This window comes from Pteronotus mesoamericanus, unplaced genomic scaffold (genome assembly GCF_021234165.1).
Source record: "Pteronotus mesoamericanus isolate MK-2021 breed Mesoamerican mustached bat unplaced genomic scaffold, CSHL_Meso_final contig_2, whole genome shotgun sequence".
Lineage (NCBI taxonomy): Eukaryota > Metazoa > Chordata > Mammalia > Chiroptera > Mormoopidae > Pteronotus > Pteronotus mesoamericanus.
Genome location: NW_026555084.1, coordinates 22,089,350 through 22,304,670, shown reverse-complemented (window position 1 = coordinate 22,304,670; position 215,321 = coordinate 22,089,350). Strand labels below are relative to the sequence as shown.

The 215,321-nt window shown below is 40.5% G+C and overlaps 7 protein-coding genes across 14 annotated transcripts; all 7 read left to right on the top strand.

Annotated features, from left to right (window-relative positions):
- Positions 1 to 37,664: 37,664 nt before the first annotated feature.
- Positions 37,665 to 40,094, top strand: LOC129066413 (protocadherin alpha-1-like). The gene has a single exon (XM_054567952.1). The coding sequence runs from the start codon at positions 37,665 to 37,667 to the stop codon at positions 40,092 to 40,094; it is 2,430 nt and encodes an 809-aa protein (XP_054423927.1).
- A 6,451-nt stretch (positions 40,095 to 46,545) lies between these two features.
- On the top strand, positions 46,546 to 202,918 carry LOC129066617 (protocadherin alpha-C2). 8 transcript variants are annotated; one of them, XM_054568321.1, is made up of 5 exons: positions 163,571 to 166,374; positions 174,724 to 174,782; positions 177,549 to 177,637; positions 200,370 to 200,471; positions 200,916 to 202,918. In XM_054568321.1, exons 1-5 carry the CDS (start codon positions 163,810 to 163,812, stop codon positions 200,984 to 200,986), a joined length of 2,886 nt encoding a protein of 961 aa, XP_054424296.1. In that variant the 5' UTR covers positions 163,571 to 163,809; the 3' UTR covers positions 200,987 to 202,918. The 8 variants fall into 8 exon arrangements, with proteins under 8 accessions (XP_054424300.1, XP_054424295.1, XP_054424298.1 ...); XM_054568325.1 differs by lacking the exon at positions 163,571 to 166,374 and adding an exon at positions 46,546 to 48,939 and having other exon boundaries at positions 200,370 to 202,918; XM_054568320.1 differs by lacking the exon at positions 163,571 to 166,374 and adding an exon at positions 52,610 to 54,982 and having other exon boundaries at positions 200,370 to 202,918.
- LOC129066745 (protocadherin alpha-6-like) lies at positions 59,763 to 62,213 on the top strand. The gene has a single exon (XM_054568585.1). It carries the CDS (start codon positions 59,778 to 59,780, stop codon positions 62,211 to 62,213), a length of 2,436 nt encoding a protein of 811 aa, XP_054424560.1. The 5' UTR covers positions 59,763 to 59,777.
- LOC129066744 (protocadherin alpha-10-like) lies at positions 78,887 to 81,409 on the top strand. Its single transcript, XM_054568584.1, has one exon. It carries the CDS (start codon positions 78,887 to 78,889, stop codon positions 81,407 to 81,409), a length of 2,523 nt encoding a protein of 840 aa, XP_054424559.1.
- On the top strand, positions 85,066 to 87,501 carry LOC129066743 (protocadherin alpha-10-like). The gene has a single exon (XM_054568583.1). The coding sequence runs from the start codon at positions 85,066 to 85,068 to the stop codon at positions 87,499 to 87,501; it is 2,436 nt and encodes an 811-aa protein (XP_054424558.1).
- On the top strand, positions 99,680 to 102,103 carry LOC129066742 (protocadherin alpha-12-like). Its single transcript, XM_054568582.1, has one exon. It carries the CDS (start codon positions 99,680 to 99,682, stop codon positions 102,101 to 102,103), a length of 2,424 nt encoding a protein of 807 aa, XP_054424557.1.
- On the top strand, positions 135,677 to 138,130 carry PCDHAC1 (protocadherin alpha subfamily C, 1). The gene has a single exon (XM_054568328.1). The coding sequence runs from the start codon at positions 135,677 to 135,679 to the stop codon at positions 138,128 to 138,130; it is 2,454 nt and encodes an 817-aa protein (XP_054424303.1).
- Positions 202,919 to 215,321: the final 12,403 nt, after the last annotated feature.

The following is a 215,321-nucleotide window of genomic DNA, read 5'->3' as shown; positions in this document are numbered from 1 at the left end:
CAATATGCATTTAAGTTTTCTCTATTTTTTTCATGGCTTAATAGCTCATTTCTTTATTACTCCATAATATTCTAATTTAATGTACCACATCTTGTTTATCCATCTATTATAGGACACATTGATTGCTTTCAATTTCTGGTAATTATGAATGAAACTGCTATAAATATTTGTATGCAGGGCTTTTTTGTGGACATAGTTTTCAACTCATTTAGTTAAATACCTAGAAGCATAATTGCTGGGTCATATGATAACCTTATGTTTAGTTTTCTAAACAACTGTTGAAATATTTCAAAAGTGGATGTACCATTTTTCATTTCCATCAACAATAAGTGAGAGTTCCTATTGGCCCATATTCTTGTAACCATTTGGTATTGTCATTGTTTTGGATTGTAGCCATTTTAATAGGTATGTGATGTTATCTCATTATTGTTTTAATTTGCATTTCTCTAATGACACATGATGTTGAACATCTTTCCACACACTTTTTTTTTTGTGGCCATTTGTATACCTTCTTTGGTAAAATGTCTGTTCAGAGTTTTTGCCCATTTTAAAATTGAGTTGTTTGTTTTATTGTTAAATTTTAAGAGTTCTTTGTATATTGTCTTTGTTTGGGCTGCTGTAACACACACACACACACACACACACACACACAAAATGAGTGGCTTATAAATAGCAGAAATTTATCTCTCACAGTTCTGGAGGCTGGGAAGTCCAGGATCATGGCATTAGCAGATCCATGTTTGGTGAAAGCTTCCTGTTCATAGACTGCCATCTTTTCACTTGGTGGGAAGGAACTGGGGAGCTCTGTGAGGTCTCTTTCATAAAGACACTAATCCAATTAATGAAGGTGGAACCTCGCAAAGGTCCCACCTCCCCAAGACCCCATCTCCTAACATCATTACATTGGAGGTTGGTATTTCAACACGTGAATTTAGGGGGACACAAACATTTATTCTATAGGATATACAGGGTCCGGCAGAAGTAAGGCCTGCTTGAATGTGGTTGGTAGGATAATAATATGGGTGTAATAATCTATAGTTTTAATTTGAACATTTCACCTAAAATGTCATATGGTGTGCTTGAGTGTGATATCATTATGTTATAGAATTACATACTTATGATTTTGTAACAAAAGATTTTGTAATAAAAAGGAGTCTTATTTGTGCCAGACTCTGTATTTTAGATACAGGTAGCTTCTTTATAAGAAATGTGTTTTGCCAAAATTTTCATCCAGTCTGTGGCTTGTGTTTCCATTCGCTTAAAATTATGTCTCTTCCCGGGCTGGTGTGGCTCAGTGGGTTGGGTGCTGGCCTCAGAACTGAAGGGTCACCTGTTTGGTTCCCAGTCAGGGCACATGCCTGGGTTGCAGGCCAGTGGGGGCATGTGGGAGGCAGCCAACTGATGTTTCTCTCCCTGTCTTTCTCCCCCCTTTCCCTCTCTCTAAAAAGTAAATACAATCTTTAAAAATAATATATATTATTATATATTAAATATATATAAAACATATTATATATTAAAATAATATATATATTATGTTTAAGAAAATGTCTTTCATAAGGCAGGAGTTTTAAATTTTAACAAAGTCCAACATCAGTTTTTTCTTTCTTATACTGTGCTTTTGGTGTTATATCTAAAAATTCATCACCAAACTCAAGGCTGTCTAAATTTTCTCCCATGATTTATTCTAGCAGTTTTATAGTTTTGCATTTTACATTTAGATCTACTGATTCATTCTGAGAGTTTAGTTTTGTGACAGGTATAATGTATGTGTCTAGATTCTTTTTTGTTTGTTTCCGTTTGGATTTCCAGTTACTCCAGCACTGGACATTCGCTGAAAAGTTCAGTGCTGGATGTCCAATGGACATTTTCTCCATTGAAACAGTTGGCTATATTTATGTGGGTCTATTACTGGGTTTTCTATTCTGTTCTGATGATCCATTTATCTATTTTTTTTTGTCAATATTACACTGTCCTTCTTGAAATGTTTTTTTAAAGGATGGTTTTTAAAATTTTATTTATTTATTTATTTATTTATTTATTTATTTATTTTTAGAGAGAAGGGAAAAAAGGGAGAGGGAGAGAAACATCAATATGTGGTTGCCTTTCATGCACCCCCTACTGGGGACCTGGCCCACAACTCAGACATGTTCCCTGACTGGGAATCGAACTGGCGATCCTTTGGTTAGCAGGCTGGCACTCAATCCACTGAGCCACACCAGCCAGGGCTGAAACATTTTTTAAAAATTAAATTTATTGGGGTAACATTGGTCAATAACATTATATAAGTTTCAGGTATACAACGTTATAATACAACATCTGTATATTCCATTGTGTACTCACTATACCATATACAGGGTGGGGCAGAAGTAGGTTTACAGTTTTGAATATGTGAAACAAAGAGTTTATTCGTGTATTATTATTTATTAATTATTGTATTATTTTCCACATGGACACTGTAAACCTACTTTTGCCCCACCCTGTATTTGATGCCCTCTACACTTTTATCTACCATCCCTAATCCTCCTTTCCCTCTGGTAACCACCATCCTGTTTTCTATCTATGAGTTTGTTTGTTTTGTTTGTCCATTTGTTCCTTTTTGTTTTATATCCTGCATATGAGTGAAATCATGTGGTTCTTGTCTTTTTCCACCTTACTTATTTCACTTAGCATAATACGCTCAAGATCCATCCATGTTGTTGCAACTGGCCATGTTTCATTTTTTTAATGGTTGAGTAGTATTTCATTGTATTTTTTAAAGTATATTTTATTGATTATGCTATTACAGTTGTCCCATTTTTTCCCTTTCCTTTATTCCCCTCTGCTCTGCACCCCTATCCCACCAGCACTACCCTGCCCCCTTAGTTCATGTCCATGGGTCATACATATAAGTTCCTTGGCTTCTCCATTTCCTATACTATTCTTAACTATTCCCCCTGTCTATTTTGTACCTACTATTTATGCTTCTTTTGCCCTGTACCTTTTCCCCCATTTTTGCCCCATCCCCCACCCCTTCATGTGATCCCCATTTCTGTGATTCTTTTCCTGTTCTAGTTGTTTGCTTAGTTTGTATTTGTTTTTGTTTTTTAGGTTCAGTTGTTGATAGTTGTGAGTTTGTTGTCATTTTACTGTTCATGGTTTTGATCTTCTTTTGCTTAGATAAGTCCGATTAACATTTCCTATAATAAGGGCTTGGTGATGATGAAATCTGTTAACTTGACTTTATCTGGGAAGCACTTTATCTGCACATCCATTCTAAGTGATAGCTTTGCCTAATAGAGTAATATTGGATGTAGGTCCTTGCCTTTCATGACTTTGAATACTTCTTTCCAACCCCTTCTTGCCTATAAAATTTCTTTTGAGAAATCGGCTGATAGTCTTATTGAAACTCCTTTGTAGGTAACTGTCTCCTTTTCTCTTGCTGCTTTAAGATTCTCTGCTTATCTTTAATAATGGGTAACATAATTATGATGTGCCTTGGTGTGTGCTTCATTGGGTCCAACTTGTTGGAGATTCTCTGAGCTTCCTGGACTTCCTGGAAGTCTATTTCCTTTGCCAGATTGGGGAAGTTCTCCTTCATTATTTTTTCAAATAAGTTTTTAATTTCTTACTCTTCCCCTTCTCCTTCTAGCACCCCTATGATTCAGATGTTGGAACATTTAAAGTTGTCCTGGAGGTTCATAAGCCTCTCCTAATTTTTCTGAATTCTTGTTTCTTCATTCTGTTGCAACTGAATGTTTATTTCTTCCTTCTGCTCCAAATCATTGATTTGAGTCCCAGTTTCCTTCCCTTCACTGTTGGTTCCCTGTATATTTTTCTTTATTTCACTTTGCATAGCCTTCACTCTTTCCTCTGTTTCGTGACCATACTCAGCCATTTCTGTGAGCATCCTGATTACCAGTGTTTTGAACTCTGCATCTGATATGTTGGCTATCTCTTCATAGCTTAGTTCTATTTTTGGAGCTTTGATCTGATCTTTCATTTGGGCCATATTTCTTTGTCTCAGTGCACCTGTGATGTTGCAAGGGGTGGAGCCTTAGGTATTCACCAGGGTGGGGCAACGCACGTTTTGCCTTGTGGTGCTGCATGTAGGGGAGGGGTCAGAGAGGGAACAATGCTACTTGTTTGCTCTTGGAAAGTTTTCAGTCATTTCTCCACTACCCACACACAAATTGGGCTCTTCTGGTCCTGATGCCCAGGTGGGTGGGTTTGTGTACATTCTAGGATCCTGTGGGTCTCTCCAATGAACACTCCTGTGAGGCTGGGGGTTTCTCTTGCTGCCACAACCCCCACAGATTTTTACTGCCAGAGGTTTTGAGGCTTTCTTTTCCTGTGCTGGAACCCTGGGTTGCGTAGTCTGTCTGGCTCCCTTATTGTTCCTCCTGGTTATCCACATGCAAATGTGGGACTTCCAGCCACGTCTTGCCTGCCCAGTCCTCCAGCTGCTGCTTTGCCGCATGTCCTCTCCACCCCAGCTGCCTGTCTCCGTACCTACTAACAGTCTGAATGAATGTTTCTTCTTTAATTCCTTGGTTTTTGGACTTCCATACAGTTTGATTTTCTGGCAGTTCTTGTTGTTTTCTGTTTTTAAATTAGTTGTTGTCCATCTTTTGTTTGTGAGAGGAGGCAAAGTGTATCTACCTACACCTCCATCTTGGCTGGAAGTCAGTATTTCATTGTATATATGTTCCACATCTCTTTTATCCAATCATCCATTAAAGGACACTTAGATTGTTTCCAAGTCTTGGCCTTTGTGAATAATGCTGCAGTGAACATGGGGGTATATATATTTCTTATGAGTGTTTTTAAATTTTTCAGGTATATGCCCAGAAGAGGGATTGCTTGGTCATATGGTAGCTCTATTCTTAATTTTTGAGGAACATGCATACTGTTTTCAATAGAGGCTGCACCAAATTTACTTCCCACCAGCAGTGCACAAGGGTTTCCCTTTCTCCACATCCTCTCTAACACTTGCTATTTCTTGTCTCATTGATAATAGCCATTCAAACAGGTATGAGGTGGTATCTCATCGATACCATACTGTCTTTGTTACTGTAGCTTTATACTAAGTCTTGAACTCAGGCAGTGTCATTCCTCTGATTTTGTTCTTCTTCAATATCATGTTGACTATTCTGGGTCTTTTGCCTCTTTCTAGAAAAATCAGTTTTTCAACAGCCACAAAAAAACTTGCTGGGGTTTTGATTGGATTGCACTGAATCTATAGATTATTTTGGGAGAAACTGACATCTTAATAATATGAATTTTTCTATCAATGAACATAAAATATCTCACCATTTATTTAGATTTTTAAAAATTTCTTTCATCAGAGTTTTGTAGTTTTCCTGATATTGAGTCTTTGCATGTTTTATTAGATTTATACCTAGTTATTTCAATTATTTTGGGGCTAATATAAATGGCATTATGTTTTAAATTTCAAATTTTAATTGTTCATTGCTGGTATATAAAAGAATAATTGACTTTTGGATATTAACTTTGTATCCTGCAAATAATTTCTTATTAGTTCCAGGAGTTTTTTGTTGATTCTTTGGGATTTTTCTGCATAGACAATCAATCATATCATTTGCACACATAGATTTATTTGTTTCTTGCCAATATGTATATGTTTTATTTCCTTTCTTTGTCTTATTGCACTAGTTAGGACCTCCAGTATGATTCTTCCAGTATGACTAGAAGTGGTGAGAGGGGACATCATTGTCCTGTACCCAGTCTTAAGGGAAAACTATCTAGTTTTTCACCATTAAGTATAATATTAGCTGTATGTTTTTTGTAGATTTATTTTATCAAGTGGAGGAAATTCCTCTCTATTCCTTGTTTTCTAAACTTTTTTTTAAGTATGAATGATGTTGGATTTTGTCAAATGCCTTTTTCTGCATATTTTGATACAATCATGTAACTTTTCTCCTTTTAGCCCATTGATGTGATAGATTGCACTAATTGATATTTTATTGTATTTTTTCCATTACCACTTATCCCCCATATACCCTCTTCCACCCCCACCCATCCCCTCCCTCCCTACATTAATTGTTTTTCAAATGTTGAGTCACCTTTGCATATCTAGAATAAATCCCACTGGGCCATGGTGTATACTGTATTTTTCTGTGTATAATGCACAACTACATTTTTGATCCAAACTTTCAGGGGAAAAGTTTTTTGTTTTAATTTTTTAATTCAACTATTTATTTATTCATATTTAGATACTTGTCTTTTTGTATTATAAAAGAATTTTAGCATTTATTTTTGAATATATTATAGTACAAGAAATTTCATGTAACAGATAATTACAAAACAGGAACAGAGGGGTTGGGGGACTGGGTGAAAGATGGGAGGGAGATTGGGGATACAGGTGAAAAAGGTGAAGGAATTAAAAAGAACAAGTTGGTAGTTATAGAATAGTCATGGGGAGGTAAAGTACAATATAAGGAATACAGTCAATAATAGTGTAATAATTATATGTGGTGTCAGAAGGCTTCTAAATTTTTTGGGGTGATCACTTAGTAAGTTATATAATGTCCAATCACGGGGTTATATACCTGAAACTAATATTATATGCCTACTGTAATTGAAAAATAGAAAATTAGTCCTAGCTGGTGTGGCTCAGTGGACTGAGCACCAGCCAGAGAACCAAAGGGTGGCTGGTTCAATTCCCAGTGTAGGGCCCATGCCTGGATTGCAGGCCAGGTCCCCAGTAGGGGGCACACGAGAGGCAACCACACATTGATGTTTCTCTCCCTTTCTTCCTCCCTCCCTTCTTCTCTCTAAAAATAAATAAATAAAATCTTTTAAAAAATTATTTAGTCAAGTGTGGACAAAAAGGGGACCACATACTAAACTGGTAAACTCAGGGAAAGCATGCATGGCAGCTTTACGAATTCAGAGGCTAAAGGTAATCACATAGAATTGCCTGAAATTAAAACTTCCTAATTTAAAGTGAGTCATGGTGGGTAGTCATGTCCTAGGCTGGTGTCTTCCTTGACAAAGGTCAATCTTTTCCTTTACTGAGCCTGTCTATTATCTCTCTGCATCTAATATAACATACCTTTGAGATGTCTGAATAATCCCTTTTTCCAGACCCCCCAACACAATCTCCCGCCAGAGCACAAGACCACAGAACCGCTCATTGTTATCTTGTTCCCTGACATTTCATCTCTATGTGCTATAATATTAATTGTTAATTAACCTATACCCACTAATGTAAAAGAAGTATTTGTCTTTTCATATTACTCTATCCAATCCCAGAGGTTTCCCTACTTTGCTTTCTCCTGCCTCCCTAAACTATCACCAATGTATTTCATGTAACCCTCCTTATGTAACAGAGAGGGCAGACCAAATCACTGACAGAAGGCTGAGGACAGGGAGAAAACCCTAAGGTGAAACTGAAGGTTAGAAGTAGCTTGCCCTTCCTCTGAAGGGAGGGGTTTCTGGAGAAAGGAGCTTGTACAGAACATGTGTGACTGGAGGCTTTAACCCCTTGCTAAACATGGTGACCAGAAGAGGGACAAAGGCAAATATGGCTGACACCAGCTCTCATTGGTTGGAAATCTGGACACTCCCACTGGCTTTCTGTGCACATAGGATTATGGGAGAGGACTTTTAAATAGAGTGAGTTGGGAAGCAAAAAGTTAGTTGGTTCTCTCCCCTCCACTGGTGGGCAGGCACTTCAACAGTTGCCAGCAGGCCTGGTGGCCAGTGTGGACCTATGAGAGGAGGTCTGGGGACACACACTCTAAAAGATGCTTGAAGCTGGACAGCAACTGGAGACTAGCTAAGCCACCTATGTTTAAGATACTTTTGGGTGGGAAAAGAGATTCCTGGCACAAACTTGAACTGAGCTGGCAGAGGGTGACAGAGTGATTTTCCTGTGGATGTCTTAGACCAAAGTTTATGTGCATTCTTCAGTTGTACAGGTTCTTGTTTTTGCGTTATCTTCAGTTCTTGAACCTATGTAGTGTTTGTAAGGACAAATATTTAAATAGCTACTTTTGATGTCATACTCTGACTTTTTCTTTCCCCTTGCTTTTGAATATTTTATTTATTTTTAGAGAGAGAGGAAGGGAAGGAGAAAGAGTGGGAGAGAAAGATTGATGTGTGAGAGAAGCGTCAGTTGCCTCTCACATGCTCCCAGCTTGGGCCCTGGCACGCAACCCAGACATGTGCCCTGACCAGGAATTGAACCAGCACCTTCAGATAGCAGGCTGGTGCTCAGTTCACTGAGCCAAACCAGCCAGGGGTCCCCTTACTTTTGTTATCCAGATATTTTAGGCAGAAACTTGCTATTAAACAAGAGGTTCTTTTCTTTTTCACCAAACTGAGTCTTTGGAGATTTGCCTGGTAGGTGGTGAGTGGTAGGACCCTCCCTTCCGGTTGGGTTCAGTAACACTTATGACTCCTCCTTTGGTTGTGATATATAAAATAAGGTGCAAAGCTGCCATTCTCTGGAGCATTTTTTCATTTGATGATATTTTGCTTCCTGGAAACTATCAATTTGGCTCAAAAACACTCATAAAAATTCGTACAGGTTTCAATGGTTCTTATGTTGACACAAATCGCACCACCCCCAAAACCTAATAATTTTTAGGCTTATTAACTGCCAGGCATTGTTATTAGCTACTTGTATTAACCCAAATTAAAAACTTATAGCATGGGTATAGTATTATTATCTGTCTCATTTTGCAGAAGGGGAAATTGAGGTACAGAAAACTAAATTGCCCAGGGTTAAACAGCAAGTGAATGGTGGAGCCCAGCAGACCCTAGAGTCATTGCTTTTTACCATTACACAAGTCCTTCTCAAAGTTTAATGGACAAGTGATTCATGTGAGAATCTTGTTAAAATACAGATTCAGATGAAGTAGATCTGGGTAGACCTAAGGTTTTGCATTTGGAACAAGTTCTCTGGTGAAGCCAAGTTGGCTGGTCTGAGAACAATACTTTGAGTAGCCATATACTCTCTATCCGCCAAGGGCTCTCCTTAGGTCACTGCTGCCACAAGCCGAGCAGGCTCAGAAAGATTTTATGAGGCCCCCTATACCTCTCAGGTGACTTTGAAACTTGGGAGGATCCAACCTGTTTACAACTTATTTACTATTAAAAATTACAGTGGACTCATTTCAAAAATACATGAATTTTAATCTCTATTAATGGCCTTGAGAACTGCTCAGCGAGGAGCAGGTGAGAGGGTAGAGTGTCCATTCTGGATCACACTGGAGAAGCTCAAGGCTTGGAGGCTGAGGGCCATCACAAAGACTCAGTTCTCCCTGAATCTCTCTCAGAAAGGGCATGTTGAGTGTGCACAGCATGGGGAGGCATGAGCTGCTCAGATTTTCCAAGGCAGCATCTCAATGGCAGGAAGTGATGCTGTACCTTAGATAGTCTGAGTTGGAACTAGATTTATTATATGATAAAGTATGGAAAAATTCAGGAAAGTTTCCACATTAGTCTGCAGTATTTTGGGGTTTCTTTTACTATATAAATAATATTTTAATTAATTTTGGCAATACCTCAAAATATGGAGAATTTACAAGTACATATTAATACTTCCTGCAAATAAATAAGATATAAACAAGCAGCCCAGCAGAAAATAGATAAAGCATATAAACCCTAGAATGTAAGCAAAAAAACTCCACAAAACAAGCAAACAAACAAAAAGCTGCCCTGGCCTGTGTGACTCAGTTGGTTGGGCATGATTCTACAAAGCAAAAGGTCACCAGTTCAATTCCTGGTCAGGTCACATGCCTAGGTTGTGGGTTCTCTCCCAGTTGGGGCATGTATACGAGGTGGCCAATTATGTTTCTTTCTCACAGTTGATGTTTCGCTCTCTTCCTTCCACTCTCTCTAAAATAAATAAATAAATAAATAAATAAATACATAAATACAGGAAGGAAGGATGGAAGAAAGAAAGAAAGAGAAAGAAAAAAAGAAAGAAAGAAAGAAAGAAAGAAAGAAAGAAAGAAAGAAAGAAAGAAAGAAAGAAAGAAAGAAAGAAAGAAAAAAGTTTTTAAAAAGCTCTCATGGATTTATGTTGTTTTGTTCATTCCTATATATCTGGGGTCTAAAACAATGCCTGGCAAACAGGGCATGTTCAATAAGTTATTATTGACTGGGCACCAAATTCATGGGGAAATTATAATTGGCTTGTGAATGTATAAAGGATTCTCAGCATCTCTAGTAATTAGGAAATCATAAATTATATCTTATTTTCCTCATCTGGTGAAAAGTTAAGTAGATTAATTACAAGTTCATTTGGAGGGTATTTTGGCAGATCTACCAAAAAATTCAAATCTACAAACTTCCTATCAAGTAATTCCACTCTTAAGCATTCATCCTAAAATCATGCTGGCACATATGTGCAAATGTGCATAATAATGTTTCATTGTGACCTTTTTCTGAATAGCAAAACACTGGATGTGACATAACTATTCATTTAAATTGTGTTTGACATGTAGATTATGATGTATTCATAAAAACACAAGAACGTACTGACACAAAGAGATTTCTAAGTACTACAGGTAAACTAAAAGTTCTAGAACTATGCTACAAACCAAACAAGAGACCAAGAAAACAATCATGATATTGTATAATGTGGTTGTGTACTTACCTACTTATGTATGTAGTTGAATATAAAAAGTTTTAAAGGGATAAAGACTAAAGTGTTACCAGTGGTTAACTCTGGAGAGAGAAGTGGAAATTGAGAAGGAATATTGTATGCTCTATATATTCCTGCGTATCTTGTTTCTTTTCAAGAATCAGTTGTAATTTAAAGAATTGAAATATTTGAAAAATAGAGCAGGATAATTAATTCTTGCTTTCCACAATCATATAATATATGGGAATTCAGCAGAGGATAATACTCTATTATTCAGCAAAGGATAATAATCTATTATAGTTACCCAGATATTTACCACTTATTTTGCTCTTACTTCATTTCTGATATTCCAAATTTCTCCCTGGTATAATTTCCTTCCTGGTAATGAAGTCTCTTCTTTCTTTTTCTTCACCTGATAATGTCTTTATTTCACCTTATTTCCTGACAAATACTTTTGCTGGATACAAAATTCTGGGTTGATAGTACTTTTCTTACAGCACTCTAAAAATGTTCTCTTTTTCCTGGCCTCCATTGTTTTTGATAAGAAACCCATAGTCACTTGAATAATTGTTCACCTATATAAAATGCATTGTCTTCTCATTACTTTCAGGTGTTTCTTTCTGAGTGTCTGATATTGCTTGCTTGCTAATTTATTATTCATTTATTTCTACTGTTGACACTATTACAGATGTCCCTACTTCCCCCTCCTTTGCACCCACCTCCACCCACCTCCCACCCTTCCTTCCCTCTGACCATCACCACAGGTTCTTTAGTTTTCAGAAGTTTGGTAATGATGTCTCTGGGTATATATTTCTTTGATTTTGTTCTGTTTGGGGTTTACTAAGCTTTTTATGTAAGAGTGTCTTTTGCCAAATTTGAGAAGTTTTTAGCCATAAATTATTTAAATATTTTTCTTTTTTTAAAAAAAGATTTTGTTTATTTATTTTTAGAGAGGGGGAAGGGAGGATGAAAGAAAGGGAGAGAAACAGTAATATGTGGTTGCCTCTTGCGTGCCCCCTACTGGGGGCCCGGCCCACAACCCAGGCATGTGCCCTGACTGGGAATCGAACTGGTGACCTTTTTGTTCACAGGCCAGCACTCAATCGACTGAGCCATATCAGCCAGGGCTACATATTTTTCTGCTTTATGTTTTTTTTCGTCTTTTCTGGAATGCTGATGATGCAAATATTTTATCTTTTGGCATTACCCTTCAGGTTTCTGAATTTTTGTGTTTTTTTTAAATCCACTTTTCTCTGTTGTTCAGATTAGATTATTTCTCTTGGTATGTCTTCAAGTTCACTGGATTTTTTCTCTGACATATCCATTCTGCTGTTGAGCCATTTAGTGAATTTATTTTGGTTATTGTATTTCAGTTCTAATATTTGCATTTGGTCTTTCTTTATATTTTCTATTTTGCTGCTGAAATTTTTCATTTATTACAAGATTGTCCACTCTTAATTTCTAGAGCACAGTTAGAATATCCTTGTCTGATAATTCCAACATCTGAGTCATCTTGGAACTGGTGACTGTTATTGAATTTTCTCTTGTGATTTTAGAGTTTCTTGGTTTTTCATATGCCATATAATTTTGGATTCTATCCTAGATACTTTGAATACCATGTTATGAGATTCTTGGTCTTGTTTCTATCATAAGGAGAATATTGTGGGTTTTTTTGTTTTGTTTTGTTTTATCAGGAGATTGACCAAGTTAAGTTTAGGCCTCAAGTTCTAACCTATCTTCTATTGGCTGGGGTTCTAAGTTGTGTTTTCAAAGTGATTGCGGTGCTATTTGCATCAGTCTTGCAGGTGTGCCACCCAGTGGTCAGCCTTGGATCTGGGCAGTGGTCTGCTCCACACATTAGCTCTTAAAGTGGGTGGCATGCTGTTTAGAGCGAGGCCCACATCTTGGAGGTAAGCCAATGAGTATAAATAGTGATAGAAGGAGTGGTAAACACACAATATAATATGCAGAAGATGTATTGCAGAATTGCTTACCTGAAACCTATATAATTTTATCAACCAATGTCACCCCAATACATTTAATTAAAAACAGCACAAAATACTATTAAAAAAATTAAAAACAAAAAGCAACAGGGATTTGTTCAATGTTTTTGGGACCATAAATCCCCTGCGCAGAGAGAAGGATTCCTCTTCCTCAGAATTTTAGGCAGCTGCTTTGTACCTGGGGATTTGTCAGGACAAAAGGGAAAAAAGAAAAAAAGAGAACCCCTACTAACACCTGTGAACTCTAATACTCACTCTTCTTTCTGCTTTTGAGACCAGAAGGAGGAATATTCTATTAGCACTCTTGTCTTCAGCTGGTATGCACTTCTGGATTTCAGGCTGCCTTTGAGTCTAGATTGGGCAGCATCAAAGGAGGAGAACAGTGCTGGTTTAGTGGAACTTCAAATTTTGGTCTCTTTTCCACATCTGCCTGCTACATTCTATCTAGCATTTACAATTATATTCACTAGGAAATGCAACTATACAAGGTGGAGTGTAATTACTCCATTTTCCTTGGAATCATAATTTTCTTATTTTTTATGTAATAGCTTCCGTCAGAATCTGCATTTTTTAAAAAAACTGTATCATTTCAAAAGTTGGACAAATAAAAATTGTCCAATAATTCGACATATCATTTGTGCAACCAAAACCACAAGTGTCATATTTGAGAACAGATTTAATTTTATTAGGTATGATAACCCTGTCATAAAGAAGCATGAGTTGTATTTCATATGTGGAACCAATGCCTCAGATGCTTGTTAAGTATCTGGTCTGACATCCGTCCTTTGGGGCTTATGAATCTTAGCCTTACAAAGAATAAGGAATGTTACTTATTGGCAGCCCAGGAATTGTAGCAAATTTTGGAAACAGAATAAAGAAGATATTACTCACAGTCACTGGTGCTGAAGACAGAGCATGATTGAGATAAATACCTGGGTTTTCTTTTTTAAAAAGATTTTATTTACTTATTTTTAGAGAGAGGGAAAGGGAGGGAGAAAGAGAGACACATCAATTGTTTGCCTCTTCAATGCTCCCTGACTGGGACGGATCCTGCAACCCAGGCATGTGCCGTAACGGGGAATCAAATCAACAACCTTTTGCTTTATGGGGACAACGCCCAACCAGCTGAGCCACATGGGTCAGGGCTTGGGTTGGTTTTCTAACATTGGAATAGATGAGCAAACAAGACAACATCTGTGGAAGGTAACGAGTATTGAAAATTCAATTTATATTCCTTACACGATATCTTAACAACTTTTAATTGTATAGAACTAGTATTGGCTCAGTGCTGTATGGCTCTGGATTTATTTACCACACCAAGACTTATGTGTGTTAGTGGAAATCAATGGCGGAGAAATGAATGGAAGTCACACTAACCTCCCAGAACCAATCTGGAATTACAACTAAATTGTGGAGAAATCATCTGAAATAAACAACTGAACCATAGTGAGAGAGGAGCCTTATAACCTTGGACAGACAAAACAATCAGCTTTAGCATAATCTAACTGGTAAGGAGTGTGGTGGAGACTTGAAAAGGCGGGCGGAGTGCCCATGGGTGGCAGCACCAGAGGGATACTGAAATGGATCCTCCTGAGAAAAGTGGGGTCTAAACCATAAGTGGGGATCACCAGCCTACAGCACAAGAGCCCAAAAAGTACACGGATAACAGCCAGCTGTGAAAAGCAGCAGGGTTGCTCTCCGCCAGAGATGGGTGGCTGGAGACACAAAGAGCCTTTTAAAGGGCCAATGCATGAGTATATATCAGCAGCCACTCACCCTGGTCTCTGGCAAAGGCAGGGGTAGAGTGGGCTATAGATACCTCAGGAGAGGCTGGAGAAGGAGGTTTTGGGGAGAGATCTGAGAGAATAGCTGGTGGGATCCTGGTGCTGACTCATCCCTCATATGGCAGCAGCCATCTTGCTCAGGCAGATCACTCCTCTGAGTGGCAGCATCATGAGAGGACCCAATAACCCTGCCCCCAGGAAGGACTCTGCCCCACCCTGTGGTGCCTAAGCCTAACTTCTGAGTGCAGAGTGACTAGATTAAGAACTGAAGGAGACAGCCACAGACAGTAGATTCCTGGAAGTCTCAAAAGACTGCCTAAGGTCAGACAGGGTCAATATATATCATCAGAGGTATATCCAGAAAGGAAAAACAGTGATCTCCTACCATAGAAGTTCACACCACAAAGTCAGGAAATCAGGACAGATTAATTTAAGAAGCAGAAGCAAAAAATAAGAGTCTCACAAATAATGGGAAGACAAAGAACTACCCCCCCACCCAGTCAAAGGAAAGGAGGAATCCCCAGAAAGAGAACTAACTGAAATAGAGGCAAATAAACTACCAGATGTTGGATTCAAAACAACAGTTCTAAGGAAGCTCATTGAACCCAGTGAGGTCGGAGAGAATTACAAAAAATTACAGAAAAACTATGAGGAACTTTCTGCAAACTATATCAGCATGAAAAAAAGACATAGAAACTATGAATAAGAGACAAGAGGAAATGAAGAATACAATTTCTGAATTGAAGAACACAGTAGAAGGAATCAAAAGCAGGCTAGATGAAACTGAGGATCGAATCAGTGAGCTGGAGGACAAGGTAGAAAAAAGCTCCCAGAAAGAGCGAGAAAATGAAAAAGACTCAAGAAGAATGAAGAGGCATGTAGGGAAATGCAGGACAACCTGAAATATAATATCTGTACAGTAGGGATACCAGTAGGAGACGAAGAGAATCAAGGGATAGAGAACCTGTTTGAAAAAGTAATGATGGAAATCTTCCCTAATTTGAGGAGAGTAAAAATCACACAAGTCCCGGAAGCACAGAGGGTCCCATTCAAGAGGAACCCAATGAGGCCCACTCCAAGACCCATCATCATTAAAATGGCAAATATCAAAGGCAAACAGAGAATCCTAAAGGCAGCAAAGGAGAAAGAGATAATAACATATAAGTGAGCCCTGGTATGGCTAGCAGCTGACTTCTCAACAGAAACAGTACTAGCCAGAAGGGAATGGCAAGAAATATTCCAAGTCATGAAAAGCAAAGGCCTGCAACCAAGGCTGCTCTACCCAGCAAGGCTCTCAATTAAAATGGAAGGTGAACTAAGGAGTTTCCCAGACAAAAGAAGGCTAAAAAAATACACTTCCACCAAATCAGCACTGCAAAATATGCTAAAGGGACTTCTTTAAGAAGATGAAGAAAAAGAGTCTATGAATATCGAGTTCCTTTCACAGTCACCAATACTTGATATTACCAATATTTTTAATACTTATTATTCCGATTGTGTCAATGATGTGTTATTTTAATTGCTACTTTATTATTTTTTGAAACTAAACCTGTTTTGTATACTTCTTGCCTATTTCTATTATTTTTAAAAAGCTTTAAATGACTTTTTGGTATCCTATATCTATTTTTGATTAAATGTTTGTAGAATTCTCCCCCTCAAAAAACCCCCAACTATTAACCACTTTTTAGATGTGTTGCAAATACTATCCTATTCTATTACTTGTCCTTTAACTTTTTTATGTGTATAACTATATAGTCTTAAATGTTTAATAGTCATATTGTCAATATTTTACTTCATAGCTTCTGAGTTTGAATATTTTACTTCAGGGTAAGAAAAATATTATTTTGTATTTTCTCCTAAAACTCCTTAGATTTTACATATTGATTTTAACTCACCTGAATATTTTTCGTATAATGTGTGAAATAAGGGTCTACATTTGTTTTATTTCAAGTAATAGTGGTCCATGCACTTTATTTATTGAATAAGCCTTATTTCCCCCATTGATTTGAAATATCAATTTAATCACATATTGTATTGTTAGACAGACATATATGTTTGTTTCTGTAATGCTCATTTTATTTCATTGATCTCCTTGATTATTTTGGTGCTCATGTCATGTTGTTTTAATTTCTGAGATTTTATAATGGATTTAAATTTTTTATTATTTTATAATGGATTTTGACATTTAAATAAATAAATAAATAAAATTTAAAAAAGAATTATGTGTGTTAGTGAATACCCTTTGTTTTATCTACAAATCTAGTCAAACCATCACTAAATAAAATTTGCATAAGACAGCCTTTTAGTGATGAAGAATAATATTTCAGAATTATTTATAGTCGCATAGAGGGAGTAAGAAAGTACCCAAAGCATGAAAATGAGGCAAAAAGTTAATAGTCTGACTTTTCAAAATAATTTTAGGGCATTTTCTTTTATTTTTAAAAAATATTTTATTTATTTTCAGAGAAAGGAGAAAGGAGGAAGAAAGAGATGGAGAGAAACATCAATGTGATTGAATCAGTTGTCTCTCACGTGCCCCCAGCTGGGGACCGCAACCCAGGCATGTACCCTGACAGGGAATCGAACCAGTGACCTCTCAGTTCACAAGCAAGTGCTCAATCCACTGAGCCACACCAGTCAGGGCCATTTTCTTTTTTAAAAAAGATTAAATTAATTTATTTATTTAAAGAGAGAGGGAAAGAGAGGATGAAAGAGAGAGAGAAATATTGATGCAAGTGTGCCTGGGGATGGAACCAGCAACCCAGGCATGTGCCCCTCTGGGATCAAGCTGGCGATCCTTTACCTTGTGGGATGATGCCCAACCAATGGAGCCACACTGGTCAGGGTTAGGGCATTTTCTACAAGTTTCTCTGAAGGTTGTTTTATTGTGAACAGGGACACGTAGTTGTTTAGGGTCCAGAATTTTTTCAGTTTTGCAAAACTGATTGTTATGTGATGATATCTTATCTGTCAAGTGGAACAATTAACCATCGAAGATTTGTTGTCCTGGTTAACATTAGCCATTTTGGAATTTAATTTAGCAATCATATTTTAGCATTCTTCCCATCCCCTGATTATAAAATTCGTATTTATTGTATTATTTTTGGCTACCTTTGTCATCTTTCTGGTTCTATTATCTCTCAATGAGTTAAATAAAATTGATCAGCTCACTCTCTATTTGTATGAGAATTATGTTTTTAACATTTTGAGAATTATTCTTTGACAAATTGCAGAAATTAATGTCCTCATGCTTGTATCCCTGTATGCACCTGTATGAGAATTTCCTTTGGGTACAACACTGGACTAAAACTGATGGTTTGTAAAGTATTCCACTTAATTTGATTAAGTGGCTCCAGTTGGTCTCCAGAAAGGCTGCATTAGACTACACTATAGCATTGCATGAGGTTTCCTTTATTTCCACACTTTTTCTTACTTTGTGAATTACTAGTTTTCATGTTTTTGGCATTCAGATAGGTGTAAACTGGTATATCATTTTATTTTTTAATTTTCATGTCTATAATTATTAATCAGTATTAATAGTGAGGTTTAACTTGGGGAGATTGTATTTTATGTTATATCTTTTCTTTTGATTTTCCATTTTGGTCAGTGGCCTGTATTGCCACTGTCATTCCTGTCTTTTTGTCTTTGATTTCCTTTATTTTCTAGATATTAGTTGCTTGTTTTTCAGACATTGCAACTATATTCTGCTTAGCTCTGTTGTCTGTTCACTTTGCCATGGTTTCTTCATTGAACAAAATCCTTCATTATTATGTGTCCCAGGACTCGGTCCTTAGTCAGATTCTCTACTTTATTCACACTCATTCCTTTGGTAGTATCATTTAGTCTCATTATTTTAAGTGGTATTTATATGCCAGAAATTTCCTAATTTATAACTTTGTTCTACATATTTTCTCAAAGTGCAAACTCCATGCATCCACCTGCATACTAGACATTTCCATGAGGAATGACTGATACACATCTATGACTTAATATACCTGGATCACACACTTGATTTTTCTCCCACATGTTTGCTCTTCTCACAGTCTTCTCTATTTGAATTGAAGCCAACTTTACTGTCTTCGTTGCTGAAACAATAAACTGTTGAGTCATTCTTGGCTCACTTTCTTTCTTATATATCAGGTCAAAACTAGTATATAAATTTTGTTAAAATAATTTGTCTTTGTCAACAGATATTTATTGAGTATCTATTATACACTAGGCACCCTTCTAGGATGGGTATATATCACTGAACAAAATAGACAAAAAACACAGCCCTTGAAGAACTTGTATTATGAAAAGGAGAGACAAACAATAAGTTAGAAAATAACAACTAAATTATAATTAATAAGGTGAAGATAATATATGCTTTGGCACAAAGAAGGGGTAGAACAGATTAAAAGGATCAAGAATCTGTGGGAGATGGGAAGTACATGTTGCAATATTAAATAGGATAATCATGGTAGTTCTCATTAGGAAGTTAAATTTAAGCCAAGACTTGAAAGTAAGGTGAAGGAATTAGCCTAGTGGTTTTCTGGAGGGACACATTCCAGGGAGAGGGAAAATCGAGGGCAAAAACCCTACAGAAGATGTGTGTTTGGTGTGTTCAAAGAATAACACCCATGTATGTGTGGTTGAAGCAGAGAAAGATAATAAGGAGAGCAGTAGGAAATGGGGTCAGGGTAGTAATGGGAGAATCAGACAATTTGGGCTGTGCTAGGATAAGGCTTTGCTTTGTGCTTTTGTTACCAGACAGGCACTGGCCTAGAGCGGGTCTGCCATAGGGTGGCCTGTAGTGTGTGGGTTCTTGACTTGGTGTTGGAAAGATTTCACACCACCAGTCCAGGTTATTTTGGTATCACATTTGTTTTTAAGTCTGGGGAGAGTGAAACAAAGAAAAGACTTAGGGTGGAAGAAGTAAAAAGAGAGAGCCTAGGCAGGGCTACTTTGGCTCCCTAGAAAAGTTGGAGGAAGGAGTGAGCCAAGGCGGCGCTGCTGTTAGCTCACCGGGAAGTCAGAGAGAAAGAGGGCCCTGGAGACAGGATCGGGGTAAGCCCAAGACGAGCTGCTGCTTCCCACTGCTTCCCTGGCTCCAAGTCTCCTTGGGACCCTTAGAATTTAGGGGTAAATAAAATGTTTATGCCCAATATAGTTTTAGTCCTGACGGCTTTTTAGTGTGTGTGTGTGTGTGTGTGTGTGTGTGTGTGAGAGAGAGAGAGAGAGAGAGAGAGAGAGAGAGAGAGAGAGAGAATCTTAGGGGAGGGTTTCAGCAGAATATTCAGTTTACCAGGTACATTTTTAATATGCTGATGTTTCAGAATGAGCACATAGCAGGGGTTTTGGGATTTTTTTGGTCCATTATACTGTTTTATTTTTATTTTAAGTCTGTCTGGCTTTTAATGAGGTTTTGTTATTTGTTCCCCTGACTTCATCTGTCCTTGGGTTTAGCTGGCACAAATCTCCCCAGACCAAGGAGCTTTAAGCTATGTATTCTTTGTTTAGGGAGGAGAGGTAAAACCATTCACTCTGAGGTGTCCTTGATTAGGGGAGATAAGTTTTTGATATTTACAAGCTGTCTGTAAATTGCTCAAATTATTTGGCCTTGTTTTATTTTCTTGTCTCAGTTTCTTCATTCCACTTGGCCAGGAATTTTCCTAGCTTCTTGCTATCCTGCCTCATTCTGAGTGAAACAGGAAGTTAGAACTTCTCTTTTTGGGACAGGAATGATATGGCCAAAGTCATTCTGGCTGCATATTGAAAATATGATGTAAGGAAAAAAGGCAAAGGCAGGAAGATATGATAAGAGGTTATTTAAGTAGTCCCAATGAGAGATTATGATGATTTTGACCAGGGTGGTAACGGTGGGGAAAATAAAAGTCAGATTCCCAATACTTTTTCAACTGTTGAAAATGTCAAATCTACAGAAAACTTGCAAGAATAAGACAATGAACATTTACATATATATTTTTTAAGATGTTATTTATTTTTAGAGAGGGGAAGAGAGAGAGAAAGAAAGGGAGAGAAACATCAATGTGTGGTTGCATTTCATGCGCCCCCTACTGGAGACCTGGCCTGCAAGCCAGGCATGTGCCCTACTTTGGGAATCGAACAGGTAATTTGGTCAGCAGGCCAGCGCTCAATCCACTGAGCCACAGCAGCTAGGGCCATTTACATATCTTCCATTTAAGGTTCAGTAAAATTGTCTTTTTAATTTAATCTTTATTGTATTTTTTTCATTACCATTTGGTCCCCTTTTGCCCCCCACCCCACTAAAGTTCACTAATTGTTAACAATTGCCATATTATTTATAAATATATTTGGAGGTATATATTTATATAAATATACATACTTATCTAGAGAGATTAAATGTTAAATGAGTTTTACAATTTTCCATAAATTTTACAAATATTAAATCATTTTACAGTCAAAGACATAACACTCCTACTACAATACTTCAGGTAACTGTCTTCTAAGAGCAAAGACATACTGTGATGGTTAATTTTGTGTATCAACTTGTCTGGGCCATGGAGTGCCCAGGTATTTGGTTAAGCATTATTCTAGGTGTGTCTGTAAGGGTGTTTCTGGATGAGATTAACATTTGAATTGGTAGAGTGAGTAAAGAAGATGGTCTTCCCCAGTGCGGTTGGGCCTAATCCAATCTATTGAAGGTCTAAATAGAACAAAAGGCAAAACAAGGAGAATTCACTCTCTTTGCCTGATGGTCTTTGATGTGGGAACATTACTCTTCTTCTGCCTTCAGAGTCACACTGGAACTCACACCATTAAAGGCTCTCCTAATTCTCAGGCCCTTCATACTACAGATCATAGGACTTCTCGCAACCTCCATAATCATGTGAGCCAATTCCTATTTATCGTATTGATTTAAAACTCATTGAAAATTCTTTTTTAGTGGGTAATTTTGTTTCATTTTATTTTTATTGTTTATTCTATTACAGTTTTCCCAATTTTCCTCCTTTGCCCCCCTTCACTTGGCCTACCCCTCTCTCCCTCAGTCAATCCCCACTCCACTGTCCATGTCCATGGGTCATTAATACATGTTATTTGAATCCCTTCCCCTTCCTTCCACCATTATCCTCCTCCCTCCTCCCCTCTTACAGCTATCAGTCTGTTCCATGTTTCCATGTCTCTGGTTCTGTTTTGCTCATTAGTTTATTTTTTCACTAGATTCCAGTTATAAGTGAGATCATATGCTGTTTGTCTTTCACCAACTGGCTTATTTCACTTAACATAATAGTCTCCAGTTCCATCCATGCTGTTGCAAAAGGTAGAAATTCCTTCTTTTTTCTGCTATGTAGTATTCCATTGTGTAAATGTACCACAGCTTTTTAAACCACGCATCTACTAACGGACACTTAGTCTGTTTCCAACACTTGGCTGTTGTAAATAGTGCTGCTGCGAACATAGGGGTGCTGAAGTTCTTTTGAATTGGTGTTTCAGGATTCTTAGAGTATATTCCCAGCAGTGGATTCACTGGGTCATAAGGCAGTTCCATTTTTAATTTTTTGAGTAAGTTCCATACTGTTTTCTACGATGGCTGCACCAGTCTGCATTGCTAGCAACAGTGCACTAGGATTCCCTTTTCTCCACATCTTCACCAGCACTTGTTTGTTGACTTATTAATGATAGCCATTCTGACTGGTGTGAGGTGATGTCTCATTGTGGTTTTAATTTGCCTCTCTCTGATGGCTAGTGATTTGAGCACTTTTTCATATATCTATGGGCTATCTGTATGTCCTCTTTGGAGAAGTGTCTATTCGGGTCCTTTGCCCATTTTTTAATTGAATTTTTTGTTTTTCTGGTGTTGAGTCTTATGAGTTCTTTATGTATTTTGGAGATTAGACCCTTGTGAGATATATAATTGGCAAATATGTTCTCCTGTATAGTTAGTTTCCTTTCATTTTGATGATGATTTCTTTAGCTACGCAGAAGCTTTTTAATTTGATGTAGTCTCACTTGCATATTGAAAATTCTCCTGTTAAATTTTAGATTAAGATTATTTAGTTGCCTTAAAAATCCTATTGAAGTTTTGATGTTAATGATTTTTTAAAAATTTACTTATTTATTTTTAGAGAGTGGGGAAAGAATGGAGAAAGAGAGGGAGAGAAACATTGATATGAGAGAGAAACGTCATTGATTTCTTTCTCCATGTGCCCCGACGAAGGATAGAACCCGCATCCTAGGTATGTACCATGACCAGGAATCGAACCTGAAATCTTTTGGTGCATGGGATGATGCTCCAACCAACTGAGCCACCCAGCCAGGGCCAATTGCAAGAATTTTTAATTGGAATGATATTCATATGGGGAATTTTATGCTTACAAGATTATTGGAAAGTTGTAAGTAGTAAGCTGCACAAAACTAGCATACTAGTAAAACTATTTCCTCTGAGAATGCTATTGGAGATATATCAGTGTAGTTATGGAGCTTCTTCTATCACCACAACAGCCTTTGGACTCAGAATTAAGGAGGGTGGACACTGAGTATGTAATCTAGGACTTAAAGAATCAGAGTAAGAAGTAATACACTTCATCTCAAGGCCTCTGTTTTTTGAAATGACTGAAAGTGTGAGAGCATGTTCAAAAGGTGTCAGGTATCTCAAAAGAATTTTTAACCTGAATTATTATCTACAAAAATGACTATATAGAATTGTCATTTTATGACACAATTTATAATAGAAACTCTGTAAGCAATATCATAAATACAATCTTTTTCAATATTAAGAGAAAATTTTCTCTAATTAGAAATGGTGTTATAAAAAATATGGAATGACTTTGAATAAAGAATATTGATTTATACAACTTCAGAGAACTCATACTGGTGAAAAATACAATGAATATAAGAAATGTAAAAAGATGTTTAAATTTAATTCACTCCTGACCACACCAAAGAGAATTCATAGTGATGAGAAATTTTATGAATGTTAATAATATGAGAAAGTCATTGTTTGTGTGGATAATTTAGTGAACACCAGAAAATTCATACTTGTGAGATAGCATATTAACATGAGAAATGTAGGAATGTTTTTAAAACTAATTGATTCCTCACACCAGAGAATTTGTATTTATGATAAACTGTGAATATTAGTAATGTAGGAAAGCCTTTATTGTGTCGACAAGTTAGTTAACATCAATAATTTATTTTGATGATATGGAAGGAGACTTGACTTGGTAAATATAATATACAGATGACGTATTATAGAATTGTATACATGAAACATATAATCTTATTAACCACTGTCACTCCAATAAATTCAATAGAAAGGAGAATTTATACTGATGAGAAACCTGATGAATGTAAGAAATGTGGAAGAATGTTTAAACTTACCTCAGTTCTTATTACAGAATAGAGAATTCATACTGATGAGATGTTTATGATATTAGAAATGCAATAAAGCCTTTATTGTATGTGTACAATTTGTTCACATTGGAGTATTCATACAGGTGAGAAACCATAGAAATGTAAAGAATGTGGAAATGTCTTTAGACCTGATTGAGTTCTTTCTTCACACTGGAGAATTCATACTGGTGATACATTTTATGTATATAAAGAATGAAGGAAAGTCTTTACTGTGTATGGACAAGTTAATAAACACAAGAGAATTCATACGGACGAGTAATCACAGGAATAATAAGAATGTGGAAAGGCCGTTAGACCTAAGTGAGTTCTTCCTTCAAGCCAGAGGATTCATACTGATGACAATAATTATTTTGTAAAAGATTTTTTTTATTTACTTGAGGGGAAGAGAGGGAAAAAGAGAAGGAGAGAAACATCAGTGTGAGAGATGTCAATTGGTTTCCTCTCACACACCCCCAACTGGGGACCTGGCCCACAACCCAGGCATCTGCCCTGACTGGGAATAGAACCAGCAACCTTGAGCAGGCCAGTGCTCATTCCAGTGAACCACACAAGCTAGGTTCTTAATAATTAATAATTATTAATGTAAGGGATGTGGAAACCTTTTATTGTATGTGGACAAATTAATATCAGAGAATTTATACTGGTGAGATATCTGATTAATATACTAAATGTGGGAAGTCATTTTCTTTTAGTTCTGTTTGGTTTTTTGTTGTTTATTTTGTTTTATTTTGTTTAAGATTTTATATTTTTTTAAAATTTATTTTAAGTGAGAAAAGAAGAGAGAGAGAAAGAAAGGGAGAAAATCATCAAGTGTGAAAGAAACATCAGTTGTTTTTTCCACACGCCCAACTAGGGACCTGACCCACAACTCAGGCTTGTACCATGACTCAGAACTGAACCAGTGACCTTTTGGTTCATAGGACAGTGCTCAGTCCACTGAGCCACACCAGCTAGGGCAATGTAGGAAGATATTTGAACTTACTATATATTAGAGAATTCATACTGCTGAGAAGCTTTATGAATATAACAAATTCATGAAAGCCTTTACTGTGTGGACACCTTGCACAACATCAGATCAATTAATATTGGTAAAAAACCCTATTAATGTAATCAAAATGGGAAAATGATTACTATATATCAACAGTTTACTTGAGAATAGAGTATTAGCATGGTAAGGAGCTTTTTGCATGCAAAGAATGTGTGAAGCCTTTTAAATATAATTCAAACCTTAATATATGTTGATGAATTTATACTGGTGTGAATTATAATGGATGTGGAGAATGTGAGAAAGTCATTAGTAAGGGAAGACATCTTAATATGTAAAAGGGAATCATACTGATGAATACCATATAAAATATGTAGAGAGAACTTAAGTAGTGGCTATCAAATCACTCACCTGAAATAATTCATACAGGGGAGAAATTCTATGAGTGCAAGGTATGTGGGTAGACCTTTATTTATATTAGAGGTCTTAGTTTTTATCAAATAATTAATTCTAGCAAAAACAAATTTAAGGAACGCAGAAAAGCCTTTAAGCAACATTTGCATCTTTCTCAGAACAAGAGAATTTATAATATAATTTAGTTAACTAAGAAAGCCTTTACTTTTTATGCTTTTGTTTGTAAAATATAAGAATATCTATCCTAGAAAAAAATTGGAGAATGTAGAAATTCTGCATGCTAATTTAAGCTCATATATCTTTGGCACAGTTTTACCAGGTACAGTTTGGAATTACAGTGGTCACTTTGGAGAACACTTTATGTGGACTAGATTGTACATTTTTTTAAATGTTTTATTTTATTGTATTTTTTCCATTACCATTTATACCCCCTATACGTTCTTTCACCTCAACCCACCCCTCCCCCACCTTGCCCCCTTGCAATCACCACACTGTTGTCCATGTCCACGAGTTCTTTTTCTTTTTGACTTCATCCCCCCACCGTCACTCCCACTCAGACTGTATATTTTGAGGCAACTTAGAGCAAAATGGAAATAATATTTCTACTTCTCAAAGACATACTTTCTTTGATTGGTAAGAGGAGTATTCCAACTTGAAATTGGACTTAAAATTGCCTTACTAAATAATTCCTTAGGTAAAGCAAATTAAAAATATGAGACACTTAGAACTACCACATTTTTTAGATCCATAAAAACCCCATTACATTCCTTCCCCTATTTCTTTTATTCTTTTTTTTAGATACTTTATTCATTTAATTTTAGAGAGAAGGAAAGGGAGGGAGGAAGAAAGGGAGAAAAACATCAACGTGTGAGAGATACATCGATTGGTCGCCTCTCACACACCCCAACTAGGGACTGGCCCACAACTCGGGTGTGTACCCTGACTAAGAATCCTACTGGCAACCTTTCAGCTTGCAGGTTGGCGCTCAGTCCACTGAGCCACACCAGGCCAGAGCTCTTTTATTCTTTTCTTAACCCTTTTCCACTTCCAGGACCTTGTTCAACTCTCATTTCCTTACCTTTTACTGCTCCTTCGGATATGTGTGTTGATTTTAGAGAGAGAAGATGAGAGGGAGAGAAAGAGAAACATCAATATGAGAGAGAGATATCAATTGGTTGCCTCCCATATGCACTGGGGATAGAAACTGAAATCTAAGTATGTGACCTGACTCGGGATGGAACCCGTAGCCTTTGATGTACGGGTAGATGTTCCAACCAAATGAGCCACCCAGCCAGGGCATCATTTACATTTCTGTTAACTCACACCATATCCCAAAACAAAAAGAGTAAAATGTCTACCAAGGCGATCATGTGATTTTTTTCTTTTATTGATATGGAATATTACATTAATTGATTTTCAGATGATGAAACAACCATTTATTATCAGGGTAACTCACCACTAGCCATGATTCATGATCTTTTAAAAATATCAGTGGCCTCGTAGAATGAAATGGAAAGTGTTCCATTCTCTTCTATTTTTTGGAAGAGTTTGTGAGGAACTGATATCACTTCTTCTTTAAGTGACTATGTGGTGCAGGGCTTTACCTTGTGGGAAGTTTCTGTTGTTGTTATTACTAATTCAATCTCTTCACTCGTTATAGGACTATTCAAAGTTTTATATTTCCTTCATTAAAAACATATATTTTACTGATTATGCTATTGCAGTTGTTCCAATTTTTCCTCCTTTGCCCCCCTCTGCCTGGTACCCTGCATTGCCCCCAGCAATTCCTCCCCTTAGTTCATGTCTGTTGGTCATACATATAAATTCTGTGGCTTCTCCATTTCCTATACTGTTTTTAACACCTCCCTGTCTATTTTGTACCTACCAATTTGTACTTCTTAATCCCTGCACTATTTCCTCTATTCTCACCCTTCGCTCTCCCAACTGATAACCCTACAAATGATCTCTATATCTATGACTTGTTCCCGTTCTGCCTGTTTGCTTAGTTTGTTTTTAAGATTCAATTGTTGATAGTTGTGAATTTATTACCATTTTTATATTAATAGTTTTGATCTTCTTTTTCTTAAATAAGTCCCTTTAACAGTTCATGTAATAATGGCTTGGTGATGATGAATTCCTTTAGCTTTGCTGTGTCTGGGAAGCACTGTATCTGCCCTTCCATTCTAAATGATAGCTTTGCTGGATAGAGAAATCTAGGTTGTAGGTCCTTGCTTTTCATCACTTTGAATACCTCTAGCCAGTCCCTTCTTGCCTGCAAAGTTTCTCTTGAGAAATCAGCTGCCGGTTTTATGGGAACTCCTTTGTAGATAACTATTGGCTTTTCTCTTGCTACTTTTAAGTGTCTAGGTGTGGGCCTCTTCGGGTCCATCTTGTTTGGGACTCTCTGTGCTTCCTAGAATTGTATATCTATTTCCTGCACCAAATTAGGGAAGTTTTCTTTGATTATTTTTTCAAATAAGTTTTTAATTTCTTGCTCTTTCTCTTCCCTTTCTGGCACCCCTATAATTTGAATGTTGGTATGTTTGAAGATGTCCCAGATGCTCCTTAGCTTATCCTTGTTTTTTTTTTTTATATTCCTTTTTTCTTCTTGCTATTCTGAATGTTTTTTTTCCTCCTTATGTTCCAAATCATTGATTTGATTCTTGGTTTCATCCCCCCCACTGTTGGTTCCCTGTAAATTTTTCTTTATTTCACTTAGGCTAACCCCTGCCTGGGTCTTTTTTATGCTGTTGAAGTACCCAATGAGTTCCTTGAGCATCCTAATAACCAGTGTTTTTTTTTTTAATTTTTAGAGGGAGGGAGGGAGGGAGGGAAAAAGAGAGGGAGAGAAACAATAATGTGTGAGAATAACATTGACTGGTTTCTCACCAGTCTCGCACGTCCCAGATGTGGACCTGGTCTGCAATCCCGGCATGTTCCCTGACCAGGAATCAAATCAGCAACCTTTCAGTTTGTAGGCTGATGCTCAATCCACTGAGCCACACCAGCTAAGGCTAACCAGTGTTTTGAACTCTACATCTGATAGATTGCTTATCTCTGTTTCATTTCATTCTTTTTCTGGAGTTTTGTTCTTGTATTTTATTTGGGCCCTATTTATTTATCTCCTTATTTTGGCAATCTCTCTGTGTTTGTTTCTGTGTATTAGGTAGAGCTGCTTTGGCTCTCTGTCTTAGTAGCGAGGCCTACTGTAGAAAAGTGCACAGGTAAGTTGGATGGGATGGAGCCTTAGGTAACTGCTAGGGCAGGGAAACCTGTGTTGCCACTCTGAGACTCTGAGTGGAGGAGGATTCAGAGAGGGGACAATGCTGCTGCCTGGCCTCTGGAGTTTTGTCCAAGAGGAAGCTGTCTTCCAGTACTCACCCTGATGCCAGTCACCTTAATTTCTCCCTGTATGCCACTGGTACCCTTCCAGCTGTTGCCCTGGTGCTGAAGCCCAGAGGGAGTGAGTTTGCATAACTTCTAAGCCCATTGCAGCCCTTTTGAGAGGAGATTCCTGAGAGTCCCACAGTTTCTTCCACTGTCTCGATCCCCACTGGATTTTACAGCCAGAAGCTAGGGAACTTATCTTCCTAGCACTGAAACCCTGGGCTAGGTGGTGTAGTGTGGGGCTAGGATCCATCACTCCTGAGGTGTCCCTCCCGATTTTTATCCACCACATGTGAGTTTGGGACCACCCTTCCTTGTTTCCGCACCTCTCAGTGTATCTGTGCCTCTCTGCTTCTCTGCCCCTGTTATCCATCTTGATAAATATAGCTTTTTAAATACTTTGGTTGTCAGAACTCCATATAGCTCAATTTTCTAACAATTCTGTGTGATACTTGTTTTGTAGTCTAGTTGTAATTTTTGCTGTGGTTGTGCAAGGAGGTGAACCTTGTTTACCTACTAACATTTCTTCTTGACATAGTTTGGTAGTTTGTGTTTTCCAGGAATTCAAAATTTTCATCTACATTATATAATTTGTTGGCATGCAGTTGTTCAGAAGATAATCTTATCATTCTTTTTATTTCTATAAGATAGAAAATACATATAACTAATGTCTCCTCCATTATTTCCTATTTTAGCAATTTGATTATTCTCTCTTTTTTTCATTGTCATTCCAGCTAAAGGTTTGTCAACCTTATTTATCTTTTCAAAGAACTAACATTTGGCTTCATTAATATTTACTTTATTCTATACTCTAGTTTATCAATATCCACTCTAATTCTTATTATTTCCTTTCTTCTGATTACTTTGAGTTTAGTTGCTTTCTTTTCTTTTTCCTTTAGTAACTTTTTAAAAAATGATTTCATATATTTACTGTTAGAGATTTGGGAAGGGAAGAAGAAAGAGAGGGTGAGAAATATCAATGTGTGAGAGACACATTGATTGGTTGCCTCTCACACACCCCCAACTGGGGATCTGGCCCGCGACCCAAGAAACCTGTGTATGGACTGGAAATCAAACTGGCCACCTTTTGGTTTGCAGGCTGGAGCTCAATCCACTGAATGACACCAACCAGGGCTCCTTTAGTATCTTAATGTGGAAGTTCAGTTTATTGATTTGAGATCATTCTTCTTTTTTAATATAGTCATTTACAGCTACAAATTTTCCTGTAAGTACTTGCATCCCACAAGTTTTGGTATGTTGTTCTATATTTTAATTTACATCAAATTATTGTCTTATTTTTTTTGAGATTTCTTCTTTAACTCATTGTTTATTTTTTTAGCATATTGTCTAATTTTTACACATTTGCCAAATTTATTTCTGTTATTAATTTTCCAGTAAAAGAAAAAACCCTTTTATGAGTTAAATTCTCTTAATTTTTAAAATTTATTTATTTATTTTTTTAGAGAGAGGAGAAGGGAGGGAGAAAGAGAGGAAGAGAAACAGTGATGTGTGAGAGACAGAGTGATTGGTTGTCTCTCACATGCCCCCCGCTGGGGACCTGGCCCTCAACACAGGCATGTGCCCTGACTGGGAATTGAAGCAGCAGCCCTTTAGTTTGTAGGCTGGCACTCAGTCCACTGAGCCACACTAGTCAGGGCTAATTCTCTTAAATTTTTTGAGGCTCTCCTTATAGCTTACCTTATGGTACCTGGCATTCTCTATGACCTGGAGAATTTATCAAGTGTACTGAAAAGTTTGGGTATTCTGCTATTGTTGGATCGAGTTCTCTGTAGAAGTCTGTTAGTTTGTGTAGACTATTGTTCAAGTCATCTATTTTCTTGTTGATCTTCTGCACTACTGATGGTGGAGTATTGAAGTTTCTGTTTATTGTTGAATTATTTCTCCCCTTAATTCTGTCAGCCTTTGTTTCATGTATTTCAGGACTCTTTTGTTAGGTGGATATATGTTTATACTTTTTATAATTTCAAGATGTAGTGATCTTTTTATCAATATAAAATATTACTCTTTATCCCTGGTAAAATGTTTGTTTTAAAGTCTATCTTGTTGGTTATAAGTATGGCCACTTCAACTTTTGTGTGCTTGCTGTTTGCCTGATATATTCTTTCAGATCCTTCTCTTTCAACCTATTCGTAGCTTTGAATCTAAAGTTTGTCTTCTATAGACAGCATAAAATTAGATCATTTTAAAATCCATTCTGCCAATCCCTTTTGAAAGCCAATGCCTTTTGAAAGGAGAATTAATCCATTTACATTTAGAATTATGGTATACTGATAAGGAAATATTTACTTCTGCCATTTTGCTATTTGTTTTATGTATGTCTTATAGATTTTTTTTTTGGTCCCCTATATACTCCATTGCCAGCTTCTTTTGTGTTTAGCTGATTATTTTGTAGTTACATGTATTGATTCCCTTCTAATTTCTTTCTCTGTTTTTCTAGAAATATCTTTATTATTACCATGGGGACAGATAGCCTCCTAAAATTGTAACAAGTGTCATTTGAATCAACACCAAGTAAACGTCAATTATATACAAGAACTCTACTCCTATGCACCTTCATCTCCTCTTCCTTTAAAGTTTTATTCATGTATTTTTAGAAAGACAGGAAGGGAGGTAAAGAAACATTGATGTGTGAGAGAAACATTGATCAGTTGCCTCTTTCATGCCCCCAACTGGGTACCTGGCCCATAATCCAGGCATGTGCCTTGACTAGGAATTGAACTGGCAACCTTTCTGTTCTCAGGCCAATGCTCAATCTACTGAGCTACACCAACCAGGGTTCTTTATGTTTTAATGTCACATATTACATCTTTATGCATTGTGTGCCCAATAACATGGATTTAAATTATGTTTATGTATTTGTCTTTTAAGTTATATAGAAAACAAAAAGTGGAGTCACAACCAAATCACAATAATATTGGCTTTTGTATGTGCTCATGTATTTACATTCCCTGGAGATCTTAACATCTTCATTTAAATTTAAGTTATTGTTTAGCATCCTTTGATTTTTTTAAAGATTTTATTTTTATTTATTTTTAGAGAGAGGAAAAGGAGGGGAGAAAGAGAGGGAGAGAAACATTGATGTGCAAGAGAAACGTTGATTGGTTGCTTCTCGCATGATTCTAACTGGGGATCTGGCCCACAACCCAGGTATGTGCCCTGACCAGGAATTGAACTGGTGACCTTTCACTTTCCTGGACAACACCCAATCTCCTGAGCCACACCAGTCAGGGCTTGCATCCTTTGATTTTGACTTGAAGGAACTCTCCTTAGCATTTATTGTAGGGCAGATCTAGTGGTAATAAATTCTCTTACTCTTGTTTATTTTGGCATGTCTTAATTTCTCCATCATTTTTGGAGAAGTATGGGAAGAGGGAACATATTCTATAGCCCTATGATTAAGTCCTAGTTTTTCAGTAAGCCTATGCTTCTGGACTGTGAATTTTACGAGTGTTTCTCAGTTTTTCTCCTGCACTGCATAGGACAGGATGGCTAGAATGCACTGGAGTTGGGTATTTTCCATCTCCCTCATGGGAGGCCAGAGCATGCTGGAGTTTGGTATTTCCCTTCCTTCAGGTCAGTTGGGGTCTGATAATAACCCAACAGGCTAGTCCCCCATTAATTAGCTTCCCCTAAGTGAAGGTCTTGTTAATAAAAAATGGAATCCTCTTGGTATTTCAAAATGGTTTCTTTTCTCCTCCCACTGCTGGAAGCATGGAGGGATTTTTTTCTGATATTTACTGTGAGAATCTGGTCAAGATCCTGGAGGTAAATCTCAAGATATCATGGGGGGTCCCCTGTGACTGCATCTATGTGGATTTTTAAATCTCAGACTTATCCACACTAAGCCTCCAGCAACGTGTAAATTACAGTTCACATTTCACTACTTTTGCACTGGTTCTGCAGTGGTTTCTACTCTTGATCTCTGCACCAGTAATCTGTGACTTTCTTATTTCCCTATCTGTGTCTGGAATACTGGGGGCAGTGCTTATCCCTGTGTCCTCCCTTCTCTCATATAACCAAGAATAGTTGTTGATTCTTCAGTCTATTCAGCTTTATAGCTGTTGTTAGGATGGAGTGGTTATTTCCAAGCTTCTTACATTTGGAACTGCATACTGGACGTTCTTGATATATTCTTTTGATGGGAAAAATTTTAATTTTCATGACATCTAATTTGCCAGTTTTTTTCTTTTGTTGCCTGTGCCTTTGGTATCATATCCAAAAACTCACTGCCAAACCCAACATCACAAAGCTTTTGTCCTATGTTTTATTCTAACTTTTTTTTTTTTTTTTTTACCATTTTAGGTCTTATATTTAGGTCATGAATGCTTTTTGAGTTAGTTTTTGTATGTGGCATTAAATAAGGGTAGGTAGAACTTAATTCTTTTGCACGTGGATATCCTGTTTACCCAGCACCATTTGTTAAAAAGACTGCCTGACATCCATTGAGTGGTCTTATTTGACTATATATGTGAAGATTTATTTCTGGACCTTCTGTTTAATTCCATTGGTCTATATATTTGTCCTTTAAAAAATCCTCACCAAGGATATGTTTATTTTTTAAAATGTTATTTATTTATTTTTAGAGAGAAGGGAAGGGAGTGAGAAAGAGAAGTAGGGAAACATCGATGTGCAAGAGAAACATCAATTGCTGTCTCTCCGGCACCCCCACCCAGGGACCCAGCCAGCAACTCAGGCATGTGTCTTGACCAGGAATGGAACTTATGACCATTTGGTTTGCAAGATGATGCCCAACCCACTGAGCTACACTAGCCAGGGCAAAGATATGTTTGTTGACTTTAAAGAGAGAGGAAGGGGGAGAAGGAGAGAGAGATGTGAGAGAGAAACATTGATTGGTTGCCTCCCATATGCACCCTGACTGGGGATCGAACTCACAACTTTTGGTGCATGGGATGACACTACAACCAACAGAGCCACCTGGCCAAAGCTATTTATTTGTCTTTATGGCAGTACCACAATGTTTTGACTACTGTAGCTTTGTAGTAAGTTTTGAAATTATGAAGTGTGAGTCCTCCAGCTTTGTTCTTTTTCAGGATTGTATTGGCTACTTGGGATCCCTTGAGATTTAATATGGATTTTAGAGCGAGTCTTCCTATTTATGCAAAAAACAATTATTGGAAATTTGATAAGGATTACATTAAATTTGTAGATCAATTTGGGTATTACTGACATCATAAAAATAATCAGTCTTCCAAGCCATGAACATGAGATATCTTTCCATTTATTTGTGTGTTCTTTAATTTCTTTCAGAAATAATTTTGTATTTTTCATCATATGGATTTTCCACCTTAGATAATTTCTGTGTATTTTTATGATATAAATGGAATTTCTTTCTTAATTTTCTGTTCAGATTGTTCATTCTTAGTGTATAGTAATGCAACTGATTTTTCTGTGTGTTGACTTTGTTTCCTGATACTTCATTGAGTTCATTTATTAATTTAAAGGGGTTTTTTTGTGTGTGTAATCATTAGGGCTTTCTACATAAAAGATCATATCATCTGTGAACAGAGATAAATTTACTTGTTTGTAACCAATTTGGATGCCTTTTATTCATTTTTCTTGCCTAATTGCTCTGGTTAAAACTCCCATTACTATGTTGAATAGAAGAAGTAAAAGCAGACATTCTTTCCTTGTTCCTGAGAAAGGAAAAGCTTTCAGTCTTTCACTATTGAGGATGATGTTCACTCTGGATTTTTCACATATTGCTTTTTATTATGTTGAGGTAGTTTCCTTCATTCCTAGAATTTTGAGTGGTTTTCCATAAAAGAATAATGCATTTTTTGAAATGCTTTTTGTGCATCTATTAACATGATCATGTGGATTTTTGTTCATTCTGTTAATATGGTGTATTACATTTATTTATGTTGAAACATCCTTCCATCCCAGGCATAAATCGCACTTGTTGATAGCATATAATCCTTTTAACATGCTGCAGGACCATGTTTTTAAATATTTTTTTGAGGATTTTAGCATCAATCTTCATAAGGAATATTGATCTGTAGCTTTATTTTCTTGTAGTGTCTATGTCTGGCTTTGGTATCAGGGTAATGCTGGCCTCATAGAATGAGTTAGAAAGCGTTTCCTCCTTTTCAATTTTTGAAAAAGTTTTAGATAGATTGGTATTATTTCTTCTTTAAATGTTTGGTAGAAGTCACTAGTGAAGCCACTGGGTCAATGACTTCTTTTTGTCAGATTTTTAAAAGTTGCTTATTCAATCACCTTAGTGGTTATAAGTCTATTCAGATTCTATACCTCTTTTCTTTGTGGTTAACATGGAGATTGCATTTAATATATTAAAGTTATAGCACTCTAATTTGGGTTTTTATTTAACTTCAATACCATGCAAATATTGAGAACCATCCTGCCTGTTTTCAGGGACTGTAGCCTTGCCGACAGGTGAGAGGTCCCCAAGGCTGGCGCTGAGCAAAGAGGCCTTAGGAAAATAGGTCACTAAGGAGACAAAACCTGTCCGCCTGGCAAGGGCACAGCCCCTGCCTCCCTTGCATCACCCTGCTTGGCCCTGGAGGATGGCTGGTTAGTCAATAACAGGTAAGACCCCTTGATGGCAGGGGCAATCTAAGACAGGCATAGTCACATAGGGCCCATGAGAGAAGGACTTCGGGGACACGGAGAAGGGGCAAAAAACCCTCACCCCTTGGCTTTGTCATGGCCAGAGTCCTCGTTCTATCTGAAAGAAGTCTCCTTATCTCTTGGCTGCTCTGTTCCACCCACCAGGTTTAGGCTTGAAACAATACTAGAGGCAAGTACTGCACTAATCTGGATCAGGTGGTTCCCAGGGACAATTAGGCCTGGAAAAGCAATGCATTAAATCCTATGAAACTTACTTTGCTAAGAATGCCTTCAAGTTAATTTGATGTTTGGGTTGAGCATAGAATGTGATCAGTGTCCCAGGTTTCAGGGCCAACTGGTTGCCACTCTGTCTACCAGACCCTGACCTGAGGCAAATCTTTGTGTTCCTTCAATTGTTATCTATGATCTCTATCTGTTTTCTGTAAACATAGCTTTTTGACATTGATTGATGAGCTTTGTGTGCAGGCTGTATACCCCTGTGCATATTGTTCTCAATAAAAGCCACGTCAAGAGAAAGGCTCGGGGGCATTCTTCACTAGAGGGAATTGCCACCTGCTTTTCCTGGCAGACAGAGAAGTGTCTGGAATGATTTATTTTATCTTCCTCCATCCACAGCACCCCAGGGGGACTTTGTGTGGTACGCGGTACCCCATGCCTCTCCCATACAAGCACTGCTTTTTAAACAACTCTGTCTGATAATACTTTTTTCAAGGCATTTATACTCTCATTTGTTTTTTCCTTGAAGATACTATGGTATAGTCTTTAATTTTCATGATCATTTCCATGATAATGAAATCCATGATTAAGTATTGTTTTGCTTCAATTAAGTGTTATCTGACTATTGTAAATTACATTTTTCTAATATTGAAAATACCATCAAAATGAGAATTCTTTACCAAATGAAAGAGAATGAAACAGTATAATATGGCTTGTGGTTGATATTATAAAGATCATTGTAGTTCTCAATATTAATGTATCATAATTATATAATTTTTAGTTAAATTAGGTATATTTTAAAAGGTAAATTAAGCTTTTAACTGTGGAAAATAAAGTGTATTTAATTCAATAGTTTTATGTTTAAAATATTTGAATGCCAGTGGATTGTGGTTAGCACTTATTCTATGCTTTATTTATTTATTTATTTATATTTAGAGATGGGGAGAGAGGGAGAAAGAGAGGGAGAGAGACATCAATGTGTGTTGCATTTTGCATGCCCCCTGTAGGGACATGGCCTGCAACCTAGGCATGTGCCCTACACTGGGAATCCAACCGGTGACTCTTTGGTTTGCAGGCCAATGCTCAACCCTCTGAGCCACACCAGCCAGGGCTTCTTAATAATATTAATACCCTTATTTATCCGCAGTACTTTAAGTATATATGTTAAGGGCATTCTTTTAAAAATTAACTACTGATAGTTTATGACCACATATTCAAATTTTGATGTGGGTATGGTGTTATTACTATGAATTGGATTGAAGTTGAAAAAATGTTTATTAATGTTTTTCTCAAGTAGTTTCATCTGAAAACCTAATTATATTAGATTTACATTTAAAATGCTGATGGATTATTTTCAAATCCTCAGATACATGATATTGATTCAATAATCATATTATTCTAACTAAAGTTTTTCAGTATTTTGTCTTAATAAGAAAAAAGGAAAAAATTATATAATTTCCTCAAAATTGGCTGTAGGAATGAAGATCCAATGGACATCAATTCGATTTGGAATAATGACTTTTGGAGGTCAAAGTTACAAGTTCAGCAATTAAATGTTATATGATAAGTAACAAACGGAAATGTTCCAAATGTCATTTTTCTAAGATTTAAAGTATCAGGAAATGGTGCTGCTTTTTATACAACATTGAAAGAATCTTAAGTATATTTCTTCAAAATTTCTAAATATTTCGTATATAAGCACTTGGTAATGATATTTCATTAAAAAAATTAACACCCAAACTATCCTAGAAGATGGTGAATTTTAATGGTCTAATTGCCTTATTTTAAAACTCTAGTGTTCAGTTATAAGTACTTAATAATAAAAATATATGAGCTAATAGACTGTTTTAAATAAAAAGATGTTATTTATTCAAATCGTGATTTGCCCAAATCCAATTGTAATATTTTTGTGAAAAGAGCTAAAAGAAAATACTGAATTACATACTCTCAAATGACATTTGAAATGCCAGGGCCTTTAAAAGGACATAAAATTGAAATGATTACCTTGAGTAAATTGCAAATGAATATGAGACTATTTTGGAAATGAATGAATGGATCTAAAATCTACACCATCAGCCACATGATGTCGCTGTATACCACAAAGTCTTGTCAATGGAAATGTACTGGTTGCTAAAACTTAAGGAGGAAGCTCCATTTTGTCACCGCCCGAGAGCAGACAGAAACGTTAAGGAGGTAAATTATTTAAAAATGAAGTAAAAAGGCATGATTTTGAAGTAAGGTGAGAGAGGTACGAAAGGTGTAGTGCTTTTGCGATGCTGTATCCCAGGCGAGGAGGCAAGGGAGCCCGGTGCCTGCTGCTCTCTCTTCTGTTCCTTGCAGCCGGGAAGACGGGGAGCGGCCAGGTCCACTACTCGGTCCCCGAGGAGGCCAAACACGGCACCTTCGTGGGCCGCATCGCGCAGGACCTGGGGCTGGAGCTGGCCGAGCTGGTGCCGCGCCTGTTCCGGGTGGCGTCCAAAGGCCGCGGGGACCTCCTGGAGGTAAATCTGCAGAATGGCATTTTGTTTGTGAATTCGCGGATCGACCGCGAGGAGCTGTGCGGGAGGAGCCTGGAGTGCAGCATCCACCTGGAGGTGATCGTGGAGCGGCCGCCGCAGGTTTTCCACGTGGAGGTGGAGGTGAAGGACATTAACGATAACCCACCAGTCTTCAGAGAGAGAGAACAAAGGTTATTTATTCCTGAATCTAGACTGCTGGATTCGCGTTTCCCAGTAGAGGGCGCTGTTGATGCAGACATTGGTACAAATGCTCTTCTAACATACACTCTCAGCCCCAGCGATTATTTCTCTTTGGATATACAGGCAAATGATGAACTGAGTAAGTCACTTTCACTTGAATTGAGGAAATCTTTGGACAGAGAAGAAACACCAGAACTTCTTTTATTATTGACAGCCACTGATGGGGGCAAACCTGAACTGGAAGGTACAGTTCAACTGCTGATTACAGTGCTCGACGTTAATGATAACGCCCCACTGTTTGCCCAGGCCGTGTACAGAGTCCACTTATTAGAAACTACAGCAAATGGAACATTAGTTACCACATTAAATGCCTCTGACGCAGACGAAGGTGTAAATGGTGAAATTGTCTTTTTATTTGGCAGTGATGTTCCTCTTAACATTAGAAAGAACTTCAAAATTGATTCCAGCTCAGGAGAAATTAGGCTAATTGGTAGACTGGATTATGAAGAAACAAAATCCTACGAAATTCAGGTAAAAGCAGTTGATAAAGGAAGTCCCCCAATGTCAAATCACTGCAAGGTTTTAGTGAAAGTGCTGGATGTAAATGATAATGCTCCGGAACTGGCCGTCACATCCTTGTCTTTGCCGATCAGAGAGGACGCTCCACTCAGCACCGTCATTGCCTTCATTTCGGTGTCCGACCGAGACTCCGGTGCCAACGGGCAGGTGACTTGCACCCTGTCACCCCACGTTCCTTTCAAGCTGGTGTCCACCTTCAAGAATTACTACTCGCTGGTGCTGGACAGCGCCCTGGACCGCGAGAGCGTGTCGGACTATGCGGTAGTAGTGACGGCGCGGGACGGGGGCTCGCCGTCGCTGTCGGCCACCGCCAGCCTGTCCGTGGAGGTGGCCGACGTGAACGACAACGCGCCGACCTTCGCGCAGCCCGAGTACACGGTGTTCGTGAAGGAGAACAACCCGCCCGGCTGCCACATCTTCACGGTGTGGGCGCGGGACGTGGACGCGCAGGAGAACGCGCGGGTGTCCTACTCGCTGGTGGAGCGGCGGGTGGGCGAGCGCGCGCTGTCGAGCTACGTGTCTGTGCACGCGGAGAGCGGCAAGGTGTACGCGCTGCAGCCTCTGGACCACGAGGAGCTGGAGCTGCTGCAGTTCCAGGTGAGCGCGCGCGACGCGGGCGTGCCGCCTCTGGGCAGCAACGTGACGCTGCAGGTGTTCGTGCTGGACCAGAACGACAACGCGCCCGCGCTGCTGCCTTCGTGGGCGGGCGGCGGCGGCGGCGGCAGGGAGAGCGAGGTGGTGGTGTCGCGGTCTGTGGACGCGGGCCACGTGGTGGCGAAGGTGCGCGCGGTGGACGCGGACTCTGGGTACAACGCGTGGCTGTCTTACGAGCTGCAGCCGGCGGCGGGTGCTGAGCGCAGCCCGTTCCGCGTGGGGCTGTACACGGGCGAGATCAGCACGACGCGCGCCCTGGACGAGGCGGACGCGCCGCGCCAGCGCCTGCTGGTGCTGGTGAAGGACCACGGCGAGCCGGCGCTGGCGGCCACGGCCACCGTGCTGCTGTCGCTGGCGGACGGCGGCCAGGTGCCGAAGTCCTCGTTACGTGCGTCTTCCGGTGCTGCGGTCGCCGAGACGGCGCTGGTGGACGTGAACGTGTACCTGATCGTGGCGATCTGCGCGGTGTCCAGCCTGCTGGTGCTCACGCTGCTGCTGTACACGGCGCTGCGGTGCTCGGCGCCGCCCAGCGAGGGCGCGTGCGGGCCGGGGAAGCGCGTGCTGCTGTGCTCGAGCGCGGTGGGGAGCTGGTCGTACTCGCAGCAGAGGCGGCAGAGGGTGTGCTCTGGGGAGGGGCCGCCCAAGGCGGACCTCATGGCCTTCAGCCCCAGTCTTCCTCCGGGTCCGAACACGTCGGAAGGAAATGAACATCCACAAACAAATGCGGAACTTTCCGGTAATGTAAGTCCAACTCTCAAGCTTTGGCTTTAATTGTTTTAGAAAAGAAAATTTAACTTATATAATCACCTTATCAAGTTTGACTGTTTAAAATGCATTCAAAATGTTCACAGCAATTGAAACGAATCTTACCATAATATAGATATTTGTTCTATTATTTCCAGCTGCACCTTGAATGGAACATGGAAACAGCAACAAAATAATGTAGGGACAGGTTGTCATATTATTTGAAAAAGTATCCTACTTAAAAAAAATACTGAAATACTAAGTAGTCTTGATTATTAACGCAGGATCTCAACGCAGCTAAATATAGTGACATTTTCAGGTTTATTTATTGCTTTACTCTTGTAGTGAAAGGTCGAGCCCTTGACACAAGTTAATTTCCCTCACTCACTCACATTGCTATGTCCCCATAGCTACATTTGCTAATACCCATGCTTAGGATTTCCAGTACCTACTTATGGGCCCATTCCACAAGCACACACGGAGTGCCCTGCTGCAGGACGCAGGGACAGAGCGACAGTGAAAAAAGATAGGCAAGTTTACATCCAGGGGACCACATCGTATTTAAAATAATGACTTTAAGCCTATTACTTATTTAAAATAATAATTGGGTTATGAAAAGACTTGGAGTTTGTGTAATATTGCTTTTCCCATTTTTTTTGTATAAGCAGCCTGTTTAGAAAGAAAGATCTTTTTCTATTCATGACCTTTTTAAAAAACAGTGATAAAATGCTGACTTGTTATTAGCAAGTTTTCTTAGAAACAAAGCAGATGAAGGTTTTCCCTGTATATGCAAATAGTACTCAGAAATATGTGTAATTCTTATTGCCTCAGCTAAAGAAAAATATAATCAAACATAGGGAAATGCCCTGGAAAAGGAAATTAAAATGATCAAACAATTGGGATAGATAGAGGAAACTATATATATTTTGAGGTCAAACTAAAAATCATAAATAGTATGGCAAAGGTAAATGTATATTTTCTTCTACTGAGCCAGAAAAACTTGAGATAGAGGCTGGCATTTGAAAGTAAAATGGTGCAAGTTGTTTCTTCAAGAATTTATATAGGTTGAAAAAGGAGTTATCTAACAATACTTCACTGAGAGGTAACAATAAGATTGTTAATTGAATTGAGCATCATTTGATGAATAACCAGTCACCTTTTAATTTTTTCAAAATTAATTTTAGAGAAAGAGGAAGGAGAGAGGGGGAAGCAGGAGAAAGAGAGGGAGAGAGAGAGACTGAGGAAGACTGATTTGTTGTTCCACTCATCTATGTGCTCATTGGTTGCTCCTTGCCTGACTGGGGATGGAACCCGAAACCTTGGTGCATCAGGATGATGCTCTAATCAACTGAGCTACCTGGCCAGGGCAGCTTGAAGACATTTAGGATGTCTTTGCACAAACATATTGGGATCACTGACAAAAACAAATTTTAGATTGATTAATTATGGATCTAAGAGTAAATAAACAATTCTCTCTCTCTAATGATTATTGTTGGATTAGTTGAAGGTACTAACTTGAAGGTGAATATTATTTAATGATCACTAAAACAAGAGATGTGGGTTTAAAAAGGAGACTTTTTAAAAAATGAAAAAGTAATTCTGGAATGGAGAAAAAGATTATTGTGGAGTGATATTGTTGCCTAGTATTTATTTTACTATAAATAAATATGAGTGGATTTCCTATAGGGAGTTAATATTCTTGTCTCATTCAGAATCTTTGGATAGTTAACATATATTTCTCTTGTTTAAGTCCTCTTTTTAAAAAATCCTCACCTGAGGATGCATTTTTTTTTAATTGGTTTCAGGGAGGGGAAGGGAAAGAGAGAAACATCAATGTGAAGGAGAAATATTGATCATTACCTCCCACAGGTGCCCTGATCAGGGAATGGAACCTGTAACCTAGGTATGTGCCCTGACTGGGAATCAAACCTGCAAGCTTTTGGAGTATGAGATGACTCTCCAACCAAGGCATCTGGCCAGGGCAACACAACTTTCAATAGTTTTGTCATTATAGTATTTATTTCAGGAAATGTATTATATTGATTCCTCTCTTCTTTATAAAGATGAATCGGTTGCTTTATTTTCTAACGTTTTCACCTGTTCTTTCTATGATTAATGTGTTATTTGTTGAATATCTTAGTATTATAAAAACATAGAATAATATAGATTTATGGCCAAACTTATTCTTTAGTTCTTACTTCATGGCATGTTTACAATTCAAATTAGTCAGTAATTTAGGAAATTTATTGACTTAAAAGTGGTCACATCCTCAGAAGAGGAAGTTTTACATGATGAGATCTTTTCACTAGATTATAATCATTGTTATACAACTGGTTTAATTTTGCTTAATATTAATTATCCATTAAAGTTAGTAGCTTCACACTTTTGTTGACTATCTAAAAACACTAAGCAATGATCATCATGAGGAATATATTGAGAATAAGTGTTACTCTCATGTTCCTATGGAGGTTCCAACTTTCAAAGACACCAAAGAAAACAAAAACTTGTTTTTGTTAAATTTTGTTAACCTCATATATCATCTTTCAATTATTCAATTTTAGTAATTAGTTTTTGTTTCATGACTCTGATTTTAGGAATCATTAACTTTATTTTCAAGTTACCTTCTTATGATGATACCAATGTAATTCCATTTGTACAAAAATATTACTTTTATCATCACCTAAAATACAATGCAGAACACTTGAGAAGACTAATTCTTGGTATGTTCCTTCTTAAAAAAAAAAAAAACCACCTTCCTTTCCAAGATTAGTATTGTAATTCTATTTTCTGGTATAGCAATAAGTAATTATAAAGTAAGGTATTACTTCAGGCACTTTTGAGACTTGTGGTCAGTCAAGAATACAAATAGATAAGAATGAGAAATAGCTGTTTATTTTGATAGCGATATTTTCATTCTCTTCCTTCTGAGAACACTGAAGGATTTCACTTCCCTGTTACTTTGAGGTGTGACTTTCTTTGACCAATGAAATGTGAATGCATCTTACTCCCAAACAGAAGTCTGTAGTTGCCGGTGTAAGACTCTTCTGCTCTCTTATGCTGTTGCAGCAATTATGAAAGCACAGGTTGATGCTGAGATGCCTTAATCTGAAGGCAGTTTGGGATGCCGAACCAACGTGTGGAGGAAAGCTGGCCTAGGCAGTCTCCCATAACCACAGAAGACATTGCAGGAGCCATAAAATAAACCCGTGTTTATTTTAGAGGGAAAACTGAAATAGTCAGTGTACAGCAACGTGTTCATTGGGGTTCCACTGTCATTAAGCTAATGTGAATAGAATTTTAAGAGGAGAGCATTACAACTGATAGAACATTATTATTTACATTTTTGCTAAGGCATCTGACCATTAAACAGGTTCAATAACTTGAATTTCATGGAAAAATAATTGTGTTGTGATTTCTTTTTCATATATATATATATATATATAAAGAAAAACAATAAACAATTTAAAATATTTTAGACACCTCTTCTTTTATGCCTTGTCTAGCAGCCCTTCCCTCTTCTTCTTTTTTTCCTTCTCAGGCTTTGTTGTAGTTTTATGAAATACTGAGATGAAGATATTGTAAGAATAAATGCTCTGGCACATAAACCTTAGGGAGTTGACCATTGTCTTTGATAAGTATAAAGGGTATAATTTTAGCAATGGATACTGTAATAGTTTCAAAGGGCTCCTGCAACAAATTACCAGAAACTTGGTGGCTTAAAACAACAGAAATTTATTTCTCACAGTTCTAGAGGCCAGAAGTCCAACATCAAGGTGTTTGTTGTCAGGGCCGTGTCTCTCTGAAGACTCTAGGGAAGAATTCTTCCTTGCCTCTTCCAGTTTCTGGTGGTTCCTAGCATTCCTTGGTTTGTGGCAACATAACTCCAATTTCTGCCTTGGTCATCACATTTCTTTCCGGTGTCTCTTTGTATCTTCTCTCTTTTTTCCTCTTATAAGGACAACTGTCATAGGATTTATGGCCAACCCTAATGTAGAATGATGTTAGGGTTAGATATACCTTAGTTATATCTGTACTCCCTTTATTCCAAACAAAGTCACATGCCAAGGTTCTGGGTGGGTATATCTTTTGGTGGCTACTATTTGTTCAACTCACTACAGATGCCAAGAGATGTCAAGCAGGATGGATTTGCTGGTCAAAGCTTCTCAGTCTTCTTTCCCCATTGGGGGAAATATGCTTGGATTTCTGGGAATATCACTCTGTCTCTGTGAGGGAGGGAGAGAGATATGCTAGACGCTCAGGACTCTGAGTAACAGCAGAACATACTTTATACCTACAGCCATGTTGTTCTGAAAATCCAGCAAAATTACCTTCTAGGATTATAAAAATTGCCTCAAATAAGCTATGTTTTCTAGAGCTAACATTCAGATTCCAGGTATAATTTCTTAATATGTCAACAGCAGCCAATGTGTTGGCCACTGATTAGTATATCAACATTATTGGGTATTATAAACATGGAGTTGCGTTGTAACTGCATAACGATGTAATGGCCAGTCTATAGCTCTGTGCAATTAGTTTAAGATCCAGGAGAATTTTGTTGCATGAGGCCTTGCAATGGCCTTTACTTCACAAGAACAACCTCCTCATTTTCAGTCCACATAACTAAGGCATGGCTTATTTTATCTCCTGGCTTCAACAATGAGTAAGTGACCCATGTCTGGCCAAGTGAGAACCATTACAGCTATTGACTAAAGGAAAGATATGACATCTAAACTGGATCAAGTGAGGTGATACTTTCAGATTTTTGCTGAGGCTATTAGGAAAAGGTCACTTTCTGCTGAGAGTCACTAAGTGTAGCCTAAAAATAAATAGTCTAAACCTACTTTGGCTACTTGCTTTCACATGGGAAAAGCCTACCTGAGAAAGAAGGTCAGTAGAGGAAAATAATCATAAATGGGAGATACTGAAGTGTGTATACACAGTTCTGCCTAAAACTAGTAAGTAATTATCCATGTCCATGTATAAGACAGTAAATGATGCTCTGTTTTCTTAAGTCAATTCACTTGGAGTTCACTGTTAGAGTATGATTAATATAAATATACATTTCTATATATGGTATAAATAAGTATCTTAAGATTTTGGACTCAAGGGAGAAATTACTATTGGTTTTTAGCACCTATAACCATAGGAAAAGCTAATTTTCCTTTAGCATGGATTTTGATTTTCTTTTATGAACACTGTAAATTTTGTAATTACTTTTGTTTTCCTCTTTGCCAAAAACAAAATTTATTATCTCTTTTAGACCAAATGAAAATGATTGTTATATATTTTGAACACTTATCCACCCATCTCTAAATTCATTTTATTTCATCCCTATGTTATCTTTATCTTATTTTCATATTGTTTGTGTGCTAAGGAGACAGATAAGAATTAATAAAAGAGGATATTCTCAAATAATTAACACTAGAAAGGTATCAATTGTACTATTCAAATGTCCAAATGTGATATAAAATGAAATGTTCTTAAATTAAGGTCACATTATCCAAGTGAGAAACAAATGATTAACTTTTCAAAAATTTGCAAATAGTTTAGGAAACAAAATTAAACCATAAAAAACCAACAATGAAATATATAAATGTATTTTCAATAAACTGAAAATTGATTCCTTGATTCCTATGTGCTTCATTTGAAGAAATGGTTAAACAAAAAGGTAATGTAGCCAAAAGAAAGCAGGGTCTCAGAGATAGGTTCTCACATCTATATTCATAGCAGCACTATTCACAGTAGTTAAGAGGTGGAAACACCAAAATGTCTATGGATAGATCCATAAATAGACAACCAAAATGTAGTATATACACACATTAGAATATTATTTAGCTTTAAAGGAAATCCAGGCACATACTACATACTACAACATACATCATACCTGAGGGTATTATGCTAAGGGAAATAAGCTTCACAGAAAAATACTGTATGATTCCACTAATGTGAAGTATCTAAAGGGGTGGAATTCATAGAAACAGAAACCAGAATTTAGGGTGGGGTGGGGTGGGAAAGCTGGAGTTGTCTAATAAGTACAGAGTTTCAGATTTGCGAGGTGAAAAGTTCTGGAGATCTGCTTCACAACCATGTGAATATAAACTGTATACTTAAAAATGGTAGAGATGGTAAATTTAATGTGTTTTTAACACAATAAAAAGAGGGAAATGATATATTTTCCTCTTTAGTTTTAAAGTTTTAGTTTTAGAGTTTTAAAGTAGCTATTTTTCAAAGATGAAAATTATGAATAAACAAATCACACAATAGTCTAGTTTTGAATCTACAGGATAAGCAGTAGAGCCTACATTTTGGCCACATGATGTCGCTGTCTACCAGAGAGTGTTGTCTGGGAAGAAAAATACCCAGAGCCCCATTGTCACTCCAGAGAAGCGGAACAATAAGACATGCAGCACTAGAGAAGAAGATTTCAAATTTTGCAAAACATGATTTTTTAATTTGAGCAACTCACTGAGGATTGGTAATGGTGTCTTCTATGAGAAGGGATTGGAAGGTCGGGCGTCTGCTGCTCTTGCTTCTATTCCTAGCAGCCTGGGAGACGGGGAACGCCCAGGTCCACTACTCGGTCCCCGAGGAGGTCAAACACGGCACCTTCGTGGGCCGCATCGCGCAGGACCTGGGGCTGGAGCTGGCCGAGCTGGTGCCGCGCCTGTTCCGGGTGGCGTCCAAAGGCCGCGGGGACCTCCTGGAGGTAAATCTGCAGAATGGCATTTTGTTTGTGAATTCGCGGATCGACCGCGAGGAGCTGTGCGGGCGGAGCGCGGAGTGCAGCATCCACCTGGAGGTGGTGGTGGAGCGGCCGCTGCAGGTTTTCCACGTGGAGGTGGAGGTGAAGGACATTAACGACAACCCGCCGATATTTCCAATGACAGTAAAGACTATCCGGTTTCCAGAATCCAGGCTGCTTGACTCGCGGTTTCCTCTAGAGGGAGCAACTGATGCAGATATAGGAGTAAATGCTCTTCTTTCCTACAAGCTCAGCTCCAGTGAGTTTTTCTTTCTAGATATACAGACAAGTGATGAACTAAGCCAGTCTTTGTCTCTTGTGCTTAGGAAATCTCTCGACAGAGAAGAAACCGCTGCTGTTAATTTGTTACTAGTGGCTACTGATGGCGGCAAACCTGAGCTTACGGGCACTGTTCAATTGCTTATTGAAGTATTGGATGTAAATGACAATGAACCAACTTTTGACCAATCAGTTTACAAAGTACAGTTGTTAGAGAACATTGCAAATGGAACGTTAGTGATTAAACTAAATTCTTCTGATGCCGATGAAGGGTCAAACAGTGAGATTGTGTATTCATTTAGCAGTGATGCACCTTCCACTATAAAAACCAAGTTCAAAATAAATCCCAGCACAGGAGAAATCAGAACTAAGGGACAATTAGATTATGAACAAACAAAATCCTACGAGATTCAAGTCGTGGCCTATGACAACGGAGCTCCGTCAATGACTGGGCACTGTAAAGTTTCAGTAAAAATTGTGGACATCAATGATAACTCACCAGAAGTCTCAATTACATCTCTTTCACTTCCGATCCGAGAGGATGCTCCGCTGGGCACCGTAATCGCTCTCATCATGGTGTCCGACCGCGACTCCGGTGTCAACGGGCAGGTGACTTGCACCCTGTCACCCCACGTTCCTTTCAAGCTGGTGTCCACCTTCAAGAATTACTACTCGCTGGTGCTGGACAGCGCCCTGGACCGCGAGAGCGTGTCGGACTATAAATTGGTGGTGACAGCGCGGGACGGCGGCTCGCCCTCGCTGTCGGCCACCGCCAGCCTGTCCGTGGAGGTGGCCGACGTGAACGACAACGCGCCGACCTTCGCGCAGCCCGAGTACACGGTGTTCGTGAAGGAGAACAACCCGCCCGGCTGCCACATCTTCACGGTGTGGGCGCGGGACGTGGACGCGCAGGAGAACGCGCGGGTGTCCTACTCGCTGGTGGAGCGGCGGGTGGGCGAGCGCGCGCTGTCGAGCTACGTGTCTGTGCACGCGGAGAGCGGCAAGGTGTACGCGCTGCAGCCTCTGGACCACGAGGAGCTGGAGCTGCTGCAGTTCCAGGTGAGCGCGCGCGACGCGGGCGTGCCGCCTCTGGGCAGCAACGTGACGCTGCAGGTGTTCGTGCTGGACCAGAACGACAACGCGCCCGCGCTGCTGCCTTCGTGGGCGGGCGGCGGCGGCGGCAGGGAGAGCGAGGTGGTGGTGTCGCGGTCTGTGGACGCGGGCCACGTGGTGGCGAAGGTGCGCGCGGTGGACGCGGACTCTGGGTACAACGCGTGGCTGTCTTACGAGCTGCAGCCGGCGGCGGGTGCTGAGCGCAGCCCGTTCCGCGTGGGGCTGTACACGGGCGAGATCAGCACGACGCGCGCCCTGGACGAGGCGGACGCGCCGCGCCAGCGCCTGCTGGTGCTGGTGAAGGACCACGGCGAGCCGGCGCTGGCGGCCACGGCCACCGTGCTGCTGTCGCTGGCGGACGGCGGCCAGGTGCCGAAGTCCTCGTTACGTGCGTCTTCCGGTGCTGCGGTCGCCGAGACGGCGCTGGTGGACGTGAACGTGTACCTGATCGTGGCGATCTGCGCGGTGTCCAGCCTGCTGGTGCTCACGCTGCTGCTGTACACGGCGCTGCGGTGCTCGGCGCCGCCCAGCGAGGGCGCGTGCGGGCCGGGGAAGCGCGTGCTGCTGTGCTCGAGCGCGGTGGGGAGCTGGTCGTACTCGCAGCAGAGGCGGCAGAGGGTGTGCTCTGGGGAGGGGCCGCCCAAGGCGGACCTCATGGCCTTCAGCCCCAGTCTTCCTCAAGGTCCAGGCTCCGCAGAAGAAAGACAACAACCTTCAGAATCAGAACACTTTGGAAAGGTGAGTTTTAATTTTTTTCCCTGTCAATTCTAAAATTGTTCTACTTCCTTAATTCTTTATGATCCTATTAATTATTTCGATTTGGAGCTCTGCCTTTATTTTATATCATCATCCTATTGTGCAACGCATAGAACGGATTACAGATCCATTTTTTTTTGCCTTGAAAACAATTTACTTAAGTGGTTTTTTTATTTTTACATGTTGGCTTTTCCATAATTAAACCTATCCATGAATAAAAGAACCTTTAAAGAATGGAAAAAACACTTCAAAAAATTTGAAAACTTAATACTACCTTTGAACGCTTTTCTCAAATTAAAAAATTACAATTGGAAAAGTTCATAGAGTATGATTACATAATACATATTTCCCAAATATGTGTGTACATCCATTCATTTGGTCCGAATATGTTGGAATAAGTCTGTATTATATATCTGAAATGTCCTAAATAATCCTTTCAGTCCAGAATGGATTTGTCCTTATTTGTGCAACAGTTAAAAAGTTAGTTTTTTCTTTTCCTTGTGTTTGAAAGCAAGCTTAATGGATCTTTCAATGCCAGGTCCTCCAAAATTGCCCGTCATAGGTCATTGCTTTGGTATGGCTTTCAGTAGTAAAATAAACTGCTATTTGGGATAGAGATTTCATAGTTGCAAAAACCTGGATGTTTTAAGGCACAACAGAGAGTTCATTGAGAAAAGAGCCCCCTCTCTCTTTTATTTAATTATATAATATTAACCTAAAATAGCATGCAGTGGGGTGGCCAGGTGTTGGGACTATTTCTTCACACAAATGGAAATCACTCTAATCCAGTCTTCATGTTTGCTGGTTGCTCAATCATCCTTCCGGTGTCAGTATCGCTGGGCTGTGCGCAGGCTGCCCGCCGAGCAGGGGTTGATCACCTCCCTCCTGCACCACCCTCTGTTCTGAGGATAAAGTTTTCTATGGCTGTGGGCTCACTCAGCTTCCCCTGGTAGCATCTAAATTCCTAATGAAGTTGGAGTTTTGTTGTTTTTTTAAGGGTAAATTAAAAAAAAATATTGGATCACTGTATTTCCCTCGGAAACTCCAGTGTTGGGTAATTAAAACACTAAACTTGAAAAGTAAATTTTACACTTGGCAATGAAATTAAACAATTTTTTCAACCAAAGGAAGATGTCTTGGGATGAAATAACTGTCTTCTACTATTTAGTTCTTAGTTATTTGCTGTTTTTCCCCCAAAATGCATGTGGATATTGATGAATCAAAGAAGGAATTTCCCTTGAGTGATCTTAGCCATAGTCACTTCAGAGGTAGACCATCTGCGATCTTCTTTTACAGGAATCAAGAATTTTGGTGAGGAGATTTTGAATTCTATTTAAGGATAATCTGTTCCTACAGGCAATTTATAAGCTCCTTAGCATTGATAAGCCTCAAAAGTCAGAGTATATATTTCTTGGGAATCAGAAAAGTTCATCTGAGGCTTTATATATTTACAGAGAAAAACAAATAGCTTGAACAAATGAGGAAAAAGCTTTTACTTGGTAGAAGTCACTCCACCTAGAGTATTGTAGCTACTCACCACCTTGAGACTTGTGTGCAGAGTGTATGAATGGTCAGATGGAATCCTTCTTGCTAGAGGTCCAGCCTCTACATTCCTACTATAAATAAATGGGAAGCTTTTAAACTATATCCAAGTGTGCCCAGATTTCCAGGAGTCAAATTTATTGCTATAAGTTCTCTAGTTTTCTTATTACTTATTTACATTTTCCTTAATTTGCCTTAGTACCTTCTTAATTGTCTTGAAATATATGGTATTATAATAGGTTGTGAATTAGTAGTATTACAATTACTATGAAGTCCATGATATTTTAAAAGTTTAAGTTTTTTCTCATTTTAAAGCTCACTACTTTTCAAGATTTATCAAAGAACTAGCATATTGATCTCCATAGTTATTTTCTACATCTGTTCTTTTCCATAATAATTCTTTTTTCAAAAGTAATTCTTAAATGTTTACTTTTCCATGAACTAGTACAATAGTCAGTTAGAAATTAAGTAAATTTAATGTGAACAAATATTATTAATGTAATTTACTTTTTTACTCATCTTACTTGAAGAAATTAATTTAAAATATTTACTTCTTTATTAATTAAAATATTAATTAATAATTCATTTTATTCTAAATATGAATGATAAAATATGAGTAAATTGCAATCCTGGCTTGCATTCAATGAGTACACAGGAAAAAACTGGTATGAAAAAATTTTCCCTAATATTTAAATCACATGTTTGATTTCACTTAAAAAGGAAATTTTTATAAGCAAAAATTTGGACATTCTCTTACCTCTCTAAATTCAACCTCTTCCCATGGATTTCTCTGCTCAACTTCCAAATGCTCAGAGAACTTATGCCTCTCACTGAATTAATAGAGATCTTTAGAATATTTTATTGCCTTATATATGTTGAGTAGCGAATCATATGCCAAAGCTACTTTTCTCTTTTTTCTGATTGGTTAAATTATCAATTCTTCCAAGTTAGAGTGTTTTGAGAAACTGGAATCCAGATTTATCCACAGTGGAGATGATTAAATACACAATTATTTCATGTTATGGACATTTTAGGATATATAGGTAAATTCAAACATATAAATGATGTGCAAGTGTTAAAAGCTAATATACTCTTACCTGATGTAATGTGAGTGTAACAAATATCCAAATCACACAGTGTTTCCATGCAGCAGAACAAGCTTACAAAAGAACTGCACTGTAAAAGACTGACTTCTGGCATCTTCATATCTTTGTATAAACAGTTGAGACAGCTAACAAGGATGTAGTCATTGTATAAAGGACACAAGAGTGACTTACAGACATTCTACAAATAAAAATAAAGTGAACATATTTGGTAAATTAACTATTACCAGAGTAATATAGAAGGAAATAAATATGTATCATACAAGGTTGGTATACACACATATTTTCAATGTCTCAATGTCTTGATGGTCACAAATGTAAAAGGCCTGATACTTCTATAAAATGTAGACTTAAAAGCAAAGTGGTTAAAGTTATGGCTCTTCAATAAGATTTAGATCCCACCTGAACTCCACCAGTTAATATCATTTTTAAGTTACTTAATCTATATATATGCTTCCACTTCTTTGTTTGTAAAAAGTGAAATATATTAATCTCCACCTCAGAGGACTGTTGTGAAAATTTAATGTGATAACTCCATTAAAACAAATAGAACAGTGTTTTTCAAATGGGAACTATTTCCAGTAGCTGTCCACTGGTATTACAGCAGTAATCACTATTTTATTATATTTTACACTATGTCGTGGACTGGCAGAACTCAAAATAATGAATTAGTGTAAAAAGTGGTAAGGATATATTTTGATATAATATAAAGACTTTGAGGAGTGCTTGAAGGAATTACAATGAAAAGAGTAATTTAGGAAAGTTCAAACGAAGTATAAGGAAAAGAGATTTATTTAACACTTGCAATACACACTTAGCCACATGATGTCGCTGTCCACCACCAGGTCTTTCGCCACAAAGGATACACAGCGTGCGTTACGAACACAGGGGCCGCTTTTCTTCACCATTTCTGAAATACGGGCATGGTAAGGTTATTTAAAAAATGAAGAATAAGGAACTCAAGTTATTTTTTTGATTTTGGATCGATGCAAGAAACACCAAATATTTAGAAAAGGGTTGCAATGGTGTCTTCCTGGAGAGAAGGTCTAGGAGCCCGGCGACAACTGCTTTCGCTTCTGCTCTTTGCAATCTGGGAGACGGGGAACGCCCAGGTTCACTACTCGGTCCCCGAGGAGGTCAAACACGGCACCTTCGTGGGCCGCATCGCGCAGGACCTGGGGCTGGAGCTGGCCGAGCTGGTGCCGCGCCTGTTCCGGGTGGCGTCCAAAGGCCGCGGGGACCTCCTGGAGGTAAATCTGCAGAATGGCATTTTGTTTGTGAATTCGCGGATCGACCGCGAGGAGCTGTGCGGGCGGAGCGCGGAGTGCAGCATCCACCTGGAGGTGGTGGTGGAGCGGCCGCTGCAGGTTTTCCACGTGGAGGTGGAGATCAAAGACATTAATGACAACCCGCCTGTTTTCCCAATGGCTGTAAAAAAATTGTTTCTTTACGAATCCCGGCCGCCTGGTTCTCGGATTCCGCTAGAGGGCGCATCAGATGCAGATATAGGAGTGAATTCACAGTTGACCTACATTCTTAACCCAAATGAATATTTTACCTTGGATGTTAAGAGAAATGATGAGGAAATTAAATCCCTTGGACTTGTGTTGAAAAAACTTTTAAATCGGGAGGACACTCCTGAGCATCACTTACTGATAATGGCAGTTGATGGTGGGAAACCTGAGCTCACTGGCGCTACTCAGCTGACAATCACCGTTCTAGATGTGAATGACAACGCCCCAGAGTTTGAGAAGTCGGTCTACAAAGTCAGATTATTCGAAAATGCACCAAATGGTACCCTAGCAATGATTGTTAATGCCTCTGATTTGGATGAAGGAATAAATAGGGACATTGTATATTCTTTCAGTACAGACACGTCGGCAGATATTCTGTCGAAATTCCACTTAGACCCGATTAATGGATACATCAGTATAAAGGGTAATTTAGATTTCGAGGAAACCAAGTTATACGAAATCCAGGTATTGGCAACAGATAAAGGAAATCCCCCAATGGCAGATCACTGCACTGTTCTAGTGGAAATTTTAGACACCAATGATAATGGACCTGAATTGATTATCAAATCACTATCATTACCTGTATTAGAAGATGCTCCACTTGGCACCGTCATCGCCCTGATCAGCGTGTCGGACCGCGACTCCGGTGCCAACGGGCAGGTGACTTGCACCCTGTCACCCCACGTTCCTTTCAAGCTGGTGTCCACCTTCAAGAATTACTACTCGCTGGTGCTGGACAGCGCCCTGGACCGCGAGAGCGTGTCGGACTATGCGGTAGTAGTGACGGCGCGGGACGGGGGCTCGCCGTCGCTGTCGGCCACCGCCAGCCTGTCCGTGGAGGTGGCCGACGTGAACGACAACGCGCCGACCTTCGCGCAGCCCGAGTACACGGTGTTCGTGAAGGAGAACAACCCGCCCGGCTGCCACATCTTCACGGTGTGGGCGCGGGACGTGGACGCGCAGGAGAACGCGCGGGTGTCCTACTCGCTGGTGGAGCGGCGGGTGGGCGAGCGCGCGCTGTCGAGCTACGTGTCTGTGCACGCGGAGAGCGGCAAGGTGTACGCGCTGCAGCCTCTGGACCACGAGGAGCTGGAGCTGCTGCAGTTCCAGGTGAGCGCGCGCGACGCGGGCGTGCCGCCTCTGGGCAGCAACGTGACGCTGCAGGTGTTCGTGCTGGACCAGAACGACAACGCGCCCGCGCTGCTGCCTTCGTGGGCGGGCGGCGGCGGCGGCAGGGAGAGCGAGGTGGTGGTGTCGCGGTCTGTGGACGCGGGCCACGTGGTGGCGAAGGTGCGCGCGGTGGACGCGGACTCTGGGTACAACGCGTGGCTGTCTTACGAGCTGCAGCCGGCGGCGGGTGCTGAGCGCAGCCCGTTCCGCGTGGGGCTGTACACGGGCGAGATCAGCACGACGCGCGCCCTGGACGAGGCGGACGCGCCGCGCCAGCGCCTGCTGGTGCTGGTGAAGGACCACGGCGAGCCGGCGCTGGCGGCCACGGCCACCGTGCTGCTGTCGCTGGCGGACGGCGGCCAGGTGCCGAAGTCCTCGTTACGTGCGTCTTCCGGTGCTGCGGTCGCCGAGACGGCGCTGGTGGACGTGAACGTGTACCTGATCGTGGCGATCTGCGCGGTGTCCAGCCTGCTGGTGCTCACGCTGCTGCTGTACACGGCGCTGCGGTGCTCGGCGCCGCCCAGCGAGGGCGCGTGCGGGCCGGGGAAGCGCGTGCTGCTGTGCTCGAGCGCGGTGGGGAGCTGGTCGTACTCGCAGCAGAGGCGGCAGAGGGTGTGCTCTGGGGAGGGGCCGCCCAAGGCGGACCTCATGGCCTTCAGCCCCAGCCTCCCACAGGGTCCCAGCTCTGCAAACAATGTGAGTCTCAAATATTTTATTCATTGCTACTTTTCGTTGTAAGACTTCAATCTTTCCCTCCATTTCTTTTTATTTTAAAAAATGGTGTTTTACTTACCATTCTTTTAAATGTAAATTTTCTGTTGGTACTAAGTCATTTACTTAAAATTATGCTTAAGCTTAAAATTAACTTTAGCTTTTTGGAGATAATTGCTTTGCACTATAAAGTTTAGTTCTGTAACATTCCCCCTTTTTATAAAATTTTTAAGGTTGTGGTTAATAGATTAGTTTTTTGTTATAGAAAGTATTTCTGAAATTAAATTTTAAGAAACATTTTAATTTCCAGTCTTTGAAAATGTAGGAAGATACTTGTAAGACATATATTTGGAGTTATTATTTATTCTCAAAGCCCTATAGTAATGGTACATCAAAATCTTTTTACAAAATTGAATCAGTTTCCTTTTGTTCTCCATTGAATATCAATTATTTTAGTTTTTTTGTTACACCAATGTAATTTCTTCTTTAAAGTATATTTTATTGATTATGCTATGACAGTTGTCCCATTTTTTCCTCCTCTTTATCTCCCTCCACCCTGCACCCTCCCTACCTCCATCACTCCCCCACCTCCGCCCCATTCATTCATGTCCATGGGTGGTACATATAAGTTCTTTGGCTTCTCCATTTCCTACTATTCTTAACCTTCCACTGTCTATTTTGTACCTACCATTTATGCTACTTATTCCCTGTACCTTTCCCCCATTCTGTCCTCTCACCCTCCCTGCTGATAACCCTCCATGTGATCTCCACTTTTGTGATTCTGTTCCTGTTGTAGTTATTTGCTTTTTTTGTTTGTTGTTTAGGTTCAGTTGTTGATAGTTGAGTTTGTTGTCATTTTACTATTCACATTTTTTTCCTTCTTTTTCTTAGATAAGTCCCTTTAATATTTCATATAATAAGGGCTTGGTGATGATGACCTCCGTTAACTTGACCTTATCTGGGAGGCACTTTATCTGCCCTTCCATTCTAAATGATAGCTTTGCTGGATAGAGTAATCTTGGAGGTAGGTCCTTGCCTTTCATTACTTTGAATACTTCTTTCTAGCCCTTTCTTGCCTGTAAAGTTTCTTTTGAGAAATCAGCTGGTAGTCTAAGGGGACTTAACTCCTTTGTAGGTAACTCTTTCTTTTTCTCTTGGTGCTTTTAAGAGTCTCTCCTTATCTTTAATCTTGGGTAATTTAATTATGCTGTGCCTTGGTGTGTGCTTCTTTGGGTCCAACTTCTTTGAGACTCTCTGAGCTTCCTGGACTTCCATGTTTATTTTCTTTGCCACATTGGGGAAGTTTCCCTTCATTATTTGCTCAAATTAAATTTTTAATTTCGTGCTCTTCTTCTTCTCCTTCTGGCATCCCTATGATTCATATATTGGGACATTTAAAATTGTCCCAGAGAATCCTAAGCCTTTCCTCATTTTTTAAAATTCGTTTTTCTTCATTCTGTTCTCATTGAATGTTTATTTTTTTCTTCTATTCCAAAGTATTGATTTGAGTCCCAGTTTCCCTCGTTCACTGTTGGTTCCCTGTATGTTTTTCTTTATTTCAGTTTATATAGCCTTCACTTCTTCCCTTATTTTGTGGCCATATGGAATAATTTCTATGAGCATCCTGATTACCAGTGTTTTGAACTCTGCAACTGATAGGTTGGCTATCTCCTCATTGCTTACTTCTTTTTCTCTAGTTTTGATCCATCCTTTCATTTGGGCCATATTTCTTTGTCTTGCTGCACCTGTTATGTTGTAAGGGGCAGAGCCGTAGGTATTCTCCAGACCAGGGCAACCCACTTTGCTATTGTGGTACTGTATGTGGGGAAGAGATCAGAGATGGGAACAATGTTGCTTGCTGGGCTCTTGCCCCACTTTCAGTCACTTCTCCCAGTACCCACAAACAAACTGGGAACTTCTGATGCTGATTCCCTGGTGGGGTGGGCTTGTGTACATCCTAGGACCCCATGGGTCCCTCCAACAGATTGTCCTGTTGAGACTGGGAGTATCTTCTGCTGCCGCAACCCCTACATGATTTTATAGCCAGAGGTTTTGATGCTTTATTTCCCTGCCTTGGAATCCCAGGTTGCGCAATCTGTCTCCTTCCCCAGTTGTTTCTCCCTGTCTGCCAGCTACCAACTTGCCTTGTGTCTTCTCCACCCAGGTTGCTGGTCTTTGCCCCTCCTACCAGTCTGGATGAATGTTTTCTCTTTAACTCCTTGGTTGTCAGACTTCTACACTGTTAAATTTTCTGGCAGTTTGGTTGTTTTGTTTTTAAATTGGTTGTTGTCCTTCTTTTGGTTGTACGAAGAAGGGAAACATATCTACCTATGTCTCCATCTTGTCTGGGAGTCCTCCTTCCTAATTTCTTTTTTTCAGTAATATTTTTGCACTGAATGATTCTTTTTGAATTTATCTAAATAGTTAGCCTTGCATACTCATGAGGAATTTATAGTTAAAATTTTGTTAGCTTCAATGTTTTCATTTTTGAATAGGAAATACATTTACATAGTTTAAAATGTTTCCCTTCTATCTCCAATATCAAGCCACTTAATATGCCTTCTTGAATATTTCAAACACTGAGATATCTTGGTTATCTTTCTGGAGATATTTTCTTTATATACAAATAAACTGCCCTCTCCTGTTTTCACCCATAATATTCATATTACTTTTTCCTTTTGTTTTCTTCCATCAATTACCATGGTGGTCAAGCCATATTATTACTTAAGGGGATATCTCATATTTTTTCCATATCTATGGTGTTCCATTTGGTAGGTATATAATAATTTTCCTCTTTAACATCAACATTTAGTGGAACAATAATTAGTTTTTGATTAACTTGCATTTTTTAATTTACAAATTATTATGTTGGTGAGAAGGCATTGTGAAATCTTATGGTTTGGAAAATCCTAAATCCTAACATTTTTTCTTTAGAAAATTTTGGTACTTATGGTTACTTTTTTGTTTTTAGATTAAATAAGTGTGTCATGACATCAACCTCCCTCTTGAGCTGGTTGTTTATCAATACAATTTTGTATAACAAAGCTGTACGTTTGAATGTACCATAGAAAAGGGTGCTCTCCATCTCAAATACAGAGAATTGTTTTTCTACACTTGTTGAAAAAACAATGTGGGTGTAGCACATAATCAATATTTCACATTTTGTATGATAAAATGTCAATTCCTATTTTTATTGCTTTGCCTATTTCTTGCCTTTTCACATGTATTTAATTTTTAAAATATACTATATCATAGTATTCAAATATTTCTAATACCCCATTACTTTGGTGGAATCCTAGAAATTGAGAAGTGAGTTCTCACCACTGTGTAAACTTGTGGTTAGCAATAGGCAGATATTCAGAAATCAAGTTAATTTAGTGTTAAAATATAAATTCTTTGATTTATGTTATAATTGAAATGTTTCTTTGTTGGAGAAGAGGCTGTCCATAGAGTGATTAAAACATTTTTCTCTAATACTCTTTTCTCTCGACTAGAATGAGGTTTTTTTGTAAATAAGTGAGCAAATATGTAAGCTGTTTCTCATGAGAGAACCAACATTTTCCTTTTCTATGCTAATTTATTTTACATATAGGATTTCAGTAACATTGTATTTTTATTAAAGAAAATAAACAAAATTATTATAATTATTCCATTTAATTGGATTATATTATAAACTCTCTGAAAATTGCTAGGAACTGCAATGGAATAACAGCTGATATTTAACATTAATAATTAGAAAGTTGAAATTTGAGGAGACTTTTTTGCTTAGGGCAAAATTTATGAAACACTTGAACCACTCTAGAAAACCTACAACAATAGACTGCAAGTTGATATATATTTTTTAGGCCCAGTCATTGATTCTCTCACACATTGATGATTCTCTTCTTCCTCTCTGTCTCCCTCTCTCCTCTCTCTCTATAAATAAATTAAAAAAATCTTTATAGAAAGAACAATGGGTAGAAACTTCATGAGATTTAGCAATGATTGAGAAGTATGTGAAGGAAAATGTTTTAAGAGGAAAGCAAAATATAAACCACAAAGAAATTTTAAAATGTAAAGAATATATAATAAAATATTTATCTTCCATTATTTAAAAAACCCACAGGAGTTTTTGCTATTTATTGAACAAAGAAAGAATGAACTTAAATAATCTGTAAGGTTTTAAAATTTTGGATAAAATTTTAATTGCATTAATTAAAAATTACATTCTTTTACCAAAACAAAATGTAACAGCATGTTCTGTAACAGAAATATATGCAAAATTTTTTTTCTCTGCATAAGAAGTCTAGGAGGGCTTTCATTTCTAATTCCCAAACCTAGTTCAAATCACACTTAAATTTTCTATATTGGTTGATAACAGTATTTAAGTTATTGGAAGAAAAGTTGTTTCACTGTGAATTATTTGATCCCTCATTTTACTCTAAATTATAAGAGAAGTCAGACAAAATGAAACCGACCCTGCAAATTACAAACATGAGGAGATTTACTATTAAAAGTAAAGCAGAGAAGTTTGTTTTATTTTGTTTTAATTAAAGAACTATAGCATAAGGCGGTTATAGAAATTCATTTCTTACTTACCCTTTCGAGCCGCGTGATGTCGCTGTCCACCAAGAAGTTACATCTAGGTATTATTCAAACGTATTCCTCCTATTACTGTACCGCTAACCAGTGCAGAATGATGGCGGGCGAAGAAGATTTGGATTAAAAAACTCAGATCGTACAGTATTTCACCTCAATGACGAGAGAAGATCTTCTGATGGAAATAAAACAAGTATTTGACATGGTTATTACTCCTGAAAGCCGACTGGGATCTCAGCGTCTGCTTCTCTCGCTATTGTTTCTAGTCCTCTGGGAGGCAGGGAGCGGCCAGGTCCACTACTCCGTCCCCGAGGAGGTCAAACACGGCACCTTCGTGGGCCGCATCGCGCAGGACCTGGGGCTGGAGCTGGCCGAGCTGGTGCCGCGCCTGTTCCGGGTGGCGTCCAAAGGCCGCGGGGACCTCCTGGAGGTAAATCTGCAGAATGGCATTTTGTTTGTGAATTCGCGGATCGACCGCGAGGAGCTGTGCGGGCGGAGCGCGGAGTGCAGCATCCACCTGGAGGTGGTGGTGGAGCGGCCGCTGCAGGTTTTCCACGTGGAGGTGGAGGTCACAGACATTAATGACAACCCGCCTGTGTTCCGGGTAAAGGAACAAAGGGTGCTGGTTTACGAATCTAGGCTGCCAGATTCCCTGTTTCCACTAGAGGGCGCGTCGGATGAGGACGTGGGCTCAAACTCCGTTTTAACCTATAAACTCAGTTCCAGTGAATATTTCACGCTAGCTGTGAAAACAAACAGTGACGGCAATACGCAAATTGGGCTTGTGTTAAGGAAATCTCTGGACCGAGAGGAAACTCCCGAACATGCCTTACTGCTCACGGCCACTGACGGAGGCAAACCTGAGCTCACTGGCGCCCTTCAGGTTCTGGTCACTGTGCTGGACGTGAATGACAACGCCCCCAGTTTCCCACAGTCTGAATATGAAGTGAGAATATTCGAAAACTCAGACAACGGGACGGTAGTTATCAGGCTGAATGCTTCTGATGCCGACGAAGGATCCAATCAGGAGATTTTTTATTCTTTTAATAGCCTTGTTCCGCCCGTGGTTATCGACCAGTTCAGCATGGATTCCAATACCGGAGAACTAACAATTCGAAAGACTCTGGACTTTGAAAAAGTGAATTCCTATAAATTCCGCATTGACGCCACGGACAGAGGCCACCCACCGATGGTGGGCCATTGCACAGTTTTGGTAAAAGTCTTAGATGTTAATGATAATGTGCCTCAGATTTCCGTGACTTCATTATCCCTTCCAGTGAGGGAGGACGCTCCCCTGGGTACTGCGATTGCGTTACTCAGCGTGTCCGACCGAGACGCTGGCTCCAATGGCCAGGTGAGCTGCTCCCTGATGCCCCACAGGCCCTTCAGGCTGGTGTCCACCTTCAAGAATTACTACTCGCTGGTGCTGGACAGCGCCCTGGACCGCGAGAGCGTGTCGGACTATAAATTGGTGGTGACAGCGCGGGACGGCGGCTCGCCCTCGCTGTCGGCCACCGCCAGCCTGTCCGTGGAGGTGGCCGACGTGAACGACAACGCGCCGACCTTCGCGCAGCCCGAGTACACGGTGTTCGTGAAGGAGAACAACCCGCCCGGCTGCCACATCTTCACGGTGTGGGCGCGGGACGTGGACGCGCAGGAGAACGCGCGGGTGTCCTACTCGCTGGTGGAGCGGCGGGTGGGCGAGCGCGCGCTGTCGAGCTACGTGTCTGTGCACGCGGAGAGCGGCAAGGTGTACGCGCTGCAGCCTCTGGACCACGAGGAGCTGGAGCTGCTGCAGTTCCAGGTGAGCGCGCGCGACGCGGGCGTGCCGCCTCTGGGCAGCAACGTGACGCTGCAGGTGTTCGTGCTGGACCAGAACGACAACGCGCCCGCGCTGCTGCCTTCGTGGGCGGGCGGCGGCGGCGGCAGGGAGAGCGAGGTGGTGGTGTCGCGGTCTGTGGACGCGGGCCACGTGGTGGCGAAGGTGCGCGCGGTGGACGCGGACTCTGGGTACAACGCGTGGCTGTCTTACGAGCTGCAGCCGGCGGCGGGTGCTGAGCGCAGCCCGTTCCGCGTGGGGCTGTACACGGGCGAGATCAGCACGACGCGCGCCCTGGACGAGGCGGACGCGCCGCGCCAGCGCCTGCTGGTGCTGGTGAAGGACCACGGCGAGCCGGCGCTGGCGGCCACGGCCACCGTGCTGCTGTCGCTGGCGGACGGCGGCCAGGTGCCGAAGTCCTCGTTACGTGCGTCTTCCGGTGCTGCGGTCGCCGAGACGGCGCTGGTGGACGTGAACGTGTACCTGATCGTGGCGATCTGCGCGGTGTCCAGCCTGCTGGTGCTCACGCTGCTGCTGTACACGGCGCTGCGGTGCTCGGCGCCGCCCAGCGAGGGCGCGTGCGGGCCGGGGAAGCGCGTGCTGCTGTGCTCGAGCGCGGTGGGGAGCTGGTCGTACTCGCAGCAGAGGCGGCAGAGGGTGTGCTCTGGGGAGGGGCCGCCCAAGGCGGACCTCATGGCCTTCAGCCCCAGTCTGCCACCCTGTCCAGTAGCATCGGATATAGGAGAGCGTCAGGATTTAAGTGATGATCATTGTGGCAAAGTAAGTGAAATTTCATGTTATGTTTCCTCGTTATTTTGAAGTATTATCATTGTTTTTCCCAATGTTTCTCTTTACATTTTTCTATTCTTAAAATTTTTTAATAATTTCACATTATGTACATCTTTTTGTTCTTTTTTTAATTTTAATTTATTTTTTTCAAATACATTTGTCTCTGCCCCCCCCTTTTTTGTTCTTTTAATTATAATCTTTTGGTTTGTTATATTTAGTTTAAAGTATCATCAGATATTAACATCATTCTGCACCACAAAAGTTTTGTTTTCAAACTAAAATTTTTTGATAGGTACATTTCTGGTCTATTAACAATGGGCATGCATAGTAGTATTTTTCTGATTAATGCTATAGAATTACCATATCTGTCCATTTGAACTTCAGGAGAGTCATTTCTCATTTACTCACCTTAAAATTTATATGTTGACATTTTAATACCACTTTATTACTTACTCTTTTACCCTTTCTGTGTCTCTTTCTTTTCGTATCTTTTTATTTTGTTTCGTGAACTTTATTTAACCAACATTATCAAGTTCTCCATTGTGTGTAAGGGCGTTGTCCATCTTATCTTATTCTTAAGACTCCCCCTTCCTGCCAGTGATTCCAAGAGTCTGCAGTGTTTATTGTCGATTTTTAAACCACTTAGCAATAAAGGACAGAACTGTGGTTAGCAGACTGAGTACTTCTGATTGGGATGAAGGAGTGAAAGGGAAAACTCCCTACTCTTTTCATTACCATGTGACTTACCTGATATATGGAGATTATTGCTCCATATATCAGGGATCCAGACATGGGAGAAATAGTAATTCAAGGGAATCTGAACTTCAATCAAGTAAGTCCATCTAAAATCTGTGTTCCTTAGACACTGTCAATCTTTTGTGTATGTTTTATTTGGTGGGTTTCTTTTAATGGAGAGCTATATCTTCAGATTTAATGCATTCTCTATTCTTCCTGTTTTATTATTTAAGCTACTCACTATTTCTGTATGTGAAAGAAGCAGATTATGGTGTAAGGTGTGGTGAGTTTTGAAGCCATCCTTTCTTCCCTAAATTTCATTTCTACCAGTCTTGCTCTGTGCAGTATGGGTGACTGTTTAAACTCTCAGCTTCCAGCTTTCCAGCTGTAAAGTTGGGATGATAAACAGTATCTATCACAAAGAATTAAAAGTATGTAGTACATTCATACTTATAAAGTCCTCATAATAGCCCTTGTTAAGTAGCATTTAGCAAATTAGCTACTATTTTCTGAAGAACAGGAAAATTTAAAATGTCAAAAATTTGTCATTATGGCTTCTACATTAATTTTATGTGAACATTATGAGTCTTGCTATTCATGGGGAAGCCATAATTACCAAACTAATCCAAGATGTCCATAGCATTTTGAATGCCAAGTATTACACTGAAAAGCCAGTTCTTTAAAGTTGAAAATTGAATGAAGACTTGGAAGTGAAAAAAATGTTTGAATTCATAAAAGACATTTAAGGTGTGGAACCCTCAGTACTTTGCTGAAGGTGATTTTAACTCCTTGTGTTGTCCAAGTTTTACCAGGAAATACTAGATTATCTTGAACTGGAATGGTGTATTTTCTTACATTTAAAAGTTGCTTCAGGTCCATGAGAAGACTCAGTTGGGGTTTATGTTTTTCAATGTGTTCATTTTCCATTCTTGAAATTACAAAACCATTAATAATGTTTTCTGTTTTTTTAAAAAATAAGTAAGCACATAATGATTTTTAAACACACTTAAAAGTGACAAAATAGGCCATGGTTATACTAATCAATAAAGAGCATTATTTGGATAGGTAATTTTATATAACAACCTTAAAAACAGCATGCTTTCTTAGGAAACAGAGATGAACCATAGCCACAACTCATGAAGAAATATTTTTAAAAGGTTCTAGGCAGGTGTCCAAGAGCATGAAGTTGTGCCAAGACTCATTGAAATAACAGGACCCAGTGCCTGGCTTCAAGGATTTTATAGAAAAATAAAGATATATGTCATAGATAGATATGACCATTTCAGAAGGCAGAATATTATAAGGTACAAGCAAAGTAAATCCCTACAGATGGAATTAAAAAGAGATCTGCCTATTTCCCTTGTTGAAGGAACCCTTCAATAGTTATGATATTTTTAGGGTTTTGTAATGGAGAAATTTCCCATGGGGGAATAATGAATATAATAGGCACTCTTGGAAACAGATGAACTTAAATGATGCAGAAAATTCCAAAGGTACCTGGAAACAGGGAATAGTTTTTTTCAGTCAAAACATATTGTTCGCATAGGAAAGAGTATAAAATAAGACTGGAAAATTAATATGAGAGAAATCATTTGGGTAACTTCGAGTACTACATAAAGAAATTTTCACTCACCTTTAATGTCAGTGTGAAACAGTAAGAATAAAAGGTTTTTTCAGGAAGATGACCAGCGGTGTTAAGTGAAGAATAAATGGAGTTATGACAAGATAACACAATCAGATGCAATTGCAATAATTCAGGATAGTAGCAATATTTAGAACTCCTTTAGGCAGAGATCAATCTTGGAAAGCATTAGAAAGAAGATGTAATTACTTTACTTGAAGTTAGGAACATGGGAGTGAACATTTGAAACTTGCTCTGTTAAGTACTATAAAAAGGATAAAACACCGCAAGCTTGTTTAAAGGACTGCTGTAGCATGATAGGTGAGTAGCAACATTTATCTTATGAAATAAACTTACATGATAAAATAAATAATCTAAATTGTATTGGAGATTATAAAAACAATGGATATTCATAAAACATGAGGCTTCAAAACTATGGAAAGAATAAAGAGTTATAAGAACCATGAACTCTTGAAACAGAATATATAAATTCTGATGAAAAGAGAAACTCAGAATACTTCCTTCTTACAAAATTCACTTAATACAAATTATTTCCCTTCAAAGATCCCCAGAACCAATCACTGTGTTTTCTTAAGAAAAGTATATAAATTAGTTGCTTATATTCCTTACTTCTGAAAAACAACCTTTCTAAGATTTTCTTCCATTGATAGACTCTTGAGATCATGAATCCCTAGAGAGACCAAGAATTTTCTTATCAAAAGTCAAAAAGAAAAATAGAGTTTCCTAAACCTGATCAAAGGATTTTAAAACTAACATGGTTCTTTTGTCACTTAGACTTTTTTAAAAAGATTTTATTTATTTACTTTTAGAGAGAGGGCATGAGAGGGAGAAAGAGATGGAGGGAAATAGCAATGTGTGGTTGCCTCTTGAATGCCCCCAACTGAGGACCTGGCCAGGCAACCAAGGCATGTGCCCTGAATGGGAATCGAACCGGTGACCTTTTTGTTTGCAGGTAGGAGCTAGATCCACTGAGGCACACCAGCCAGGGGGTCACTTAGATTTTTATCTTTATTTTAAAACTTTGTGGAAATACCTGTTATCAAGCCACAAGGAAACCACAATTATGATCACGCTAAATATTCAGAAGTTAAGTCTCCTAAGAATACCATTAGCAAGCACGAGAGTGTTTCCCTTAACAAAAATAAAGGAAAAATTCAGAGGTTGAAATAAAACTTTGCATCTTACTATAGAAAGTTTGATTTTTGTAATTCATACTTACTATTTGGGCCACATGATGTCGCTCTTTACCGTCAAATTCTCTCATATTAAAGACAAAACTAAGTCATCCATTTTCACATCGGAAAGACTCTCCACACTGTTATATTATCCGGAAATTGAACAATGGCGAGCAAATCGGGATACTGAAGAAGGGATAAGAAAATTCCTATACATTTTGAGACAAGTTACATTGACTAAAATTTTAAAAACAATAATTTGAAATGGTGGATTCGAGTCCAGACGATTCGGGGAACCGGAACCTACTGCTGCTGTTTATAATTCTCACGGCCTGGGAGAACGGGAGCGGCCAGGTCCACTACTCGGTCCCCGAGGAGGCCAAACACGGCACCTTCGTGGGCCGCATCGCGCAGGACCTGGGGCTGGAGCTGGCCGAGCTGGTGCCGCGCCTGTTCCGGGTGGCGTCCAAAGGCCGCGGGGACCTCCTGGAGGTAAATCTGCAGAATGGCATTTTGTTTGTGAATTCGCGGATCGACCGCGAGGAGCTGTGCGGGCGGAGCGCGGAGTGCAGCATCCACCTGGAGGTGGTGGTGGAGCGGCCGCTGCAGGTTTTCCACGTGGAGGTGGAGGTGAAGGACATTAACGACAACCCGCCTTTGTTCCCAAGAACACAAAAGAATCTGTTTATCTCGGAATCCAGGCCGCTTGACTTTCGGTTTCCACTAGAGGGCGCATCGGATGCAGATATCGAAGAGAACGCGCTGTTGGCTTACAGACTGAGCGCCAATGAGTATTTCTCTCTGGACGCACCAACCGCAGACGAACAGGTAAGATCTCTTGGACTTGTATTACGGAAACCTTTAGACAGAGAAGAAACTCCGGGGATTTCCTTAATGCTCACGGCCACTGATGGAGGCAAACCTGAGCTGACTGGCACCGTTCAGTTACACATCACAGTGCTGGACGCCAATGACAACGCCCCAGCTTTCGACAGAACGCTCTATGCTGTGAAATTACCAGAAAATGTTCCCAATGGAACATTGGTAATTAAACTTAATGCCTCAGATTTAGACGAGGGCTTGAATGGGGATATCATTTATTCATTTTCTAGTGATGTTTCTCCAGATGTAAAATCTAAATTCTACATGGACCCAATAAGTGGAGAAATTCTAGCAATAGGACATATCGATTTCGAAGAAACTAAAGCCTACAATATTCGAGTAGAGGGGATTGATAGAGGCTATCTTCCACTGGCTGGTCACTGTACCGTTATTGTGGAAGTTATGGACGCTAATGACAATGCTCCAGAGTTGACCGTCACTTCTCTGTCTCTTCCTATCTCAGAGGATGCTCAGCCAGGCACAGTCATAACCTTGATTAAAGTATCTGACCGAGATTCGGGAGCTAATGGGCAAGTGACCTGCTCTCTAACACCTCATGTCCCCTTCAAGCTGGTGTCCACCTTCAAGAATTACTACTCGCTGGTGCTGGACAGCGCCCTGGACCGCGAGAGCGTGTCGGACTATAAATTGGTGGTGACAGCGCGGGACGGCGGCTCGCCGTCGCTGTCGGCCACCGCCAGCCTGTCCGTGGAGGTGGCCGACGTGAACGACAACGCGCCGACCTTCGCGCAGCCCGAGTACACGGTGTTCGTGAAGGAGAACAACCCGCCCGGCTGCCACATCTTCACGGTGTGGGCGCGGGACGTGGACGCGCAGGAGAACGCGCGGGTGTCCTACTCGCTGGTGGAGCGGCGGGTGGGCGAGCGCGCGCTGTCGAGCTACGTGTCTGTGCACGCGGAGAGCGGCAAGGTGTACGCGCTGCAGCCTCTGGACCACGAGGAGCTGGAGCTGCTGCAGTTCCAGGTGAGCGCGCGCGACGCGGGCGTGCCGCCTCTGGGCAGCAACGTGACGCTGCAGGTGTTCGTGCTGGACCAGAACGACAACGCGCCCGCGCTGCTGCCTTCGTGGGCGGGCGGCGGCGGCGGCAGGGAGAGCGAGGTGGTGGTGTCGCGGTCTGTGGACGCGGGCCACGTGGTGGCGAAGGTGCGCGCGGTGGACGCGGACTCTGGGTACAACGCGTGGCTGTCTTACGAGCTGCAGCCGGCGGCGGGTGCTGAGCGCAGCCCGTTCCGCGTGGGGCTGTACACGGGCGAGATCAGCACGACGCGCGCCCTGGACGAGGCGGACGCGCCGCGCCAGCGCCTGCTGGTGCTGGTGAAGGACCACGGCGAGCCGGCGCTGGCGGCCACGGCCACCGTGCTGCTGTCGCTGGCGGACGGCGGCCAGGTGCCGAAGTCCTCGTTACGTGCGTCTTCCGGTGCTGCGGTCGCCGAGACGGCGCTGGTGGACGTGAACGTGTACCTGATCGTGGCGATCTGCGCGGTGTCCAGCCTGCTGGTGCTCACGCTGCTGCTGTACACGGCGCTGCGGTGCTCGGCGCCGCCCAGCGAGGGCGCGTGCGGGCCGGGGAAGCGCGTGCTGCTGTGCTCGAGCGCGGTGGGGAGCTGGTCGTACTCGCAGCAGAGGCGGCAGAGGGTGTGCTCTGGAGAGGGGCCGCCCAGGGCGGACCTCATGGCCTTCAGCCCCAGTCTGCCACCCTGTCCAGTAGCATCGGATATAGGAGAGCGTCAGGATTTAAGTGATGATCATTGTGGCAAAGTAAGTGAAATTTCATGTTATGTTTCCTCGTTATTTTGAAGTATTATCATTGTTTTTCCCAATGTTCCTCTTTACATTTTTCTATTCTTAAAAATTTTTAGTAATTTCACATTATGTACATCTTTTTGTTTTCTAAATAAAAAGGTAAGTCTAAATAAATATTATTTTCAGCAATTTAAAAACATATTTCAAAGTTTTTCTTCTAAAATATTTCTTATATAATTTATTCTATTTTAGTTGATAGATTTATATATAATTTTTATTTTAATGTAATTGCTCTATTTGCACTATTTCTTTACCTTGAATATAGTTATGTTAAATATAAACTTTTGTGAAGTTTTGTAGGTTAAAATTGGCGATTTATTGTTGTTTGTTTCTATTTTTGTATAAAATTTTTACGGCTTGGGATAACAGGTTCACTTTGTGTAGCATAGTGGAATTTCCTAACTGAATCTTTACATGTCCACACTTTATTATGAAGTCTTTATAATTTTTTAAAGGCAAGCGATGTATTTGCCCTGACCGACCTGGTTTCGCTGGTTGGGCGTAGCCTTGCAAAGGGGAAGGCCCGCGGCTGACTTTCCAGTCGGGGCACACGCCTGGCTGCACGTTTCATCCTGTGCGTTTCTTACAACAGGCACTAATCGATGTTTCTCACTAGCATTGATGTTTCTCTCCCTCTCTTTCCCTCCTTGCCCCTCTCTAAAAATGAATAAAATCTTTTAAAACAATAAAATAAAGCCAAATTTCATATATTTGACATATATAAAAACTTATATTTCAACATCATCTGTTCAATATTGCCTTTTTTGTTTAGCCTAGAGCTTGAATTAATCCTAATTTCTTACCATACTAATTTATTTTCTCTTTTTCCACCTTATTTGCCTAGTAACTGACTTCTTTTCAACTTACTGTGTAGAACTTTGCCCTGTCCATGATGAATAGTATTTGTAACTTAAAATATAGTTTAAATGACATTTCAATATGATAGTTATTTTGTTCCTTGTTTGTATAGTTAATATATTCACATTCAAAATTTCAAGCAGTCAAATCTGCTATATAATGACAAGTATCACTGTCACCTTCAACCCTAAACCATTCGCTTTAAACTCTCTGAATTGCTGAAACACATAGAAAGCTTTTAGTTTCTGCCAAGGTTTTTAATGCGTATCAGTGTAGACACTCTGCCTTTTTTTTTATTTTAAAGCAAGTGATTGCGCTTAATCTAACTTCTACACTCATTTTTTTTCACTATATCTTGGTATTTATGCCATTATTTCTTTAAAAGGTTGCTGGTTGATTGTTTTCACTATTTAAAAAATATCATCATCTTGTTTTATTGTATGGAGATATAATGATTTATTCATCCATTTCTCTGTCTATACAAGAGTGGAACAATACCTTAATTATACAAACTAATAACCATTAACCCTGGCTGATGTGGCTCAGTGGATTGACCACTGACCTGTGAACCCAAGAGTCACTGGTTCAGTTCCCAGTGAGGGCACATGCTAGGGCTGCAGGCCAGGTCCTCAGTTGGGGGCATGTGAGAGGCAAGTGATCCATGTATCTCTCACACATTGCTGTTTCTCTCCTTCTCTTTCTCCCTCTCTCTAAAAATAAATAAAATCTTAAAAACACAAATAATCATTAATATTGTCAACTTTTACAATCTGTAAAACCTTTTAATTTAAAAAACTTTAATTGGTTAGAAATTATTGTCAACTTTCATAGTTGGAAAAATCTTAACATACCCTTGGAAGTTATTTTAGGATGTCTGTTTGTTGTTTTCAGTATTCTTTTACGTACCGGTAGAGATTTGAAAACTCAAGATCTTTTTATATATTCAATGGAATTATTTACCATTGAGCAGTAACTTGTATCCATCATAATCACACAAAATTTGCTGCTCTTGTTGAAAGAATAGTCAGTTTTGCCGGAAAACCTATAGATATTCTAACTCAATGATGGTAATTATAATTCTATTTTTATTGCTTTATTTTTCTTTTATTCTCACATACATATCCTTTAAAAATCTTTTTCCAAGCATATTTTAAGAAGATTTTAAAATTCTACTTTTGGGGTGGGGGAATTACTAGATTTTGATAAAATACCTCATACATACTCCAATCTTTATTCACCAATTCACTTCCTTATCAAGGTAATTTGTTTCTAGAAATTTAATCTCTGACATACCAAGGCTATGGAATTTTTCTTTTATTGGTAAAAAGTTTTTATAGAGATGTTTAGTAATGCAGTTATCTTTACATATTTCTTCTCATTATTTAGAATGAACTGTATAGATCATCTAAGTGAGGGCAATGTAAGTAATTTCACAGAAAATGCTTATTCCCCTCTTCTGTATCACTTGCACTTATGTAAGAATTTTAAATATGTTTATTTTATGACCAAAAACATCACTGTGATTACATGTTAATCACATTTTCACACATCTGAATTGCTAGGGACTTGAGTAAAAGCCATATGTGATCCTTTACATAAGTTTAAAAAATTAGGAACCTTCAGTTAGGGCTAAGTTAATGAAATATTCTTACCTCCTAAGAAAACCTTTAATGTAAAGGATGCTGGTTAATACATATTTTATGAAGTCTTTTCTGATTGTAAGAGAAGGATTTCTTTGTTGTCCCAAAGTAACTGGAATACAAGGTCAGTGACAAGTGCCTCTACAGAGAGTCCAATTAAATATATTAAGACAGATCTCCTCAAAGAAAGGTGCTTTTTTAAAAATCACAGTCACCTTTGAAGGTATTTCAAGTATGTCAAAATCTTGTGTGATGGGAAGGTCACAAGTTGTTTGAAAACTCTACCATTGAGAATCGCTAATACATGAATTCAAAGGAGAGCTTAATCACCCACTATGGAGACATTTAAGAGGAATAAGTTAAGTACTAACTTTTGAGGTGGACATATCAATGTTGAAAATATTGAGAAGAGATTTCTTTATGAAGAAAGAGAGCTCCAGCTGGAACAAAACTAATATAAGGAGTCAGACGGTATAAATGCCTCTACAACTGTTAAAGGCGAAGATCCTCTATTAAGTAGGATAAAGGAAAAGAAAATATTCACTGGATTAAAAGAACCCTATTAGAAAAGGTAAGTGAAATCAATAATCATTACCCTTCAGAGCCGCATGATGTCGCTGTCTACAAAGAAGTTCTGTCTAGCCAAGCTCCAGACTTCTCTCCTAGTCCTGTATCCACCTCTAAATGCTGAACAATGGCAGAGACTGCGGAATTGAATTAAAGACTCCAGGCGTTGCAGTAGTTCGTCTTTATATCAAACAAGCTCTTTTACAGCAACAAAACGAATACTTGACATGGTGTTTTCTTGGCGAGGAGGCCCGGAAGCCCGGTGTTTGCTTCTCTCGCTTCTGGTCCTGGCTGCCTGGGTGGCTGGGAGCGACCAAGTGCACTACTCGGTCCCCGAGGAGGCCAAACACGGCACCTTCGTGGGCCGCATCGCGCAGGACCTGGGGCTGGAGCTGGCCGAGCTGGTGCCGCGCCTGTTCCGGGTGGCGTCCAAAGGCCGCGGGGACCTCCTGGAGGTAAATCTGCAGAATGGCATTTTGTTTGTGAATTCGCGGATCGACCGCGAGGAGCTGTGCGGGCGGAGCGCGGAGTGCAGCATCCACCTGGAGGTGGTGGTGGAGCGGCCGCTGCAGGTTTTCCACGTGGAGGTGGAGGTGAAGGACATTAACGACAACCCCCCTGTGTTCCCTGTAAAGGAGCAAATGCTATTTGTTTCAGAATCCAGATTGCCAGATTCTCGGTTTCCGCTAGAGGGTGCTTGGGATGCAGATATTGGAGCTAACTCCGTTTTAACCTATAAGCTTAGCTATAGTGATTACTTCATGCTAGATGTGAATTCAAAGAATGAGGAGAATAAGCAAGTTGAGCTCTTGTTAAGGAAATCTCTGGACCGAGAGGAAACTCCCGAACATGCCTTACTGCTCACGGCCACTGACGGAGGCAAACCTGAGCTCACTGGCGCCCTTCAGGTTCTGGTCACTGTGCTGGACGTGAATGACAACGCCCCCAGTTTCCCACAGTCTGAATATGAAGTGAGAATATTCGAAAACTCAGACAACGGGACGGTAGTTATCAGGCTGAATGCTTCTGATGCCGACGAAGGATCCAATCAGGAGATTTTTTATTCTTTTAATAGCCTTGTTCCGCCCGTGGTTATCGACCAGTTCAGCATGGATTCCAATACCGGAGAACTAACAATTCGAAAGACTCTGGACTTTGAAAAAGTGAATTCCTATAAATTCCGCATTGACGCCACGGACAGAGGCCACCCACCGATGGTGGGCCATTGCACAGTTTTGGTAAAAGTCTTAGATGTTAATGATAATGTGCCTCAGATTTCCGTGACTTCATTATCCCTTCCAGTGAGGGAGGACGCTCCCCTGGGTACCGCGATTGCGCTACTCAGCGTGTCCGACCGAGACGCTGGCTCCAATGGCCAGGTGAGCTGCTCCCTGATGCCCCACAGGCCCTTCAGGCTGGTGTCCACCTTCAAGAATTACTACTCGCTGGTGCTGGACAGCGCCCTGGACCGCGAGAGCGTGTCGGACTATAAATTGGTGGTGACAGCGCGGGACGGCGGCTCGCCCTCGCTGTCGGCCACCGCCAGCCTGTCCGTGGAGGTGGCCGACGTGAACGACAACGCGCCGACCTTCGCGCAGCCCGAGTACACGGTGTTCGTGAAGGAGAACAACCCGCCCGGCTGCCACATCTTCACGGTGTGGGCGCGGGACGTGGACGCGCAGGAGAACGCGCGGGTGTCCTACTCGCTGGTGGAGCGGCGGGTGGGCGAGCGCGCGCTGTCGAGCTACGTGTCTGTGCACGCGGAGAGCGGCAAGGTGTACGCGCTGCAGCCTCTGGACCACGAGGAGCTGGAGCTGCTGCAGTTCCAGGTGAGCGCGCGCGACGCGGGCGTGCCGCCTCTGGGCAGCAACGTGACGCTGCAGGTGTTCGTGCTGGACCAGAACGACAACGCGCCCGCGCTGCTGCCTTCGTGGGCGGGCGGCGGCGGCGGCAGGGAGAGCGAGGTGGTGGTGTCGCGGTCTGTGGACGCGGGCCACGTGGTGGCGAAGGTGCGCGCGGTGGACGCGGACTCTGGGTACAACGCGTGGCTGTCTTACGAGCTGCAGCCGGCGGCGGGTGGTGAGCGCAGCCCGTTCCGCGTGGGGCTGTACACGGGCGAGATCAGCACGACGCGCGCCCTGGACGAGGCGGACGCGCCGCGCCAGCGCCTGCTGGTGCTGGTGAAGGACCACGGCGAGCCGGCGCTGGCGGCCACGGCCACCGTGCTGCTGTCGCTGGCGGACGGCGGCCAGGTGCCGAAGTCCTCGTTACGTGCGTCTTCCGGTGCTGCGGTCGCCGAGACGGCGCTGGTGGACGTGAACGTGTACCTGATCGTGGCGATCTGCGCGGTGTCCAGCCTGCTGGTGCTCACGCTGCTGCTGTACACGGCGCTGCGGTGCTCGGCGCCGCCCAGCGAGGGCGCGTGCGGGCCGGGGAAGCGCGTGCTGCTGTGCTCGAGCGCGGTGGGGAGCTGGTCGTACTCGCAGCAGAGGCGGCAGAGGGTGTGCTCTGGGGAGGGGCCGCCCAAGGTGGACCTCATGGCCTTCAGCCCCAGTCTTCCTCCGGGTCCTCCGGGATCTGTAGTTGCAGCGGGAGATCCAGAAGCTTCTTTGGACTCCTCTGGGAAGGTGAGTTACTCTTTGTGTTATTTATTAATATATTTATTTGTTTTTCCAGAAAATATTATTTATGCAGTACACTTAGTTTTCCCATTTATTTTTAGACATCCAGCCTAATTTTAAAAAAATTACTACCAATGACTGAATACTTTAAAATTATAGCTAATTTTGTGTTTGTTTTTACTTCCAACTGATAATCATTGTAAGCCGTACATTGAACAATTATTTGTTGGGCGCTGAGTCACTTTTATTTGAAACCTGTTATGCAAGTCTCATTGAATTACTAAACTACTGATATCAGCATACCTGAAAACTATAGTGATAACCGATTTAGTTGTAACACATTAAGTATACTTCAACACGACTCTTTTTTTTTTCATTACTAGTGTAGGGTAATATTTTAGTCTGATAGCATTGCTTTTGAGTAACCTCATAGCATAAATATGTAGTAACTGTTAACTTGTCAACGATGTAGTTTTCTACCTTTGTCTGGATAGAGAGCTTCTAGGGACATGGTTGACCAGCACTACTCAGTGTCTGTAATTTCAGCATACACCTGAAAATAGTTATTTAACTTTAGGAATGTAATTCTAACAATAATATTACAAATATAATTCTTACAAAAACTGTAGAATATGTTTCTATATGTCTGATAATGTAGATCATAAAAAATGTTGATTGAGAGTCTTTTCTACATTTGGAAACTTTATTGAAATTTATATTTAATTGATATTGGAGAAAATACTTTCTGACTGTTACATTCTTCAAGAATACTTTCTCCCATTTATAGAAATTTTCTGGTAATGATATAGGAGATCTACCTACATTCTACACTTTGACTTCTCTTGTAATTTATACTCCAGGACTTAAAAAATTACCCTTATCAGATTCTATGATTGTTTGCTTTTTCTTTAATGTTCCAAAAGAGAGAAACCTGGATAGTAGGTGATGCAACTTTAAAGTTTCTGCATGAGAAACTTACATTTCCTAAATTGCGGTTTGTAACTTTCAAGTTGGTGGTTCTTCACACTCTTCTTATTAGTTCAAGCTTTTATTTTCTAATTTATATTTAAAACTCCCTTTGTATTTTAGATTTTGTGATGTGGTTAATATTACTATTCAGGTATTTTATTTTTTATTGTGTTAGGTATTTCACAAGGTGTCCTTAATTAAAAACTCTGTGGAGCAAGATCAGAGCAGCCTTTAGAATAGAGCCACATTAGTGTAACCGTGAAAATGCAAGTAAAATTGTCTAAAATATTTCAGTAATTTTAATTTCATTCTATAAAACACCTGTTTGGTATATGCTATGAAACAATCTATTTTTTCATTTTATTTCTTTGAAAACTTGAATAGTTTCTGAACATCTGTGGTAAAACCTATTTCTGTCAGCACAACTCACCTTAATCTAGACTTATGCCTTTGAATATCTCTGTCCTTCCTTTTTTTTTTTCAGGTTTCATGTGCTATTTGAACTTGGGCTGGGGTATTGGAATATGTTATATTGTTTAAGGAGTGCTACAAATGCCATCTCCCCAAAATCCATCTTTATTCTCTTAGAGCTAGAATTATTTATTAGGTAATTACTATTTCTTTTATAATTATGCATTTTATTATTTATTATTGATGGTTTTATTGATATAATTGGTAATTTAGTCCTTTATATTAACCCTTATTCTCTCCCAAAATATGGACTGCCATCATATGCAAATTTGCAGAAGCTAAGTGAACATCTCAGTAATGAATTTATTTTTTTGGTCATCAGGAAGTATGAGTACATTCGAACCCAGGAAGGTTAGGATTCAAAACAGATGAGAAGTTCTAAATACAGAAGTGGGAATGTAGAAGACACTTTAGTATTGTAGAGGGGCCTAATAGATGCCCCTCTGTGCTTCTATAGCAGCATTCCCCAATTCAAGCAGAATCATGAAGCCAATAATGAAGCTTCTCCATGCTAGTGTGTAATTTGTATTTTCTGGATAGGGCTAAGTTATGAGCCAATATCAGACACTTCTGTGAGTAAACAGGGTGCTATAAGGAGGTATACAGTACTTCAGCATTAATAAAGCATATCCCAGGCAAATTAGGGTATATGGTCAGACTATTATTAGATCTGATAATGTTCACTGTGTTTGTTAAATTCTAGTTTTCAGACTCCACCTCAGAATTTCAGAAATAAGTGGTACCAGCAAATTTGCATTTAACAAACACCTTGGGTGATTCTTATCCAACTGAAATTTCAGATTACATAGTCCTATGAGATGCTGGGCAAAGCAAATTCCTATTATATGGTGAAATGTAATTCAACTACACCCTACTTATTACTCATTATTGGAGATCTGTTTTCAGACACTTATGCTATTACCTAGTATAAAAAGTACATTAAGAGGACTGAAGCTTAGTTTATGTTATTACTTTGTGTTGAGATGATTAATCAATGATAAACTTATTTTAAGACTCCAGATAGTAGCTCAAAAGAAGCATTGGTATTGTGGTTGGATAAATAACTCATTACACTTTAATTTATGCTTCATAAGAAAAGTAACTCTTAAAACCAGCATTTGAATATACTCTGACATGAGAATCATTTAAAATAAGTAAAGAAGTATAAAAACAATTTAGTAGCACACATAAGTCAATAATCCAAATAACCCTCATTTCCATCAATTTTGTTATTCATAAATGTTGAGCTACTTCAGCTCTAAATAAAAACTAAAAGAGTTCAAAATTGTTGACTTCTTAAAAGTATCTCTTTTATAAACCATAACATCATTAAAGTAAAGAAATTAACCTTTGGACAAGACCAAAGGTCCTATTAAGTTTCCTTAAAGAGAAACATTAAGTTGTTTTTTTTTTTTTTTTGTCGCATAGATATATTAATGGAGAATTTAAGTTACTGCATATTTGATTCCAAAAAATATTCTTATGGCAGCTGGTGATGAAAAACTTTATTGACACTGATAAAACTATTAGATAATTAAAAAACTATGTATCTGGGGGTATTTGAAAAGCTAAGTATAACAAAGATGAAAGTAATTGTCTATGAAAGCAGAAATAATACATTTTTAAATTATTTTATTTATAAACATAATTAAAGTTCTTTTTGCCCATGTAAGATGTATATAAAAAAGTGAAACTTCTCCTTAACTGATTTCTCACAGAAGTCTTTTATGTTTTCTTAAAGACAGGAGGCTCTCCTCAGCCTGAGCAGGAGCAGTAGTGAAGGCATTGTAGAGTTACAATATTCTATTGGTAATAATTTCCCCCAAGGAACCAGTTTGGTCTTCAGCATTATGAAAATAAGTGTGGCTAAATTGAGCCCTGAGAATAATTGCCATTTATGAAGCATTCGCTCTTCTTAAGGTACTAGACTTGGCACTTAATATACACAACTGCCATATTATTATACAAACGTTTTAAAAGTGGGAATTGAGACCGAGAGAGGTTAAATTATTTTCCCCAAGTCACACAACTAGTAAGTTGGGGAATAGGGATCAGGATGGAGAGATTTCTGATGTTAAAGCCAGTGTTCTCTTTTAGAACACGTGGATGCCTCACAGGGACTTGATGCTTCAGATTAGTGACTGAATAAGGTTTCTTTAATCTCAAAATAATGACAAAGAGAAATGAATTGTCAGAAATTAATGATACCTAAATTTGTCATCCAACAAAATATGACTATGCTCATTATTATACAGATACTAAGGGTATTTTCAAATTTAGCTAATGAGATGATAATCATGGTTAGGGAAAGAATTACTTCTCTGAGATTCTACATTTACTAGAGATTGGCAATCGCGATGGGCAGCGATTGTTACTACTTTTAAAAGAGACATAATGTTAGGTTTTGACAGTCCATAGAGGTAGAAATATATAAAATAGTGTCGACAAGGTGGACAACCGGGCCCTCAGCCAGAGGCCAGCCAAGCCTTCCTGGACTCTACCTATGTACGTAGGTGGCGCCCACGGTCGTGGTCAGCGTCAAGGAGGGCTTCGCCTTCCAGCCCAAGCTGCACTCCCCCAGGAGCCTCAGCAGCAGCGCCCAGGCCCCTATCAGCCCCCTGAAGTTCTCAGGGCCCAAACCCGGCTCACCGGGAGCGCATGGAGTCCCCTCCACCTCCTCTCCTGCCACAGCAGCTCTCACCACCGCCCTGGAGCGCTGCCCCCGTCTGCACCCGACCCTTCTCAGGGACCAGGAAGTCCAAGAGGGGCTGTGGGCGCCCTGGGCGCGAGGAGGACGGGTGGGGATGGGAACAGCTATTGAGGCCCCTCCCTGCAGGCGGTCAGGGCAGCAGGACCCTGGGGGGCGCTGGGGGGTACAGGGGTGAGTGTGCGAGAGCCTGTTTCTGTGTTGAGAGCGGCTGCGACCCTGAATCAGAAGCATGGAGGGCTGTCTGCAGCTAATGGCTGACAGTGAGGGGCCTCCCACGGCTGAACTGCGCTCTTACAGAATTAAAGTATCAAATCGGGAGCGGTGGCGGGGTGGCGGGCGGTGGGTGGAGGGGAAGATTTGAATGAAAGAGAAGGAATGTAATGGAATTGTACTTACACATTAAGCCACCGGATGTCGCTGTCTTCCACAAAATGGGTTTTTAGAACAAAGGCAGAAACCTGTGTTTCTCAACGACCAGGAAAGAGCTTCATTCTGAGATCTCAGCCATTTCAATAAAATTGAATGTAAGCAATCCAGCAGGAAAATTCAGGGCGTGTGAGTCTCCTACAACGCTGACTCATAGATTTGTAGAACAGGGGAAAGGTGTGTATGATGTTCGTCTACAGACCCAGACGCCTGAGAACTCGGCACTTGCTGCTTTCGCTTCTGCTCCTAGCGTCGTGGGAGACCGGGAGCGGCCAGATCCACTACTCGGTCCCCGAGGAGGCCAAACACGGCACCTTCGTGGGCCGCATCGCGCAGGACCTGGGGCTGGAGCTGGCCGAGCTGGTGCCGCGCCTGTTCCGGGTGGCGTCCAAAGGCCGCGGGGACCTCCTGGAGGTAAATCTGCAGAATGGCATTTTGTTTGTGAATTCGCGGATCGACCGCGAGGAGCTGTGCGGGCGGAGCGCGGAGTGCAGCATCCACCTGGAGGTGGTGGTGGAGCGGCCGCTGCAGGTTTTCCACGTGGAGGTGGAGATCAAAGACATTAATGACAACCCGCCGGTGTTCTCCGTCGCAGAACAAAAGCTCTCAATACCCGAATCCCGGTTGCTTGACTCCAGATTTCCACTAGAAGGCGCATCTGATGCAGATGTTGGAGAAAACGCAATGCTCACGTACAGACTCAGTCCAAATGAGTTTTTCATTCTTGATATTATAAACAAAAAAGACAAAGGCAAATTCCCAGTACTTGTTCTACGAAAACTGCTGGATCGGGAAGAAAATCCTCAGCTTCCATTGTTATTAACTGCAACTGATGGAGGCAAACCGGAACTTACCGGATCTGTTTCTCTGCTGATCTTGATATTGGATGCCAATGATAATGCCCCTATATTTGACCGATCCATTTATGAAGTTAAGATGTATGAAAATGCACCGAACCAAACGTTAGTAATATGGCTAAATGCTTCTGATGCGGATGAAGAAATAAACAAAGAACTGATATATTCATTTAGCTCTTTGGTTACGCCCAGCATAAGAAGGAAATTTCTAATGAATGAAAGGACCGGAGAAATAAGAGTAAATGATGCCATTGACTTTGAGGACAGTAACACTTACGAAATTCATGTAGATGTTACAGATAAAGGAAACCCACCTATGGTTGGTCACTGCACTGTCCTAGTGGAAATCCTGGATGAAAATGACAATTCACCTGAGGTGGTTGTCACTTCACTGTCTCTTCCAGTGCTAGAAGATGCCCAGGTGGGCACTGTCATCGCCTTGATCAGCGTGTCTGACCGTGACTTTGGCGTCAATGGCAAAGTGACCTGCTCCCTAACGTCCCATGTCCCCTTCAAGCTGGTGTCCACCTTCAAGAATTACTACTCGCTGGTGCTGGACAGCGCCCTGGACCGCGAGAGCGTGTCGGACTATAAATTGGTGGTGACAGCGCGGGACGGCGGCTCGCCCTCGCTGTCGGCCACCGCCAGCCTGTCCGTGGAAGTGGCCGACGTGAACGACAACGCGCCGACCTTCGCGCAGCCCGAGTACACGGTGTTCGTGAAGGAGAACAACCCGCCCGGCTGCCACATCTTCACGGTGTGGGCGCGGGACGTGGACGCGCAGGAGAACGCGCGGGTGTCCTACTCGCTGGTGGAGCGGCGGGTGGGCGAGCGCGCGCTGTCGAGCTACGTGTCTGTGCACGCGGAGAGCGGCAAGGTGTACGCGCTGCAGCCTCTGGACCACGAGGAGCTGGAGCTGCTGCAGTTCCAGGTGAGCGCGCGCGACGCGGGCGTGCCGCCTCTGGGCAGCAACGTGACGCTGCAGGTGTTCGTGCTGGACCAGAACGACAACGCGCCCGCGCTGCTGCCTTCGTGGGCGGGCGGCGGCGGCGGCAGGGAGAGCGAGGTTGTGGTGTCGCGGTCTGTGGACGCGGGCCACGTGGTGGCGAAGGTGCGCGCGGTGGACGCGGACTCTGGGTACAACGCGTGGCTGTCTTACGAGCTGCAGCCGGCGGCGGGTGCTGAGCGCAGCCCGTTCCGCGTGGGGCTGTACACGGGCGAGATCAGCACGACGCGCGCCCTGGACGAGGCGGACGCGCCGCGCCAGCGCCTGCTGGTGCTGGTGAAGGACCACGGCGAGCCGGCGCTGGCGGCCACGGCCACCGTGCTGCTGTCGCTGGCGGACGGCGGCCAGGTGCCGAAGTCCTCGTTACGTGCGTCTTCCGGTGCTGCGGTCGCCGAGACGGCGCTGGTGGACGTGAACGTGTACCTGATCGTGGCGATCTGCGCGGTGTCCAGCCTGCTGGTGCTCACGCTGCTGCTGTACACGGCGCTGCGGTGCTCGGCGCCGCCCAGCGAGGGCGCGTGCGGGCCGGGGAAGCGCGTGCTGCTGTGCTCGAGCGCGGTGGGGAGCTGGTCGTACTCGCAGCAGAGGCGGCAGAGGGTGTGCTCTGGGGAGGGGCCGCCCAAGGCGGACCTCATGGCCTTCAGCCCCAGCCTGCCACCCTGTCCGGTGCCAGTGGTGGAGGCGGAAGAACAGTCTGTTGGAGGGGACCACTCTAAAAAGGTGGGTGTTACTATAATTTTAATATTTTGCTTTGTGAAAAATATTTTATTTCACTACTTTCCCCCCTCACCTACATGTCTTGGAATATCTTCATCCTCTATAGATATGTCTATAATATCTTAATATATATCTACTAATATCTATTGTAACACAATTAATTTTAAAAATTCATATTATATTTGTCTATTGTACTCTGTGCATCAACTTTTGCTTGATACTTCTATTTTTAAAAAATATTTATCCTGAATTATTTATGTTTTGATTCAAATAGTTAATCCTGGTTGTAGGTTTTTTCATTCACCATTATCTTTTTAATGTTATAAATATTTTCAGAATTAGTACTTTAATTCACACGTTTACTTACTTTTCAAATCTAAATTTTTAAATGACCCTGTTATAGTAAGAAAACGATCTGATCAATTCTCTTCCTGATAAAAACGTGCTTTTTGCTCCCTAAGTATATGTGTATTGTAACATAACTTACAATGCATAATAGAAATTTAATATTCAATATTTATATTTTATTCTTAATAGTATAGCAAATGTTCGAATCTGTGAAATTAAGTTGTGTTTTGAGCTTTAAGCATATTTTTCATTTTATTTCAATATGGTGGTACCTCTGTTAGTGTGTCTTAGTCACTTATTGTAGCAGCAGCAGAAGTTTCATAGTTATTTATGAATTTTTATCCAGTGCTTTATCTTCTAGTCATTTATTCGAAAGAGGCATTGCTTATGATATTAAGGTATTATTAGCTCTTCCACTTCGAGGAAGGAGTCGTGATTACAATTACTAATGAAGAGCATTTGAAAACCGCTTTTAATTATAGAAGGCTGAAAATGATTCCTTTAGATTAGATTCCTAATCTAAATTAATGCCAGAAGTTTGAAGAAAAAAATAAAATTACTTTTTAGGATGTTTTCTACTGCACTGATGTCATACAGTGCAATTTAGTTTGGAAACTTTTCTTGTCATCTTAACAGGGTTGTGTTGGATAATGTAGATTCAGAAATGCAAGACAATTAAATTTCATGGTGGCCAGCATTACCCTATTAATTATGCCTTCTTGCAACTGATTCTTACCCAATATCTATAATTTAATTAAAAACTTTTTACTAACTTCAGTGTTGCCAAATAGCAATGCAAGTCCTTCATTATCTTGACTCTGGTTTTTAGCAATTCCTTTTTTCTTACTGTATGCAGACTGACTTTTTACTCTATGTGCTTCACAAATAGCTTCGAATAAAACTTGACATCTCTATTCAAATTTAGGAACACCAAAAAAGGCTCGTGTCAAGTTCTTTTTAAGTTGTGTCAAGAATTTAAGCATGGCAGCGCCTCCAGTGTTAACACTTTCCATGGCCAGCCTCTGGCTCTTAGAAATTGTAGATGGCAAGTTACGCAGAGTGTTTCGTCTTGTGTGCAGAATTCCTCCCTCTTGTATCTGCCCTCCCTTTCAGACCTTTGTAATGTCAGTGTGCCCCTCTGCAGAAAAGACTCATCTAAAGATAACTCTTGATGTGAGCTGTAAATGAAACATAAAATTATGTGTTTTCTGATATCATCCTATGTGTTTACTTTGCCTTCTTTGGTCACCTTTCTTTGAAAAATACAAGTATTGACAAAAATATTAGCATAACAAGTTAGGATTTTATCCAGCAGCACAGCAATCCTAAAGCTTATGAAAAAGAAAGTGTAGAAAGGAGAGGAAATGATGAGATAGTTCAGAACAAGATATTGAGAGACAGCAGAGATAAATTTTTCTGATTTTAGTTTGACAGTGTGTTTCTCTGGCTCTGTTAGTAGAGAGAAATATTCTTTAAAGTTTTGTGAATAGACTCTTTTATTCAATGCACAATGATTAAATGTTCAGAATAAAAACAGACATTTTCTCAAATCAAGGATTGCTTTTAACATTCTTGCTGAAAAGAAATTAGTCCATTTCTTTTAAAACTATAGCATCTTGTTTTTATAATCATGTTTAATTTGCTCTTTATTAAATATTAAAATGAGGCTAATCACAGAGCACTCTTAAGCTCTGGTGATACAGTATTTTTGATAGTCTGTTTCCATATGAGCAGCCAACCCTTAGCTTCATGGACATACTATAGTTATTTAGCTATATGAAAGCCTTGGAACTTGGAAGCTTTAAAAGTATCTTTAATATACACTTAATCAATGGAGTAGCGCTCTAAACCAAAAAAAAAAAAAAAAAAAAAAATGGAATGGTTCTGCAGCATGGACTCATTCCCAAGAGACTAAATTATTTCGATGAGCAATGATATTTATTTCTTAGCCATGCTTTTTAAAAAAATTTAGTCTTTTTCAAGTGCTAAAATTTTTCTTGCTCTTCTTTAGGCAAATATGTTGGTCTTCAATTGATGGCTTTCACAATAAAAAAAGAATTAGAAGTAGTTTGAATTATAAATCTTTGGCATAGACTGAATCAGCAGTTTTAAAAGCATATAAAATAAAGAGTGTATTTTTACATATAACCTTAGATTCCCTTGGGTATCCACTTACAGTTCTTTTTAATAGAAAAATTTGGGATCTGCCCAATGGCTGCCATCTTAGTAGAAGGACTTCAGATATTGGATAATTGGTTCCTCTACAGCCTTGAGAATGATTAAAACATTTTTATTTTTAAAAAGACAAAACTGATATACTTTATTGCAATTGAACAGTCATGAAAACCTCAATGAGTTTTTTGTATTTAAGATGAAAACAGTAAAATAATATTGAGCGAATGAGATTTAGAATAGCCTTTATACCATAGTCTCTTTAAGCCAATTCTGGAATAAAATGGATATAAACAGACAAATGTAACAAATATGTAAATATTTAGTGGTGTGGGATTTTTAAATTATTAGAAATAGCAATGAATGTAATTCAAATTTAAGTTGTCCTTCAGGATGGCAACAACAATGTTCACCCAGAGGAAATACAAGAATGGGAAAAAAAAAAGCTTTAAAATGAGACAAAGATAAGTATACTTTGTATTTCCAGAAACCAGTACTTGGTAAATTCATTAGCCTTGGATGAACTGATAAATAGCTTATATATCAGCAATGATTTAAAATACCATTCTGTTAAAGAGGTAACTTAGAGAATTTGCGTCTTGAATTATCTTCTACACTACTGGCCTAAATGTCTAGAATAATTTAACATATTAAAAGGATTAAGCAATAGAAAATTTAGAATGTTAGCAATGGAGTAAACTTAGTAAGAAACCATACCAAAAAATGATCAATTTCTAAAAGTCTGAAAAAACATCACTGGCAACCTACAACATAGTTTTCATCTTCATATACATGATAATATGGTTGTGCGGAAGTACATTTCCTTAGATGTCTATATGCAAGGTAAAACTCGTCTTGGAATTCTAATTTATAAGAGAAGACCACCTTTAGAGAGCTAGTGGCCACACACAAGGAGTACATAAAGAATTAAATGCCACGGAGAAAAAACATGGACCAATATGAAGAAATTACAGAAGCAGCAATATAAGTGAAAGAAATACTCCCATAAACGCAAACGTGCTTCCATTTTGAGCCACAGGATGTCGTTGTTCTCCAAGGAGAGAAGTGTTTTAACAAAGAAAATTAACGATTATACCCAGGACCAGAAAGATTCCCCACCGTTTCGTAGCTTTAAAGACTATATACACCCCCATGTCATTAAGATCACCTTGGATCTCAGGAATAAAGACTCAAGAAAGATCTCAAAAGGACTACATCGTTCTACTCCTGACTGTTAATTTACTAACCAGAATCAAAGCGTGATGTTAGCTTCAGGATCAGGTGACCAGGGAGCACGGTTTCTGCTGCTCTCGCTTCTGGTCCTCGCTCTTCTGGACACCGGGAGCGCCCAGGTCCACTACTCGGTCCCCGAGGAGGCCAAACACGGCACCTTCGTGGGCCGCATCGCGCAGGACCTGGGGCTGGAGCTGGCCGAGCTGGTGCCGCGCCTGTTCCGGGTGGCGTCCAAAGGCCGCGGGGACCTCCTGGAGGTAAATCTGCAGAATGGCATTTTGTTTGTGAATTCGCGGATCGACCGCGAGGAGCTGTGCGGGCGGAGCGCGGAGTGCAGCATCCACCTGGAGGTGGTGGTGGAGCGGCCGCTGCAGGTTTTCCACGTGGAGGTGGAGGTGAAGGACATTAACGACAACCCGCCTGTGTTCCCAGCGACACAAAAAAATCTGTTTATTTCCGAAAGTAGGACTCTTGACTCTCATTTTTCACTAGAGGGCGCGTCTGATGCTGATATCGGGGTCAACGCTCTGCTGACTTACAGACTGAGCTCCAGTGAGTATTTCTCTTTGGAAGTACCGACCAGCGACGACCAGGTAAAACCACTTCAACTGGTACTAAAAAAACCTTTGGACAGGGAAGTAGCTTCGGAGTTTCTCTTGGTGCTTAAAGCAACAGATGGGGGCAAACCTGAGCTGACAGGTACTGTAGAGTTACAGATCACAGTGCTGGATGTAAATGACAATGCGCCAGTGTTTGACAAAGCAGTCTATCGTGTAAAATTACTGGAAAATGCAAGGAATGGTACATTGGTTATTAGACTTAACGCCTCGGATTTGGATGAGGGTTCAAATAGCCATATTCTTTATTCCTTTGCAACTGATGTCACCTCAGATACAGGAGCATCTTTTTGCATAGATTCAGCCAGTGGAGAAATAAAAGTAAATGGCAGAATAGATTTTGAAGAAACTAAATTATGGAAGCTTCAAATAGAAGCAGTTGATAAAGGAAGTCCCCCAATGTTTGGTCACTGCACAGTCTTGATAGAAGTTTTGGACATCAATGATAATACTCCGGAGTTGCTAGTGACTTCACTATCACTTTCTGTCCCTGAGGATGCTCCACTGGGGACCGTCATTGCCCTAATCAGTGTAACCGACCGTGACGCCGGTGACAATGGCAAAGTAACCTGCTCTCTAACACCCCACGTCCCCTTCAAGCTGGTGTCCACCTTCAAGAATTACTACTCGCTGGTGCTGGACAGCGCCCTGGACCGCGAGAGCGTGTCGGACTATAAATTGGTGGTGACAGCGCGGGACGGCGGCTCGCCCTCGCTGTCGGCCACCGCCAGCCTGTCCGTGGAGGTGGCCGACGTGAACGACAACGCGCCGACCTTCGCGCAGCCCGAGTACACGGTGTTCGTGAAGGAGAACAACCCGCCCGGCTGCCACATCTTCACGGTGTGGGCGCGGGACGTGGACGCGCAGGAGAACGCGCGGGTGTCCTACTCGCTGGTGGAGCGGCGGGTGGGCGAGCGCGCGCTGTCGAGCTACGTGTCTGTGCACGCGGAGAGCGGCAAGGTGTACGCGCTGCAGCCTCTGGACCACGAGGAGCTGGAGCTGCTGCAGTTCCAGGTGAGCGCGCGCGACGCGGGCGTGCCGCCTCTGGGCAGCAACGTGACGCTGCAGGTGTTCGTGCTGGACCAGAACGACAACGCGCCCGCGCTGCTGCCTTCGTGGGCGGGCGGCGGCGGCGGCAGGGAGAGCGAGGTGGTGGTGTCGCGGTCTGTGGACGCGGGCCACGTGGTGGCGAAGGTGCGCGCGGTGGACGCGGACTCTGGGTACAACGCGTGGCTGTCTTACGAGCTGCAGCCGGCGGCGGGTGCTGAGCGCAGCCCGTTCCGCGTGGGGCTGTACACGGGCGAGATCAGCACGACGCGCGCCCTGGACGAGGCGGACGCGCCGCGCCAGCGCCTGCTGGTGCTGGTGAAGGACCACGGCGAGCCGGCGCTGGCGGCCACGGCCACCGTGCTGCTGTCGCTGGCGGACGGCGGCCAGGTGCCGAAGTCCTCGTTACGTGCGTCTTCCGGTGCTGCGGTCGCCGAGACGGCGCTGGTGGACGTGAACGTGTACCTGATCGTGGCGATCTGCGCGGTGTCCAGCCTGCTGGTGCTCACGCTGCTGCTGTACACGGCGCTGCGGTGCTCGGCGCCGCCCAGCGAGGGCGCGTGCGGGCCGGGGAAGCGCGTGCTGCTGTGCTCGAGCGCAGTGGGGAGCTGGTCGTACTCGCAGCAGAGGCGGCAGAGGGTGTGCTCTGGAGAGGGGCCGCCCAGGGCAGACCTCATGGCTTTCAGCCCTAGTGTTCCTCCTGGTTCGAGTTCCGGAGATAGTGGAGAACAACAGATTTGCGGTAATGTAAGTACAGTAATTGTGGAAAGTATTTCATGCCTATTAATATCAATCACATAGTAGTTCACCAACATATTACTGTAAAATTTTATTGCTTTATTTATTTCTTTTGGTCTTTTTTTCCCAATGGCTTATTTTAAAGCACATTGGAAGTCCAGCCATTTTTAAAATTACTTTTCACAACTGCCTTTGTGAACACACCAGGAACGGTTGTGGGTAGAAATAATAATAGTAGTAATAGCAGTAATGAAATAGATGGCTAAAGCCTCCTCTAAATGTGCAAGTTTAAATCAGGAAGGAGACAAGAACCACTGATGAGAACTGGAGCATGTGGACAAGGCTTAAATAGTTTACTTCTGAATTCTGCTGCAAGGCCATTCTTCCTATTCATTTTCTTAGTCCAAGCGAGGTCCTTCATTCATTATGTTCATGCATTCAAAGTTATTATAATAATGCATAACTTTATAATTTAGTTAATTTAAGCTCAAACAGTTAAATTCTTCTTGTAATGCATTGTTTACTTCTTACTAATGGGCATGGGCTGGTGGCCTCATTTTATAAACATTTTGTTTCTTTATAATCAATAGCATGTGTCTTTGAGATAGTGGGTAGAGTTCTCCTTGGCTTCAGGGATGATTTTCCTTCTTTTTGTCTTTATCCCTGAATAATTTCAAGTTCATTTTCTTCATAGTCTTCAGTTGCTTTAGATATATATTTTTCTTTATTTCCTAATATAAGCTCGATTTCGCTAATTGCCTGTTGAACCCATTGCTATTCTCCTCCAGATTAATTTATTGATCTCCTCTATTGTATTTGGAAGATTCTTCTGAGCACTAATTATACTTATATTTCTTCCATTTATAGTACCTGCCATGAGGCTGAGCGGAAATATTTTAGGGTAGGAAAATTTATAGTTCTTTGTGCTTTGAGCTGAAGAGCATCTTCCCATGTATGGGGAAGTGTGATACTGCTTCCTGTGTTCATGAAGCCACTTGATCTTCAAAATAACATTGCTTTAAATAACTTAAACATAACAATGGTGGAACTTCCACTGGACACCTCCACTTGGCACGTGCACTTGACAATGGTGTCGTTGATTGCATTTCAGCATTTAACATGGAATACTTTAGATACCTTTCATGCAAACACTTCTTTTTTTGCCACAAAGCTATATTCATGTGAATTTTCTTTAAAAAGATCACAGAGAACTTTTATTTAGAGTCATAAGGGTGTGAATCAAATAATGTGGAAGGTTTTTGGTTGTTCTTTTTGGGCTCCAGTATACAAATTAGAGATCCTTTAATTGGATTGTGTGGAGAAATAAGTTACAGGTGACAGTTTACATGTGGCAGGGGAACCATGTTATAGTAGATAGGATTAACTTAATAGAATTGCTGAGAAGGCATTAGTGGTCATTTTCTGCGTAAAAAGTTAGGATGATTTACATGAAGATGAACATTAGCAGATCTTCAGAAAAGCAAAAGCCATACTCTAGTTATTGTACTGGAATTGCCTTTATGCTCATCTATAGAACAGAGTAAGAGCAAACATTAGCCACTAACTGTAATAAACCATCACGATTCGAACCATTTGTATTTGTTAGACATGGTGTGAATATGAAGGGCTTAAAATACATAATTTCATTTAATTCTTATAACAATGTGTAAATTGCACGTGACTATCCAAATTTTAAAGATGGTATAAGAGCTGGTGAGATACCTGTCTTATGTACTGCCATCAGCTAGTATATGATAGAAATGATATTCAAATGTATATCTTTGAGATTCCAGACCCATTCTTTTATCACTTTAGAGCTTTCTGCAGGAAATCTTTTCTCTGATCAGGTGTAGTTCTGGCTAGGAAAATCAAGCACAGCTGTATACAAATGGATCCTCTCCTGTGTTTTGCTTAGAAGACAAAACCATCATGATTATCTTCATTATTAATTCTGTACAGTGCCATAGGAATTAAGATGCTATGTTGTTAAGTGATTTTTTTTCCTCAGAAGAGTTCATGATTATCATTATCAGTTGTGTTAATCAATGCCATGTTGAGATAAGTATTTACATTATTCAATTGGTAAATAATTAAGAGTTGTCTTATAAGGACTGTGGATTAGTTGCTTGGAAGTCATATGAATAATAAGAATCATTTAATGTATGAGAAAAATCAGAAGACTGTGGTCTGCAATGTTCTTGCAGAATACCAAACCCAAATGACAGACACAAAAATGACATTGTCATTTTAACACTATGAATAAGGATGATATTTTGGATGAATATAAGTGGTACTATGATTATTTCTAGAATCCAGAACATCAACAAAGGATTCAAAAAATGTTTCCAAAATTGCATATTCTTTGAATGTGTGTAGGTCTTTCAGGATTTGGTCTTCTTCAGTCTTCTTGTTGTATCAGAGATTTGTGCCAACTAAAGAAATAATCTGTGCTCTAATAACTGTATATACTTGAATAAGCCATGATAGGGCAGAGTGAACATCACTAAGTATAGCCTATAATTTTGTTAATACAATGTTGAATAGTATCTCTAACTTACTGATTTTTGAAGAACCTCCTCGTTTTCCAAGAGTGATATCAAGGTTTATTTCTTTGTTTTATGTTTTCAATTAGTAATAGTACTAAACCTCTTATGAAATATTAGTGGATGATGAGGACTAGTAGAACATTAAACTATGCACTCTACTACATGACTAGCAGGGCACCCAGTTGGAACTTAAGACTAACTTGATTTAGTAAAGGTCGGGCACAAAGTTCCTCAGTCTTTTCCATTGATTTAATAAAATCAATTTATTCATTATATTGATGTGGCTTCTTGGCATTAGCCTATTGTCAGATCTCAGGCCCATCCCCAAAGATGAGTTCAAAGATCACGTAACATTGGATACTTGAGATACATTTGATGCAAACACTCTTTTTTTTTTTGTCACAAAGCTATTTTCATGTGAATTTTCTTAGAATCTCTTCTAAGAGGTCTAGTTGAAATGGTGAGAGCTGAAATATCACAGTCAAAATGCAAAAGATGAGTCATTAGTTTATACAATATATAAAACTTTTATGATTTGGTGTCTGTCCAATGTCACTTCATATACTCACAAAATACCACCTTACTGGACAGCGATTCTTTTTTATAAAATATTTTTATTTATTTATTTTTAGAGAGAGGGGAAAGGAGAGAGAGGGAGAGAAACATTAGTGGGTGAGAGAAACAGATCAGTTGCCTCTCATACCTCCAACCCCAGACCTGGCGTGCAATCCAGGTGTGTGGTCCACCCTGAAATAGAACTGACAACATTTTGGTTGGCAGGCCAATGCCCAACCCACTAAGCTACACCAGTTGGGGCTGGAAAGTAATTCTTAAATTAACATCTATCTTTAATTCAGACATGTAATATCATTGTTACCCTTCAATAAACTTTCATATGTCCATCTCTCTATCTACTTTTGATGATTCCACATTGCATTTCATATCTCAATCCCTAATCATCATAGTGAAGTGATTGAAGGTTTATTGTTTCCTTTTTCTACAAAATAGATCTGGCAGGCAGGTTTTAAATATCATGGTAAATCTACTGTTATCTTGACGAATGTTATATTTTGATTAGAGGCCCGTATAACTGATTCTTTTACAGATGTATAACACAATTAAATGCCATAAAAGACGGTGAGTCTGCTTTATTAGTTTTTTCAAGAATTTGCATTTACTTTAATAAGAGTTCTAGCAGAATGATAATATCAAGAAAAGAGTAAATTTGAAAAAAGTGGAACAAGATCCAAAATTGGAAATAGATTACATGGTGGGGCAAAAGTAGGTTTACAGTGATAAATACATGAAATATAGAGTTTATTCTTATATTATTAATTAATTATTGCATTATTTTCTTCATACAAACTACTGTAAACCTACTTTTGCCCCACCTATATTTATACACATGTGTATATTCAAGGAAAAGAAAAAATAGTAACATATAAATAAGTGTGCTAGTAATTTTTCATATGTCATTGCAATATTTTTAGATTGGAGATAAACCATCAAAACTACACAACAAAATGCTCAAGCTAGAGTGATATATTCTGAATCACTTTCTCTTCTGCTTCCATTGTGTCCTCTTCCCCCATTAAGTTCCCAGGCTATATGAAAACACAAAGGACATGTAAGCAAATTACAACTTCAGGCAATGAAAATTCAACAGTTTGCATATTCTACTTGTTATTTCACAAAATTGAATTTCCGCAGACACTAAAGTCATTTGTCATTTGGTCAGATGGTTTGATTATATTTTTAGTGCACTATTGGGCACAAAAAGGGGATATTATTAGAAATCATTTCCCATGTTTTGGATAAACCTAAAATTCTTTCAACAAAAAACAGGTCAGCTATTTTCACCAACATATTTTCAGTAGACATACAAAAGCCAATGTATGTGTCTTGGAAATACCAATATGGCATAGATATTTTCATGGTGATTTTTATTTCATTGAATGAAAATGAGATTCATTCCGTAGTTGAAAGATGACTTCTGTCCTACCATTAACACTATCACATAAATTGTCATTTTGGTACCTCATTATACTGTTTGAAAAGTAATTTACATGAGAATATAAAATTTACCTGAAATATAAATTTAACCTACATCAGTAAACTTTTCCCTTGTGAATTCTATGTTTTAAACTATAAAATTTGAAAATATTTTTGTTTTTCTTATTGTTTTTCAATGGATATGAAAGTGTTTACAATAAGATTACAATTACATGTAAATAATAAAGATTCAGAACTAAGGAAAATATGAGTAGAAGGTAAGTGCACAATATGCAGAACTTAAAGGCTAAATAGTTGTTATAAAAACTTCAATTTTGCCTTAGAGTTTCCTAGCAGCCAAAGTAACAAGGGAGACTAGAAGTAAAACAATTCAAATTTTTATATGAGGAACATATCTTTAATAAGTGTTTAACCATAATTTTTCATAAAGTTACTCTTAGAATTGATCTCTCCATATGTAGACAAGTAAAAGAATAATTTTATAACTAAATCAAACATAGGAACAAAAATTTATATTTGATGCTAGTCTGGACTAAAATTCCATTTCCCACATACCTTCAACTTTAGGGACTTAAAACCTGAATATTACATAAATGAGCAGTTTGAAAATAATACTTCTGGGTTTAAATAGCATCAAACGAAATTATTTCTTTCCTCTTTAAATAAAATGCTGTAGTATTGGATGTAGTTAGTGTAACAGTACTCACAGTTTCAGGCACAAGGTGTCGCTCTTTACTTGGTGGATAGTTCATTCAAGGAGTGGTCTGACCATCCAGGAACTCCCCGTACAAAACGACTCCATCATGCCAGTCGCTACTGTTAACGGATCCTTTAAAGCTTCTCAAAAAATCAGCAAGATTTTAAACCCTAAATTGGAGCCGCTGGTACTGGAAGTGTAAAGAATCTTATTCTGCAAGTCAATGTCGTATGCGATGTTTGACTTTCAAAAAAGGGGATTCGGCACTCAGCGACTGCTGCTGTCGCTTCTGTTCTTCGCACTCTGTGAGGCAGGGAGCGCCCAGGTCCACTACTCGGTCCCCGAGGAGGCCAAGCACGGCACCTTCGTGGGCCGCATCGCGCAGGACCTGGGGCTGGAGCTGGCCGAGCTGGTGCCGCGCCTGTTCCGGGTGGCGTCCAAAGGCCGCGGGGACCTCCTGGAGGTAAATCTGCAGAATGGCATTTTGTTTGTGAATTCGCGGATCGACCGCGAGGAGCTGTGCGGGCGGAGCGCGGAGTGCAGCATCCACCTGGAGGTGGTGGTGGAGCGGCCGCTGCAGGTTTTCCACGTGGAGGTGGAGGTGAAGGACATTAACGACAACCCGCCTGTGTTCTCGCTGAGAGAACAAAAGCTGCTGATTTCTGAATCTAAGCAACCTGACTCGCGTTTTCCTCTAGAGGGCGCTTCTGATGCGGATATAGGAGAGAATGCTCTATTGACTTACAGCCTAAGTCAAAATGAGTATTTTTCTTTAGAATTACCAACAATTAGTAAGCAGAAAAATAGACCGTCGCTTGCTTTAAAGAAGTCTCTAGACAGGGAGAAAACTCCGGAAATCAGTTTGCTACTGACGGCTGCAGATGGGGGGAAACCGGAGCTGACTGGCACTGTTCAGCTCTACGTCCATGTCCTGGATATAAACGACAATGATCCAGAATTTGAGCAATCGGAATACAAGGTGAGATTAATGGAAAACGCAGCTAAAGAAACGTTTGTGATAAAGTTGAACGCTACAGATCGAGACGAAGGAATCAATGGAGAGGTAACATACTCCATGTTATCGGTTAAACCCAGTGGAAAAACTTTATTTAAAATAGATGAAAACAGTGGCGAGGTGAGAGTCAATGGTACTTTAGATTATGAAAAAAACAAGCTTTATGAAATTGAAGTACAGGCCACAGATAAGGGAAATCCTCCGATGGCAGGTCACTGTACAGTCTGGGTAGAAATCTTAGATGCCAATGATAACGCCCCTGAAGTCACTGTGACTTCGCTGTCTCTCCCAGTACCAGAGGACACTCAGCCTAGCACCGTCATTGCGTTAATTAGCGTATCCGACCGCGACTCCGGTGCCAATGGACAAGTGATATGTTATTTAACGCCAAAAGTTCCCTTCAAAATCATGTCCACATTCAAGAACTATTATTCGCTAGTGTTGGATGGCACACTGGACCGCGAGAGCGTGGCAAACTATGGGCTGGTGGTGACAGTGAGGGACTTGGGTTCGCCCTCGCTGTCGGCCACCGCCAGCCTGTCCGTGGAGGTGGCCGACGTGAACGACAACGCGCCGACCTTCGCGCAGCCCGAGTACACGGTGTTCGTGAAGGAGAACAACCCGCCCGGCTGCCACATCTTCACGGTGTGGGCGCGGGACGTGGACGCGCAGGAGAACGCGCGGGTGTCCTACTCGCTGGTGGAGCGGCGGGTGGGCGAGCGCGCGCTGTCGAGCTACGTGTCTGTGCACGCGGAGAGCGGCAAGGTGTACGCGCTGCAGCCTCTGGACCACGAGGAGCTGGAGCTGCTGCAGTTCCAGGTGAGCGCGCGCGACGCGGGCGTGCCGCCTCTGGGCAGCAACGTGACGCTGCAGGTGTTCGTGCTGGACCAGAACGACAACGCGCCCGCGCTGCTGCCTTCGTGGGCGGGCGGCGGCGGCGGCAGGGAGAGCGAGGTGGTGGTGTCGCGGTCTGTGGACGCGGGCCACGTGGTGGCGAAGGTGCGCGCGGTGGACGCGGACTCTGGGTACAACGCGTGGCTGTCTTACGAGCTGCAGCCGGCGGCGGGTGCTGAGCGCAGCCCGTTCCGCGTGGGGCTGTACACGGGCGAGATCAGCACGACGCGCGCCCTGGACGAGGCGGACGCGCCGCGCCAGCGCCTGCTGGTGCTGGTGAAGGACCACGGCGAGCCGGCGCTGGCGGCCACGGCCACCGTGCTGCTGTCGCTGGCGGACGGCGGCCAGGTGCCGAAGTCCTCGTTACGTGCGTCTTCCGGTGCTGCGGTCGCCGAGACGGCGCTGGTGGACGTGAACGTGTACCTGATCGTGGCGATCTGCGCGGTGTCCAGCCTGCTGGTGCTCACGCTGCTGCTGTACACGGCGCTGCGGTGCTCGGCGCCGCCCAGCGAGGGCGCGTGCGGGCCGGGGAAGCGCGTGCTGCTGTGCTCGAGCGCAGTGGGGAGCTGGTCGTACTCGCAGCAGAGGCGGCAGAGGGTGTGCTCTGGGGAGGGGCCGCCCAAGGCGGACCTCATGGCCTTCAGCCCCAGTCTTCCCCCGGCTCTGGATACGGAAGATGGAGGGGAAAGGCAGGAGGCAGGATCTAATTATCTTGGGCAGGTGAGTTCTATAGATTCCCTCTGTGTTGAAGTCTGAGTTAAAATTTAAAACGATCCAGTTTATGTCATAGAATATTTTAATGATTATGGTGTCTTTTGAGTATTCTTTTAAGGAACAATGTTAGTGAAATGACATATGATACAATTTTGATCATATGAAGAATATGGTTTTTTAGCCAATATGTCTTTTTCTTCTAATGTTTTGTTAGAAAATGCAAGATAGACTTTTCTGTTATCACTTTATTAGAAATATTTCTATCTCACCAATCGCTCAGGGTCCCTTTATCCCTAATCCTCAGTAATGTAGATAATTAATCTCATTCTCCTTGTTTTTTAACGGACTTTTGCTTTGATATTTTCATATTATTAGGTCACTTGACTCTTCTCACTTCAGGCTTGTATCAAAGATACAACACTTTGTTCGAATTGAAATGATTTACCTCTCTTTTTCTGTCATGTTAAACATTCATCATGCATTTATTGTCCAGATAACTTCTAGTTTTTCCTCTACTGATAAGATCAAACTTGCTTTTATATTATTTGCAGTAAAAAGGCAGTCTTGCCTTCTAATATGCTGCTTTCATGGAAATAATATAATTAAAAGCTCTGTTTATTTTTTATTTTGTTCCATGAAATGGGTAGCGATTTATCTACTACGTACATACTCAGTCAGAACTCCCAAATTTATACTTCCAAAGTAAACTAGGCAAATAAAGTTACTTATATTACTCAATCAAGTCACTCAAATTTGCTAAATGCATATGTATAGGCTTATAAAATCTACAGAACATGCTAGTTGGCATTTTCCCTTTTTTTTAGGTTTATTGAGAAAGGAGTAAGTTAACTACTGTATTTTGCCATGTACAGTGCACTCCTGTGCATAACTCACACCCATATTTTTGGCAGATATTTTCAGGAAAAAGCTTTCATTTTATTTTTTAAATTCAATTATTTATTTATATTTGGAAACAAAATTGATTATCATATTCCAGGGTATTATTTTGCATATGGATATTGTTATTGCTTTCTAGAGTTATACCTTTAATGCATAAGCATAAATAAAAGAATTAAAGACATTTATATAGATACAGAATTAGTACTACCCATGTATAACATGCATCCTTATTTTTCCCTCAAAAACTTGGGTGAAAATGTATACATTATACATAGCAAAATATGGTGATAATGTGAAGCCTATTGGCAATGATTGATTTCATTCATTTTGCCTTTTATAGATTTTATTTATTTATTTTTAGAGAGAAGAAGGGAGGAAGAAAGAGAGAGAGAAATGTTGATGTGTGGTAGATTTGTCGTTGGTAGGTTGTCTCTCCTATGCCCCTATCTGGGGGCCTGGATTGACAACCCAGGCATGTGCCCTGACTGGGAATTGAACCAGCGACCTTTCAGTTTGCAGGCCATCACTCAATCCACCGAGCCACACCAGCCAGGGTATTTCATCTTTTAAAGGTCCTATCTTTCAATGCTTTATTTCTAATGTTTATGAAATTATCTTTCCATTTGGCATAATCGCGTCTGAAGGTTCTAGCAAAGATCATTTACCTCTTGGTCATTTTTCTAATTCAGTGATTCTTAGCTACTTGTAGGGTGATCCACTACTGACCTCTTTGGGAATCCAACAAAAGTCATCTGAGGCCATTCTCCCCTTAAAATTGCACAGCATACCATTTGGCATAATATTGAAGGACCCCATGCTGAGGCTCAATCCTGGACTTGTCATGAACCTTTGTATCTCAGTATTAATTGATTAAAAGCATTCTTTATTTCAAACCAGATTAAAATATAAAATATTTCATACTCAAAAATGGTTAAGCCATCATATCTTTTATGAACTGTAAATATAATAAATGTGCATGTTAGGTAGGGCATACAATATTACCCACCTCCAAATGAAGTTCTTGGAATGGCTCAAGGTCATTAAAGTTTAATAAACAAAGATATTAAAATATGTGAAGTAGTTTAAAATTTTACAAATCATTGTATTAACAGTATATAAGTAATGTACATTTTTGATCATTTCAAACTGAACCAATTTTTACAGTGTTTTTATACTTATTCTACATATTTCAGGATTATATTCTTAGTTGTAAGATTATTATTTCAACCTATTTGTTTTCTAGCTCCATTGTTTAGGTAGTAAGCTACACTTAGGTGTTCCTATCTGTTTAATAACTTAATTATGTCTAACAGTGCGTGAGGACTACATGACACACTACCTGTTTTTTTACTCTGTACTCATTTAATAACTCCATGGTTCCCCCTTCCTCAGCCCCTGGAAACCACCATTCTATTTCCTGTCTCTTTGAATTTGACTAGTCTAGGAACCTCATATAAGTTGAATATTATAAAAAGAACGGATACCATAGAGTATTTTTTGGGACTGGTTTATTTTACTTAGAATAATGTCCTCAGGGATCATCCAGGTAGCATGTATAGAATTTTCTTCCTTTTAAAGGGCAAATAAGATTCTATTGTATATATTCCACATTTTATTTGTCTACTCAGTAGGCTGGGAAAACTACAAGCTAATTTCCTACCATGATAGTGGAGCAGGAATTAGCACATGTGTGGAGTCTGAGAAACCTGAAGCTAGGACTTTAATTCAGAATTATCTGAGTTTTTAGGGTAATACAGGAAACAAACTGATTTTGAATACACCCCTTTTTTCAGTACAGTTCTTTAGTATTTATGGTATGTTGACTATTTTTGAAAATGGAAGATAGAAAATGAAGAAGCCTGAGGTGATATTAGACACTTTAATAGTTTGATAGCATCAAATTCAAAGTTAATCAATGTTTTTGATTAATTAAGAGCCAGTTTTATAGTTGACTTATTATCTTATACCATCCTTGATTATTATTTTCTGGTTCCATAAAGATTTTATATCTCAGTTCCCTTTATTATTATTATACATAGAAGGAGTGGTGACAAATTACTGGTTTAAAGATTTTTGAGTTATATTTTAGTGAGTTTATAGAATCTATATTTACTTGTTCACAATTAGCTGTGGGACATAATCAGTTTTATTTTCCCTTAAAGTTTGCCTTGAATTAATAAATAAAATTATGAAAAGTATTTTGATTTTTTCCTTTCATCATAGTCACCAAATCTTCGTAAAAAGATTTTATTTATTTATTTTTAGAGAGGGAGAGGGGAAGGAGAAGGAGGGGGAGAGAAACACATATTGGTTGCTTCTTGAACATGACCATGGACTGGGGACCAAACCCACAACCCAGTCATGTGCCCTGACCAGGAATTGAATCAGTGACTTCTCACTATGCGGGACCATACCCAGCTAACTGAGCCACACAGGTCAGGGTATAAGTCACCTAAGTTTTTTAAGAGAGGAATATTCTGAATAACAAAGTGCCCTGAAGTGGAAAATTTAGAGAAAAACCAAGGGATTATTATGAATTTCATATTCTCTTGACTTCAGTCAATGAGCTTAGGCTCCAAAACATTTCATGAGATCGCCACTACCTCTTTAGAATATTGTGAAATTTGGAGGAATTGACTAACATTTTACATGAAAACCTTTAGAGTAAAACCTTCCAGAATCTGCACCCAAGCCTCATCTTAACATGTGATGGGAATGAGAGCAATTGTATAAAAAGTCATTACATTGAGCATCAAAGAATAAAAAACAATAACATCTTCCGTATTTATGATGAAGTCTAATATTCACCAGGTTTCTGAATAAAATAATTCATATGAATGAATGAAATATCATTTCTATTCCTTTGCTAAATTGGGGAATTCTTTATTTTCCCTCCAAGTCCTACAGTGAAGTGCTTCTGTACAATAAAAGTCATTACAAGTGTGAATTACAAGCAATATAGTGGCAGAATGATGATATTATTCTTTATTCGCCATGATAGCTAAACAGTGGCTTCTGACATACCTATATCAATTATTATTTTATGATAGACTATGAAGCAGTATATTAAAAAAACTGCAGAATGATAGACGTGTATGTGCGTTGTCACTTACAGCATATATTTAAAAATAGGCATTTACAAATGATTCATGAAAATATCCAAAAGTCAAAACAATTTAAAGTGACTGGGAAAGTGGCTAAACCAAAGAGGAACCTCAGGATTTTTCTTGTACATACACAATCAGTCACATGATGTCGCTGTGCACTCAAAAGGTGAAAGGAAAAATTTGTCTCCGAGCCCAGACTTCAGCCATTCACAGAATAAGATCGACTCCACATCAACCGGAATTATGGGTAAAATTAACTAAAAATACTTACAGTAAAGGGAGACAGCTCATAAAGTTTCCTGACGAGCGTTCTCTTAAAACGTACACTCCTACCTCAGAGAACTCCCTATCTGCAATGATGTTTACGTGGCATGGAGACCCAGGATCCCGGCGTCTGCTGCTCTCCCTTCTGCTCCTCGCGGCCTGGAAGACTGGGAGCGGCCAGGTTCACTACTCGGTCCCCGAGGAGGCCAAACACGGCACCTTCGTGGGCCGCATCGCGCAGGACCTGGGGCTGGAGCTGGCCGAGCTGGTGCCGCGCCTGTTCCGGGTGGCGTCCAAAGGCCGCGGGGACCTCCTGGAGGTAAATCTGCAGAATGGCATTTTGTTTGTGAATTCGCGGATCGACCGCGAGGAGCTGTGCGGGCGGAGCGCGGAGTGCAGCATCCACCTGGAGGTGGTGGTGGAGCGGCCGCTGCAGGTTTTCCACGTGGAGGTGGAGGTGAAGGACATTAACGACAACCCGCCAGTGTTTGCAGGAGAACAAAAGGTACTTATTTCTGAATCTGCACCTTTGGACTCTCGTTTTCCTCTAGAGGGCGCTTCTGATGCGGATATCGGGGTAAACTCTCTTCTGACTTACAGGTTAAGTCTAAATGAGTATTTTACTCTTAAAATAATAACGAAAAACGATAAAAGCATATTGCCTGAACTGGTTCTTCGCAAGTCCTTGGACAGAGAGGAAATGCCAGAACTCAGTTTATTGCTGACCGCCTTGGATGGCGGTAAACCGGAGCTAACGAGCTCTGCTCATATACAAATAACTATCCTGGATGTGAATGATAACGCTCCAGTGTTTGATAAGCCCAGCTATGAAGCAGTGCTGTTTGAAAATGTCCCCAACGACACAAGGGTGATTCAGCTAAATGCTTCCGATCTAGACGAAGGACTGAATGGAGAAATTTCCTATGGAATCAGAATGATTTTGCCAGCGAGTGAAAAATGTATGTTTTCAATAAATCCAGAAACAGGTGAAATCAGAATTTTCGGAATACTGGATTTTGAAGAGAATAATGAATATGAAATTCATGTTAATGCCATTGATAAAGGGATTCCGTCCATGGCAAGTCACTGCACGGTCCTGGTGGAAGTTCTAGATCTGAATGACAATACACCCGAGGTAATGGTTACTTCGATGTCACTAACGGTTCGAGAAGATGCTCAAGTCGGCACCGTCATTGCCTTGATCAGCGTGTCTGACCCTGATTCTGGCACCAACGGTCAGGTGACCTGCTCACTAATACCCCACGTTCCCTTCAAGCTGGTGTCCACCTTCAAGAATTACTACTCGCTGGTGCTGGACAGCGCCCTGGACCGCGAGAGCGTGTCGGACTATGCGGTAGTAGTGACGGCGCGGGACGGGGGCACGCCCTCGCTGTCGGCCACCGCCAGCCTGTCCGTGGAGGTGGCCGACGTGAACGACAACGCGCCGACCTTCGCGCAGCCCGAGTACACGGTGTTCGTGAAGGAGAACAACCCGCCCGGCTGCCACATCTTCACGGTGTGGGCGCGGGACGTGGACGCGCAGGAGAACGCGCGGGTGTCCTACTCGCTGGTGGAGCGGCGGGTGGGCGAGCGCGCGCTGTCGAGCTACGTGTCTGTGCACGCGGAGAGCGGCAAGGTGTACGCGCTGCAGCCTCTGGACCACGAGGAGCTGGAGCTGCTGCAGTTCCAGGTGAGCGCGCGCGACGCGGGCGTGCCGCCTCTGGGCAGCAACGTGACGCTGCAGGTGTTCGTGCTGGACCAGAACGACAACGCGCCCGCGCTGCTGCCTTCGTGGGCGGGCGGCGGCGGCGGCAGGGAGAGCGAGGTGGTGGTGTCGCGGTCTGTGGACGCGGGCCACGTGGTGGCGAAGGTGCGCGCGGTGGACGCGGACTCTGGGTACAACGCGTGGCTGTCTTACGAGCTGCAGCCGGCGGCGGGTGCTGAGCGCAGCCCGTTCCGCGTGGGGCTGTACACGGGCGAGATCAGCACGACGCGCGCCCTGGACGAGGCGGACGCGCCGCGCCAGCGCCTGCTGGTGCTGGTGAAGGACCACGGCGAGCCGGCGCTGGCGGCCACGGCCACCGTGCTGCTGTCGCTGGCGGACGGCGGCCAGGTGCCGAAGTCCTCGTTACGTGCGTCTTCCGGTGCTGCGGTCGCCGAGACGGCGCTGGTGGACGTGAACGTGTACCTGATCGTGGCGATCTGCGCGGTGTCCAGCCTGCTGGTGCTCACGCTGCTGCTGTACACGGCGCTGCGGTGCTCGGCGCCGCCCAGCGAGGGCGCGTGCGGGCCGGGGAAGCGCGTGCTGCTGTGCTCGAGCGCGGTGGGGAGCTGGTCGTACTCGCAGCAGAGGCGGCAGAGGGTGTGCTCTGGGGAGGGGCCGCCCAAGGCGGACCTCATGGCCTTCAGCCCCAGTCTGCCACAGCCAGTAAAGGATTGTTTACATCATTCCAGTGAAGTAAGTTATTTTTATATATATATTCATTTCTTTTTAGAACTTTCTGTTAGGGTATAAATACATTCTATTTTCTTTCCCCCCCATGCTATCCTTTAAACTGTCAGTATCTCCTCTTCTGTGGTACGATCATTCTTAGTTACTTGACCTTTCATGTACTTGCCCAAGTTTTTATGTCTTGAAGAATGAGGTTTATAGATGAACTAGAGGCCATTGGTCACCACACTTTAAACATTTCCACTCATAGTTCTATCATTTTTCCTATTATCTATGAATGATTAGCCTTGAAAATATTAGTACACTGCAATAAAACTGTCTAGGTGTTTGATAAGTCAAATTTATTTGTAATTTGAACTTAATTTCATGATTACAGAAAATTTGCAAGATTAATACAAAGAGTTTCCAGTTACCATTAACAGGATTCTTTTACTTTTCTTTTTAAAATGTGCATGGGCTTGTAAAATGGTCTCCTTGATCACCATTCTAATTTCAGAACAATCCTCTTCCACATATTATATTAATAATAAGTCTATGTTATTAATTCTAAGATGAAATATTTTTGTTATTGTTCACACAAAGTACCTTCTTTCAAGTAGAACTGGCTATTATACTGTCTTTATTTACATAAAATATAATAGTCATTTCATATTTATTTATTTTTAAAATACTTTATTTATTTATTTTTAGAGCAGGGAAGGGAGGGAGAAAGAGGAGAGAAACATCAGTGTGTGGTTGCCTCTCCACTCCCCACTGGGCACCCGTCCCCACAGCCCAGGTGTGTGTCCTGACTGGGAATCAAACCAGCAACCCTTTGGTTTGCAGGCTGGCACTCAATCCAGTGAGCCACATCAGCCAGGGCACATATTTAAAATGATATAGTAACCACTGAAATCAGGATGCATCTTATAATTGATGGTTTATAGTAATTTACCTTGCTGTTTTACTTTTTTGGTAGCATGTAAGTAATGGTGCCTTACACTTAATGATATTTTTATCCAACATAATCTAGGAATGCTTATTGATCCCTTATTATTTTCTAGGACCTGTGCTAAGTATTGCATTATATCATTTAATTATCAAATCACCTCATTTATTTATCAAATCAGCCCTGTTGTGCCAGTAGAATGTTTATCATTGTCACTTTACTGATGAGAAACCCAAAGATTAAGCCACATAGAAAAGTAGACATGGCCCAAACCCATTGTGACATATTATTTCTCTGAGACTATTATGAGGTGAATGTCCTAAGTGAATTTTATATGTTGTAATTTTCTTCCGCAAAAATATCCAGAGACTCTGACCAGAGAACAAAGCCTTAAATCCCTCAGCCTGGTAGTGAAGACATCACGCTCTCCTGCCTTTTGCCCACTGCTCTCTCCCATTATTTTTCATTCAGGCCATGGAATATAGCATATGTTCAATCAATACCTTTGAAATTAATATATGAATAGATTAAATAAAGTGCTTGGGTGATTCCCTCCACCATAGAAGCTGGGATGACTCCAGAAATTAGGCAACATTTTACTGAAGAGCGCCTTAGGGATAGCTAACATTTCAGCAGGAAGGTGGCATAGATGCAGAGATAACTGAATAAGGAGCAGTTTGCTCTTTGCCTTGTGAGTGTATACTTGAAGGATTGGAGCAGGGGAGATTTTGAAAGAAGGAAAGCTAATACAGAATATTTTATAATACTTTAGGTATCAAGTAATGAAGACTGAAATTATGACAGTTGAAATGGATTAAGAGAAACATGTGGAAGAGGCATTGGTAAAGTAGAAGCAGCCAGATAATGACTGATTCAATACAACGATAATAAAAGTACAAAAGTAGATGACACTAACTTCTTTAGTTTGGTTACCTGGGAGGATGAGATTGCCTTTACCAAGATGTAGAATAGAGTTGGAGAAACAGTTGGTGTTGTTTGTGAAGCTAGGGAATGTAGAGGAGCATTTAAAAAATATTTCTCTTGAGGTTCTAAGATGATACCATTGTGATTGGAAATACACATCTGGAACTCAGGGGAAATTTGTGAGTCATTCTCTTAGCGCAAAAAAATACGTGCACAAAAAAACCCCCAAAATCACCAAAGAGAGATGGAAAATTGAAAAGTAGCCCTGTCTGGGTAGTTCAGTTGGTTAGAGCATCATCCCAATACACCAAGGTTGTGGATTCGACCCCTGGTCAGGGCACATACTAGAAGCAACAAGTAAATGCATAAATAAGTGGAACAAGAGATCAATTTCTCTCTCCCTCCCTTTCCTTTTTCTATCTAAAATAAATAAATAAATTTTAAAACTTAAAAAGAGAAAAATGAAAAGCTATGTGTTCAAGTAAAGAATTTAGGTGGGTAGGTAGTTCCTGGGGCTGCTATAACAAATTACCAAAAACTGGGTGGCTTAAGACAATGAAAACTTATTTTCTCACAGTTTTGAGGGCCAGAGATTCAAAATCGAAGTGTTGACAGGGCTGTACCACCTCTGGAGCTCAAAGGGAGAACCTGTTATCTCTTACAGTTTCTGATAGATGTCAGAGTTTTCTGGCTAGTGGTCACACCGCTCCAATCTCTGCCTCTGTCGTCACTTTGCCTTCTATTCTCCTCCATATATTTGTTTTAAAAGGATGTGTGTGATTTCATTTTAGGGTCTACCTGTATTATCTAGGATCAGTGCCTCTGTTCAGGATCCTTAACCTAACCAAATTTTGGGGGGCTATATGAAGTAGTATTCACAGATTCCAGGGATTAAAATGTAGGTATATCTTTAGGAGGGTCATCACTGAATCTACTATAGTAGGCTTAAAGTCATAATAAGATGGTTGAACTGAAATAAAACTCAAAGTGCCATATATTAAGTAAGTGTTAGAAGTTGGAGGTAAAGAGGAGATAAAAGAACATTCTTTTTTTCAGAAGTATATATATATATATGTATATGTATTAGTTAAGGACATTTGAGTGATTTTGTAGTGTGAGGGAAAGAATCAAGTAAAGAAGAAGATTCTGAGGATGAGACAGGCAGAAAAAGAATGAAGATTTAAGATTAATCTTAAATACAAAGGAGAATAGAATATAAAATAATTTTAAGAGAGTGTAGGGTTGGGCTTAAAAGTGGGAAATGTTTTCTCCTTAGTAGGGAATGAAAATGGAGACTATAAAGAAAATGTTGATATAAGAAAAGAGCAATTGAGTTCTTACTGATGACTTACCTCTTTGGGTAAATCATCTGAGAAACATGAGAATGAGTTTGGGAATTTGAGATGAGAGGAAAAAGAAGATCAAAGAATCTCTGTAGGCATGAGAGAATAGTTAATTATGCATTCATCTGAGGGCTCTATTGAGGAAAAAGTGAGAGTAAACCTGTGGAGAATGTAGTCATCATGGTCAAGTGACTATCTTATACTGAGAAGCTCATTAGGAAGAATGGAGAAAATGGATAATTAGGCTGTGTTTTGGAGACTAAGGAAAATGTTAGAGGTGTAATAGTGTGAGTAGGTGAGTGTGTGGAAGGGCTTTTTTTAAAAAAAGGATTTTATCTGTTTATTTTTAAACAGAGTGGAAGGGAAGGAGAAAGGAGGAGAGAGAACCATCAATGTGTGGTGGCCTTTCCCACAACCCAGGCATATGCCCTGACTGGGAATCAAACCAGCAACCCTTTGGTTTCCAGGCCAGTGCTCCATCCACTGAGCCACACCAGCCAGGACTGGAAGGGTGTTTTAAATGGTTGACTATGTAGCCTAGGTTAGGTGGAAAGATAAGTGAGACAAAGGCCTGATAAACAAGAACAATGAGAAAGAATCAAGGGATTATTCACATTATAAGAGTGAAGTTATGTTAATATAAGTAATGGAGCAGGAGAGGAAGATGAAGGTAAGAGAACACCAAATACTTTACTGATATTTTCAGAGTAAGCAAAAAAATACAGAAATGAACCCAACTGTTATTTCCTGCGGTGTTGTGTACAGAACAGGTAAGAGTATTACTGGAGTTATTCTATGTCTTTCGTAGCATTATTTGACTCGGAACTTTGGGGCCTGGTAAAGATAGTTATAACAATAGATAAAAGTAAGAGTCCCTTTCCTCTTTCCTTGTGTTTACATCTGCATCAACCTGTTGTAGCTTGGAAAAATCAATCAATTTAAATAGTATTAAGATTTCCCCCAGTGACGGTGTTAAGATGGGGAAAGAAAAAGGGAAGTTTAACCTATTGATGGTAACTTAAATTCCATCAAGCACAAGATTCTTGACATGCTAATTTTTTGCATTTTTTATACAAAGAGAATCCAGAACTTTAAAGCATTGTTATATCTAAATGGTCTAAATTATTGTGTTTATGTGCACACACGGACATATAAACTCCTACACACATTGGACACTTAATTCAAATACAAAATATTTTATCCACATTTCACAGACATATTTGGGGGACTTTATAAACATGATGTACTTATTTAAAATCTGGTATATTGCTCGCCATTATTTTCCATATTCATCCATTTTATTATGTAATTGGTCATGTTTCCATTTGGAGTCAATGGCTGTTGTATGAGCAGATCTCAAAAAATATTACAGGAAAAGGACATTCCTACCCAAACTTCCAAAGCTTCGCAGAAGTAAAGGCCGATTTCCAAAAGCAAATGTACAGTATTCCCCCTCTTAAAATTCTGCATAGAAGTTGTACGCATGCAAAAATACATTTGTGGAAAAAGGAACTCATCAACAAAATTCCAACTAACATCCAATGCTGAGTAGAATGCAGTAATTTACTGTTTCTGGAAGAAAAACATTTAATCCTTAATAACTTATCTGCAGTGAAAAACGTCAGGAAATGCAAGGAAGAAAACCCCCTATATAAATGGATAATATCAAAACAGAATCACTTTACACTTACACATTCATGCGCATGGTGTCGCTCTTCACTGAGAACGTTTCTCCGAAGAAAAAGCCTCTGCTTCTTCCTTCCTGAAGAAAATTTGGCATGGTGTCGAAAATCTCTAGCGAATCCTCGCGCAATAGAAGGCCATAAAATTGGATCTTGAGAGTCCATTTGAGGTATGATACTCTCTATATTTAAGGTATCTCTGAGGCCGTTTGAGTGTACCATGCTGTTTTCCTGGCGAGGAGGCCCAGGAGTCCGACGTCTGCTGATCTCGCTGTTGCTCCTCGCGGCCTGGAAGACCGGGAGCGCCGAGGTCCACTACTCGGTCCCCGAGGAGGCCAAACACGGCACCTTCGTGGGCCGCATCGCGCAGGACCTGGGGCTGGAGCTGGCCGAGCTGGTGCCGCGCCTGTTCCGGGTGGCGTCCAAAGGCCGCGGGGACCTCCTGGAGGTAAATCTGCAGAATGGCATTTTGTTTGTGAATTCGCGGATCGACCGCGAGGAGCTGTGCGGGCGGAGCGCGGAGTGCAGCATCCACCTGGAGGTGGTGGTGGAGCGGCCGCTGCAGGTTTTCCACGTGGAGGTGGAGGTGAAGGACATTAACGACAATCCACCCGTGTTCCCTGAAAATAAGAAAAGAATAATCATTGCAGAATCTAGACCTCCGGAAACTCGGTTTCCACTAGATGGCGCATCCGATGCAGATATTGGAGTAAACTCAGCCTTGACCTACCGAATCGATCCCAACGATTATTTCGCTTTGGACACACAAAACAATCCTGAGCAAACGTCTTCATTATCACTTGTGTTGAGGAAATCATTAGACAGAGAGGAAATTCAGGAACATAGATTATTATTGACAGCCAATGATGGAGGTAAACCCCAGCTGACCGGCACAGTTCAGCTGGCGATCACAGTTCTGGATGTAAATGACAACGCCCCACAATTTGACAAATTCATTTACAAGGTAAGAGTTGTAGAGAACGCATTTAATGGAACTTTAGTGTTCAAACTAAATGCCACAGATCCCGATGATGGTATAAATGGAGACATAATCTACTCATTTAGAAGGCCTGTATCGCCTGCAGTGTTGAGTGCATTCGTTATAAATCCCAACAGTGGAGAAATTAAGACAAAAGGTAAACTGGATTTTGAAGAAAAGAAATTTTATGAAATATCCGTGGAGGCAATTGATCAGGGTAATATTCCAATGGCGGGTCATTGTACCATTTTGGTGGAAATACTAGACATAAACGATAATGCCCCAGAAGTTACTATCACGTCTCTGTCACTTCCTGTGCGAGAGGATGCTCAGGTGGGCACCCTTATTGCCTTGATCAGCGTGTCCGACCGCGATTCTGGAGTTAACGGGCAGGTGACCTGCTCTCTAACACCACATGTCCCCTTCAAGCTGGTGTCCACCTTCAAGAATTACTACTCGCTGGTGCTGGACAGCGCCCTGGACCGCGAGAGCGTGTCGGACTATGCGGTAGTAGTGACGGCGCGGGACGGCGGCTCGCCCTCGCTGTCGGCCACCGCCAGCCTGTCCGTGGAGGTGGCCGACGTGAACGACAACGCGCCGACCTTCGCGCAGCCCGAGTACACGGTGTTCGTGAAGGAGAACAACCCGCCCGGCTGCCACATCTTCACGGTGTGGGCGCGGGACGTGGACGCGCAGGAGAACGCGCGGGTGTCCTACTCGCTGGTGGAGCGGCGGGTGGGCGAGCGCGCGCTGTCGAGCTACGTGTCTGTGCACGCGGAGAGCGGCAAGGTGTACGCGCTGCAGCCTCTGGACCACGAGGAGCTGGAGCTGCTGCAGTTCCAGGTGAGCGCGCGCGACGCGGGCGTGCCGCCTCTGGGCAGCAACGTGACGCTGCAGGTGTTCGTGCTGGACCAGAACGACAACGCGCCCGCGCTGCTGCCTTCGTGGGCGGGCGGCGGCGGCGGCAGGGAGAGCGAGGTTGTGGTGTCGCGGTCTGTGGACGCGGGCCACGTGGTGGCGAAGGTGCGCGCGGTGGACGCGGACTCTGGGTACAACGCGTGGCTGTCTTACGAGCTGCAGCCGGCGGCGGGTGCTGAGCGCAGCCCGTTCCGCGTGGGGCTGTACACGGGCGAGATCAGCACGACGCGCGCCCTGGACGAGGCGGACGCGCCGCGCCAGCGCCTGCTGGTGCTGGTGAAGGACCACGGCGAGCCGGCGCTGGCGGCCACGGCCACCGTGCAGCTGTCGCTGGTGGACGGCGGCCAGGCTTCGAAGACCTCATTGCGCATGTCAGCGGGGGCCTCGGGACCAGAGATGTCGCTGGTGGACGTGAACGTGTACCTGATCGTGGCGATCTGCGCGGTGTCCAGCCTGCTGGTGCTCACGCTGCTGCTGTACACGGCGCTGCGGTGCTCGGCGCCGCCCAGCGAGGGCGCGTGCGGGCCGGGGAAGCGCGTGCTGCTGTGCTCGAGCGCGGTGGGGAGCTGGTCGTACTCGCAGCAGAGGCGGCAGAGGGTGTGCTCTGGGGAGGGGCCGCCCAGGGCGGACCTCATGGCCTTCAGCCCCAGTCTGCCACCGTGTCTGATTTCTTCAGAGGGAACAGGTGAAGGAGAAGCAAATTTAGAACATTTGAAAGGGGTGAGTTAATATTTAAAGTTGTCTATCTATTTTCGCTTTTTCACAGTTTTTGGTTTACGGTTCTCCAATGTCAATTTTAAGGTTATTTTTTTAGAATGCTGGCAATTTTTATGGTATTTAATGAATGTTATTGACATGGTTGACTTAATTATTTTTCAGATTGAAATCTCAAGTAAAAAAACAGTATAAATTGTCAATAACACTAATCTTTTGTTTTTATTGTATTCTTAGTAGTTGGTAAGTAGTGTGCATGTGAGCATTTGCAAGAAACAACATATCATGAATACTTAAGCATTTTGAAAACAATTTAAATGAAGCTAAATATAATATAAAAATTTTAAGCTACTTTCAAATTTTATAATATACTCACATATTTTGTTTTAGAGAGTATAAAAAATTTTTTTTACGCAAATGTCATCTTAAACATGAATTTTTCTTCATTATTTAAGAAACCTTGGCTTGGTCCAACCCTGTTTTCCTGCAGGCACATCAACACCCCCTGTCAGGTTTCTATATGAAAATCCTTGTAATTTTCCTTTCACATTTTATTTACAGTCACATATACACGTATACACCTAGTGGGTTTTTGTTATTGTTTCTTTTAGAAAGTTTATTAGTGTAGATAATTCATTTTACATTTCTCAGTTACCAATCTCTTGTGGAAATTCCTACAAATCTGATACTTTTAATAGCTGTATAGTACTCTCTAGTGTCAATATATCACTTATATATTCAGTTATTCGTCAGTACTATCATAGACTATTCTGTACTATCATTTTATATATTCCTTATACAACATTATGTACCATCATTTTACATATTTCTAAAATTTTGGTGCTTTTATTTCTATAAAATTATTTTCAGATGTGGAATTGATGCATCAAAAATTATCAATAAGTTAATTTTAAAATATGTCGTTAGGTTATTGTTCAAGTCTTTTGTTGCACTTTTCAATTCCATCAACAAGTTGTGACCATTCTCCCTTTTATTCCCCCCAAAAATAGTGATCTTAGTTTCTGCCAATAAATCTGCATAAAATGATATCTCATTGTTACTTAAACTTTATTCCTATATAATACCAGTGAATTTGAGCATAATTTCATTTGTTTTTGGTTTCCTTTGGTTTATTAATTAAATTCTTTGCTTAGTTTTTAATTGTAACTATTTTGTTTTTCAATTTGGGAAAATTTTCTCTAAAATATCAATATTAACTTTTATCTCACACCTATACTGAAATATCTTTTTCTTCTATATTATTTATATTGGTTTGTTTATAGCATATTCTGCCATATAAAAGTATATTTAAGTTACTATATTAAAGTATGTTTATTTTTCTCTTATGGATTTTAAAATCTCCAGGTTTAGTTAGAAATATCTTCCTAACTCTTATATTGGACATTAATTAATTAAATTCACTTAATAAACATTTATTTTTAAATTTAATTATCAAATTGAGGTATAATTAACATTATATTAGTTGTAGGTATACAGTATAATAATTAAATACTTGTAAATATTGTGAAATAATCACATAAGTCTAGTTAACACATCACCATACATAGTTACAAATTCTTTTCTTGTGATGAACTTTTAAGATCTACTCTTTTAGCAACTTTCAAACTTACTATATAGACTTGTTAACTGTAGTCACCAGACTGTTCATTACATCCTCATTACCAATTTATTTTATAACTGAAAGTTTGTACCTTTACACAACCTTCAATCATTTCACCCATCATTCGCCACCTGCATCTGGCAACCACCAGATGAGTATCTCTGTGTTTGTTTGTTTTTTGGATTCTATATGGGTGAGACCATTTTTCTTAATGTAGGTGTTTATTGCTATAAATTTGCCTCTTAGAACTGCTTTTGCTAAATCCCATAAGTTTAAGTATGTTGTGTTTTCATTTTCATTTGTTTCAAGGTTTCTAAAATTTCCTTTTGATTTCATTTTTGACCCACTGTTTTTCAGGAATGTGTTGTTTAATTTCCATATATATATGTAAAATTTTCAGGTTTTTGCTTGTTATTTATTTCTAGTTTTGTACTGTTGTGGTTAGAAAAGATACTGCATATGATTTCAATCTTAAAATTTGCAAAGACTTGTTTTGTGATGTAACATATGATCTATCCTTGAGACTTTTCCATGTGTACTTGAGAATAATGTATATTCTGCTGCCATTAGATGGAATGTTCTGAATATATTTGTTAGTTCCATTTGGCCAAAAGCATAGTTTAAATTTAATGTTTCCTTATTGATTCTTCTGTCTAGATGATCTATCCATTGACAGAAGTGAGGTATTGATTCCCCTACTGTTACTGTAGTGTTTTCCATTACTTCCTTCTTATTTGTTAGTACTTGCTTTATGTATTATGTGCTCTGGTGCTGTGTACATATACATTTATAACTGTTATATCTTCTTGATGAATTGAACCTTTTATTATTATATAATGACTTTGTCTCTTATTACGGTATTTTTTTACATAAATTCCATTTTGTCTGATATAAATATAGCTACTCCTGCTCTCTCTTTTGTTTTTCATTTGCATAGAATATGTATTTCCATCTCTTCAGTTTGAGCCTATATGTGTCCTTGAAGCTGATGTAAATGTATTGGACACAGTGTATAGTTGGGTATTACTATTTTTTTAAAATCCATTCAGCCACTTTTTGCCTTTTGAATGGAGAATGTAATCCATTTATATTTAAAGTAATTTCTGATAGGTAAGGACTTACTATTGCCATCTTACTAATTATTTTCTGTCTGTTTTATACATCATTTGTTCCTTTCCTCCTCTCTTTCCATCTTCTTTTGTGAATCGATGGTTTCCCATAATGGTGTAGTGATGCACTTTGATTTCCCCCCACCCCCCCTCTTTTGTTTGCTTGTTTGTTTGGTCTTGGTGCATCCACTATAGTTTCGTTGTTGTTTTTGTTGTCTTGTGGTTACACTGTGGCTTACTTGAAACAACTGATCAATACAACAGTCTATTTTAAGCTGATAACAACTTAATTTCAATCACATAAAAAGACTCTACTCTCTTCCCTATTTTATGTTTTTGTTGTTGCAACTTTCACCTTTTATTTATTGTATATCCATTAACAAGTTATTGTAGCTACAGCTGTTTTTAATATTTTTGTCTTTATCCTTTATGCTAGAATTAAGTGCTTATCATATCACCATACTGTATAACTAGAGTATTCTGAATCTGGCTATTTACTTAACCTTTACCAATGTATTATACATTTTCCTATGGTATTTTATTTTTCTGGTTAGCAACCTTTTATTTCAACTTGAACTCCTTTCAGCATTTCTTGTACAGCAGATCTACTGCTGATAAACTCCCTCAGCTTTTCTTTGTTTGGGAAAGTCTTTATCTTGCTTTCATTTCTGACAACTTTGCTGGGTAAAGTATTCTCAGTTGGCAGGGTTTTCTTTCCTTTCAGCTCTTTGAAAATATGAATCCATTCCTCCTGACCTGCAATATATCTGTAAAAAATTCACTGATATCCTATGGGTGTTCTTTTGTATGAGAAAATATTTTTCTCTTATTGCTTTAAAAATTCTCTTCTTGTCTTGAATTATAAAGTTTTATTATAATTTGTCTTGAAAGTGACTGTTTTGTATTGAAATTTTCCTACAAAACATAATTATTTGAACATTTGGATTACCATTTTTGAATAGGTGGATTAAGTAGCTATGAAATATTAACTTATGTTTTCAGGTATGATTGAAACATTACATTCAGTCTTTAATCCCCAGGAAAGAAAAACATGAATCCCTGTGTTCTATGAAATATTAAAAAAAATCTTATTTCAATGTCTTACTTCATTTAACTGGCATCAGGTCTGTGATATGATATGGCAACCATGCTTCAATTGAGAATTTAAGATTTCCATTCTGTTCTTGAGAGGAATAGTTCACAAGTGCACCCCACTTTCTCTAAGAGTTGTTTATAAGTTGAAATTTATAAATTCAGAAACAGAACTGGAAACCCAAAGAGTTTTTTTAAAGGAAAGATTGTGTTTGCAATGTTTCTTATGTTTTGTAAACATTAAGAAATACTAAATCCAAGCACTGACTGGGTAGCTCTGTTGATTAGAGCATTGTTCTGATATACCAAGGTTGTGGGTTTGATCCCTGGTTAGGGCACATACAAGAATCAACCAATGAATGCATAAATAAGTAGAACAACAAATTGATGACATACACATGCTCTCTCTCCACCTTCCTCTATCACTCTCAAATCAATAAATTTTTAAAAAATTTTAAAAAAGAAATATTAAAGCAAGATTCATTGCTTGGAATTCCAAGACCAGGAAATTCTTGCTTATCTAGGGACCATGTACTGACCTAGCTTACAGAGGCCATATTAGTCTTATCTATAAAAAATATATAGTTCTTAGCAGATGGTTTTTTTCAAATAGAAAATCATAAGCATTTCACCATCATAAAATTTTATTATTATTATTGGATAAATAATACAACTGTAGGCAATTATGTACTTTTCTACCCCTGGATAATGCATTTGCTAACTTCCCAACCAATATGCTGCTATTGTCACTTATTTTAATTCATTATGTATTTTACATCTTACCAGACATTATAATAATTTTATACAGTCAGTAGTTATTAATGAACCAATATTGACACATTGTTAGTACCTAAAATCCATAATTTATTTAGATTCCCTTAGTTTTTACCTAGTGTCCCTTAACTGTTCTATGATCCCATCCAGGATACCATAATACATTTAGTAGTTTTGTGTCCTCACACCGAAAAACACCAGCTAAGAGGCTCCTTAAAGTCCATGATTAGGTCAGGACTGTGGGCTTTGGGGAGGAAAACCACAGAGGTAAAGTGTCATTTTTAACATGTATATCACATTATCAGTATGACTTATTACTTTTGATGTTAACTTTGATCATTTGACTGACATAGTGGTTGCCAGGTTTTTCCAGTATAATATGTTATTCTTTTTTTACCCCTTTCTACACTGCACTCTTTGGAAAGAAGCCACTAAGCATAGCCCACACTTAAGATGAGGAATAGCTATGTAAGTGCAGAATAACTAAATAGATTATTTGGAATTCTTCATTGGAGTTTTGTCTTGTCTTTCCCATTAATTTTGTTATTTAATTATTTATGTTGTGGATCTTTATTTTTCATTCTGTTGAGCATCCTTATAATTATTACTCTAAACACCACATCTGATAAATTGCTTGCCTCCATTTCATTTAGTTCTTTTTCTGGACAATTCTCTTGTTCTTTCATTTGGGGCCTGTTTCTTTGTCTTCCCATTTTGGCTGCCTCTTTGTATTTGTTTCTATGTATTAGGAAGATCTACAAAGACTCTGGTGCAGACTTATGTCAAATGATGCCTGTGACTGGCCATAGACAACTTGTTTGGAGCTATCAGGGATCCACAGCTTATGTCTTCTGCTGCTGGGCTTGTATGTGTGCAAAAAAATCCAAGAAGCACACCAAGTCTGGCTTTTACGAGCGCTGGGCCCAGGGCAAGGTCAACTAAAGTCTCAAAGGTCCCAGAGATATGCCTTTGCCTGCAGTCTTTCTGTTAGGCTTAATCAGTGAAAGTGCCTCCAGCTGTACTCCTCAGTAGCCCAGCTTAAGCTCCACAGGGTAGGGCAAGAGGGATTCCTGTGGGTGGGGCTATTGCTTCCCCCTAACCTAATGCTGCATGGAGGGGAGTGCTCTACGTGAGAAAGATGGCTTCTGCAGTATGGGAAATGACTGATGGCTGACCCTTCAACTCTCTCCCCAGAGTCACCAACCTCAGACTCTCTTAGCTCTAGTCTGCTCTGCCCTCTCTCAGCTGGAGCCCAGGGTAAGTGGCCATAAATGAAATTTTGTGTGTTGGTCCTTTAAGAGGCTCTCTGCCTCTCTAGCTGTCTCTCCCTAGTGGACAGAAACCCCACTGTTTTTTATAGCTGGATTTCATTGAGGTTCCTTTCTCTGCTCCTGGTGCTCTAGCCTGGGGAGCCCAGCTTGGGGTTTAGACTCTACACTTCTCAGGGGGAACCCCCTAGCTGCTGAAATATCCTTCTGGAATTTCAGCTACTGTCTGTGGGAGCCTGGTGGTCCTCTTGCACCTTCACAATTCCTGCCAGTCTCAATGTGGTGATGTGGTTTCTTCTGTAAGTCCTTGGATATAAGGCTTCTCTCCAACTAATGTTCAGTTGGATATTCAAGATGATTTTTCTATAGATTAGTTGTAATTCCAGTCTGATCTTGGGAGGGTAGTTTCCACCTATCCTGCTGCCATCCTGGATCTCTTCTGGACATTTCTTTTATTCTTTGATTTATAGCGCAACTTTGCTCAAGTTGTTCAGCTTTGGCCATGAGGAGCTCTTTCATTTGGCTCCTTGTGTTCCTTTGATATAACACCATTGTGGGCTTGCTGTTTTTGTGCTTTTTTTTTTTAAAAGGAGACCTAATTTTCTGGTACTACAAGATCCTCCAGATTTTTTTGAATATCTTCTGCCTCAGGCTTTTGGTCAACCATTTCTCCACAGATACCTGGTTTCTTTTATTGGATAATGCTATTAGAAATCAAGTTCTGAGTGCTAGGTATGCTAATTGCTACTATAGTAATATCACTTCTAGTCTCTCTTATCTGACAGAGCAAGAACCTATACATGTGTACACTAACCTGTGCCTACATGGATATCTATAAAGAGTCTACAGTATATGTATAAATATAATACAGATAATGTAAACATCTATTTCTATATTAAGCTAAATATGAGTTTATACTAGTATCTCCAATCTGTTAACACATAGATTGTTCTAACTTCCTCTCTTTGCTTATCTCTAAAGTCCATCTCCAATGGAGAGAAACCTGCTCCAACTATCTGCCATTCATTTACTTAATTGTTCAATTCCTGTGTGCATGTATAGTAAATTCAAAATTGTTAACCTGTATCCTGTGGGACACAATTTTACCAACCAAAGAAGAGTGCTTATGTACAGTTTCTTTTGCTTTCAGTCTTACAGACTTCATTCATTTCCAATGTTACTTGGGTCAACACCTTTTTCCTCCACCCTCTTCAATGATATTTTTTACATACATTTGGAACATGATTGGGTTGTTTTGGGTCTTCTCTGTTTTTTAAAAAAATACTTTTGTTTTTTCATGTTTTATTCTGGATATTTTCTTCTGACCTATGTTCCAGTTCATTAACTCTCTCTTCTACTAGGTTTGCTGTAGTATTAAAAAACATTGGGTTCTTCAATTTGATTATTATATTTTTCAGTTATATAATTTTCAACTTGGTTCTTTTTAGTAGTTTTCAGTTTCTTCTCAAAACTTTCAGTTAGGCCTATTATTTCCTTGAACATATTAAACATAGTCTGTATCTCATGACTTTTATTATTTGAATCTCATGTCAGTTTGCTTACATTGTATTTTTTTCTTTGTGATTTCTTTGTCTTATTTCTTCTTATGCATGATTGAATTTTTATTGAATTCCAGAAATTATATTTGAAAGAAATGTCAGGTAAAATGAAGTCTAAGGTAGTCTTCTTCCAGAGAAGATTTATTTTTGCTTCCAGCAGGAAACTAAGGCCATTAGAAATCCTGGATAACCTTAACCTAAATTTAAGGATTGAGATAATTTGGAGCAGGACTTCTGCTATTGTAGAGATTTATTTATTTATTTCATTGCTCTTTTGGGGTTACCCGAACAAAGCAAGGGGAGATTCTAGGGCTCTCCATCCTTGGTGTACTCAGGACTCCAGATTTTGTCTTTCTGACTCAACACTCTAAAAATCTCTGCTTAGCTCCACAGTCACCTGTTTTGTGATTGACTGGAGTCAGTCTTATGTAAAAAGAGGAAGTTAGTTCAAGTGATTCATAGGACCCTTGAGTACAGAGCACTGAGTTGTTCCTAGACATAGTTCCCAGCTATTTCTATTTTAGTCTTAAATTATCCATGGGCAATATTGAGAGCCAGTTGGGTAGCGGAGAGCTAAATTTCATGGTATAGACAAAAAAAGAATAAGAGAATCTATGGTAAATTGGTGCTGATACAGTATAGAGCTTTTGGGACAACTGTAATTGAACAACAATAAAAAAAAACTAACCACAAAACAGGTACATAAAAATGGGTACATAAAAGAGAAATAGGTGAGGTTTGCTGTCTCAGCCTTGGAATTGGAATCACTGACTCCCTGCCCCTGTTTTTACACTTCCACATCAGATATACCCTTCGGTCAGATAGGTATGCGACCCAATATACCTGAATTTTAATTTAAAAGCCCTTTAATAAATTAAATCTGTGTTTTTTGTTTGGTGTTGGAGAGCTATCTCTTTTGTTAAGATATCTTTCTCCATGGGCTTTTAGGATTGGACCCAATTTCCAGTTCTTCATCTTCCCTTTTCATTTTTTTCCAGGAGCCTTGATATGGTTAAAATTCTAGACTTAACTTTGTGTCTTGTTAAATATGTGGCATTTTGAGCTTCAGATTCTTTATCAGTAAATTGAGTGAAAGGTAGAAATGAATGTGAAATCTCATTGAAAGCTGAACATTGGATGCAAATTATGCATTATTAGTATTTCGGGGGGATATGCATCAGATTCTGTGTCATGGAGATAATGATAAGACTAAAAAGCTCTGGATATGGGAAGATAATGATGATATTCTGTTAAAAGCTGACCGAGAACCTGAAAAACCCCAAATGTGATTTTTGTTCATTTATTCATTTTAATATTTTTTCATCCATTTACTTATTTAACAAATGATTACTGAGTATCTTAAGTGGGCATGGCACTGTGCTGGATGCTCGGAATTGGAGAGCAAATATGCACACAATCTTTGTCCTTGTACAGTTTAGCGAGATAAAAATAATCAAACAACCAAACTAATAAATGTAAGGTCACAACTATGGTACACACTTTGAAGGAATGGACAGTGTTATTATAACAATACATAAGAAGGGGATAGAGTATTTGACTTGTTGAGTAAAGTGAGGGAAAATGTTCTTAAGGAAGTGATGTTTGCTGTGGGACTTGAAATACAGGAATTAGTGGGATACATGGAGGAGGGAATCAGAGTATTTCAAGCCAAAGACTACCATCTGCAAAAGTCCTAAGGCAGGAGGAAGAAAGACATGTTCAAAGACCTTAAATAAGTCTCGAATACCTGGAAGGCAGGGCGTAAAGAGAAAGTGGGGCATCAGATGGGGTTGAGAGACATGCAGCGTGCAGAATGTGGGGCCATGGTAAAGATTCTGGCCTTCATCCCAAAGATTCTGGCCTTCATCCCTAGGACAATGGGGAGGCCACTGAAGGGGATGATATAATGATGAGGATACTGTATCCCAGGGATCAGGTGATATTTGGGCAGAGCTGGTCTTCATCAGGCTTCATATCAGCGAGTTGATTCCTTCATTTTCTATCATTGTGTTTACAGAGAAGAGTAATTTTAATGGGAACTCTTCAAAATACAAAAAGAGATTTGTAAATTCATGCCTGGAGTGCATTATCAAAAAGGCACTGAATGTTAATTCCAGATAGCACTTTAAAAAATCTTCAGCCTGTGTTCATTTACTCAATGAATAAATGGTGCCTATTATGCAGAAGTCATTAGGACAAAAATAACCAAATTGGACTTTGAGTTACATCTAATAAGTACTTATTTAAAAAATAAAATATTGATATATACAAATAATCAAAGTCCTACCTAAACTGAGAATATGAATTTCAATAAAATCTGGAAAGAGGCAAAAGAGAAAACCTTATGTATAGTATGTAGAGACTATATATTGTGTGCAGTCAGACCAGGAAGAGCAAAGGTCACAGGTGGGAGTGTAATTAAAATTCATTATGTTGGCTACAAATTTTCCTCCACTGATGAATGCATTTTATGTTGTATGATGAATGCACTTACAAATTGTGAAGTGTTTCATGTGGTATTTTGAATTAATAATACGAAATCAATAGGTCAGACTGTTTCCATTTTACATATGAAAATGAGTCTCATAGAGACGCCATAACTCCCTTGCGCTTGCTCTGCTTTTAAGGGACAGTCTGACCTGACCTAGAATCCATGTCTCCTGACTCTGAATACATTGTCCTTTCTGTGTACTGTGGTGGTAGTTCTCTATGATTCCACAGACACTGATGTTGTCTCAAGAAGCAGCATGTAACCAAATGGGTCAGATAAAATTAGAAGTTGTCTCAAATTTTGCTGACAAGTCTTTGTCTATTTTTAAAACCAGTATCAGATTTTTTAATATCTTCTGGCTCTGGTATGTTTAAATAACTTTCTTTAATTTAAATACATATTTCTCAGACTAACTACTGGCAATGTAACTGGGAATACAAGAAGTCTCCCAGGGAATATGTTCCTTCTAAAACTTTTACCTTATTTTCCAGTCTTTGGAGGCTTTATGGTATTTGAGAAGCCTGAATTAACATTAGTTTCAATATGTTCACAAACCACAATGCTTTCCACACAGCATTCAGAGCAAAGTGAGGGATTGTGAGTCATTTCCACCTGGGACCTGGCAGAGCTCTGCAGAGGAGGACCCGCCACACGCTGGCTCTTCCTGCACATCTGCTTCCTGTCAGTCTATCCACGGGCAAAAATAGCGCAGGTTGAGCATAGGCAGTGCCTCAAGAGGGTGGGGAAGGGTGCTCCTCCGTGGGATCCAAGTCTTCTAGAAGTCTCGAAGTTGATATTTTTCTGTAGAATTATTTGCCTTTACTTATATCACTCCCACGAACATTGAACACAAAACTGTATGTCTGTCTTGCTTTGACTGGTGAGGCTCAGTTGGCTGGGTGTTGTCTCTCAAAGTGAAAGGTTGCTGGTTTGATTCCCCACTAGAGCACATACCTAGGTTGTGGGTTCGGTCCCTGGTTGGGGCATGTACGAGAGGCAAATGATCAATATTTCTCTCTCACATCAATGTTTCTCTCCCTTTCTTTCTTTCTCTCTTCCCCTCTTTCTAAAACCAACAAATTTTTTAAAAACTGTGTGGGTGTTGGGGGTAGTGTTCAGAGATGCAAAATCTAGCCTTTGTTCCAAGAGGTGTACAGTTTACCAGGGAGATATAAAACACTGTCAAACAACTATAATGCAGATTAGAGCTTGGGATAGATGCAACTTAGCATGCATGGTTAGCAGCTTGCTCCTTGGAATCAGACAGTTGGAGTCTGGGTTGTGACTCCAGTGCCTATTAAATTGTTTTAGGCAAGATACTTAAATACTTTTAGACTTGGTTTCCTCATCTGTAGCATCAGGGTAAAAATACCTATATGTATTAATACACATAGTTGCATTTATGATATACAAGGTGGAACATAAGTAGATTTTGCATGGAAAATAATACAATAATTAATAAGTAATAATATAAGAATGAACTCTGTGTACTCACAGCTGTAAACCTACTTTTGTCCAATGCTGTGGTTATGTAAATAGATTAACACAGTTTTTGACATATGGTAATTGATCAATAAATGCTAGCTTTTATTATTATATCTATATATATATCAAAATGGTTTCAATTCTCCCTCTGCTCTTAATACATGGCTGCTGTATTTTACATCAAGGACATATTATTATGTAGTAAAATTGTGAAATAGAGGAATTTAGTATGAGGAAGTGGCTAGTTCAATCTTGTCCAGAGTCCGGGATCTGTGTGGATAAGTCCTGAAACATAAGAGATAAATTTGGAATGGTCATTTAAGGTGAATCTTGAAGAGTTGTGAATGATAAACTGATAAATCTATTTAAATCAACAGGTGTGGACAGGTAGGGAAGGATGGTGTGCTGTTTAAAAAGGGAGCTCTGAAGCCAAACACTCCAGCCTCACTGCTTACTGCTGCATGATGTTGGGAAAATTATATAAAGTCTCTCTGCCTCAGTCTTCTCATGCGTAATAATATAACCAACATCATAGGCTTATTGTGAGCATTATGAGATATTATGTGTTTATTATTAGTGGTGAGCCTGGAAAAAACACTAAACAAATGGTAGCTATTATTATTATTACAGAAATGAGTAGTTGATTTGCAAGTAGGAGAAGCAAAAGACAGTTCGGTGTTATCTTATAATTAAAATGGTCATGGCAATAAATTTTGAGTAAGACAGCCATATCAAGTGACATTTTAGACCTCTTCTCCAACCCCCAAAGATTCATTTTTTTTCTCCAAGTTTCCTGACCATTTATGCAGTTAACTTCTGGCTGGAGGTGCCTTTAAGACTTGCTATATAAAGTGGTCTGTACAGGTACAGTTTACATATATAGACTTGCCATTGGCAGCTGGTAGTTTGTAATATAGCAATATAGTGTATAAGTCTGTTCCCGAAAAGCTCGGTGTACAGTACTTTATGTACATTGAATGTTTTGAACAAAAAGACAAGTTTTCCTTTAGAGAGTGCTATCATTAATTTATTTTTAAAACATAAAAAAGACCACCATCACCACCGCATTTATCATCTTTGTAAATACAACTGTTCATTTATTTGTGTGGGCAAAAGGCTGCATGAATTAAATCTACCAAATAGCATCAAGAAGAAGGCTACCAAAAGGCAAATCAGAGTTCATCTTCATTTTTTTTTCCTTCTCTGCTTTCTCAGAAAATCTGCAGATATTTCAACCTGCCATTATTCACCTTCAGAGGGTCAGTTTTCTGTAGGTGGAACTATTGGACAGGTGGCCTTAATGCTTTTCATGGAAACGCGAAGAGCTGGAGTGCTCCCCTTTATTAGTACAGACGAGGGCAACAGTTGGCATCTGCAGTCTCACAGGTGGATTTTTCTCTCACTGGGGTTCAACCCGATTACAAAAAAATCATCCCACTGAGTCCTTTGGATTTCAGGGAGATAATGGGTCTCATGGCAGAAAACCTCCATGGAACGTTTTGCTGGAAAAGCCACACAACTAGGTCCTGCGACGTTAGCAAGTCTGGGGTGAAGGCTGGGCATCAGGGAAGTTCCATCCACCTCCGACTCTCTAACTCAGTGAAGAGAGCATGGTTATCACAGTCCAGGGCCGGTTCTTCTTTCTCACCTTATTTTGTCTTGTTTTTCTCTTCCTCCCCTCTTCCCTCTCGCTCTCATTCGTTTCCTTCTTCACTACATGAGTTGATGTCTCTATTATTAGGAACTTATTTGGTCAGTGACCAATAGGAACTTAATAGGTTTTTTTCTATGACCTATTGTTTTTTTGATATTTCAAAATATTTTATGAAACAAAGAAATGAATAAAAACATTTATGGCCTTTTGAATTTATATATAGATTAAAGATTTAAAAGCACTGCATATCTCTTTAAATGGACGCATAAGATCTAGGACAATATATAGATTTTACACCCCCAATGCAAATGAAAGCAACATAAAGCTGACCATAAAATAATATGAAGATATTAATATTTAATATCAATTCATATCAATTATATATTAATTTTGTAAATACAACCATCATCATAGATAGATAAATTCTAATAACTACAAATTGAAAATGCATTTTCTCTTGATTCAAGGCAGTTTCCTCTTTTTGTTGAAAAATAATCTGCCAAAAATGACTCAATCCATTTTATAACTAGAATAGGAAAAAAGTCTCTGAATTTAGTGAATATTTACAAGCTTGAGGCTTATGGGTAGATAAGGCTTATAAATAGATGAAACTGAAACCTGGAGATTGGGTCTACAGTCAGCTTTTCAACTTTCTGTGAACTTGATGATACAGAAAAAGCACTTGGTGATATTCATTTCCTAACTTCCAGGCTGATAATGTGACAGGCACTGCAGCTGTAGACTTTTTTTCAGAGCTTGGTTCTTCGGAAATACCTCTTCACCGCCTGGCTGGAGTCCTCGCTGCCCAGGAGAAGGGTCTTTCCCTCCCCGACTGCTTGCACCTAACTGGTCTCCAGATCTTCCAACAGCTGATAAGATCCAGTGAGGAATTTTGGCTGTTTGTGTTGAAAAGGTTGAAGAACTTCTGGATCATCATATGAAGAAGGAGGTGGCCTGAGGTTTCTGGTAGGGGTTGCTATCCAGCTGCCTCTGGGGGAAACTGAAAACATTCTTGTCCTTAAGCAGGAAAACGAGGTGGATTCTCCCCTCTTGGTGCAGAATTGTGAAGGTCTCCTGCTTTGGCAGGCCATGGTTCCAGACCAGGCCACAGCTAACAGTCCAGACAGGGCTGGAGAACACCATTCTCGGTGTCATCTGTAAAGAGGTCGGCGGGCCCTGGTGAGGCTGGCGATGCAGCTGTCTGGCTCTGGGGGCCTTTACTCTGAGCACCTTCTTGCAAATGAGATAACTAAGCCACAATGATTATTTTCTGTACTTATCCCAATTTTGTTTCCACATTTTTTCCAATTTCTATTCTATTCATGGCCCTCATATGATATCATAACTTCAGTACTTCTTTTGTATCATTACAATGGAAAATGATGGAAGTCTCAATCCAATAGGATGTATTATTCACCTAAATGAGATACAATGTTGAAATAAAACCCTGAATCTCAATCTTTCTCTTTTCAGTTCTTTTCCTAGCAGTTAGGGGTTTGATCCAGGACTCCATTTTAACACTTCTTGAATTGCATTGAAATAAAAGTTGCCTCACCTGTCCACATTTTCCTTTTAAGAGGTGGATACACTGGATTGGACTTCCCCACTTCTTTACAGGAGCCATAGCTCAGGCTTTCTGACAGTCTGCAGATAACACCCGCGTGAAACAGCCAATATGCTTGGCAATGTGGATTCACGGAAAGTAAGACAGGGATGGTGACTGCCCTTCAGGGAGCCAGGATGATGCACTAAGGCATAATTAGGATTAATGAAGCCTAGCAGTCTCGGTACAACTAAGAGCAAATGCTTAGAACTGATGAAGGAGAGGAACTAGAAGGCAGTAGAAAGCTTCACTTCTGACAATAACTGTCTGTGGCTCCTGAATTTAAATGCCATCAGATTTTCATTTCCTCTTCTGAAAAACAGAGACAACTTCAGTAGTGGGCGCAAGAAATTCCACAGCGTCGGTAACACGGTCCAGTTGCGCCCCATCACTCCGCGTTCCCGTCTCTGAATCTGCCTGCATCTCACACAGACATTATCTGGAATCTGTAAAAATGACCAAACACTTTCTGTTTCCAGCCTCACACAGCTCAGTACACGGATTCCTTGTAAAAGGGGCCGTGTTAGAATTTCAGTGCAAAAGTAAGCACAGAACTTGGTGAAAATGCAGAAAAGGCGAGGTTCTATGTTGAGCATTTAAGACAATGTCCCTGGCGAGGCCCACGCAGAGCTAGGTTTTCAGTTGTCAGGGTTGCCGAAAAGGACGGATTTTTGCTCACCATTAAAGTAGCAAAGTTGCTTAGTGTGGTCCCAATGCGATGGTGGTTCTAATGGGCTGCGGTCCCACAGGTTCTGTGACCTACTATTTAAAGCCAAATCTGCTTGGAGCAATTTCTAATTTTCTTACTAAAGAGGGTGGAATTAAGGGTATTATAATTCAGATGTGTCGATTTGGGGAGGGATCATGAGCTGCTGTCAGGACGTTTTTTAAAAAAGTCTTTTTTTAATCATTTTTTACTATTATTCTATTACAGTCATCCCAATTTTCCCCCCTTTGCCTCCTTCACCTTGTTCCCTGCTTCTCGCCAGTGATCCACCCACCCCACCTTATTCATGTCCATGCATTGTGCATGCAAGTTCTTTGGCTTCTCCGTTTCCTGTGCTATTCTTAACGAACCCCTGTCTATTTTGCACCTACTAACTGTAGTTCTTAATCCCTGAACCTTTTCCCCCATTCTCCTCCTTCCTCTTCCCAGCTGATACTCCTCCATGTGATCTCCATTTTTATGGTTCTGTTCCTGTTCTAGTAGTTTGCTTAGTTCTGTTTTTGTTTTTGTTTTTTAGATTCAGTTATTGATAGTTGTGAATTTGTTGTCATTGTAGTGTTCATAGTTTTGATCTCCTCTTTTCTTAAGTCCCTTTAACATTTCATATCCTAATGGCTTGGTGATGATGAATTCCTTTAGTTTTACCTTATCTGGGAAGCACTTTATCTGCCCTTCCATTTGAAATGATAGCTTTACTGGATAGAGTAATATAGGTTGTAGGTCCTTGCCTTTATCACCTTGAATACTTCTTGCCAGTCCCTTCGTGCCTGCAAAGTTTCTTTTGAGAAATCAGTTGATAGTCTTATGGGAACTCCATTGTAAGTAACTACGCTTTTTTTTATTCCTGCTTTTAAGATTCTCTCTTTATCTTTAACCTTTGGCATTTTAATTATGGTGTGTCTTGGTGTGGTCCTCTTTGGGTCAAACTTGTTTGGGACTCTGTGCTTTCTGGATTTGTACATTTATTTCCTACACAAAATTAGGGAAGTTTTCTTTCATTATTTTTTCAAATAAATTTTCAATTTCTTGCTCTTACTCCTCTGCTGACATCCCTGTGGTTTGGATGTTGGCACTTTCAGAGTTGTCCTAGACTCTTCTTATTCTCTTCTCATTTTTTTTTTGAATTCTTGTTTCTTCATTCTGTTCTGATTGATTATTTATTTCTTCCCTATGTTCCAAATCATTCATTTGAACTCTGGCTTCCTTCCTTTCACTGTTGGTTCCCTGTGGATTTTTCTTTATTTTACTTAGTGTAGCTTTCATTTCTTCCCTTGTGTTTTTGCCGTACTCAGTGAGTTCTCTGAGCATCCTTATCATCAGTGTTTTGAACGCTGCATCTGATAGGTTGGGTTTCTCCATTTCACTTAGTTCTTTCTCTGGATTTTGTTCTGTTCTTTCATTTGGGCCATATTTCTTTGTCTCCTCAATGTGTCAGCCTCCCTGTGTTTGTTTCTGTGTATTAGGTACAGCTGCTTTGACTCCCTATCTTAGAGTACCTGTTAAGTTATATGGAGTAGAGCCTTAGGTATTTGCCAGGGTGGGGCAATCTGCTTCACCCCTCTGTGGGTTTGTATTGGGGGAGGCGTCAGAGAGGGGACAGTGCTGCTGTCTGGCTGCTGGAGGCTTGCTTGGCAGTTGCCGCATTTCCAATCACTTCACATCCTTCCCATATGTGACTGGTACCCCTCTAGCTGCTGCCCTGGTGGTGATTCCCAGAGTGGGTGGGTTTGTCCATGTTCTAGGACTATACAGGCTGTTTAAGTGGACTCTCCTGAGAGACTGGCAGTTTCTTTCATTGCCCAAACCCCTACTTGTTTTTAGAGCCAAAAGTTATGAGACTTTATTTTTCCTGCGCTGGAACCCTGGGCTATGTGGTTTGACCTGAGGCTGGGATTGCTTGCTCCCAAGGTATCCCTCCTAATTTTTATCTACCACACATGAATGTGGGACCACCCATTCTGCCGGCTGCTGTTGCTGCTGTGTTGACGCCACCACCACACTGCATCCTCTCCACCTCGGCTCCCCATCTCTGCCCTTCCTACCCATATGGATGAATATGGCTTCTTTAAATCTTTGGTTGTTGGACTCCCGTACAGTTAGATTTTCTGGCAGTTCTGGGTGTTTTTTGTTTTGAGGTTAGTTGTAATCCTTCTTATGATTGTGCAAGGAGGTGAAGTATGCCTTCCTACACCTCCATCTTGACTAGAAGTTCCATCATACTGTTTTGATTACTATAGTCTTGTAGTATATTTTGATATCAGGTAGCATGGTACCTCCAACTTTGTTCTGCTTTCTCAAGATTGTTATGGCTATTTGGGGTCCTTTGTGCCTTCATAAAAATTTTTGGATTATTTGTTCTAGTTCTGTGAAATATACCATTGGTATTTTCATAGGAATTGCATTGAATCTATAGATTGCTTTAGATAGTGTAGACATTTTAATGATGTTAATTCTTCCTATCCATGAACATGGTATGTGATTCCATTTATTTGTATTTTCTTCAGTTTCTTTTTTCAGTGTCTAAAATTTTTCTGAGTGCAAGTATTTTACTTCTTATGGTTAATTTATTCTTAGGTGTTTTCTTTTTTTAATGCAATTGTATATGGGATTTTTTAAAATTTCTTTTTTCCTGATAGTTCATCATTGGTGTATAAAAATACAACCAATTTCTGAATATTTATTTTGTATCATGCCACTTCACTGAATTTATTTATCTGTTTTAGTACTTTTCTGGTGAAATCTTTAGAGTTCTCTATACACATGTCCTGTTGTCTGCATATAATTACAATTTTACCTCTTCCTTTCCATTTTGGATGCTTTTTATTTTTTTATCCTGTCTGATTGCTGTGGCTAGAACTTCCAGTACTATGTTGAATAAGGGTGATAAAAGCAAATATCTCTGTCTTGTTCTTGATCTTATAGGATATGTTTTTAGTTGTTCTCCTGTTGAGTATGATGATTTGTCATATATGGCCTTTATTATGTTGAAGTATGTTCCTGCACTCCCATTTTGTCGAGAGGTTTGTTTTTTTTAAAATTATAAATGGGTGCTGGATTTTGTCAAAAGCTTTTTTGCATCTATTGATATGATCATATGATTTTTATTTATGTGGTGTATCACATTAATTGATTTGTGGATATTGTACCAATGTTGAGTTAATTCCAAGAATAAATCCCACTTGATCATGGTGTAGGAACTTTTCAATGTATTGCTGAATTTGCTTTGCTAATATTTTGTTGAAGACTTTTGCATCTGTATTCATCAGGGATATGGCCTATAATTTTCTTTCTTTGTGATGTCTTCAACTGATTTTGGAATTAAAATAATCCTGACCTTTTAAAATGAGCTTGAGAGTCTTCCCTCCTCTTGAATTGTTTGTGGAAATTTTGAGGAGGATAGGAATCAGTTCTTCTTTGAATGTTTGGTAAAATTCACCTGTGAAGCCATCTGGTCCAGGGCTTTTTTTTCCTTTTTATTAAATTTATTGGGATGACATTGGTTAATAAGATTATATAGGTTTCAAGTTTACATTTCTGTGATATATGATCCTCATATTGCATTGTGTGCCCACCACCCAATGTGAACTCATCTTCTATCAGCATATATTTGACCCCTCCTTTATTCTTTATTTCCCCCCTACCCTTCTTCCCTCTGGTAACCACCATACTGTTTTGTGCCTTTGAATTCATGTTTTTTTGTTTTCCTGCCTTCAGTTTTATATCCTACATATGAGTGAAATCATGTAGTTCTTAACTTTTTCCTGTCTGACTTATTTTGCTTAGCATGGTATTCTCAAGGTTCATCCATGTTTTTGCAAATGGCAGTATTTCATCTTTTCTTTTGGCTGAATAGTATTCCATTGTATATATGTACCACAGGGCATTTGTTTGTTGGGAGTTCTTTGATTGCTGCTTTGATTTTGTTACTTGTAATCAGTGTGTTTAGATTTTTCTTCTTGAATCAGTCTTGGAAGATTGTATGTTTCTAGGAATTTATCCGTTTCTCCCAGAGTGTCCAATTTGTTGACATATAGTTATTCATAATGTTTTCTTATAACCCTTTGTACTTCTGTGGTGTTTGTTGTTCCTTCTTCTCTTTCATTTATGATTTTATTTGTTTGGGCCCTCCCTTTTTTTTTTCTTGATGAGTCTGGTTATAGGTTTATCAAGCTGATTTATCTTTTCAAAGAACCAGCTCTTGGTTTCATTGAACTTCTGTATTTTTTAAAGATTCTATTTAGTTTATTTCCATTCTGATCTTTATTATTTCTTTCCCTCTACTACTTTGGACTTTGTTGTTATTTTTCTTATTCCTTTAGGTGCAAAGTTTCTTGTTTCTTTAGGTGGCCTGTAATGTTATGAATTTCCCTCTTAGAATTGCTTTTGCTCTGTTTCACAGGTTTTGGGTTGTTGTGTTTTCATTTTCATTTGTCTCAAGATATCTCTTGATTGATTCTTTGATCTTACTATTAATCTATTCATTGTTTAGTAATATGTCCTTTAGCCTCCGTGTGAGTGTGTGTGTGTGTGTGCGTGCGCGCGCGCGCGTGTGTGTTTTGTAATTGATTTCTAGCTTTGTACCATTGTAGTTGAAGAAGACGCTTGGTATGATTTCAATCTTCTTAAATTTTTGAGACTTGTTATGGGTCCTAACATGTAGTCTATCCTAGAAAATGTTCCATGTGCACTTCAAAAGAATTCATATTCTGTAGCTTGGGAGTGAAATGCTCTGATGATATCAATTAAATTTATGTGACCTAGTATGTTCTTCAAGGCTGCTGTTTCCTTGTTAATTTCTGTCTGAAAGATCTACCCACTGATGTCAGTAGGGTGTTAAAATCTCCTAGTATTACTGCTCTCTCCCTTTATGTCCATTAAGATTTATTTTATAAACTTAGGTGCTCCTATGTTGGGTATATAAGTGTTTACATGAATTATATCCTCTTGTTGATTGATCCCTTTATTATTATGCAATGTTATTCTTTGTCTCTTATTATAGACTTTGTTTTAAAGTCTATTTTGTCTGGTATAAGTATTGTTACCCCATATTTAAAAAAATTTCCATATGCACGAAATATCTTTTTCCATCCCTTTACTTTCAGTCTGTGTGTGTGCTTTTCATTCTGAAGTGGGTCCCTTGTAGACTCTATATATATACATCTTGTTTTCTAATCCACTTAGTGACCTTATCTTTTGACTGGAGAGTTTAATCCATTAATAATTTTAGTAATTATTAATAGGTATGTATTGCCATTTTATTCTTTATAGCTATATTCCTTTTTTCTTTCTTTTGCTTAAAAAAAGCACTTTAACATTTTTTGTAATACTGGTTTGGTGTCTTTTAGCTTTTTCTGCCTGGGTAGATCTTTATTTCATGTTCAATTTTAAATAATAGCCTTGCTGGATAGAGTAGTCTTGTTTGTAGGTCCTTGCTTTTTGTCACTTTAAATATTTTATGCCAATCTCTTCTGGCCTGAAATATTTCTGTTGAGAAATCAGTTGACAGTCTAATGGGAGATCCCTTGTAGTTAACTAACTGTCTTTTTCTTGCTGCTTTTAAGATTCCCTCTTTGTCTTTAACCTTTGCCATTTTAAATATGATACGTCTTGTTGTGGTCCTCTTTTGTTTCATCTTGTTTGGGAGTCTCTGTGCTTCCTGCACTTGTGTGTCTTTTTCCTTCACCAGGCTAGGGAACTTTTTAGTCATTATTTCTTCAAATAAGTTCTTCATCCCTTGCTCTCTCTTTTCTCCTTATGACATTCCTGTGATGTTGTTGTTGTTATGCTTGATATTTTGACAGAAGTCCCTTAATGTATCCTCATTAAATTTTTTTTCTTTTCTTTTTGCTGCTCTAATTGGGTGTTTTTTGTTACCTTGTCTTCCAAATTGCTGATTAAATCCTCTGCTTCATCTAACCTGCTGTTGATTTTTTCTGAAGTATTCTTCATTTCAGATATGATATTCTTCATTTCTGACTGGTTCTTTTTTGTGGTTTCTACATCTTTTTTTAATGCTTGCTATCTTTTTGTTTAAATTCTCACTGAGTTTATCCATTTTTTCACTAAGTTTCTTGAGCATCCTTATAACCATTTTTTTTAAAGGTTTTATTTATTTTTAGAAAGAGGGGAAAGGAGGGATAAAAAGGAGAGAAACATCAACGTGTGGTTGCCCCTCGTGCATCCCATACTGGGGACCTGGCCCACAATCCAGGCATGTGCCCTGACTGGGAATCAAATTTCTGACCCTTCAGTTCGCAGTCTGGTGCTCAATCCACTGAGCCACACTAGCCAGGACATAACCATTGTTTTGAACTTTGTGTCTGGTAGATTGTTTGCCTCTATTTCATCTAATTATTTTTCTGGGGATTACTTGTTTTTCTATTTGGGGCATTTTTTTGTCTTCTCATTTTGGCTGTATTTGTTTCTGTGTACTAGGTAGATCTGCTATTATCTCCCAGTCTTGGTATGGTGGCTTTATATTGTTGGTGCCTAGTGGGGCTCAGTGACAGTCTTTCTGATCATTTGAGCTAGATATTCCAGGAATATCCCTGTGTGGATTAGGTGAGTGAGCCTTCCTGTTGTTATTGAGTCTTTATTGCTGTTGGCTTACTCTTGAGTGGAGTTCACCCTCAGGCTGACTGGCTGTGATGAACAACCCCGACCACAGTGTATGAACTGCTGATCCCATGAAGTGGAATTTGCCTCAGCAGGGTCTGGTGCCTTTCAAGATCTCCCTTTGGGTGTGCCACTTGTGGGGCTAACTGGGTCCTGCTCTGATGTGGTCTGAAGCCCACCACCAGGAGCATTGGTGCTGGGGCCTCTTGGGAGGGACTCTGGTACATTGTTTGGTGAAAACTTTCAGGTTTTTATCAAATTTCTTTTAAGCATCTATCATAGTGGTGATCTGGCAATATTTTGTTTAGCATTTTAGGAAACTATTATATAATATGAGATTTGTGTAGATTCTTTTTGGAGACTGTTGATAGCATCTTTATCAGATTTTTATTTCAGGTTAGACACCATCTAATAACCTTATGCCAGGTAGGTTGGTTTGTAGTAAGTAATCACAGGTCTTCCTTTTCAGCCACACTTGATGAAAAATTTCATCTGCAGCTCAGAAGATGATCTAGCATGTCTGCTTACCAAATATGTAGGAATACGAAATTTGAGTGTAGGTAAAATATATTCTGTGATTAATATATTTAACAAATTTAAGCAAAAAAAAAAAAAGGTAAGGGTAACAGTCTAGGATTTTTTGATTTGTGGCTTACTAGCATCTACAGAAAAAATGGACATGAATTTTTCAATCCATTATGAAAAAAGTGTGTGATGGAGCTATTTAAGCACCAGGTGCAGTTTTTGCCTCCATTATTTGCAATGTGGTATTTAGAATCAAAGGACTAGATCTCCTGTTCTTGGATCTGATTGAGCTAATCTGGAGTATGGCTTCAAGTTCTGAGGGCTATAGTTTGAAGTGAAATAGAAAAATACTTTTTATAAAAGGAATTTTTGAAAAACTTGCACGTAATTATAAAAGTCAGTAAGTAAACACAGCATAGAGTTCATTAGAGTGAAGATTCATGAAGAAAGGTCCAAGACACTTTATATGGTAATGTATCAGAGAGAGAAACTAGTTCCTTTGTACTAGAAACTTGAGAAAGAAATTCTGTAGTAATATGTTATTGGTAAAGGGTTCAGTAAAAAAAGAATTGACATAGTGATACAAAGAACTCCCACTCTGTCAGACTTGATTTGGACACTTTATTAAGTTATTTTATGGGATTAAAATTTTCTTAATGTGATTGTGATGTCCTATCTTTTAATTTAGTTTCTATAAGTACATAATAAACTCCCATGGAATAATCTTAAGCACTAAGAAATCTTGTTTAAGGTACAATTTTTTTTTTTTTTTTTTTTTTTTGCTGACAAACTCTTTGGTGGAAATTAGATTTACTGGTTCTTTGTTTGGCTTCAAGATCTCTAATAGGAGCTTATGCATATGGCTAGCAATGATTTGAATTTACAACTTAAGGCCAAGAATGGTGGGAGAGATTTAAAGTGACAGCCTTGGCAACAGAGCCCAAGAAGTAATCAGGACTATGTTTTTGCATCAAGTTCACTTAAAGTTGTACTTGCATCTAATTAAAACCTTGAAAGTGCCTGAATAATGGAAACTATGGGAAATGCCATGAAATGGCAAAATGAAATATCAGAAAGGAAAGGTTCTGCTAAAGAAGTATTAGGTTAATTCATGATTTTAATGTTTATCTACTCACCTTATACCAAAGGAGAAATTCTTGAGACTTGCTCATTTGGGGGAGTTTCCAAATATCTGCTAAATATTGCTTTCCCACATATCACAGTTACGCCTCAACAAATAGGGTCAGGTGGTGGGGCAAATTCTACTAGGTGAGTGCTATCTACTTATTCTGGGCACACATTAAATCCTTTGAAATTAGATATCAGTGGCCGTTTAAATACAGAAATGTGACAAAAAGGAAGCCAAAAGCCTGAGGAGTGTGTGAAGCGGGGCTAGTTTTTGTCATGATGTTTTCTCTTCTCCCCACGTCCTAATCCACATTTGCACGGCTGTCCTAGATACAGCTCCTAAACCCAGCGTAATTGGAAGCTTGATTGGTAAAAAGCCGGGGCCTTCCAGAAGTTGGGTACATCCCCTAAGGTGTATTTCACCTGATGCTAAGGGAAAAGTAAAAAGTATAACCTTTCATCCGAAAGCAGTTAGCTTGGTTAGCAGCATTAACTTAAAATGAGGAAATGCAAATACTAATCTCTGGCACTGAAGTAGGCTATTAGTTTGGGCTCTGAAATTTAGTGAAGAATGTTTTAATTTTTTGTGAGTTATTTCACATCGTAATGAAGATCCGCAAAGATGGCTCTACTTATGACTCTACCAAACACTTCAATGGGCTGACATGTTTCCTGTTTTAATTTTATCCAAGACTTGGTTCCTTAATTCAGAAAGATAAATTAGACAGGGGCATTTACTATTTCTATTGCATTGTGTTGCAGCCTGCCCTTCTTCTGTGGAAGAGAGGAGGACTGGGTTTGTGATGCTCCCAGGAGGTGACTGGTTCTTAGTGGCACAGCAGAGTTACCAATCCTGCTTTTAGTTTTAAGACCAGAACGCTGGAGCTGCCATCCCCACCCCATTTTAATCAGTAACTAAATTATTATTTAATTAATAATAATATAAAGATATCATAGAAATATTCAAAGATACACTAGAGTTGAGAGAACTGTGTAATTAACCCCCATGTATCCCACACTCAGCTTTAATAATTAACAGTACGTCTAGGCCGTTTTCTGATCAGAAAATAGAATGCCCTGAAAGCTTCCATTCCTGATTTGTAGTCAGCTTTTGTCTTTCAAATGTTGGTTCTTGAGACTTTGAATACTGCAATTAAAGGAAGGATTTGAGTGAGGAATTTAGTATTTAATAGTTATTTAAGTCAGTCTCTCTTTCAGCCCTCCTCTATCTCAGGGAAAGCCACTTGTTGTAGGGTGCTAGGTGGAATTTGGAGGTTTTGCTTGTACCTCACATATGTTTTTCATAGAACTGATCATTGTCCGGATTTCTGTGCAGAAGACTGGCTTAAAAACGAAGATAAAGTACGGGCATCTAGCTTGTTCTTACCCAGCCTCATTGCTGTTTTCTAAAGACAGAGTAGTTTCCTGGTCACCGCCTGAATGGTACCTCAGTACCTTCCCTTCCACTTCGCAAGTCCTGTTTGGGGATAAATTGTCCATCTTTGTGAGTTTCTGATGCTTGATATTGACTGGTTCCTGGCCTCCTTTCTCACCCACAGCGTTAAGAACACGCTTGTAAAACACTCCCAGTAGGGGCTCCCGGGGAAAGAGAAACTGCTGACCCTCAAAAAGTGGAACGTAGGACCATGAGCCTTGCGCTCGCCCACTTTGGTGCATCGCAAAAGCGAGAGTCCAGGGGAAGCTTGAGGGAGGTTACTGTTCCCCAGCTTGCCCCTTCTGGATGCATTTACTGTGGCTCCTGGGATTATACTGAGGCTCAGGAGAGACTTTAACCCGCAGCGGAGAGGTTGAGAATCAAGCACGGAATGCACCGAAGCAGTGAGTTTAGGGTTGCTGTTTCCTTAAGCCTCGAAGGGCTGTTCGTTCACGGTCAATGTTCCGCCTCTCACCATTTCCGCCTGGCGATTCCTCTTGGAGTTCTACCCTCTTCCACGGGCACTTGGGGGCAGTGGGTCCCAGCGGCGGGGACTGGACGCTCTGCTCTCTAGCAGTTGGTGAGAGAAGTTCAGCCGCGTTTAGCCCTAGTTACAAGCAGTCCTCGGGCAGAAGTTGTGGAGGCTAAGCCCGGGGCGGTCTCGGGGCGTTGTCCTGGGAAACACCGATTAGGGGAAGATGTGTTAGGTTCCCGGATCGCCTTCCATACTGGCGCAGAGCCCCGCTGCGTGGGCTCGGGGCGAGATCCCAGCCCACAGGGCACGGAGAGTGCGCTTCCCCGGAACGGTCGTTTACCTCGCCTTTGCGCCCCTAGGCGGCGCTGCGCTCCTCCGCACCCGGCCGGCTCCGCTTCCCCAGACGGCTGCCAAGCCTCCAGCCTAGCAAGCCTAGCTCCTCGCCGGCCAGTCCCGGGCAATCCCGGGATTCAGAAAGCGGAACCACTAGCTGGCAGCGGTGGCCGGCCGGCTCTTGTTCTTTACTGCGGCTCTTTCTCTCCGGGAGTCCCGGAGCATGGTCCTGGGTTACCACCGGTGGAGCGAGGATGGTGGGCTGGAGGGTGGCGGTTCTATGTTTGTGGGTCTCCTGCGTCTCTGCCGCGGGACAGCTCGAATACTCAGTGTTGGAGGAGACTCAGCGGGGCGTAGCCATAGGCAATGTCACCGCGGACTTGAGGCTGTCAGCAGCAGCTCTGTCCTTGCGGAACTTTCGCTTCCTTTCCAGCCACAAGGAGCTTTACTTTGGGGTGGATCTGGCCAGCGGTAGTTTGGTGGTGCAAGAGCCGGCAGACCGCGAGCGTCTGTGCGGGACCAAAGCTACTTGCGTCTTGACTTATGAGCTGGTGCTCCAGGACCCGTTGGAGCTGCACAAGATTCGCGTTCACGTCCTGGATATCAATGACAACTCACCTCTCTTCCCTGCCAGCGACGTGCAGCTGCACATTCCCGAGTTTCTGATGCCTGGGGCCCGCTTTACTCTCCCTAATGCCCAAGATGCCGATGAGGGAAGCAACGGGATGCTAAGCTACCGCCTGAGCCCCAGCCAGCACTTTCGCCTGGACATGGGGTCGCGGGTCGACGGCAGCGAATACCCGGAGCTGGTTTTGGTGGAAGCTCTGGATCGCGAGGAACGCGCCACCCACCGGCTGGTGCTCACCGCTCAGGACCACGGGCGGCCCGCGCGCTCCGGGGACGCACAAGTCACCATCATTGTGGTGGACACAAACGACAATGCACCTGTATTTCAGCGCACAGTATACCGCACCAAGGTGCCAGAGACTGTACCCAATGGGACTGTGTTATTTCGAGTTCAGGCCTCGGACCCGGATGAAGGCTCCAATGGGGAAATCCGGTACTCCTTAAGCAATAGCACGCAAGCAAAGCTTCGACAGCACTTTCACGTTCACCCTAGAAATGGGGAGGTGAGGGTAGCTGCTTTACTAGGTCCTCCTGAAACGCTGCTGGAGGCATACATCGAGGCGAGGGATGAAGGTGCCTTCGGTCTAGCTAGCACCGCCAAACTGCTGGTGGAAGTGACTGACGTGAACGATCATGCCCCTGAGGTGAACCTGCTGACTCTCTCCAGCCCAGTTTCAGAGGACACCGCCCCTGGAACAGTGATTGCTCTCCTGAGTGTGAAGGATGAGGACCTTGGTCCCAATGGTAAGGTCATTTGTAGCATATCCAATGGAGGCCCTTTTAAGCTGAAGGCTTCTTTCGACAATTACTACAGTTTGCTGACTGATGGGCCACTGGACCGGGAGCAGGTCAGCGAATACCAGGTCCTGATCACCGCCTCAGATGGTGGCTCACCACCTCTTAGCACCCGCAGGACACTGACTGTGTCAGTTGCTGATGTGAATGACAATACACCAAGCTTTCCTCAACAAGAACAGGAACTTTTTGTGGCTGAAAACAATGGCCCTGGAGCCTCTCTAGGCCGAGTATTTGCCCAGGACCCAGACCTGGGGAAGAATGGCCTTGTCTTCTATAAACTGTTGGATCTAACCTCTGAAGGGCAGACAGCCTCTAGCTTGGTGGCAGTAGAATCATCCAGTGGGGTTATCATTGCCAAAACTTCCTTTGACTTTGAGCAGCTCAAGGGCTTTCACTTTCAAGTGGAAGCCCGAGATGGCGGCATTCCTTCCAGAAGTGCAACAGTGACTGTGAACCTGTTCGTGGTAGATAGGAATGACAATGCTCCAGTCATCTTGTTTCCCTTGACCAGAAACGGCACTGTCCCAGTGGAAATTGTGCCCCGCTCTGCTCGAGCTGGACACTTGGTCACAAAAGTAGTAGCAGAGGATGCAGACAGTGGCTCCAATGCCTGGCTTTCCTACCACATCTCTCAGACTTCTGACTCTAGCCTTTTCAGAATCGCAGCTAATATGGGAGAGCTCCGTACTGCTCGCTTAGTTCTTCCCACTGATGCGGTTAAGCAGAGGGTGGTGGTGGTGGTTCGGGATCATGGAGACCCACCCCTGTCCTCCTCTGTCACACTGGGCGTGCTGTTGAGCAACTTTGCCCCTCAGGTCCTTCCAGACTTTGAAGATTCCTGGGAAACAGGAGGGTACCTTTCTGCCCAGAACCTCTATTTAGTAATTGCTCTGGCCTGTATTTCTTTTGTATTTCTGGGGTGCTTACTTTTCTTTGTGTGTTTCAAGTTGAGCCAGAGCCCAGGTTGTTGCTCTCAGAGCTGCTGTCGCTCTCCAGAGGAGCTGAGGTATAGAAGGAAAATGGCTTCGCCTCCTTGCATGACATCGACCACAATAGATGTCACTACCGTTGAGAGACTTTCTCAGACCTATCTTTATCGGGCCTCCCTGGGACTTGGTTCTGATAATAACAGTTTGCTGTGGCGAGGGGAATACAGTGCTGCTGACCTGAGAGACCTGGCCACTGGGGTAGGACTGAATTTGCCAATATCCTGTATTCAGATTCGGAATAGGAAAGATCACGCAAGTGTCAATGCCGCGGTAAGCAAATTTTATGGGATTTGATTGCCTGGACCAGGAGATGGCTGCCAGCTGTTTAAAAATGTTTCTCAGATGATCCTTAGGCAACACTTAATTCACTGAGTTGAACACTCCTGCTTAGCACCCCCTGTGTTAAGAATTCTGGGGGTATATAAACAGTATTAAAAGACTGTTCCTGGCCTGGAGGAGATTATAGTTTATTTTTTAGAAACAAAGGTAAGACCCTGGCTGAGTGGCTCGGTTGTTTGGAGTGCTGTCCCATATACCAAAAGTTTGTGAGTTTGATTCCTGGTCAGGGCACATAGGTATGTTGTGGGTTCGATCTGTAGTTGGGGTGTGTACAGGAGACAACTGATCTATGTTGCTCACATCAATGTTTCTCTCTCTCTTTCTCTCTCTCTCTCCCCCTTCCTCTCTAAAATCAATAAGCATATCCTTGGGTGAGGATAATAAAAAAAAGTAGAGTAGAAACAAGGGTAAGAAATTCATACCTATTAAAGAACAATAAGCGTAACATAAAGGTCTAAAAGTAAAAATAATAAAGCTCAAAAATTTTTGGTACAAGTGATAAATGACCTAAAATGTCTTTAAATCACTCCTTTTAGCAATTTTTAGAAGAATTACTTAAAACAAATATCCCTTCAGTCAAAAAAATGTTTTGAGTAACAGGTATGTGTAAGACATTCTAATACCAAAAGTGGGAGTGAAAAGTATGAGTTTTCGCATAATACAAGCTTAATATCATGGAAGGTAGGACATTTACTCAAACTTTACAATACAAGAGTAAAAATGATAACCTAAAAAATGTAAAAATAAACGCAACAGGTGCTCAAGGAAGGGAGAGAGAGAACATAAGAGAATATGAGGACATGGAAGAAGAAATAAGAGATGGCATTTGAACTGGATCTTGAGTGATATACCACTTAATAAAATGCAGTATAGGCTATACTTTACATGAATACCATTTAGGCAAAGTAGTCTTTTTTTTTTAAGAATAATGCCTCACATCATAGCTAATAGCTCCATGCAGTGAAAGTACATAGATACTATAAGCATGTCTCAGAACACCTGTTTGTACTGATAGAAAGATGATGGAATTATTGTGTATAGGATTTGACAACCTTTGTGTGTGTGTGTGTGTGTGTGTGTATGTGTGTGTGTGTTTTAATTCATATATTTCACAAGAAAGAAGAGTAATTATTATGCCAGGAACATGGGTGTATTCAAAGGCTAACTTACCATTCAAAGTCCATGCAACTTGGATTTAATATTCTTATTATTTTAGAAGCCAATATACTTAGAAAGAAGTAAATACCATATTTGAAAGTAATGCATCTAATAAAAGTTAGATTATTCAACTACTTCAATATATCCATAGTGGCTCTTAACCTTTCAAAGCTTTTGGGATGGCCCTGAGCAGTTTGGCTCAATTGGTTGGGCATCATTCAGCAAAGCAAAAGGTGAATTTGTCATTCACACAGGCATTTGTTATTTACTTTTCCTATCCAATTTCATGTTTAGCCAACCTTGATTTTTTAGAAAAAAATGTTTGTCGTTGAATGCCTTAATAACAATTGAAGAATTCTAGATATAAAATACTTATTGCTCAAACTGTATACAACAAAAATCCTTTGAGAAAGGTATAATTTTATAATAATTTTAACGGTGTGCCTGGGTCATGCAGAATCATGTTGATGCATGTGCTTATATTTTGTTAGAATTCTAAGCTGTTCTGTCTTATTTTAGTTTACAATGTTTTTAACATAGTTTACAATACCAAAATCTATCAGTTTAAGAAACTTAGAAAAGCATTTATATCTATCTCTCTCCTATTGATAATACTTAACAGATATAAACAAAATTGGTTCACTGTGTAGCAATCAGACATGTGTCTCATGTCAATTCTTCCTGTTAAGATTTTTGATGGACAATTTAACTTTTTTAGCTTGCTATCTAAGATGGTACCTCTGAGAGATAAAGTTATACTTATCACTTAAAATTAATTGAATCATAAAATTTTTTAGATAATATTTTTTGTAGCAAAACATAGAGGTATACAACTGACTTTATTAAATATTCCACATTAAAATGATAATTTGAATATACCAGTGTAATATTAGCATATTGTTATTCTTAAAGAACTTCTTTTGCCAGGATATATAGTGTACAAGATATTCCCCTTTGCAGTGTCATTTATCAACAATAGTAGAAAGGTTTTGGCAGTCTATGGTTTTTTATTCGTTAACATATATTCCAAAAGTAGACTTTTCCAAAGGCTAATTAGATGTTTCCTTATATTTATTTTGACTTTGAAGCTGATAATCACACTGAAAAACTTTAGAGTGCTGTAACTAAGCAAGCCTGCATGGTGTATGAAATATATTCAGATTTTTAAAAAAATACCATGTAGACAATAAAATAGTATTTGTTGTATAATAGAGATACCTCAAATTATTAAAAATGAAGGAAAAAAAGCATTATATAACTTGAGTGGACATAAAGAAAAAGCAATGTCTGTGAAATGTACATGTGGGAAAGTTTTAACATGTCTGATAATGTCCATGAACTATTGATTTTTGTTGTCTTCAATATTTGCAGTTAGAGGGAAACAATAATATTCCAGAGACTGAAAACACTTGGCTTAGTATAGGCATAAAGGTAAACTAAATTGCTGCAAGGCTTTTACATTGCTCAAATGCATATGACATGAATATCAGAAATAACATTTGGCAGAATGTCAAGTGAATATGGATCAGAGTCTAGGGTTTTGATTGAAGTATTACAGGAAGTAAGGAATTTGTGGGTAAGAATTATCTTTAAAAACCTAAGCCAGATGATAAAGGTGGTTACTCATTTTGTTCTTAATTTTAATTAACAAGATGAGAATGGTTCAGGATGTAAATAAATTTCATGTCTCTTTTATACTGCATTTGAGGAAATAATTAGGATAATAATTTACTCCTTAAGCTATAAATGTAAAAGGTTGTTATTTATTCATCTGGAACTTGTCTTGGAATCCAGGAACAAATAAGTAATCACACAGTCTCCTGAGCTGCAGAAAAGGAGAAACACCTTTGTATCCCATCCCAAATTCTTGGCTGTTCACAGAGCCATAAGATCGCCATCTACAAAGAGCGTATAGCAACGCTCTTTGTGACATACCCTCAAAAATTTACTCTCTGAAGTCAGGTACATCATGCTTATCCTTCAGTATTGTTTTTTTTTTTTTTAAAGGTTTTATTTATTTATTTTTAGACAGAGAGGGAGGGAGGAGAAAAAAAAGGGAGAGAAACACCAATGTGGGGTTGCCTCTTGCGCACCCCCTACTGGGGACCTGGCCTGCAACCCAGGCATGTGCCCTGACTGGAAATTGAACCTTTGGTTCACAGGCCGGCGCTTGATCCATTGATCCACACCAGCCACAGCTTCTTTAGTATCTTTGAGCAAAGATTACAGCTGTTTTGTTTAGATTCAAAATGATGTTCATACAAAAAAAAAAAACCCAACCAATTAAGACCTCTTAATAGCGGGTTTTCACATCTATATTCATCATTTGAGATTGGTTTGTCATTTTTCTTTCTTATGAGGATTTGATATGCTGGCCCTATTAAACAAGTTAGAAGTTTTCCTCCCTTTTTTCTTTTCTCTAAAGGTCATATGTGCTAAGATTGGCGGTATTTCTTTTTTAAATATTTAGTAGTGTTCACTAGTGATGCTTTTTGTCCCTTAAGTTTTCTTTGTGGGAGAGTTTTAAATCATGATATCACATTTCTTTATTAGTAATAAAACTATTCATACTTTTATTGTTTCATTTTTGTAAATTCTGTTTTTCCAGAGGTATGTTAATTTCCTCTAAAATTTCATCTATTTTGGCAAAAAGTTGTTTATAATGTCCTCTTGTAATCTTTTAAACATTTGACGGTTTGTAGTGATATTTACCTTTTCAATTCTGATGTTAGTTATTGTCATCTCTCATTTTTCCTAACTAGACTTGGAAGTAAGAATTTATTAATTATATTATCCTTTTCAAGGACTAACTTTTGGCCTTTGAGATTCTCTTTCTTGTATACCTGCTTTCTATTTTATTGATATCTGCTTTATTTCTTTCCTTATATTTTCTTTGTATTCAATTTGCTACCTGTTTTCTAGCTTCTTGATTAGCTTACTGATTTTCAAATTTTGCTGTTTCTGATGTATGGATTTAAAGCTGAAAATTTTCCAGTAAGTACGATATTAGCTGATTCACGTAAATCTTACTTCTAAAAATTTTAATTGAAGTGTGACATAAATAAAGGTTCCTATATTTAAAGTGTATGGCTTGATTCAAAGCCAACACAATCAGGGAACGACCACCGAGGTAAAGAAGAGCATTACAAACACCTCCAAACCCCACTTAACCCTCCACCGTAATTACTCCCTTCTGAGATAACCATTATCATGAGTTCTAACACCATAGAAATAGAATGGTATGGTATGATTATGTTTTTCTGTCTGGCTCCTTTCCCTTGATGTTATGCATATGACATTCCTCCAGGCTGCTGTGTGTAGCAACAATTCATTCATGAAATTGCTGTAGATGTCCTTGTAGGAATAAATGACAATTTATCTATTTTTATGTTGATGGACTTCTTTCATTTTTCTTTGCCATTATGAACAATTTTGCTATGAACATTTTTCTTATGCCTTTTGTTGTACATATATTTGCATTTCTATTGGATATGTAGCTAGCAGTGGAAATCGCTTGGCTATTAGGTGTGAGTATAGTTAGATTTAATAGATACTGCCAACAGTTTCCCAAATTAGTTGTTCCAATTTACTTTCCCACCAGCAGTACTTGAGAGTTCCCATTACTCCACATTCTTCTTATACTTGGCATCATCAGCCTTTAAAATTTTCATCATTATAGTGTACTAGTGGTGTGTGCTAGTATCTCAGGGGGTTTTTTAGTTCTAGATTTGTGTTATTTTTTCATGCAATGTAATAATTTAATACTGAACAGTTGACATCAGTGACTATTAAAATGCTAACACCATTCACCCTTTCTTTCCATTATATGCTTTTTTATTAAATATTTTATTGCTCTATTCTAGCTGTCCCAGCTTCTCCCCCTTCGCCCTCTTCCGCCCAGCCTACCTGCCAACTTCTGCAGTCAGTCTCCAGCCTGTTCTCTCTGTCTGTGGGCCATCATGTGCTTTTCTTAACATCAGGTTTATCAGCTGTTTGGGAAATAATTGTTCACAGAGCTATACAGATCTTCCAAATGTAGACACATTTTATTAAAAATAACAAAAAGTATCCCTTTTGTCAACACCACCACTGATCTCATGAGACAGTTTTTTAGTACTGGGAAATGACAAGCGCACAGTGGTGGACACAGGTTTTTCAAAACTACAATACTCACTCAAAATCTTAAGTGTTGCTATTTGCAGCAAATACTGTCAGCGACAGACTCAGTTAATTCATTTTTAAAACAGATTTTATTTATTTATTTTTAGAGAAAGGGGAAAGGAGGGAGAAAGAGAGGGAGGGAAACATTGGTGTGCAGTAGATTCATTGATTGGTTGTCTCCCGCATGCCCCCAGGTAGGGACTCGGGCTGCAACCCAGCCATGTGCCCTGACTGGGAATTGAACAGGCGACCTTTTGGTTTGCGGGTCTGCACTCAGTCCACTGAGCTATACTACACAGGGCTCATTTGATTTGTTTTCAAGAGAAAGTCTGTTTTCTGATACTACAATTGTTCAGGTTCATCTTATAAATTTCCTGTCTCAGACCTATTCTTTAGACCAATTAAAGAATAGTTCGAATGAAACTATTCTTTAATTTTTATTTTTAAAAGAATGAAAGTATCCTTCTTTAAGGATCTTTAAGGATCCTTTCATTCTTTTTTGTGGGAGATGATATTTAGAGATATAATCTGGCCAATAGGTATGCTTATTGCTACAGGGTTGAATCAGTGTTTCTAGATATTTTCAGTTACTCTGCATTTTAAAAAAGATTTATACATCACAAGTTCAATACTAATCTTTCCAAGTTAAGCACTATAAAATTTTTACCTAATTTCATCAACCTTCCATTTCTATCTCCCTTTTCCCACAAGAAAAATCCCACTTTTCATTTACATCAGCGTAGTTACTCATTTGTTACCCCACACTACTCAAACAATAGACTTTTAGAAAATAATACCAGCACCACATCAGCAATATGATTACAGTAACAGTTTAATATTTTTGCTATTCTTTTAATTGGTATGGTATATTTTGCTAGGCACATATAGTATGAATTATTGCATTTTAAAGTATTTTGAAATAGTTCATCTCTGCATAGTTAAGCCACCAACTATGTAGAGAGTTAGGTTCATTTTTTTTCAAATTCATTTCAAATTTAGGGCTTGCTTTTTAAAACTTAATTTTTAATAGTTATGTGAAATATTTACATGGTTCTAAAATAAATTTATAAAACATAATGTATTTAGAGAAATCTAGCATCTACTATCCCTGTTCCATCATACCAGTCCTTCTCTCCTCTTATAGATAATCATACTTTATGATTTATTGTTTCTGCATATACTGTGATACCATCTCCACATGTTAATTTTATTTATTTACTTACTTTCTAATCATACAGTTTTCTTGTTTTATGGTTTTGTGGCATTGTTGAGTTGAAGTAATGATAATAGGTAATCTTGTCTTATTCCTGATCTCAGAGAGAAAGTTTTAAATATTTAATGTGAAATACATTATTTGATTTTTTTCAGAGACACTTTACCAGGTTAAAAAAATTTCCTTCCCTTTCTAATTTACTAAGAGTTTTAAAATCATAAGTGGATGTGAAGGTCATCATGTTTTAATATTTATTGAGGTAATCATATGATTTTTATCCTTTTATTTTATTCTAATTATGTATTATATTAGTTAATTAATTAATTAATAATAAACCAATCTTGCATCCTTGGAATAAACCCAGGTTTGTTATGATGTATTATCATTTATATTACTGAGTTTAGTTTTCTAACATTTGGTTTAGAATTTTTTTAAAAACCTGTGTTTATAATAGAAATTGGCTTGTAATTTTCTATTCTTGTAATGTTTTTGTCTGGGTTTGTTATCAAAGCTATGTTGGTCTCGTGTAGTAAGTTGAGAAGTATTATATTTTTTACACTTACTTGAAAAGTTTGTGTAAATTAGTAATTTTTCCTCCCATAAACATTTAAGAATTAAGAATAAAGCCTTAAGCCCTGGCTGGTGTGGCTCAGTGGATTGGGCACCCACCTGCGAACCAAAGACTCGTCAGTTTGGTTTCTGGTCAGGGCACATGCCTGGGTTGTGGGCCAGGTCCCCAGGAAGGGGTGCTCCAGTGGCAACCACACATTGATGTTTCTCTCTTCTCTTTCTCCCTCCCTTCCCCTTTCTAAAAATAAACAAAGTCTAAAAAATTAAAAAAAGAATAAAACCTTAATGGACTAAATTCTCTTTATGAAAATGTTTTAAATTATAAATTCAATATCTATAATAGTTATAGAAATATACAGGTCTCTGTTTCTAGTTATATCAGTTTGTTTAATTGTGTTATCCAATAAATTTGTGTATTTAATCTAAATTTTATAATGTATGGACTTAAAGTTCATAATATTTATTATTTTAATACTGTTGGTACCATAGTAATTCTTTTTTTTACATTCCTCATATTGGTATTTTTCCTTTCTCTTGTTTTTGGTATAAGTTTTGCCATAGATTTATTGATTTATTAGGTTTTTCCCCCCCAATGAGCCATCTTTTGAAACACTAGAAAAAAGAAGACACATTCCCTTTAAATTAGCAATAATAAGACTTACAACTAAGCTGTCAAGGAAAAAACGGAAGCCAAAAAACAATAAAGTGAAATCTTCACAGGGCTTTTAAAAAAAATCTACAAACCTAGAATTTTATACCTAGCAAAAATATCCTTAAAAGAAAAGTAAATAAAAATATTTCACTTGAACCAAAACTGAGGAAATGCATCCCAAGCAGATCTGCAATAAGAGAGATAGTAAGAGATTTCTTTAAATATAGGGAAAACATTCCCAGGTAAAAGCATAAAAATGTAGAAAAGAAAGTAAGGAAGCAAGCAGGCAGAGAGGCAAGGAAGGGAAGAAAGAAGGAAGCAGAAGAGGTAATATATTCACTGAATAAGACAACCATAATATATAGAATTTAAAATATAAAAATAACTGAAATACATTAAAACAACATCAAAATATACGAGGATGATGAAAGGTAAATAGAGTTAAAAGATTTTAAGACCATTGCATTGTCCTGGAAGTTGTAAAAGTAAAAATCTGTTAGACTTTAATAAGTCAAGAATGCATGTTTTATCTTGTAGGGTAATCCATTTAAAATGTTAAAAGAATGTGTAACCAATAAGTCAATAATGAAGAGACAATAGGATAAAATATACTTAATTAATCTAAAAGAACTAAGAAATGGAAAAAAGGCAAGTTAGTGCAGATGAAATTATAAAATAGTAAAATGACAGATTTAAATCCAAGTATGTCAGTAATTATGTTAAATGTAAATAGAATAAACCCTCCAATTAACAAACATGATCAGACTGGTTACAAATTTAACAACCATATGTGATTATTAGACACACTTTTATTAAAAGGATAAAGAAAGTTTTAAAGTAGAATGATGGAAAGAGACAACATGCAAACATTTATCAAAATGAAACTGTATAGCTAATTTTACAAATATAGCTTATAGTAGACCTTAAGATAAAAAACCCTATGGGTATAAATAGAACATTACATAAGGATAAAAGGGTCAATTTACCAGGAAGATAAAAATAATTGTAAATTTCAGTGCAATAATATCATCTTTAATTATATTAAGCAAAAATGGCTAAACTCTAAGGAGAAATAGAGGAATTCATAATGAAAAAAGGAAACTTTAACATGCTTTGTTCAGAAAGAGAACAAGGAGACAAAAAATCAATAAGGGAGGAGAAGATTTGAACAATATGAATAGCAAATGTCTATCTGTATAAATGCACACAACTGCAGAATACACGCTCTTTTGAAATGCTTATGCATTAAATTATGTATAATTTTACCAAAATTAAACATATTCTAGGTTTAGGCCATAAATGATGTCTCAGTAATTCCACCACAAATTTTCATATGTATTATTTTCTTTATCAAGCAATGTATTTTTTAACTTCCTTTGTGATATCTTCTTTGACCTACAGGCTATTCAGACATATGTTTTGTCAGTATCCAAACACATAGAGATATGCTATACATAGAGATAATCTATAATCTTTGGCTATAGATTTCTAGTTACATCTCACTGTCATCAAATCATATTCAGTGTGATTTTAATTCTTTGATATTTGTTGACATTTGTTTTGTGGCCTTTTATAATCACTTCTTGAAAAACTTTTTGTTGTTGAAGTATAATATACAAAAAGAAAAATGTGCACATCATGAACATACAGGTGGATAGATATTCACAAGTTGAACGTACCTATGTACCTGGAACCCGACTGAGACACATTGCTAGCACACCAGAGGCTCCAGTCACTGTCCCCCGAGCGTAATCACCACTCCGGCTTCTCACAGCCTTGATTAGTTTCACTGTTTTAATGCTTTACATACATGGAATTATACAGTATATACACTTTTGTTTTGCCATTTTTTCTAAATATGATTATTTGTGAGATTCATCCATATTGTTTTGGGTAGCTGCATATCATTCATTCTCATTGTATAGCATTTCAGGTTATGAATGATCAATTTTTTGTGAGTGTTCTATGTATTCATGAAAAGGCAGTATTCTGAAATTGCCTGTAATCGTGCTCTGCATAGGTCTGTGAAGTTGTTTGCTGATTGTGTTCTTCCAATATTCCCTACTTTTAAAATTCTTTTTATTTGCTTTTTCATGTGACTAAGAAAGAGATGTTAAAGTGGCCCATTCTGAGCGGTGGATTGTTTATTTCTCCTTGGATTTCTGTCAGTTTTTTGCTTCATGTATTTTGAGGCTATTTTATTTAGATAAACAACTTTAAGTTTATAATCTCTTCTTGCTATGGTGAAACTAAACACAATGAAATAACCCCCTTTATATCTACTTCACTTGTTGATGGACTACTTTAGTTTCTGTTCGCCTGAAATGTCATTATTGATAGATATTTTTCCCTGGGTGTAGCCTTCTAGATTGACACTTATTTCCTTCTGGCACACTAAAGTTATTTTCTCACTATCTTTATGTTCTGCTGTTTTATGAGTAATTTCTTATTATGTTTCTTTTAATTTTACTAACTTTTTGTGTTTATCCAATATGTTATTAAAAGTATCCTTTGAGTTTTCAATTTTAGTTATGTCTTTCACTTAAAAATTCGAAGTATTGTTGTTCAGATCTGCTGACACTTATCATTTCTTGTTTCTTTCAAATATTTTTAAGTTTGCTATTTGTTTCTTTAACTATATTTAATCTCCCTCTGACAATTCTAAAGTCCGCAAGCGTGTTTCGGCTATGTGCTGTTTCAGCTGGTTTTTGATTGCAGCTTCCTGTGTCCACATGCACCAGATTTTATTTTGACTTGCAGTGATCATTAACCTGAAAAAAGTATTTGCCAGAATATCCTGAGATCTTGAGTGAAAGTGTCTTCCTTTAGGATAGACTTATATTTACATCTGAATACTACCAATTGTAAACCATTTTAAAACAAGTTCAAGACTTGAGAGTCCTTGACTGCTCTGATGACCATGTATACCTAGCTGAAAATCTGCAGGATGTACAGTATCCAACCACAAGTTTTTAGGATTTTTTTTTCTTTCCTGTTTTCCTTATGTCCTAGTTGGTGCCCAGTCAAGCTCCCCAGCAGTTCTTTGGGCTAGAGGATAGGTAGGCTTAGTGTTGGTACACCATCTCTTGGATGGTATAATCCTTAGGGTTCCTCATTAATGTAAATGCTACAAGGCTCCTTATCTCATGTACATCCTGGTCCTTAATTTCTGTTTTCCTCACCCCACAAGTTATCTGAATTTATGTCCAACTTTGTGTTGGCAAGTACTTCTAGAACAAAAAGAAAGTTCTGCTCACCTTTCTGGGTCTGTTTCCTTCAGAATTTGTCTGTGCAGTTCCCCATTATCTTGTCAGATTTTCAGTGCTTTTAAGATAATTGTTTTAATATTTTATCCAGAATATTTAGTTGCTTTTAGTAGGATGTCAGCTCCAAATAATTTAGTCTGTCATTACCTGAAATTCCCTGTCATACAGTTTTATCACCAGCAGGTTACATCTAAGTAATATAAAATGCTTTTTGTATGTCTTAAAATATTTGAATTATATTCTTTTGAAAATAACAGCATCTTAATTTTTTCCAAACCCTGATAGGGAGATTTAAATCTTATTGTTAATTTTAGGAAAAAATTCAGAGATCATATCTACTATGAAACACTTAGTAACTGAACCAAGAGAGCACATGCTTTCACTTGAAATATTCAGAGGTAATCAAATTTTATTAAAGGTGGTATTTGTGGTTTTACTTGACAGAAAACAATTTCTATATTTCTCTCTTCTAGTCATTCCATGTAACATATTTTTTGAGCATGAGACACTTAAAATATGGAGATAAATAATTCATAATCCATAACATTAAAAATATTCAACAATAAACAAGTGAACCATCAATTATGATACAATCAGTTTTCAGCTACAACTGAAACAAACGCGTGCTCTCCAGGAAGCACGGAAAGGAAGCCACTAACTCAGCATGATGTTTGACGGTGTGTCGAGGCAGGCAAGGAACTCTTTTCCATGTAAGATGTCTTCTTAGCAGAATATTAATGGTTAATTTGGGAAGCAAGGAGGTAGAGTGGAGAATGACTATTTCAGGCTGAGCAAAAACCATAAAGGCCTAGAGGAATGAGAAAGCATAAGAGGACCTGGAAAGAGTTTGATTTGGCCAGAGCATAATGTAAATGTGTCAGCATGGAAGAAGCTGAAGCTAGAAAGCTACGAAGAATCAGATTAAGAAGATTCTTCAATGAAATGCTTAGGATTTTAGACTTTATCATGAGGGGATAGGGAGCCAATGAGGATGAAAAAAGATCTACAAATAAATTTCCCATTAAACAGTATCGCATGATCATTGCAGACATTTAAGGAAAAGAAATTATCAGTAATCCCAATATCCAAGTACAGTCACAAATATATGCTTCCATAGCTTCTTTAAAAAAAACCATGTGCCATGCAAATTTTTAAAAATAGTTGTAATTACATATGTATATGGTGTTTTATTATGAAGTTAATCTATCTTTATCATTGAATAATTCAATATAGTGAAACTTAGGAAAGCATATGCATTTTAAATTCATGGTCTTCACTCACTAAATATTGTTACACAAGGTCTTATTAAACTCTTTGTCAGCATAATTTTAATGACTGATACATTCCACAAACAGTATGTATTGTAATTAGAGTTCTTTACAGATTTAAAAATATGACTATATAAATTAAGTTTACGTTAATATATACATGCATTAAGAATGGAAAACCATGTACCTATGAAATCAAAATAAGTTGATTAAAAATTATTTGAATTATCTTGCACCAAATCATAAAAAGGTGCCAAAGTAGATAATGTGCATCCAAATAATTACAGCTTTTATACTTTCAAGTAGTAAAAAAATAAATAAAATGCAGAGATCTCATTCAGAACAGCCATAAATATGAAATACCTAGGAATGACTTTAATGAGAAATGTGAAAAAAAGTGTAAAATTTTGTTGAAAAAATATTTTAAAATCTTATATAGAGCAGTATAATGTATTCTTAGATGGAATGTTACAAAAGCATATTTTCTCCAAATTAGTTGGCTTTGGCCCTGTGCCAATGAAAATCTAATGGGATTATTATTTTACCTTAACTTTACCTCTAAGAATAGCATGGAGAAAAAATATTTTTAAAAACCGTAAGAGTTTAAAATGTACAAGTTCCATTATCAGAATTAAATTTTGGCAAGATATTATTAGTAATATCATATAGTAGCCATTGGATAGGGCTAATGTGGAGGAAGGGAGATTAAACTACCATTAAGATATCCAGGGAAGAAAGATGAAGATTTAAATTGAGGCTAGAGGGAAGGAATTTAGTATAATATATGCGGTAGACTTGATAGGGCTTCATTACTAAATGTGAGGGATAATAGTAAAATAAATAGATGACATCAAGGTTCATGGAAATGATGAGTTCAGTTTGGAAATGTCATCTAGATAGAGGTAGACAGTGGTCAGTTGAATTTGTTGATCTCAAGGAGGTCTGAATTCTAAATACAGACTTCGAGTCACCTGCATAAAAATGATCCTCAAGGCCTAGAGTGTGAATAAATCTGTGTATGAACAATGTATAAAGTGGAGGAAAAAGAAAAGAGGGACAAGATCAAAGTGAGATGACTCTCTCAGTGACCACTTAGGTATTTACGGGGGTCATATGAAATACATTATAATATGAGACCTTTCTTTTTTCTTTTTAAAGATTTTATTTATTTATTTTTAGACAGAGGAGAAGGGAGGGAGAAAGAGGAAGAGATAAACATCAATGTGTGGTTGCCTCTCATGTGCTCTCTATTGGGGACCTGGCCTGTAACCCAGTCATGTGCCCTGACTGGGAATAGAACTGGTGACCCTTTTGTTCCCAGGCTGGTGGCCAACCCACTGAGCCACACCAGCCAGGGCATACTATGAGACCTTTCTATTAAGGAAAACAAAGCATTGCTGTGAACATAATTCTGTGTTTCATTATGACTTAAGAATTTTGGAGACAAACCAGAAGTAAGTGAACTGACTGATTTACCTTTGATTGAGAGTATAAATTGTCACAAAAAATTGGGGAAATGTTTTGGCATGTCTAACTAAAATTAAAATGTGCATGCTTTTAACTAAATACCTCTCAGAATAAACACACAGGCCTATACATGCACGTACTTCTGGAAATGCACCTAAATATTCAACTGCAGAGTAAAAATAAATTATGAAACATCCATATAATGAATGTTATACAGCCATTACTAAGAATAAAACAGAATTGCATGTACTGACACAGAAGGATGCCCATCATATATGTTAAGTAAAAATAAAAAGCAAAGTTGCATTATAGCGTGTAGAATGTGGGTACATTTTGGTAACACATTTATACATGCATAGGTAAAAGTCTGGAGGGATATTATTATAATTATCTGTTAATGGTATAGTCTACAGGAGAATGAGACTTGAAAGGACTCATTATTATTATTATTTTTTTTTTTTTGCTTTTTATGATTCTGGGAGAACTGAATTTTGTACAAGCAGCATATATTTTTAATATTATTGAACCTAAATACAATAAATAGAAGACCAAGAGAAAATAAAATTAATCACACAGGAAGTATAACAAAAATGTACTTCTTTTGAAACCCTCAAATCTATGGCTATTTGTATTCACTTATTCAAAAAGCACATACGTGAACAAAAGAAGCTTTTAAAAAAATACCAGTAAAAACAAATATACTTTCACTGGCTAGTGGTCCCCAGATATTTTTGCTTTCATTAGTTGCTTCTAGGAATATCCAGAGCACCAAGTACCCTTTGCTTTGGGTAGGTCATTCATTTCATACAACTTTGTAACCGCTTCAGGAAGTGACGGTGCTTGAGAAATACGGAGCATCGCTGCTGTAGAAATGGAGAGTAAGGCCAAGATAGGAGGCGCTATTCAAGGCTAAAGGACAGCTGCTGCCACTCTGCCCGGTGTCTGCATTCATTCAGAAAATATTTATTCGCATGGTATTTTAACTTCTTCAGCCCAGACCCTTCTGCTGAGCTTCAAACTCTCATATCCCATTACCCAACATCGCTGCTTAGCTTTCTCACAAGCAATTCACACATGCCTCGCACTAAACCGTGTATTTCCAGACCTGCTCAGCCCATCTCTTCCCACAGTATTTTTAGAAGCTGATACCACTGTTCACTTAGGTCTTCATGCCCGAAACTAGGGAGCCATGTTGGATAGCTTCCTCTGTCAAGGGGAATTTGTCCTCTCATTAATCAGTCCTGGAAATTCTCTCTGAAATTTAGCTCACAGGTGTCCATCTTCAACTGACAACCATTACCTCAGGCCACATCACCATCTACTTTCCTATGGATGGGTGCAATGGCCTTGTAACTGGGTTTCCTGCACCCCGACCCCGACCCCGCTCTCCAAAGACCATTCTCCGCACAGCAATTGTGATAATATCTCACGCCCCTTATTAAAACCTACAATGGCTTACCTTGGAATAAATGACGTGAAATCCAAACTCTTTATGGTCACATACAAGACTGTAAGATCTGGCCCCTGATCATTTTTCACCCGTCTCCACCATGCCCCTATTGTTTCCTGTGCTTTAGCCACACTGGCTACCTTTCTAATCTTCAGGCATTCCCTGGCTGTTCCTACGTGAGTACTCGCACACTGGCTGGCCCCTCAGCGGGGAATGTGCTTCTCACTATTCTTTCCATAGCTGGCCTCTTCTCATCCTTTAGGTTACAATTTAAATGCCCTCTTCCCAGAAAGGTGTTCCCTGATATCCTCTTCTAAGTATAGTTCCTTCAAGTATCCTTTGTCACTAGTTCTTCTTTTTCTTATGACATTTATCACTCTTCTTGCCTACTTTTTATTTGTTTACTTGTTTAGCATCCACCTCCCTCAATGCACTACTCCATGATGATCAATACCATGCCTATTTCTTTTGGCAAGGTGTCTCCAGTAGCCATCAGAAAATCTGACACATAATAATCATTCAGTCGACATTTATAGTACAAATGAGTGAACCCTGTTCTTAAGCATGTTGAGCAGGAGAGATAAATTATGTACGTATAACTTGAGTACAATATATAGATTAAAACTATACATCGAAGGTGCCAGAAAAGTGCTTCAGACATTTAAGGTTCTTAGTTCAGTCCTCATCACAAAATTAATGTTCAATAAATGTTGAATGAATGAAAATTTCCTCAGCATCAGAAAGTGGACATGTTTTATTTTAATAAGAATGTAGTGAGATTGTTTGGTCCTGATTTATCGCTGCCGTTAAGACTCTGACAGCCTCACTCGAGGCAATATCTTTTTCTTTATGCATTCTGAGATTTCAAAATAACAAAAGAATAGAGGGAAGGTAAAAACAAATAGAAATATAGTGCAATAAATGTTACTCAAGGGTTAAGTTCCAAAGCAGGTGTGTATGGTGAATATTATGTTTAAGTAATAAGTAATATTATTTAAGTAAATAAGCTTGAATATTTAAGTAAGAATAAGCTTGAAAAACCACATAAATCTCTCCAAGTACAACTTTCCTAGTTGTATTGTTCCATTCTACCAGGAAATTCTTATGGACAGTAAAGCTTGAAAACCACTAAGCTTATCTGAATCCAGGAACAATATAAAAGTCTATATCTAGACATTCAAACTGTACTGCCTTTAAGATAAACCATAAATGGGAATTGTTGGAAAATTATCAAGTGCTCTTCTTGTCTACAGGGTTTGCTCCATTAACTTTTTTCATTGAGATATAATTAACATATAACATTATGTTAATTTCAAGGGTACATCATAATGATTCAATATTTGCATATATTACAAAATGAACATCACAGTCAGTTTAGTTAGTATCTACCACCATACATAGTTAAAAAATTTTTTCTTGTGGTAAGAACTTTTAAGATCTATTCTTTTAACAACTTTCAAATACACGATACAGTATGATTAACTACCATCACCATGCTGGACACTACATAACCTTGACTTATTTTATGAGTGGAAGTTTGTACCTCTTGATCCCATTTTCCCCATTTTCCCCGTGTCCTACCCCTCTTTGGCATCCACCAATCTGTTCTTTGTATATATGAATTCAGTTTTTTTCCAATCACTTTTAATGTTGTCTCAATAACCCTGATGAATATTAAAGTATTTCTTTAATGAGAATTAAACTTGACGACATATGTGAAAGCACTTAGCTCTGGAATTGTTACATACTAGGTACTAAATGAATGCTTGATGCATGGGAATTTACATCTTATTTCATTAGCTCAACATATAAGAGTTTTTAAAATAGTTATTATGGAGAAGAATGTGATCACTAGCTTCCTGTATTTCCAAGTGGACATTTCCTGTTGCAACACTATTGAATGCCTCTGTGATTTTTTTTCAAAATATTTGGGATAGGAGGATAAGAGTAGGAAATAATCAATAATAATTTGCTGTGTCTACCCCCAACTTACAGTTGCCAACTTTCCAGAATTACAGCTGGCTTTTTCATCCAGAGGTGCAATATTCATCATTGTACCCGGGAAATTCACAGTCTGACTTTATCAATGTAGTTGTTACTTTCTTAGTACATCATTATTGATCCTTGCAAAACATGACTTTTTGTAATTTGAAAATCCTCTTCATTCCCCAATTCCTTCTAGCTTATGTCACACTAAAACCACATATCCTAGGGGACATAGCTGTCCAATATATTCTATGTATACATTGATTTATGAACCAATAAATGTTTCATATACAGTTGAGGTTTTTAAATGAGCTTATCATAATTGGATCAAAGGAATAGTAGTCCCACTTGAGAGTACTGCAGAAAACCGATCATGGGAGGCTGTGATGAAATTTTAATTATAAAGGATATTGAATATCCTAGGGTGTCAACTCTGTTATAATAGATGTAACATCGAATTAGAAAGAAAGTGAGATTTTTTACCCAGTTCTGCTTGACATCAACTCTGTATTCCTAGTAAATTGTTGAATTATTCTACGCTTTAATTTTATATCTCTGTTAAAGTTACTACCCCACTGTCTTCAGTTAACTGGATTTATTAGAAAATTACCCGTTAGATTTAGATAAGGAAAATTCAAAAGCTAAAGTGTTACCTAATTGGGGAGTTTTGCGTATTTTTTTCCTATTCAGTACTGGAAAGCTGAGGTTGGTATCAACCAATTTCAAGTTGTAGGTGCATCAAGCTAAATGAGTTTTAAAATCTTTGGGAACATTATTTCGGAGATGCCATATAAGTAGAACGATTACTAGATTTTCCTTCTCAATTCTGTCAGTCAAGTAGAGTATGCTTCCTGTACTTGTGACAGGGGAAAAAATCAGGAGCTTGGATTTTCTATTTCCCTCCTTTCTCCTCAGGTTATTTGGGTCATTTCATGAGACTTCTATTGCCATGCTGTCCCCTCTTTTTTCTGGCTAATAATTATTGAGAATTAATATAATGAAAATTTTATATACTTCATCTCAGTAAATGTCTAGCAGCAACTGCAGTAAGTACAATATTTTCCTTATTTTAGTACACTGAGGTTTGTAGAAATTAAACAAGTTTCCCAAGGACACAGAATTAATAAGCAGGAGAGCCTGACCTGTGAGTCTGGTTTTATGTCGAGCAGGATTCCTGTAAGAGGCTCCTACCTAGGTTCGTGATCTAAGCGCTGATGCGATTAAAAACCTCAGAATGGGCTCTGACCAGTGTGACTCAGTTGGTTGGGCGTCGTTCTGCAAAGCGAAAGGTCACTGGTTCAAGTCCTGGTCAGGCCACGGGCCTGGGTTGTGGCAGTCTGGGCGCATTTGAGAGGCAACCGATCCATGTTTCTCTCCCTCTCTTTCTCCCTCCCTTCTTTTCTCTCTAAAAATAAGTAAATAAAATCTTTAATTAAAAAAAAAAACCCCATGAAGTGGGATTGTGGTCTGTAATTGCCAGTGGAATTTAATTCTAGTTCCTACCATCTAAAGGATGCTTTGGAAAAATTGCTCAAGTTACCACAAAATTGAAGAATCTATAAGTCTTTTCTAAATAACTGTGATAAAATGAGCTTTGATAAAGAAAGGTTTTAGGTAACATTAATTGTCTCATAAAAATGTCTTAAAGCATCTTTTAATATTCACAGAAAACACAGTACAACTCCTCTTGACTACTTTAGAGGATTTATTTTTTATCTTCTGTATAATATACACATAACTGCTAAGGAATTATGTAACACAATCTATCACAAGGAACACACAAGTGGGATTTAGATCAGAAAAGTCAAAGTCATTTGTAAAACCTCATTACTTAGGCAAAATAATGTAGGTGGGAAGATGGTACTGAAAAGAGAGGCTGGGATGTGAAATACAAATCTGTTTAACATCACAATTTTGCTAAGGCCAGACATTTAAAGAACATATGCAGAAGACCCAATTGAAGTCTCTAAAAGAAAAAGAAATTTGTAGTTGTGAAAACAATCAAATAGGATCTCATATAAAATACTTGGAAATTAATAGCTTGAGACCAATAATACAATTCTTTTTTTACATTGAGGTGTAATTGACATAACACTATATTAGTGTCAGCTGTACAACATAATGATTTGGTTTATGAATGATTCAGTTCATAATTAGGATTGCTTGTGTAACGGTCAGATGTTGTATTACAATCTCATGGAAAAAAGCTTCCTAGAGATTCTGGTAAATTGCTTTGCCTTTTTGGGATCTAGTTTCTTCCTTAATACCACCTCATTGTGCTTTTGTGAGGTTTAAGTGAGATAATATGTATAGAAATAATAGGTAACCTGTTAGTGTTAAGGCATCAGGATGGAAGGGGGGCCCCCAAAACCAACAATTACTTGATACACTGAGTATATGAACAAAAACTTTTGAATTGAGCCTTCTTAGGCAGAGGTATAGGGGTGTTTAATTTTTTCCAAGCAGCAAACACAATGGGTATAAAAAGGAGAAACTGTGGCCTTTGTTTAGACTGAGCTTAGGTCATATCTTGAAAAACAGTTCAAATGAGAGGTACTTCAACAATATCTATATTTTTTTGAAATAGAAAAGAAAAGTACCCAAATCAATGAATGCTTTGGCTAAAACCCACTTGGGAACAAGAATGTTCCTGGGTGCCAAATTACCATCCTATTTTATTCTATGGCTAAAATCCCAAGACTTGCAGGGGAGAAACAGGGCCAAACAAAGTTTTCTATTAAAATAAAAGGCCCCAAGTGATGAATGGAAACTTGGAACAGGTTTTAATGGCAGTACTAGAAGCCAGAAATCAGCTTAAATACAAATTTACAAATTTCTGTCATGTATGAAGTCTGAAATAGAATATTGGTAGTAATTTTAGTGAATTAGAAACCATGGCTTAACCTAAGCAGTTGTTATTTGTATTCCAAAGAGCTCAGCTTGCTGCTAGATTAGCTTGGAAACTTGATGCTTCCTTGTCATTAGTCATTGATAAAATGTTGAATGTGAGGCCAGTGGTGGGTGGATTCTTCAGTTACTTGCTAGACTTCTTCCAAATTGAAACATTCCATTAATAAATACTCTTTGGCAGCATTATTCAAACAATTCACCTAACTATCCTGTCTTGCAGCCTTCCTTTTTTCATTTTGTCTGCGAGGATATTAGGAGACTTTGCTTAATGTCTCCATGAATTTCAGATAGACTCTGTCTGTAGCATTTCCCTTATCAATGACTTCAGCAACTGAAAATCGAAAATGCCTATGTAAATTTTTTGTCTGTGTGGTTGGTTTTATGTTACCAGTGTTTAGTTAAAAAAACAGTCCCTAGTATGAATGTTTTCATTTCTAAGTGCTAATAAACAGTCATGTTAGTAATATTATAGTTTTGAAGGAATTTATATCAAGCTCAATGACACTTTAAAAATAGAAAATTTGTTTCTTTGGTCACATTTGTAAGATCATTATCTTGCTACATACTCTTGGTTTCACACTTCATGTCTCCTCACTGATCTTGAGGTTCAGGTTTCGCTTAAACACTTCCTTCAATGAAAAATAAGGAATTTGGATGGGATAGTTTCTAAATATCTCTGAACCTTTCACATTCTGTGATTTTTGTTAGGCCATCTCAGCTGAGAATGTGGACACAGAAGCAAACTCCCCAAAAATTGAATAGTTTGATTTTATCTGTTAACACTGCACAATCTGTCCCAAGCCTTCAACCTATTTTCCCTTTTTATTATTACTCATCCAAAGATAGTTTGAGTCCTTTTGTTTATTCTGAGCAATTTTCTCATGGCTTAGAATCAACTAAACATTGCAGAACTAAACACTGAGAGGATTTCTCCCTAAAAGATAATGTATTCCTTCTGCAGGGAGGGGAATGTGTTACTTCCACATCCACCGGGTGCTCTACCTGTAAAGAACACTGTAATCATATGGGAGAGTGTTTCCCTGCTGGAGATATCTACAAGAAGTCCTGTTCCTTCATAACAAGATGGAGTTTTTTTAATCTACCTTGGACTAAACATTGGGATATTCATTTGTCTCTGTTTTTAAATTATATATCATGTGCTTGGATTGTGGAAAACACAACTTAATATGAAAATTAGGTCCTTCCCTATTTGGCAGATATTTTTCTAAGGGTCAACCCAAAGCCTGATCAAATGAATGGGTATGTTCCTGTGACCTGAGGCCAAAAGGCTCCAGATTGTTTGGTTCCCTAAAATAAAATGATTTTTGATGCTAATGATAGAGAAAGGAAAATTGATGGGAATTAGGAGAGCTCATAGAGTGCCAGTGTTGTGTTTTTTTTATAGGTTTAATAGAGTTGTATTGTAATTAGTTTTGCTCTTGTGCCCAGTAACGTCATGATAGATGCATTTTACAAATACAATTAAGGGAGACAATGGAGGGATACTATTTCAGAGTTCCTTTCTAGCAGGGGAGTAAACAAAACCATGTCTTATCATGGTACTTGTCTTACCACGTCACTTTTCTTATTAGCTATGAGCAAGGAATACATTCATTTTATAATTATAATACAAAACAGAAAGAGTGATAATGTAATACTTTGGGGAAGAGCCTTTCTTAGAGTCTCCAGGTTAGAAATACTTTGATTTTCAAATTTTAAAGGAAGCAAACTGTAGTAAAATCACTGTAGGCTCTTGAGCCCCCTCTCTGTTAGACATGGTCTATCCATGCACAGCAAACAGCAAGTGCCTGAATTGAAGCAGCTCTTTCTGAATTTTCTAAAAGCAGATCTGAAGAAAATGAAACAATCATTACTAATTATTGAGAGTTTCTAAGGTTTCCCACTCTGTGAAGAATACACAGAAATATAAGACATGGCTTCTGCTTGCAAGTTGCTTATAATTAAGGTAAAGAAATAATATTAAAGAATTTTGAAGAATTAAAGAATGACACATGTTGGCATTCAGAGATACGTGGCAGGCTGCGAGAGAGAAAAGAGATCATTATGTTTAGAATAGACAATGTTTCATGGGTTAGGTCAGTTTTAAGATGGACCTTGTATTATATATAAGATTCAGAAAGTGGGAGAAAAAAACAGCTACTTCCACTTGAGGGAATTGTACAAGTAAAATTCTAAATTCAGTTCCGTTCACAAAAACATTCATTAGGTACCCCAGTGCCAGATCTGTCCCGGGCGCGGAGATGTTAGCATGTTTGGGAACTTGTCTGTACTCCGGCTAAAGTATTTCCACATATCCTAAAAAGGTGACTTGTGAGGAAATAAATCCCTTGAAGGAATACTTACGACAGATGTCCCTTTTCCTTGGTGACATAGAAAGGGAGTGTTTTTTTGTTTTCAAAATATAGGATAAACTCTAGAAATAATTGGGAAAGCATAATGTTGGTGCACACTCATCTTCCCTGTCATCATTTACTTCCTGTCTGGCATAGTTACAGGTGCTTATCTGTGTTTAATACCTGAAGGGCCTTGCCATATATAGACTGTCAACTAGGGTGATGAGAAATTATTAGCTGACGATAATAAATTATTGCATTTTAATAATAATAGTAATAATGTACTTGTCAGCCACTATGCACATTGTTTCATATACATCATCTCAAGTAATCATGACACCGAGTTTTACTTAATATTGTTGTCCCTAATTAAAATGAGTAAACTGAAGCTTAGGTTAAGTAACATAGTTAAGGCCACACAGTCATTGGCAGGGATGTGACTGACTCCAAAGTTTGTGTTTCTAATCACTGTGCTATTCTGCTTTATAATAGGGGCTTCTTGAAGATCCAAGGGAAGGAAATGCATAATAGTGTGTTTGAGGCATTAGCATTAGTACTCCTCGACAGGGCACTTGCCAGCAGTCTAAGTAATCCCATTTCACCAACTTGTGAAGTTGACAAGAGGCTAAGTACAACAGCACAAGGAACTAAATCATTGTAGCGCCAAATACAGGTTATACCACCTTTCAGTACAATGTCTTTGAGGTGGCTGATTCTGTGGGCTCTGTGTTTGCCTTCTCAGTCTTTGAGGGAATAAATACTAGCTGAAGCTTATGATCCTGACACAGCAAAATGGACAACCCGGCAGGTGTCCTTGCTGGAAGATGACAAAATTGCTCAAAGACAAGCCCTGCTTTCTCTCCTGAGATGTGACAGCTGGGGGCTCCCATTAATCTCCTCCTTAAGTGCCTGTGATCTCTTCTGGGGCACAGGGCCATGCACGGTCAATACCCAGTGGCCTGGTTTCTGAGCTGCAGGCAGACGAGGCCGCGACTGTGAGGGCCTGGGAGGAGATGAGGGAAGAAAAGGTCACTCTTCCTGACAACTTATAACTTGATTCCACTTATCAGCCATTTATTTTCAGAAGTAAGTAATGGGTGAAGACAAAGGCCAATTCATGCACTTGAGACTTTAAGGCTTTCTGAGATCAAATTACCACAGCAAACAGAGACAAAGTTACAATAGGGACATTTTGGGAGAAGCCAGAGACCTAAGAAAGAAGACAGGAATAGAATGTGATGGAAATTGCTCTCCACTCTGCACTCTTGAGGGAGCAGAGGGCAAGTACGAAGCAGCAGTGGTAGTGGGAATTTGGGAGCTTCTCCAGAATACAGTTGGTTAGGCTGGGGAGTGTTGTCAGTGAGTGTACCTGGCTGGTGGAAGGAAGGGATGTGCTAGTCCAGGCCTCTGAAATCTGGTTCTCAGAACCATTGCCTTGGCCTCTGAAGCTACCCCCTTAAGAAGGAAAGCATGCAAATATCAGGTCTTAGTCTGGCTTTGTTCCAGTTCATAGCTAGAAAATGACCCACAGAGGAAGATGCGAGGAGTGAGAGGGTGCTAGGAGATGAAGAAGAGAAAGGACATTTTAGTGAGTGCTTTTTGCATGTGGGCAGTGGATTTTAACTCTTGTGGAATCAGAAGGCTTGGGAAGAGTATGTTCAGAACAGAGGTGCAGAGGCAATGACACAGCACGGAAAGGATTCCTGTGGTCTTTCTGCCTTCTTGTTCACAGAAGAGAAGTGGTTGTCTTTTTGTTGCCTCTGCAGCAGCGCAAGGTGGAGTCTTAGGGGAGCTGAAGCTCAGAGATGCAAAGGAGCGTTATATTTTTGGAAGGTGAGCTGCAGCCATTGAAACTGCTGGCTGTTGTAAAATAAATCGCAGCCTCCCACATTTTGCTTAATAACAGCAGACTTTTTACTGCAAAGCATTATAATAGAGTCCGAATTCCAGCCAGGCTTGGGAGATCAGGAGTAACTCTTGATTTAATGGTTTTGTGGGCTCTTGAAGACATTGTCATCCATTAAAGAACATTTTAAAAATTACTCTTGAAAGAACAAAGAAAATGTCTTGGTGACAAATGAAAAAGATTTGAAATAAAATAAGGAAAAGCTTGAGGGAAGAATCTCTTTAAAATTTTACCAGATTCCCTTACTATGATCAAAAGGGTCAAATAAGAGTTTAGCCTGCAGCTTTACGGGGCCGTATTTTTAAAGAGAGAATTTTAAAACCTGAACTATTGTTTATTTGCCAAGGCACACACTGAAAGGAAGGGCCACAAGGTTTGGGTCAGACTTGAGCGTTGAATCCCAGAGTGCTAGTTTTAGGTTTGCTCTGGAAGAAGACAGCCCTTCCCATCCCCCTCCCCTAGGAGTTGAACACTTCATGCAGTAATTACGAGTTTTCCAGGGAAAATGTTGGGGTCAGGTAAATAATCAATCTCCATCATCAGTAACCCCAGAGCGCTCCCGCGCTCCTCCCCCCGCCCCCACCCCCCGCCTGCCCTGCGTTTATTTCCTTTGAACGTGGAACCTCCGTCCAGATGCCCTGCTCAGCTAAGGCCTTCCGTTTGTTTTTCTTATTGGGCTTGGAAATCTTTTCCTGAGGAGCTGATAGCCCGAGTCCTAGAGGCAACTGCTTTTCCCACAGTAATCTCCTTACAAGACCCGTTAAGCAGTCGAGGGACGGTGGAGGCTGGGTGAACAGGACCGTGGGGGCAGGGAGAAAGGGAGTGGCCGCGTTCCCGCGGTCTGCTGGGATCCGGCGGGTCCTGAGTGCAGGAGTTGGGGCTGGAGTGGCTGGAGCGAGTGAGCAGTGTGGCCGCTGTCCACTACCTCGGTGCGGAATCGGACCAGGATCAGCAGAGCACTATCTTCCCCCTCCCCTGCTTCCTTTTCCCTCCCCCTGGAGCAGCCGCGGAGGCTACAGGAAGCGAAGACAAGCTGAGCGACTCGGGAGCGAGCGGAGGAGCTGGAATATGGGGAGTCAGCGGCATGGCGGGGCCAGGAGCTCCCCGGAGGGTCTACCAGGGGAGCGGCCCCCGGCGTTTGCTAGCGCGTGAGCCGTAGGGAGCGAGCGCCCGGCAGCAAGAACGGAGGTGGAGGCGGGGCCGGGCGTGGAGCCCGGCTGGGGAAGCTGCTGTGTCCGGCCCTGCCTGGCTGCCTCCGCCGCGGCCAGTGGCTATGGAGCTGGCGAGCAGCAGACCTGGGGCGACAGAGCATACACGACTCCGTCCGCCCATGCCCTGGTTGCTGCCGGTGCTGCTCTCTCTCCCACTGCTGCTGCTGCTGCCGGGCCCAGCGGCCTCCCAGCTACGATACTCGGTGCCAGAGGAGCAGGCACCCGGCGCGCTCGTGGGCAACGTGGCTAGAGCGCTGGGGCTGGAGCTGCGGCGCTTGGGGCCAGGCTGCCTGCGCATTAACCATCTGGGTTCACCGAGCCCGCGCTATCTGGAGCTGGACCTGACAAGCGGAGCGCTCTTCGTCAACGAGCGCATTGACCGGGAGGCGCTGTGTGAGCAGCGGCCTCGCTGCCTGCTCAGCTTGGAAGTGCTGGCGCACAGCCCTGTGGCGGTGAGCGCCGTGGAGGTGGAGGTACTGGACATCAATGACAACTCGCCGCGCTTCCCGCGGTCTGATTACCAGCTTCAGGTAAGCGAATCGGTGGCGCCTGGAGCGCGCTTTCACATAGAGAGTGCGCAGGACCCCGACGTGGGCTCCAACTCGGTGCAGACCTACGAGCTTAGCCCCAGCGAGCACTTCGAGCTGGACCTGAAACCCCTGCAGGAGAACAGTAAGGTGCTGGAGTTGGTGCTGCGTAAGGGCCTAGACCGGGAGCAGGCAGTCTGGCACCACCTGGTTCTCACAGCCGTGGACGGCGGCAGCCCAGCCCGGTCCGGCACGGCACAGATCTCCGTGCGCGTCCTGGACACTAACGACAATTCTCCCTCTTTCGACCAGTCCACTTACCGCGTCCAGCTTCGGGAGGACGCGCCCCCAGGTACATTGGTAGTGAAGCTGAATGCCTCAGATCCGGATGAGGGTTCCAACGGAGAGCTCAGGTATTCCTTGAGCAGCTACACATCAGACAGGGAGAGGCAGCTCTTCAGCATCGATGCCATCACGGGGGAAGTGCGGGTAAGTGGAGCGCTGGATTATGAGGAGGCCTCTTCCTATCAGATCTATGTGCAGGCGACCGACCGGGGTCCAGTGCCCATGGTGGGTCACTGCAAGGTGCTGGTGGACATCGTGGACGTGAATGACAATGCACCAGAAGTGGTACTTACAGACCTGTATAGCCCAGTGCCTGAGGATGCTGCACTCAACACTGTGGTGGCCCTTCTCAGTGTCAATGACCAAGACTCAGGCCCCAACCAGAAAGTGAGCTTGGGCTTGGAGGCCACACTGCCTTTCCGACTGAATGGCTTTGGAAACTCCTACACACTGGTAGTGAGTGGCCCGCTGGACCGGGAGCGGGTGGCTGCCTATAACATCACAGTGACAGCCACTGATGGGGGAATCCCACAGCTCACATCCCAGCGGACGCTGCAGGTTGAGATCTCTGACATCAATGACAATCCACCAAGCTTCCTGAAGGACTCTTACTCCATCTATGTCCAGGAGAACAATTTGCCAGGCGTGTTGCTCTGCACTGTGCAAGCCACAGACCCAGATGAAAAGGAGAATGCAGAGGTGACCTACTCCCTCCTGGAGAGGGAGATTCAAGGGCTGCCAGTCACCTCCTATGTCTCCATTGACAGTGCCAGCGGTAGCCTTTATGCTGTCAACTCCTTTGACTATGAGAAGTTTCGGGAGTTTTTTGTGACTGTGGAGGCCCAGGACAAGGGGAGCCCACCACTGAGCAGCACTGTGACCGCCAATGTGTATGTGGTGGACATGAATGACCATGCCCCTTACATCCTGTACCCTACCTCAACCAATTCATCAGCAGCCATTGAGATGATGCCTCGGACTGCCCCTGCTGGCTACCTGGTCACCAAAGTCATAGCCATGGACTCAGACTCTGGGCAAAACGCTTGGCTCTTTTACCATCTGGCCCAGACCTCTGACCTGGACCTCTTTAAAGTAGAGCTCCACACGGGAGAAATTAGGACTACCAGGAAGATAGGAGACGAGAGCGGAACCACTTTCAACCTGACCGTGGTGGTCCGAGACAACGGAGAGCCCTCTCTATCAGCCTCTGTGTCCATTACGGTAGCTGTGGTGGACAGAGTTTCCAAAATCCTCCCTGACACTCAGAGACACGTTCGGGGTCCTCGGACATACTCTGAAATTACACTTTACCTAATAATAGCATTAAGCACAGTATCTTTTATATTCCTTTTGACAATCATTGTTTTGAGCATCATCAAGTGCTACCGCTACACTGCCTATGGCACTGCGTGCTGCGGAGGCTTCTGTGGAGTGAGGGAGCGGTGCCGCACAGACCTGTACAAACAGGCCAATAACAACATCGATGCCAGGATACCACACGGCCTCAAAGTGCAGCCTCACTTCATTGAAGTGCGAGGGAACGGCTCCCTCACCAAGACCTACTGCTACAAGGCCTGTCTGACAGCAGGCTCAGGGAGTGACACTTTCATGTTTTACAACACAGGGGCACAGACAGGACCTGGGCCTGGGGGAGCCCAAGCCGCAGCAAGTGACAGCAGGCACCTCACAGGCCAAAGTGGACAGAGTGCTGGGAACCTGATTATTCTAAAAAATGAGGCTGTTTCTCAAAATGAGGTGAGATAGTAGGTAGGGGGGCTTCCACAAAGTTATGCATTTTTCAGATCCCCTCCCTCCACCCCCAGTATCGTGTGCATGGCTTTATTAGGTTATTAACAGAGCCAGGAGTTATCTGGTGGACTGAGTATATGTAGTACCTGTGATCTGATTGTAATCTGCTATGTTTCCTCTCTAGGAAAGTAGTACTAGAGAATTGTTTTTCACTTTCCGTTTCCTTTTCAGGGGCATGAAGACTTGACCATAAAATTCTTTGAGAATTGAGGATTAGTCTTAAATATTTGATGTTCAAGTACAGCTCTGCAGAGAAATAGGTTAGGCTTGGGAATAAAATGATGCTATAGGGCATAACATGATGAAATTCAGGGAGAAATGACCTCTGCTATGTTACATGCAGAGAAAGTTCCCTTTTGAAATGCCATAGAAATGTGTCTCTTAAAAAGCTTTGAAACCTCTAGGGGCTGTGGTGGTCACGTCTGTGCTGTCCCTGTGTATACCTTGAACTGTCTACAGTGAAAATTATCCAGTTAATATGTCTAGTAATTGCGGTGAAGTCATGTGATAGGCTATTCTGGAAATTCATGACAGGGGAGATAAAGCCAAAGAACGTGGACCTCACCTGAAGCCCAGGTTTGCTTTGGCTGTTTGATGTGCTAACTCTTCTGTAGGGGCCATCAGAGGAAACGAATGGTAGTAAGCAGAGAGACGGAGGATGAATTTTTATCTGGTTGGGTCAGGGAGATATTAGAATGAGTGGATTAGGGATGTGGAATTATGCTGAAGGCCAGAACAAGCTGGGATTGGGGAGGAAGAGATGGGGGAGAGAACTGCCCTGCTAGTCACCTTTCCTGGCCCAGTGTGAATTCATTGTAAGAGGATTTCCCTGCATTTAGCGTAAATGAAAATTCCATCTTTTCATTCCCTGTTGATAATTCCTAAGGTTTTGATGTGATGTGAAATAGCCTCTTCAAGACCCTCAAGTATTTAAGTTAAATGGCAATATGTCAACTTGTTCCAAAGCACATGTTCATTTTCTGGGTCTAAAATTTAGTTTGCAATAGCTACAAAAGCCTTGGAAAGTGGATGGCTTACTGTCCGTGAAAGACAGGTGTTAGTAAACGCACTCGTTTTAAGTGGGCATTAGGCCAGCGTGCTCATTATTATGAAGAATTTTTATAAATTACTGGACTGTACATGAATGTATGCATGCGTTTGTCTCCATAAGCATGCTTGAAATAATAGTGATATTTGCTTTGTGATACTTGAAACTTGGATTTTAGAAGCCAAAAGTTTGTCCCATAATGATGAATTATTATCTTTTTACACAACTGCTTTGTAGCTAGAATCTTTGGAGCTACTATGCACTGAATTAATAGTAATTGTCTGTCCTGTATTTTTGTGATGCATTGTCATTGCCATATTGCTGTCTTCTTATTAATGTCCACACTTTCACATTCTAAATTTTTGATAACCTTCAGGAAAGTAATGCACATGCACAGAAAAAAAAAAAAAGGCAGAGATGGATGGAGAGGATTTCCCATGTACATTGTAGGCAGATTTATCAGAAGAGACTGTTGTTAGTCAATGCTGAGCAGCCAAGGGAGGCAGATTGGAGATTAAGAAAAAACAAGGGGGAAAATCAAGGAACTTCTAGAGTTCTTTAGATCATAGCTTTTGGAAGCGTGTCAAAGGGATTAGCTTTAAATAAGGGTGCTGTAAGACATTTGCTTAACAAATTCCTGTGCAGGCCCCTTGGGCCTGGGGTGGGCCACAGACGGTGAAGCGGGATAGAGAGCAGGCCAGGCACGCTCTGCCACCAGCTGTCCGCCGAAACTCGGGGATGGCATGCTTGCCCTCCCTCTCCAGGCTCAAAGCCTGGGACACTTCCATACATGAACTAATTGTTTTACTCTGACCTGGATGTTAATATGTGCTTTGGTACACAAACCTTTAATCTAGGGAGCACATTGTATGAGAAAAGTGCTTGCTCTTGTGGGATTTTGCCAGGAGAGCACATGATTTTTAATAGAGGCAAATTTCTGCCAGACACTTTTGGAAAGCCGGTGAAGGGCCCTAAGATCTATAGCTCCTGAAATTGTTGCAGGGATGGGGAGGGTCACAGTATCATAGCGTGGCAAAAATGGGAACAAACATCAGTCAGCTCTGAAAGTCATCACTACTAGATCAACCTGTTACATTTCCATGTTAGGTTTTCCGTTTTCCGTAGCTAGTTACTGCAGGTGGCAGGAGGGTCCTGGAATGCAATGATGCTGTGTGCCTGCATTAAAATTAGATGGGGGTTGGCGAGGATGAGTAAGGGAATTTGCATTCACTGACTACGCTGTTATATAAAGGTGTTCTGCTTTGCAATATATGTATGGTGTCATTACCTGTAAGTCATATGTTACATAAACATTTATCATTATATGAATGCGAGGAACAAGCTCAGAGAGGCTAAGTGACATGCGTAATGACTCTTCTAGTGGTACTTTTAACTCATGCCCGTCTGACTCCGAAGACTGTGCTTTTTGAAATGGCCTGAGTAGACAAAAATCCCAGTGTTTATACTTTTTTTTTGATAAGAGATATTCAGGTATTTATGTTACTAGGGGTTCTCATAGTAGTATAAAGTAACTGCTTTTGGAAAAAGAGTGATTGATTGCTTGCATAAAAGTAGGTCACAAATCGGTGGGTCAATTGAGTAAAAATGTTACGACCAGGCTAATACATTTTTATTTGTTTATTTGTTTTACAATTGGCATAGCCCGTTAAGATCTTTTATCTCTGTTCTTTCTCTGATTTCTCTCTTGTTGCTTATTAAACATCAGCATTTAACACCAGACTCTAATCTTTTGGCAAATTTTACCCCCAGTGAACCATTTGTGCAATGAGGTTTTTGAAGTAACTATTTGGCAATCAGGCAGAATATCTCTTTGGAGATTCTGAAAACCTGATGCTCAGCGTGGCTGGCACTGCTTTCAGAGTCTCCAAGAAACGGAATTGAATCTAAGGTGAATTCTCTGGGCAGTTTTGTCCAACCATGCCTCAGTGAGACCGGTTGGTACAAGATGTGGAAATCCCAAAAGACTAGCAGAAATGAGTTGTTTTGCATTTGCTTTCCCTTATTTCCAAACAATTAGTAGTTACAAAATCTTCAGTTATTTCTGCCACTGTGTGTACGTATTTACCCTAATTCCAGATGCAGTGACCTGAACGAGTTAACACTTCTGTTTAAGTGGCACCTAATTTATTTCCCCCAGGACCGACTTTCTCTCCGGTGACTCTGTCCTGGATCAGAATTTACACTGAGTGTAGAGTGTTTTGATGGCAAATTTATAAAAAATGCACATTGGTCAGAATAGCCAAAGAAATTGTATCTGTGAACTCCCATTCCAGTGTTTCATCCTTGAGTGGGTGGGGCTGTTTGGTTTGCCATTTCCACATTGATTATAGGACTCTTTTCTGAGAAAAGGTTTATTTTTTTTTAAATGTTTTAAATTTTATTGTTGTTCTATTACAGCTGCCCCAATTTTTCCCCGGTCGCTTCCCACAGCCCTGCCCACCCCCCACTCCTACAGTCCGTCCCCACCCTGTTGTCCATGTCCATGGGTTATTTATACATGTTCCTTGACTAGACCCTTCCCCTCCTTTGGTCTGATAATATAATAATTTCTTCAAATTACCTCCTTCCTCCCTTTTCTGTTGAACTGCTCAGCCAGATGGGATTATGGCCGAGCTCTTTTCTGTCTCTTTATCTTGTACATATTCTGACTGATGAAGAAATCTATTTATTGTAGCTTGAATGTCATTGGCCTACCCTTTCCTCTGACCCAGGAGTGAGCCGTTATATGGGCATCTGGTCTACCTCAGAATACTCTGCAGGGACACAGTCTGGCATATAATAAGTTGTCTACTGGCATGCTGTCAGAATAGCAGAGTCAGTTCTGGAGAGTTGCCTTGGTTGGCCATCAGTTTTTGCTCTCAGTGGGAGGTCAGGATGATCAGTTTATAACTGTTTGAGGAAAATTGTCATCACCAAGCCCAGAGATTTAGTTGAATGTAATGGGGATTTACAGGTGTCTTTGAATGTGACTTTTGTAGGACTTCACCTGACTCAATGTCCCAGAGCATATTATAGTGGGAATATAAATTTAGCTTATTCACATAATATTTTGAGCATTGTAACCTTTAATCATGATTTCAAAAATCAAAAGCCAAGAGCGTTTCTTAGTGTTTTAAACCTGCCAGCCTACATATTATTCATTGTTCTTTCAAGAATTTGTACTTGAGAAATACAAAGAAATATCTGACATTGCAAAAGTGAAGAGAAATGTTAGTTCCTTGGCACGTAAGCAACATCAGTTCCATTCTGGCCTTGCGGGGTCGGAACTCTGGGCTCAGTGGAAGTGAAACTGTGAGTAAGGGAGTAACTACTGTGTTAGCAGGCTGTGCCTCCAGAATTAAGCAAACCTAGCATTCTCTGTGGTACTGAAACCCAGTAGGTATGTTTCGAAGTCATGTTTATTTTACTTTCCTGCTGTCTGGATTAGGGATTGTAAATGACTTCAGAAGGCAAGTATTTAACCTAGAATTCTCAATTTGCTTTACTAGACAACTTATACATAACATATCAATGACCACTTTAAATGTCTTATTACTTTTTGCCTTAATAATCAACAGTCTGTATGTTCATTTTCTATTGCTTTGTGAGAAACTTCCACCATTAGTGGTTAAAAACAATACTCATTTATTATCTCAGGGTCCTGCCCGATGTGACTGGGTTCTCTGCTCAGGTTTTCACAAGGCTGAAATCAAGACGGCAGCTGGGCTGAGTTCTCTTCCGAAGGCTTTGGGGGTAGAATTTGCTTTCAAGCTCATTTGGGTTGTTGGCAGAATTCAGTTGCTTGGGTTTGGAGATCGCCATTTTTTTTTACTGTTGTCTGTAGGTCACTCTCAACTCTTAGAGGATGCTCTCTGGCCCTTGCCCCATGGCCCCTGACATCTTCAGAGATAATGATGGAGTATGTTCTCTCACATGGAATCCCTCTCATGCGTCAAAGCTCACTGATGTCTGTCACTGATCTCTAGGCCCAGATTTAAAAGGCTCATGTGATTAAGTCGGGCCCTCCCGGGGGAATCTCCTTTTTTTTAGGCATGTAACATGCCTAATCACAGAGTAAGACCCATCATACACAGCCTTGGAGGTTATTCAGGGCATACACACTGGGGTGTGTCGGTCTTGGGGGCCATTTTAGGATTCTGCCTCTCATAGTTTGTATCAGTGTCCAGAGAATATCATTGTGAAAAATCTACAGTGGACACATCCTTAATAGAGTCCTATTAGGAAGGAAAATGAGATGCTCCATCTAGTCTCATGTCTCAGAGGGCTGTTTATTGATAGCTGCAACATGGATTTCCATGATAAGAAGAGAGAATTTTATTTTCTGAGTAGTCCTATGAGTTCATGAATCATATCGGGTATTTTTAACCTATTTTATTTTAAATCTGTCTTGGAAGAGATGATTCACCTTTCTGTAGCTCAAATATTCTATGGTATTATAATAAAAATACCATAAAGGATTAGTTAAATCTTTGTCATAATTTTGATAGAAACTTAAATAGGTTCTTGTTCTTCAATTAAACTGTATCACCCCTATGGACTACCTGAGTATCTCCACATCTGGAATTGTGTGAACATTATCCTACTAAAGGACAAAACTTTGAAACAACAGAATATACTGGGGCTTTTCACCAATAGAAATTGAGTTTAGTCCTGGGATGTACCATCCACATATTAGAGAATTAAATAATCACAACTAGTTCAAGGCCTTAATATACACCTTTATTGTGTCAGGTGTATCAGAAGTCAACCTTTCAGCTTGAATTTTTCCAAGTTTAACCAAATTTGGATGAAACCTCTGTACATGTTATTGCTTTTGATTTTGTATCTTTTTAATATAAAGCAATACCTGGGAAACTCAGAGGTAAAAAGGAGAAAAAAGAAAAATATATATCATTTCATGTAAATTTATTTAAAACACAGACTTTCCTATTAGGGAGACCTGGACATGACTATTAGCCAAACCCAACAATTAAGCAAATAACTTAATCTCTTTAAAGCTCATATTTCTCATTTAAGTACAGTAATGTTGCCCTTGCATGATAGTTCATTTATTCAAAAATGTTTTAAAAGCCTGCAAATAACCAGAACCCTACTAGGCTCTGAGGATGCAGCTATGTATTATGAATATCTCAGGATATTCATGTTTTATGAACAAAACATATAATCCAAATTACAAAATGGAAAAATACAATAGAAAATAAGCTTTTTTTTTTTTAAGAAAGCTTTAGGATAAATGTGATAGCATGTATAAAGTGCTTATCCCATTGCCTACTATTGTGTGGATTAATTACTTTCTTTCTTACCCTTTCCCTGCCTGATCTTACTGGCCATCATAACTATGGTTCTGGCAAATGAATCTCAGAAGCATCTTGTTGCTGATGCACTAGCCTAGAAATTAGCAGTGTGACAAATTAAACATTGCGGAGGAAGGGAATTTGTGTAATGAACTGCATTTCCTGGTCAGCCCTGCTGGAACTTTGCCACTCAGCAAAATGAGGTTGGCGATTTCATTCCAAAGATCAAGTTGCAGCCATTTTCATCATGAATGTTACCCAGTCATTGAAAAATTGGCAACATTGACTGAACAGATATCAAAATCTTTCCTGAAGGAAGGTTCTCAGATGACAGTGAGGTGAAAGATGGTGATGATCTGATTAGTAAAAAGTAGTTTAGTCATATTTTCAGGTTTACAGAATGATTTGCAAATATTTCCTGTTCCCTCTACCACCACTGGTAGAAAACGGCAACCCCGTCCTTTGGTCTGTAGATGGTTTTATGCTGCTTTATAGGAAATATCCACAGCATTGTGTGAACTTAAAAAACAAAGATGCAGCAGCTTGCATGTTCATTTCTTGCCAACACAGTGAAAGGGACCAGAGAGGGCAGTTAGGGAGTGGAGACATTTAAAGTATCTTAGGGCTGGAGCTATTTCTGGACCTTGACTTTGGCCGAGGCTTTGAATAGCATTTAGCCATCCCAAAGGCTGTCTGGAAGTTGAGCTGCTGATCACTGCTTCTCTAGATGTTGTGAAGAAGTGTGTTTATGAAACACTGTGCATCCCACAAATGAGCTATAAGAATGATAGGAACAAGAATTACTGACATTTTGAAATAGTTTATTGGTGTTACTGTGGCTTTGTGTCTACCAAATGTGATCCTTATAATCCAGAGAAAAGCGTAGAATACAACCTCTCTCATCTTTTCATTCACATAGGCCTCTGTATTTAGCAGTGGGACCACTTTAATCTCTGCCCATGATAACCCATGAAGAAGCACGTCTATCACAGGTTTTTCATATAAAACTTCTAATTTGATACAAGATAGTGGTAGTCATTGATTTTTGTCCCCACTGATTCCTGAGCAGCTTAAACTGCACACATAACTCCCAGAACAGTATTTAGGCGCCCCTATTTTCCTCTCTGCCCCCTCCACTTTGGATTGACAGTTGGTAGACACAGGGCAACAGCTCTTTCCAACACATTGGCGGTGCAGAATGAGTCAGCTGCTGCCTAGATGTCAGCTACTCCCCGTGAAACAATTAGAGCTTAGCGAACAGTATTTGAGGGAGGAGGCAAAGCACACAGAGGAGCAGGGAACAAGTACAACTTCACAAAGAGGGTTATTTAACAAAACAAGGTCAAACTCCACTGTGGTTGGTTTTCCTCTTCCTCACGGTCCTCTTCAATCAGCAGAGGAGGCGGTTTGCAGTTGCTGGTGTTCTGACCGGGTACATGCGTCCTGGGTCAGCCATGCTGCAGTCTGCAAACCGGCAGCAGATTGCAGGGCCCTGCAGTTGAGCCAGGCCAGCAGAATGTGTGTGGTCATGTGCCCTGTTACAGCTGGAAAACCAAATTGGGGATGTTCCCTTAATGGAGCATTTGAGGACAAAAGCAAAAGCTTTTCCTGTCTCAGAACAGACTGCCCTTCCCTGGTGCTGCTTTAAGAACACAGACCTGTTTTGGGCAAGGTACAGACAAAGCTGCTCCTCACAGCATTATTGGACCCAGCGTCCCATGCTGTGTAGCCTGTGTGAGGATGCTGCTGGGCTGGTTTGTTTTCTCCTGAAAATATGAATAATATTTCATCTTAGAGTTGCACATGAAATGGCTCCTTCAGTACTTGTGTTAGAGGAATGGAAATATTGAAGAAACAACTAATCAGTGAAAATCATCCCTGGGAGGTCATTGTGTGGCCATATTAACAAACACTCCCCTTGTGATTTTGCAGCCACGACAGCCCAATCCTGACTGGCGTTACTCTGCCTCCCTGAGAGCAGGAATGCACAGGTATGTATTTTCCTCCTTCCTTCAGTCCCAAGTAACTTGAACTTGTTAGGCTCAGATAAATTATGTCTCCATAGGGGCCGGAAGCAGCTGTCAAAACTAAGAAGCTTTAGACAGTTTGCCAGGAGAATGTAATTATTTTTGTCTGTACCTATTCCTTGAAACATTGGAAGTGGTCAGTGCCAAATGCTTCTCAAGAGCTGACAAATAAGTCTCCTGTAAAATCAAAGAGCCAGGCTGCTGTATACTTGCTCTGATCAGAATTTCTATAAGGAAGAAGTTCCAACTTCCTTTATCCCTTCCCCATCTCTACTTTCAGGCTCCCCTGCCTGCTTCCCCCCACTTCCGCAAAACTTGTAATTAATACTGACACTCTTGGACTTGAGTATATTCTGTGATGTGTATGTACGTGTTGTCTACCTTGATTTTCTATTGCACATGCACTATTATAGCCTATCGACCACAATAATTAATAATTATTCTTGTTCTTGTTCACTCCGATTAAAGTCTTATCTTTTCCATCTTGTTGCTGTCTTATGGCCATCAATGTCATGGGCTCTTGGGAGGATGAGCCATGTAAAGGGCCCTTATTAAATATCTGGAGACCGAATCTAGCTTACTTTAAATTAATCTAGAGTAATAGTATTACTCAAAGAGTCAGATGAAATGTAATTTTGCTTTCTCTACTTTGTCTCTTTGACAGTAATTGATTAACAACCATCATTCCCAGAGCTGGTCTAGTGTCCGTACCACAGGGTGAAATTAAAGGTTCATTATTTGTGAGTGTCTTTGGAAACCAAATGGAGAGGGCCAAGAAACCAACTATTGCTACCACCCAAAGGATTTTGTTCTAAAGAAATAAACTTCAAACTTAAGCCCCTCAAAATATCTGGGCAACTCTTGGGTTGCTCCTCACCAAACCTAGATCAATTTCTGAAGAGAGGGCTTAGAAAGTATGTGTTGAGTTAATGAAAAACTAGTTTTAGCTGATTAAAATACATTAAATCAAAATTAATTAACATATTCTTAAGCATTATGTTACAAATTGAGCAGAAATCATGATACTGGCTGCTATTTCTAAATGGGAAGCAATCAGTGAAGGGCTGAAGATTGGTAGTTGGCTTGCTGAGATGTTACATTGGAACCTGGGTCATAATTTTAGGCCTATCATAATAATATATATCAGAAGGATGTTTTAGGTTTGGTAGAGACCAGCTCATGCTTTTGCCTGCCTCCGAGCTGCTGTGGTAGAACTGTGCAACATGAAAGGCATGGATTGTCATACCAACTCTTTCCCAACTGAATTAGTGCTTTACTTGAAAAGTGCTAAAGTGACGAGATCTACCTTAAAAGCTACATTTAAATTGAAATGCTAAGACATATCATATTCTTACCCCTCTTATAAAAGAAAAAAGCCAAATGGGTCCCTAGTCAGGTTTCAATTAAGATATGAGATTTAAGTAGGATAAGAAATGAAATTCTTTATCTTTTTCTTTAGCTTTCTAAATATAATTTGTCACTTACCACATAGCACATTGACCATATATTAGAGTTGTGAACTTAAATAGAACTCGTCCTTTTCACACATGTGCTTGGCTTCTTGGCCTTTCCAACCTCAAGCATCATGTTACTGTTCCTTTGAAAATTCTGCTTTGAGCTGAGCTGGTGTTAGGGTAGTTTCACCTTCAGAATGAATCTGACTGAACCCATCTAGGAACATCCGAAGGATATTAATATTTGGAAAAAAGGGAAGATTCTAGGATGTGGATGAAGGGGATAATAGCAATAGGACACAGCTTATTAACTGAATTTCCAAAGAGTAAAAGAACATTAAACTATATAGATGGCCCTCCCCCACAGTAGTTCAAGTTTGCCCCACATAACCCCTTCAGATGGTAGTATAAGTTTCATTTTAGCAACTCAATTTGCAAGATGAACCAATGTCTAGTTTAAAAGAGTCCTCTAATTTCAGTAAGAGTTTTCTTGAATAATATTTACCCTTAGAATCCCATTTGTAACTTCCTCCCTTCGCTCATCCAACAAATATTTGAAGGTCTACTACGTGCTAGCATCACATATACACTAATGATGACTACGATGTTCCCTCTACCCTTGAACAGTCTCTGTTCTCTGTCTGTTGGCCTCTAATGACCTCCCAATTCACTTCTCACTCCCTGCCATGTTTCATGATGAGTTGATCTCTTCTGAACTGGGATCTGTGAGTAGTGGTGTAAGTTTCCTCTAGTCCCTAAATGTAGGGTGGGTCGTCTATGAGTAAAAAACACAGAAAGAGCAAAACAGAATATAAGGTTAAGAATTAATTGGGTAGCCAAGATGGAATAATACTACAGTTATCAGCAAATAATTTTTGTGTATTTTTCCTCTTTGCTCTAGAGAATTCAGAAACAAGAGAACCAGCAAGAGAGGCTTGGGGCTTTTAGAACAGCTCTCCTCATCTGTCTCAGCATTAAGATGTTAAAACATTAGCCCTCTGATGGGTTTCCAGTTAGATTAAATGAATACCATGGCATTAATGAAAACCAAAATTGCCATAAAGATAAAAAATGTTTACTGCCTGAATATAGCAGGCAGTAAGTCAGCGATGCTTTTGCCGTTTCTGCAAGGTGACTGCTCAGCAGTAATTGCTTGTGTTTGAGCGCCGGTAGGGCAGGTCCTGCCTGTGGAGGTGTAAGCACTTTCTGAGGGAGGAATGAGATCTGGAAAGGCATTTATGGTCTAACTGTTATTTGGGTCTGTGTGTTCACTCAGCTCTGTGCACCTGGAGGAAGCTGGTATTCTACGGGCTGGGCCGGGAGGGCCTGATCAGCAGTGGCCAACAGTATCCAGTGCGACACCAGGTAAAGGCCCAGGGTCTCTGCTTTCTTACTGGGGCTCTGGGATGTGATCGGGGGACCAGGCTTTGTAAGACCGGGAATGTTAATGGCTCTCTGTTTATTTTTTATTTTCCTTACATGTATGACTTCCCTACGTACATGATTGTTTTGATTTTCTACTTAGTGTCCTTTAAGAGTTGAAAAAAGATAATATAAGGGGTGTGTGTGTGTAATTTTCTAGAATAACCAGGTAATTCTCAAATGATTAGATTCTCCAAGTTTCACAGAGAAGATTTGGTGGCCTCATGTGCAGAGATGACACTGAGCAAAGATCTTTTTGTTGAAAACAGTTGAAACCCACTCAGAGTAGTGAGCAAGAGGGAGATAGATAGATAGATAGATAGATAGATAGATAGATAGATAGATAGATAGATGATGAAATATAGATGATAGATAGATGGAACAGGATTTCTCATGGAAGTCGAAAGGTATCAGAACAAAGGCATCACTCTCTTTGACTTAAAGTCAAAGTCAGATTTGCTTCTTTCTGTACAACTACATCACTCTGTGGACTGACCTCTACCACCTTAACATGCATGTTGTCAAGCATGACTGCCTCACAGTTTCTTCGTTCAGAGGACCACTGAAGACCAATTCCTAATTCAAACTTTTGGGAAAAAGAATATGCCAGGTTGAATAAAGAGCCCAGTGGCTGGGTGAGTGTAGAAAAATTGCTTCAAGTCACATTTCCTTGGTTCCCTCATTCTTGCTCAATCAGTAAAGCAGTAGCGTATAATAAAAATATGACTTTGAAGGCTCATCCCTGTGGCAGTTTTCTGAAAGGAAGGATTATGGAGACTGCAAGTGGTGTCTACCATAATCTACTATGAATAGAACACCAGGATGATGATAATAGTTAATGAATTATTGAGTCATGATATACCCAGACTCTGTGCCATGCACACTGCATGTGTGATTTCATTTACTGGTCATGACAGTCTCACAAAGGATTTAGTATCTCTATTTTACATATGAGAAACTAGAGACACAGAGGTTAATAAACATACCCAGGTTCATGTGGCAGACGTTTGTAAGTGACTAAAGTAGGATTCAAACCCAAGCCTGTCTTGCTTCAAAACCAAGTGTATCCAGCACTTATATGCAGAGCATGGCTGGCTTGCAAGAATTCATCCAAATTCAAATACATACTTGTATATGTAACAGATGACATAAGTTTGTGTGTAAAAATAATCAGGTGCCTTTCAAATGTTTGGGCTATCCAAGCAACGTGTGCAGTTAAGATCCCATTTTTGCTGGCAGCTCGAAGGGCTTTCATTGATTCTAATCAGCCAGCATTTGCTATTTATGAATGTTGCATAATTCAACTAAAAGTCACATTTGTCAAAAAAAAAAAAACAAAAAAACAAATGCACAAGTTAAAGCAATTCATTAGGGAGCTAAAATTGCCAGATGGCAAGGGGAAAAACATTCATTGACAAATTTGCAGCTCCAGTGCCAATGATGGAGTGAAGAGGTGACGGAAGAGTAGGTTGGGTTAGGCTGCCAAGTATTGCAGGATGGGGAGGCATCTGGAAAGGTGAGAACTACCCAATGAAAGCAGCCACACGACGTCATGCCCTGCTATCTTCGTGTCAGGGTTTTTCTTGTTCCCATAGAGGCTTCGTAGGTCAGTCTGGTGAACCAAGAACTAACTTTGAATACATTCTCCCTTTCGTTGATGATGCTGGTTGGTGTATGTTCCTAGGCAAATGTGAAATAGGAATTGTCTGCTGATATTTCACTTACATCTGGCCACAGTCTCTCCTTCAGATTCAAAAGAATGTTAGGAACCCATCTCCCTGACAGAAGATAGGGAAGGAGCTTCCATCGCTTCCCTGGTCTGCTGTCCCAGCCCCTCTGCATAGTCCCTGCTCTCCAGGACTGTGCCAGGCCACTGATTCCTCAGTCACGGGCCTCATGGACTGAGCTGGGCAGAGCTTACATCTTCCTGTTGCTCCATGGGTGACCACACCACACTTCTCAGCAAAGCTTGATAGCAATGATATGAAGTTAAAGAGACATTCCTCTGCCTTCTTTTCTGTCCTTTGGTACTTCGAGGTTTTATAGGTCTCAGAATATGTTCTGCATTGTTTGAAGGGAATGGGGTATAAGGGTTAAGATTACGATGTGGCATCAGATCTGAACTGAATCACAATTCCAAACTTGCTGGCGGGGCGAGCATAAGCAAATTGCTTCAAGTTCATGTTTTCTTAGTAACATTGCCTGTAAATTGGGTATAATCATAACACGTATCTTATCGAGTTGCCATGATAACTGAAGAAGCAAGAGTTGAATACAGTGCTTGATATACAATATTAGTAGGTGTCTAATCTCTTTACTCCTTTTTTTCTGGGACTCTTGTGCAGTCTGTGATGTGGCTGGACTTGCTTAATAACCTGGTGGCCAGAACAACAGTTCTCATATGTAGACCCGGAGACAGACCCTCTAAGACTTTCTGAATCCTCGTGCCGTCTAAACAGCCCTGTTACCCTCTGGCCACCCTCTTGGGCATGAAATGAGGAGGATTTATTAGTTCTGCCCAAAGAAAAGGAAAATGCTTCAAACAAATTGGTTGTTTCTAGTAGAGCCTGCCTTTCATTGATTCTGTTGTCCTTTAGTGCTTCACGATGAAGGTGTATGTGCTTCCAAAAGGCTCCCTCCTGGTGCCCGAGTCTCCATACGCTTGTGCCTGAGACCTCATGGCCTCATGAACGGGCACCTTCTCACACCAGCCCCCACTCAGCGCCAGTCACGGGCATGAAGGAGCAAGAGCTGCTGTGCCGCGATCCTCAGTCCCATGTGTTCCTTGCAGCTGTTTTTCCTCCATTGATGAATTCCTTTCCTTTGTTGCTACTGTCCATTTATTTTTCACAGTCCACAAAAGCCTAGGATCAGATGCCCTGCTCTGAAGGGATCAGTGGGAACATCACCAGGTGACATGTCCCACAAGATGAACAAACCAGACATGAAATCTGTTAATCCTGGTTCTGGGCCCCTTTCTCCAGCCTCTCCGTCTGAGCAGACCTGGACCACGGGCTTCCTCCTTCTTTCGCAGCTTCCTGGGAGACTGAGCAGAGAGAGAAAAGGAGCTAAACAGGGAGCGCAGGGCATCAAGTTAGGCCTCCTCTCCCAATGGAGGGATGTGTTTTGGGGAGAGGGGCATTAAAGGGCCAGTCACTCATGTTTACAACCCTAACTTACTCAGTGTGGGTGCTCCAAAGAGGTTTTAGTGAGTGCCCTTTTGTGACTGGTTCCTAGAGGGAGTCCCAAGAGGTTATAAAAAAAAAACCCTGCCCCTGCCTCGAGAGAGCTGGTCTGGGGTCAGGGCGCCGGGCTGCTTTGCTCTCTACCACTGGGTCATCCAGGCTCCTCTTTCTGCAGTTGATGGGATCTCAGGACTTACCTAAGGCAAAAGTAAATTATTTTTGGAGCGGGAGCTATTCTGTATTTTCAAAAGAGCTCCGGGAATTCCCAAACACACAGCACTACCAAAGATAACTTTATAGCTTGTCAAGCAACACCCCAGGGGACCCAGGACTGAACAGTGAAAGATTAATTAGATAGATGAGGCAGCTAAGGCAGTGAGGCTTAGTTAGAGAACCTTAGTTTGGAAAGTGAGGAGGCCGTGGTTCTCAAAGGATGGTTTGCAGGGCGGCAGCAGCACTAGCAATACCTACTGAGCCAGGAATCCTCAGGGTGGGGCCCAGCCATCCATTTTAACAAGCCCTCCATATGAGACTGGTAAGCCCTAAAGTTTAATAACTGGTCTAGAGACTCAAGAGTAAATATTCTGGAGGTTGTCTGATATCTTTGGAGGCTCAGAAACCATGCAAGGAAGCATCAGCTTCTGATTATTGCAAGAAGCAGGAAGCCTCCCGTGTGGGAGAGAATCACTAAGAGCCCAGGCTCTGAGCCAGAGGGGCCCTCCTTTGGACCCTAGCTCTGCCACCCAGCAGGTGCAATACTTCACTTTTTTGATTCCCAGTTTCTCCCTGTGTAAAATGGAGATAATAGTCGTGTCTACTTTATGGAGTTGTTGCAAGGGGTAAATGAGGTAGTACACACATATTACAAAGCCTACTACATGGTAGCTGTTTCCACGGTTTTTCAAGGTGCGAGTCTGTCTTTCAGCTTCAGAATGTAGGTCTGAGTCGTTCTGAGTTGTTTCTTTGGGAGGGCTCTATTATACAGATTTTTTTTTAAGTGCCTGTCTTTTTGTGTCCTTGGGGGATGTTGTTGCCCTGGTTTGCCACATCTCTTTGCTCTGTGGAAAATGGACAGAGCTTATGTGTCCTAGATTTAAGGGGGCATTCAGGCTCTTAATTGTCTTAGGAATTTGTATCCTTCTAACAAAATCAGGCCCCCACGGAGGGCTTCCATGGAGACCCCATCTCTTACTCTTCCCCCAGATAGAAGCCATGGTCTTAAGTGTTTTGGAATCCATTTAGGAGAACTGCCAACATGAATTTTTCCACTTCATGAGCGAGTCCAGCCTTGGGCCTTGTTTGAGAATTTAGAAATCCCCCTCGCTGTTCCACTAACCCGCTCACCCTCAATTCCTGCCGTTGTCATGGCAATGGTAGTCCTGGGAGGTGTGTGCATATCCTTATTAGGAAAAGAAATGAGATCAGCGATCTGGGAGGGTTAGGGCAGCTCCCTCAGTCCGCATCCTCACTCATCTTGCATCTCACAGCCCAGGAGCACCAGCAGGGCCATGGGTCTCGAGCTAAGGAAAGTTGAGTCCTTTAAGATGCACTTTTACTTGGTGGGGTGAGGAGCTCATTATGTCCGTTGGAGGTCTTACTCTGTGTATTCTAACCTGGCCTGGAGAGAGAGAGAGCAAGACAGCGTAGAAGGGGAATTCGAATCCTGTACCTAGGAGAAGCCATCAAGCTTCAGTCTCTATTGGTTCCATCCATCCATCTATGACTTTCTTTATCTCCTTAGAACTACATTGCACCTTCTATTTTAAATGGTCATGGGTATAAACAACCAGAGTGAAGACTTTCTGGTATTTCTGAAATTAAACATTTCTGTTTAATAAGTAGATTCTGAGACACTTCTCCAGCCCCGGAGAAGAATTGGTAGCCCCGGGCAGAACACAGTCAGAGCTGGGGCTGTGATGCCTAGTTCATTAACTTCTTCTCTGACAGTGGCCCAAACAAGAGAGCACGTGCCTCCTGAAACTCCAGCCCCACGCGCCCTCAGATGTGCGCTCCTGGACTGCACAGAGAAGAGCAGCAGGAACTGTTTCTTAGGCTGCAGTTCCCTTCAAATCCCACAGATGCAGAGAAGCAGCTAATGCAGGGTCAGGAAATAAAGACTCATTACAGCTCCTTCGGTTATCATTGATCCTCTAATGTACCACTGGAGCGGTGCAGTCTGGGCTCTGAAAACGGCATCATGAGAAACAACTTGTGAGTGTTTTAGAAACATAATTCACCTTATCCTTTTTAAGAAGGTGGCATGGGGCTCTCTGGTTAGTGTGGCTTGGTTGGGTGTCCCGCAAAGCGAAAGGCGGCGGGTCCGAGTTCGACCCACTGTCAGGGCACATGCCTGGGTTCGGTCCCAGATGGTCAGGGTGTGAGAGGCAACCGATGGATGTTTCTCTCTCACGACGATGTTTCTCTCTTCTTTCTCCCTCCCTTCCCCGAGTTACCCTTCGTTCTAGCTTTCTGCACATGCCAGGCTTTGTAGCTGACTTTTTAAGCCTCTTATCAAAAGGGAAATTCCGATTTCTCCAGGGAGACCCTAGTGTTACAAAGGGCCAAGGGGGGAGGGGTCACCAACTCTGCCATATGACTTAGCTGAAAGAAGACAGGCTAGCTGTGTGTTTGAAAGCTTTATGGGGAAGGGGAAGAGGAGGGTGAGGGTCTGCCCTTCATTCTGTGGGAAAGATGCCTGGATTGTTGGAATTGGTGAGCTTGGAGCTCTTTTCTGGGAGGCATGTGGACAAGAAGGACCTACTTACGACCTGGGTCGAGGGCAGAGTAGTGATAACTTGTAATTCCTTTAAGCTTTGCAGCTGCAGCAAACATTGTCCTCAGCCACGCTGATTCTAGTAAACTAGAAGGGAAGGCCTGTCCCCCACAACAACAAGGATGTTTAATGACAAATATTTTCAGAGAAACAGCCCAGATTCCAAAAGAGCTCGAGAAGTCCATTTTTGCAGAGGCAGCCAACTTTGCCGTTGAGAAGGTCATTGCCTAATCTGGAGAAACGTATTCAGGTCAAGCGCTGCTAGAAACTAGGGGCCTTGGGGGAAGGGCCCTGGCAGACAGCTCAGTGCCTAGAAGCCTGTCGGTTAGCACGCACATTGGAGAGGAGCCTCTCGCTGCCTCAGCACTTGGAGCTCATCACCCCAGTCAGAAAGAGGAGAGGAACAAGGTTTGATGCCATGCTGCTCAGGTTGCAGTGAGACCAGGAGCTTCCTCCGTGGCGGCTGGGCCTGGGATGCTCTGCCTCCCCGGGAGTGGACTAGGTGGAGGGTAGGAGAGGGCAGGCGCGAGGGCGGCAGTACCGAGGGGGATGAGGGGGGAAGGGGTATTTGTGCGGCTTTTAGGAGAGGAAATTAAGAGCTTTGTAGAAGTCAGGCTCTAGAGGTATACCTCTGGATGGGTAGGGTATGAAAAGGTAACTTTTAGGAGCCAAATTTGAAACCACAAAAGTATGGGAATGATGGGAAGTTTATTGATACTAGAGCTGTGTCCCTTGACTGCTGAATCCCCCAAATGGGGTACCCTGGGCCCCAGGTTACAGCTGCCACTGAATGTAAAAGAACAACCAAACAAACTTAAAAATATATAAAGCCTGTTCTGTGCAGAACGTCTGAGCAAACAAGTGTAGTGTTGATGGTCCAAGTGAGTCTGGCAGCTACGGCTTACTTCCAGCACTGGGCCAAAGCTGTGTCTAGACCTGTAGGTGACACCAGGGAACAATAGCTAAGCTAAGTAGTGAGGTGACATTCCCCAAGTCTTCTCTCTTATCTTTTTTGACTCTGCATCATAGATACTGTCTTACCCAAGAACATATGTGTCACACCTCTGTTCCCATAATCACCGGGAGACACCTAAAGTTCAGTGGCAAGGGTGGAAGAAGCCGTGGCCAGTCTGAATGACTTCCATTAGGTGCACACCGAGCTGTGTGTCGGGGAGTTCTGGGGGGAGGAGAGCATCACCAGTTAGGTAACCAGGCCAGAGCTGGACACTTGTGCCTGTGAAGTTGGCTTTGTACTGGATGATGCGCTATGGAATATAGAAGTCCCATTCTCTCAGCCAGTGCCTATTAGCAAAGATACGTGTGTGTTTGTATCGGTGGGATGGTCTGTGTTACTGAGTTTAAATCCTGTGCTATTGTCCCCTGGCCTGTAGAAAGAGTCTTTTAGAACAAGAGATAGTCTTAGTACTTGCTACTATTTATTAAGAACCATAATACACACTGTACATGCATCGCCTCCTTAAATAAAAAAGAAGTGTAGTTTTATTCCCATGTTTTAGATAAGAAACTTGAGACTCAGGTATTAAGTGACTTCTTTACAGTCACACAGTTAGTGTCTTTAGGTCACCATTATATTTACAGTGTCAAGCAAGATGTGTAGCACACAATGGTGCTGAACAAATACTTGTTGAATTTGCTAATTAATATAATAACAAAAGCAATATTTAAACTCCTGCCTCCCTAATGCTGAACGGTATGCACTTAACTAACACACTACTGTTAATATTTTCACATACCAGGGGAAGGATACCTCACTTCCAGACACCAGAACCTGTAATAGTTTCCAAAGGCTGCTTTAACAACCCTCCTACAAACTACACGGCTTAAAACAATATAAACTTACTATCTCCTAATTCTGGCAATCAGAGGTCCAAAATGGGTTCGACTGGAGTAAAATCAAGGTGTAAGCAGGGTGCATTCCATATGGACGTTCTAGGGGAGGATCCTTTTCTATTTATTTATTTATTTAGCCTTTTCCAGCTTTAAGAGGTTGCCTGCATCTCAGGGCTCCTGGTTCCTTTCTCCATCTTCAAAGCCAACAGCAGAGCATCCGCAAATCTCTTTCTGACTCTGGCTCTCCTACCCCCCTCTTTCCCTTACCAAGTCCCTTGTGATTACATTGGACCCACCTGGATAGTCCAGGATAATGTCTCTGTCTGAGGATCACACCTGCAAGGTCCCTTTTGTCATGTAACATAACATTTTCACAAGTCGCAGGAATTAGGACATGGGCGTTGTGGGGGGACCATTATCTTTCTACACAAGGTCTTTCACATTCAGGTAGAGATGGCTGTGCATGTAAATTTCAGTAGAGGTGAAGGTAAAATAAAGTGCATATTAGGTCTTTGAAAAGGGTGTAGTCAGCATGGAGGAGACTTTAAATGCTTTTTGAAGGCTGTTGTCAGAAGTTTGATGGAGACTAATTAACCACCTTGCTTTCCCGCCAAACCTTCACTAATTAAGAATCGATGGAAGGGGCTGAGGGAACAATGTTCAGAATCAGGTTTATTGGCAAAGATGGTCTGGAGAATAGGACAGGGCGGCCAGCCTCCCAAATGCAAGGGAGGATGGTGGAGAGTGGCAGGCTCTTCCCTTTGTGAGGAGGGAGAAGTGTCCTGGTTTGATTACCAAACAGGCTGAGCTGGAAAAGAGAAAGAGAAAGGAATTAGGGAAGAGGTGTGCCATGAAGGAATAGTGGCTACTGTTGATGCTACTTTCGTCCAGTCAAGAAGCACAATCTCTGAAAGTACGATTTAGGAAATCTCCCCAATCAGATAAACAATGTTTTCTTACTGGGGAGAGTAAGTAAGGCAGTGGAGCTAAAGGTAGGAAAGAGCTCCCTTCCTAACCTGCCCCTACAGGACAGGAGTGTTGGTTTGGTGGGCGTTCCCTTTTGTATGAGCAGGGGTAGAAATGCGGAGACAAGAGGAAAATGGTTCCCACTGCGTTATTAAGGGATAAGAGAGCTTGTTCTGTCCCAGGCTTAAGAGTACTTTTCCAAAAGCTGTGGAGCAGTCAGCTGACCACAGTGCTCTTTGAGTCATGCACAGGCTAATCTGAAAGGAGTCACTTAAAGGGCATGGCAGAACAGTTACTGTCCCCAGGGGCAACACATGTTGCCTGTCCTGTATGCATCTAGTATCTGTGTGTTGGTGAAAGCAGGTTAAAATGTGCACCCAGGACTTCCCTGAGGAAGAAGGTGCAGAGCCCGATGGCTGCATATGGTGCGCTGGGGGCTGTGGGAAGCGGGCAGAGGGGGCACTTCCGTCGGTTTTCTTAAATCTCACTTGCTTCTCGGTGATGTATCCTGTGCCAGGGTCAGCAGTCAGGGTGGTTATGGGCTGATTCTGTGGATGTACACGTACTCAGGATTTGTTTGTTTGTTTTTTAGGAGCAATTTGCATAACAAACTGATTCTCATACCAGTTATCTCCTCGAAATCCAAACAGGCTAGGCACCTCCAAAACCTAGGGCAGCTCAGCACCCTTAGCAGCTGTGATTAGGGAGTAAGTCACCCTTCATGTCTCTGACAGAGATCAGGCCTAAGACCCAGGAAGGAGCCTCCTGGGAGTCCAGCACCCCTGTCAGCTGCTTGTGTCACCAAGATGTCGATGAAACCGCTCTCCCTGCAGTCTGCAGCGAATGGGGTTGTGCTAGGTCAGGGATCAGTGTCTCATCAATTTCCCTCTACTGCACCAAGTATAAATTGATTCTAAATATCTGCCTTGGTGAAATTTTTTTAGGGAGGATGAGCTCTTCAATATACTCTCACTAAATCTGGGGATCTAGAGGTAGAAGTTAGTTGCTTTGATCCTTTCTCACTCAGGGTTACAACCTTGCTTCCAGGACACTAGCCTTCTAAATGGCTATGGTTTGAGGGGCACCATGAAGATCCCCAAAACCCACTTCATAGGCAGGTCCCTAAAACTCCACCTTAAACCACCACCACCAATGTTCTCTTTGAAATCATTCCTTCATTCATTCATATGTATTCTCTCTCACACACACACATACAAAGAAGTAGAAAACTCTCATATTAGAATATCATGTCCAAGGGTACTTTTTCTGGCTTGGCTTCAATGTAGAATTTGGTTGGAACCTTCTCTATAGTCACTAAACAAATACATTTATTAAGTACCTGCTTAAGGCCAGTCTCTATTCTCGATACTGCAGATACAATGTTAAATATAACTCAGTCTTGTCCTCATAACCCAGTGTGGGGAGACAGAAATGTAAAGAAATAAGAGAAAAACATTACAATGTCATGTGTCAAGGACCATAATAGTGCCATGCATAGGCCAGGCCAATGAGGGGATAGGAAACAGACAAACCGCTACGGCCTGTCAGTCCAGAATGGGACTCAGAGTCTATGTTGTACTCCAAGCAAACCCCATGTAAATACGGCACCTGGTTCACCTTGCGCAAGAGAGTTCCCCAAATTGTTTTCATGGGACCCAAACTCTCCCTCAATAATCATGAACACTACATTTGTGGAAACCCAGAAGATGAAATTGGGAATTTAAGGGACCAGGTCAGAGGTTATGTGGCTTGTAATATGGGTGTTGAAGGGTGGCAAGTAGGATGTAGGAAAAAAGGCAGTTCCAGCCAAAGGGAGCAATACATGCATTCATTAATAAAAAAATCAGAAGTGTGTGATCTTGGTGAATGGCATGAATGCATTTGAGGACGGAGGACTGTTGGGAAATGAGATCAGAGAGGTAGACTGGAGTCAGATTTTGTAGGGCCTTCAAAATCCAGTAAAGAACTTGTAGTTTCAGTAGCTGGCAACGGAGAGCCAACAGATTTGTTTGTTTTGAAGAAAGGAGGCTCTGTGAGCCCCCTTTGCTCTATGAATCTTTAAAAATTAACCTGTAATATATCAAGACAGACTCATGAGCTATCAACTTAATGTTTTTTTCTCCCTAGACCAAGGATTGGAAACTTTGAGTGTATAGAAATGTGGGACCAAAAGGGAGGCGAATGCAGCATTTTTATAAAAAGAACTGGCCTTGGATATGTTCTTAGAAAATTCGGGTGGACTTGGCCTTGATTATGTATGAGAAAATATGGAGCGTGAAGGGCAGGTTTGTTTAAATTTCACCTGTGTGAGCTTGAGGGAGGCCACATGGCCTTGCACAGCGCCTCAGACCCCTGTGGTACCGCTTAATCATTGTGCCTCAGATTTATTAGTGCGTGAAGGATGCAAGACTGTAGGCTGCTATAGGGATTCAATGAGACAGTGCGTGCAGAAATGCTTCGTACAGTGCTTAGCTCATGGTAAGTGCACACAAATGTTAGCATTTACTCAATTTAACATCCTGACTTTTAGCACAATACCTGGCATACAGTAAATAGGATTCACAATGCTTTTGCTAGATTCAGTGGAATGGCATTGAAGTTTAGGGGTGTTTAGTGGGGTCAGGGGGCTCTCCCAGGACTCTCGTTCTCTTGCTCTGCAGTGTTCTGACAGCACCTCCATTTTACACCCTCAAAGCAGGGACATCGCTGCTTGTCTAGAAATGGTTGCTCAAGGCTGAGCCGTGATGCAGTATCACAGAGCCTGGGATTGCTGCCAAGTTGCAGAAGCACAGATTGTATCAAAGGAAGGGGGGAAGATGGAGAAGAAAAGTTTGAAAACCCGGCCAAAGCCAGAAGAGTGTTACTGTTAGGTGAAATGATCATGCCTCCCACAGGTCTGGGTGGGACAGGCAGTCGGTGTGTGACCCTGGAAGGGGGTCACTGTCAAGCTGTGGTGCTGAAGGAGAAACCCAGCAGTGGGCTCTGGGGCCCGACAGGCTGCTTTCTGGGACCCAGCGCTTAGAAGGCCCTGTCTGGTTTAATATTATGCTGTCACCATCTTGAAGTTCTTAATGATTTTTTTAAAGAGGGGCTCCCATTTCCATTTTGCAAGGGCCCTGCAGATTATGTAGGTGGCCCTGGGTCCAGACTACCTGGGACAGTGACATTTGGTCCCAGCTAGTTTTAACTTTGCGGCTGATTAAACAAGTCGTTGCTGTGCTAGTATTCTTTTAATCCCTCTCTCTCTGATTTAACTATAAAATGGGCAAAAATCATAACAGATTAAATCTGTAATGAACTACAGATTCATTCCGACTTCCAGTCATGCTCCTCAGAAGTAACTACTGCCAATAGTTAGTGTATATCCCCAGGTTTTTTATGAGTATGAAACTTAAAATACTGTATTAAAAATAATATGCAATTACAGTGTTGATGTTAATATTAAACAACACAGCATCATGTGCATGAAAATATTCAAATTTCCTTCACTCCTACTCCTCTTCAGTGGGGCAACCCCGGCGAACAGTTTTGTGTATCCTCCAAACTTTTTTAAGTTAACATACTTTATTTTTTAGAGCAGTTTTAGGTTCACAGCAAAACTGAGCAGAAAGTGCAGAGAGTCCCCCTGAGCCGCTGTCCCCACCCCCTCACAGCCTCTCTCACTGTCGCTGTCCGGCACCCGAGTGGGGTATTTGTTATAATCGATGAACCTACATTGACACATTATAACCTGAATTTCATAGTTTACACTAGGGTGTACTTTTCCAAATATTTTGCAAATTAATTTTTAATCATGTGATTGAATATGCATGTTTTCCCATGTTTATTAACAAATATGTAGTTAAATGGCATAGTGTTATGCGTATCAGTATGTATATAGCTTTTTTAAAAGCACCTTTCCAAGTCAGTACATATATACCCACCTCATTCTTTAATAAGGGCATGGTGTTTTATGCCTATCTTATAATTTCTTTATCCAATTTCCTACTGATATCTGTTTTTAAGCAATGCAGTATACATTCTTATACATATATTTTATACACTCCTCCTAGCATTATGTAGGATAGATTCCAGAAGTGGGGTTCCTGGGTTGTAAGGTATGAACACATAAAATTGTCACCCTCTTATCTGCGGTTAGGCTGCCCCACCTCTATCTAGTGCTGTCTGTCAACTCAGTGACACCATCACCAAGGGACTTAGCCCTCAGGCTTGGGAATACTGGAGCAGAGAGAGGTGAGAATTTTCTTTTGAATAATAACTGTTAATAGTTAACCGCTTTTGAGTACTTAAACCATGCTTTGTGAATTTAAGCCAGGTATTGTTCTAACACCTTACATGTACTAACTGCTTTAATCTTTATAAGCAACCCCAGAGATAGGTCTCTTATACCCATTTTATGCTTAGGAAACTGAGGCCGTTGGGGCCAAGTCTGGGCATACATCTGTCTAGTAAGTGGTGGGGCCAGGATGTGAAGCGGGGCTCTCTGACTTCTGAGCCCATGCCTTTAACCTCTGCACAGACTGTATCTAGAAAGTGTACTGCCATCTGTAGGCCAGAGTTGTTTTTTTTTGTTTTTTACCTTACTTATTCCTCAAAACAATATTGTATTTATTCATTGGCTTGTCTCTTTCTACACTCTACCTCTTTGAGGGCAGGGTATCTGTCCTAATATTATTTATATCCCTACCCCTGATTCCTAGCACAATGCCTAACTTATTGTACATAACAAATATTAATATATTTAGTTGAAAGAGTAACAGTGCCTCTGGGAGGTATATACTTCATCTATATTACAGCTGAACTGTTATGAGCCATATTGCCTCTTGGTTCTTGAGTTTGGCAAAGAAAGAACCAGAACCAAGGACTGTACCACCAGAGGAAGTTTGTTTAGCATGCAAAGCCAAAGGATACTTGAGAAGATTTGAGCGGGCTGCCTAGAGAGCTACTTTGGCCTTTTAGAAAGACAGTCACAGAGGCATAAGAAGCCAGCCAGCTGGGCTGCATGGGCTCAGGAAACAAGTTGCAGAGGCAAAAGGAGGACGTTTGGAGAGAGGTTCAGAGGGTTAGCCCTGGACAAGCTGCCACTGCCCACTGCTCCCCTGGTTGCCAGTGTCGTGAGGACCCTTAGGGCTTAGGAGAAAGAAAACAGATACACCCCTGAAGAAAGAAGGCGTGGGCATGCTCTAGAGAGAGGCCACACTCTGGGTCCTTTCCTTAAAGGTTGTTATCAGTTTTCTAAAGGCAGGAATTTTAGGGGAGATCTCAGGGAAAGATCTCAGTAGAATATTCATCAGCTTTCCAGGTATGTTCTTTAATATGTTGATTTATCAAATGAGCATATAGTCATTGCTCATTTTGATGTGGGGTCATCGGTAATACAATCCAGCCATGATGTGAGCCTTGGCGTTGCTTCATCTGCTTTTGCTGCTTTTTCTGGGCCTGGAGCTGAAACACAAAAGAAACCTAGGATGGTATCTCTAGTTTGGCCAGAACTCTGTCTCTGTGGTCAACAGATCTGAGGCTTTGTTCCTAAGATTATTTGATGCTGATTAGAACCTCATTGTCCTGAGGGCTTAATGCTTAAGGGAGTCTGCAAGGGAGAAAAGGAGGCAGGTGAGTCAGGGTGCTGGATGAGGCCAGTTTAAATCAGCTATCTGTCTCAGTTTCCCCATTCCACTTGCCAGAGAATTTTTCTAGCTTCTTACTGTCCTGCCTCAAAACTACAAGTCATTGTCTCCCAAAACAGCATAGGAGAAAAGAGTAGAAAACAATGTTGGCGCCATGATTTGAACCCAAGGCTTTCAATACCTGGTCCAGGGTGCTGCCCACCACATCCAAGCTGCCGCCTCCTTCCTGCTGGTGAGGGCTCAGGAGAATGGCTAGCCCTACCTAGCAAGCAGCTCCAAGCTGGAAAACCTCCTAGCCAGATGTCTCTCATGATCCCTGGGAGGCGCGGGGCCCAGGGGGAAGAGGACCCCTAGAAAAGGGAGTTCCTGCAAGGACGACATCTAGGAATAGGCTGTTAAATGGGGAGTCAGAGGAACTCTGCATAGTAATGATATTGATCCTTTATTTCAGTTTCTACATAGGAGACATTGTTCTGTGTGATTTATGAGCATTGTCCCTTTATAATGCTCACAATCCTATTAGATGGATATTGTTATCTTTGTTTTGCCTATGAAAGAATGGGGCTGAGTGGCCAAGTGACTTGCTCAAGGTTATACAACAAATATGTGGTCAAGCTGAGATTCCCACTCAAATCTGTGTGATCCCAAACCTCCGTTTTGTGATCCTGCCGCCCCCAGGATATAAGAGCAGGCTGAGGCAGGGGGCATTGTGAGAAGAAGGCTGGGAGGGGAGATTGCCCTCTCTAGACCTTGGGGGACTTAGCAACCAAGAAATAAAGTGAGAAAACCACATAGCCCTGCTGGAGTCACAGAAAGAAGAAATGTGATTATTTTAATTTTTATTTTTAGCTGACTACGGAGAACTAGGAAGATTTGAGACTGGCCATTCTGATTTTTGAATCTGGGTTCCTAGCACGTGATATCTTTATACTCTTAACCTAGAAATGGCAGAGTTATTTTGGGCACAAAGCAAGCGCTTGGCTTTAAAAATATGCCACTGTATTTATCTCTTCCGCTCCAAGATTACTGAAAATGAGCCCAGCTGTGGCCTGAGGCACCAAGCAGCCACCAAATCTTCCAGATCACTCAGCCCACCCAAAGCAGGTGGAAGAGCCAGGAGTGGCAGCCTCTGGGAGTGGTACCAGGTCAGCTTCCTCATCGCCAAGCCCACCCTCTGATCACACACCACCCTGTCCAGTGGCTCTAGGAATCAGAGTGCCGGGTCTGTGAATAGAGCGCAGCTCTGCCTGCTCCCCTATCTCCAAAGCTTCAAGAAATTAATTGTTGCTAATTACTATTATTATTGTAAAATTCTATCATTGAGTGGGGGAGTTGGTCTGAGAATCATATTTTGGCTTTATTACCAAGCCCCTCATGATTCAAGACAAATCATCATGCTGTATTTTAAGCCTTCCGTTTCCTTATCTATAAAAGGGAGATCTTTAAAATACATATTCATATATAACACATTTACAAATAAATATATATGCAAAATGTTTAATAAAGCGCCTGACCTGTCATAAGCAATCGATCAATATTCTTTAAACAAGTGAATAAATCTGCTGCTCTGATCTTACTAACAAGTAAAATGTAATGAGTTGTTCCTTTGTGCCAGGTACTGCCTTTAGGTGCTCTATAAGGATAATTACGTTTAGTCCTAAAACAACCCATGAGGAGGGTGCTATCATCTCCATTATATATGAAAACCGAGGCCCAGAAATATTAAATAATTTGCTAACCATCACATAATTTACACGATGTAGTCAGATTTAAACCTAGTAGTCTGATTATAGAGCCTTAAAGTCTTACAGAGAGCGGGATATATTTTTACATTTCTTGTTTCCATGGAAAATTCTTTCCACTGTCAACTGAAGGACTTAGGCGCCTGGGGAAATGCTGGAAATGCTAGCCCAGGTGGTTTGAGCTTTCTCCCCGTCTCTCTGATCTAGACAGGATTTGGGTTTCAGACTATGGTTCTCCTGTGTTTTGTGGGCTGTAATTACTCAGATTAACGTCGCCCAATTCATAAAGGATTGAGGGAGGGAGAGGAGGTGGAGCCTGTTCGTGCAGTCCACTAACCCCACAGATGGCGGGGTAGGGGGTGGGGAGGGAGCTGGAGATGTTTTACATCCTGGGCTTTCAGAGGGTTTGATGGCGGATGCTTTTTGCCTTTTGGTCAGGTCGAACATGTATAATTCTACTATCTGCCAAATTCTGGTACACACACGAGCTGTCGTGGGCACAGTGGAAGAGAGGGACAGAGAGAGGAGATGGAGCGATGAAATGGTTGCTCAAAGCCAAAGAAGGCTCAAATGACATCAGAGCTGCTTGGGAGGCTGCGGTGGCTGCGGTGGCAGGCTCGGGTGGGGAGAGGAGTCAAGGACAGGGTTGAGGCAGGTATCTCTGCAGAAAACCAGGATGTTCATTTGTAAACCCAGAATCTGCAGAGCCTCCTGCGTCCTGACTCTTCCTAGCGCAGCCAGAGGCAGAGCATCTGCGCCCGAGAACGTGTGGTCCAGGGGAGCTGTCTGGCTGGGCCGGAAACGGCTGTAATCGTTTAATAGCCTTTGCTGGCTGCACTAACCCAGCAGAGTGGGCGGTAGGCAGGCTCCAGAGTGCTGTCTGGCAAGATAGTCCCTGGCTTTAATAAAAATGATGGGTTTTCTGGAAGCTCTTTATTAACCTTAGCGCCCAAATCCCAGAGATGGTAACAAAGAGATGAATGGGGAGTGAAGGGGAGGGGCTGAAGCCTGCAGACTGGGTGGGCTGGGCTCTCCCGGAGCTTGTCACTCCCACATCCACACCCCTCCCCCACGACCACCCCTCCTTTCAACTGATTCTGGCTTAGAGACTCCTGCCTACCTCTCTGTTTCCCAACTGGTGACAAAACAGATGTAACTATAGTAATTGCTACATTTGTGTACTGTTTCAGGGTTTTTAAAGAGCCTTCATACACAGCTCAGAATATGTGGGTCTCATAGCTGGAGCGAGATTGCCGAGATTTGAGTCCCAGGCCCCACCATTTAGTAGCCGCGTGACCATCGGTCTGTAGTCTTTTCATTTATAAATCAGACATATGTATAAAACAGACATAGGGATTGGTGATATCTACTTCAAGGGTTCCTGTGAGGAGCCAAAATTACACTGTGTGCAGAGCCACCCAGCCCAGTGCCTGGCACATAGAAGGGGCCCAGTAAATGTTTACCTGCATCCACAGCCTTGCTGTAGGCAGTAGGGTGACCATCTCTGTTTTATGAATGAGGAAACAGGCTCAGAGATACTTAGAGACGATGCTCAGGGTGATGCCCTGTCAGGTGATGGAGCCAGGGCAGGCCCTCAAATTCAGAAGAGTAAAGCCAGATGAAGAGAGGAAAAGAGGGTTAAACACTGTCCATAATTCTCCAGCCCATGCCCTCCTTAGCGCTTTCCCGAGAGAAAACATCCTTGGCCAAACCATTGTTCTGTTCGGGGAAGTCAGTGTACCTCAGATAAGCCTCTCCTGGCCTTAGCTGATTGTCTAGGGTGGTTTAGAATAAGGGTTAGGGGTGAGTTTACAAGTCTGGCATTTGCTCTACAGTCTTCAGGACCGCCCTCGTCACCGGCATTGGCAAAGCCTCCAGCCCAGTCATTCCCAGTCAGGGAGGCTGAACTTCGGCCAGAGCTAATTTAGCATAAAAGGGGGAAGTTAGGACTGTTGCCAAGAAGACCCCGCAGGCCTGCCTGAGGGAAGTGCCTAAACTGGGTACAGGGCTAAGTGAGGTGGTCAGCTACCTCTAGAGAGCAGTTTTTAAAGTCGCGGATCTATATGCCTTTTTTTTTTTTTTTTTTTTTTTGGTACTGATTTTTAAATGTATTCCTACCTGTTGCGAAGGGGAAGAAAAAAAGCAAAACCATTTACTGTGATCCTCATATTTTATTAAATTTTTCAAATCCTATTGGGTTTTAATCTGAAGGTCAGGGATGCAGACCTCCACCTGCTTGGTGTGTGTCTGAAATCCTCTTTCTAGGCTCTAATCGATCCATTCATTTGCGTTTTGACTGCATTTCAGTCTCGTCTTTGTCTGCCTGTGAGCTAGGTTCCCGGGAGCAAAGGGGAGGGGACTTGTGGGAGGTCTCAGGAGGGGGGAAGGGAGGGGGCGTTGAAGGAAAAAAACATTCCCCTGACTTACCGCGCTGGGACTAACCCTGGGCGGGGTTGGGGCAGGAAAGGTGTGTCTTTCTTTTTCCTCTTCAGAGAGGAGTGGCTCTTTGATTTTGCCCCAATGTCATTGCATTTTATAGGCAAAGTTGGCTGAGGGTTTCAGTGCTCTTGGCCAGAAGGGACTCAGACTAGGAGGTCAGTTAATGTTGTTAGATCCATCAACTATTGTTTCCCTTGAATGACCCCTAGAGGTATTTACTTACACCTCAGGCAGAGCGGGTTAGGCCCAGCCAGCCGCCTGTGAGGGATTGAGAAAGCAGACATTGTTCTCTGCAGAAGCTGAGCAGAAGAGGGATGCGCCTGAATGGTTGTGTCATTGCTTCTTGGAGTTTGGACTGAGTCAGACCCAACTTAGGCTCCCAGCAAATGACAGATAAAAGCAGCTTATTAACTCTTAGTGGTCCTGCTACGAGGGGCTCCCTTAGTGGTGAGGCACAACCATTAATATTTCTCAATTGGGCAAGATGAAGATGCCTCTGAGCTCTGCATCTCCAGATGTCCATCCTAAAGGTCTCAGGCAGAGTCCTGGCTGTGGTTGGAAAAATATTTCCATCCTGGGCTCTCTTGAGAGTCACTGAAGGACTGAGGAGTGGCTTTGAAACCCGATTCCCCTAGACACCAAATCAGAGGCTTTTAAATACATTTCCCACTTCTGTCTCAGCCTTTCGGGGTCAGGGCCTGTGTTTGAAAGGTAAACAGACAGATTCTGGCTGAGCTCAACTGCAGGTCTGATTGTCTTAGATGAATCAGAGAAAGCTCTCAGAGAAAAAAAATCTATTGCCTCCTGTGCAAAGAGCTATTGTGTCAGTCAGCCCTGGCAGGCGGGGCATGGTGCAGGGAAGAGGTCCAGGGGAGTAAACAAAGTTTCTTACTCCCTTTTCCCACTGCCTGCTGGTACTAAATTTGCAACATCCTCACCCTGCACCAGGAGCCTGAACAGCAGACAGGGGCGGGCGAAAGTAGGTTTACAGCTGTGAGGACGTGAAAGTTTATTCTTGTATTATTATTCATTAATTATTGTTTTTATTATTATTATTAACGCACTTTTGCCCACTCATGTGTAGCTGCCCATCTGAGATTCCATTGACTGAGCTCTCACACCGTGCCCGAGCCAGGCTTGACACTTCACACGCGCTGTCAATGGAAGGCTGTTGGATCTGCTAAAGAGAGGGCACCGCTGCCGCCTCTCACGCCAGTCCTTTCATTCATCCATCCAGCAAGTATTTATTAAACACATGTTATGAGCCAGGAATTGCGCTAGATGCTGTTAATACATTGGTGAATAAGTCAGATATATTTTCGGCCTCCGTGGATCTTACAGTGTAGGGACAGAGGTGAAGGGGGTGCTGCGTGGCGGGGGTGCTCATTGAATGAGGAGGTTACATTTAGGCACAGGTTTGAAGAATGAGGAGTCAGGCCACGCGTGGAAGGGAGGTCATTCTGGGCAAAGAGAAACCCCTGTGTGTAGAGGTCTTGAGACAAAAGCAATCCCACGGGGTGTCTGAGGAACTGAAAGAAGGCCTGTGTGGGAGGACAGTGGTAAGAGGGAGACTTGTAGGTGAGACTGGAGGATAAAAAATATCCGACTATTAAAGGGCCTTATATACCATGTTACGTAGTGTGATTTTTTTTTTTCCCCTCAAGGCAGTGGGAGGTCTCTGAATGGTTTCAAGCAGGGGAGTGATATGATCTCATTTCTGTTTTTTAAAGGATTTTACTATATTGTTATACTTCAGGGTTTTTTTTTTTTTTTAATGGAGAAAGATTTAAAGGAATAAAGAGGACTCTGGCTACTATGTGGAGTGTTAAGGGAGAGGCAAAAGTAGAAGCTACTTGACCGAGGAAGAGGCCATTGTAATTCACCTGAAAAAAGGTAGTAGCAGTGAAAATAGGGAGAAGAGGACAAAGTCAAGGTATATTTAGGGGGCAGAAATGACAGATCTTGCTCTGTTATAAATGAAGAATGAAAGACTAGAGAAAAATTAAGAATAGCTCTGAAGTTCCTGGTGTGAGCACTGGGGCAAAGAGAGTGCCATTTACTGAGCGTGCAGAGGTTGAGAAAGAGTAGAGAAAGAGGTCGTACAGAGAAGCTGATTTCAGATTGCTTCTGTCTGACATGCCCATGAGACCTTCAGGAGGAGATACCAGCTAGGCAGTTGGATACATGAAATCTGAGCACAGAGAGAGAGGGACTTTAAATATAAATTTCTGTCTCATCAGCATATTTCGAGAATATGTATACCCATGGACGTGGCTGAGATCCCAAAATGAGAAAGTAAAGAGAAAGAAAAGAAGTTCTAGAGCCAAATGCAAGGAAGCTCTAACACATGGGTGAAGAGGACCCGAGCAGGAAGCTGACAAACAGCCGGAGGGAAAGGGCATGAGGATGGTTGGACAAGGAGCTCATAAAAATAAATGCTTCAAGAAGGGGGTGACAGATGCTGCAAAGAGGTCCAATAAGATGAACGCTAAAATGTGACCACTGGCTTTGGAAATAATTAGTGAGCTCAAACTGCAGTCAAATATAAGTGGTTTATCTGGCGGACTTTTGATGACTCCAGCGGAGGAGCAGTGTCAGACACATGGACACAGCTGGGATGTCAAAGGTTCCAGTGTTGTGCCACTGGGATTACTTTGCCCAGACAGACCATTACTCTTCCTCTCTAGCTCTGACCTCTGCTCTTTAGAAGTCATTGGTGTATTTATGGTGTGTCTTCCAACTAGACTCTCGGGAAAGTCTTGCATTGAGAACCCTCGTGGCTGTATGATCATTTCCCCAAGTGTAAATGTCATCTCTCCTCTGGAATGTCCTTTGACTTTTCAAGCATAATTAATAACTTTCTCCTCTGGAGTCCCATAATACTTTCCATGTGACTTAGTTATTGCAGTTAACAGAATTGGTTTGTAATTGCTTGAGTGTAAGTCCCAACAAAGCACGTTTGGTAAGTGTTGGCTCCCAGAGCTTTATCCAAACAGGCCTGATTTACAACAGGATTCCATTCTCTCACACTGTGTTGTGTCCCTCAGTACCCACACTCCTTCCCATCTCTTCTTCGCTTCACCCCACCACCCTTCAAGGTTATTATAAAAGAATTAGGATCAAATACAGTTGCCCCTTTAACAACGCAGGTTCGAACTGCGTGAGTCCACTTATATGTAGATGTTTTTCAATATATACACACAGTACTGTAAATGTATTTTCTCTTCCTTATGATTTTCTTACTAACATTTTCTTTTCTCTGGCTTAATTGTAAGAATACATTATATAATACATTTAATATACAAAATATATGTTAATCCACTGCTTATGTTATATTTGTAAGGCTTCCGGTCAACAGTGGGCTATTAGTAGTTAAGTTTTGGGGGAGTCAAAAGTTACATGTGTAACTTTTAACCTTAAACTCCTGTGTCGTTCAAGGGTCAACTGTAATTAATTCAACTAAGTTTTTTTTTTTGTTTGTTTTGGACAGAGCATGTGTCAAAATATATTTGTAGCCAAAGTAATTTCTTGAATTCATACACTAAAAGTAACATATTCTGCTCTAAAAAAAAAATCTTAAACTGCATCATGTTCTCCAGTTTAGGTTCCTTTTCTCTATCAGCCGAAGATAATTAAAGCATTTTGAGCGCAGTGGCAGACAGAGCTTCTGAAACCCCCCAGCAGCTGATGCAGGATGTATCATGTCGGCTGCCCTTTAAGTTACCATGGTTATTGAAACCTCTGTTCAAAAACTTCTGACAGAACTTGGAGACTCCAGAGGTCCCTAGACTGGCTTGCGGAACAGTACAGTAGCCTGACATCAGGTGGGATGCAAGTATTTCAGTTTGGGATTGCAACCAAAAACGTCCTGGAGTCTCTCATTGTAGAAAGGTTAAAAAAAGCTAACGCACTGATTCCCCGGGGGGATGCCCTGTGTACGTAGCTCTTAGGACCTCCAGTTCTTCGTTTTTGTTTTCCCTTGTTCTTGGAGGCCAGACCTGCCTGTGTGGCCTTCCCTATATTCTACCCACTAACGTGACATGGGGGGCGTGTGTTGACTCTGTTACTGACTTGTGATGGTCTGTCTTTCAGAACCGGAGGCAGGAGAGGTGTCCCCTCCAGTCGGTGCTGGTGTCAACAGCAACAGCTGGACCTTTAAGTACGGACCAGGCAACCCCAAACAACCTGGTCCCGGTGAGTTGCCAGACAAATTCATTATCCCAGGATCTCCTGCAATCATCTCCATCCGGCAGGAGCCCACGAACAGCCAAATTGACAAAAGTGACTTCATAACCTTCGGCAAAAAGGAGGAGACCAAGAAAAAGAAGAAAAAGAAGAAGGGTAACAAGACCCAGGAGAAAAAAGAGAAAGGGAACAGCACGACTGACAACAGTGACCAGTGAGGTCCTGTAATGGAAAACAAGCCACTTAGCCAGTTTTTGTACTAATGGCAACTCTCTCCCTTGTAGCAACTCCCTACCTACTCCTTTCTCCTGTCCACACGAGCCCTCTCTTAGAGACCTCAGAAATCTGCAGCAAGTGCCCTGTGTCTGTCTAGATCACATTTAGCAGGTTTTGTCTTAAAAGCTTTACTAAGTCTGGTGTTAACTCTTTCTCTCCGCTCTGGCTTGTTTGCAGAACCTAAAAAGCAGACCCAAGTTTCCTTTCTCCTCCGCCGCAAAGGAGAGGCTTTCCAGCCCCGCCCGTGAGAGGTTGGACTCTCTGCCCTGTGCTCCGGGGATCCTGTCTTGATGACACTTGCAGGGCAGGTTGAAAGCTTTTGAGATTGAGCAGCTTGGGTAATCTGGCCACTGGGTATCTGTGACCACCGGGGATATGTGAGTGCCAGACAGTGGCCAGTGGCCAGGGCGGGCTGGTTAGGCCAGGCGGTGCAGGGAGCGCTGGGAACAAAGGCAGACAAGCAGCGGGAGTCCTGTCTGGAGGGGAACTGAGAAACTTAACAGGGACCAGACTTTTTAAATCTTACAACTCAAGAGGTGGTGGCCACCCTCAATCAGACAAAACTGCCCTCACCAACAAGGCTTTAGCAGTCCCTAACGTCTGTTGGCTGTGTCTACAAGCCGGTAGTTCAGAGTTTAGCAAGGGGCCAGCCAGGGCAACAGAAGCAGATCTGATGTGTTTCCTGTATATGTCCTTGTGCTCACTTTATGAAACATTCTTTTGCACACAATGTTTATGAAAAGGCCAGATCCTTTTCCCACAACACATATGCAAAAGCAAAAGAAGAAAAATAAAGAAAACCCCAACACCTCACTTTAAGCTGTTTGTTGTTTGAGAGATTTATTTAAAAAAGAGAAAATCTATAACTACAAATCTTTAAAGAGAACTATGATGAAGATGATTCCCCTAAACTCTCCTGAAAAGCGAGTTGAGTCTACAGCCATTTAAATGATCATTGCTGCTACAGAAGTGCTTTAAGAGAATTGCCTGAAACATCTGTATTATACCGGCCACCTGCCAATCACAGCTTTACTCTTTCAGGTCACTCTGGGGCTGCCTCTTGCATGTATTAACTACTAAATAAAAGGATCTTTCTCTCTCTCTTTTCTAAGAAACAATTATGTGCACTTTGTATACACAACCTTCTCTAGCCAACACTATCACGACCCAGAAATCGAAGAAAAATGTTGTTTTCTCATACACACAGTGAGCAGACTTTGCAATCCTCTAATTCTGTGATTTGTCTTGGTGTGCTAGCCTACACCTTTTCCCTGGTTTCGTTTACCTTTTCTATAACACTCTGAATTGCTACTCTTGCTAACACATATGATGTTACCCGAGATCAATCTCCCATATGTATGCTGTATGCTATTATAAGACTCCCGAAATATACTTACTCCGTGCTTGTGTATGTGAATGTTAATGCAACTATTACCTAGAGTGAACTTTAAGCTTTATTGTTGAATGTAATTCCATTATCTTTTCTTTTGTACACCTGTGAAAAAGTGGAGTAGTGTTTTCTTTAAGTATTGTTAATCAGCTTTTGTGTATGTAAGACACAGTAAAATTTATTTCTTAAATCAAGATACTGGTGATTCAAGGAATTTTATTTATGGTCAGCCAAGAGCTGTCTCTTGCCAAGACTCCTGCTGGCAAGGGAATGAATAAAGCTGTTTTTTTCTAGTAACAACTCTGGAATGAATACTGAAGATGCTCCCCGAGGGCGCAAGCACAAAATTTACCAATCTGACCTCTTGCACGTTGCAGAATGCTCTGAAATTCTAATGCTGTCTGGAATATCAGCTCAGAGACAACAATAAAATTTACTGTCACCTTAAGCAAGACATTTTAATTTTGTTAAAATGTACAATTTAGAAGTTTGAGTAATTATATTTTAAAAGTTAACATAAAAGAGGTAGGAGTCTTTTAAAACAAAGCAGTAAATCTCCAAAAAAAAACCTGTTTTGTCTACTTTTAGCTTCATTCTCCCATATTTTGAAGGGTGTGTAACTTCAGCTCTGCAGGATCGCATGGGGTAAAACTTGTTGCCAGCACATCTGAACCATTGCGACGTTGTAGGTTGTGATCATTTTGCCCCATTGAAACCCATGTATCTGACCTTACGTGCCTTTTGATAACTAGGAGAATCGGGCTAATTTATTAATGGTGATAATTATAATGTATCTGTACAGCACTTTAGCACTTTTTCCCTTTGCGAAGTGCTTTCCAATCCATGTTAGTTACTAGTTATTACAGCTGTAAGGATAAAACACGTCATGTGGATTCATTTTTAATTGGTGCTATTGGTATTTCCTTTGTTATTGCTAATAAATGGAAAATGGTGGTATGAAAGAAATGGTGGTCATTTCTAAGAGTAGGAGAAAAAAAGAAGACTCATTATCCTTAGCTGCTATTTTGGAAGAAAGTTGCAGCTTGAAATCTACTGTAGCACTCCTTGGTTATCTATCTCCCTGGCTTTTATGTTCATTACTAGGGCACAACACCAGTGGAATCAAAAATCAAACACCACAGTATTACTCAAATGGGCAGCCAGGAGGTTTCTGGGTTAGTTTCCAGTACACTGTCTCAGTCTTCTCTTAATAAGAATGGCAACAAGCCAGTTTTTGTCATTAAAGCTCTCCAGGCATCTTGTTCATTATTTTGCTAGCCCTTGCACCTCTCTGCAATTGGGAAGTCAAATAATGCCCCCAAGGAATGAACCTTTAATTGAGGACAGTGTATGTGCCAGCCACTGTGATAGGTACATTCAGTTCATGGTACATGTGCTGTAGCAAATAGACTTTCTTTTCTTTCTGCAGTTAAATGTTCATGAACATAGGCTTTTGATGCAGCAATTCTCAACCAGAAGCAGTTTTGCCTCTCTGGGAAAAACATCTGGAGACAGTTGTGTATTTTGGTACTTGGCTGAGAGTTGCATCTGGTGGGTAGAGGCCAGGGATGCTGTTGAACACCTTACAATGCACAGGACAGCCCCCCATGACAACAAAAATTCCAGCTCAGAATGTCAGTACCAAAACAGGAGCCTTGAGGTATATTGATCATATAATTTGCTGTTGAGTCTATTTAATATTTGCGTCAGGATACAGGTAAACTGGGACTATTCCAAGCAAACTGGGATGTATGGTGACTCTACTTAGAGAAAAAAACCACTACAGCTCCGCTGCTTACTAGCTGGGGAACCCTGGGCAAGACACTACTCTCAGTTTTTCAGCCTCAATTTAACCATCTATAACATAAGAATAATTATGGTATTTGTAGAGAAGATTTAGAGATAATCTCAAAAAGGTTTTAGGTGTCTGCCACACCATAGTGCTCAATAAATAGTTATTACTATTATTATTAATCATTTTCTTTCCTCTTCTTACTCCTTTTTCACAGATTTAGTTATTACTCAGGACACTTTCTCTACAGACTAAAATGTGAATAAGGATGGTAAAACAAATCAGCATAGACTTTGCAAGAAAAATATTTTTTACCCCTCCACTTTTTTGCTCACCACTGAAGGAAAAGAAGTCAAATCAGTTTCATAACTCTTTACATATTTCTATTATAAATAATGATCAGGTCTCTGAAGTAAGTAATCAAGTGACCAGTTTTTTTTTATAGCTCTTGCATGTTAATAATCAGTGATCTGAATTCAAGCCAGGGACCAAAGGATTCTGCTTGTTCAAATAAATAAATTTCATGTAAGCCCAAGTACATCAGCTTGAGAGAGAAAGAGGAGTCACCTCCAACGATTTCTTTTGGCAGATGGGCAAAATATCAAAAAATCCACAGACCTGCTGACTGTTGTACAGCTAATCAAGAACAACCCAAGGTCCCATTTTGTTTAAGGGTCAGGCTAGTTGGCATGGAGATCACATATACAAAGGGCAGGGTTCACTCTTAGAAGACTTGCAATTCATCTCATTTTAAAGGGTGAAGTTCCCCATTGGGTGTTCAGAGCCTTCCCTGACTGTTGGTTTTCAGGCTCCTAGCTAAGATTCTGAGTTTCAGGATCTCATGTTAATGCAGTTTATGTTTTGTAAATTCAAGACTCAATCCTAAAGCACAAATATAATTGACCAAACACTAATGGAATTCTAGAGTTAAATCTAGATGTTTAAAACCACCAAAACATCAAGGAGTACTCTAAACACACACACCAAACCACAGACTTATTTCCCTAGTACTTGGAAGTCCCAAGAGCTTCCCCCCAAAATAGCAAGTTGGCCACTCGACCCTATTTCATCACCTTTTCATGTGCTTCCTGTCCTTGTAGAAGAAGCTGATCACATAGTTTCTCCTAGAATTAGCTTGGCTGTTGGCTGGCAGGACATATAACTTGCTATCTGAGAAATCCCTTCTGGTTTTATGCATGCTCGCGCGTGTGCACACCCACACTTTTATTATAATTAGAAGGGGGGTTTTAGTAAACAAGCCTGGTGCTGTTCTCCCTTTGAAACTGTTTAGGAGTGGTATAGCAACCTTGTCAGAACTAGCTAGGTAACATGTTTGTTGGTTCCCATTTTGTCTTGGGGTTGATCTGTGGGGAAATGCCTGCTGAAATATTAAATCTTAAAAGTCTTTTGCCTAAAAAAAACACACACAAAAAACCTGTGAGTTTGTCTGTGAGCTTAACCTCCTGTGAGAGAGATGCTGGTAACTTTAGTTCCGTAGTATGGAGTCTAGTCTGCATAAGCAAATGAGGGAGCTTGGGTGGTGAAAAATACAAAGCCCAGCAATAGTTAGCTTATGCACTTACCACATGGCTTGGGCATCATCAACCCACACAGCTCGTGAACCATTCAGACAAGCGCTCAGCCAGTATCTGGTCTTGGAGCAAAAAATAAATCAAAAAATAAAAATAAAAATAAATTGTCAACTGAGGCATAAACATACAGGAGACTGATGAAAGAGTTTCCATTTTTAAGCTTTTTTACTAGCCTAACTTAAAATCTGTGACACTGAATTTTTATTATAAAAGTAATACATGTTCTTTCTTATGAATCAAAGAATTCAGAGGCATATAAAGAAAAATTAATCTGATCATTAGCCTCTTTCAATTCTCCCTCACAAAGGTATTCAGTGTTAACACATTCAGCTGTGTTTTTCCACTTTCCTCTCTCTCACCCTCCTCCCCAACCACCCCCCCCTCGCCCCCCCCCCCCCCCGCCCCCCGCCCACCTATTACAATTAGGATGACTTCAGTCAATGAGCCCGGTGCTATTCTCCCTTTGAGGTTGTGCCTATTGTCATAACCAGTTTAAAAAAATGTAGAGATTAAACATATCTCATATGTCTATATTACATTTATATCTCACATATATATATAACACGGAAGTTTAATTGCTTTTTTAAAAAAACAAAAACAAGATAATACCATGCTGAAGTTTTTTTTTAAAAAACTTACAATAACATGGAGACTTCTCCAGGTCAATTCTAAGTCATTCTTTTTGGTGTAGGGGACGATGCTCCAACCAACTGTCCAAGTCATTCTTTTTAATTCCTGTACAATTCCACATAATGGCCAGATCATAATGTCATAATGCATTCAGCTTTTCCTTTATTAATGGACAACTGGGTTACATCCAGATTTTTGCTGCTAGAAAAAAAAGTAGCACTTGTGTGCAATGGCAAATTCAGTACCTGAGCTTTATAAATCCAGGGCTAGGTATATCCCAAACAGGAAATTTGGAAGGCCTTTGTGAACTTTATGTGTAAAAGATAGTACTAGTTTTACTTTCTGTAGCATACTTTCCCCACATAAATATAAATATAAATATTTTAAATTATTTACATATATTCCATAACATGGTTATGACAGAATTTATTTAACCAGTCCCTGTTAATAAATATTAAAGGCTATTCAAAATTTTACTACTGAAAACAGTGCTACAATGAACACTTTTCTTAAAAAGGAAGACACATTTGGCATATTAGTCCAATATTCCTTCAGGATAGTGCAAAATAGTGGAATTACTAAGTAGAAGTATATGCACATTAAACTTTTTTTATACGTATTACAAAATTGGCCCCTGAAAATGCAGTATACTCCTACCAACAGTTTATTTCTACACTTTGCCTAACAATGGATGTTATCAGCCATTCTCATCTTTGTAAATATGATAAGCAAAGCATTGTGGTTTATTTTATTTTTTTAAGACTGTATTTTTTTAGAGAGAGGAGAAGGGAGGGAGAGAAACATGGATGTGTGAGAGAAACATGGATTGGTTGCCTCTTGCATGCCCCTAATCCAGGACGTGGCCCGCAACCCCAGCATGTGCCCTGACTAGGAATCAAACAGGCAACGCTTTGCGTTGTGAGATGACACCCAACCCACACCAGTCAGGGCCATAGAATTGTGGTTTAATTTGTATTTCTTTACGTATCATAAATTGCACAATTTTTCCATCTCTTCTGTTAGCAGATTACACTGTTGTAGTGTAAACCCTGACAGTTGGCTTTTCTTTTTGTAATGCAAGTGCCTGATGTAAGCTCTGAATGGCAAGACAGCCACTTCAGAGGTGGCTGGCTCAATAAACACATTGTCAGCCGCTGGACGAGATGAAGAGCCAGGCCACGGCCCTCCAGCCCTCCCAGCCCCAGGCTCCTTTGTTTCACAAATCTTGCTTGATTTCCATAGCTGACCTTTTGGCCCGATTGCTTTTTCTCTTCTTGCACTTTAAATCACCCGTAAAGAGTGAGCTCACAAAACCCTAGGCCCTCACCGGCCACCTCAATAAAAGCAGAACCGCAGGCCTGTTCTCTCACGCTTGTTCTCTCTCTACATGCAACCTCGACGTGTGGCCCCATGTGTACTGTGTAATTTTTAGGATCTGTAAATAATACTTGCCCCCTTCCAAAGTTTCCTGATGGTTATTGCTGAGGGCATCTCGCTATTATAAGAACCATAAGGATGGGTCCTTCCACAACACTGGTTATTGCCAGGCTGAGACTGGCATAAAACAGGTGTCAACTATTTACCAGAATACAAGATGCCTTTAAGTATCCGAGCAACAAACTTGGCTTTAAAACAGTGTGAAAAATTGATGGTGTTATTTGGCTCAGTAGATAGGTTACAGTGTGTGATCTCAGAATCAATGTTCAGCCCGTATATTTGTGCAATGGATAATTACTATAATAAGTGCAGACTTGACATTTCACTGGAAGGAACATAGTACATTAAGCCTGTGTCCCAAAGGGCTTGCTGGATCAGGAGATCATAAGCCATCCAGTGTAGTGGGCCAATTGCTTTGCTTCTAGAGCTGTACCCTTCAGTCTTCATAGTGACTAGAGACCAAACTAGAGAATGCAAGATTCTGTCTTCCATTTTCCCGAAAAGGAGCCCATATGTCATGCTTCAGAAGTCTCACTAACTCCCCAAGTAGCAGACCTGAGTCTTAGGTTTATTGAAAGGGTTGGTAATGTGTGTTAACAATAACAACAAAGTGAATTTTGACACTAATGTCTAATTATACACCAGGAAAGATAAGTGATTTTTAAAAAATTAATATCTGTAAAGATCTCAGAACAGAGTCAGGAACAGAGGAAGCACTTAATAAATATGAGCCATTTTTAAAAAGTTGACAACAGGGCACCTGAGCCCATTTTGAATGACTGGAAATTGATTTCTATTTCTTTCTCTTCCTTTCTTTCCTTTTCCTCCCAGCTCTCTAATTCATCCTCTTTCCCATGTGCTTTCCCTTCTCCCTGATTCTTTTTTACTTCTCCTCACCATTTTTTCCCTCCTCCTTATCTTTCCTCTGCTCTTCTTCCTCCTTCCCATCCTACCTTTATCAAACCCTAATCTTACCATCTCCAAAGAGAGTCAGGCTATGGTTAAAACTCTCAATAACAACTTAGAATATCAACCCACTGCAAAAAAATCATTTACATGAAGTCAATCTACAGCATGCTTAATTGGGTTAATTTATTTTTCCAATTCAATGCATTTCCTATGGAATATGCTGAGTGTACTCTTCTCATATTTGTATGCTTTAGTTGTAAGTTAAGTAGATTTTCCACCTTACATTTCAAGGGTTTCTACTGGATGCTTTCAAAGAACTTTTTTAATTTCAAGAAAACATGCATATTGTAGGCTACTAGACAGAAAAGGAAAAGTGTCCATAAAAAAGTTCGTCACAGAGATTCCCTTCTAATTAAGAAAACAAAAATCACATAATTTTGTATTTCGTTTTCACTTCATTCCCTCACTCTTTGCGTGCCTGTAGAGTAAGTGAGAAAGCAGGGTTTAAGACAAGGAAACTTGGAGGTATAGATGGGCTGAACGCAGGCCAAAAGAAAAAAAAAAAAAAGGTTTTCACCCATACCATACAATAAAATGTAAATATCATTTGGATTAAAGGGTTAAATATAAATTAAACCATAAAAAATTAGAGTAAAATAAAAATGTATGTCTATTAAGCAAGCACCTGTGGGGAGAAGAAGCTTCTAAGCTTAAAGGCAATATATTGAAGCACAAAAAAAATAGAATAGATTTGATTATACACATTTATTTTATGTCTTTAAGTTAAAAGGCAAATAGGTTGCTGAAAATATTAATAGAAAATATCATAAAGAATATTTTTTATTGTTGAAAGAAATTATACAAATTGATAAAAATGTTCATGCTCTAAGAGGCACAAGCAGACCAGAGAATTTTAAATATATTTTGGAAGATGTTCAACTGTTCAACCTCATTAATAATCAAAGGTAAAAAAAAAATAAAACAATTAGATACCATTTGTCACCTATTAAGTTATTAAATTTTTAAAAAAATCATAATTTCCGATCCTTACAGAAGTGTGAGATGACACTTCTTCACTCCTCCTTCCACTCTGGGGGAACTCCAAGGACTGGATCCTTCCAGCCTCTACCCGATCCTTCACTCCTTAGGGATGTCTATTACATGTGTTTACTTTTCTGAATTTAGAAACTGTACCAAAATTTCAAATACATAAATTCGAATGAATAGTGCAATGAACCCTCATGTTGCCATGATTTAGCTTTGAACAATTATCATCGTTTTGCCAATATTGTTTTATTAATCTCCTTACTTCTCCCGCCTGGAGTGTTAAATCAAATCCCAGATATTTATTATTTCACTTGTAAACAGTAACAGCAAATAGCAAAAAGGAAATAAACACTCAAAAGAGTTAAATTGGAAGAATCACATGAAACCTAACATATTAAAACATTTATAAGAAATATGAAAATTATAGATATTTAATAGTCCCTTAGAGACACACAGGTTAAAAATGAATTCGTGATCTGCCTAGACATGGGAAAAATACACTTTTAAAAAGATGCAAAATTATTCATAAAACATTAAATAAACCCAGTCCAACCTGTATGATCTACATACACAAGAACAGTGGTTGCTAACCCTGGCTAAACCTAGGTAGAATTGCCAGATTTAGCAAACAAAAGTCTAGGACAGCCAGTTAAATTTGAATTTCAGATAAATAGAAAAAGCTTTTTAGAATAAGCATGTCTCATGCAATATGTCCATGCACTAGTTGGAACATATTTCCACTAAAATATTATTATTTGTTTTATCTGTATTATTTGTTTATCTGATAATGCCCAGGCTCAACCACAGGAAAATGAAGCAGAACCTTTGGGGTTGTGATCTGGGTGTTCATATTTTAAAAAATTCCCCAGATCAGAATCACCCAACTCACAGTAAGGATGAAGAATTAGTGCTTTAGGAAATGCTAATTTTAGCTGAATAATGAGGTAAATGGTCATCAGAACCGACTTTAGGTGATAGGGTATCAGGTGAGCTAGATCCCCATCACCGCCTTAGCATGCTGCTTACAAAAACACCGTCCATCCCTCTTGGTGCATCGCGTCCTTCTCAGAACCTAATTCATTTGAAGACCTTCCTTACAGGGTCCTGCTTTGAATCTGGCATCCGCCTCGGTCTGTCCTCTTTGCATAAGTGAGGTCCCTCCCAAGAGGAGCAGTTCGCATTTCTTGCCTGGCAGCCAAGGCCTGCAACGGAAGATGTGAACATTCTCTCCACCTTGGGGGCTGAAGCAGCATGGTCTCGAGCCAGCAGTGGCGCAGACATCCCTTTGGACACTTTGGGACACTTATTTTTCACTGGCATGGATGGAGAAACCGTAAGTAAGTTGGTGACTTGTAATTGTCAGGGGCATAACCAGAGGCATAGCTCAGATATCCTACCTCCTACATAATTAAGTTGATTTAAGAAAAGGTGCCGTGGCCAAAGTCTCCGAAATTGCTTAGTGCAGCTCAGAAAAAAACAGACCAGACTTAACATTTGCAGACTTTTTCCAAAACAAAATGTCACCTGAAAACACTTCTTTCTCCTTCTCTGCAGCTGAGGTGCTATCTGCCTCCTCATCAGCTCCCAATGACCAGGGTGGCAGAGAAGAATGGGCTGTTATTTGATGCCAAATTGGATCTGCAGAGATTCAGTGAACTAAGACTAGAGAGTTATTACAGTGACTCAGTCTGTGTGTGTCTATTTGTGATTTTCAGCAACGATAGCAAGCAAGACTTCCTTTTAATTTCCTTTTAAATATTAGGATGTTTCAAAATGTCCAGTTACTCATTAGGCCGCTGTCTTTCTGATCTTGGTGATAGAAAGTAGCCAACTTTTAAACTTAAAAAATTTCATCTGGGAAGCTCTAAACTTTCCATATTTCAAGAGCACCCTTCCGGGCCATAGGGAAAACATGAGTGCTCTTCAGCTCGGTGCTACTTTTTAGGCATCCTTGTTGTCCTTTGGTTGTCACAGGCCATTGTCCTGTCTGAGAACTGGCAGCATTGACAGACAACTCTCATTTCAGTGCTCTGATCTCCTGAGAAGCATGGCCTTTAGGGTGGATTAATCTTCAAAGTGGGTCGAGAGCCAGAACCCCAGTTCCCCCTGCTCTGGATAATATTCAAAGCAGCAGAAAGAAACCCTCATGCCAGACGGCAGCTGATGCTTATCTCTGGCCTCCAAACCTACACTGGCAGGGGTCAAAGGGGATTTCTCTGTTACTCTGTGCCTAAAGGAAGCCCTCTGTTTTAGCTAAATGAAAGCCTCATAATTCTGAATGCTCCTAACACGTTCCCCACCCCTCGCCCCCAAGTCATAGCCTTACCAACATTATCTGCCACTGGCACTAGCAGAATTAACGTTACAGGTTATGTCAGTTTCCAAAAGCTCAGAACTGCCCCATTAGCTCTTTTGCCCCAGAGAGTAACTCCATGTTGTTCTGTGAATTTCTTTTTCTTGTGTTATTTCCACTGTCTTCAACTCCTGAAACCCTTCCACTGTGCTCTCTGGTCAGTCAGCGAAATCCTTTATATACTCAGTCTCTTTCCTGAAAACTCACCTTCTGTATTAAGAAGTGTCTTCTCCTTATTTTTCTTAAAACGCGGCTGTGGTTTTTCCTTAGCATTACTGTTACTGGGCTTAGAAAGAAGAAATCCTCTTTCTTGCTCCTCACTACTGCTCCCAGAATACCCCACTTCTCTTCTGCCTCACGACGTTCAGCTTAGAATCTCCTGTCCGCACATTTTACCACCCACTGCTTTGTGGCTGTAACCTACTGGCCCCATGTCACTCATCCTCATTTTCTGAAGATTTTAACTGCTAGTTCTTCAGCTGGGTGATATTAATATACATACAGATATTTCCCTAGTAGTCTAATCTCTCCGTTCCTTGACCTTCTCCATTCCAATTAGCCAATACTCTACCCACCTCAGCCACTTATTCCCACTTAAGTCAGGTATAGACTTCAAGTTATCAACAGCTGCGACACTTCTCTAATATCAATTTCAAGCATCAGATCATCTGTCTTCCCTCTTCAATTTGAAAGTAAGTTTTAAAAATCATGACACATCACTGCTAAATAAAGCAGCATGCATCTCTTAAATATAAGGACAATCTCCTACATAATCATGATGATATTTTCATACATAGGGAAGTTAATATTATTTCAATGATTCTACATTATATATAGTCCATATTCAAATTTCATCAATTGTCCCCCAAATGTATACTTTTCTCCTCATTCATGATCCAATTGTGTTTCACTCATTGCATTTACTTATTATTGATGTTCAGTCTCTTTCAAGTTAGAATATTCTCCTACCTTATCTATTTTTCATATAAGTGACTGGAAAAAAAAACAAACCCACAAAACTCCTGGCTAGTTATCCTGTAGAATGTTCCACATTCTGGTATAGTCTAATTCTGTCCTCTCATGCTTAGACTGAGGTTAAACATTTTTGGCAAAAATACTATATATTTGTATATATAGTACCCCTGTTTTTATTGCCTCTTATCAGGAAGTATATAGTATCAGGTTGTTTCATTATTGGTGATGGTAAATTTAGTTAGTTAAGACAATGACTGCTCCATCTCTCCTTTGTAGAGATACTGGATCTTTTCACCTTGAAATTAGTAGGTAATTTGTGGGATGATACTTTGAGGACTTGTGGTTATTTTGCTCTCTAAATAATTTCACCTAATGGCTTTAACATCTGCTTATTTTATTCATTGATAATGTCTACTATGTGGGGAGTTACCAAATGTAAATTTTCTAATTGTATCATTCCTTCTTCATTTGCTAGCTATTTCTTTTTCTGGACAGAGGACTTTCCCCTATTCCCGCTCTCCCTCTCTTTTGAGCACGAATGTGGAAAAACAGACTTATTTTTATTCAAGGTGTTATAATACATTACCATCATTATTATTTTTAGTGTTCAGCATCTCTTCAGTTTGTCTGGTGATAGCCCTTTCAAGCAAGCTCTGTGTCTTCCCCATTCTTTGAGAATTCCTTGCTTTCTAAAAATATAATGCTTCAATCTTATTTTATATTTTTCTTGCCCCAGATTGGAAGCAGGTCTTTCTCTAGGGACTTCTGGTCTCTTGTAGTGGGAGATAGTATTTAGAAACCCAAATCTAGGTGATATATATGTTTATTGCTACTAAGTATCCGTGTTTCTGGGCTCTATTAGTGGACTTGCATTCATGAGTTTATCCTAATATTTCCAATTAAAATCCAGTGTCACACGGTTCTTATAGTTCCCTTCTCCTTCTGTGAAAACCCTGGTTCCAAACAGCACTTACATATTTACTCATTTTTTTCTATCTTACAATATACACAAAATAGCTTCAGAATGATATTATCAATACTACTGGCAACAACAAACCTACTTAGTAAATGTTCTATTCTCTCTGGAGCCCACTCTAATCATGCTTTCTCCATGACTGTTTCACTAAAATGTTCTTTCTCGTTCTCACTTCCCCTCTTGACCTTTCTGCAACACTGACCACAGTTAATCCCCTCTTCCTCCTTGAAACGCTTTCTTTACATGGGTTTTACACATTACTGGTTTTTCTCCTGTATCACTTGATTAGTTCCTGTATCTCCTTGGTTAGTTCCTCATCATCACCACAACCTCTTAATGCTGAAGGGCTCCAGGGTTCGGTTCTTACACCTCTTATGTCTTTTGTCTTCTCTCATGCATTCCTCATACGGTCCCATGGATTTGTAAACCATTATTCACTGACTGCTTCCCAATTTTATCTTAAGTTCCATTATCTTTCTTATACTCCAGACTTATATATCCACTTGGCTACTCCACATTTCTTTAAAAATAATCTTTATTGTATTTTTTTCCATTACCTTTTAGTCCCCTTTTGCCCCCCGCCCCCTAATAATCACCACACGGTTGTCCATGTTCATGAATCCGTTTTTTCTTTTTGCCCCACCCCTCTATCCCCTAACCCCCCTCCACTAGCTGTCAGCCTGCTCTCCATCTATGAGTCAGTCTGTCTCCCTTTTCCTTGTTCACTTTAACATTTCTCTATTGCTGTCTAATAGGCATATCAAATTTAACATTTCCAAGTGCAAATTCTCGATCTTTCTGCCCCAGATCTCCTTTTCCCTGTGCCAATTAACAGCAACTCACCCTTCCAGTTGCTCAGGCCAAATTCCAGAGTTATCATTTCTCTCTCTCTCGCGCTCTCTCTCTCATCTAATTCATCAGCAAATCCTATTATCTTGAATCCTCAAAATTTACTCAGAATCCAAACAATTTTATTTACAACCACTTTTACAACTCTGCTCCAATATATCACAATCTTTCACATGTCATTACAATAGCTTCCAAGTGGTCTCCACGCCTTTTCTCCTGCCCTCTTATTCAGTCTATCCTCAACACGACAGTCCTAATTATTAGTTTGAAACATTTGTACATTTTGATCATTCATCTAACGTCTTTCCATCTCTCCCAAGTAAAAGCCAAAGACATAATTATGAGCTACAAGGCACTACACGAGCTACTCCTTTCTAGCTTCTTATATCCTATTATTCTTCCTCTGACTTTGATACAGCTACCCTGCTCACTTTATATAGAATGTACTCACATATCCACATGTCTTGCTTCTTCATTTTGTTCTGGTTTTTATGCAGATTTTACCTTTCCTGTGTAGCCTTCCCCTTTATTGTACTCCCTATCCTCCTTCCCTATTTTATTTTCCTTTATAGAGCTGCCCACCATCTAATATATTATTTATTTTGTTTATTTTCCTCTTTTCCCATCTCATTC

Bases quoted from the DNA above. Each gene is read 5' to 3' on its own strand.
- LOC129066745 (XM_054568585.1), top strand. From the start codon at position 59,778: ATGGTTATTACTCCTGAAAGCCGACTGGGATCTCAGCGTCTGCTTCTC.
- LOC129066743 (XM_054568583.1), top strand. From the start codon at position 85,066: ATGTTAGCTTCAGGATCAGGTGACCAGGGAGCACGGTTTCTGCTGCTC.
- LOC129066744 (XM_054568584.1), top strand. From the start codon at position 78,887: ATGATGTTCGTCTACAGACCCAGACGCCTGAGAACTCGGCACTTGCTG.
- PCDHAC1 (XM_054568328.1), top strand. From the start codon at position 135,677: ATGGTGGGCTGGAGGGTGGCGGTTCTATGTTTGTGGGTCTCCTGCGTC.
- LOC129066617 (XM_054568319.1), top strand. From the start codon at position 163,810: ATGGAGCTGGCGAGCAGCAGACCTGGGGCGACAGAGCATACACGACTC. The intron at 166,375-174,723 runs GTGAGATAGTAG...GTGATTTTGCAG, and splicing joins AGGCTGTTTCTCAAAATGAG to CCACGACAGCCCAATCCTGA. The intron at 177,638-200,369 runs GTAAAGGCCCAG...TCTGTCTTTCAG, and splicing joins AGTATCCAGTGCGACACCAG to AACCGGAGGCAGGAGAGGTG.
- LOC129066742 (XM_054568582.1), top strand. From the start codon at position 99,680: ATGATGTTTACGTGGCATGGAGACCCAGGATCCCGGCGTCTGCTGCTC.
- LOC129066413 (XM_054567952.1), top strand. From the start codon at position 37,665: ATGCTGTATCCCAGGCGAGGAGGCAAGGGAGCCCGGTGCCTGCTGCTC.